General features: G+C 48.4%; 5 protein-coding genes, 1 non-coding gene and 1 pseudogene across 13 annotated transcripts; 4 read left to right on the forward strand and 3 right to left on the reverse strand.

The window, feature by feature from the left end:
* Window positions 1–11,400: 11,400 nt before the first annotated feature.
* Window positions 11,401–20,959, reverse strand: LSM3 (LSM3 homolog, U6 small nuclear RNA and mRNA degradation associated). Its single transcript, XM_060631880.3, has 4 exons — window positions 20,834–20,959; window positions 18,529–18,639; window positions 15,607–15,702; window positions 11,401–11,716 (listed from the first exon to the last, which is right to left on the reverse strand). The coding sequence occupies exons 1-4, from the start codon at window positions 20,852–20,854 to the stop codon at window positions 11,636–11,638; spliced, it is 309 nt and encodes a 102-aa protein (XP_060487863.1). The 5' UTR covers window positions 20,855–20,959; the 3' UTR covers window positions 11,401–11,635.
* Window positions 20,960–21,041: 82 nt separating this feature from the next.
* XPC (XPC complex subunit, DNA damage recognition and repair factor) lies at window positions 21,042–50,137 on the forward strand. 3 transcript variants are annotated; one of them, XM_060631867.3, is made up of 16 exons: window positions 21,042–21,270; window positions 26,801–26,993; window positions 29,370–29,488; window positions 32,198–32,321; window positions 33,337–33,421; window positions 34,561–34,718; window positions 35,211–35,331; window positions 38,350–38,439; window positions 39,637–40,530; window positions 41,989–42,149; window positions 44,963–45,044; window positions 45,974–46,108; window positions 46,190–46,359; window positions 46,882–46,975; window positions 47,979–48,068; window positions 49,163–50,137. In XM_060631867.3, exons 1-16 carry the CDS (start codon window positions 21,168–21,170, stop codon window positions 49,376–49,378), a joined length of 2,835 nt encoding a protein of 944 aa, XP_060487850.3. In that variant the 5' UTR covers window positions 21,042–21,167; the 3' UTR covers window positions 49,379–50,137. The 3 variants fall into 3 exon arrangements, with proteins under 3 accessions (XP_060487850.3, XP_078298844.2, XP_060487851.3); XM_078442718.2 differs by lacking the exon at window positions 49,163–50,137 and adding an exon at window positions 47,211–47,290 and having other exon boundaries at window positions 47,660–48,068; XM_060631868.3 differs by lacking the exons at window positions 47,979–48,068; window positions 49,163–50,137 and adding an exon at window positions 47,211–47,421.
* Window positions 50,138–51,338: 1,201 nt separating this feature from the next.
* On the reverse strand, window positions 51,339–68,889 carry TMEM43 (transmembrane protein 43). 4 transcript variants are annotated; one of them, XM_060631873.3, is made up of 13 exons: window positions 68,694–68,889; window positions 67,508–68,022; window positions 64,317–64,466; window positions 63,286–63,420; window positions 62,543–62,637; window positions 61,464–61,513; window positions 61,132–61,201; window positions 60,254–60,324; window positions 59,246–59,367; window positions 58,895–58,969; window positions 58,182–58,283; window positions 55,585–55,702; window positions 51,339–53,421 (listed from the first exon to the last, which is right to left on the reverse strand). In XM_060631873.3, the coding sequence occupies exons 2-13, from the start codon at window positions 67,526–67,528 to the stop codon at window positions 53,219–53,221; spliced, it is 1,212 nt and encodes a 403-aa protein (XP_060487856.1). In that variant the 5' UTR covers window positions 67,529–68,022; window positions 68,694–68,889; the 3' UTR covers window positions 51,339–53,218. The 4 variants fall into 4 exon arrangements, with proteins under 4 accessions (XP_060487856.1, XP_060487858.1, XP_078298845.1 ...); XM_060631875.3 differs by lacking the exon at window positions 67,508–68,022 and having other exon boundaries at window positions 68,694–68,888; XM_078442719.2 differs by lacking the exons at window positions 67,508–68,022; window positions 68,694–68,889 and adding an exon at window positions 66,806–67,471.
* Window positions 68,890–69,035: 146 nt separating this feature from the next.
* Window positions 69,036–81,224, forward strand: CHCHD4 (coiled-coil-helix-coiled-coil-helix domain containing 4). Of its 2 annotated transcripts, none has more exons than XM_060631879.3 (3): window positions 69,036–69,257; window positions 76,651–76,749; window positions 79,970–81,224. In XM_060631879.3, the coding sequence occupies exons 1-3, from the start codon at window positions 69,236–69,238 to the stop codon at window positions 80,272–80,274; spliced, it is 426 nt and encodes a 141-aa protein (XP_060487862.3). In that variant the 5' UTR covers window positions 69,036–69,235; the 3' UTR covers window positions 80,275–81,224. The 2 variants fall into 2 exon arrangements, with proteins under 2 accessions (XP_060487862.3, XP_060487861.3); XM_060631878.3 differs by lacking the exon at window positions 69,036–69,257 and adding an exon at window positions 69,361–69,502.
* A 25,460-nt stretch (window positions 81,225–106,684) lies between these two features.
* Window positions 106,685–107,397, reverse strand: LOC132678895 (actin-related protein 2/3 complex subunit 3 pseudogene; annotated as a pseudogene).
* A 16,864-nt stretch (window positions 107,398–124,261) lies between these two features.
* WNT7A (Wnt family member 7A) lies at window positions 124,262–202,196 on the forward strand. Of its 2 annotated transcripts, none has more exons than XM_060631877.3 (4): window positions 124,262–124,843; window positions 144,943–145,169; window positions 163,626–163,897; window positions 199,752–202,196. In XM_060631877.3, exons 2-4 carry the CDS (start codon window positions 145,073–145,075, stop codon window positions 200,229–200,231), a joined length of 849 nt encoding a protein of 282 aa, XP_060487860.1. In that variant the 5' UTR covers window positions 124,262–124,843; window positions 144,943–145,072; the 3' UTR covers window positions 200,232–202,196. The 2 variants fall into 2 exon arrangements, with proteins under 2 accessions (XP_060487860.1, XP_060487859.1); XM_060631876.3 differs by lacking the exon at window positions 124,262–124,843 and adding an exon at window positions 139,477–139,858.
* LOC132679948 (U6 spliceosomal RNA) lies at window positions 128,225–128,328 on the forward strand. The gene has a single exon (XR_009610433.1). It is a non-coding gene; the product is annotated as a U6 spliceosomal RNA (small nuclear RNA).
* Window positions 202,197–286,006: the final 83,810 nt, after the last annotated feature.

The following is a 286,006-nucleotide window of genomic DNA, read 5'->3' on the forward strand; positions in this document are numbered from 1 at the left end:
GCACTCAGTCCGCATCCGCTAAATGAATGGATGGAACAAGGGTACCGTCACCAGTGCTGCCGGATTATTATGGAGATTAAATGAGAAACTGTAAATAAAAGCTAGGACATTTTGGATGCTCCTTAAACAGTAGCTCTTACATTACCAGACTCTGAGTGTCAGGGCTGGAAAGGAGTCTGGGTGTTGAATTGTAGAGTCCCTTGCCCTACAGATGTGAAAACTGGGACTCATATATAGATCTGTTTACTTGTTCATGCATGTAACACAAGCCCCCCCAGGTGCCTGTAGATGTTAGGCACTGTACTGGGGGATGTATCAAGACCAAAAAAAAAAAAAAAAAATCTCTACACTTACAAAGTTTACATTCTAGTGGGAAGAGACAGTAAAGGAGAGGACAAATCCATAAACTGGGATAATTATACAGCTAACAAAATGCTATGAGAATAAGAAAGCAGGTACTGTGATAGACAGGGTCTGACAGTGGGGGGGCAGGGGGCTATGTTAGATGAGGTGACCAGCTGGGGCCTCTCTGATGAGGTAATGGAGGAGCAGAGACCTGAATGACAGGAAGGACAGAGTCGTACTAAATTTGGAAGCAAGTGTTCTGGAACACTGCTTCTTCCTTGGTTTCTTTTGGTGTCTGCCCCCCCCCCCAGGTCTTTTTTCAAGGGGAGGGGGAAGAACTTTTATTTTTGACATAATTTCAAACTTGCAGAAAAATTCCAAAATAGTGCAAGGAACTCTCATCTTCTAGATTCACCAATTATTTATATTTGTCCCACTCTCTCTCCTCTCTCTATATGAATATATAATATATACACATACTTTTACACATACACACATACTTTTTCAGAACTGTTTGAGAGTACATAATGCAAACATACTGCCCCATTACCCTATACTTCAGTGTGTATTTCCTAAAATAAGAACATTCTCTTACATAACCACCATCCGTATAAATCTTGTTGGTCGCTCCAACCTTTTGAAATTACATACATTTTTCTGGGTCCAGGATCACATGCTGCATGTAGTTCTCATGTCTCTTTAGTCTCCTTTAATCTGGAACAATTCCTTAGTTGCTGTCTTTCTTGACTTTGACATTCCTTAAGAGTGCAGGCCAGCTATTTTGTAGAACGCTCCTCTTGGGGTTCCTAGTGATTCTCGAGGAGTTGACTGAGGTAATGCCTTTTTGGCAGGAATGCCACAGAAGTAATGTCATGTCCTCCTCCGTGCATTGTTGCAGGAAGCATGTGGTGTCAGACTGTCTCGATATGGGTGATGTTAACTTTGACTGTTGGGTGAAGGTGGTCTCTGCCAGGTTTCTCCATATAAAGTTACTATCTTCCCCTCTGTATGTCATTTGTGGGGAGGTTACTTTTAAGGCATAAACATTCTGCTCCTCAAACTTTCACCCATTAGTTTTAGCATTCATGCATGATTTTCTTACTCCATCTTTCCTTTTCTACTTATTAGCTAACATTCTATTGCAAGGAAGACTTTTCTTTCTCTCTCACTTATTTATATGATAATCTATTTATTTATAACACTACAAACTCATCAGTTTTTATTTTATTCAACGGGTTATAATCCACTATTATCAGATTCTTCTCAGATTTGGCCAGTGGGAGGCCTTTTAAACTGACCCCTTTGTCTTTCTGACATGTCCCATCATCCTTCAAGAATACCCTTGCTTTCTGGCACTAGGTATTTCAGGCCTATCTTGCACTTTCCTGGCACTAGCCCTGGAATCAGCCTTCTCTCCAGTGAGCCCAGTTCCCATCGATATTAAATGGTATTTGGAATCCAAGATGTAGGTGCCAGGTGGGCTGCTGCTACCCGTGTTATTGCTTCTAGACTCTCTCAGGGGATAGAGCTAGAAGGCTTCTCAAATTTTAACATGCCTATGAGTCACTGGGGATAATATTAAAAGTACAGATTCTGATCCCGTTGGTCAGGTTATGAGCTGGGATGGTATCAGAAATTCAGCTTTTCTAACCAGCTTCCAGGTGATGCTGACACAGCTGGTCCATAAGCCACATCTTGAGCTCCAAGAATGTAGGGCAATGGTTCTCAAACTGAGGCATGCATTGGAATCACCTGCAGGGCTTGTTAAAATAAGTATTCCTGGGCTCTACTCTCCAGGTTTCTCGTTCCTGAAGTGGGGATTGAGAATTTGCATTTCTAACAAGTTCCCAGCTGATGCTACTAGTGCTGACCTGGGACACTTTGAGAACTACTAATTTAGGACATTTGTTCCCAAAGGTGGCTACGCATTGGAATTCCCAGGTTGTTTTGTTTTTGTTCTTTGTTTTTCAGTACTGATCCTTAAGCCCCCAAAGATTATGATTTAATTGGTATAGGATGTGGCCTGGACATTTAGAACGTTATGAGTTCTGTACGTGGTCAACTGCTCAGCACGAGTCGAGAAGATTGTTGGAGGAAGGAACACAAAACCTTTAAGAAGGAATGAGCTTGACATTTTAAAAAATGTTTATTATTTATTTCTAAGAGTTAGAGGGAGAGAGAGCATGCGGGGAAGGGGGTAGAGAAAGAGAGGGAGACAGAGGATCCAAAGCGGGCTCTGCACTGACAGCAGAGAGCCTGATGTAGGGGTAGAACTCATGAAACCTGGATCATGATCTAAGCCAAAGTCGGCCACTTAACCAACTAAGCCACCCAGGTGCCCCTTGACATTTCTGAGGGCCATCAAGGAGGCAGGCCAGTGTGGCTGGGCAGAAGGAGATGAGGTCAGAGAGATAGGCAGGGATGGGATTAGAAGGGGATGAGATGGGTCAGGCGTGTAAAGATTTCTATGGTGGAAAGGGAAGCCACTGGAGTCTTTGAGGAAGGATGATGTGACCCGAATGCCTTAATTATGACCCTCATCCAACAGTCTTGAGGCCAGATCTCCGGCCAGGCCGTTCTACCCAAAGGAGTTTGGATTGTGACAAAGTATGAAATGGCTTCACAGGTTTCTCTAAGTGCCGCCCCCCTCCCCTCCCCCCCCCCGCACATATTTTAAGTACTGTCCATGGATTTTGTTTAGAATTACTGTTCAAGGCTTTGAAATCCTTGAAAGGTAAGTTTAGGCACAGTAATAAAGTTTTATGTCATGGGAGAAGGACTTGGCTGATAGGGGACATCTCTAATTACTGAAAAGACATCTAAGAGTGCTTTAAGAAAACTAATATATGTTGCAGAATAATGTGAATACACCTAACACTACTGCTTAAAAGTGAAGATGGTAAATTTTATATTAATGTTTTTTATCACAATTTTTTAAAAGGATAATATTCATCATACATGTGAAAGACAAATCTGCAAAGCACTGAATTCTTCAATTTGTTAACTTGTTATTTGTTCTTCAGGAAAGTTACCGTGGGTATTTCACTACCATATGGAAAAACTATATAATACCATTAAGAATACTAAAGAGTTTAAGCCAAGAATGACAAAAAGATAAAAGAACAATGTATAAAACCATGAACTTGGGAGATGAACAAAGTTGGGAAAAACTACTCATTTTAACACAAAGATTCTTGACGTGAGGGTTTTGCATCAGGTTGACCTAAGTAATAGTGTCCCTCTAGGGCACTAAAAACATGATTCACTTGACACGTAGCATTGTAGAAACAGAACTAGCCTCCAGAGAGAGGACGGCGAGAGGCCTTCTGAGATGTCAATTCCAACAAAGTGATAATAACTTGGAGATTTTGCTTATCTGCTCTATCCCCTCAAGGCCATTGCACAATATGAGTGTGCTTGGATTGGACAGGATTCCTGTGACACGATTCACATTCTATTTTGATTCTGGCAGTTGGTAACCTTTCTTCTAGGAAATGGAAAAAAACCTGTTGGTGATATTCTGTTGTCCCGAGCATGTGAGGGCAACAAGTCTGCCCAGGGCAAACCGAGCAGAGGCCAGTGTGGCCCCTGGGTAATTTTTAGCAACACTTCCAGGCCTGATATTTGGTGGTGGCCTGCAACTAGCCCTGTCAGCCTGCCATGGAGATGACCTGCCCTTTCCCTCGGTTATTTGAGCCCTGGGTTTTTCCTGGGCAGGAGCTGACAGTGATGTCATCATCTCGTGATGTTGTTGGGTGACCTTGTTCACGGAGCTGGTTCCACTCTTTTCTCTTATACCCTAAAGTTGAACTGTGAAAAACAGTCTTGAGAACCAAGGACGAGGAGGGTCTAGACTCTGCTAAAGGGAAGCACCCCCCGCCCCCCGCCCCAGTCCTTCGCACCCGATTTCCAAACCCTTATCATGATTAGCTTTTATTTGACCCAGTTTCTAGCAATCCTCAGCCTGGAAAAGCCATAAAGGAAAAACAATGTGAGAAGAGATCAATAAGATTAGTTTTTAAATGTAATGGACTCAGCAAGGCAGAAACTATGGACTCGTAAAGAACGACTTTGATCCTTGTAATAAAGGCAGGTAAGTATTTACAAGGGGTCTTTTTGCACTGTGGACCAACCACAGAGGTCCGAAAGGCAGTTAGGAGAAAGGAAGCACATTATGTGGAGCCGCTGGTTTAATGAAATGAAACAATGATACGTGAACTCCTACTGCATGCCAGGCCCCGAGCGAGGACACCTTGGAAGCCTCAGCCCTTCTGCAGCAGGTGGGCAGTGCCACCAACCCCATTTCATGGAGGAGGAAATAGGATCAGAGAGGCCGAGTCTGTTATTCAACTAGTAAGTAGTGGTACTGGAATATGAACACAAAGTTTCTTGACTCCAAATCTGTACTCTTTACCTAGCACACACAATTGTTGGCTCTCAGATACTGTCACCAAGAGTCTTCCAGAACTCCAAACTCGGGCTCTTTTCATGAGTAACAGAATTACCCCAGGCCTTGCCCCACCACAACAGGTCTGAACTGAAAGGACATTGCAAAGAGGCTTTGAGCAGGTAAGCGAATCTGCTCTATGGAGTGGCGGCATCCGGCCTCAAACCCTGACCAAAGTGCTCTCCGGCCACCAGTCAACTGCACGCGAAGGACAGAGTGCTGACAAAAGCCATCTAGTCTGGAATGTGGCCTTGTCGACAATCTCCTTTTAGCTCCACAGGATGTGGGCACAATTAGAAGGGCATTTTACCTTACAACTTGCTCCCTGGGGCCTAAACAGCATGTTGTTTTCTTTTCTTCTTTGCTCCTGGCAGCAACAGATACTGTTGGGCTGGAATTCCACAAACTGTTTAGATTTAAGAAAATAAATGATACAGACTTTTCTAACCAATACTAATATACATGGCAAACCCAAGGAAAATTTCAAGTTGAAAAGCAAAGAGCACAGCGCCACCTGGTGTTGACAATGAAGACGCATAAGTTTAGGTGCCCTCACGGAGCTAGAAGCAGCTTTACTAGCGCGAGCCTGGCAGGGGTAAAACTTACCCCTGCATTTCCCTTCAGGTGAGGAATTGAGCCCCAAAGGGCTGAGAGGCTTGCCAAAATTCACCAAACATGAGATGAGAAAGCTGAGTCCTGACCATTTGGTTTCCAACTCTGTGTCATTTCCACCCAGCCCAAGTGAGGGGAAGAGAGCAGTTCTTTTGCCCTTGGTGAACATGGGATACTAGCTCGTGCTGGGTCTAAATGGCAGCTGGTACTCAGAAGGAAGAGCCCTTCCTTTGCAAAGGGGAGTGACCTTTCCGGCAGGGATGACCTCCCACTAGAACTTGCCTCATGCAAAGATCCCCTTCATCCCTCTGCAGGAGAGAAGAAAAGCACAAGAAGCGCCCGAAGCACAGCCCCTGTTCCTGCGCTCCGTGGATGTGGAGTGCCCGCCAGGCTATACAGTCAGCACCCTCTGTAGCCAGGCGCAAACAGCAGCTGCTCCACTGTCCTCTGCCAGCCCACAAGAGGAAAGGCAAAACTTGCATAAGGTGGCTCCTTCAGACAGAGGCAGCACTCTGAACCAAGATGAGTGGGAACCATCCCAATAAACACTTTTTTTTTTATAAGAAAAAAAGTAAAAGAAAAAGGAAGTGAAATAGCATGTGATCAGAAGTAAGGGGACTGTGTAGCTACACGAACTACACCTTGCATAACTCCAGGGACTGCAGCACAAAGTGGCTCCAATTTAGGTTTTAGAACTAGATTGGCTTGGCCTTTTCCTCCCCACGTGTACAATGAAGATGCTGACTTACACCTGGACCACTGAGGTCTCTGGGATCCGATGGCCCTCCGGCCTCCTCTCCTTGGCTCACTCTCCTCTAGCCCACTGGCCTCCTTGCTGACCCTTGACTGGGTGAAACTGCTCTTACTTCAGAGCCTCTGCACAAGTTCCAACTGCCTGGACAAATGCTGTTTTGCCAATTCCCAACAGGACCGTCTCCCTCCAGCTCTTTAGATGTCTGCTCAAACGTTACTTCTTTGGACACACTTTCCCTGAGCCCTTCTGGTGTTCCTCCTTCTCTCTTGCCACTGTCATGCCCCATCACCTTACCCTCCATGTCCATAGTACTTAGCATTGTGGATTCCCTTTGTTTTGTTCAGTCCTCTATTTACATGGCCTGGCACTCAGTAGATGTTTGATCACAATTTTTAATTGATTGAATTAAATTATTTCACATCTCCTGAAAAGTACTTAGGGAGAAGAAGAGCAGGGATACTTGGAATAAGATGAATGAGTGATGAACTGGCCTCCAATACTGCATCCACTTCTGTGACTTGTGCAACTGGTGCCCGTGATGTGTCAGTAACATTCCAGACACTATCCTAGGCTGTTTATACAAATGCTTTCCAATCCTTACTGCTGACCTTAAGGCAGATGTAATTTGCCCAGCTGGTACATGGCACAGCTGGGATTTGAAGCCAGGTTCATGACTCCACACTTCCAGACTTTATGGTCCGTTTTCCAACTCACCAAGGGCAACACTGTGGAGGTCCTGTCAACACCCAGAGCCCAGATCCCCACAGTCCTGTAGGTGGGTGGGAGGGGAGGCAAGAAAAAAAAAAAAAATTCCTTTGGAGTAATCAGTATCAGGAACTACAGTGGGGTGTGTTGCTTCCACACCTAGCAAGCTTCTAGAAGCAGCCAAGAAAAGAAGAATCTACATGCTCTGGGTATTAAGAGTGAGCAATGGATCTAAAAGGAATTTAAAACACTTAGCTTTGGCTTCCTCATTTCTTGGTGCTAGTTTTCTGTTAGGTATCTACAGCTAGTACATATCGCTATTCTCAGGTAAATGGTAATGGAGACAAGATGGCTAGAAGGGCAGAAAAGTGGGAAGTATTGTCCAATTTATAGGGAAGACACCACAAGTATCTGGAAAACAATGTGCAAAGTTCACCTTGGAAGTATCATTTGGATAAAGAAGTGTGTGTGTAAATACATGGGTGTGTATGCATGTGTGTATGGATATTGTTCAGCCATAAGAAGGAAATCTTGTCATTTGCAACATGGATGGACCTTGGGGGAGTTACGCTAAGTGAAATACACCAAAGACAAACACTCCATGGCTACCACTTATATGTGGAACCTGAAAGGAGAAAAGAAAAGAAAAGAAAAGAAAAGAAAAGAAAAGAAAAGAAAAGAAAGAAAGAAAGAAAGAAAGAAAGAAAGAAAGAAAGAAAAGTCAAACCTTTAGATAATAGAAAGGTGGTTGGCAGGGGCCGGGGTGGGGGAAACAGGGAGAGGTTGGTAAGAGTACAAACTTTCAGGTATAAGATGAGTAAGGCCTGAGGATCTAAAGTAAAACATGGTGGCTATAGTTGATAACACGACATTGTATAAATGAAACTTGACTCAGTAGAACTTAAAAGTTCTTACAAAAAAAAAAAAAGATAAATATGTGAGGTCATGGATGTATTACTTATCTAGGTGGTGAGAATCCTTTCACAACTTATACATAAATCACCACAGTGCACGCTTTAAGTGTCTTGTAATTTTTTCAATTACATTTTCATAAAGCTGGAGGAAAAAGTACTACTTGCCCCTCCACAGTGTTGTTACTGGTTTTTCTGTGGTTCAATTACTCACTCAGCATTTACTGAGGACAAACTCTTGGCCAGGCCCCATGCCAGAGGTGGTGAGTGCCCGATCCCTGCTCATAAGCAGGAACTTGTCTGGTGGGGCTCAGTGTTCTTCACTCACCTCAAGCAAGTAACCTGTCTGCCTCTGAGCTCCACAGACCCCAATACCCACTCTCAGCCTCATCCCTTCCTGTGTGGCAGGTCCCAAACCTAACTCCCACAGGAGACTCCAGCTGCCATCAGGCCCCCTCAGGGAACAAGTCTAAGCTCCACCCACACTGACTCCTCCTCGGGATTCTCCAGGACCTCCAACTAGATTCCAGAGTAATGGCTTCAAATCATACAGTCTCCACTATAAGGTGTGTTTCAAGAAGTTTTACCAATAATCAAGTAAATCAAAGGAGTTTTCTATCAACCAGGAGGCTCCAAGTTCAATGTCAGGCACCTTTTGTCTGCAGTTCCCACTCACCCCTTCCTCTGGTTCCCTTTAGAGAACGACTCCCCCCCCCCCCCCCCAAACCCCAAGCTCAAACCATATGGCTCAGGTGGGGAAAATCTGGCTTAGTTTCAGGAGGGACATGTGGCTCAGGCCTGGCCAATCAGAGCCTTACGTTCTCATAGCCCTAATGACTGGCCAGGGACCAGCACACAAACCAATCTCAAGGGAGAGCACTGCCATTGGCAGGTCGGTTGTTAAGCCTGGATCTGCTACAGGGGAGGGCTTGCCCACATAGTTGAGTGGAGCTGGGTGACAGAAACACCAACTGAGCCTCTTGATCCTGCCAGGATGAATCCCGGAATTTTTAGTTCCTTTCCCTGTCCAATACAGAGGAGTATTGCTCTACAGGTGACAATTGCTCACAGTGGAACATTCCTCTCATTCTGGCTACAGGCTAAGAACACTGTGGGCAATAGGTGTTATTTATAATAAAAGGGTGTATGGAACCAGTTACTCTCTTGGTGTACAGAAAGATAATACCTTGAGTTTATGTAGATCTTTAAAAGTCACTATTGGAGATGTGTGAAAATTTGTAGCTGATGATTTTAGTCTAAATTGAGATACTCAAGTTACTTGGGTTTCAGTTTGGGCACATTTTGTCTGAAAGAGAAATGCGTAATCCTAAATTTTGTCAGTCCACCCTCCTTTGTATGAGGCAAGAATTCATAACAATCTCTTTCAGGAAACCACCAAGACAGGGATCTAGGTATGGCATCTGCTTGAGAGGCTTCCAAAGGAGATGGTCAAGAGGCTCGGCTTGAGCTATGTGACACCACATTGCAGAAGCCTCATCACCAGCTCCAGTGACCACGGCCGTCCAGCTGGCTGGAGCTCCAAGTGCTGTGCAGCCTAGGAGTCCAAGGCATGGCTCCAAGGTGCCCTCTGACTGATAAGCCCTCAGAGGGCAGCCCTGTGCAGCCCTGTAGAGGAAGCCTTGACGTGGAGGGCTGTGGCAGGATGCTGCCTGAGCTGCCTGGGTGCAGACTGAGTCCCAGCTCCAACCCTCCAGGCAGGTAGCCTAAACCACAGAAGGGCTCACAAAACCCACTCTGCTTCCTCCTCCTCCGTCTGGTAACGTGCAAATGGTTATCCTGCAGCTGATCTTTTATTGCCCTTCTTCCTGTATCTTAACAGCTAGGAGCTAAGTGGACATTTGTATGTCACATCAGTTTTATGGGCACACGAAATCAACTGTGTCAGATTTTAAGGGCCACGGTTTTTAGAAACCTACGTGTGTACACAACAGCCCTCACACCAAAAGTTCTAGTGTAAAAAAAGTTCTATCACTTCTAGGAGAAAAAAGAGAAAGATGGCCAAGAATAAAGTAGTATCCAGGAACTAACCATGGATATTGGAAGCCACTAAAAATAAAACACAAGCTCAGGAAGAACTGGAGGGTGTGGCCGAGCAAGAGGGCCAGATGCTCCAGTCACCCTGTGGCTGTGGGAGACATTAGGAGCAGTGCACTACCCTGAGCCAGAGTCTCCACAGCACGCCCGTCTCCGCACACACACACACACACACAGGTAGGAGTCCAGCAGATTCACATCCCACCGTCTAGTGCTAGCTGTGGGGCCACAGGCAAGCAATGCAAGCTCTCGGAGCCTTGGTTTGAAGAGCTATTGTAGGGATTGAAGAGGGATATACATACAAGCTGCTTCTGCCTGATGCCCCTTTATGGCAATCATTACTGTGCAGTATCACCAGCAGCAGCATCTAGGCCAAGAGTTTTACTTGGAAACGGTGATCCAAAGTATCTGCCATTCGCCACCACAGAACCACAGGTCCTATTTTTTCAATATTGAACGGGTTGATGTAAACAGGTTACCCTCTGGGACTACTGAGACCTAAGGACAAAGTGTGGGGGTGAGCAAAAGCGAAGGAAGGTTCTCTCCTGTCTCCTCACAGAAGATAAAACCTGGCAGCTTGCTCACACTCGTCTTCCTCTTCTCCATTAACTTGCAGGGACAGGTACAATAAATAATGAAAACGAAACCTTTTTACAGTGTTTACCGGAAACATCTTTCTTGCACATGGCTGAAAATACTGTGCATACGTTAGCATATTGTGCTTGATGATGGACTAACAAACACATTCAGCATATTCACAGGCAAGCTATCCACACATCAGACTTTCTACATTTCAAAATGGTACAACCTACTTGGTAGAGCACGTCAGGTTCTAAGTCCTGTCTAAATAAAGTCTGAGAAACTGCCACACATACATGTACTTTCCTCTCTCTTTCAAGCATTAAGTGCTGACTGACTGAAGCTAGAAATAAAAAGAGCTTTGCTTTTAAGCCACTGTGTTTTATTGTGCTACTGAGATATGTTGCTGAAGACCTCTCGTCACGAATGGCCCGTGATCCAAGAGTGGAAATACGTTCTTTGAGTCATTAAATATGTGTGGCATTGGTAGATATGACGAGGCTGAACCACACAGGTATATAACCTCTGAAGCCTGACCTTAGAGATAAATCGGACCAAGCAGAAGTAACAGAAATCATGCTTCATATTCATGGCAGTGTTAACATCTACAATGTCACAGTCCCACCACCACCACCACCACCACCCACCCACCCTGTTCTTTGGGCACTCTTTTTTGTGCTCTTATGGCATCCTGTACATGCATTATTCTATCTACCTCCCTGGCCTGCAACTGTTGGTTTAAAGAACTGCCTTCCCAGAGGATTTGAAGGAAGTATGCATATTGGCAAAACTAATTTTCAGTGGTCCACCTGGTGCCTCAAACCTAGGAGATGCACAGATGAGTGTATACAAGTAAAGTCAACGTAAGATGTGTGTTTACTTTAAAGAGTTCGCATTAAAAAAAATTAAAAAAGGAAACATCAAATTCAATTTAAAGGAAAAAAAAAAAACAGAAACTGTCTGAGAAAACAACAGCAAATCAACTCCTAAAAAAGAGTTCTGCATCTTGGTGATCACATTTATTGAAAGGGTTGGAAAAAATAAAAATACTCTTTAGCTTAAGAATTTTTGAGTTATCTGCAAATCAACTCATTTCAGGAGTGCAAGAATCCTTGGTCATTTCTTAATGTCGAAATTAACGCAGGTTTCTCTTTTGAGTGTCTTCTACATTTAAAGAGGCAATCATACAAAGTCTCCTATATTCCATAACACGATAAATTCTTTGTTTCAGCCAACTCTTAATGGAGGGGCAACTAGAACAACACCATCTCCCCGGACAAAGAGCATCGGAATATTCCGTTTTGTTGACTGGAAGAGGAAAAAAAAAACAAAACACAACACATTTATACAAATATGTAGTAGTATTATTTATTTTTTGAGAAACTGACAACAACAAAACCCACACAGATGCATCATAACACAACTGATTTAAAAACCTCATCACTCACTTACCTTTGTAGCACAAAGAACCACTTTATTAACTGTTTACTTTTCCAGGATGTCAATAATTGGGGCAAAGATTAGAGCATTCACCAAAACCCACGTTCCTCCTCTTCCTACCACAGAGCTAGACTACATTACTCACACTTCCTTACAACCTGGTGCAGCCGAGACTGGGTTTTGACCAATGGGAAGTGAAAAGAAGTGACTGACTGACCCATAAGCCTCCCACGAATGCCCCTCTATGGTCTTCCTCCCATGACTAGCGGGACTCAGATAATGAACTCTGGAGACGGCAGAGGCGTAAGACAGAGGAAGCCTGGGCCCTTGATTAAGTACCTAGAAGAAAGCTATCATGCTGAACTAAAACTCCACTCAGGACTGTTATGTGGATGAGAAATAAAATTCTGCTGCTGTACTGAGCCGTTACATGTTGCTCCTGTGTCCTACTACTGCGCTCACATATGTGGAACGAATACCTTGGGACACTAGCCTATAGGTGGAGCCTTAGGCAGTAAGGAAACAGATAATGGAATACAAATATTTGAAATCCTCTTATGCCTGAAGAAAACATTAGGTAAAAATGTTGCCTGCAAAGGCTTGGAAGGTAGCCCAAGGGCCTCCCTAACCTACAGGTTCTAGGGAAAGAGGTTGGAACAAGCCAAATGTTAGTTGCTATTAACCTGATACATTCAGCAAGGCAGTAAGAGATGAGCCCAGGTAAGAACTAGCTGGCTTTCAAGCAGAGATCACAAGAAATAGGACTCACAGGGTCTGAAAAGCCAACAGTTTTTAGATCCCAAACTATAGACAATGAACAGGCACAAAAGCTTTGTAGACTGAAGCCCAGCAAACCTTCTCAGTTAAACAAACTCAGCCCTGAGGCAAGAATTAGTTTAAGTGTGCTGCTTTCCCACCCAAATTTACTTTAGCAAATGGCCTAAGGGTGGGAAGAACAGTGGGAAGGAACTAAAATAAATAAAGGCATCTATACGCTATGTGTAGGCAAGAATGTTGAGGTTACTGGCCCATAGAATTGATTGGAAATGAACAGATCAGATGCACACAAAGTCCTAAGCTTTTAAAGAAATTGCATGCAAAGAAACAGCCTGGCTAAAAAAGCTTTTGACTATTTTTCAGTCTTCCAGCATAAGCAAGTACTTGGCTGTGAAAGCTGAAGCCCCCATTTAGGGTCGCCAGATTTACCAAATAAAAATATAGAGTGCTCAATTACATTTGAATTCTAGATAAATAGAAGAAAAAAAAAATTTTTTTTTTTTTGGTCTAAGTATGTCCCAAATAGTACATGGGACAGACTTGACCTAAAAGCCATTACTTCAAATCCTAGGACAGGGAACATTCACACCTCCCCAGGGGATTCTGCTGTTATGTTTCCATTCTTCCCTTTTCCGAAGGCAGGTTTTTTTGTTTGTTTGTTTTTGGTGAAAATTCTGTCCCTGTTCCGCTATAATGGCTGTGGGAGGGGCAATAGTAATTAATTCCTCCTTTTCAGGTTCTAGGAATCTATACCACAAGTGACCACATGTGGATCTGACAGAGAGAACAAAAATATTAGTAACAGTTGTCATAGAGAGCAAGATGCAGTAATGACACACTGGAATCAACGTGAAGAATCAACGGAATTAGTTACTCATCAGTGTGACTGAAAGAGAGAAGTCCAAGAAAATTCTGAGATTTATGGTCTAAACAACAGAAAATCATGCACTGAGGATAGGGAACTGAGAATGATCTCATTTTGAAGGTGAAGAACACCTTCAAAGGAATTTACTTTTAGATGTACTGAGTTCAAGATAATATCCAATGTGAAAATATTTTCAATTAGAATACTGGGTATGAAAGAGTGAAGCTCAGAAAAGGAAACAAACTGGAGACACAGACTGATCCACAATCATGACAGCTTCCAGTCACCACATGCCATGGCTTTACACATACCAAGTTCAGTGCCTCCTGTTATAATCCTGGGAGGCAGGCACAGTTACTGTCATCTTACAAAAGAGGTCCCCTAAGGCTTAGGAAGTTTCTATAACTTGCTCAAGGTCATGAAACTAACCACTAGTAGCAAAAATGTGAGCCCAGATCTGTGAAGAGCTCAAGCTTTGGTGCTGTACTGATTACTGTTACAGACTCCTAGTTACTAAATGACATCACACCTCTGAGGGGAAAAAGAGACACATAGGTTAAAAAATTCAAAACCCATGTTCAGAAGGAGAAAGAAAATTTGCAAAGGAGTCAGCAGTCATTGAAGACAGAAGGAAAGCCAGGATAAAGCAGAAATACAAAAACCATAAAAGGCTAACAGATGAACACTTACTATGTGCCTGTCACTAACCTGAAGGCTTTTCATGTAAACTCTCAGTGAATCCTAAATAGCTGTATAAAGTGGGTCCTACTACCATCCCCATTTTACAGACAAGGAGACTTAGTCACAGACACATTGCGTAGTTTGATACAATTAAATAGCTGGCAAGCAAGGGAGTCAAGATTTAATTCCAGTCCTGCAATCTGAGTCTATATTTTAAACCACTATACTCTAGAAGGGTCAAAGACTGGCTTTTCAAATACTTAAAAGACATAGGTGATTTCCTTCTTTTTTTCTTCACATTGAACAATGAAATGTGCCAACATTCAGAAGATCTGCATAGCTCCACGAACTAATATTTTCCAAATGACCAGTGCTTGATGTCACAGAATCACACAACATAAAAGATCCATTAAAAGGACAAGGTAGTGGGGCACCTGAAAGTTGCCCTGGGTGGCTCGGTCGGTTAAGCATCCAACTTTGGCTCAGGTCATGATCTCACAGTTTGTGAGTTTAAGCCCCATGTCGGGCTCTGTGCTGACAGCTCAGAGCCTGGAGCCTGCTTTGGATTCTGTGTCTCCCTCTCTCTCTGACCCTCCCCCATTTGCACTGTCTCTCTCACTCAAAAATAAATAAACATTAAAAAAAAAAAAAAAAAGAACAAGGCAGACCAATGAATTTGCATATAGTAAGAGCATGAAAAGTTCAATGATGTGGTCTCAGATTCCACACTGCAATTAACCTTTAAGAAACTACCACTTGTTGAGTTTTAATGTAGCATCAAACGTGAATACCCACAAAAAATACTCCTCCCTTTTGTAACTACCTGTGAGGAAGGATTCTCAACTATGACATATCATAACAGATTACATGCAGAAAAAGATGTGAGAACCTAGATTTCAGTTAAGCCAGGCATTAAAGAAATCTGCAAAAAGGTAAAACAAAGACGCCTCTAAGTATTTTGTCCTGTAGTTGATGTTACTTAAATCAACATGTAATAGGCTCACTATTACGGAGTTAGTGTTTTTAAAATTTCTCCGTTTTAGTTTTTATTAAGTATTGATAGCTTAAATTCACATCAAACAAGGAACACTGTCCAGCATTACTCTTACAGACTAACACACATGAGCATCTTAAACTGACATGTATCAGTGAATCCTGGCAACTGGATGAGGTAAGTGTTAGTATTCTTGCCTAACAATGAGGAACTTAAATCTGCCAATTCACTGGCCCAACATAACCCAGGTGGGACATGGCCAAAACAGCACTATAAATTAGGTCCATCTGACCCTAAAGTCTTTGCTTTTGATTGCTATACTTTACCGGGTCCACAAGTAGGTGTCAAATCATGACGGGCTTTTTATAAATAAGTGTTACGCTGTTGGATGTTGAGAACATTTGACATTTTAAAAGTGAAGAACAGAATTCCATGACTTACTTTATATATCTCCTCATAGGTTTCCTCATCAATTTCTATGGTAGTCACAGTCTCTTCCACATCTCCCAATATCATATTTAAATGCTGATCATAAGCCTGCAGTGGAAAGGTGAGCGATCAAGAAACTTAATCATCAAATAAAGGAACAATGAACAGAGCTTACGCACAATACTTATATCACACACTTTTATACACAAATAAAAAATAATTCTGCTGTGCTAATAAGCTGTTTCTTCACAAATTATTTCCAGTGACAAGTTAACTGACCTGATAAAAATACAAAGCTGTTTATATGGCCTAAAATGAATTTACTCAAAATAATTTGAAATTATTACTTTTTTAAAGTGTCTACCCTATTGGTCATCCAAGACAGTCACATCATTTATAATATTTATGAGAAAAAGCAAATTCATCACTTTTCAGTAGACTTCTTTCAACTCCCTCTGTAACACCATGACAAGAGAGATACAGTGGAAGAAATACGATTCTTTAACTGTGAAGAAGATGGCACTTCAGTCTCCCAAAGGTACAAGACAAGACCTCCCTGTGCTAAACTGAACACCACTGCGTGAAACCAGTAGAGCAATACCCGGCTTACGTAAAACCTAGCCAAAATAAACTGTGTTTGGCACCTGTAGGCTCAATCAATAAATGTTGCCATCCTGATAGGGATAGCCTTAATCCAAACTCTAAAGCTCATGTATTTTACTAAAAGGTGAAACGCCAGGGGCCTTGTTCAGAACCCACTTATGCTTACTTCTTTTTTAAAAATTTCTTTTATTTTGGGGCATCCGGGTTGCTCAGTTTGTTGAGTGTCTGACTTCGGCTCAGGTCATGATCTCACAGCTTGTGAGTTCGAGCCCCGCGTTGGGCTCTGTGCTGACAGCTCAGAGCCTGGAGCCTGCTTCAGATTCTGTGTCTCCCTCTCTCTCTGCCCCTAACCCACTCGCATTCTGTCTCTGTCTCTCTCAAAAATAAATAAACATTAAAAAAAATTTTTTTTTTTAATAAAAAAAATTTATTTTTTATTTGAGGCGGGGGGGGGGGGGGAGGGAGAAGGAGGGAGAGAGAAGGAGGGACAGAGAGAGAGACAGAATCTTAAGGAGGCTCCAAGCTCAGTGTAGAGCCTGACATGGGGCTCAATCCCACCACCCTGGGATCATGACCTGAGCTGAAATCAAGAGTTGGATGCTCAACCGACTGAGCTGCCCAGGTGCCTCTCACTCATGCTCACTTCTAACAAAGGGTTAAATGGTTTACCAGCTCACATCAAAATAAAAGTAACACATCAGCCACATAGCAGCCACTTCTAGCAAAGCATACCAACAAGAGCAAAAATCTATAGATGAGGGCCAGAAAACAAACAAAATGTTGGGGGCCATTTAGTATAGAGGCAATGAAGTCTAGAAGGGAACTAAAGAAGCCTCCAAGAGCTCAGGCGACATATCTGTCCCGGGGTGTGTCTCCACATGCCACTGGCCCATGTGTTTAAGCGCAATTCTCTTTTTCTTGGTAAAGTTGCCACTCTTCCATTTCCCGGGGTTCCTCTTCTCATAAAGCCAACTGTATATCAAGATCAGTGTCTTCCTAGGTCCCTGCTTTCTAAGTACAGGACACTCTTTACCTTTAGGTCTTATGGAAGAATGGGGCTGCAGTCAGATTGCCTAGGGTCATATTCTGGACCTTCCTTTAACTTAAGCAAGTAACTTCACCTTTCTAGGCCTGAGCTTCTTCAACTGCATAACCAGGCTAATTAGCGTCTACCCTGATAGGGCTGTTATAAAGGTTAAATGAGACATTACATACAAAACACTTATAATAAAAGCACCTGGAATGTAATTAATGCTCAACAAATATGAGCCGTTTTAAATCACTTTAAGGTAGAATGATGGTAGTAAAAACAATATATACAGGAGAGTGACAAGTTGTCAAGAAAAGACAAAACCTTCAGTATACTCTCTTTATGAATAAATAGGACCACTTCATGGGACCAATCCTATAGAAATACGTACAGATATACACAAAGAAATATGCATAAAAATACATACTGCAGACTTATTTACAGCAGCAAGAAATGGAAAACAATCTAAAAACCACTTTTACAATACACAGAATTCTATGCAGTCCTTAAAAAGAATAAAGGAGGGGCGTCTGGGTGGCTCAGTTGAGCCTGCAACTCTTGATTTCAGCTCAGGTCATGATCCCAGGGTTGGGGGATCAGGCTCTGTGCTGAGCGTGGAGCCTGCTTAAGATTCTCTTTTCCTTTGCCCCTCTCCCCAGCTCACGCTCATTCGCTCTCTAAAAAAAATAAAGCTGAATGGAGATTTATACGCATTCATGATGAATAATTTCCAAGAAAGATTAAGTGAAAAAGAAAGCTGCTCAAAAATATGTACAGCAAGATCCCAGTTTTATTTACAGGTGGTGTATATAGTGCAAATACATGCGTGGGATCACATGTATATGTATTTATGTGTAAATATATAGAAAAGACCTAAAAGATCACAGACCCAATTTCTAAGTGGCTAGCAAAAGAAAAAAATGGGATTTCACCTTTTACTCTATGTACTTCTGTGCTATTTAATTTTTCTCACAAGAAAACGCAAACTTATGTACATATCAGTAACTGATAGAACATTTAAATAAGAATGGAGAATAAATGCTATTTACAAATAAATAGAAAAAATGAAAGAAATGAAAATGTTCTTTAAAATCACATCATTTCTGTTAGAAAAAATATTAAAGAGGTGAATTAAATGCAGTTGTACTTGACTTGTAGAAATATGGGTGACCTTCCACCTTCTTATCTACATTCAAAATACTCTTCTACATCAGTCAGTGTTTATATTTCAAGGGGGTAGTGGTAGGGAGCCATGACAGAGAAATCATCTGATTTCAAGGTAATTTAATAAATTTACTTACATGTAATCTGCCTCGAAGCTCTCTGTCATTCCTCATTTTCACATAAATTCGCTCGTCCAGGCTGAGCCTGATGAGATCCAGGGGCTCCTCTACGGTGTTGGTGGTTTGTTGCTGATGAAAGAAACAGGCTTAGTAATACAGTACTAGCGAGTGCAGTGTTCAAGTCATTGCTGTCCTGTATGACGGTGGACAAGTTACTTAACACCTCAAAGCCTCAGTCTCAGACTCTGTAAAATGTGGATGATGATAGCGCCTACCTAATACTGTTGTTGTGAGGCTCAAAGGGCATATTATGAAAGCTTAAAACAGTGCCTGGATCATAGTGAGTGCTATGTAAGTGAAGGCTGAAACACACGTACACAGGAAGGAGTTATACAGCAAAATAAGCATGTACTTTGTTCTCTCAAAATCCAAAGTGCCTGACCCAATTTCAGGGTACAGGAAGTCACTGTCTGGGACTTCAACCTTACCTCAAATTTCATTTCGTGATTTGAAAAAATCTCATTTAATGATTACCACACACTAATCAGAATGCCAAGGAGAGATTCAATCTGGGGCAGGTTGAGTTTAGGGTGCCAACTGGCCACTAAGATGAATATATTTAGCAGGGAGTATTGAATACTGGTTGAAAGCACTAGCTTTGAAGTCAGGCAGTGTGTGTTCAACTCTTGAATCTGAAACTTGTGAATTCGGATAAAAAAAAAAAATCATGCCATCTCTGAGCATCAGCTTCCTTGTTCGTAAAATGAGGACGCCATAATCTTCCCTTCATGATTCTTGCAAGGACTGGATGAGCTAATGTATTAAGTTAATGTATTAAGTGTATTCACAATAGTAAGTGGCAAACTGAAAGTACTTAAAAATGGTTCTTGTTATTTCCAATTGAAGAACTGCTGGAAATATAGCTCCCAGAGAGATCAGGGCTAGGATGACTTGGGAGTCACCCAAATGCAAGGGATGGGTAGGCAGGAAAGTTGGTAAGATTATTCAAGGAGTTTCTTTGGTGAGTACATCAGGCCAGTGGCAGAATGCAACTGAAAGTTACAGGCTCTACAGTCTTAAAAAAGCTAGAATGAAAAAAAAAAAAAATTCCTAACCTCAACTGGTCCTCAATCCCAATTAAACAGGTGATTGTCAAAGACCAGCTAACCAACTACTACATTACGGTAGAGCGGTCACTCTCTGCCCTCAAGGAGTCCATTCTAGTGGGGAGAGGGGTATGAATAAATATATAGTAATACTACAAGAACAAACACACCACAGAGCCCTACTGCTCCTTTGGCTATAGTCTACAATACCCACTGTCCATACTTTTCATCCTGTAGCTTTAAATTTGCCTTTTCAAAGAAGCCTCCCTGATTAACCCGTTCATTCCCTCAATAAATATTTGTTCAGGGTTTCCAGCACTGTTCTGAACCTGGAAGACAGAATGGTGAACAAAACCCTGCTCTTAAGGATCTCACATTCGAGTGGGGAAAGACAGACGTTGAACATCGAAGGGTCTACTTAATATGAACAAATGACATGCTACGAAAAAAAATAAAGCAGACTGGGAAAGAGTGCTATTTTATGCAAGTGGCCAGATAAATCCTTGTTGATGAGGTGAAATTTCAGGAGGAAGCTAGGTTGTGGCCTGATCCACAAATATATCTTAGGAAGAGCATTTTCGGGAAAAGGAGAGAAGATGAGAAAGCCTGGAGTACCATCATATTATTTTATATACCAGGTCCTTGCTTGTTTTCTTCATGCCACATCACAGTTCCTACATATTGCAAGTTTGTTTACTTATCTGCCCTTCCAGAGAACATAAGCTCCAAGTGGGGACAGGGCTCACGTTTGTCAATGCCGGTGTCCCTGGTGCTTAGAGCGGAGTCTAACCATACAAGTTGATGTTTACTACTCATTTGCTGAACGAGTAACAACCGTTGCGCTCATAATAGTAACTATTTAGCTTTATTATCACCTTTTCTATCAGAATCCCGACATCTCCGTGAGGCAGGCAGGGATAATCATTCCCATACCACTGATGAAGATGAGATACAAGGGAAAGGAAGTGACGAGTGTGAAGAATAATTAGTTTTCAGGCGGGCTTCCAAGGGGAAACCATCTCAGGGCGTGAGACAAAATTCGGGGGGGCGCGGTTACCAAAGGGAAGATTAAAAGCCGTGATAACCTAGAAACAGGGCGGCATGAAGGCCACCTTTCGGTGAGCTTGGAGAAAGTAGCCCTGGGACGCAAAGCCGAACAGGGTGAGGGCTAGCAGTGGAAAAGCCGCTCTGTAGAGAGCCCCTCAAAACACACTCACCTGGTCCACGTCGTCCGCCATGCTTCAAACCCTGCGCTCTTTTCTGCCTCTCGCGAGAGTACGCGAGCCGCTCGCGCGCCCCCCTCCCCCCCGCCACTGTCTCCGGAAACGCGAAAATACAACGAGCCGGAAGTAGAGAGAAATTCGTTCTGCGCCGTCTTGCTTTGTACAGTTTGTATTGGTCATTTGAGGCTGAGGCTGGGGCGGAGCTTCATCGGCGTAGACTTGGCCTATAAGGAAAGGGCTGGCGATGCCTCTCCCCGCTGGAGGCGGAGCTTGCGCTCCCATTCCCGCGGCTTAGTGCGTCAATCTCCGGGAGTCTTGCCTGGGCAACATGGTTCGGAAGCGTGCGGCCGGTAGGGAGCCGCAGGGACGTGAACCGTGCGGCCGGAAGGCCAAGGGCAAGAGCACGGCCCGGCGTGAGGAGAAGGAGGCGGGTGAGAGCGACACCGAGCCGGGCTTAGGGGTAGATGCTCATGCTCAAGGAGAGCAGGAAACAAGGTGCGGGGGTGGGGGGGGGTGCTGACTTCTGGAGGTGAGGGGGCGGAGAATACCCTGTTTGCCTTGAGCGGAGCCGGCGTTAACGGCGGCCCGGGGAGGCGGGCGGTTGTGCCACTGCTTGGGTCCTCACCGACGTCGCTGTGCTTTAGTCCTCGGGAGGACTGATGCGCCCTGGGGGTTCCCCTGGAGCTCAACCTGACCATTGGCTCTCCGGCGTTGCCTCTTTCCTGCTCCCTGTTGCCCACAGGATGCTGTCCAGCCTCCTGCAGATGCGAAGGGCTGAATAGGGGAAAAGGCATTACAGTTATTTTGTGGCCCCCCAGAAGACGGATGGACCAGAGTGCTGTAATGTGCGGACTCCCAGAATAATATCTTCAGTTAAATCTCACCCCAGAGTTGCAGATTCGGATCCAACCTGACTTCTCCACCTGGATATCGAATAGGTTTCTTATATTCGTCAAGGGCAAAGCAAAACTCTTGCTTTTCCCCTTTAAGCCTGTTTCTTCCCCACCTTTTCCCGTTCAATAAATGATCCCTTCACCCACTTGTTAAAGCAAGGCTCTCCTTTTCATTATACGTACACATCTAATCCGTCAGCAGGTTCTACCAATCCAACCTCAGAACTGTATCTCAGATCCCTCCACTTCTCTTTATTTACGTGGTTACAGTCCCTGCGAAGCCACCATCACTTTTCAGTTGAAGGACCACAGTTGCTTTACTGGTCTCCCTACTTCCCCACTTCTCTGCAATGGTTTTCCACCTGGCAGCCCAAATGATTAAAAAAAAAAAAAAAAAAAATCAGATCGTGCCATGTTCCTACCTCAAACCTGTGGCTTCCCATTGCTCTTGGCCTAAAATCCAAATTCCTTACCATGGCCTGCAAGACTTTACATGATTTGGCTGCTGCTACTTCTGTTGTCTTTTAGGACTCTTTGCCAGATACCCTCCTTATTGGCTTCCTTTCTCTTCTTCAAATATGCCATGTTATTTCTCACCTTGAGCCTTTGCCTTTGATATTCCTTCTTCCTGCAGTGTTCTCCCATGGCTCTAGGGTGGCTGATTTCTTCTGTTCCTTCACATCTGAACTTACACTGCTTTGAGTGTCTGATCTAAGGTGATCCTTACCAGGTACTCCTTCACAGGCCCTCACAGCCTCTGTTGCATAATGTAATGATCTTGTTAATTTATTTGCTTCCTTTTAGGGTAGCCCGTCTTACTACCATTTAAGTTTATGCAAATGTGTCTTATTTTTTGCTGTGTCCTGTATTGTCCTCTCCCTCCTCCCTGCATATGCCAAGTGCTCAATAAATGTTTTCAATAATTGCATAGTGCATGCTGTAGAAGGGATTTCTGGCATTCCTAAAATAATCTGAATAGAAGTTTAGGTAACCAACAAGGACTCCTATGACACTAGGTTCAATACTATGATTATATAAGTTCAACATTCATTAGTAAATAGGCAAATGGAAGTCATTTCCAAACTTAGAAGGTAATTTACCCCACAGTTAATGCTGTGAGTTCCATTTTATTGATTTACTCATTCAGGTAATTTACCTTTACACAAAGGTAAATTGCCCTTTACACAAAGTATTCAAGACAGTGATATTTTGGAAGAAGGTAGCAGGCTTTGTGGCTTTTGAAGGAACAATCAGGTTTGGAGAGATTGGGAAATGCTCTCTGAAGGAGATACATTTGATCTGTGACTTTAAGGATGGGTAACATTTCAGCTATGGCTGTGAAAAGGGGTTGCTATTGCAGTCAGAGGGAATGTATTCTGAATATGTGGCACTTCAGGAGTTTGAAGTTTTAACCTGATGGAAATGCCACCTGCCTGGGTACCATTTCTTCCAGCTTAATACTTGATCTGGACTCCAGGTTGGTGCAACTTAGTAGTTATATGCACTGGTGCAAATTATTTTGGACAAATAGTTTACCTCTCTGAACCTCATCTCTGAAACACAATACTACCTTTCAGGGTAGTTGTGTTTGCGAGTGAGGTAGAAGCATCTGCCACGGTCCACGTCAGGTAATCAGATGGGCTACCTTCTATCGGTTCGGCTTAGGTGTAGGTGAGGAAGCTCCCAGGCATGAGTCAGACCCTGCTAGCTAGAGGAGCTTGGCAGTAAGTTCTCTTCAAGGAAGAGTTACAATCTTTGCTGTGGTTGGGTCGAAGAACAGGCTGGTTGTGGATTGGGCTACAGTTCACACTGATTTGATGACTTTACAGTATAGTTTCTGAGCACCTCATTGCATGCCAAAGAAGGTGACACTTGGCTGCTTTCAACGTTTAGGGACAAAGAAAACAGTCTTCCACATTATTTCCTTGTTTCTATTAGGGCATGTCTAATTTCTTTATGTTTCTTCCCTATGTTAATGCTTTCGTCGCTGTGAATCATTAATTCCTTCAATAAATATTTACTGAGCACCTGCTATGTCCAGGCACTGTTCTCAGACCTGGAATTAATAGTAGTGAACAGGACAGTCAAGATCCCTGTTCTCGTGATGCTTACAATCTGTGGGGGAGGTGGGGGGGGGCAGACAATAACAACTTAATAAATTAATAAATTAATAAACAATAAATTAATAACAACTTAAATAAATTCATGCAGCAATAAGAGTTATGCTCTTATCCTCTAAGAGGAAGAAGCAGCTAAGTCAGAATTGGTAGTCAAGGAAGGCCTCTTTGAGGAGGTGATTGATAGTTTGAACGAATTACTGAATGTCCTGAAGGAGCCATTCATAGGAAGTTCTGAGGGAAGGCAGAGGAAGCTGTAAGTTTTAACAACTTAGGAGGAAATGAAATGAGCTTGGCCGGTTGGCTGGACACAGTGAGTGGGGGGCGAGTGGTAGAAATTGAGGTGGGAGAGGTGGACAGGACTCGTAGTTTGGAGACCAAACTAAGTTTGTATTTTATTCTAAGCACTATGGGATGCCGCTGGCAGTTTTAAGCAGGTATTATTAAATCTCACTGGAAGGTCAAGTAGACCATGTGGTAATTCCTGCCTTTCTGAAATAACCACATTGGCCTCAAGGAGGCTGGTTAGGTAACTCTAGATCTTGGAGAGTGCTAGAAAATAGCTCTCTGGATTCTCTGGGACCCAAAAAACCATAAAGAATAAAGAAAAAAAATAACCTATGTTTCTACCATCCAGAAAGAAGCACCACTGAATAGTGGTATATTTTGTTCAAGTTTGTTTTTCTAAGTAGTGGAAACCACACAGTAAAAACATATTTGCTTGCTTAACATTTTATTAGATGTCATTTTCCTTTGTCTTAAAAGGTGACTGAATTACCTTCCATTGTGTGACTGTACATAATTATTATGTCATGGTTGGGCATTCAGATTTTTAAAATTTGGGGGTATTACAGTAGCCACCCCCCCCCCCATCTGCAGGGATATGTTCCAAAGTCCCCCCTCCCCCCACAACAGTGGATGCCTGAAACACAGATAGTACTGAACCCTGTATATGCTGTTGTTTTCCTAGACTCCATACCTATGATAAAGTTTAATTGATAAAACTAGGCACAGTAAGAGATTGGCAACACTAATAATGAATAGAAGTTCAAACAATATATTGTAATAAAAGTTAATGTTTGTTTATTTTTGATAGAGGGAGAGTGTGAGCAGGGGAGGGCAGAGAGAGGGAGACACAGAATCCGAATCCAAAGCAGGCTCCAGAGCCTGATGTGGGGCTTGATCTCACAAACCATGAGATCTTGACTTGAGCCAAAGTTAGATGCTTACTTAACCTACTGAGCCACCTAGGTGCCCCAGCCTTCTGATTCTTGTGTGAGGCGATAATATGCCTAACAGATGAGGTAAATAACAGGCATTGTGACGTAGCCTTAGGCCACTGTTGACCTTTAGGAGTTTGTCAGGAGGTTCGGTTGTTCCTCGCTGCAGTTGAGTAGTGGGTTGAGTGGGAAACTAAAACCACGGGTAAGGGGGAATTACTGTATGAATGAGGATACTATGGGCATCTTTTTGATTCACAGTTTTTTTGTTTCCTTTCTTGCCCCCCTTTTAACTCCTCTACCTCTCCAAAGCACAGAAACACAATTGTGTGTTTTAAGCAACCAAAAAAGTTTGGTGAGGAGGAAACAGTGCTTTTGAAGTATCCTCTCGCATGCATTTTTAGATTAGTAAAAATGAAAGAGTTTCACATCTGTTTGTTTTACATCTATTCATAGAGGGCTGAGAAGCGTTAAAGATCCAGAAATTCTGATACCCTACTCAAACTGTCAAGTCATAAACCCTCAAGCAGCTTTTGGCCGTGGAATAAGGAATGTCTCCAGATTCTAAATATTTTTGAAATTGTTTGTTTCCATTAAAATGTTCAAAACACAAGAATGCATAGAGTCCTTTTATAAAACATTCTAAAGATATTGATCTGTGATTTTATCTAGCATTAGAACATAAGTTCCACTATAATGAGAAATTTATGAAAATTATGACCATCATAGGGTTTTTCCCCATGCAAAAGTATATTCTTGGGGAATGTAAGTATGTATCCATAGAGTCAATAAGACAAACCATAAATGGAACGAATCAATCTGATACTAGGTTAATATTGCTGCACCTCAATAAAGGCTAAAGTATTTTTGTTTTCCAAAATTAATTGAAGCAGAGTCATGCAAAGGCAAAGGAGGATTCTCTGTTTCAGATTCAGGATTGATTATTTTTATGAACATGTTTGCAAAATAGAAGCTATCTTCCCCTGCCGTGTTACTATTTATTAAAAGTTGATTTACTGATACCTGTTAAGAAACAGACTGTACTTCTAGATACCCTAATTTAACGAAAGCCAGCAGCTTATGCCTTTTTAAAATTTCCCTTTAACAAAAACCAACAATGATTATTTTAAGGAAACAAAGGTATTTCTGAATTACTACTGTTATTCCAACCCTAAGTTTGCTGAGGTGGTTGGTAAATGAGTGCCTTTGGGTTAGATTGGAAAGGTTTCATAACTGTTTTGAGCAGGGTTTGGTTGTGAAAAGTGGCAGAAACATGGATTCGTAGCAGTAGGGTTGTGGTAAAACTTGGACATGCTTATGAACTCCAAACATTTCACTTAGAAGTGAGTTACCGCTAAAATAAATAGTCTTGGCAGGTAGTCAATAAGCAAGGTGCTCATAGCAGATTGATGTACTTTCCTCCCTGGATACTAGCTGCAGTTTGAGATTTGAAAGCTAGATTTTTGAGTCATGTGGCAGTGTCTGTCGTCCCAGGAGGAGTAGAATAAAATGCTGGTAAAAGGAGTGAGTTTTTACTGTGAGTGTGGGTGGAAGTTGGAGTAGAGACAGAAGGCTGCAGGCTGGTTGCTGAACAGATGGGACGGTGACCCGGTGACGGAGATGTGGCCTGGAGAGAGGTGACAGAAAGGGGCTTTTCATCACGTGCCTGTGAAAACGCACTGCCTCCACCTTTCCTGTGTCCCTTACCTCATGTTCCATGTGGTCGTCTAGATGTCTTGCAAGATGAGAAACCTCTAAAGAGGAGCCTTCTCTCCAAAGTCTCACGAGAAACGAGGAAGAGAGGTTGCAGTGATCCCGGGGGCCCCGCACACAGTCCAGCCAAAAGGAAGGCGGCCAAGGTGACTGTTAAATCTGAAAATGCCGAGGTGAAGGATGAAGCTCTCAGCGACGGGGAGGACTTCAGGTGAGATGGCTGAGAAGCTTCCTGCCAGGTCTTGATTGCTGCCATCAGGGAGGTGTGAGTAATAAAACCTCCCCTTTTTTGCTTGTCACTAGGATCCGTGCAAAAGACGGGATCTTTAAACTCTTCCAGCTAGAGCTCAGACCACTAGTAAGATTCTTCTTAGCGGTTACAGTTGGCTGTTGAACAGCCAGGCTTGAACTGCAGGGGTCCACTTATATGTGGGTGTGTGTGTGTGTGTGTGTGTGTGTGTGTGTGTGTGTGTGTTTTATGATAAATACAGTAAGCTCTGTAAATGTAGTTTTTCTTCCTTGTGATATTTCAAATAACATTTTCTTTTCTCCAGCTGACCTTATGGTAAGAATACAGCATAAAAGACATGTAACATGCAAAATATGTGTTAAACACTGTGTGTGTTATCTATCGGTAAGACTCCCAGTCAACAGAAGCCTAGTAGTAGTTAGTAGTAGTTTTGGGGAGTTAAAAGTTCTGTGCGGATTTTCAATTTTTCAAGGGTATATAGTTTACCTCTCAAACTTTTCAGATAACAGTGACAGTGTGCAGAAAGTGATTTATTTGTGGTTACGCAGCTAGATGGTGGCAAAAACCAGGTGAGACCCAGGTCTTCTGACTCGCGGTCCAGTGCTCTTTCTCCTGCATAAAGGTATTCCATTCCGAAAATACTGGCCTGCCATTCCAGCTCTCTCTTGTACTGTCCTCGAGCACACTCTCCTCCCACCCAGCTGGACTTCTTGTCCCTCCTGCTTTGCCACCTGAGTTGTGCTCATTCTTCCCTGTACCTGGAATGTTTTCTTCCACCTAGAAGATGTGGATCAGAATCCATTTGCTTGACAGTTTCATTGATTCTTCCCTCCTTTCCTCTGGTTTCTTGCAGCGTCTCTTACAAGTGTAGCTTGTCTGCCTCGTGTTGTGCTTATTTGTGCCCATGTCACGTACTGCACCTGCTCCCCTGGAAGCTCTCTGAGGCCTGGAACCACTCCTGGTTCGTTTTCGTGTGCCCTGTGGCATCTAGGGAAGGGCCTTTTGTTTGGCAGAAACTGAGCAAGATTTTTGCAGTGAATGCACATTCTTAGTAATATGTGGTGGACAGGGATTACAAGCCCAGTGATCTTCCACCTCCCAAGAAAGTTGTGGGGAAGAGAGGAAGAGGAAAACCAGAGGCAGTAGTCCCTTCAAAAACAAATCTTCAATCTTAGTGTTGGCTTTTCCAGCAACCTCCAGTCCTGGCAGAGAACAGTCGCCTCTCCTGGGCGACTGCAGCAGTAGACAAGAGCATGAGGAAGCAGGTCAATTTTGCACTCAGTTCATCTCCCTTTCCCTTAGGCTTTCCCTGAATCTGTCTCTGAGCTTACTGTTTCCTGGCTGCCCGTCCGCACTAGTTGGATTCTTTCTCCAGAGAAATCCACATACAGATAGACCAGGATACAGTCAGTTGAAGCTCTGGGACCTCCTTTCCCTTTCTGTTGAGAGTCCACCGCAGTCAAACCCATAGCACACGGACACTTCCGTTACATTCACTCTCAGGAGAAATGTTTTTGTTTCTGTGGCATTGAGAGAGAGAAGCAGGCTAAAAAGGCAAAATGTGGAGTTTTAGAGCTGAAGACTGAGGATCGGTTATTTTAAATGTCTGCGCTGAAATCCGAGACGATGTTATCACCACTGTCAAACATTATAAAAGCTGAAAAGTAACTCAGAGCTCTAAACACATTTTAGAATGTATATGAAATTGCAAAGAGTAGGTTACATATTAACAACCATTTCATCTTGGGCCAGTTAGTCAGCTGTGGCCACTTCCCCGTGTCCTTATCTACTGAACCAGCTAGCTGCCCAAGCTTTTGTTGTTGTGTATGACAGACCTGCATACAGTCACATCCCTGCATACCCTGAAGTTAGAATTCCACTAGCTTCTGTCTCCTTACGTCATAATTCTTAAAGTGGGGGGAAACAATTATCTGAGTTGGCTCCTGGTAGGACCAGCAAATGGGAATCCCCTCTTCTCCGTTGTGGTGCCCACCTGCACGTGTAGACACCCAGACACCACAGCTTTTACTTCTGGAACTCCCATTATTACTGTAGTTCCTTCTGATGTTCCCTGTACCCCCTGCAGGCTCAGCTGCGTTTTCCCTCACACAGCTCTAGGTTGTAGGGTCATTGCCTTCTTTCTGACAGCACATCCAGCGTCAGACTGATGATCAGAGCACATCTTGAGGAGCACTTGGGACCCACGCTGATGGAGGGTATGAGGCTCAGAGCTCACACATCATCTTTACATAATTGCAACAGGTTCTCAGCAAATAGAAGGAGTCCTTCTAGGGTATGGGAATCTTCTTCACCTTCCCTCCTGTGATCTTTACACAGGGACTTTGCCAGTGCCCCCAAGAAGGCACACCATCCAAAGAGAGAGGCTGCTGTGGACAAAGGCAGCTGTGAAGGAGACGAGGAGGAAGAAAGTGACGATGATTGGGAAGAGGTAGAAGGTAAAAACATCAGAGCTGTGTGATTGTGTTTTTCTGGTTGAATCGGCTTAGAGGCATGTCACTTAGTTACCCGTTGTTCCCTTTCGAAACTAAGATCTAATAAGGTTGCAGTAGGGACTTGCTTTTGATGCAAGGAAAAATTCATGACCAGGTTACCGAAAACGTATGGTCTTCCTCTGGTGGTTGTCAGGAGTAGATTGTGAAAGAGAGAGGGAACGTCATCTCGTAGAAAGCACACAGGCTTTGAGTCCTGGGTTCAGAGCCCAGCTTTGTCACTTATAGTGGAGTGAGCAAATCCACCTGTCAGAGCTGAGTTTTTTCACTGATGACATTCAGTAAGCATTGAATGCTCCCTGTGAGCTGTGCACAGGCTAGGATCCAGAACTGTGTTGGCGGAGGAAAGGTTTGCAAATGTAATGGGCCTAAAGCCTCATATATTCACAGTAAGTAGCCGCTAATATTATCATCCCTGATTCCTTCTGTCTAGCTTGACTCTATCTCAGCTCTTAATTTGGAAAATGATTTTTGAAAACCAACAAAAAAAATTTTTAATGTAGTACATAGACCCCACCTAGATTCCTAACTGTAACATTTGCCATATTGAATGTGTCTTTCTCTTTGCATATATACATTGTAGAACCATTTGAAAGTAAGTTGCAAGGGCGCCGGGGTGGCTCAGTCTCAGGATATGATCTCACAGTTCACCGGGTTAAGCCCCAAATCTGGCTCTGAGCTGACAGTGGGGAGCCTGCTTGGGATTCTCTCCCCCTCTCTCTGCCCCTCTCCTGCTTGTATGCATGCACTGCTCTCTCTGTCTCTGAAAAATAAACATTTAAAAAGAAAATAAGTTGCAGACACCCTGGCACTTTACTTGTAAATACTTCATGCATTTCAAGAATAAGACATTCTCCTACATGATAAAATATTTTCACACCTAAGAAAATGAAAAGTCCCCATTTGTTACAAAAATATCCTTCCTAGGTATGTTTTTGTTTGTTGCTAATCCAGCATCTAAGGTGTGAGCCTTGTATTTGGTTATACCGCTTTAGTCTCCTTTAGTCGAGAACAGTATGTGCTATCCAGCCCTGTTTTTTCACTTGTGGAACACTGCTGTTTTTGAAGAGTCGTGGCCTCTTCTTTTGTGGGATGTCTCATAGTCTAGTTTTGTCTGACAGACAGTCACACATCTCAGGGTGGTGGTAATGGGTTTCAGTGTCTCTTGGTTTCTTATACATGTAAGGTTTACCTGAATTTAGGTTCAGCTCTTAATACTGCATCCGTTAAGAGGCACCTAATATCAGGTTGTCCTACTAGTGACGCAAAGTTCGATCGTGTAAGGTGGTCCTGCCAGGTTGCAACAATATAAAGGTACATTTTTTCCTCTTTAATTAGCCGTCTCGGGTGGTACTAAAGAATTTCTTTTTAATGTTTCTTTTTGAGAGAGAACACACACCTGTGTGTGGGGAAGGGGCAGAGAGAGAGGGAGACAGAGGATCTGAAGCAGACTCTGCATTGTCAACAGAGAGCCTGATGCGGGGCTCAAACTCACAAACAGTGAGATTGTGACCTGAGCTGAAGTCAGACACTTAACCCATTGAGCCCCCCAGGTGCCCCTACTTAATGGTTTTAGTATGTTTTGATCTTTACCAAGTCAGAGATTATTACACTGAGCATTGCAAAATGGAATATTCTGAATCTGTCATTTCATATTCATTGATCAGGTGACTTTGATCTGTAAAGAAGAACTTTTCTCTTTTAAGAATTTATTTTGAGTATCGCTGTGGACTCAGATATTTTAAAAATTGAAATATGTTATCAGTTAGTATTGTTATACTTTTTGATCTTCAGACTGTCCCAGATTTGGCTCGTGGGAGCCCCTTTAAGCCAGTTACCCTGCTGTGTCCTGTTGCTCTGGCCTTACTCATTTTTGAGAACATTTTCGTTTTCTGGCACAAGAAGATGTGCCAGGCCCACCCTATACTTTTCTTGCTCCAGACCTATAATCAGCTTTTGTTTCTGCAGGAAGTCCTGGCTCTTTTCAGTAGGGACCCGTATATACAAACCAGGTCTTGATATTAGGTGTGTTCATTACCAACGGGGTGTCAGTGCGTCTGGACCCACAGCCGCTTTAAAAGGGCCTTTGCTGATGACATTCACAGTTAGATCCAGTTCAGTGAATTCAGTTTATGTCAGCTAGCGTTTACAAGTGATGCAGGGGATAAAGAGAAAAAAAGATGCATTCCTCGTCATTACAAATTTGCGATTGGGGCTGTGAAGACCCCTCAGTCATTCCTCTATACAGAGCAAATTGTGATATGTGTTACTGTAGTAAAACAGAGAATAGAAAATTGTTCTTGTTTGGCACTTTTTTTTCCCTTGGATAAAGGCTAAGTCTCTACTAAAACACATACTTGAGCATCAGCTCCTTGATACCAGAGATCTGTATTTAATTCAACTCAGTGTTTCTGTGCCCTAGTTTCCTGTGTCTCTGGGTTGCTGTTCAATCAACTTCAATGAGCAATAAAGTAAAACAGCACAGTGTGTGGCATTTTTGAGGTACTCAAAAACATGATAGGAGTAGGGGACTCCTGCCTCGCATCTGTCCTGTTCTGTTCCTTACTCCCTCCATCTCAGCAGAACTCAATTTTGTTCGTGTGATCGCTGTTATAATAATTATTATCACTGATTTTTGAATATTTTTGTTGATAGAACTTAGTGAGCCTGTGCCGAGTGATGCAGGAGAAAATGCAGCCTTCTCTAAATCTGTCCTGCCTGTGAAGCCAGTGGAGATAGAAATTGAAACACCCCAGCAGGCAAAAGCCAGAGAAAGAAGGTAAGATTAGGCATTTGCTTCTAGATTCCTGTCGCATATAATCAGCAAGAGCTGCTATGTGACGAGAGCTTTTGAGAAACACGTAGGAGACCAGGGCTGAGTACCAAAGTGGTCAGGAGCCTTAGGTGGGAGAGCCCTGGGGTCACCTTTAGGACTCGAACAAGAATCTTGGTTTGTTCTCTGGCTGGGGCAGGGCGTGGAGAGAGAGGAAACTCTTAGGTATTAAACATCTGTTGTGTCCAAGGGCTCTGCGGGTTGTCTGTTAACTTAAACTTTAAGGTAGTTTGTGAGTGACGACCTGGGCGCTCTGAGAAATTCAGTAAAGTTTTAGGAGTCACTCAGACAGGAAGTGGATGAGCCAAGATCTAAATCCCTCTCCATCCAACTTGACCCTCATCTTGTCGCACCACATCACACTGCACGATTTGAGGCAGTGCCCCACTGTGGTAGGGAGCCCCCATTCCATCCCTAGGTTCCTGGGACCGCTGTAGCCCCTGGTGGCTTGGGAATGTGTAACACCACACCTTGTAGTTAATGGCCAATGACTCCCGCTGTGTGACAGGCACATCATCAGGCACGAAGAAAGGAGATGATAGAAGTCATTCAAGAAGTGTGAAGTTGGCTTGTGGATGCAGGGGACACCGGCATGAGAGACCTCTTACAGCAGAGCAGCACCAACAAATGAGTGTGCACCAATGTAGCACAAAAGTACCCATGCTAAGGGGGGGAACCCGTAATCGGGAGGTCAGACAGGCAGAGAGGACTGCTTAGAGAATGTGCACTTCAAAGCACGTCTGTGCAGCGTGTCGGGTAGAGAAAGTCTAGGCATTTAGGCGAGAAGGACCAGAAAATCTGCAGAAGGTAGCCAGCTTGCAGATTCGCCTGCACAACCTCGTGCGGGAAAACAAGGGGCGCCATTCATGAGACATCACAAGGGAAAGGAAGTGACTGGGGGCTGGGGTCAGGCGTCGCCCGTCTCCCACTTCATCCTCGGATTTTTCCATATGCATGGCAGTGAAAGGATAAAAATGGAGTTTGAGACATATCTTCGGAGGATGATGAACCGTTTCAGTAAAGAAGTCCGTGAGGACACACACAAGGTAAGGGCAGGGGTGAAAGGACAGTGTCCTCTCTGTCAAGGCAAGGTGGTGTGGTGCCAGAACTTTGGTCTCAGTGAAGCCTGGGAATAAGGAAAGGGATCGGCGTGGGTTGAGCAGCGGAGGAAGGCTTTATTGAAGAGAAAGGGCAGAGGACACAGGCTGGGGGGACTGCCCAGGCCGAGCTGAGAGCACATGGTGGGACGACCAGTGTGTCTGCATCTTGGGGGGTGCATGCATCGGAGGCCTGTGGAGAGCGAGGGAAGGGCACTTTGATGTCCCTTGGGTCGGCAGCGGCAGCCAGAGGAGGTAGAGACGGCAGAGGTGGAAGAGACCCGTGTGTCTGCAGCAGCCGCAGAAATATGGAGGTGAGGTGAATGCAGAGCAAGGACAGTGAAGAGATGAGACCCCTCCCCCACCGCCGCCCCAAAGCCTTGAGGAGTATATGGGATAGCTGTGCTGCTTGTACCTTTTGGTAGAGGTGAAAGCAGGGGAAGAGTTAATACGGCTCCCAGATTGTAAGCTTCAGTGAGGGGAGAAGGGTGAGCCACTGACTCAAACGGGGTGGTCATAAGTGGGTTTGACGACGGTTTTGCAGGGAAAATGATGTAAAGCTGTGGGGCGATGGGGAGCAGTCCTGTGATCATCTCATTAGGTTGGGGAGCAGTTGGAACTCAGGTGAAGGGCAGACGTGGGGTCTGCAGTGGGAGGGGCTGGGTTCTTCCAGGGCTGGGGGGCTAGCAGCGTGGTGAACCCGTGCCGACCCCCAGCTTGGACAGTTGCTGGCGCTTGTGCGGCCTCGACCTTCTCTCCCACAACTCACTTTTCCTGCCAATCTTTTTGGAGCAAACCCCAGACGTTGTAGAACGTCATCCGTAAATCCTACAGCATATATCTAAAAGACAAGGCCTTTAAAAGAAAAAAAAAAAAGTTTTTATTTTGCAATTTTGAGATTTGATTATTTCTGTGAGGGAATAAGTAGGGAGGGGACAGGGTGACAAAGTCTTGGGAAATGGCTGACATGGAATTTTTCTTTCTGTATGTAGAAATAACAACAAAGAACTCCTGCCCACAAAATGTCACTCAGTCTGGCAGCAGAAACCCCTCCGGTTTTCAGCCTACCGTCTTCCCCTTTTTCCCAGGTTCACCTGTTGTGCCTGCTGGCAAATGGTTTCTATCGCAGTAACATCTGCAACCAGCCAGATCTGCTTGCCATCGGCCTGTCCATCATCCCAGCTCGCTTTACCAAAGTGCCACCTCAAGACGTGGATGCCTGCTACCTGTCGAACCTGGTGAAATGGTACGGCCCTCCATCCCGTCCTGCAGAACCCCAGTGTAGGACTTATGTCTCGCAGAGTCTGGGGGCAGGTCAGTTCCACACACCTTCCCTGAAAGGATCCTATATGCCTGGCCTTGGGCACAGCACTGAAGATAGAGAAGCATCAGGCATGATCTCTGCCCTCGAAGAGCTCCCAGGCTGGCCGGGAAGACCGGTGCACTCAGTTCATCAGGGTAGCGTGCTGGTAGGAGTGCTCAGGAGGGGATGTGCTGGGGCCTGTGGGTGCACGGAGCAGCCGGGGGTCTGGGAAGGCAACCAGGGATGTGAGTGTGGCGGGGTCCTCAGTGGTGAGCAGGGGTCAAGCCGCTCAGACTGGGAAAAGCAGGGCATAGGCAGCCGAGGCTCATGCTCCCTTCCAAGACCGTCCCTTCTGATTTTCTTGGCTATAAAAGAATAGCAAGCATTCCTCTTTGCCATGACCTGTGACACAGGGAACGCCTGGTTTCTTTCCAGGTTCATTGGAACATTTACAGTTAATGCAGACCTTTCAACCAACGAGCAAGATGGCCTACAGACCACATTGGAAAGGAGATTTGCTATTTACTCTGCGCGGGATGATGAAGAGTTGGTCCACGTAAGTGGTCTTCCTGGCAGCACTGTTCTTTAGGACTGTTAGCAAATGACCATAGCAGTCATGTGCCAGATACCGTTCCAGTGTTTTCCATGTTCTTACTCAGTCCTTGTAAGATAAAAAATAGGTTCTGAAGTTCAGAGAGGCCAAAAAACTTTCTCAGGGTCATTCCGTTGGGAAGCCCTGGGGTCCGGATCGAGACCAGTGACTATTGCTTGCCGTCCTGGAGTACAGAGCACTTCAGTTTTGGTCAGGCGCCCTTGACTTGTTTCCATTAAATATCCAGAAATTACGTCCAGACATCCCAGGGAAATGGTTTTTCAAACACTGGCTGCCGAAATCCTTCAGGAAGTGTTTTCCTCCCTTCCAGTTTGAGCAGCGACACTGGCCGGTTGCTGTGCGGCGAGGAGAGTTCTGTCCACCAAGATGTTGTTGTGTCTGAAAAACAGAGGTAGAAATGCAGTTTTACCCCTGAAAGATTCCTGTTAATCACGTATGCTTGTGTCTGAGCTCCAGCTTTTCTCTTTGTTCAGGGCAAGAGACCAGACTTCTTGGATCTTAAGAGCCCAAATGAGAGGCATCTTTACCTGTCTTCTGATCTGGCTTGAAAAAGTCTCATATCTGACACGGCCAGGAATCATGCCAAAATGCCACCTCCCAGGGACAAGCATTAATATTTGAGTTCTGTCCTCCCTGTCTTTGTTGCTGTGTGTATTTGCAAAGTATTTTCCCACCCCAAAATGATACCGTGTGCCCATTAAATAGTTACCCGGCATTCTGCTTCCTCCTCCCTCTCCCTCAAGCACCTGGCAGCCACCGGTCTGCCTTCCGTCTCCACAGATTTACGTGTTCTGGATGTTTCATGTGGAAGCAATACAACCTGTGACCTTCTGTGACTGGATAGACCACATGTTGTTTATTCATCAGTTGTTGGGCATTTCGGTTGTTTCCATCTCTTGGCTGTTGTAAGGAGCACTGCCGTAAACGTGTGCGTACGTGTACTTACTCGAGCTCTTGTTTTCACTTCTTCTGAGGAGTGGAGTTGCTGGGTCATTCCGTGTTTAACTTTTTGAGGAATCGTCAGACTTTTCCACAGCGGCTGCACCGTTGCACGTTCCCACCAGCAGGGTGCAGGGACTCCACTTTGTCCACATCTTCGCCAATGCTCGTTGTTTTCCTTTAAAAAATTTTTTTTATTGTAGTCATCCGAAGGGGTGTGAAGTGGTATCTCGTTGTGGTTTTGACTTACGTTTCCCTGGTGACTCACGATGGTTAGCGTCTCCATGTGGTTATTGGCCATTTGTATATCTCCTTCAGAGAAATACCCAAGTAAATCCAATGCCTGTTTTTTAGTTGGGTTCTCTGTCTTTTTTTTTGTTCAATCGTGAGAGTTCTGTATGTACTCTAGACACTAGGCACCTGTCACATATGCAAATATTCTCTCCTATTCTGTAGGTTGTCTTTTCCCTTTCTTGATAAAGTCTGTTGATGTACAAAAGTTTTCATTTTGTCAAAGTTCAGTTTTTCTGTTTTTCCTTTGTTCCTTATACTTTTGGTGTCATATCTAAAAATCCATTGCCAAATCCAAGCTCACGTAGATTTCTTCCTCTGTTTTCTGCTAGGAGTTTTATACTTGTAGACCTCTTACATATAGGTCTTTCATCCATTTTGAGTTACTATTTATATATGATGTGAGGTGAGCATTCACCTTCATTCTTTTGCATGTGGAGACACAGTCGTTCCAGCACCCTTGGTTGAGGAGACCGCTCTCCCAGCTATCTGTTGTGTTATCTTCACTGTTGGCCGAAGAGACAAGATTTTCAGTGGGGATTGCATGGTCTTGGCACCCTCATCAAAAATCAATTGCCCGAGGATGTATGGGTTAATTCTAATTCCATTTATCCACCATGACTCCTTGTCTCCTCTATTCTGACAGTTTCTCAGTCTTCTCTTGTTCTTGCTATCTTGATACTTTTGAAGAATACTGCTTAGGAATTTTATAGGGGGTCCCTCAATTTGGGTTTCTTTGATGTTTTCTCACCCCCTCTGCTTTTAACTTCAGAAGAAACGTGCAAAAGTAATCTTTTTTTTCGTCACAACATGGCTTTTCATGGAAAACTCACCCTCCTATTTCTGGCTTTCTCAGCTGGGCGTTACAGTAATTCAGGAGAAGCGGGTCCCTGAGGTCCACATGGGAAGATCTTGCTCAGATACTTTGTCACTGTCACTGTCGCTGTTTTGGAGGTTTATTCCCCCAACCAGGCTCCCATCCTTACAGGGTAACAGATTTTTAGAGTCGCAGCCTCCAGTTGAAAGACTCCTTGTGGGAAAAATGGAAAATGGAGTAGACTTTGGGGATCTGGTGATAATGATGTTTTCTGTTTTTTCTTCTTAGAGTGATGTCATTTAATTATTTTCTCTTAATCACATGCACGACATCTGTTGAATACAGAACAATCAGAAGATAGATAAATTGGAAAAAAAATCACCTGTAAACACCCATATCCCCAAAATGGGTCCTTTTCTAAACACGCTTATATGTTTATATTTCTATACTTTTTTTTTTTTACAAAAATTAACATTACACATAAAAAGCAAACCATTTTTCTACGAAGATAAATCTCTTCAGCATTATTATTATTATTATTATTATTATTTTACATTATTTTTCAGAGAGAGAGACAGAGCACAAGTGGGAGAAGGGGCAGAGAGAGAGGGAGACACAGAATCCAAAGCAAGCTCCAGGCTCCTAGTTGTCAGCACAGAGCCCGACACAGGGCTTGAACTCACAAACCGTGAGATCATGACCTGAGCCAAAGTCGGATACCTAACCGACTGAGCCACCCAGGTGCCCCTCTCCAGGATTATTTTTAATAGCGTGGAGGTTTCCAGCCTCTCTTGCTTGGTTGTTTCTGACTTTTCCCCGTTATAAAAATCTACCCACAAGAAACAACATAGAATTAGTTAAATCCTCATATTTTTTTTTTCTTAGAATAAATGTGTCATTGTTTTTCATTGTAGATATTTTTACTGATTCTCCGGGCCCTGCAGCTCCCCACCCGACTGGTATTGTCTCTGCAGCCGGTTCCTCTGAAGTTACCTACAGCAAAGGTGGGGTTCTCCCAGAGGGTAGTTGTGTCAATAAGAAGGGAGAAATTCTCGCACTTCACAAAAAAATTGGTCATTGGACTTTTTTCAAGGGTTGGTATTCACAGGGCATGGGCCTCTTGGAGCCTGCCTTGCACGTCCCCTGTGTTGGGAAGACTGGACACCAGTGGGCCTCCGGCAGCCTGAGCTTGATGGAGCTTGAGGTGTAGAGAGGGGCCTGAGAGAGATCTTGGCTCCTTGGTGGGTTAGTTTCTGCCGTGAGGTGCAGTAGAAAGGCCCCATCCTCCTCCCCCTCCTCCTCGTCAGTGTAGAGTGATAGCGGGTGAAGGACTCTGCATTCCGCCATCGTCTAAGGAGGAGGCTCGGTGCTGTACTCACTGCACTGTTAGCATGGTCTGAAACATAGTGTCAGAGGTGAATTTTTTTTGTTTTTAAGTTTACTTATCTATTTATTTATTTATTTTGAGAGAGGGACAATGAGTGGGAGAGGGGCAGAGAAGGAGGGGGACAGAGGATCCGTAGTGGGCTCTGTGCTGACAGCACAGATGCAGGGTTCGAACTCGAAACCATGAGATCATGACCTGAGCCAAAGTCGGCCGCTCAACCGACTGAGCCGCCCAGGCGGCCCTGAAATTCTGTATTCTTAATGCAACAACTTTATTAAGTCTGTCAGTATTTTGTTTGCAAGATACGTTATGTGCCAAAAAAAAAAAAAAAAAAGGTACATTGTATGCAAGGTGTGTATTATTGCCAAGGACACTGAGATTCAGAGGTTCATATGTACCTAATGATATGTTTATGGGTACATACGGAGACGTTTATAGGTGTTTATGTATAAGTCTATATGTAAAAAATATTTGAAAGCAAGTGAATAAACGTCTGCATACTTTACTGGCACCATAGAAGAAAGGAGAAACAGAGCTGGGATTGGAGCCCAGGTTTGTCTGTTTCCGGTGTTCTTTTCCCCGGGCCACACTCCAGAGTGGAAAGAGTCACACTGTGGCCTGTCTAAGGTGCCTTGGGTTTCAGTGAATGCCGTCTTACAGTCCTAAAGTCGAGCCAGCCTGTCACTGTCTGAGCTGGGGACATCCTGTGTACATGGGTTCTGTAGCAAGTGACTTGGGCCTGGTAGATTATAGGATCTCCTATCATTAGCAAAAAAAAAAAAAGGAAAAAACAAAAATTCCTCTTCTGTTTAAGGGAAAGAAAGCTTCCAAGGAGAGATCTACAGAGGGTCCCGGAGGCTCCTTGAAAACTTCCAGCCCAGTTCCGGAAAACCAAGCTAAACCCAAGAGTGGCAAGGGGACCGGACAAGAGAGCACTCCTTCTGCGGGCACTGGCAGTCCGAGCGCCAGAGGGAAGAGGAGCAAGACAGCCGCGGTTGGGAAGAAACGGCGTGGGCCCTCCTCCAGTGAGGAAGAGGAGCGCAAGGCGGGGGGGCAGGAGGAGGGCCCCCGGAGACGTCGGCAGGGCCGGGAGCGGCAGGTGGCCTCCAGAGTGTCGTACAAAGAGGAGAGTGGGAGTGAGAGGGGCAGCAATGGCTCTGACTTCGAGCCGTCCAGTGGGGAAGCCCGTCATTCATCCGATGAGGATTCTGAGCCTGGCCTTCCCAGGCAGAGGAGGGCCCCGGGCCCCCAGAGGACAAAGGCAGGGTCTAAGAGTGACTCCAGGACCCACCGTGGAAGGCACCCTAGGCGCTCTGGCTTTCCGGCAGCGTCCACGAGCTCTTCGAGCAGTAAGAGCAAGCGAGGCAAGAAAATCTCCAGTGATGGTGAGGGGGCACAGAGAGGGACAGCGGCCGGCAGAGACCAGTGGCTGGAGGTGTTCTGTGAGCAGGAGGAAAAGTGGGTGTGTGTGGACTGTGTGCACGGTGTGGTGGGCCAGGCCGTGGCCTGTTACAAGTACGCCACCAAGCCCATGACCTACGTGGTGGGCATCGACGGTGACGGCTGGGTCCGGGATGTCACCCAGAGGTACGACCCAGCCTGGATGACCACAACCCGCAAGTGCCGAGTTGATGCCAAGTGGTGGGCTGAAACCTTGAGACCGTATCAGAGCCCGTTGGTGGAGAGGGAGAAGAAGGAGGACTCAGAGGTAAGGCTGGCGGGGAGGGAGGACGAGGGGACTCAGAGGGAAGGCGGGCAGAGAGGGAGGAGGAGGAGGACTGAGGGAAGACTGGCAGGGAGGGAAGAGGAGGGGGACTCAGAGGGAAGGCCTCAGCTGCCACAGGTTCGAGGCCCATCTTGGTGCACCTTATGTGTGCCCAGCCCCATGTGGGGTTATCTTTGAGTGTGAGCTCCTATAATTATCACAACAGTACTATAGAGCTGGGATGATTATTGCCTTAATTTTACCAGTTAAAAATGTAGGACCTGAGAGGTAAACTGCCTTCGTACTTGAACCCCTGTCTATCTGGGTTTGAAGGCATATACTGTGTGTTTTTAGTTATTGCCTAGTTGTAAATTTGGAGCTTGAAAATAATTTATGCAAGTCCTATAAATTGCACTCCGTGAAGAAAAACTCATGAATGTGATGGTCCTCTGTGTCCCCGCCTGTGCCCCCCCCATGCACACTCAAAGGAGCACACACACACAAATGTCCCTCCTCGGATCTAGAACACTCCTCTCCTGGGAAGGGAGGGACTCCGGAAGGCACTCTGGGAAGCAGGCTGCTAAGACATAGTACAGTGTGTGTGTCCTAGGATTCCCCATTGACCCGAGCCCCTTACGCATGAGTTATGTTGGGTAGAGCTCAGCCTTTGCCCAGATTTGCCAACGAATTAGTCCCACCTTGTCAGGACCGGTGAAGCGTGGGTTTATGTGCCACTCTCCGTAGCCGTGCAGTTCACTCTGCTGAGAGTTCAGTCCGGTGGCGTTCGGGCTCATTTTACTCAGAAGTGATGGGGAGGTGGGAATGTGCAGGTGGCGTCCTGACTAAAGTGTTTGCGGTGGAGGCTGACCGCGCTCCTACTCCCGACCACTCCGCCTTGCCAGTCCTTGCCAGTCTACGAGGGCCGTTTAGAAAGATGCCAGGGAAGGCGCAGGGCCTTTGGGGAATAGGATGTGAACTACATCAGGGGAATCGCCCACTGCGAAATCCAGAGCCTCGAAGAAGGGCTAGGAGAACAAGTAGTAGTTATAGCGGACTAAGCCGAGTCACACAGCGTGAACGGCCCCTTTGAGTGTCCCGGGAGAGCGGGGTCAAGTACACGCGCACTGGAGGCTAGTGGTGTCACTTCCGCGTGAGGCCGCCTGAAGAAAGCCCGTGTGTCTTCCCCGAGGAACAGAGTAGGCGCTGCTCTGCGAGGGCTGCCAGGGGTCTGAGCGCTGAGAGTGAATAGGTTAGGTGACCCTTCCGAGCTGCCACGAGCCACAGAATTACATGCTTCTGCAGCTTTTGATTTATCTAAAATCTATCTGGGGACGTTACTGTTACTGGTGCTTGTTAAACCTCTGCTCCACTGTTTCCGAACAAGGGGGTCTAAGGATCGCCCACCTCAGACCTCCCCTCCTCTTCCAGACATGCTCAGTGTTGTCTCTCTGGCCTTTGCAGTTTCAGGCAAAGCACCTGGGCCAGCCTTTGCCAACGGTCATTGGCACATATAAGAACCACCCTCTGTACGCCCTGAAGAGGCATCTCCTGAAATACGAGGCCATCTACCCCGAGACAGCCGCCATTCTGGGGTATTGTCGAGGAGAGGCTGTCTACTCCAGGTGCGTGAGGTGGCCCGGTGGCTTTGTCTTCCCGATGGCCCGGGACTAGCGGCCTTCTGGGGCAGGGGGCTGCTAATGTCGGCCCTTTAGTCAGAAGGGTTGAGCTTTGTGGTGTGTGTGCACGCTGTCCCACGTGGGACGTGGGTAGAGGGAATGTAGCTTAAAGATGAGAACAACACGGATTGAAAGACCAGCAGGTGAAGAAAGGTTATGGGGAGAAATAAAAAGTACAACAAGGTCTGTATAAGAATAAAAAAACATACCCATAAAATAGAAGGAAGAAAAGATTTGATCCTGACAAACTGAGTGCATATTTTAATGGGGACAAAACTTCTCTCCGGGAAGATGAAAACATTCTGGAGATGGATGGTGGGGACGGTTACTCGACACTGTGAATGCAGTTGATGCCACTGAACTGCACACTTAATCACGGTGAAGATGATGCATTTTATGTATATTTTCTCCACACCAAAAAAAAAAAAAAAAAAAAAAAAAATTGCCAGAGAATGGGGGAAGGGAATAAGAGAAAATGAATGTAAAATATACACAAAATGAAAACAAATCACTTTAACGTCAATTTAATGTGTGGAACAGAGAAATGTAGAAGCAGCACTTTTAAGAAATAGCAGATGAGAGAAATAATAACTAACAGAAGTGATTTTTTTAAAACATGGTAATGCAAGACCAAAGGTAGAGTAGAGGAAAGAGAAAACCAGGAAACCGGGAAATCACATGGGTGGGTGGAGTGAGTCCTGTGCGCAGGAGTCAGCCCTGCAGGGAGACGGCCACAGCCCCTGTTCAGGGTCTGTGGTGGGACTTCGTCTTCCAGCCTGCTCAGGGCCTCAGCTGCGACGACGAGAGGCCCCCGGGGCCCGGCCGCCCTAACTGAGGCGGTAAGGCACAGGCTTCCTGACACGGTTGCGGGAGAGGAGGTCTGGTAGGAAGAAAGTGCCAGCATGATCCGCAGGAACCACCACGTCCACCATAGGAAGAAAGCATTAGAGGTGGACGGTTTTTCTGGTAGTAAAAGACACCAAGCAAAGTGTGCCATTTAACCCTTTGAGAGCATACAGTCCAGTGCTGTTAAGTACATTGACATATAATGTACACATAATGTATGTAATGTACATATATGTACATATATGTACATACGTGTACATTTAAATGTACAACCATCCGCCCCTGCATCTCCAAAACTTTTTCATCTTCCCAAACTGAGACTCTGTCCCCGTTGAACACTAACTCCCCGCCCCGCTTCCCACAGCCGCTGGCACCCACCCGCCTACTTTCTGTCTCTGTGCATTTGACTCCTTTCAGGACCTCGCATGAGTGGGACCATGCAGTATTTGTCCTTGTGTGCCTGACGCCCGGGGGGTGGACACTTGTTGCTTTCCTTTCTGGCTTTTGTGAACCGTGCCGCTGTGGACAGGGGTTGTGCAGCTGTCTCTTTGAGACGCTGCTTCCGGCTCTTTGGGGTGTATGCCCAGAAGTGGTGTTGCGGGATCATGTGGGACTTGGGTGTTTCACTTAGTGAAGAGCCGACACGCTATTTTCCACAAAGCCTGCATTGTTTTACAGTCTCCCCAGCAGAGGACAAGATCCCAATATTTCCACACTCTTGCCGACACTTGTGTTCTGGTTTTTGTGGTCATAGCTGCCCTCATGGGTGTGAAATAGGAACTGAGATTTATTCTGACAGGGCTGTGTCCACTTCCCCGCTGTGCTCCTTGGGAACGTCCAGATAGTGCCCGCCTGCCCCGCCTAAGACCGTGACCACAACTCCTTTGGGCAATCGGAGATGGGCTGCCTTCGGCAGGAGTGTGGGTAGCGCTCCCAGCTCGGACAGGGATGCTGTGGACAGAGGAGCGCTGCCCCCGCGCTGTGGACCTGGAACGTGTCTGGTCCTCCAGCAACCTGCCAAAGCAGAGAGGACAGAGCTCATTACCCCTGATTGACAGAGGAGGACGCTGGGGATCAGGAAGGGAAAGTGGCTTGTCCGGGGTCACTCTGTTAGGCAGTGGCACAGAGGAGGCAGTACGCCCCTTGTGCCCCGTCCTGTGCCGAAGGTCAGCCTCAGACGGGGCGGTCGGTGAAGGGCCTGATTTCTGCACTGGAAGGGCACTCAGTGCCCTTGTTCACTGGAGCCGCGCTCTGGGCAGAGCTCAGGGCTGCCAGCTGAGGAAGAGACAGCCTTGCCCTGTCAAAGAAGGCGCAGTGAGGACAGCCGTTGAAACTTGTTGGAAAGTCGCCTTGCAAGGCTTGGCTATAGCTCTTAGCTCTGGAAGGAGAGTGAAACCAGAGGCTCTCTCTAATCAGGCTGCTGGGAATTAATGACTCTCTCATATGCATGGATCTTATTTCCATGGTAATTCATAGTATAGTTTCTGTGTAGTCTTCCTTGGGGTTCACTGCCCCTTCTTTGGACACTCGTCCCTGCCCCCATCTCTGTGTTTAGCAGCAGACCAGACCTTTGGCAACCACGCACTCGCTCAGGTATCTTCTCCTCTACAAGCTGCAAAGGGACTCTCACTGTGGGAGAAGGGGGCAAGCCTTGGCATGAAGCCTAACACAGACAGATAACTCCATCAGGTCAGGACTTGTAAGTGGACGCATCCCCCCAGAAGATAGGAAGTCCAGGTTAGCTGTTTGCCTAACGCAGGTCCCCCAGTTCCCTCAGGAGCAGAGCCTTAGGAGAGAACTGAGGGCTGAGAGCATCCTTCTGAGAGGCTGTGAGGCCTTGCCTCTGCACACAGCGTTTCTTTGGTGCGTGTGAACTGAGTTTGTCCTGTGTCTCCCCCTGTTGGTTCCTGCAGGGATTGCGTGCATACCCTGCACTCCCGGGACACGTGGCTGAAACAAGCGAGAGTGGTGAGGCTGGGAGAAGTGCCCTACAAGGTAACCACTGGGGGGCGCGCGGAGGGCAGAGGCGAAGGCACTAAGGGCTGCTGAGTGCGCGCCCAGGAGAGGGACCCAAGTCTGACTTTTCTGGCTTCAGAAAGATTGGAGGAAGGGAAAAGCATTCAAATATGGCTTACTTGAATGAGGAATTTGCCAGGTGTGGATCATTCAGAGCATGCAAGAAGTTTCATGTTTTTGAAGGGTTGGAAAACAGAGGCTGCAGGTGACCCTTTACAGAAAACCCTTCCCTGGAGCAGCTCATGTGCCCAGGCGCCAGTCCTTAGCCCCTTACGCTGCGCCCATACCACTCCTCCTTGTAGAAGTTATGCAGCCTTGTGGCCAGTCCTCCCGAGTGAAAAATCTGGCCACTAGACTTCCTTGGGGATGTGCCGGGGCTCCCAAACTCCGCGCCTTGCACGGTGCGTGACATAGGCAATTTCCGGGCGTGAATCCTGGCACTGTCACTCACCCGGCCATGGGGCCTTAGTGACTTCATTTCTGAGTCCAGTTACCCTGTGAGTGGTGAAAGCGCAGAGCATGGCATGGCCAGGAAAGGCCGGGTCTGGCCCTCGGGAGCTGCCACTGCAGGTGGACGCTCTATACCTCCTGGGCTGCTCCTCTGTAAAACGCAGTGACAGAGCCTACCTGCTGGCTTTGTTGGCAGAGCTGAATAAGCTAACACAGAAGCACTGGGCCCAGTGCCCGGGACGGGGAGCGCTCTGCAGGCATTGGCTAGTGGTAGCAGCCTGAGGGGTCCTGGTGGTACTAGGACCTGTAAAGGGGGTAAAAAAACACACCCGTCTCGGGTTTGTTGGGGCGGTTAAATGAGGCTGCGGCTGTAAAGCACTCAGCACAGTGGCCCGTATACAGTCAGTGCTTAGGAAGTGGGTGTCTGTGTCGTAAACTGGCTGTTCCCTCTGGCGTAGATGGTGAAGGGCTATTCCAACCGGGCCCGGAAAGCCCGCCTCGCCGAGCCCCAGCTGCAGGACCAAAATGACCTGGGTCTGTTTGGCAGGTGGCAGACGGAGGAGTACCAGCCCCCCGTGGCTGTGGACGGCAAGGTAAGGGCGGTGCTCAGTGGGGTCAGGACCCAGGCCACTCCATTCTGCAGCTGGCTCGACCTGGTGTCCCCCCCTCTGCAGGTCCCCCGGAATGAATTTGGGAACGTGTACCTCTTCCTGCCCAGCATGATGCCTGTGGGCTGTGTCCAGCTGAACCTGCCCAACCTGCACCGCATAGCCCGCAAGCTGGACATTGACTGTGTCCAGGCCATCACTGGCTTCGACTTCCATAAAGGCTACTCCCATCCCATGTGCGTGCGGGGCCTTCCATGGAGGCCAGGAGGGGCGGGGCGTCCTGGAGAAGGGGCAGGAAGTCAGTGTGAGGGTGGAGGCCATTTTCCGGGTTTTACTCTGGATTTGCAAAGTCAGCCTTAGCACTTTACCTTTTACTTTCACACTTCTACTCTGGCTTTCAACCAGAGGCAGCAAAACTACTGAAACCAGCATGCCGATGACTCTGGATGAAAACAGTTTCCTGGGGGTGGTGACAGCATGCTTCCTGCTTGGTGGCCTCTGTCCTCCCATGGGGTGGGGGTGGGAGCCCTCTTCCCAGGTGTCTCAGGCAGGCCTGGGGAAGAAGATGCGGTGTTAACGGGTCCACAGGCCTTCCTTTGCACGGACGGTGCTGTGGCTGGGATTGTAGGCGGCTGATTCAGGGAATCCTTCAGGGCTCTAAGTGCCTAGGAGCCACCTGCTGGCCTCCACGAGTGGGGAGAAGGAGAGGCCAGAGCAGGCGGCAGGCTCGTAAGACGATCCGCATTGCATCCCCACAGAACTGACGGCTACATTGTCTGTGAGGAATACAAAGACGTGCTCCTGGCTGCCTGGGAAAATGAGCAGGCACTCATCGAAAAGAAGGAGAAGGAGGTGAGCAGCCTGGCCAAGGTGGGCCTAGGTGGGGGGCCTGAGGTGCGAAAGCAGAATCGCAGGGGGACACAAGCCCCCAGGTGGGGCAGGGGCCTCACTTGCACCGTGAATGAAAGGAGACTGTGCGCTTGAAAGCTCTTTCCAGCTCTTGCACTTTGTGGAAGGCACCCTAGGGAGCCAGCCCCGGTGAACAGGGTTCTGTCTGCACCTCACAATCCACCATCCTTGTCCACAGTCTGCCTGGATCCCAGCTCTGGGGACCCTGCACCTGCTGGCCACACCTGCCTCTGTTGAAAGGAATCGCCCGTGGTCCAGGTCTGCATGGCCTCCCCCTTGAGGATGTTAGGGTCGCTAACAGTTCACAAGAGGCTTCTGTTTTGCTGCCTTTTATGTGCCTCATTTTATAAATCACACTGATTTTTTTTTAAATGTTTATTTTTTTATTTTTTTAATTTTTTTTTTTAACGTTTATTTATTTTTCAGACAGAGAGAGACAGAGCATGAACAGGGGAGGGGCAGAGAGAGAGGGAGACACAGAATCCGAAACAGGCTCCAGGCTCTGTGCTGTCAGCACAGAGCCCGACGCGGGGCTCAAACTCACGGACCGTGAGATCATGACCTGAGCCGAAGTCGGACGCTTAACCGACCAAGCCACCCAGGCGCCCTTAAATGTTTATTTTTAAGAGCGCGCGTGCGTGTCAGGGAGGGTCAGAGGGGGAGACAGAGGATCCGAAGCTGGCTCTGCACTGGCAGCACAGAGCCCGATGTGGGGCTTGAACTCACGCACCATGAGATCATGACCTGAGCTGAAGTTGGATGCTTAACTGAGCCACCCAGGCGCCCCAGTCACATCGATTTTGAAACAGACTTGCACAACTGAGAAACTCACTTAAGCTCAAAATCTTATTTCAGATCTTTATATGTTCACAGGTTCCATCTTGACATTTTTCCTGAAAATGGCAGTACTTAACGTTTTGTGCCCTCCGTTTTATTCTGCCTGCAGAAAAGGGAGAAGCGGGCCCTCGGGAACTGGAAGCTGCTGGTCAAAGGACTGCTCATCAGGGAGAGGCTGAAGATTCGCTACGGGGACAAGGTCAGTGTGGCTCTTTTGGAAAGAAGATAAGCCCAAGTGGGACTCTGAACCATGGGCCCAGATTCTGCCCAGAGATGGCTTATGTTTTGACACCACGGTCCTGTGTCTCTGAGGCCCCGTGTCCTTATTTTGTTGGGAAAGGTGTCCCTAAAATGAGCCTCAGCCAGCTCTTTGAGACCCCAGTCCTACCCCGACACCACCTATTCTGTTTCTGCACGAGCCAGTGCCTGCTCTGGGTCTGATCTCATGCTAAACCCATCCAGGGAGGGACAGGCACCCTGCATTTCTGTGTTTGACATGTCACCCTTAGCCTTGCAGTGTGCCCTGTGCCTGTGACCATCCTCCAGGCCCCGGGGTTGCTCATTTAATTCACATCCCCGAGCACCTGCCCCGGCTGGGCCGGCCTCTGGGCACAGGTGCAAAGTTGACACGTAGCCCTCAAGGGCCTCCCCAGGGAGGCCCGTCCCCACAGTTATGTGGTGTGTTCAGTCTGGGTCAGACACAGAAATGTGCTCTGGGAACAGCTGTAACCACACCTATTTTCTTCCCCGTCTCCAACCCCCCATGCTGCCAATTTGCCTTTAAAAAATATTTTGTTGTCACGCTTCTCCCTCACATCCCTTCGGTGACCTTTCACCAGGCTTTATGTTGACCCCGTCCACCTGTGTGTTTCGCCTTCTGCCTCCCAGCCCTCCCTGCCCAGCTCCCCAGCCCGGCGGTCAGGGAGTGCCGCCTCGGAGCATTTGGCACTGAGAGTTGGTCCTTTGCAGTTGAAGACATTAATGCGCTTTTTCCCAAGTGAGGTAGAGTAGTAAGTGCAAAGCACCAGTCCGGTGATCTAGATTCGGCCGTACGCTCCTGGAGAACAGTTTCCTGCATAAACATCTTTGCGATTCCCAGCACCGAGCCCAGAGCGAGTTCTCCAGTACTTGCATGGAGGAGTCCCCAGTCTGAGGAAGGCTCTTCCCCAGCCCCATGTGGTGCCTTTGTCATCCCAGAGCTACTGGCCCTGCGTAGGCTGCTGCTGGGGGCTCCCTGCCACCCGACCGCTGACCTGGGTCTGCCCTTTCCCTCCACTGTCCCTCCCTCTCCAGAGCGAGGCAGTTGCTGCCCAGGCACATGCGGGAGGTGGACTCTCTTCTGATGAAGAGGAGGGGACCAGCTCTCAAGCAGAAGCGTCCAGGATCCTGGCTGCCTCCTGGCCCCAAAACCGAGAGGCTGAAGAGGAGCAGAAGCCACAGTGCCCTAAGAAGACCAAAAGGGAAAAGAAAGCGGCAGCCTCCCACCTGTTCCCATTTGAGAAGCTGTGATGGGGGTGGCCACCTGTCGTACCCTGTGCCCCACAGGCCCCACACCTTCCCTGGGAGCTGCCTGGGCCCCGGGAGCGGTGCTGTCTCCTCTGAGAAGGCACAGAAGCAGATGGGGGCAGGGGATAGACGGTCAAGCTCAGGTGGTCTGGTCTGGCCCCGGTCCTCGTCAGATTCACCCAGGGTAGGGCTTCCCACGCTTTCTGCTCCCTCGCCCTATGCTTTGAGCTCCAGAGCACTTCCCTGGAGACTCGCCCACCTAGACGTTGCTCAGCGCATCTTTGGAAACGCGAGTCAGTTCTTTTACAGAAACCACTGGGCAATTTAGGAAGGCACCGGTCCTTTCTTCCAGGTGGATCCTTCATCTATCAGACCCTCGTGCGTGCTTTTCCCTCTTGCAGACCTGGGGTCCTCTCTCTGTGGGCCACTCACTTTCCCTCAGGGTTACTACCACTGCCTAATGCCGCCCCTCCGTGGTGTGGAAGAGAGCAGAAGCAAACGCCCTCATCTCAGATTATGGGATTGTCGGGATATGCTTTTCAAAGTAACAGTTCAGGGTGGCAGACGACTGGAACAAAGAGCTGAAATCAGGAAAGAAAAGGAAAACACTGAGAGTTAAATGTTAGTAAACGTGGATCAGTGTTAAACTAGATCTTATTCATTATGGGATAAATTTATAAAAGCTCTATGCATTGTAGATATTCAAGAGAAGTAACTTTTGTAACATTTTGAGGAAAAAATAAAGCATTTATCTAAAAAGACCGAGCTCTGCGTTTTCTTCCAGATTTCACATCAGCTAAGAACACCTGCATGGCAGAGTGGTTTTTCCACATGTTGATACTAAAGGTCGGGTTTTGTTCTCAGGTTGACTGGGAACTAACTCATCGTTACACAAACTGACCTTTTTCTTTCTACTCTTAAGCCAGGAGAGATGTTACTTAACCTTTGATAGGAGCAAACTTCCAGCCAGTTCTATCCAAGGGAAACAAACAAAACACTTGGGGTGTGACTCATGCGGCAAGAGCCTGGCTGGAGGGCTGGTGTTGAGAAACAAACCGGAGTTGCCGTGGAAACCACAGAGCCTCACACTTACCGCATGCTCTCCTAGAGGTAAGCAACTTGTTTTGTGGGAGTTGAATGGCAGTGGTCCCGCAGATGAGGAGAGTAGGTTTTGGGAAGTAACTCAGCTGCTTCACATCTTGCAACAAAAAGGACACACACTGCCGGCCCCAGCGTGGACAGTCAGCAGCTGTCCATGGATCCAGAACAGGAGGCAGTGGGGCACCCGGGGGGGGGCTCAGTCGGTTAAGCGTCCTACTCGTGATGTCAGCTCAAGTCAACGATCTAACGGTCGGGAGGTCGAGCCCCGCGTCAGGCTCTGCACGGAGCTGCAACCCCTGCTTGGGGTTCTCCCCCTTCTCTCTCTCTGCCCATCCGCGTGTGCAGTCTCAAATAACATTTAAAAAAAAAAAAAAGAACAGGCAAAAAGTGAAAAACTAACATGCCACACGTCAGGCATTTCGTGGGCTTCATCTCATGTAGTCCTTTCCACGGTAAGAGAGAAAGGCATCGGGGCCATTTTATAGATGAGGAAGCTGAGACTCAGATCGCGGACTTGGCCCAGCGTCACACAGCCACGGCCAGGCAGTGGCACACTTGGGGCTGGAACCCGGCTCTGTGCCAACCTAACATCCAGGGTGCCTGCTGCACTGTGCCACACCGTGGCTCCATCCACCTCTTCTGATGCATTCTGAAGCTGCGTGAAGTCTGAGTCATTTACTTTGAGTCAATCCAAAACGAAGCATGTGTTAAAAATGACGAGTTGCCCTTTTCAGAAAAATTGAAACCCATTTTAACCACTAAAAGCTACTTAGAACGGAGTTCTAAAAACTCACAGTCCTTCATCGGTTCTACAGCTGAACTGTTTAAGATAGAAATTTCAAAAAAAAAAGTAACAGCAAGGTCCTATAAAAGCTCTTTTGAAATTTATTTTGAATTTTTATCAAAAATACAAATACGATACAAATTTCATGATTTCCCAAAGACTTCAAACATTTCTTAACATTATTTTGCTCTTTAAGAACACTACTGAAATTCGCAGTAATTTAAAATCTGTAGTAGAAAAAATTACACAAACCAAATCCCACAGAGTTTGTATTCAGCCACCGTCTAGTTGTATTGTTTTCCAAAAGCATCCTTCACGAGGAGACACTCGATGACAACTGCTCACGTGATAAGCAGTGGTGAATACTGTTTCGATTCTTAAATCCAGCTAAGTCCTCTTTGGGGCCAGCTGTTCTCTGCACGAAGAACCTGAAGTTACACCACAGATCTCCCAGGCCGATGAGAGATTGTTAGGTCTCCCATCACTCACTCAACTACCAACTAATTTGCTAAAGCGACCGCTCCCAGCAAGGCAGAACAGTTTCCAAGTAATAAACAGATAAAGGATATACGAAGGACCTTTTGAGACATCAAGGTGACGGTACACTTTATGCTTCAGAGGTCGTGAGAGTAGCTGGGTAACAGCAGGAGCGCAATGAAGTGTGGGTACATTTTACTTAGAGAAGCTGTGGACGCGGGCACAACAGGAGTTACCCGGGGGCCAGCTGCTAGTGTGAACGCCTCCCACAGTGAAAGGCATGAGGCCCGGGCGCTGCACAAGCGTCAGGTCTCAGATTTCTGGTTTGGGGTGATAGGGGCACGAGGGAGCCCACTCAGGATGAGAAAGCGTCCAGCCTTTTCCTTGAACGGTTGACTGAAAACTCAAAACCATCTTCAAGTAAATCGGTAGTTTCTGATGCCAGAGGATAAACGGAAATGCCTCTCTCCACCTTCTCCAAATTCCCCTCTCCTCCCAGAGTGGGATCCCTTCGCCAATGCTGGCTTCAAAAGCACCTTGGAGCCTCCCAATGACCAGAGTTCTGACGGAGGTGACTCTTTTTTAAGCAGTAAGTCACGCCCCCATTTACACCTCTCTGTGCCCTGAATTAACTTCAACTGACAGATTAAGAGGAGTTTTTCTCTAACAGTCTCAAGTGCTCATCATTCAAGCAGTGTTTTGTGTTTTTAAATCTTATTTGAAACAACACCCTCTTAGAGTAGGAAAATACACATGAAGCGTAGCAAAGAAAAACATAACAAACGAGAGCTTTGGAAATCCTACACACTAAGAAGTTTCTGCCAAACTATCAACTACATGTAAATAAAGCCCAACAAATATCCCACGCTTCTTCACCGTGACCTCAGTGGCTTTTCTAAGTACCAAGTCAGGTGCCGTGCCCGAACTGGGTTTGTGGTGCCCCGCGTGGGGGCCCGTGCCCGGTCTGTCCGGCACCACAGCATGCTCAGAGGCCGCTGGTGACAGTGGCCACGCGGGATCACGGGGCAGGGGTGGCTGGGCAGAGCCCTGGCACTTGTCTCCAAGGGTGAGGGTGAGGGGCCGGTGAGTGTTAAGGCAGCAGGTCCGTGTGGAGTGTCACCAGCTCACTGTTGGCAGACATCAGCCAAGCGAGACGCGTGAAGCAGCCACACGGTCCCGAGGGAAGGGAGGGAAGCAAGTGGAATGGATGCCTGTCGCCTGTCACATGGCCAGCCGGGAGCTGCCGCCTCCGCTCACCAGAGCTGCCTGCTGGCGAGAAAGAGGGTGGGAAGACGCGAGCTGGTAGGCACCAAACCTGACGTCCACGCGCACCGCGAGGCGTGGCCCCTTGAGGAGCGGAGCAGGCGCAGAATCCAAAACCGATGCAGGCTCGTGCTGGGGCGAGGAGCGGGGTCACGGGGGTGGGGGGTGAGCTGGATCCTGAGGAGCACGCAGGTGTTGGGTGGGGGCCAGGGCCTGCCTCACTCCAGCTTTTTGGCCGGCACCCGGGTCCGAGCAATGACGATGGGCACCAGGGCCAGGCAGCCGAGGAAGAGGGCCCACAGGGGCCGGTAGAAGAGCCAGCCGGCAGCCACAGTCAGCAAGGTGAGCGAGGTGGCCACGCAGAAGGCGAAGGCTTTCAGGCCAATGTTGACCAGGTCTCGGAAGACGGGGAACCAGTCCACTGTGGGGAAGAGAAAGGTGGTGAGGCTTCCGGGGCCACGGTGCTCTGCATCGCACAAGGTCAGCGGATCGTTCCTGTGTCTGCGGACCGGGAGGGGCCTGTGTCGCTGGGTGAGGAGGAGGGAGGGAGGGGCCACGGTGGCGCGAACAGGCTCCCGTGAGAGCTGGAGGACCCAGAGGAGGAGGGCACACCATGCACCATGCACCGCCCCAGGGGAGCAGGCGGGTGGGAGTGTCTCGGTGCCATCGGTCTGGGAAGACATCTGCCTGTAATGGTGGCAAGTTACGCCTGCTTCACACCTCGACGAAAACTGTGGGTGGGACCTTCTGTGGGTGCCCAGGTGGGCTTCTTGGCCATTCGGGTCATTACCTGTGCGCACAGCTCTGCGCTGAGGGAAATAAATCAGCTTAAGCTGGCTCCCACCTCAAGGATCTCACGGGCCACTGGCCCCATATGGCAAAGTCTAGGATCTGGCTAATCCATCTGGAATTACCCTGTCCTTGGCCTGTCTGCCCCTCCAGGTAAGCATTCTATAGCTGATGGCAGTCCACAGGGGGAATCTTCACTCAGTTCCAGGAAGCCCCAGTGGTCTGGCGCTGTGAACAGAGGACCCTGGCTCAGCTTGGTCTGTTGCCACACATACCCCGCCTTGGCCCTCACGGTAAGCAGGGTTCGTGTTTTTGTGCATCGACCACATGTCAGGCACTATGTGGACCGTCTCCTCAAACCCTCGTGCCTGCCCTGGGAGGCTGTACTGTTTCACCCTCATTCTATCCACAAGGGCACCAAGGCCCAGGGAGTTCAACTTGCCTAATGTCTTACAGCTAGAAAGTGCCAGAGCCAGGAACCTTGTCTGTGCTGCCCACGGCATAGTCTCCAGGGCCTAGAGCGGTATCCTGTGCACAGCAGGCACTTAGTAAGTGCTTACTGACTGAATGCCGGAGTGAACGAATGCTGGCTCGTCGCTTCCCCGATCGGTCCCTGCTCTGACGTCTGTCCTCGGTCTGGAGAGTCAGCATCCCAGATGAAGAAAGAGCGAAGAGGAGGATCGCGGGCAGTCAGAATCAAAGGGCCCTCTGAGACAGATTCCCACCTCCTCATCTGGCAGTGGGGGTACTGAGGCTCCGAGAGGGGAAATGGCCTAACTCAAGGTCGCGTTCAATGCAAAGGAAAGGTGGAGGATTTTGATCAAATTCTAATCTCTCCCAAATGGCGCGCAAGATGCGTCTGGCTGGTTTGAGCACAACTCAGCAGTCCGGAGAAAGCCTTGGAGGGGAGGAAGTGTCCTTTTCCCTCCTAGCCTGGGATGTACTGCAGCCAGACCTCCCCCCCCACCCCCCACTGGAAAGGGTAAATGGGGGAGAGGGTTCTGTTGGGGCCTGGCGAGGGCTGGACGGAATTATCGGACTGGACACAGACACACTGGGGTAAAGGCTTGGACACAAGTCCCCTGAGAAGCCCCGTCCGCCCAGATCAACAGTGTGGGGCTAGTGCTTACTCAGTCAACTGGGGCCTCAGTCCTGTGCCAGGTTGGGTCACTTGGCAACTGCTGGGCTCACAGGTGCCGAGTGAGCGGCCCAGCACTGCCTCGCACTCCAACTTGCTGGCTGCCCCGAATCTAGCCCAGGTCTTAGGGTGAGGAAGCATAAAAGTTTTGGGGTGTTTCCTATTTGCCAAACATTTCACAAAACTGCACATTAGGTGTGAGGTGACTGACGCTGAGGCAGGAAGGGGAATGGCCCGAGTATGCAGAGCTCTGACGTGACAGAGCTGGCTCACTGCAAAGCCTGGCCGCTCTCCTCGTCGGGGCTGCTCACTTGTGGAATGAAGGGCTGAAGGAATGAGCGGGTCAGCTGGGGACAGATGGGCCAGACCCTCAGATCACAGGAGCCACACCGAACCCTCCCACACACTCCCTCCCAGGAGTTGGCACCCCACCCCGCCCCCGCCCCCGAAAGCACCTGTCCATCGTCTCTGTCTTCCTCTGCCCGTTCATCCCAGGGCTGTGCACTGGGACCCAGACATGGGCCAAATGCCCGGCCTCTGCCCCAAAGAGCACCGCAGCAGGCCGGAAAGGGTTAGAGATGGTGTGAGAAGTGCAAGGGAGGCATGTGGGCTGCATGAGAGTGAGCAAGATGCCCCCGCCTGTCCCTGCACACCTACCCAGCGTATACAGGATCCGCGTCATGAGGTTGAGACCCATAAACATGGCCATCCAGCCGGCGGCCCGCAGGCCCCATGTCTTCAGGGAGTTGCTCTTTTGTTCTCTACGAAACACCTCCTGCAGGGCAAGGCGGGGGAAGGGGCGTCACGTCTCATGTCTCTGAGGGGCCACCAGCCTCCCTAGCTGGCAGGGCAGGTGCCAGAGGGTCCATCCCAACCCAGGAGCCGTTTGGCCATTTCTGAGAAGACCAGGGGAGGTAAGGGCACGTCTCCTGCCCGGGCCTAGGTGTCTGCCCATCTCGCACAGCACAGGATGGGGCAGGAGACCTCTGTGGAAGGTAGGAGTCCCTAGCCCACCACCTCATCCGGAATGAACCCCAACCTCCTTCCTCCAGTGGTTCCTTTCTGGGGTCATTTACCACCATCCCCAATAGTGCGTCCTGTGTGACGCTTCACCTTGGCCGCTCCTCACGTGGTTCTGGGCACCTCGCTCTGTTTCCCCCCCTGCTTCGCAGTCTCCACAGCTGCCCCCCTCCCTCTGCCTGCCCTCTGCATGCTGGAGTTTCACAGCGCGCCCTCCCCGTGGGTCCCAACCATTTTCTCGGCGCCTCCGTGCCAGAACACCACCCTGCCCACCCCCGCCCCGTGGTTTCTAGCTGCAGCCCGGGGCCTCCTGCTGTTCACATGCCATACGACACCCACACTGCAGCCTCCCCCCAGCCCCCGACCTGTTCCTCCTGTCTCCACCTCAGCAAATGCTACCACTGCCCACCGCCTGCACAAGCCCAAACCGGGCTGTCAGACTCGGCTTGCTGCTCCCCACAAGGACCACCTCCCATCCGGCCTGTCAGCAAGTCCTGTCAATGCTGCGTCCACATTTCCCCAGACCTCTCACCACAGTCACCCTCACCAGGACCGCTGCAGTAGCCTCCTCCCCTCTGCTACCTCCTCCCCATGGCAACCTGCTGAGACCCTGGTGCCTGTCAGGGGTCCAGGTCAAGTGTCCTTCTGTCCCAGGGCCTTTGCACATATGTTTGCTCTGCCTAGAGCATGCCCAGCCAGCTCCTACACATTCTGCCAGTGCCAGCCTTAATGTCATTTCTATAGAGAGCACTCCCATCTTCTATGACAATAACGATAAGGACAGCTAACATCTACTGCTTACCATTTATCAGTTGCTGTCCTCGGTGCTTTACAAGTACTGCCTTACTTAATCCTCAAAAAAACTTCACGAAGTAGACACACTTATCTCCATTTTACAGATAAGGAAACCAAGGCTCTGAATAAATGAATAATCTTTACAATAACCAAATAAGATAAGGATCATCATTGTTATCATCCAAGAGGATAAACAACTGGTTCAAGGTCCTGTAGCCAGTGGAAGACAGACCAGGGCTTGAGCTAGGGCCAGCTTGTGTCCACACTTGTCCACACTGAGCCCTCCTGGCCCCAGGGCTGGAATCTGGGCATCCTGACTCGCGGGGTCTGGGTTTCTCCTCAGGGCCCTGGCCACCTCGTTGGCTCCGGGCCTTCTCTCCCTGCTTCGAGGAGACCCCAGGCCCTGTGCTGGAGGCCTGGGGTGGTCAGCACTGCCTGAGCCTGCCTTCCTGGGAGTTAGCAGGCCATGAGCCCCACCCACTCCTCTCTGGGGGCAATGGCTCTGAGACCTGGGCCTCCACCTGCAGGAGACTGAAGTGCGGGATCGGGCTGGGGCTGCAGGACAGAGAGAAGCCTGGGCAGGGCCTCCTAATTTTAGAGACTCCCTGAGAGCTGCCATGGAAAGGGTGACTCACGGCCGCCCAACTGGGAGGTGGCAGCCCCACCCTGAGGCTGGTCACCGGGCTCCTGGGTGGCAGCCTGCCCACACCCTGGTCCTGGCTGGACAGAGGACAAGGTGAGGCCCATCATCACCTGGGGCCAGGGGCCGAAGTGAGAAGGACGATAACAGTCAAATGGGCCACAGCTATGCCTGGACCCCTACCCACTGCCTTTCCTTCTCAAAGCTTTATGGACTGAAAAGTCCTGTAATCCTGCTCCAGGCACATACAGAATTTCCCACCAGTGATACACTGTGTTCATCGACAATGTAAAAACAATTTTTCTGTTGAAGAGAAGGGTTTCTGCCTGGAAAAGAGGGGCTAACTTTTAAGGCATGCAATCGAACTAATCACAAGTTAGGGACTTAGGTGAGACATGACCCTCCCCATTGTACAGATGGGGACTCTGAAGCTCTATCATCCTGTCCGTTTTTCAGAGCATCTGCCTCCCCTACGCAGCTCTCAGCACACGGTGTCCTCACTCGCTCTTTCTTCTGATGGGTCCCTCCCCCCAGGAGGTGGGAAGCCTGAGGAGGAGGGGTCTGCTGTGCCCCCTGTTCTACCCTCGGTCGGCATCCTTTGGGCCTATGGCCAAAGTACGATCCTACACACAGTCCGCTGCCCATATGGGGAGATTCCTGCTCCTTCCAATTCTTTTTCTTGCCTCATTGCACTGGCTACGCCCTCCAGTGTGGGAGCTTATTAAATAACCACGGGAGGGGAGAGGGAAGGAGGGAGATGCCTGCCCCTCCAGCCCACAGACAGGCAGCGGCAACTCACCTCTGCCGAGAAGTCCCCATGGTGCAGGAGAAGCAAGGTGTCCCCAGACTTGGTGGAGTAGGGGAGTAGCTGGTCACCCCGCTGCCGGGCAATCACAGTGACCTGATGGGAGAACTCAGTGTTAGAGCTGAGGGGACTGGCGGGCCGGGTCCCGGCACCCCTCCGAGTGCCAGCCGGGGGAGACAGTGAGGAGACCCGTGCCAGCCCGGAGCCCCTCTCTCCACCTATCGGCCTGGGGCACACCTGCCCCCCAGAGGTCAGTGGAGCTGCTTCATTTCAAGCTCCCGGGAAGACCCTGGCAAAAAGAAGCATGTGTCAGTGTGGGGCAGGGGCTGGGGCCAGGGGTGGGACTGCATGTGACAGGGTCAGGAACCAGAGACCAAGTATTTACAGAGCAAAAACTGGGGGCTGGGGGCTGGGAGGCGGGGGTGGGGGAAAGAGCTGCATGTGATTGGAAGAACTTGGGCAGGCATGATTAGGAGGTCCCCCTACAACAGCAGTTCTTAGCCTGGGGCCCATGGATGTCCCCGGATGGCTGTGGAGCACACGGAGCTCTGAAACTGCTCCAAGGCACAGCCGTCTGTGTGCGGGTGTGAGCACATGCACACACTTCCTGCGAGAAGGGTCCAAAGTGTTCACGGCATTGTACGTGGTGCCTGTGCCCTGGAAGGCCAGGACGCCCTGCTTGGGTCTGCCCTGGGGAAGCCACTTACCACGTGAGCCGGGCCCAGGTCGGGGTCATCGCCGCTCAGCCCCGCGTAGGAAAAGGAAACGCGCAGGTCTCCGACCTGGGGGTGGGAGAGACGTGGGCTGACTGAGACCGGGAGCAGTCAGCCTGGGCCTGTGTCCCCAGCACCCAGAGCCGAAGCTCTTTTCCCACCTCCACACCTCGGCCCAGGGGCTCCCATCTCAAGGCTTCTCCCCTCCAATCTCATTTGGCCAACTGGATTCAACTGAACCGAATCAGAGTCCCAAGCAGGAATGAGACTCCTGTGTGTTGTCCGGGGGCTGGCACTGTAAGGGCCCCCACCTCTGCTGTGTGAACAGCCCAAGCCCCTGTGTACCTCTGGATACTTGGGGTTTTCGCTGTGGTAGAAATAGTCTCCCCGGCGAATGATGTCCACGTGCGGGTCCTCCAGCTTGGACAGGCTCAGTGGCTTGAAGTTGTCGACTTTGTCGATGAGGCCTGAGGAGCGTGCGGGAGTTACAAACAATGCTGTGCAAACAACGCCCCCGAGCGGTACACCCTTCAGCCCGACCGCCTTCCGGGAGCACCCTCCCCAATCCCTCCTTCCGTACCGCAGGCCCCTTTCAGTCTCCATCTCCTCCAGGAAAGCCTCCCCGTCCCCCTTCCAGCCGGTGGGAGTGGCTGCAGCTCTGGAAACAGCCCGAGCCCTGCACCTGTTGTGCCTCAGATCCCCCTACCTGTCCAAGCCTGGCTCCCCTGCTGTATGCATTGCACTACAGGCACAGCAGCCACTGACTGGGCAACAGGGCAGATGGCAGACAAGCCAGGCCCCAGGGCACGGCCCGTCCTCCCTCTCCCTGGCTATTTGGGGCCTATGTGTCTTCTCTCCCACTCTATTGGGGCAGGCCCAGGGACAGACCCAGGTGGCTGGTGGTGCCTCCTTGTCCCTGGAAAGCCTCTCCTTGGTGTCACCTGGGGGGCCTACAGTGAACCACCCTCTCCCTCACATAGGGCAGGATGCCGGCTGGGGCTCACAGACGGAGGCCTTGGGGGCAGCCTTATCTCTGCGGCTGGCTCTGGGGCTGCTTGAGGAAGGGCTCTCAGCTCTGTCTGGTCAGATCAGGCACCAGGGGTGCCTGGTACTTATTCTCTGGAAGAGACCGTGTTTCAAAGGAACCTGGCTCAGGTGGGGCCGCTCTGCACAAGTCCCCCACCTCCTGGGGGTCTGCCTTCCCTCTGGCCCCCAGCCCAAAGTACGATGCCGGGAAAGTGCAGGCTGATCCCACATCCAGGGCAGTGGGGACCCCAGCTCCTGGGAGGTGGCCAAGTAGAAGCACAAGGCCTCTGGGTGCTGTTGGCTCATCTGAAGGGGCCAGAAACTTACCCGCCGAGAGGAAGAATCTGCCAATTTGGACAAAGGGGGCTGTAGCCGTGAATGACTCCACTGCCATTGCGCTGTGAAGAGAAGGAGCTGTTGACGGAGCGGGGCACTGGCCGGGGGCTGTGCCGTCTCTCTGGGTTGCGCTGGGCAGGTTTTCCACCCCGGGGCTCCTGCAAGTCCCGACTGGCCCAGGCACTGCGGACGTCTTGTCTTTACCACCTGATCTACCCCCCGGACGCTCCTGTCCCCTCACTGGTGGAGCACCCTCCTCCTGTCTCTTGTCCCCCAGAGCTTCACATCTAGACCCCTACCAGCCTGGACCACCCCAGCCACCAGTCATCACATGGACCCTCTGTGGTTCTCTACATCGTCCCTGACCCTTCCCAGCCTTCCCAGCCCCAGGTAGCTCCCAAGCTCAACTGTGCATATTCAAGACCCTTCCGGGCACAGGCCTGCCCGCGGCTCCAGCCACGCTCCAGCGCCAAGCCCATCTCACCACCCCCGTGTCTCTGAGCTAACTGCCTTCTGCCCAAATCCTACAAAGGCCCAGATCAAATGCCACTGCCTCCTGAAAGCCCTTCCTGATTGTCCTCCCATCCCCATGGCTGTTAACAAATGCTTCCCGGATACTGTATGTGCAAGTGCTTCTCAGCACTCAGTCCAGGCCTTACATTCGTGACCTGCTGGAGCCTGTGGGGGTCAGGAATCGGGATTTCCCTCCGCGTTCCCGGTGCCCAGCGCAGGAACTGGCCTCAGAACCGTGTCCCAGACTTGCATCAACTCACGAGGCAGAAGGAACTCAACCCCATCACTCTGCTGAGGAAGCTGAGGCTGGGGACCCGCCAGTGGCCGGCAAGGCTGTGCTCAGGGCCACCTCTCACCTGGGGTTTTTGTGGCCAATCTCTCGGTCGAAGTTTCTGCTGTTGACGATTTCTGACCTCCACTCGGTGTCTGTCACAGGGAGAGGGAACTCAGGAACCATGGTAAGAGTGGCCACATGTCTGAGGCTCTGTGTCCTTTTATCCAAGCCCTTGGCCACTCCAGGGCCGGAGGGACAGCTCCTGGAGCCTCAGTAGACACATGACAGAGCCAGACTCTGAGGACCGACACCCAGTGATCCCGACATCTGGTTCCACGCCTTCCCCACTGCCGTCAGCCTCGGCCAGGGGCAGAGACCACATGTGTGCAGGGATGGTGGGGGCCCGGTACTCACTGTAGGAGTACCTCGTCTCTGTCTTCACCTGCCCGTCCTCGGTGTACTCCCTGTGGGGAAAGCACAGGGCACTCCAGAGTTAGCCTGTCACCCCCAGGGCAGTCCCATGTCTAAGCTTCTCCAGCTGGACACAACTTGGGCCCACGAGGTCAAAATCTCCAAATGGAGCCAGCCTTGTCTGTACCAGCCAGAGACAGGTGCTTACTCCTGGGCAGACAGCCAGCTCCATCCCTCAAAGGCCCACCCTGGAGAAAAGAGCTTTATCCTCCTGGGCTGCAATGTGGCTCCACTTGGCTCATGCCAAGGGCTGCAGCCCTGCCCTCTGGGCTCAGACACCTCGCTGCACCCTCTGCCCCAGGCCAGCCCCACGGAGGGCCCCTTGCAGCTGCCCTGGCTCCCCTAACCACCTCCCCACCCTCACTCACAGTCCACGTTACTCAGCTCCAAGTGACTCCAGCCTAATGACAGATGCCCTCAGACTTCTGTCAGAATGCACAGGATGTAACCCAGTGCCGCCTCTGCCCCGTCACGGGAGAGAGCACGGAACCCACACGCAGGAAAGCACTGTTTGTGCCTGGATCCAGTCATGCCTCAAGCCTGGGCAGCCCTGCGTAACTCCCTAGACACGGAAGCTAACCCATCCTCCCACTCGCATTGGGTTTTCTGCCACCTCCAAACAGAAGATCATTGGCTGATAACTTGGGGATGATTCAACACTTCTGATAGGAAGATTTAAAAAAAAATTGTTTTAATGTTTATTTATTTTTGAGAGCAAGAGGGACACAGCATGAGCCGGGGAGGGGCAGAGAGAGAGGGGGAGACACGGAATCTGAAGCAGGCTCCAGGCTCCGAGCTGTCAGCACAGAGCCCGACGCGGGGCTCGAACCCACAAACCGCGAGATCATGACCTGAGCCGAAGTCGGCTGCTTAACCGACTGAGCCACCCAGGCGCCCCCTCTGAGAGGAAGATACCATACTTTAAATTCCAGAAGTGTCCAAATAAAGAGCCACCTGCATCTGATCCTGACATCTGACGTCTGCACCTCTTATCCCGGAGTTTTCACTCCCTGCCAGCTCACCGGGACTCCTCGGTTTCCACCCACTGGTACATCTCCACGTGTCGCCGCAGCTTCACAGCCGGGAGGTTGACCCCATAGTTTGGATCCGACAAGAGCTTCAAAAAGAATCAAACAAATCAAACACACAAGTAACACAAAACTCAGGACAAGGCTCACACCAGCCCAGGATGCCAGAGGAAGCTGGACTGGATGAAAAACAGGCAGGGAGGACAGGGCCAGGAGGCAGGTACCACAGCTGCTTCGGGTGGGAGGACCAGGTGACGCTGCCTGTCCCAAGTCCACAATGCCCAGTGCCTGGGGCCGGGAGCCTCACAGCACCGGCTCGGGCTGCACGACCAATGCCCTGGCGCCAACCACGGGGTATTTAGGGTTCAAACAGGAGAGGGAGGTCCAATCACCAGAGTACCTTCGGGCCTTGTGCTAGACACACGTGTTATCGTAACCGCTAAAGCACCTTTTCGTGAAGCTCCTGCCACACGCCGAGCACCGGGCCAAGGGGTTGGCCATCTGATCCCACCAAATCCTTGAAGCCGGCCCCCCAGTTTGTTAGTTATTGTCTGCATTTTGCAGAGAAAGATGCTGAGACTCAGGACTGACAGGTCCACACAGCTGCTGAGTGGGGCAGCCGGGAATCACACCTGCGTGTCCCTCTCCAAAGCCCACGTGCTTAAAAGCCCCAACCAGACAACAACCAGCGATGCGCCCCGAGCCTCCGGCAGGTCAGAAAGCTTCACCAAACCTACCTTGGACGTGCGCAGCGCCCCGATGATGTGCACCAGCCTTCCCTCATTCTCTGGGGCCACACTGTGGATGCTGTCAGGGGTCACCACAAGGGAGAGCCCCTCGGCCAGGGAGGTGGCTGTCTTCAGTGCGCGGCCCTGGGAGCAAAGGCGAGTGGGGATTTCACCTCAGATGCGGCTCAGCACAGTCATGCTTACCGCAGTGTATCATGTCAGGATGGGGCCTCGGGAAGCATGGGGCTTATCTCCCCATTTCACAGCTGGAAAACCAAGGCCTGGGAAGCGGCACAGGTGAAGTGGAACCCAAGACTCCTGCTTTCCCAGGCAGTTCTCTTCCTGCCACCCTCTCACCAGTCTCATTGCTACCCTGTGCTGGTGCTTCTGACTGCTGTGTGCCCTTATGCCATCTCTCTCTGCCTTCTCCCTCTCCCTCACCTCCCAGTCTATGTGGTTTAGATGGGCCTGTCTGTAGTGCTGTCCAAATCACGGGACCCAGGCTTAGCCAATCGGAACACGGGTTCATCGTCCTCAAGGATTAGTTCAGAGAGAGGACTGAGATGACACTGAGAGAGGACTGAGGTGACACCAGGACACTGAAACATCTCCCTGCAACTTTTGCTAAGTTGGTCTTGGAAGAGACGGGGCTGCTAAGCTGGTTGGATGTGACCCTGCAGTTGTTGGCCATCTTTACCACCACAAAGGAAAAGCCCGCCAAAGAAGAATCCATAAAGAGAAAAACAGGCAAGAGTGGAAAAATGGAGATTCCTAGTGACCCAACATGAACACCTGGATCCAACCAGGCCTGAAGCTGAGGCTACCCCAGGATTTCAGGCCTGTGCACCAATGCACTTGTCTTCCTACTTACGACAGTTGTGACATGAGTCCTAAGAGAAAACATTCTGACTAATTTAGCACTGCCACCCCCACCCCCGGCCCCGCCTGTGGTAAAATCTAGGCCCTTGTCACCACATCCAGCCTCTGGACTCATAGCCTTTGCTCTCTAATACTGCACAGGGGAATCCCAAACATTTTACCTCATTGGTGAAAATTAAGTAGAAGGAGAGCAGGAAGGTCATGAGCCCCACAAACATCCCACCCGAGGTCTCGCTGAGCCGCTCCAAGAAGCCTGGCTGGGGGTTGCTTGTAGTTTTGACATGTTCTCTCCTGTTACTTGTACTGGAATACTGAGAAAAAAAAATATTAAAAAAAATCAGAATGGAAATTAGTTTTTTAAAAATAAGTTGAATTCTGCTATTTGTTTATATTCAGTTTTCACTGAAATTATATACAGTAAAAATGCACAGGTATTAAAGGTATAGTTTGATGGGCATACCCCATTTGCCCAACATCCAGATCAAGATAAGAATGTTTCTACCACCTCAGAAAGTTACCTTGTGCCTCTTTCCTGTCAATACTCCCCTCTCCCCACCCTCTAGTGGTAACAAGTATTTGAATCTGTATCATTATAGATCAGTCTTGCCTCTTATAGAGCCTGACGTAAATGGGACCATCATACAGCACAAATTTCTTTTCTGTCCGGATTGCCTTGGCATAAAGCTTTTGAGGTTCAACTACATTGTGGTGTGTGTATCAGTAGCTCATTCCTTTACGTGGCTGAACAGTATTCCACTTAAGAATATACCACATTTGTTGACTCAGTCGCCAGTGGGTGGATGTGTTGGTTGTTTCCAGTTTTCAGCTGTAATGAACAATGCCTCTATGAACATTCACACAGAAATCTGTATGCAGATACGGTGCTTTCCTTTTCCTTGGGGAAAGTGGGTAACGAATACCCACAAAGGAGTGAACTTGCTGATCATAGAAAAGATGCATGCTTTTAAGAAACTTGCCAAACGGTTTTCCAAAGGGGTTATCAGAGATATATTATTAATTCAATTCAACAAACGGTGGCTCAGCTTCCCGAGGGCCACGTTGGGGCTCATAGCGGCGAGGGAAGGGGAAGACAGGCTGCAGGGCCATCGAGTTGCAGGCACAAACAGTACTAGGCCATGCTGAGTGTCTGGTGAGGAGCAGATCCAGCACCAAAGGAGCGACCCCTTCCAGCTGGGAGATCACAGCAGGCTCCCCAGAAGAGGGGGCATTCGATTGGGATCAGAGAGGCAGATCCTGGGGTAAGGGCATCCCCAGCAGGGGGAGCCATTGAGCGATGGTGAGGAAGCAGGAGGTGGTCCTGGGAGCACAGCTGCCCATCTGCTCTGGCTGGGTTTGAGGAGGCATGGGCTGGAGGGGAGATGAGGATGGCTAGACACATCCAGGAGGGTTCATGGTAGGCTTCAAACTCCAGAGTCAGTGGGTCAGGTTTTGTCCAGCCAAGAAGAGAAGCATGGTTTGAAGTGTCCCCTGCTGACTAGCATCGTTAAGAGCAGAACACTGGAACCAGAAGAACTGGGTTTGAATCTAGGCCCTGCCCTGTACCGGTGATGGGGCCTTGGGTGAGCAATTAACCCCTTTATGTTCTCCATTCGCTCATCTGTAAAATGGGGATAATAATCCAATCCATAGCGCTGCCAAGACCAAAGGACTGAATTATCAGACAGCTCAACGAGCAGGGCACAGGAAGGAACGCACAGGTACCCACGGCTGGGGTAAGCTGACCAAAGTCACAAAGGTGTAAGGTGGTTCTGAGATGAGTGATCAGAGTGGGCCAGGCCCCTGGCACAGGGGTCCAGAAGAGAGACTCGGGTCAATTTCTGCTTGAACAAGGCTGAGGCCACATTCTCTGATTGTTCCCAAACGCCCTCAGCCCATGCCTCCCAGAAACCAGATGTCCATTGCATTCAGAAACGGTCTTAACTTTCCACACCACTGGGAAACATGAGTGGAGCCGTTCGATGCAGGCAGGCAGGTGACCATCATCCATCATCCATCATAATGATGACAATGGCCAAATGCCAGTCTATTACAGGCCAGGCATGGGAAAGCTATCGCTATCCCATTTCACAGATGAGAAAATCGAGGCTCAGCAGTTAAGCCCAGATCACTCAGCCTCTAAGGGGCAGAACTGGGCTTCCTATATGGACAGACCAGAGGCCACTCTCCTACCACTTTGCTCCAAGCTGCATTCCTCACTTCCTGGGCTGTAAGAAGAGTTGAACACTGGGAACCTGCTGCAGAGAGGGTCAGGGAAGGGAGCCAGTCCTGCTATTCGCAGTGCAGCCCTAAACTTGGAAGCCAGAAGGCATGACTTCCTTCTGGGCCTCCCCTCAGCATACCTCTATGAGCCAACACCAAGGAGAGGAGCTCATGGAAGGCCTTGGAGGGAAGAAAGAAAGGCACAGGAGGATATACCTCAACCCACAGGAGGGGTAGGGTGGGTAGTGACATGCCACACCCAGCCCACATTCCAAACCAAAATCCCGGTAAACGTGGAGGGTCTGGAGTGGAGGATGATGGCGATTTCCTGCAGCCACACTTCGCTACCCACTCTGCCATCTCCCTAGCCTGCGGGGCACCCTCGGGTGCCTCTCTTCCTCCCCTTCAAGGCCACCTTTGAGCCCCTGACCTTGATGCTGGCTCCTTGATATGTGTTGAACACACACGTGTATCCTCCGTGAGCACTCCAGGCTCAGAAGCAAAGAGCGGTGAGTGATGGCACAGTGGTTGACACGTGGGCCCTAAAAACTACTTGTCGCATCAGTCGCTCTACCTCTCTGATCCTGTTTAGTCACTTATAAAAAGGAGATGGTTACCAGTGCCTCTGTCCCAGGGCAGTTTTGTTGTTATACTGATTAAGAAGTTGTGGCACCTCCCCGCTCCACCCCACCATCATCAGATCTTCCTTCCTCACTGGGCCCGGTGGCTCCTGTAAATGTGCACCCGGCTACTGGATGACTCAACAAAGGTTTGGCAGCAAAAGATGCCCAAACTCATCCACATTCCTTGGACCAGGTCAGGTGCCACTGTACCCAAGATAGTTTCTGCCCACCAGGGCCACCTGAGCCAGACTGTGAAGATAGATTTTTCTCATGCGTTAGGCATGTACCAGGCACCGTGCTAACCACAGACTGACTCCCTTAAACTTCACAGGAACAGATCCCATGAAGAGACACAAAGCCAGAGCGACTACAGCCACACCGCTTCTGAGAGGAAGAAACTGGATTTGCCCCCCAGGTCTGCCTGACTCCCAAGCCTGCTGTCTTTGGACAGCATCTTCTCACGAAGTATCTGGCCAAGCTGGCTGTCAGGCCCTGGGCAAGTGCCTTGCCCTGCTGGGGAAATTCTCCATCTGTAAAATATGGTGGTGGTGGCGGCTGCGGTGTGGGGGTGGACAGAATCTACCTCTGGTTTCCTGACTGCGGGCTCCCCTGGCAGACCCTGGGTCTCAGACTACCCCTGAGGCGTTTCTAGGTGCAGCATTCACGGTTTCCAGATCTCCCAGACAACTCCAACTGAGGCGGAGTACACTAGGGCTGTGGGTGAAACAAACCCTGCCTCTTCAGGGGCGTGGGGCACAGGGAGGACCCAGGGGTCTGGCAAGAGGGTGTAACAGGTCAGGGGAGAGTGGCTAGGACGCTCCAGCTAAGCAGGAGGGAGGGAGCGTCTGGGGCTGGCAGGGCACCAGGGCTGGCTCCAGAAGCACTTTCACAGAGGAGGGGGAGTGGTGAGTCACCAGGCTTCTCCCACACCCAGAGCTCCGTCGGGAGGCGCTGCTCCTCCCACTGCTCGGTTTGTTGAATGAATGTTGGGCTTCAATCGAAAGGTTCCCGAGAGACAGGCTGGCTGCAGGGAGAAAGGGGCAGCAGCCTTTTGAAGGGAACCACCTTCAGCCAGGACCTCTCTAACCAAACACACCCTAGGAGGCCAAGGGGCCCGGCAGTGGGGAAATGCTCCCTCCCACAGTCATCCTAACTCCTCTACTCTCAGTCTCGCCCGCATCCCTTTGCAGCATCTCTAGCCTCGGTTTACACGCTTCCCTAGGGCGCGGAGCTCACGGCCCGCCCGCACAGCCCCGTCTGTCCGCTGATGGACAGCCCCACCTGAGCCATGTAGGCTTCCCCACCCTTCCCGCGGACCGGCTCCCTCGGAGGTCCCGTCCAGCTCCCAAAACCCGTGTGTAAACGGGAAGCCCAAGGGCCCAGGTGGGCACTGGGAATGAAAGGAGGGGCTGCGGGCAGGCGCCGCGCACAAGGCGATCCCAGTGCTGGGAGCAACGGCTCCCGAGTCTCTCTCCCCGCAAACGCACAGCCCGACGTCGAGGTCCGGGCACACTGAGAGAGATGAACAGACGGGTTAGCTGCCGGAAGGCCGAGACAAGGGCATGCAGAGGGAGATGGACCGGCCGCACGGAGGAGGGCCAGGCAGGCAAGATGGACCTAGACGGCCCCTTCGGGGAAGAGGCCCCGGGAGATGGGGAAGTCTGGGTGGGGTCCGGCAGACCAGGAGACACTCACGTTCGCGGCCATGGTGAGACCCGGCTCGCCGCTCACCCTCGTTCTGCTCAGCTGCGGAAGGGGTTGATGGCCTGAGTACAGAACTCAGCGGCCTACGGGACAGCTGCGAAAACCCGCGTGAACCCCAGAATCTGGGAGGACGTGCGACCGTGAGCCACAACTTTTCTGCTCCTGCGCGCCGCAAGCCTTCCTGGTAAATGTAGTCTGGGATCAGGTGCTTTAGCCACTGAGTTGCAACACGCACTGTACCTCATTGATGCGCCTGCGCACTGCAAGCCATTCTGGGATATGTAGTTCCTATCGCCTGAAGGGTCGCCGAGCCACGCGCGGCTTCCTGGGAAATGTAGTTCCCGGCTGAAGGGGAACAGGGCTTGGGGCTGGGAGGGCGCGCAGGCAGGCGCGCGGCGGGCAGGCCTGGAGGGGGCGGGTCCGCGTGGGCCTCGGAGCCTCCCGCCCAGCCCGAGGAGAGGTCACAGCGGGAGCCTGCCGCCGCCTGGCCGCTGCCGCTATCGCCGCGAGGTCTGAGTGCTGGGGCTGCAGCCATGGCCTACTGCCGGCAGGAAGGTAGGGAGAGCGGGCTGCCATGGAGACGGGCCTACGAGGGCCTGCAGGGGACACGCTGTTTTGCCACCCCCGCAGCCCCACAGGCCCCGGCGCCCCGCGACCCCACTGCAGGGGCGGGCGACGCGAGGAGCGGTCCGGGATACCCTCCTCGGGACCCTTGGGAAGGCTGGGCGCTGGGGTCGCCACGTCCGTTTTGCAGATGAGAAAACCGAGACTGGGAGGAAGGAGGCTGGCCCAAGGTCACGGTGAGACTCGAACCCTGACCTCAGAAGGACCAGCACGTGGCGGACTTCATAAACCAGGCTGAGGGGGCGCGGGAAGTGCTGAGCACGCTTCCTCTGCCTCGTAATTGGGGATTTATTGTTACCGTCGCTCTTAACCGCACACCACGCCTTTCCATTTGTACCCGCCTTTTAACTGTCCCGAAAGAAAAGTTGCCACTCGGGTTAGGGCTGTGCTGGAGTGGTAAAAGTGCCACCAACGGGGACATTTATCGAGCCCCTACTATGTACCAGGCACTGTTCAAGGGGCTTTATATGGCTTTTCTGGTTGATCTCGCAGCGGTTTTTATAATTCTAGGCGAGGCTGTATTCGCGTTTTACCCAAGAGTAGACCTTAATACACAGAGGTGACTTAAGTCCTGGAGCTGGGGTTTGAGCTTCAGCAGTGTGGTCACAGAACTGCACTATCCAGTTTGGTGGCCACCGGATTCTAGGGAGCTCTCTGCTGGGAACCTCCACCCCTCCACCCCTCCACCCCACCTCTTCAAGAAAGTGCCCGTCTCTCCACCTAGCTCCTCTTTGCTCCATCTGTTCTTATCTCTACTGAAGAACCCAGGGGTCTTTCGGCTGGAGTCCCAGGACCTCCTCACACACTGCCACTAACTGGCTTTTTGTCCCTGAGCTGTCACCTGACCTCTGCAGGCCCCAGCTTCCAGTCTTCTAAAATGACAAGTTGGTCTTCATTCATTCATTCATTCATTCATTCAGCAGATACTCATGGGCATCTTCTCTGTGCCTGGCGACAGGGATGGTGGACACACGAGAAGGTAAAGCCACAGAGAGAGTTAGAACTCACCCAGAAATCCTTTGGTGAATAGTCTGGTTCCCTCAGTTTAATTCAGGGATCTGAAGACCAGAGAAGGAGATGACCTACCCAGGGTCACGCATCCAGTTAGGAGAACATTTCAATCTAAAATGTCAAGCCTTGGGGCACCTGGGTGGCTCAGTCAGTTGAGCGTCTGACTTCGGCTCAGATCATGATCTCACAGTTTGTGGGTTCGAGCCCCTCATTAGGCTCTGTGCTGACCGCTTGCTCAGAGCCTGGAGCCTGCTTCGGATTCTGTGTCTCCTTCTCTCTCTGCCCCTCCCCCACTCACGCTTTGTCACACTCTGTTTCTCAAAAATAAATAAATGTAAAAAAAAAAAAAAATTAAACGTCAAGCCTTTTCCCCAGTACCTCATTCTGCTTCTAGACCTCCTCCTTTCCTGGGTCATAGAGCTATAATCCTCACTGATGTGTCTATTGAGTACTATTTTTATTGATTTATAACTGTGCCATGAACAAAAGTCCTCAGCCCTCACCACTTTGTTCGACAGTAGGCCTCTTGTTTTTAATTTTCTTTCTCTGGGTTTCTAATTTACTTCGTTTAGCGAATAATTTTGAGCTGTTTAGGTAGAATGAGGCTGTGCAGATGAGTAAGACTTCTTGCCCATGAGGATATCTAGGAGTCGCAGGTTCTTTGGGAAGGAAAGGTTGTTTCCATCTGTCACCAAAGCATGGATCCTTATCTTTTCTTGGGTCAAAGATCTCTCTCTTAGTTTGGGGATGAGAATTGAAAGTCCCTGCCCGATCGGGCTCCAGACTGATTTCTAACTACCTGGTTACTGCTGAGCCACACTGGCCTCTTCGTTGTTCCTCTGCCTGGTACATCTGTCTCCAGCTCTTCCCATGGCTGGCTCCTCATTCTGTGCTCTGAGTGAGTCACTTGCCGGTGCAAATTTACCTCGGGGGGTCCACCCACCACCCAGTTTTGGCATTCAAGGTGTTCCAGACCTAGACTCAGCCTTGCTCCCAAGCCTCAGACCACCCACCCTTTTCTGTATCAGTGCCACACTGTTCCTTTCTTTAGTTGCCTCCTTTTCTATTGCCATCTGCCCTCTCCTGTTCCTCAAACAAGCATTTATTAGGCACCTGCAGTGTGCCAGTCTCGGCACATGGTGGTGAGCACAGGTGACGTAATCTACTCTGTGGTTTGGTGGAAAAGATGGCCGCTCTTTCTGGAATGGATCTGCTGAAGATTCTGCTGTGTACAGATCCTGTGTTTGTGTGTGCCCATTCTGGGGGAAATGAGAACACCCATCCCGGGTTTTTTGGTTTTGTTTTTGTAATCTGCTTAATGGTAATAACCATTCTGTCTTCCTGTCCTCTGCTGGGGCTGGGGTCTTCCGAGTTTGGTTTCTCCATTCACTTGTTCCGCAAATATTGATTACCCACCACATTCTGGATACTGTTCTAGGCTCTTGGGATACTGCGGTGAAAGGGATAGACAAATCCTTGCCCCAGAAGAGCTGATATTTCAGCAGGGGAGACAGGTGGTAAACAAATATAATATGGTAGGTGAGGAAAAGCACTTTGGAGAAAAAGAAGGCAGAGTAAGGGAGATGGGGAGTGATCAGGGAAGGTGGTATCAGGAGGTATAAAGACAGGGAGAGGGTGGCTGTGAGGGTATCTGGAGAGTGCTCCCGGAAGTGAGAGCAGCCTGTGCACAGGCCAGACGTAGGTATGCACCCAGCATGTCCAGTAAAGGCAAGGAGGTGGGAGTGGAGGGAGCCAGTGGTGGGAGATGGGGTCTTGGCAGCGACAGATGCAGATCTTTTTGGATGTATTTGAAGGTAGAGCCAACCAGACTTTTTTATTTTTTTAATGTTTGATTTATTTCTTTGAGAGAGAGAGAGTGTGTGTGTGGGAGTGGGGCAGACAGAGGGAGAGACACAGAATCTGAAGCAGGCTCCAGGCTCTCAGCTGTCAGCACAGAACCCAACACGGGGCTTGAACTCACAAACCACGAGATCATGACGTGAGCCGAAGTGGGACGCCCAACCAACTGAGCCACCCAGGCGCCCCCAGTCAACCAGATTTGATGATGGAGGTTAATAGAAAAGAGTCAAGAATGGCTGTGCAGAGAGTAAAACTACCGAATTGGGGGTATCTCGGTATCCAGCTGCTCAGTTAGGCTTTCTGTTCTCAACCTCACCCTTAAGTCCTGTTTTCCACAGTGGGCCCTGGGACCCCCAATTCCTGGCCCCTACCAGGGTCCTGGGGTGGGGATAGATTTTCTTCGAGCTGACTTCTCTTCTTGTGACTTTGGGTTCAGCTTTCTGTTATGTCAGAGAGCACTTCTCTCTCAGCTTTCCCACTTCCAGAACTGTACTGATCTCTCTGGCCTGTGATGGTCTCTTTTCTTGGCCATTTTATCCTTGTCATTTGCCGCTATTTAAAAAATTACTGTCTTTTGAGTGGGATTTAAGGTGAGAGCAGAAACTCATTTCACCCCTTTTGCTTAAGTAAAGTCTTGTGATTCTTGCCCTGACCACGGGAGGAAGATAGGCTGAGCTTCTGGGGGACCTGTTTCCTGAGGCCCTAAGAATGTGCTTGAGATCACAGCTGTTATGTGCTTAAGCCCAGATTTGAACTGCAGTGCTAAACTCTGTGATATTGATGCCACTGGGCCAGACCTTCTGAAGCTGGGTTTCTATCTCAGGCTCAGATCTGTGCTTCTGTTCTTTGTGCACATGGTTTCTAGCCCTTACTGTTATTTGTCCATGCAACAAAAGGAGCATCATCTGTATACCAGGATTGGGGATACAAAGATACGTCCCTGCCCAGAAACCACAGTCCGATCGCCCAGGGGACAGTCTCTCCTCAGTTTTATGGTATGAATGTGTCCCCTCCCCTCCCAGTTTCATACATTGAAATCCTAACCTCCAAAGGCGATAATATTAGTAGATGGGGCCTTTGGGAGGTGCTTAAGAAATGAGGGTGGAACTTTCACTTATGGGATTAACGCCCTTATAAAAGAGGCTCCAGAGAGATCTCTGGCACCTTCCTCCATGTGAGGACACAGCAAGAAGGCAGCTGCTATGGGCCCCTCACCAGAAGGTTATCATACTGGTGCCTTGATCTTAGACTTGCAGCCTCCAGAACTGTGAGCAGTAACTTTCTAATATTTATGAACTATGTCGGTGGTGGTATTTTGTTAGAGCAGCCTGAACGGACCAAGACACCCATCCAGGGTAGGGAAAGTGCCACTCAGGGAGGCTCAGAATCCTTACATTCTCTGCCAGACACAGCTCAGCAGGACCATTTCCCCCGCACTTCATTTCTGTCCATGAAGCCTCTAAGACTTAGCTTCAGCCACCAAATTCAACTAAAGGTATCGTTAAGCTTCAGCCTAATTTAAAACGTGTAACTAAACATCCGCTAAGTAAAAAGACTAGTGGAAGAGGCAAAGAGCAGCAAGATCCAGGACTTTTGTCTCAAGGCACTTGGAATCTGAAAGATGGTCCAGGTTAAGCTGATTTTGCTTAATTACAGAACTAAGATGCCGATTAGGGGACCAAACCTCAGTCCAGGACCCAGAGAGGCTCTGTTGTGCTCTGGTGAGAATAGCAGTCAGAGAGGCCTTGACTTCATCTTGTACACTTCCCAGCTGTGTGGCCTTGGCCTGGTAGAGGAATTGAGGACTCCAACCTGGGATTTCATTGTCAGGGACGGGACTGCAGTTCAGCCCGTGTAGGGAGAGCTACAGTTTGACAAGCATGAAAGAACTGGTCACGGGAGAACAGATCCACAGGGAGAGCAGAGACCTCGGGTGGGCTGGAGGTCCAGTCCCCGTGTGTGCCAAGGGTCGGCTGTCCTTACTGTCCGTTATCCCATGTGGAAGACCCTGTGGAAGCACGGGAAGGGTGCCTTCCCTCTGCCTCCTAACCTGTCCTCTCTGGAGGTGTTGCTCTGGTTTTAGCCCCAGTACTTTTCCCCAAGCCTCTTCCTTAAATACTCGAGCTCAGTGTGGGCCCAAACCTTTTTCCTTGCTTTCTCTTAGCAAGCCTGTGACTAAACTTTCCTAAATGTTGTAAAGAGAAAACAACTGAAATAATCAGAGAAAATGCCAGCAGCTCTCAGAGAGCCACATTTCTGCAGACCCAGCCTCTGCCCCCATAGTAGCTCACTCTCTCCAGGCCACTGACTAAGGCCCTGTCCAGGGGCCCATTGGGCAGGACCTGAAGTCTCCTTAAATGCCAGGCACCTCCTATCCCCTTCCGGATGAAGTCCCATTATCCCATATTTCATGGATCAGAATGGGTACTCAGTACCAAGTTCAAAGTACCATTGAACTTGTCCTTGCCCTTCAGCAGGTGGGTACCCAGTAGCTTAGAGGAAAGTTCCTGTTTATTCACTCAGCAAACATTTTTTGGGGGCAGGAGTTGCATCGGTATTTATTGTACAAAACATTTATTCCTGCCCAAAGCACACAAAGCTCTCAGGACAGCGTCCGAGTCATGCTAAGTACCCAGTTGGGCTGTCGTTTTCATTCCCGTGTGTGTTTGGGGTGGGAGGCAGTGCGGGTCTGTGCAAAGGATCTCCACCGCGTGGGGTTTAGAGCCGCCCAGAGCTGGGTGCAAATTCCAGGCCTGTGTGAGCTCAGGCACATCACTTCCCAGAGCCTTAGGCTCCCACTGTACAATGGGGCTCCTGCCCCAGGGCGGTGATGGGATGGCTGCAGGGAGCTGACACACGGGACCCAGAGAGCAGCTAGCCCCAGTCTGCCCTCCAGGGACTGCAGGGGAAACTGATGAGCATGCAGTGTGTGGAGTGCTGAAGACAAGGTGTTCCCACCCACACCAGGACTATCCGGTGGACACCTGCTGTGTGGTTGGCTGATGGCTAGGGATTTTTAGGAAGGCGAGGTAGTGTTGACAGCTGTAAGGTATAGGGGAGAGCTGGAGGGAGTCGGGTAGCTGAGGGGCCTGCCTTGCCATTCCAGCTGGGTGATTCTGAATAACCGTTCTGGGCCTGGTTTTCTGTTGTATGAAAAGCCACGGGTCACGCCCATCCCGGTTCAATCAATGCTGATTCCCTTTTCTGTGCTTACGCAGCCTCCCTTGAGGAGAAGCTCCTCACAGAGCATGCGTTTGGCTCCCATCGGTCTGAAAGTTCAGGACCCTCTGGCAAGCCAGGCACGTAGGGCCAGGGGCTATGGCCTGACCAAGGCAGTGTTCACAAGAAGTGCTGGCTTCCTGATGCTGGTCCTTGCAGGGCCTCAGGACTGACCCTCCCGCTCAGCCTGTTATGTTTAGGTTGGGTGATTGTTCTAAAAAAAATAACACACTGCAGATTGTCACAGAAGTTGCTAACATCAGCACTTCGGGAATGGTCTCTCCTCCCCCTAGTCATTCCACTTGTTGGGAAGTTGCCCCAGGCGTCGTGGGCTGTGGGGAACTGCCACAGTGTTCCCTACCATCATGAGCCCTTCTTTCCTGGCCATGATTAGGAGCCAAGAGGCTAGAGAGAGTCTTGACTGTGGGCACTCAATGGTAGGTGACCAGGATATTTTCCCACAGGGAATCTTCTCGGACACACTTAAGTGGCTATATCAGCCAGTGGGCTGCTGGCCAGGCACCCACATCACTGCCCTCTTCTCTTGTCAAAGTTCTCAGTCCCCTTAGACTTTGTCTGCGTTCTGAACACTGTAGGTAAACCCCTAGGGGGCTAGAAGCAAGTCCTTCCCTGTCCCTTCCACCCCTTTCTACCCACAGGCATTCGAGCCCTAGTGAGATTAGGTGGGGTCGCCCTAGTGAATCACCTTCATTCCACTAGGGTTGTCTGGAGGATGACAGCTTGTGGCTCCCTGCCAGGCCTGGGGAGGAGGGGAGACCTGGCAGGCTGATGAGGCCTTCCTAGGTTGGTGGGACATAATGGGGACAGTCAGAGCACCATGGGAGTTCTGAGAAGGGACTACTCCTTTCTTGAGGGGAAGAAGAAAGGAGTTGTTGCACCACTGAATTATCAGCAAATCTGGGGACTAAAAGCAGCATGCATTTGGTTGGATCGGGCATTTCATCTCCTGCCTAGAGGGTGCATATGGCATCTTCTTCCTCACTCGTGACCTTGGTGGACTTTTTGTTTCAGTTGTAGGCACTCAGTAGAAGTGGCTGCTAGACTGTCACACAGACTCAGTGATGCAGCCCAGGGAGGGCATTTTGATGGACACTCTTCCCTTTCGGGTTTTGCACAGGAAGTCTTAAAACCTGGTTTGCGTGGCTTCTTTGGGTTTGGGGCTGTTTGGCTGCTCTTGAGTGAAACCTTTCTTCCTCTGTTCTCCAAACGCTAGGGAAGGATCGAATCATATTTGTGACCAAAGAAGACCATGAAACCCCAAGCAATGCAGAGCTGGTGGCTGATGACCCCAACGACCCATATGAGGAGCACGGTGGGTATGACACACAGATCCTTCCTGGAGGAAATGTTCAAAATTCCTTTCCCATTTTGTCCTGGCCAAGGCTGGGTGTTCAGGGGCCCCTCTCAGCCAAGGACCGTCTCCAGGGACTGTGAGCCCACCTCCCTTGGAGGTGCGAGAGGCTGTGCTGAGTGCCATGCAGCTCTCGTGCTGCTGCTCTTCCCTGGCTGTTAGGCCAGAGCCTGAGTTTCTGCTGAACTGAAGTCCTCTGCCTCTTTTTCTTTTGAGGTTTTACACCGACTAAAGCTGGCTGGATGTTTCCGGATGACGAAGTTTTAGGCAGGGGGTGCGGGGCGGAAATGGATTCCAGTGCTGCGGGCAGGTTACGGCGACGGATCCTCCTGCTCGGTCCAGCTGCAGCCTGAACGCTGCCACATCTGCAGACTATAAGCAAGCAGGCGTGTGAGAGTCCTAACACCTTGTTCTGTGAGGTGGTGAAGCTCGGCTCTCTCCTTGTACGTGCTCCAGGAAGCACCTTCCACGAGATGCTCACTCGAGATAGAGGGACAGCTTTCCGGCAGCAGGACCAGCTAGCCTAGTCAGAACTGCTGCGCACAGTTTAGTGAATGGTCACTTGGTCATATGGGCTGAGGGTGCCACTCCAAAGGCTTTAGACTGCTGGGCTCACTGGAACTTCCGCAGCGTGCGTAAGGCTGACGTGTGGGTGTGCGGGATTTATAAACAGTTCGTATCATCAACGGTCCTCAGCTTGCCAGTCTAAAGCCATTTCTGACACCTGTGATGCGAACTAACAAAGCTTCTAGTGCTGGCTGTTGAGAAATACAGTTGAAAGAGCTTGCAGCAGCAGCCTGCGGAGTATGAGCTCCTGATGGGAATTTCTCAGATGCTAGCTAAGTGTGTGCTCTTAGGTGGGACACCTGACGTGTTACCCTTACTGCCTCTGGGGGTTAGAGCAGAGTAGAGCTGAGGTGTCTAGCACCCTGCCAGGGACGCTGGGAGGTACAGATGTTCTCCGGTGTTCGCATTCTGAGAATGGCAGCCGTGGGAGTAATCTTGAACCAGCACTCTTACTAAGAAAAATAAGCCACGTGTCAGTTCCAGTACTCTGCCTCTCTTTAGGTGCATATTAGTTAAGCACATTCTGCAGGGCCTACGGGACAAATCAGGCCTTGTTTTGCCTCGTGGTGTTTTTCAACACTGAATGTGTCTGTGTTGAGACTGTGCGTCCCCTCCAGTTCCTGCCAGGCCTCATCGCTCCTCTTGTTTTCTGTCCTACCCACTTCTGTCATTTATGATAGATCTGCGTGGACCGTGAAGGCATTTGCCTTTGCAGCCCCTTCCAGTGAATGATTGTACCAAGAAGCACATTCAGCAGCGAGCCCTGGGACCCAGGTTCTGAGCTCTCAATTGCAAAATGACTCAGCAGAGTAGGCAGGCCCCCAGTTTATGCCAGCTGCCTGTATCGAGGCACCCAGTTCCGTGACTGAGACAGCACTTGGAATGGCTAAGAGTGTCATGACCAAGATGGCAGAAGTCATTTTCATAGACTCGGAAAGACTGGAGGAGGGTCTTAAAGATCCCCTGGTCTGGAGGGGAAACTGGAGGAGGAGGGAGGGACTGGCCAGGGAAGTTAGTGGCCGGCCTTTGATTGCATGTTTGGAACCTGCTGCATCTGGGCTTGATTTAACATGTTGACGTCTGTGTGTTTCTACATGTTGTCCTTGAAATGCAGATTGGCACCCTCAGTGCCCTCTGTGAGGAGCTACCTCAGTCTAGCATGCCTTCCCCTGAGAAAGAATCAAACGAAGACTCCTGCAGAGCTGGGCTCTTTTTTAAAAATGTTCTTATCACAACGTCTCGCTTGGAAACTGATTGTGCAGGTTTCCTAGTTTTGAGCCTTCGGAGGGCAGCGTTTGTATATAGGCCCCCTCATTTTATCGCGCTTTGCAGATGCTGCGTTTTTCACAAATTGAAGGTTTATGGTGACCCTGCTTCAAGAAGCAAGTCTTTTGGCGCCATTTCTTCAACAGCGTTTGCTCACTTCGTGTCTCTGTGTCACATTTCGGTAATTTTTGCAACAGTTCAAACTTCTTCATTATTGTATGTGTTAGGGTGATTCTGTGATCACTGATCTTTGATGTTACTATTGTAATTTTTCTGGGGTGCCATGAACCATGTCCATGTAAGAAAGGGGATTTAATCGAGAAATGTTGTGTGTGTTCTGACTGTTCCACCAACTGGCTCTTCCTCATCTCTGTCTCTCTCTCTCCTTGGGTCTCCCCATTCCCGGACATGACAGTGTTGAAAACAGGCCAGTTAATAATCCGACAGTGGCCTCTAGTTGTGCGGTCTCATGTCACATCAGAAATTAGAAATGATTGAGTTAGCGAGGAAGGCATCTCAAGAGCCAAGATAGGCCAAAAACTAGGCCTTGTAAACCAAACAGCCAAGTTGTGAATGCAGAGGAGAAGCTCTTAAAGGAAATGAAAAGTGCTACTCCAGTAGCACTTACAAATGGTAAGCGAGCAACTGAAAATCAGTCTGTAGTTGCACCCCTCTCTGACACACGCGTGCAGTTGAGCAGTTTGGTTAGTATGGTTAACATCCCTGGAGGTTTTTCCCTGTTACAAGACCGGAACCACACCATCTGGTATGCCACTAGCTTTTTCCCTTGTACACCATGTCTTGGACATCTTCCTGCCAGTGCAGAAGGATCAGCCTCCTCTTCACCGGTCCTCACACTGAGCTGAGCTTCTGCGGGCAGTGGCAGAGCCAGAGGGGCTGGAGGGAGCTAAGTGCCTGTTTTGGGGGAGGGGACTAATCTTACCCATTTGAATGGGAGGGGAGCAGAGATCGAAAGAAAGAGATCAATACCTCAGCTTCTTAAGGTGTCGGGGCTTTGAAAAAGCTTCTCGCTAAGCAACCCAACGATGGCTGCTTCTTTGGATTAAACGGTTTCCAGTTTGTAGCTCTCGGGGCACAGCCACAGGCATCGCACTGGGAGGCGGCCTAGAATATAGATCAGTGTCGTGCATGGACAAAAGCTGCCATCCATGGTGGCCTCTCTCCAGCTGAGCCAAGGAATGCTGCATTTGAACCCAATCCAAAGACAAGGGCCTACCAGGCGACAGTTCCTATCCTGAGTAGCTTTCAAAGACTGCACTTAGTTTTGCTTTTTCAGAAACCGTAGAGAGCCTGTCTCACATTTTCCTTGCCTATCTTCCTGTTGTAGGATTGATCCTGCCAAATGGAGACATTAACTGGAACTGCCCGTGCCTTGGGGGAATGGCCAGTGGCCCCTGTGGGGAACAGTTCAAGTCGGCCTTTTCCTGCTTCCACTATAGCACAGAGGATGTCAAGGGGTCAGACTGTGTAGACCAGTTCCGGGCCATGCAGGAATGCATGCAGAAGTACCCCGACCTCTATCCTCAGGAGGACGAGGAGGAGGAGGAGGAAGAGAAGAAGCCAGCAGAACGTTTAGAAGAGACAGCTCCCACTGAGGCCACTGCAACCAAAGAAGAGGAGGGGTCAAGCTAATGAAGGCCATAAGGCACTGGGCTCCAGTCCTTCTCCTTCAGAGTGATATGAACCTTTTGTAAGATGCCTTTTGGTCATTCTCCGAGAACGTGTCTTTCCCTCTGTTGTTCTGTGCACTATAATGTACAAAATAACTTATTTTGATGATCAGGGGTCTTGGTCCTTTGACATATACACTGGAAAAAATGTATGTCTCCCATAAACCTATCGGCAAATGTAGCTGTCACTTTCGAATTCTCAGATGATCCTGAATTTTGCCTCTTTGAAATAATGTGCTGACTATGCTCAGCAACTAGAAATCATTATCTGGGAGTATCTTGTGAGTGAGCTGATTTATTCTGATTGATTATATGCCCTTGTAGATTTTATACCCCTGTGGGAAATGAAATAGAAACAAAACCATCTTCCTTTAAAAATGCTGGAGTGGGGCCATTCCCAGTACAAGGCCAGATGATCAGATACATATTTCTCATGGACCGTCTTGACCTTGAGTATGTGAGGAGGTACTATAGTTCATTTCTGATGCATTTTGGTTTCCATTTTCACTTTGAGCTCCAGGTTTTCCGTGTTTAGAAATTGGAACTGTGGACACTCTGATTCACAGTCCCTTTCTAAGTGAAGAGAAAGGCTGGTTTTGCTGTTGTTGTTCTTCCACAAGCCCTGGTTTGGGGCCTCTGTTCACGCTGGCTCTGTGTCAGCCTGTTCAATGCAATGTTCTTGAGAGGTGGGGACCTAATTGTTACCAAAGTAGCAGCCAAGAGAAGAAACGGCGTGTATTTAGTCACTTAAAAGGAAAATATGACTTTTACCTGGTGTTGAATGTGTCCTTTGTTTTTACTAACTAAAAATGTTTTTGCTATAAGGAAATATAAATATGAAAAGTTCACTGAAATTCCTCCTTGAAGATACTGGTAAGCCAGTTTGAGTCCATTAAAATTTTCGGTGTTGAATTCATAGCAAGCCGGTTGTTTATCAGTGAGCAGATCCTTCACACAGACACTGAAGTTAACTTGTGAGGTAGGGAAGGCTGTTCTCTTGTTGAAGGTAGGGAGCTGCAGCCCTCACAGGTTAAGTAACTCGTCCAAGACAACTGTAGGACAAATTTCAGGCCGTGATGTAGTAATGCCTTGTTTGGCCCAGGTGTATTACTCATCTATTGCCATGGAAAAATTACCTTAAAACTCAGCAGCTTGAAACACATTTAGTAACTCACAGTTTCTGTTGGTCAGGGGTCTGGGCACAGCTTACCTGGGGTCTGGGGCTCAGAGTCAGACGAGGCTATGATCGAGGGGTCAGCCAGGGCTGTGACCATCTCAGGGCTTGACAGGCCTTCCAGGATCACTCAGGTGGTTTTGGGCGGAATTCAGTTCTTTGTGGGTTGTTGGGCTGAGGGCCTCAGTTCCTCACTGCCTGTTGGCCAGAGTCCTCCCTCGGTTCCCGGTCACGTGGGCCTCTGCTTAGGTCAGCTCATAACATGGCAGGTGGCTTCCATCAGAGCAAGCAAGATAGAAGGCGCAACTTATGATCACAGTGATTTGTGCCAGCTACCTACACACACAGTGTTTTCTGTCTGTGCTTTGTTAACTTTGTGATGCAGGCCTGTGCAGTGTATTAGCCAGCCTTCGAGCAGAACATTGTTCTGCCCCTACTGTTTTTGTTCTCAGTAAGTTCTGTGATGGTATTGACTTTAACAGAATAATAACATTTTAGTAGCCCAAACTACTAGAAAGTAGCTCTAACATAAATAAAAGCTTCCCATTCACCTGGACTAACCAAAGAAAAGTCACATGCATTAGATAATTTTACACATAACTTTCAAGATCTGCTGTAGGCCCAGAATGTTAGTGTGATATAAATAGATAGACCTTTTCCTCTAACCAACCAAAGGGGGTAAATAAAGAGCACACAGTTCATCAAAATTGGGCATTAAGACAGAGTAGGGTTGTTTGGTGCTGGGCACAGCTTGTCAATAACCAGTGTTGTGGCTGGACCAGCCCTTGTGGGTCTTACTATGGTTGCAAGATGCCCTATGGCAGTAACCATCAGGAAACTTTGAAAAAAATAAATAAATAAAAGTTTTGTTACAGCACCTGGAAATTACATGTACCACATAGCGAAGTGTAGGGGAAGCTGGAGGAGAAGACAGACAGTGAGTGAGCAGGCCTGGGGTCATGCTTTTATTGGGGTTGAGGAGGGCAGGGCCTAGGGTTTCATGGGCTCATGTTTTACTGGTGAATTTAAAACACAAAAGTTGGAATTTAAAGCTCGGGAAGAAAAAAAGCAAATGGCCAAAGTGGTCAGTTATAGAAACCAACTAGGATCCCTAAAACTAAGGAGCCTGGGACAGAAGGGAGGACAACCTGGCTCTACGGTGTGGTGTGGCTGGCAATGTGTTTATTTGAGATCGCCATCTTTAAAGTGGCTCCCTAGGCAATGAAAACTCCAACCAGGCACTTAACCTTAGAAAAAACAAACATTGTCAGGGCTTCCATTTCTAGGAGTTTCTATGAGCTATTAATTGAATCACTCTAATTTCATATATGTTTGAAATATCCCATAATAAAAAATGAAAAAGCATATGCTAAGCAAGAATGTTTAAGCACATCTCGTTACCTCAAGTCATAGCCAAAGGATTGCTGTCCCACATAAATGGCCCTATAGAGATTTCTCTAAAGAAGATATGCAAATGGCCAACATGAAAGGTGTTAACAGCACTGGTCGTTAGGGAAATGCAAATCAAAACCACTATGAGGTATCACCTCACACCCATTAGGATGGCTATGATTTAAAAAGAAAAAGAAGTAGGCATATGGAAACATGGGAACCTTGGAGTTTCCTCAAAAAGTTAAACATAGGGGCACCTGGGTGGCTCAGTCCGTTGATCATGGACCTGACTTCAGCTCGGGTCATGATCTCGCGGTTGGTGAGTTCCAGTCCCTCGCAGGGCTCTGTGCTGACACCTCAGAGCCTGGAGCCTGCTTCGGATTCTGTGTCTCCCTCTCTCTGCCCTTTCTCTGCTCATGTGCTATCTGTCTCTCAAAAATAAATGTTAAAAAAAAATTTTTTTTTAAAGTTAACTATAGAATGAGCATATTACTCTTAACTATGGAGAACACACTGCTGGTTACCAGAAGGGAGGTGGGTGGAGGCGGGGTGAAACAGGGGAAGGGATTACGAATACACTTATCATGATGAGCACGGAGTAATGTATAAAATTGTTGAATCACTATATTATACACCTGAAACTGACATTACACTGTGTGTTAACTAAAAGAAATTTAAACTTGAAAAAAAAAAACAATAAATACATGCAGATATGAAAAAAATGGAAAACTTAGAAATATAAAAGATCATCGAAAGGAAAAATTCTTCAAAAGCTGAGATCAAGTTTAAACTAGTTTCATCACCAGTAGCCAGTGATTTAATCAATCATGGCCACATAATGGAACCTTTGCAAAATCCCACAAATTACAGGGCTTGGAAAGCTTCTTTACCAGAATAGAGCACAGTTATATACAGAGATTTTTTAAGAACAACTATTAAATATTGAAAATAAATTGCACAATTCCAAAATAAGTCTAACATAGATCTAAATGAGAATAAAAATAATTGAGAGAAATAACGAGACAGTTACTAAGAATTGCCCAGAAAAGCAGAAAGACTTTGTCCTCAGGTAGGTTTTGCACACATGTAGAGAAGCTACTGATAAATCAAGGATAAAGAAAAAAAATCTTAAATATCTACAAGGGAAAGAGACAATTTTTAAAAAAATCAGTAAGTGAAAATGAAGCAAAAATGAACTATTGGGACTCCATCAAGAATTATCTACATATATATGCTGTGAAGGGAACTAAATATCTTAATGATATATTCATATATATGTATATGGCAATAAGTTTAAAATGAAAAGCAAGGAAATAATGATAATCAAGATAGCAATCCATTTGGGAGATGTTTTTTGGTTTTTTGGTTTTTGTTTTTTGGTTGCATGCATTTAGAGAAAGATACACAGGGGCTTCAAATATATAAATAGACTCCCATTTTTTTTTTTTTTATAAGCTGAGAGGTGGTTTTAATAGGGTTAATTCTATTTAATATGATAATAATTATTCTTTAACATACTGATTCCCAAATTAAGAGGTAAAAATGGAAACAGATCCCTTGGAATTTATTTTGGAACATTTGTAAGGACATCACAAAATTGGTATTTCTCATGAGATACTATGGTCTAACAAAGTATTATATAGTCTAAAAAGTTTTTCTTTTCATATACAAGTAGTGGTTTTTCTGGTAATTTAACAGATTAGAAATACAGAAGAACTTTCCACTACTAATATTTTATAAGCCATGTATAAAGGAACCTTTTTAAAAATGCAGAACAGTTTACAAAATAATATGGGAAATCCTCAGGGGGCTAAAATGAAGAGGGATCTGAAACTGAGAAGGTGGGATTCCTCTTGAGTCATTTACTGAACCTGGAAATGAGGTTCTCATTTCAACAGCTATGCAGAGCTGTTGGATCTCAACAGCTATGCAGAGACAGGAGACAATATCATTAATCCATACAAGGTAGAAAGGAGGAAGAAGGACTCCTACAAAAGCCTGTCTTCAGAAGGATTGATGTCTTTAGCAAATATTTGAGTTAGGAGAATCCGATAAAGGAATTTAACAATGATATTACTCTGCCACTTTGTTGGCTTCTTTTCGGGAACAGAATCTTGCATTCACATTGGCTTGGGGTTCAAGTTCATCCCGATGTGTAGAGTCCAGAAAAATCTAAACAATAGATGAATCTGAAAATTCCCCAGACTTCTGCATATATTGGAGGACAAAAATTTAAATGCCCTCTGGATAAGTACATCTCAACTAGGATATTCAGTTTCCCTCTGAATTAAAAGTTGCCAAATATGAGGGCACCTGGGTGGCTCAGTCGGTTAAGTGTCCGACTTTGGCTCAGGTTGTGATCTCGCGGTCCGCGAGTTCGAGCCCCGCGTTGGGCTCTGTGCTGACAGCTCGGAGCCTGTAGCCTGCTTCGGATTCTGTGTCTCCCTCTCTCTCTGCCCCCACCCCACTCATGCTTTGCTGTCTCACTCTCAAAAATGAATAAATGTTAAAAAAAGATTAAAAAGTTGCCAAATATGAAACTAAACTTAAAATTTTAAAATGCTAAGAATAGCCCTCAAGAACTAAAGTAGAATTATATTTGTGTGGATATCAGATATTGTTTATTAGGTAGAGTCAAACATTCTTTAAATGCTTAAGGACATACAAAAATTAATAAAATATGAACAAAATATGTAATTATAAACTACTATAAGGCAGATTAAAAAACAAAACTCTTAGGAACAAAAAATAAATAAACTAAATATAATACACTGTCAATGGATGTGTGAAATAGCAGTTTAAACACAGCTGAAGAGAGAATTAGTGGGCTAGAATATTGGACTGAAGAGATTGTTCAGGGTGTAGTTCATAGAATGTGGAGATGGAAAATATGAAAAATCTTAGGGGATATAGGAAGTAAAACAATAAGGCTTAACACACACTGAATTGGAACTTCACAAATCACGAGTAGGGAAAAGGACAAGTATTTGAAGCAATAAAGACAGAATTTCCCAAATAGGATAATCACATACATGGATTGAGGCTTAATATGACACATACAGCAATAGCATATTAAGACACAATAGAATGTAGAAAAGGAATGTAGGTACATTTTAGTGAAAATATAGAATATTTTAATACAAGAAATTAAGACTACCAAGAGTGGAGGGAATTTTCCTAAGAAGAAAAAGAAACAATCTTTCCTAAAAAGAATTTTCATGAAGACAACATAATTCTCAAAAAAGTGCCAAAATTATCTACCATGTGTTTTATAGCCATATATTTACATATATTAGGATTTCCATGCTATGACAGAAAATGTATAATTCCATATTTAATCATTTTTTTCAGCGAGAAAATTCTGTGAAATATAATAAGCTTGTTCTAATGAGAGTGGAAACATTTTTTCTCAAGATATTTCTATTGCTGTTTTGTTAAACACTGACCTTTCCTCCCCCATATGGTATGCATAATCTTTATTTGTTTCAGCAGAGTGATTAACACCGAAGGACTGTGCCATAGCCATTGGCCGCGAGCATCTGGATACACACCAAGATTGGGTCATTTGCCCATGTCATGACCATGGAAAATGAAATGATGAAGTCCACACAGTATATGATCACAAAACAACTCACTAGCAGCAGAATCATCTGAGTAGCCCTTTTTTTCTGGAGAGCTTCTTGGAGAGAAACCCTTGCTGTGAAGACATTGTGACTGCTGCTTATGTCTGAATAAGAGAATGATCACATATCTACATGATGGGACCATAAGACCCATGAAGAAGGTCTCTCTGAATGCCATCAGCGTGAAAAACATCCCCTGTGGAGGCGGCTCATGGGCCAAAAGGACCAGCGCTCAGTGAGGAACAGAAGACTAGCCTGGGTCTCACTGGGCATGTCTACAGCATGGAGGAACAGGTTGCTACATTGTTCAGGATCCATAAGAAGAGAAAGAAACACAGGATGGGATTTGGAGATTTAAGTGTGAATTTAGCGAAGCAGGAGCTGCTGGGGATGTTGGTGATGTCCTGAAGCACACTCAAAAGGCAGGTGGCCCAAATGGGGAGTCCCCTCAGCACCTTGTAAAGGAAGACAATCACTTTACATTTGAAGTCACTCTGGATATCCCATGTCCCCAAAATGTCTGTAGACACAAAGAACCCTATGGTGAGGAGTACCATTATATATATTATAGCTAAGTAGGTAATGGTCAGGTCAGTGAACTTGGGCTTGGGCCCCACAAGGAAAACTCAAATGTGGAGGAAAAGAAGTAAGGTGTTTCCTGAGACCCCTGTACCAGCTTGAGGATAAAAGGCATTTTTTTTTATGGCAACATAACTAGAACGTTTGTTCATCGTCATGTGAATGTTAAAGCAAATAATATCATTTCTGGAAAGAAAAACAAGAGATTTTGCAACAGTAGTGCTTTCATTGACATTCTCTGACTCATCACATCACACATTTTCAATCTGTAGAATCATCATTTTAACCCAAATAATTCTACATAAATATGACTTGCTCTTAATCAGCATCGGAGTGTCACCTCAAACACTGATTCCTCCCATGCAATCATTTCTGTGTACCTCCCTTTCGCCTCACGGTGGCACTAACATCACACCCTTCTCTGTGAGCCCCCAGTACCTAGCCTCTCCTTTATGGCACACATTATTACCCTATTTAATGGGGACCTTTCGTTTACTTTCCTCGCTCTCCTGCAAATTCCCCAAGGGCAGAGATGCTGTCTTGTCTTTGGATCCACAGCATCTGGAACACTGATGCTTATATAAATTGTTCACTAAAGCTTATTGATGTAAATTTTGGACAAGAGAAAGTAAGAATCTTCCGAGTAAGCAATCCCAACAGGACCAGTCTCCCTGTTTATTTATAGAAATGGAGAATCATAAAGGATTTAGTCGGTTGTACCCTAGATCCACATGGCCTTTGTTTAAACCCAGATTCCACCCCTGACTAGCTGGGTGAACATTATCTGCTCACTTAACTTCTTTTGTCTCAGTTAACATCACAAGTAAAAGGGGGATAATACTAGTTCTTTCATCATAGCACTGCTGGAGGAATGTATAAGTCAATATATAAAAAGCATTTAAAATCTTAAAAAAATTTTTTTTAAATGTTTATTTATACTTTTGAGAGACAGAGAGAGAGCATGAGCAGAGGAGGGGCAGAGAGAAAGGAAGACACAGAATCCAAAGCAGTCTCCAGGCTCTGAGCTGTTAGCACAGAGCTGGACGCAGGGCTCAAACTCACGAGCTGTGAGATCACGACCTGAGCTGAAGTTGGATGCTTAACCGACTGAGTCACCCAGGTGCCCCCATATGAAAAGCATTTAGAAAATGTGTGACATACATGAAGCACTATAGAACTGTTAACTATTGATTTATTATTTATCACTACCTAACTTTGGCTTGAGAGAGTTTATATATGTACATATAATGTATGTATGTGTGTATATGTACGTTATATATAATATATATGTTATACATATAGACATATTTCCCCTCAGAATCTCCATGTGAATAGTAAGAATGGTAGAATAAATGATTCTAAAGATCTACCATAGCCATATAATTTTATCAATATACATTTTTTTAATGTTTATTAATTTTTGAGAGAGAGAGCATGAGTGGATGAGTGGCAGAGAAAGAGGGGGACAGAGGATCCGAAGTGGGCTCCACGCTGACCGCAGAGAGCCCGATGCAGGTCTCGAACTCACAAACCGTGAGATCATGACCTGAGCCAAATTCAGACGCTCAACCGACTGACCAGGCGCCCCTATCGATATGCATTTCTAATGGAAGCCAGAGGCACTGGGAGTCCATGCCCTTGACATAATGCTCATGAAATCAATGCCAAAACCATTGAGAGAAATAGAGAAACAACTGGCACAGTGAAGGGAGGCCGGATATCCCGTCTGTGGAACATACAAATGCCGTGTGCCTAGAAGAGGAACACTTAGGTCTTTAGGAAGTGTGATGCTCTTCTTTGACTGTCAAACTGTTCTATGGAATAGATCTTTATATGAAAAAAGAGCAAGAGACACCTTTGGGATGAACAAAGGAAGCTGACCCTGATGAGAGGTGGAGCGAATAGTCTTCCTTGCTACTGGAATTTACTGCCCCAAGGCATTGCTATGTGTTCTGTGAAGAAGTAGCAAGACAGAAAATGGTGCTGCAGAGTGAGGAGATGGGAAAACAGGAGGAGCTGTGCCACAAACACAGTGCTAAGTTTAGCTGGAAGCCGAAACATCAAGTCTGGAGGTGTCTTTGTAGCAAAGAACGAAGTGGGACTTTCATACAACCTGCCAATTCTTTTGTATCTCAGCAGATAGCAGAAGGGTCTCATAACAGGTGAATGAAGCAGTCAATTTCTAGGAAAACCAAGTATTTAAAATCTATATTCCAGGCATCGGTAACAGGACCGGTCGAATTCAACCCATCACACTCTTCAGAACCACAGCTGGCACACACATCACCAGTGAGGGAGAGGATACTCCAACATGAAGTTTAAGAACAACTGGGAGTCTTCTCAGTTACTTGGCTGCTATTTGAATGACACAGGACGTTCTGATATTCTTTACCTAAGCTGTGTCTTACACTGTATTCACTCATGCCCTGAGAGTCGCTTTTCTTCTCAAGAGTAGGAGCCTTCTTCGAGTCTCGAGTCTTCGAGTCTCCTCCCATGTTTCCCAAGATTACATTGTTAGATATTTGGGACTCAGGAAGGGAAGAGCCTCCATTATCATTTTCTTCTCCTTTGAAATCAATTACTGGAGAATATGCTTGACTTAATTTACATATACACCCCAAGTTTGAAATCTGTGATAATTCAATGACTGGATTAAAATTCTGCTTGGCAAATATTTGAGGAAGAAAGTTCTCAATGAGATCATCATTTGAAATTTGGGAGGAAGGAGAAGTGAAAACTTCTTTGGAAGATAAAATATTAATTATTATTATCATTATTATTATTATTATTATTAAGAGAGAGGGTACATGCAGACATTAGCAAGGGAGAGAGAGAATCTTCTTTAAAAAAATTTTTTTTTAATGTTTATTTATTTTTGAGAGAGATGAGAGAGAGAGAGAGAGAGAGAGAGAGAGACTCTGAAGCAGGCTCCCGGCTCTGACCTGTCAGCACAGGGGCCGACATGGGGCTCGAACTCACGAACTGTGAGATCATGACCTGAGCCAAAGTCAGAGCACATCTGAGTTCATTATCTCATCTGTAAGACACATATAATCACATTAGTACTTCCTAGAGGTATTATGTGGGTAAATGCACCAAAAATGGGAGAGCATCTGGAACATAATGATCTCTATAGATGTCAGCTATTATTTTTATTATGCCGTCCTTCATACATTTGACTTGAGAGTATTGAGTTATTTTAATACTTTTTTTTTAGCTCTCTCCTTGCTTAAAAGAGCAAAAGGAAATAAGTACCAAAATAATAACTCTCAATAATCTCTATTCATAGGACACTGATGGAATATATAGTCTTTTCTCTGAATCCACCAAAACAACTATACATCTTCTGTATTGTAGAAATGAATGCCAAGAAAACCTTGTCCAAGTGAGCGGAGTCCAGGTATCAATTATTGGCAGGGCCACATTTCCAATTTCTTCTCTCTCCTTTCATTAAGCATGTGGAATCAGAGTGGTAACACTTGAAAACAAAAATAGATTGTGTTAATTCCTTTCTAAAGATTTACGCAGAGGTTGGTTCTCCACTCCCATCCTGATGGGATGTAGGAGCTCAAGTTTTCACTTGAAAACTTCCTCAAGTAAGCAAGGACATTTCTCCAGAGTTAAGGAGCCCAATTATAAAACTTATACTAGGTAATTTGGTGATTACCTACACGTGGAGATTTTTATCGTGCAATGCAGACATTTTCTTTAATTCAGCTCTTTATAAGGCTAAATATAATGTGAGATAGATAATATTGTAAAATATTGTAAAATAAAATATGTTATCCGAGAGATAACATACTCTCGGATTTGTTATCTGAAAATCAAGAGTGTAAGGCTAAACTGTTTTCACAGCTACTCAGGGTAGTTGTCCTATATAAGTTACTAAGGCATAACTAAAATGGTTATGAGTCATGAACATGGGATGTAAAACTTCAGAGCCTGGGTGGGTATATGGTCTAAAACCTTTGGAAAACTACGGAATTTCATAGTAAGAAATAGAAAAACTTAACCTTTTCCCTAAATATTGAACTAGTAAAGTGATACAATTTTCTCTGTTCATAAATTCAGCAAATTAAAGTTTGCTTCTATTATATGTCAAGAAGAAAAAACAAAAATATTAATCTGTGCAGCTGTCTCTGAGTTTTACCGGTCACACACTATCATTAAGCACATGACCCTAAATGGTCTCCTCTGTTTTTCATGTACTTATGAGTGACATACACATATTTCCTGTACATCTATTTCATGGAAGTATGTAAAAACAAAATTTTTAAAGTATATAACAAACACACTGATCATGTTTTAAATAATAACACTAAATAAATATATAACATTTAAAATATATATTTAAAAGAATGAAATAAGGGGCACCTGGGTGGTTCAGTTGGTTAAGTGTCTACCTGTTGATTTCGGTTCAGGTCATGATTTCACAGTTCGTGAGTTCAAGCCCCACGTTGCAGACAGGGTGGAGCCTGCTTTGGATCCTCTCTCTTTGCCCCTCCCCTCCCCTGCTTGTTCTCTCTCTCTCTCTCTTTCTGTCTCAAAATAAATAAAACTTAAAAAAAAAAGAAATAAACTAAAACATTCTAAACTAGTCTTTTCTCATGTATTTCTGTGAAACACAGGCTTTGCTTTAATTCGGTTTTTAAAAATTGAGCCTTACAATTTTGTCAAGCTGGCCAAGTAGCATGTCCTAATGGTTTATAAATTGAGGATATAGGACTATATTACTTTTTTCAGCATTATTTAGGGGGCAACAATAGCCAAATTATGGAAAGAGCCCAAATGTCCATTGACTGATGAATGGATAAAGAAGATGTGACATAATTATACAATGGAATATTACTCAGCCATCAGAAAGAATGAAATCTTGCCAATTGCAACAACATTGTTGGAGCTAGAGAGTATTATGCTAAGTGAAATTCTGTCAGAGAAAGACAAATACCATATGATTTCATTCACATGTGGAATTTAAGAAAGGAAACACATGAACGTAGGGGGAAAAAAGAGAGGCAGACCATATAACAGACTCTTAACTGTAGAGAACACACTGAGGGTTGCTGGAAGGGAGGTGGGTGGAGGGATTGGTTAAATGGGTGATGGGGATTAAGGAGGGCAGTTGTGATGAGCACTGGGTGTTGTATGTCATGAATCACTAAATTCTATATCTGAAACTAATATTACACTGTATTTAACTAACTGCAATTTAAATTTAAAAAAAAACAAGAAAAATCAATAAATGTTTAAGGAAAGGCAGGAGTGTGCATGCATATGCCATGAATTTACCTCGACATTTAGGATATCATGGTATATGTGGGTCATTACCTAAAACCACTGGTAAATATTGTTTCTTTTTTTTTAAATTTTTTTTTAAAACTCACTGGCAAATATTGTTTCTTTTTTTTTAATTTTTTAATGTTTATTTTTGAGAGAGAGACACAAAGCATAAGTGGAGAGGGGCACAGAGAGAGACACACACAGAATCTGAAGCTCGCTCCAGGCTCTGAGCTGTCGGCACAGAGCCCAAAGTGGGGCTTGAACTCACAAACCATGAGATCATGACCCGAGCCAAAGTCAGACACTTAACTGACTGAGCCACCCAGGTGACCTAATATTCTTTTTCACAGAAGAAAAAAAGTGGATCTCTTTTCTCCAGAGTATTGATCAGGAAAAGTGATACAATTGAATGCATTCACCAACGCCCACTTACATTAGCTCACACGAAGTGCCAGAAAACAAGAAATAAAATTCTAATCATCCAAGTGTATCCAAACTTCTTGGATCATACACAACTGTATTAGTGAAACACACACTCCAAATATCTATGTTCTTTATTCGTATGTCGATTATAATTATAAAGAAAAGTATATACTTACTTCTGTGCTTTATTAGAAAATATTCTGGAGAATATGAACATTTCATAAAAACAAGCTAAAAGAAATTCTCTTTGTGCGTCCTCTTCCAACTACCCTTGATCACGCTCACCACCTGACTCGCACATCACTGTTTAGGTGAGCAGGTAGCAGAATATCAACTGAGCGATCAGCAGGCTGATCTAGGAGACCCTCCTCAAATAAGGCTCTTAGGAGTGGGTGATGCCCAGATAGTGCCTGCCTCGCCTAACGTATCAAGGACAAAAATCTCATTTTACAAATTGGAGAAAAACAGATGTCCTCAAGGTGACTTGAGGTTCTGATCAAAATGACATAAATCACAGGAAAAATAATATGAAAGAAAAACCTGAAACAGATCATACTCTAAGAGCCACACTGTGAAAGAGGAAAAGAAGGGCTAAGTGAGCAAATCAAAACAAAAGAGAGAAGGAGGCAAAACAAAACAAAATACAGTGGGAGTAAGAAATGTCAAGGTGAAAAATGAACATTCATATGGGAAAATTACCACCAAGAGCCATTAGAACTGATCATGAAGGCTGAGGTTTCTTCAGGACAAAGGGAACACAACCCTTTAAAAACTTGATCAGGGAAGCAGTCACTTTAGACACTGTGTCATTCTGCAATTACTACCTGAATCACAAATAATCATGTGACACAGTGTCCTTCCAATCGGCTGCAAAGTAGTGAAGAATGCTAAGCTCACTGCACTGGAGTCGGTGGTCAGAGAAGTGGAGAATATGGTGAAGGAGGAAACTCTTCGCCAGACCCCAGTGCAAATTTGGGCAGTATGACCTTGTGAGTGGGACAGATTACAGGGGGGAAGGAAGATGGGAGAGCACATCTGCTTTCACTGTACAACATGAGCATAAAAATGCAGACATTTCTTAGGATGGAGATAATGTCTAAATAATATGATTTATCTTCAGTACTTACATACAGCAAAGAGCATATCATCATATGGGTCAATTTCACCTTCATTGGCATCATTATAATCCTCTTCCAGAAATTGAAGTGAAAATGAACAAAAACGATCTGGGACGCTAGACTAACAATATACTACCCATGTGGATTTACTGGACACAATGCTCTACTCTGCAGCACAGGGACCAGGGAGGGAACTGTGGGCAACAGCTGGCACAGCCAGGGAAGGCAAAACCACCACCACCCGGATGTCAGTGTACAGAGCATTGGTGAAATACACCAACTGTAAGGGAATGAAAACAGGAAACCTGAGGAACATTTGAATACATGAATAGCAGCAATTTCCAAAAAAAACATGGGTGAGAATTACTCACTGCTTTCGTAAATTTCAAGGATTGTGAGGTTCAGCTCAGGGTGGTCTCTTACACATGGGTATTTATAGTATCAATATTTTTACATCTATTTTGAGAAAAATCAAGAGAAGAGTAATTATTATTCCAAAGTAAAGAAACAGGAAAACCCCAGAGGTGCTTTATCACGAATACGAAGCAGTCATTACTGGGAAACCCAAACAGTCCTACTTGAGAATTGGTTTCCACGATCCGCTCATTAATGACATAAGAGTAGTCTTTCTTGCTGAACAGTTTTCCCTTTAATTTAACATCATCTTCTTTTGGATTTTAGTAATAAAAAAGGGGATTAGTTCTCATTTATCTCATAATAAACTCATGATAAGATATAGTTTGGAGAAAGAATCTAAAACCCAAGCATAGAGATCAGGGCAGATGAAAATATTCTGTTCCAAATTTTCCTCTTAATGAAATGGGCTCTGGCACATGCTCAACGAAAAGTAAGGGGGTATTTTTAAAATGAATAATACACGGAGAAGAGATAAATAGACAAAACAGTCTTTCTCCTCACCAAATATTGTAAGATTATATGCTTAGGTCTTCTGCAGATAGGCAGGGGATGTTTCTATCATCATCACTGTGTTTTCTTTATTTTTTGTCTAATTGCAGCCTCATTTTCACTGTCCTCTGATGTGAAGTCTCCTAACTGCTAGAGCACATGGTTAAGTACTGTCAACATTAATTTGAAATTTGTGAAATTAAAACTGGGACAAGAAAGATCTTCATGAGAAAATACTGGTAAATATTTTGTAGGAATGTAAGGTCAAACTCTCTTGATAAAATGATGTTTTAAACAAAGAACCTCATTTTCTTCTGAAGACTTACATTATTTTTTAATAATCCAAATTAGAGGGCACTTATTAAAGAACAGTTGATTGATTTATGAAGATGAGAGAAGCAAAACTGTATTTTTAATGAAAACTCAGAGCTAAAATGTATCCCTTTATGAGGAATACAAATATGCATTACTAATGTTCTGCTCTAAAATGAGAAAATGGGGCACCTGGGTGGCTCAGTCACTTGAGTGTCTGACTTCGGCTCAGGTCATGATCTCGCAGTTCATGAGCTCGAGCCCTGCTTTGGGTGAGCCCTGCTTCTCTCTCTCTCTGCCCTTGTTCACTTGTGTGCACGTACGCTCTCTCTATCAAAAATGAATAAAATAAAATAAAATGATAAACTGTAATATCTTCCTTGAGAACTGAAATGGCAAGGAAATAAAAGTAACTCTATTCAGAAAAATATATGCATAACTGAAATTAATTCAGTATTTCAAATGGAAAGGTTGACTATTTTTAGGAGTCACTGAATTAAAGGACTAAATATACTTACAAGAACATGTCCCTATTCTATTATACAGAACATAATCTTCTAAGCTGTGGGAGATGATTAGAGCTGGATGGCTAATTAGAGGCTACCAAAAATCTTACTGTAGAGACCCGATTTGCCTCTTTCCCCAGCCTGCCTGGGATCCTGCCCATGTACTGATTCCAAGTCTGTGGAACAAAGAGGCACTTATCCGGATGGACGTGTGGGATGATCTTTGTATGTGAGAAGAACCTGCATGGTCAAAAGGAAAGAATATCCTTACTTCATCTCTCTGTAGGCCCATAATTTTAGTGTCTGTATAAAGGTGAAAAGATCTGGCTGGGGAGGACAGAACCGTGGAGTCCCTAGTAGAACATTTTACCTGTCTCTTAATCATACTTTATTCTCTCCTGGAAAATAATGATCTGGGAAGATCTGTGCTCAAAACTTTTCTATAAAGTTCCTTGCCATATCTGTGTGGAAAGATCGGAAGAGTCACAATCATAGTAGAAAATACCAGTTCTTTCATTTTGATCCTAAGATCAAATTAGTACAATCCCATTTCATCCCTTGTAATGCCACTCACTGGGGTGAGGGATTCCTGCCACCTGCTAGGAGTTCACAGCGGCTCTGAGTGTCCTCTTCCTGCAGGGTGTGATGGGCATCCTCACGCCTAGGTCAGTTCTGAGATGGAGCGTGTAGCTTCTGAGTATTAGTGGTCATGTACTTCATGATTTCCAAAATCATAGTTTCAGTTTTCAAGCTATGAGTCAATTTAATACATTAGTTTTTAAAAAGAAAATACAAAAGAGAAAAATAGAGGCAGAGCTGGAGGCTTAGAATTGAGGTAATCACAGGTATACTGAATGTAATTAAAGCTGAAGCATAGCCCATCTCAATTAAACTGTCTGAGGAATCTGAATAATCCAACCTTCATTCTAACTAATGGAAGTAGGAAAAATCTTGTGCTTTCTCTGAAATAAACAAGATAATATAATGCTTCAGTATCAAATGCAGTTTACACAAAATTATATAAAAAATTGTACGACTTGTGACTAAATGGGACCTTGTGACTTATAATTCAAAGAAAATATAATCACTAGAAGCAGACCCATGGATGTTTTGGTATTGGAATTAGGAGATATACTTTAAAATAAATATTATCAATATTTTAAGGGTTAAAACAGATATAATGGATGAAAAGACAAATTGTTACTAGAGAGAAATGGAAACCTAAAAGGAACTGAATAGAAATACAAGAACTAAAATATATAATACCTACAATCTAAAATTTCAGATGCACAAGTCTGATGGAGGATTGGATACTGCAGAAAAAAAGCTTCAAGGAACTTCAAAACAAATTAACAGACATCCAAATTCATGCAAAGAGGGGAAAAAAGTTTTAAAAAATGAAACAAGCATAAGTAAGGAAAGAAGTATTCTAAAATATGTGTCATTAAAGTCTCAGAATAAGAGGGGGAAAATATTAGAAGAAAACAATGGCCAAAGTTTTCCCAAACTTGATAAAACATGTAGACCAAGAATCTGAACAAACTCTAAGAAAAACACAAAGAAAATGAGACCTCAGGGGTGCCTGGGTGGCTCAGTTGGTTAAGTGTCTGACTTTTAGCTCAAGTCATGATCTCACAGTCCGTGGGTTTGAGCCCTGCCTCAGGCTCTGCGCTGACAGCATGGTGCCTGCTTTGGATCCTCTGTCTCCCCATCTCTCTGTCCCTCATCCACTCGTGCTCTGTCTCTCAAAAATGAATAAATGTTAAAAAAATTAACAAACAAACAAGCTAACAAACAAATAAAAAGAAATGAAACTGCTTAAAAACAAAGAAAAAATCTTAAAAGCAGCCAGAAAGTAGACAAATTACAGTAGACAAAAAATTGTAAGAATGAAAGACAATTTACTATCAGAAATAGTGCAACCAGAAGACAATAACCAATATCTGAAAAGCTAAAGAAATTTTTTCTACAGATTTCTATACCCACTGAAAATAATGGTTAATGATGATAACATTAGTGATATTTTTCCAGCTATAGTAAAACTGAGAGCATTAATCACCAGTAGAAATAAATAAAATATATAATAAAAGATTCTTCACAGAATAAGTGATTGAAATATGGATCTACAGGAAGAAATGAATAATAAAAAATGGTAGATATGTGAAAAAAACCAAAATTATGTTTTTTCTCCTTTCTTAATTTCTTAACTAAAGAAAAAATAATAATACAGTAATACATTGTGGGATTTATAACATTTGTACAACTAAAATATAGGACAAAGGACATAAATGGGATAAAAGGAAGTGTAATGCAAAAGTTTTACATTTTATATATATACGTATACACATACACTTACATTAAATATTAACTTAGAATATGGGATAGGTTAAGGATACATATTATAATCCCTAGAGTGGTAGTTTCTGAACTTTTTGGTCATAAGAACTCTTTCCACACTTATAACTTATTAATGATACCAAAGAGCTTTTGTTCGCATAGGTTATGTTAAAAACTTAATTTTTTAGAAATTAAACTGAGTGAGTCTAAAAATATTTTATGTTAATTCACTAAACAATAAAAGATTTTAGAAAACATTATGTTAATTAGAAGGTATTTTAATAAAGGTAGATATATTTTTCTAAACAGAAACAAATCTACTGAGAAGATGGCCTTATTTTACATATTTACCAATCTCCTTAATGTCTGACTTAAGAGAAAAGAGCTGGATTCCTTTGTATATTACTCTCTGCAATCTTTTACGGAATAGTATCATGGCTAAAGTATAAGGAGAAAATTTGTTATATAGATATGTCATGGGAAATGGAGGAGTATTTTTATGGCCTTTTCCGTGTACATTGTTTTTGAAACTGCATCAAAACTCACAGTGGTAGTTTGGCTCAGGTCATGATCTCACCATTCTGGTGATGGATTCCCGGGTCGGGCTCTGTGCTGACACCTCAGAGCCTGGAGCTTGTTTCAGATTCTATGTCTCCCTCTCTGTCTGCTGCTCCCTCACTGTCTCTCTCTCTCTCTCTCTCTCTCTCTCTCTCTCTCTCTCTCCCTCTCAAAAATAAACATTAAAAAAACTAAAAAAAAAACAACTGGCTGCTACATGGGAAAGAGACACCTTACAAATAGCAAGCATGATATGTCTGAGATGTTATTCCGTTTGCAGACAAAATGGGGTATTTCATAATGATAAAAGGGTTAAAACAATTCAAGAAGACACAGTAATACTATGTGTACAACTATTTACAGAACTCTAAAATACATAAAGAAATAATGACAACACAAAAGGAAGATGTTGACAAATCCACAATTATAGATTTTTAAAGTTTCCAGTTATTCATAGGATTATTTAAGACCAAAAAAATTAGTAAGAAAAGCAAAGTTTTGAATGACACATTAGTCACCTTGACTTGACTGATTTTTATAAAATACTCCAAGAAGACATAATGATCCTTAATGTATGTGTGGCTAACAACAGGGCATCAATGTATATGATCCATAATTGGTAGAACTGAGAAGAGAAACAGATGAATCCATTTTTATAACTGGAGACTTTGATGCCCTTCAATCAGAAATGGGCAAATCCAGCAAGCAGAAAATAGGAAAGGACACAGTTAAACTCAGCAACATCAACAATCAACTACATATAATTGATGTCTATAGACTACTTTATTCAACAAGGGCAGAGTATACATTCTCTCAAGTTCACATGGAACATTCACAAAGACAGACCACATCCTGGCCCATTAAACACATCTTAATCAATTTTAACAAGAGATGTCATACAATACATGCTCCAGAGCTCTGATGTAATTAAACTAGAAGCCAATAGCAGAAAGATAGTGGGAAACTCCCAATTATTTGGACATTAAACAACTACTTGTAAATAACACATGGTTCAAAATAGAAATCTCAAAAAGTTAAATAGGACTAAATAAAAATGAAAATACAACTCATCAAAATTTGTGGTATGCAGTGAAATAAGTGCCAACAGGGGAATTCAAAACACTGAAGGCATATATTGGAAAAGAAGAAAGATGTAAAAACCAATAATCTAAGGCTCCATCTTAAGGGATTTGAAAATAATGAGCCAATTAAACTCAAAGCAAGCAGAAGTACAGAAATAATAAGTTAGAGCATAAATCAAATGAAATTGAAATAGAAAAATCAATACAGAAAACCAATGTAACCAAAATCTGGTTTTTTGAAATGATCGATAAAATTGATAAATCTCTTACCATAAATGAAAGAGAAGTCATCGCTACTGATCTAGGTATATAAAAGAATATTATGAACAACTCTAAACTTGTAAATTTGATAACCGAAATGAAATGGACTAATTCCTTCAAAGACAGGAACCACCAAAACCCACACGAAGAGAAACATAATCTAAATGGGTCCACATCTATTAAATAAATTGAATCAATAACTAAAATGCTCCACAAAGAAGAAAGCGACAGGTCTGGATCATTTCACTGGTGAATTTTACCAAACACTTAAGGAAGAAATTATACCAGTATATACCAATTCTTCACAATATCTTCCAGAAAATAAAAGCAGAGGGAAGAGTTTCTAACTCATTCTATGAGACAGAATTACCCTAATACCAAAGCCAGATAAAGATATTATAAGAAAGGAAGCGGGGCGCCTGGGTGGCGCAGTCGGTTAAGTGTCCGACTTCAGCCAGGTCACGATCTCGCGGTCCGTGAGTTCGAGCCCCGCATCAGGCTCTGGGCTGATGGCTCGGAGCCTGGAGCCTGTTTCAGATTCTGTGTCTCCCTCTCTCTCTGCCCCTCCCCCGTTCATGCTCTGTCTCTCTCTGTCCCAAAAATAAAATAAAAAACATTGAAAAAAAAAAAAAAAAAAAAAAGAAAGGAAGCTACAGAACAATACGTCTTATAAATATAGATGCAAAAATCTTCAAGAAAAGATGAGCAAATCAAATTCAACAATGTGTAAAACGATTTATACACCATGACCAAATGGGATTCATTCCAGGTGTGCAAAGTTGGTTCACATTTGAAAATCACGAAACGGGGGATGGGCTAAATGGGTGATAGGCACTAAGGATAGCACTTGTTGGGATGAGCGCTGGGTGTCATACGTAAGTGATGAGTCACTAAATTCTACTCCTGAAACCATTAATACACTATATGTTAACTAACTTGGATTTAAATAAAATTTTTAAAAGAAAAGAAAATCAATAAACACAATCCATCATATCAACAGGCTAGAGGAAAACAACATATAATTGTATCAATGGATGCAGGAAAAACATTTGACAAATTCCAACACCCATTCATGATAAAAGCTCTCAACAAAGTAGCAATAGAGGGATACTTCTTCCTTCTGATAAACAGCAGCTACAAAACACATACAGTTACCATCATAGTAATGGTGAGAAATTAGATGTCTTCCCTGTACAATCAGGAATAAGGTAAGATGTTCCTTTCACAACTTCTATTCAGCATCATGCTAGAAATCCTAACTAATGCAATAACACAAAATAACAAATACATGGAAAGGCAATAAAAGGTATACAGATTGGGAGGGAAGAAACTAAATTGTCTTTGCAGATGACAGAATTGTTTGAGTAGAACGTGCCACAGAATCAACAAAAAAACCTCCCATAACTAACAACTGATTCAAGCATGATTGCAGAATACAGGGTTAACAGACAAAAGTCAATGGTTTCCCTATATATCACCAATGAACAATGAAATTTGAAATTAAAGCCACATTACCTTGGCACACAAGAAAGAAATACTTAAGTATAAATCTAGAAAATATATGTACAGGATCTATTTGAGAAATTCTACAATACACTGATAAAAATAAATCAGAGAAGATCTCAATAAATGAAGAGTCCAGGTGGATGGATACGAAGACTCAATATCGCCAAGATGCCAATTGTTCCCAACTTGATGTTTCCATTCAAAATAAACCCAGTCAAAATCCCAGCTACGTACTTAGTGGATATTGACAAATTGATTCTAAAGCCTATATGGACATTTTTAAAAGATCCAGAATAAACATAAAAATACTGTAGAGGAACTAAGGCTGACACTATCCAATTTCAAGTCTTACTATAAATCTAAATAATCATGATGGCATGGTGAAAGAATTGACAAATAGTTTCATGGGAAAGAATTGGGAGCCCAGAACGAGACCAACAAAAATACAGCCGACTGATTTTTTGACAAAGGAACAAGGCAATCCAATGAAGAAAGAACAGTGTTCTCAAAATTTGATACAGGAACAAGTGGACATTCATATGCCAAAAATTAATTTAGACACAGACCTTACACCTTCACAAAAGTTAACTGAAAATGGACCACAGACCTAAATATATAAGTAAAAAATACAGAGCTTTGGGAATGCAACACAGGGGAAAATGTGATGACCTTGGGTTTGGTGATGAGGTTTCAGATTCAACACCAAAAGTGTAATCCATAAAAGAAAAAAAAAAATTAAGTTAGACTTTACCGAACTTAAACACTTATGATCTCTGAATGATACTGTTAAGTGAATGAAAAATAAGCCACACCATTTTCAAATAACACAAAAAGGGACTTGGAACCGAAACATACGAGAATCCTTAATACTCAACAAGAAGATAACACAGGACTGTATATAGTTGACTTCACAGGATTATATATATTTGCATACTTTAAAAGCTGCTGTCTGAGAGTCTGGCTCCCAGTCAGCCTTAAACTAGGTGCTAAATGAGATTCCTCCCCCTGGGACACTCGACGTCACTCATCATCAGAGAAATGCCAATCAAAACCACAATAAAATATCCCCTCGCACCTGTTAGAATGGCTGTCATCAAGAAGATGAGAAGTAAGTGTTGTCGGGATGTGTAGAAAAGGGAACCTTTGTACACTCTTAGTGGGGATGTAAATTGATTCAGCCACTATGAAAATCAATAAACTTCCTTTAAAGTGTTCTTTATTTTTTTTTAGTAATCTCTGCACCTAACATGGGGCTTGAACTCAAGGCCCTGAGATCAAGAGTTGTGTGCTCTTCTGACTGAGCCAGCCAGGTGCCCCAATAAACTTGTTTTAAAAAACTAATTTAGAGACTAGCTGGAAAAATTTTATTGTGACAGATTTGACAACTTTAAAACAAATGGACAAATGTTTTTAAAGACACAAATTACCACAGGTCACTCGAGAAGAAATGTATAAGTTGACTAGCCCATGGCTATCAAAGGAATTGAATTAACAATGAAAACATTCCCACGAAGGAAAATTCCTCTAAGATGCAGTTAGTGGTTAACCATACCAAATATTTAAGGAAGAAATAATGCAAATGTAATAAAATATCTTCCAGACAATAGAAGAGTAGGGCACATTCTCAACTTGTTTTATTTAAGGCAAGCATTACCTTGATACAAAACCAAGAACATTCCAAACAAACAAACAAACAAACAAAAAAACAGAAACAAAATTCCTCATGACTATAGGCAAAAAAAATCATAAAAATAATTTAGAACACAGAATCCAGCAATACATATAAAAAATCATAACCTTTGAAAGTGCCATTAAAGAAAGATGACATACTTAGGAATTATTTTAATGAAACCTGGAAAATCTATACACTGAAATCTATAAAACTTGTTTAGAGATATTTGAAAAGACCAAAATAAATGGTGAGATACACCATAGTCATATACCAGAAGACACAAAATTGCCTAAATTTTTGTTCTCAAATTAGTTTAGAGATTCGATGCAATCATAATCTTAGCAGTCTTTTCCACATACATTAATAAGCTTCATCTAAAATCTACATGGAGGGGCACCTGGGTGGCTCAGTCGGTTAAGCGTCCGACTTTGGCTCAGGTCATGATCTCACGGTTCGTGGGTTCAAGCCCCACGTTGGGCTCTGGGCTGACAGCTCAGAGCCTGGAGCCTGTTTCAGATTCTGTGTCTCCCTCTCTCTCTGCTCCTCCCCCACTTGTGTTCTCTCTCTCTCTCTCTCTCTCTCTCTCTCTCTCTCTCTCTCTCTCCCCCCCCTCTCTTTCTCTCAAAAGTAAATAAACATTAACCAAAAATTTTTTTTTGAAAAAAATAAAAATGAACGTTGACCAGAACCTTACACTACAGATGAAAATTAACTCAGGATAGTCACAGTCTTCAAAACTAAATCAGCTGAACTAAAAAGTCTTTTGGAGAAAACATCATACCATATTTGCAATGTTGTGTAGGCAAAGATTTCTCAGGACACAGAAAGCAATTACTATAACAGAAAAAATGATAATTAGATTTTGCAAAGACTACTCTTATTTATCATAAGTCAAAATTTCAAATATTAATAGGAAAGCCATATACTGAAAGAAAATATGTGGACAATATTTATCAGCCAAATACTTGTATCCAGATTCTTTAACAACTACAACTCGATAACAAAAAGATAAACAAACCATTAACACTGGCAAAAGACTTAAGCAGACATTTCACAAAGCAAGATGTCTGGACAATAAACACTAGACAACACAAAATAAACACAGGAAGAATTGCTCACTTCGTCTTTAGAGACCGCAGTAAGTACTCCAGTGATGTTCCACTACACATTCGCTGGGATATTTAAAGTTAAGAACCAAACAACAAAAATGTGGCAAGGATATTAATCAACTAGAAGTCTCACATATTTCTGGGAAGAACACAAAATGGTACAATGAGTGACACTTGGAAAGTTTTTGCAGTTTCTTGCTGAGTCAAACGAACACCCTTTTACTCAGCAATTCTATGTGCGGATTTATCCGAGAAAATTGAAAGCATGTCCACAAAAAAGCCGAACTTAGTTGGCGGATGTATTTGCTAGCTGATGCTCACCTGACACTACTGGAGGAGAGACCTTGGCCGTTGGCATCTGGGATCACCACCCCCCCCCCCCCCACAGCTTTCCACTCTTGCTTGGAATGTCTGCTTAGCAGTCACAGAGAACACTTCCCTATTTCATTAAAAAAAATTTTTTTTTGAGAGAGAGCAAGCGAGAGAGTGCTTGAGATGGGGAGAGGGGTAGAGGGAGAGAGAAAGAGGGAAAAAAATCTTAAGCAGGCTCTACACTCAGTGCATAGCCTGCTGTGGGGCTCAATCCCACGAACCTGGGATCATGATCTGAACTGACATCAAGAGTTGGCCATTCAACTGACAGCCACCCAGGCGCCCCAAGTTTCCATATTTCTGATCAGGGCAGCAAATGCAGACCTGAGGATGGATCCTACATGGTCTGGATTAGTCCACATCCATGAAAGACCTGTTAACGTTTAGGGCACTTTTTAAACGAAACCTTGATTTACTAAATAGCAATGGTCTACATTTAGTCTGGGTAGGAATATATCCTCCTCCCCCCCCACCCCCCCCCCCACCCAGAGCATCTTATTTTCCTCTCTTTAAACTTCTTTGAATGTACAGAAACTTTTGTCTTCTTTCTGATTCCCTTTCTAATGAATTTAATTGGGGGAAAAATGTGACAATCACTCAAGATCATATTGTGTAAGGATTCTGCTTTTACAGGGATGTCCTTATGAAAGTCTGCAATGGCTTTACTGCCAGAAAACCCTCTGGTCAGCACCACACTGTTCCATCATGATGTGTTTCTCACCGGTGGTCTCAGAGGGATCAGAACCTGGATTTCTCAGTACCCCAGTCACAGAATGCAGAAGGTTCCCAGCTCTTTGCAGGCACCTGTTCCATCCCCCCAAAAATCTGGGGTCACCAATATGCAGGGGATGCATGTTTATAACCCATTGTGGGGCCACTGCAGGGATTCCTGGAAAATGAAAACCAATCGGCTCCAAATGGGTTTTGCTGCCTTCACCTGTTGCCATGAGGGATATTTTTATACCTAGTTTAAGTTGAGGACTTGTATGAAGCATGGAAATCATGGGATGCATGAGCAATGCTACCTAGAAACCATGAGTTTCATCTGAGAATCGACCTAGGGATGAGGGTGTCCATCACACTGTAGAGACAGGATGCTCACAGCCACTCTGAACTCACGGGAGGTGCAAGGAATCTCTTACCAAAGTAGTGGTATTACAAAGTCTGATGTGAGACCGTACTAACTTGATTTTAAGATTGAAATGAGAAAACTTAGTAAGTTCTACCATGATTGTGTTCTCTTCTGATCTCTCCACGCAGATGTGGCAAGGGAAGTGATTGGGAAAGTTTTGAGCTCAGCTCTTCCCAGGAGAGAATCAAGTAGAGTTAAGAGACAGGTAAAATGTTTCCACTGGGGACCCCATGGTTCTGCCCTCCCCCATCCTGTCCCTGTCACCTTTCTATAGACACTGAGATGACAGGCCTGTAGAAAGATGAGCTAATGACATCCTTGCCTTTAAACTGTGCAGATTCTTGGGGCGCCTGGGTGGCTCAGTCGGTTGAGTGTCCAACTTCGGCTCAAGTCATGATCTCACGGATTGTGAGTTCGAGCCCCACATTGGGCCCTGCGCTGACAGCTCAGAGCCTGGAGCTTGTTTCAGATTCTGTCTCCCTCTCTCTCTGCCCTGACCCCGCTTGTGCTCTGTCTCTCTGTCTCTAAAATAAATAAACAGTAAAAAAATATTACAAAAATATTTAAACTGTGCAGATTCTTCCGGTGTGCACAGGTCACCCTATGTGTCCACCCAGGTAAGTGTGAAAAACTTCCCCAGACTTAGAATCAGTGCCCGGGTAGGGTCCTAGGCAGGTGGTGGAAGCGGGAAAATTGGGTGTAATAGGAAGTTTCTGGTAGCCTCTGATGAGCCATACAGCTCTAACCATCTCCCACAGCTCAGAGGACTATTTTCTCTGCTGTGCACTGCGACCATTCATTTCTCAGAATAAAATGGCTTTCATTTATTTCCTTTATCAGTTCAGAAGGTACATATTATTATATTATCGACTCATTTTAAACTAAAACCTTACTAATTCATATCCATACTCATCTTGAAAGGGCACATTTCAGGTCTGGTCTTTATTTATTTTTTTGGAATGTCAGAAATTTCTTTATTATTACTTGTTCTTATTAAGCACCAATTCAATACTGCAGAAAATTTCCAATTACCCTTCGACAATCCATTCTTCCCTCCCCCACCCAAATTCTTGATAAAGAGCTCTTCAAGCGAAGACACACTCTCTTCTCTCTTCTGTAAAAAACTGTATCAAATAAAGGCAAAGAAATGTGTTCATCTTGCTGTAAAATGCTGCCCATGGCTGTGGAAAAGTGTCTGCCCAGGCTCCTTTTATTGTCCAGGTCCTGAAAGACTCTCGTTCATGAACTGTCTCTTCACAAGCAAATCCACCACGTGCTGAGGGTCCAAAACTTTCTCACAAAGTCTCAGTCAAGTCTCTTGTTTCAGCTGCCGTAACAGGCCCTCATCACCTCATCATCCTGTTTGTTTGCAGGTTTGGCATAAATTGCATTAAGTGGAAAACCAGGCTCTCCAGGAATGGGAAAATTAGTGAATCCCAGCATATATATTTCTTTCTCACTTTGGAATTTGGAATTGCACTTTTGGAGTTTCCTTAGACACTCAGAAATGCAGACAGTTATATATATCAAGGTTCTATCAGCTTCATTCTTAATCTCATAGTTTCAGAAGAAGACATTGGCCTTGAAGTAATAAATGGTTTCATCTACAGTATCTGTATCTTTTGTCTCTCTAGGGGCAGGTCCTTTGAACTGACTTCTGATAGGCAACAGTGCCATGTTTCCAATGAGTTTGGTGTCAGGGTCCACGAGAGAAGAGTGGTAAGCGGGCATCTGGGCACCGCCTGGGTTTCAACCTACAGGAGGAGGTTGGGCATCAGGTCTGGTTCTTAATTACTCAGTTGACGTCTCTCCATGAGTCAACTAGAACTATTATTTAATAAGTGTCTTCTATAATTTGTGTAATTAAGAAAACTCAGATTCTTTATTGGGAAATAAGGTTCTTTGTTCAAAAAATTGTTTTACAAAGCAAGTTTAACCTCATAGTACTATATGATATCCACCAGTATTTTCTCACGAAAACCTTTCTTGCCCCAGTTTTAATTTCACAGATTTCAAATTAATGGCATCAGCACTTAAGCTTGTGCCTTAACAGTTAGGAAATTTCAGATCACAGGACACTGGAAGTAAGGTTGCAACTAATTAAAAATAAAGAAAACAAAGTGATGATGATAGATGTCTCTTCTGCTTGTTTAAGAACACTATCTCCCAGAAATTTGGGAGGAGAAAGACTATTTGGGTCCATTTATCTTTTCTCTAAAAATTAGTTCATATTCATTTAACAAATTCCTCTACCCCTTCCATTTATGGATATGCCAGAACACATTTCATTAGGAAGAAAATTTACGACTCTGATTGCTATGTTTGGGTTTTAAGTTATTTTTTCAAACTTTATCTTCTCACGCATTTATTATGAAGAGGTAAATGTGAACTGATCTCCTTTCTTGTTACTGAAATACAAAGATTTTGGTGATAAATAAAAGTGAAATCAGTTTAGCAAAAAAGACATACTGCTCTTATTTCACCACTGTTTGGTTGATCAGGGAAACCAATTCTCATGTAGGACCATTTGAGTTCCTGAGGTTTGACAACTCTGTATTTGTGATGTAGTTGCCTCTGGGATTTTAATGTTTCTTTAATTTGGAGAAATAATTACTCTTCTCATGATTCTTCTTCTTCTTCTTCTTTTCTTTTCTTTTTTTTTGAGAGCGAGAGAACACACACATGAGTGGAGGAGGAGCAGAGGGAGAGGGAGAGAGAGAATCTCAAGCAGGCTCCATGCTGCACATAGAGCTCCGAGTTGGGGCTTGATCTCACAATTGTGAGATCATGACCTAAGCAGAGATCAAGAGTTGGCCATTTAACCGAGTCACCCAGGTGCCCCCAGGATCCAGTGGTTTTAAAGCAATGACCACCTCAACCATAATTTCTTGAATATTAGTGCAAGATCATGGCAACTACACACTCCTGCCTTTCCTTCCTTAATCATTTCTATTTGTAGGACTGTAGTCCCCTTAATAACACTGAAAATAATGGGAGCCCTTCACCCTAATGCATATGATTGAAACTTGCTACTTGATCACTTTTATAATGTTACCTATTTATAAAATTCTATATTTTATTTTTTATTTTTTATTTTTATTTTTTTAAATTTTTATTTTTTCAACGTTTTTTATTTTATTTTTGGGACAGAGAGAGACAGAGCATGAACTGGGGAGGGGCAGAGAGAGGGAGACACAGAATCGGAAACAGGCTCCAGGCTCTGAGCCATCAGCCCAGAGCCTGACGCGGGGCTCGAACTCACGGACCGCGAGATCGTGACCTGGCTGAAGTCGGACGCTTAACCGACTGCGCCACCCAGGCGCCCCTATATTTTCTTTTTTAAAAGTCTATTTATTTTTTGAGAAAGAGAGTGTACACAAGTGGGAGAGGGGCAGAGAAAGAGGGAGAGAGAGAATCCCAAGCAGGCTCCACACTCAGCACTGGGCCTGACAAGTAGCTCACGATGATGCTGAGATCATGACCTGAGCCAAAATCAAGAGTTGGAGGCTTAAATACAAAGATAAAGAGAGAATTCTGAAAACAGCTAGGGACAAATGGGCCATAACCTACAAAGGTAAACACATATGGGTAGTAGCAGACCTGTCTATTGAAACTTGGCAGGCCAGAAGGGAGTGGCAGGAAATATTCAATGTGCTGAATAGGAAAAATATGCAGCCAAGAATCCTTTTATCCAGCAAGGCTGTCATTCAAAATAGAAGGAGAGATTAAAAGTTTCCCAGACAAACAAAAACTAAAGGAATGCATGACCACTGAACAAGCCCTGTGGGAGATCCCAAGGGGGATTCTGGGAGTGGAAAGCAGCAAAGACTACAAAGGACTAGAGATATCACCACAAGCATGAAACCTACAGATAACACAATGACACTAAATCCGTATCTTTCAATAATCACTCTGAACGTGAATGGACTAAATGCCCCAATCAAAAGCAATCTATATGCTGCCTACAAGAGGCTAATTTTAGACCTGAGGATACCTGCAGATTGAAAGTGAAGGGATGGAGAGCCATCTATCATGCTACTGGAAGTCAAAAGAAAGCTGGAGTAGCCATACTTATATCAGACAAACTAGATTTTAAAACAAAGACTGTAATAAGAGATGAAAAAGGGCATTATATCATAATTAAAGTGTCTATCCATCAAGAAGAGATAACAATTGTAAATTTTTATGCTCCTAACATGAAGGAACCCAAATATATGAATCAATTAATCACAAACATAAATAAATCTATACGTAACAATACTGCAATTGTAGGAAACTTTAACGCTCCACTTACAACAATGGACAGATCACCTAGTCAGAAAATCAGTAAGGAAATAATGGCTCTGAATGACACATTGGATCAGATGGACTTAACAGATATATTCAGGTCTTTTCATCCAAAAGCAGAATACACGTTCTTCTCAAATGCACATGGAATATTCTTCAAAATAGATCACATACTGGATCACAAAACAGCCTTCAACAAATATAAAAGGACTGAGATCATACCATGTATATTTTCAGATTGCAACCCTATGAAACTTGAAATCAACCACAAGAAAAAATTTGGAAAGCCTCCAAATACATGGAAATTAACATCTTACTAAAGAATTAATGGGTCAACCAGGAAATTTTAAAATATATGGAAGCAAATGAAAACAAAAACATGACAGTCCAAACCACTTGGGATGCAGCAAAGGCAGTCCTAAGAGGAAAACACATTGTAATCCAGGAATCTCTCAAGAAGCAAGAAAAATACCAAATACAGGATCTAACCTCACACCTAAAGGAACTAGAAACAGAGCAGCAAAGAAACCCCAAAGCCAGCAGAAGAAGAGAAATAATAAAAATTAGAGCAGAAATAAACAATATAGAATCCCCCCCCCCCAAAAAACCCAAAACCCAGTAAAACAGATCAATGAATCTAAGAGCTGGTTCTTTGAAAGAATTAACGAAATGGATAAACCCCTAGCAAGTCTGATCAAAAAGAAAAAGGAAAGGACCCAAATAAATAAAATCAAGAATGAAAGAGGAGCGATTACAACCACCACTGCAGAAATACATACAATAATAAGAGAATATTATGAGCAATTATAAGCCAATAAATTGGGCAATCTGGAAGAAATGGACAAACTCCTAGAACCGTATAAACTACCAAAACTGAAACAGGAAGAAAATCTGAATAGACTCATAATGAGTAAAGAAATTGATTCGGTTATTAAAAATCTCCCAACAAACAAGAGTCCGGTGCTGGATGGCTTTCCAGGGGAATTCTACCAAACATTTAGTGAAGAGTTAACACCTATTCTTCTGAAGCTGTTCCAAAAAATAGAAACAGAAGGAAAACTTCCAAACTCATTCTATGAGGCCAGCATTGTCTTGATTCCAAAACCAGACAAAGACCCCACTAAAGAGGAGAACTACAGACCAATTTCCGTAATGAACATGGATGCAAGAATTCTCAATAAGGTACTAGCCAACCAGATCCAACAATACATTAAAAGAATTATTCACCACGATCAAGTGGGATTTATATCTGGGATGCAGGACTGGTTCAATATCCGCAAATCAATCAATGTGATACATCACATTAATAAAAGAAAGAATAAGAACCACACAATCCTCTCCATAGATGCAGAGAAAGCATTTGACAAAATATAATGCCCTTTATTGATAAAAACCCTCAATAAAGTAGGGATAGAAGGATCATGCCTCCAGATCATAAAAGCCATATGCAAAAGACCCAACTTTAATATCATCCTCAATGGGGAAAACCTGAGAGCTTTCCCCCCAATGTCAGGAACAGAACAGGGATGTCCATTCTCACCACTGTTACTCAACACAGTATTAGAAGTCTTAGTCTCAGCCATCAGACAATACAAAGGAATAAAAGTCATCCAAACTGGCAAGAAGGAAGTCAAACTTTCACTCTTCACAGACAACCATGATACTCTATATGGAAAACCCAAAAGATTGCACCAAAAAACTGCTAGAACTGATCCATAAATTCAGCAGTCACAGGATATAAAATCAATGTACAGAAATTGGTTGCATTTCCATACACTAATAATGGAGCAGCAGAAAGAGAAATCAAGGAATTGATCCCATTTACAATTGCACCAAACCCCGTAAAATACCTAGGAATAAACAAAACCAAAGAGGTGAAATATCTATATGTTGAAAACTATAGAAAACTTATGAAAGAAATTGAAGAAGACATAAACAAAAAGGAAAAATATTCCATGCTCATGGATTGGAAGAATACTGTTAACATGTCAATACTACCCAAGGCAATCTACGTGTTCAATGCAATCCCTAACAAAATAATACCAGCACTCTTCACAGAGCTAGAACAAACAACCCTAAAATGTGTATGGAATCAGAAAAGACGCCAAATACCCAAAGCAATCCTGAAAAAGAAAACCAAAGTAGGAGGCATCACAATCCTGGACTTCAAGCTATATTACAAAGCTCTAATCATCAAGACAGTATGGTACTGGCACAAAAACAGACATACAGGTCAACGGAACATGCGTTTTCGACTGAGCCTATCAGATGCCCCAGTAAGAAAGTCTCTTGAAAACAGTAAGAGATAAAAGATACATTCCATTATTGGGAAACAATGATTTGGATGACCATGGATTTCTCATCAGAAATAACAAATGTCAAAAAACAGTGGAAAAATATCTTTAAGTGGTGCCAAACCCCCCCCCCTTCAAAAAACCCTCCCAAACCTGTTCTATATCCAGAAAAAATTTTCCTTCAGGAATAAGAGTAAAATGAATTAATTCTCAATTGAAGTAAAACTCAAAGAAGTATGTGCCGGCCAATCTGCTCAACGAGAAAGGCTAACGTAGTTCATCCTGATGGGAAATGATCCAGAGGGAAAGTCAATACTTCAGAAATTAAAGTAAAGCCCAGAAATGGTAAATAGCAGGGTAAGTAGAAAATACGACCTCTTATTTCTTCCTAGATTTTCATTAAAATATACAAGGGCTGTTTAAAGCAAAATTTATAACACAGGTTAGTGGCTGTTTCACTCCGCGTATGTGTACCACATAAGACAGAAGTGGGGTCATAATGAACCCACACGGCGTCCCAGTTCTGAGAATTTACATAAAGTGGTACTTTATTAATTCTAAGTAGATTCTAAAAAGTCAGATACGTATATTATAATTCTCAGGGCAGCAAGAAATAAAAATGTTCAAAGACATATTGCCAAAATGCCGTGTGATAAGTTAGAATAGTGATATTATTAAACTGATTCAAAAGAAAGCAGGAGAAGAGAAGAATAAAAAACAGGAGAGACAAACAGACAATACATAAGAAAATGACAGCTCTCAATCCGACTGTATCCATAATTATATGAAATGTTACTAATATAAACAATCCAAAGGCAAAGATGGAGAGTGATTTAAGAAAAAGAAGTCCGTGACAATAAATTATATTCAGAAAAGAAAAAAAAAGAAAAAAGACAAACAAGTCCATATTATATGTATTCCAAAATAGGAATACTTTAAAACAGGAATTAAGAGACATACCATGTAAAGAGTAAGGAGAGGAAGTCCCGGGCGGTTATTCTAATATCAGGTGAAACAGACATAAAGGCAAAGCAATTTTTTACCTCTTCAAAAGTGGGATAAAATACATAAAACATAAAATTTAACATCTTAAACGTGTTTAAGAGGCACTAAGCCCACGCACACTGCTGTGCAGCCATCACCACTGTCCACCTCTAGAACTTTTCTCATCTCGCATAGTTGAACTCTGTCCCCATGGAACACAACTCGCCATTGCCCCTCTCCCAGGCCCTGACGGCCACCATCCTATTTTCCATCTCTGAATTTCACTGTAGGGACCTCATGTAAGTGGAATCGTTCAGGATTCGTCCTTTTGTGATAGGCTCATTTCACTGGGCATAACGTCCTCAAGGTTCATCCATATCGTAGCCTGTGTCACAGTTTCCTTCTGACCCTCAGAAGTCCCCTTCCTCTGTTTCCTCTGGCCAGAACAACATGGTTTCTACTATTCACGAGAGAAAAGAAATGGGAAACTCATCCTCATGTAGGATGCATCTTCTGGTTTTGGCTCGCGCCACAATTGGCCTGCTTTTGTTGACTTTTCAGAGGCCTCGGACAGTTGCCTCTTACAGTTCCCCAAAGATTTAGCTGTCGTTAGCAAAAACAGCAGGTTTCAATAGCAGAATTGGAACTCTTCCATCAGATTTCAATTTAAATTTCTTCCACATTATTTTTATAATTTTCATATGGATATGATGTAATGAAAGTTTTCCTTCGTATTTGGACTTCAAATTCTACGAATGTGAGTGATTCGGAATCTATACATTCTCTAGTTATTTCTCAAGAACAAGAAGGAAGCAAATAATAAGTCATTCATAAAATAGTCCCAAGAATAAGATAAGCTATATATGAGTGAAAAATCTAAATTTTCAGAACATTCAGAAACCTAATTTCTGGTGAAATTAAGTGTCCAGATACTGTGATAACCAACAGTCCAGGTATTGTAATAACCACATATGTAATATAAGTATGAAAATATTAAAGACATAAATATAAGACTTAAAACATGAACAAAGATCCAAAATACTCTAAAAATGAACCAGATTTTATGCAGGGGAGCAAGTTTCCCATTTCTTGGCTCCCATGCATTTTTTTTCTCCTGAATTGGCCTGGCAGTAGTAACTAACAGAAACCACATCCATCTGGCCCATGGATACAGAAAAAGGACCTTCGAGGACCAGAGAGTGTGGGAGGGAACTCCAGAGGAGAGAACCAGAAAAGGGGTCCTAGTTCCGTGTAGGCCTGGCAGTGTCCCAGCCAAACCCCTGACCACGTATGGCACACATACAGAATAACAGAGCAATGTGATCTAGTACACAGAATCTGAACTAGACATATAGGTTGATGGACCCAAACCAGGTTGATTGCCTTCTTCAGCAAAACAACATCTCAAAAGGCATCTACCAGGCCTGAGAACACAGCATAATACTCACAATGTCTAAATATAATTCAAAAGGACTCAATATACAAACAGGAAAATGTGACCAATTCAAAGGGATAAACACAATCAACAGATGCCAGACTTATATAGATGTTGAAAATATATTACTATTTAAGTCACTCTGTTTGTGGTCATTTGTTAGGGCAACTCTAGAAATCTACCAGGGGTTTTCTTCTAATGTGGAATAGAGTGTGACTTCTTGAAGAATGCTTTACCACATTCATTGCTTTTATAAGGATTATCATCTCTGCAGAACTTCGCTAAGGAGTTTTAACTCCTGGATCTATAGCTTCTCACTTTCATTAAAATCAGAGGGATTCTTTATAGTATGACTTGTTTGCTCTCTTCCCTAGTGAAGGCCTTCCTACTTTTATCACACTTACGGGAATCTCTCCACTTTATTAATCCCTTGAGATCTTATGAGGTTTGTTATGACTGAAGGTTTTCCCATACTGATTACATTTTAGAAGTTTTACTCCTGCATGGCTTGTGCAATAGCACAGAATAATTTCCCACATTCGCTGTGTCCGTAAGAATTTACTCATGCCAGCAGTTTCTCTCATCTTCGCCTAAACTACGTTTGAAATGCCCTCAAACAATTATGGGATATTTTTCTTAGAGGAATAAGCTCTGAGCTCAGATGCAGTTGGGTTTCCACTTTGACCATATTCATGTCCTTCCTGCACAGTCCAGTGCTTTCTTGAAAATAAATACAACTGGCTTGAAATCTCCTTTTCCATAAATGGTACAAATAACTCTTCTTTGTGAATACTCTTGTAATGTACCTCGGCATATGCTTGGTCAGAAGAGCCCTGTTGACTGTTTGATACTCTGGTTTCAGATCTACTTTTCCAGTACTAAAACTCTCAAGTGCAAACAGTCCCTTCCCTGTCTGAAAAAGTACCCATCCTAAGCCAATTGGTACAAAAATGGACAAAGCGGGGAAGAGAACATTTGAATTATTTCAGATATGATCTTCTATGATGCAGCAAACCCATAAAGCACACACAAGAAGTTAGCAGAAAACTGGAGAGCTACTAGAAATTAAGGAGCTTAGAGAGATGTCAGGGAGAATGGCAGAGTTAAGTACCTCCAATCCCTGCTTCATAAAAGCAACGAGGACATCAGCAAAAAATAGTCCAAATCAACCCTTTCAGACTCTTGAAATTAACCAAAAGCTTGTAATAAGAGAGCATTTATTCAAGAAAGGCGGCTGGATGTGGGTTAAGCACAGCACACTCTGGGGCATTTAAATTGCTCTATTCAGACCCTCTTCTCCTTGTCTCTGGGTATTTTTGAAAGTCAAGAGCCAGCAGTCATGGTGAAAATCCGCAGCCCAGCAGCCAATGGAGGGGAAAGAACAGGATGGAACACATTCAAAGCCCCATTCCAAGAGAATTATCTTTATTTCATCTGTCTGGAAGTTCCTGAGATAACCCCACTCGAAAGCTTTCTCTTTACTTTATCTTCCTCAGGATTACCCACAGTGAGAAGCCTCTGTAACAGGGCCCTGGGTCAAAAACAATCAGCAGCAGTTCAGCTACGTGAGGTGGTGATAACAGGAGGAGGTAAAAATCAAGCTAACCAAAACCTTCGAAAAAGTATAATCTGGAGAAAATCTGGAGAACAAGGGTCAATGGGGGGCTCCGAATTCCAGGGGAATCTAAAAATCACGAGCACATACAGGGTATTGTTCACACTCAGGGCTACAGGTATGCCAGGAAAGGCATGACGAGGCCGAGTTCTCTCGCCTGTGGCCGGTCATGATGCTTTGTGCAAGCAGGAAGCAAAGACTAAGACAGTATTATAAAGTGACTTGCAGTGTTGAAGCCAATGCCCCAACACACACAGTGCCACTCAGTCAACTCTGAGACATATTAGCTCCATGCTTTTAAGAAAGTCTCTCTCCAACCAATTACTAGCTGACCGATTTGGTCAAATAGCCAGTATTTCAGTGGCCACAATGAGAAAAAAAATATTATGGACTTTACAAATTCAGCCGAATCCCACGGCCCCAATATTAGCAATGTTAACATCCTGGGCAGGTATCCTTTTATCCTGTTTTCCTTAGAGAAATACTACCTATAGTTGCTGCCTCTAAACTTAAAAAAAATTTTTTTTAACGTTTATTTATTTTTGAGACAGAGAGAGACAGAGCACGAATGGGGGAGGGGCAGAGAGAGAGGGAGACACAGAATCGGAAGCAGGCTCCAGGCTCTGAGCCATCAGCCCAGAGCCCGACGCGGGGCTCGAACTCATAGACCGTGAGATCGCGACCTGAGCTGAAGTCAGACGCTTAACCGACTGAGCCACCCAGGCGCCCCTGCCTCTAAACTTTTTAAATAATGTTTATTAATGTTTGAGGCTGGGAGGGGCAAAAGGAGAGGGAGGGAGACACAGAATCCAAAAGAGGCTCCAGGCTTGAGCTGTCAGCACAGAACCTGACACAGGGCTCGAACCCATGAGCCATGAGATCATGACCTGAGACAAAGTGGGACGCTTAACCACCTGAGCCACCCAGACACCCCTGATTGTTGCCTCTAATTCCTTCACTCCCATTCTCCCAAATCTCATCGTCCCCCTTGGTGTCTCTGTTCACTGCCTCAGTGAACAGTGTCTCATTTTGAGCACAAGGTGGTGTCACCCTTCTTGAAATCACCTCTTCCCTGAAATCCCTGTCATTACACTTACCTGGTTTGCCATCTGCCAGACTGAATGCCCTTTCTGTCTCCTTCACGCACTTCCCTCTCTCTCTAAAGTCGTTGTGCCCAGGACTCAGGGTGAGGTCTCTATGCTTCTGTCTGCACCTGCAGTCTCATGGCATTAAATATTATCCAACTCCCATGACCTCCTGTCTTCTTCCTACCTGGAGGGCTCTCCCCACAGATATCTAAGAGTATCTCATGCTAACAATGCAAACATGGAAGTCCTCCTGCCCTGGGGAAAATGTCTCTGTTTTTCCTGCCCCAAGTCTCTTTTCCTCTTTGTCCAGGAGCAGGTGACATGAGCCTTCTGTGTTGTTGTCACGAGCATGCTATGAAGGCGTACGCTCAGAAGACACACAAGTTGTGTCTTTCCACGAGGCCAGTTTAAGTTAGTCATCAAGCAGGGTTAACATAATTCTAAAGCAGGTTCAGGATTCCCAACCCAGTGACATTGCACCACGTGATTCACTTGGCTCCTTACATGGCACACAAAGGAGAACACTAGACAAGTCACACAACAAACGAGCTAACACACGGGGGGTAGGAAGCTAAGGAACCAAACGCGAAGTCAGTGTGTGGGCTCACAGCCGAGATGAGGCCTCGGTCTGGTCCGGGTCAGCTCTCGGCACTTACTGCTTATTATGTTCAAGCAGTGAGGGATCCCAGTTCTGTTTGGAGATCAGTCAGGCGGAGCCTTCGGCATCAGCTACCTTTCTGAAGTGGTCAGGCAGGGGTCAGTGTCTGAGGAGTCCGACAGCTTGCTGCCAAAATCCTCCCCCTTTAAAGGGATTTCATCAGTGATGGGCCCCTGCAGACTTCCGCTGCTTCTGCCTGCTCTCAGTTCTGGGGTGTCATCAGCTGGCGCTGGTCTCAGGGATACCTGGTAGCTGTGGTACGCTTGGCTGCTTGTGTCACTGCTTGACTCAGGGACCTGCTTGCTCTCTACAATCTTGCTCTCTACAGTTATCTAAGCCAAAAGCTCAGGATTCATCTTTAGATGCTTTTCTCCTGTATCTGTCATACCTATCCATCAGCAAACCCTGCCTTCTTTAGAGCCAAAATAATATACGGTAAAACCTTGGTTTGCGAGCATAACCCGTTCTGGAAACGGGCTTGTAATCCAAAGCACTTGTATATCAAAGTGAATTTCCCTATAAGAAATAATGGAAACTCAGATGACTTGTCCCACAACCCAAAAATATTCATATAAAAATGACTACAGGGGCGCCTAGGTGGCTGAGTTCGTTGAGCATCCAACTCTTAGTTTAGGCTCAGGTCATGATCTTGTGGTTTGTGAGATCGAGCCCTGTGGTGGGCACTGTGCTGACGGTACGGAGCCTGCTTGGGATTCTCTCTCTCTCCCTCTCTCTCTGCCCTTCCCCCACTCACGCTTGCTCTCTCTCAAAATAAACTTAAAAATTTTTAAATGATGATAATAGTGTAATATAATACAAAATAATAGAGAAACTATAAAATATAAAGAAAAATAAATTAACCTGCACTTACCTTTGAAAAACTTCATGAGTGGTGTGAGGGAGACAAGAGAGAGGAGGGTTATTGTGTAGGACAACTTTCACTACCACTAATGGAATCACTGCAATCTATTGACTCGATGGAATCTTTTTTTCTGCATGGGGGCCACTGTATACGCTTGCATGAATGTTGACTACAGTACAGTATTAATAAACTCCTGTCAGATGCTGTATTTAATGTAACTGGCAACAAGGCAGCAGAGGAAAGGGTCTATGTCTGCAGGCAGCCTGACCTAGAATGAAGCAAAGCATTCCTAAGCTTACTCTTGTATGGAAAAGCAAAGGACTGTCCATAGGTGCTTTGAAGTGACAAAAAATACACAAGTGCCAGTTGTGGGCACCTTCCAATGTTCTGAAAAATCATGGATTTCTACCAAACATCATGGTGTGAGACTGAGCATCTGAGCATGGGAGATGATCACCCACAATCCTGCAGGGAGAGAGAGGGAGAGAGAGAGAGAGAGAACCACTGGCTCAGTTGTGATCACATGACATTCAGCATCACGTACTACTCACATTACAAGACATTGCTCGTTTATCAATTTAAAAATTTGGGGTGCCTGGGTGGCTCAGTCGGTTGAGCGTCCAACTTCGGCTCAGGTCATGATCTCACAGTCCGTGAGTTCGAGCCCCGCGTCGGGCTCTGTGCTGACAGCTCGGAGCCTGGAGCCTGCTTCCGATTCTGTGTCTCCCTCTCTCTCTGCCCCTCCCCTGCTCATGCTCTGTCTCCCTCTGTCTCAAAAATAAATAAAAACATTAAAAAATTTAAAAAAAAAAAAAGATAAAAAAATAAAATTTATTAGAAATGTTTGCTCGTCTTACAGAACACTCCCAGAACAAGTTACTCGCAATCCAAGGTTTTACCATCTACCCCAAATCCAAGCACTTTTAGTCTATCATCTAGTCACATGCCATGACACAATATACATTCTACTGATACCCATATCTATTGTGGCAAGATCTGCCAGGTGCTCACAAATCCTCACTTCCCAGACTCCTTGAACTTACTTCAGACCACATGACTGGGTTCATGCTGGTGGAAGAAGGAAACAGGTAGCATATGCTGCCCCCAGCTTCAAATGTCCCCCTAAGTATTCCTCTCACAGGCCAGAAGCAGGGGTCGAGGAGTTGGCAGAGCGACAAGCTGTTCCAGCCCAGACCCCAAACCACCTTCTGGGGTTGCTGCCCAGAGTTGCCTCCCGAGCACATCACACCATGCAGTGTGAGGAATAAACTTTTTTATGTTAAGCAACTGACATTTGGGAGCTTTCTGGGCACTGCAGCCGGCATGTACCCTAATGGACAGACACGTATAAAAAGCACATGTAGAGACCGATCCACGTGGACCAGTAGCTACCTCTGGGATGGCGCTTGAACTGGGTGCATCAGACAAGGTGAACCTCAGCCTGATCTACAATGTTTTTATTTTCACAAGGATAATGAATGTATACATTTTAGGTGTTGATAACAAATTTAAAAGACAATCCCTGGGGGCACCTGGGTGGCTCAGTTGGTTGAGCATCTCACTCTTGATTTTGGCTCAGGTCATGACCCCAGGGTTGTGGGATTGAGCCCCGTGTTGGGCTCTATGCTGAGTGTAGAGCCTGCTTAGGATTCTCTCTTCCTCTCTCTCTCTCCCCCCTGTCTCTTAGCCCCTCTCCCCCACTTGCATGTTCTCTCTCTCTCTCTAAAAATAAAAAAAAAATAAAAATTTAAAAAGACAATCCCTGAATTCCCCTCCTCTTGCTCCTGGAAAACTCTATTCCCGAACTGCCTTTCCCTTACTCAGCTCCATGGTTCCCTGGGCTCCATGCCTTGGCTCAGGGCTAGGGCAGGAAAGGATGAGATACAGTCAATGAATCAGTCAACAGACACCAGCACCAATCCCTTGGGCCCTGGACTGTCACAAACTGGACAGGACGAGGTAAATGAGTCATGTTCCCTGGCCCTGGGCAGCTTTCTCATCAGAGTGGCCACTCTGTTGAAAGAACTGTGCTGTATTACAAGCTCACATGCTGAAGATGGGACCTGTCTGGGACACAAGGGGGCCAACTCTCTGGGTCTGTCTCTTCATCAGTGTCCAAAGCTAGCAGGGAGGCAGAACAGAAAGGATAATTGCATCAGGGCGAGGACAGAATGTGTACTCAGATCAAGGAGAAAGACCACAAAAGTAGAAGTGATCAAATTAGGAGCACCTAAAGAAGACGCGCCTAAGGTGGGTCTTCATGGCTGAGCACAAGCTCAATGAGACAGCAAGAGTAAGGGAAGGAGCATGCAAGGCAGCAGGATCCACATGTGCAAAGCATAAGAGGTGAAATGATCCTTTACAGTCAAGACACTGATGGCCTCACTCTGTTTTAAACTCAGGGTGTGTGCATGGGAGAGGCACTCTGGGCAGGCACCCCTGTGTGAATTTGGACTTGATCCACAGGGCTGCCACCACCACTGTGTAGATTGCATCCTTGGGTGTCTGGCCACAAGGGCAAATGCGGCTGAAATCCAATCAACTCAATCCACCAAGCAATGCACCCTGGCACTGGTTTGAGTCTACCCGGAGAAAGGGATGACTTTTTCTCACTTCCCAAATATGCTGTGGAGTCTGACAGCAGCCTTCATTATCCTGCCCCCAACACCACAGCTTTCAAAGCCTTTTCACTTGTCAGATCTCACTGAATGAATTCTCACAACTCCGTGGAATAGGGATTATGAGCACGATTTCACAGATGAAGAAATAAGGCTGAGAGGTGGAGAAGGACAAAACTCTCCAAAGAGGCACTACTCAATTCCAGGGAGTCTACTCAGGTCAAAAGATCTTGGGAAATGGGGTGCCTGGGTGGCTCAGTTGGTTGAGCGTCCGAGTTTGGCTCAGGTCATGATCTTACAGTTTGTGGGTTCAAGCCCCTCGTCAGGCTCTGTGCTGACAGCTCAGAGCCTGGAGCCTGCTTCCAATTCTGTCTCTCCCTCTCTCTCTCTCTCTGCCCCTCCCCCACTTGCAGTCTTCCTCTCTCTCTCTCTCTCTCTCTCTCTCTCAAAAAAAAAAATAAATAAATAAAAATTTAAAAAAATTAAAAAAAAAGATCTTGGGACAAATTAGTGAGACTGTTGGCCATTTGCCCTGTGCAAAACACAGGCTTGACGAATACAACTAAAGTTCATTATACACATTGTGCAACATGACCAGAAATAGAAATCTGAACAAGGCAAAATAATAGCTCGTTTAATAATTCTCATATTTCCTTTCATTCTATTAGACTGTCCTTGGTGGAAACTCATCTATAAAAGGATGGACTATCCCCTCACTATCTGGCAGCAGAGACCAGGTCGTGACTGCTTCATGACATCAAGCAAAAATCCATTTTGTGGCTCCTCCTACGATGGGGAGGGACCTACAATTTCACACATCTGAAATGTTAGATATTTCACCAAGAAACCAAGGCAAGTAACACTATCTGATTTTTACCTAATATTACTTGGGTGGAAGATAAATGGAACTTTGCAGGGAAAAAAATCCTTCTGATGGAATTCTTTTTCCTGGTTTATGAAAAAACAGCCCGACAAAGGGAAGGGGATGTTCCCAACCTTGGCCAAGGTCCCTGAAGCATCCAGGCACCAAAGGTTGTATGAAGAAGCTATGAGTGAATTCGGACCCTGAACTAGCTTCTGAGTACCACTATGGGGCTTGTTGTCCAAGGATAGATGACCGTACCGAAACACTGGGTAGGTAAGCGTTCCTGTTTCTATCTGGAACATTAATGAGATAAATAAAATTCATCGAGAGTTGTACTAGAAACACCTAACCTAAGTTTATAAAACAAGTTGTCGAGGGTCTTTCTAAAAGTTCCAACAACCAAGCCAAGTTTACAGGTAGCCAGTACTCAGGGGCTACTGGAGAAAGCTTTGAATACAGTTTCGGCGCCATCTTGTGTCAGTATCGAGATCAGCATTTCTAAACAAGAAAAAAAAAAAAACATACAGCAGAGGTATGAGGGAGTTGATAGACTCTGGGAGGGGTGAGTAGCCAGGTGTTCCTGAAAATTTAGGGACGGAAGGGAGATGCCAATGGAGAAACAGACTGGGGCCAGCTCCTGAAGGAAGCCTGTGTTTCACAGGCACTGAAGGGCTGTTAGCACCTCAGTGAGGTGATCAGATGTGTGTTTTAGAACACTTCAGGTGCAGGCATATAGGCATGGGCTTCAAGAAGGCATCAGGTGCTTATGGGGTCAGCAGGTCCAAGCCTATGCTTACTATCGGAATTCTTGGGCCAGATCATAGGAATAGCTGCCTTCTACCGGAACACGAGCAGGGATTATCAGCTGACTTGCTCACATCTCTATCCACACTGCCTAGAACCTTAAGAGTTCTTCTTAAAAAATGAAAGGGGCACATTTCACAATAGAAAGACGCCATGATAATACTGTCAAAGTGCAGATCCCCTACCCCATCCATCCCCCCCAGCACCTTTGTGAGAATAAGGCATCTCACAAGCCTGACCAGCAGGCATCAGTCTCCTAACCTTACAGGTGAAAACAAGGAGGCTGAGCGAGGTTGCCCTGCTAAGAGCAAAGACCCTCTCCCCATCTGTGACTCCTTCACTGCTCAGGCCCCAGAGAGCTCCTGTTTCATGTAACCGTGTTGGACTTTGGGACCAGGCAAGGCTTAACCGTGCATCAGCCGTGTCACACATGTACCCTCTGGACCTCCAGGTTATGCATCTACCGCACGCCCGGAAAATGAGGCTTAATTATGGCTCCAGAAAAACGGTCTTTCAAGTGACATTCCCCAGGACGAACACCAACGAAAGAGGGAACATTCAATCCCACTAGAAAATATGAAAAGTCCGCATCATCCTCTGAGGGGGAGGGCTTAAGAAAGGCTACGTCTTCTGCCTCCCTCCATTACCCTAATTGTACAAGGGGGGAAACTGAGGCCACCAAAGAAGAGAGTCTCTCTGAAGCTACTTCGCAGGCTCGGGAAACCGGAGCGCACGGCTTTCCCATTGGTCCTGGAAAGGAGGGGTCCAGAGACGATGTGCTACAGGATTTCCGGGGCAGCCTCACCTCTGCACGCTCCCATCGCCTCCGCTAGCCGTGACCCACTCGGCTTCGTTCCTGTCACCCGCTCGGCTCCACGTGACTCTCTGCGCTGACGCTCGCCTCTTCCTGGCACCACTCGGCTCCACCCGACTCGCTCCGGGCACCAGTCGGCTCCACTCGGCCTCTCTCGGCTCCGCTCGGCCCGCGTTCGGCCCCTTTCGGCCCCACTCGAGGCTTCGCTCGGCTCACACGTGCTTAGCCTCTGAGCCTGTGGAATCTCGTAATTTCTCACCTTCACCGTGGCTAGTCACGCAGCGGTCTGCTGGGTCCGGCCAGGCCCACCTCGGGTTGTGTCGCGCACAGCTCGGCTCCACCCTCCACCGGGCACACCTCGTTCCCTTCTTCAGTCGCCTACGAAGCTCCCCCGCACGCCCGTGCACTTGCCAACTCCTCACTTACCGGTGGTCCGCTCTGGGGGAATTGGTCCCAGGTGACCCCGAAAGGGTCTCCCAGGGTTTACGTCATCGCGGTGGCCTCGCGGATTGAGGGACGGTTCTGAGTTTGGCGGACTTGGCGTCGCGTCCAGGGCCTCCCATGTCACAACTGGATGAACTTGGGGCACCTCCCCTCCCTGAGTCTCCGTCTCTCAATCTGCACCAGGAAGCTGTTGAAAATTCCGCTCTCCTGAGGCTACTTGGAGGATTCGGGATCCAGTGAGCACGTGTGCAAAGCCATCTATGTGCTGAGTGAGTGTGGACGCAGGATGATCTCCGGCCCAGCATCCTCCGGGAGCACTCAAGACCAGACTGGGCGTGTTTTAGAAGACCTGGCTCTCTGCTTTGCCCCAGTGGTTTGAGCACATCGCTTAGACGCGCTGAATCCGTTTCCTCTCCTTAAGGTAGGCATAGCTCCTTAGCGAGCAAGAACCGTCTGCGCTTGCCCTGCCCTCCAGCCCAAGACAGCTCAGAAAGAGGCTGCACAGGTGTCAGTCCCGTTTCCCATCCTTTAGAAAGTTGGCCTGGGGCAAGGATAGCCTCTTATAACAACTCTGTGTGTGACTGAGATAGATTCATTCCAGAAACATTTAGTAGCTTTGAACTCGGTGCCGGGAAAACGGCAACAGTTGGCGGCTTGAGTTGTAGGCTGCAGAAGCTGAATTTACTAATTTGCGTAAAAACAGTTGTTGGAAGGATACCGGCGAGAAAGTGGAATGAGGGGTGCTTGAAGACAAGGGTCGGTAAAGCAGGAGCGGGGCTGTCCCAGGTGGTTTAGGTGCCCCAAACTTCTGAGCAGTCACTCCTGGACACTGCTGCTTTTTGAAGGCACTCTAACCTTTTCTGCTGTCTGAGCTGTCCCTGCTCAGAGTCTGTGTGTCTGGAGAAGGAGTCTGATTAATGGGGCATAGGTGTCAGGACATGTTTCACATTGGGTAGGTTTTGAAGGATGAGTAGAAAGTTACCGAAGGAAAGGGGACCTTCTAGGTAGGAGCTGCGTGTACAGGGCATGTCCAGCACAAGGCAGGAATCTTGGGGCGGTCTCAGAAAGCTGCTTCCCACACTGTGCCGCGTGCTTGCCTGGTTATCTTGAAAACCCTACAGAAGTAGGTATGATTAATTTTTTGGAAAGTGATTTTATTGTCTTATAAAAATACGAAATGCTTTGTAAAGAATCCACACTATACAGCAAAATACTGCCAAAATGGGAGGGGGGATCACATATATTCAAGTACCCCAGATATGCAGGAATAATATTAGGCAACATCATTCCAGATATCCTTCTAGGCATATATATTGCAGGAGGGAAGAAGGAGAGAAGGAAGGAGAAGGTTTGGGTGGAAGGAAGGTAGGGAGGGTAGAAGAAAGGAAAGAAGGAAACGAAAGAATTTTATGAAGTGGGATCACACTCTGTATGCTAATTTTTTTGTTGATTTCCATTTGTAATGTTTATTTTAACAATTACAAATATAAACTTGAGTCCTGAGTTTTTATTTAACTAATTATGAAATAATGAAATAATGTTATAATGAATAATGAAATAATGTTAAATAATGAAAAATTTCCAAATTTTTTTTTAAATGTTTACTTATTTTTGAGAGAGAGACAGACAGAGCATGAGTGGGAGAGGGGCAGAGAGAGAGGGACGCACAGAATCCGAAGCAGGCTCCAGGCTCCGAGCTGTCAGCACAGAGCCCACGCGTGGCTCAAACTCATGAACTGATAGATCATGACCTGAGCTGAAGTCAGACGCTTAAATGACTAGGCCACCCAGGCGCCACTCCAAGTCTTTAAATATGCTTTGGAAGCAACATTATAATGGCTGCATAATATTCTATCAAGTTCATGAATTATAAATCGTAACTTATTCTTATTTACCTAAAGTTGGACATTTTGATTATTGCTAATTCTCACTGTTATAAATAACATTGCTGTAAACATCTTTGCATGTGCATATATCTGTGAAACTATCTCTGATTATATCTTTAGAAGTAGGATTACTCATTTAAGGACTATGAATATTTTTGAGATGATTTTCAGTTTGCTTTCCTAAAATTAGTATTAATTTATAGACTCACAAATAATGCATGAGTGCCTGTTTTTTTTGTTTTGTTTGTTTTTATTTTAGAGAGAGAGAGCGAGGGTGGGAGCACGTGGGGTGGAGGAGAGGGGCAGAGAGAGAGAGAGAGAGAGAGGGAGAATCTTAATCAGGCTCCATGCTCAGCAGGGAGCCCGATGCAGAGCTTGATCCCATGACCCTGGGATCATGACCTGAGCCAAATTCAAGAGTCAGATGCTTAATGGACTGAGCCACCCAGGTGCCCCTCATGAATACCTGTTTCAGTGAGTGCTGGAAATTCACATTTAAAGTATATTTGGTCAAGTGTACAGATTATAAATAGTATTTTATTGTGGCTCTATTGCCTATTTCTCTAGCAATGAGTTTGGTGATTTTTTATATATTTGTGGTAATTAATGTTTTTTCAATCAAGAATTGGCTATCCATGTTCTTCTTTACTAGAGTAATCGTGATTTTTAGAGCCTTTTATTATGTATCAAGGATAGCTACCTCTAGTCAAAATTATTTTTACCTAACTGAATATGTACTTGAATATTTTGCGTATAGTTTTGTGTTCGCTTTTTATAATGTACAGAAATTTTAACTTCATTACATCATTTTTTTCCTTTGTGATCTCTTTCATTGCCTTTATCTTATCTTAGAAAAGATACCTTTTTACCTTCATGCCAGTTAAAAGACACATCTGTTTTCACCTAGTGTTTTAGAGTTTTATTGTTTACACTAAAATCTCTAATAAAGCCGTTACTATGGTGTAAGTTAAACGCTTAGTTATTCTTCACTAAGTAGTTTTCCAAAAATCTTTGTTGAGTCAGTCATCCATCTCTTTTCCATTTGCCCATGATGCTTCTTCACAGTACACCTATTTCTTATTCTGTATGCTAAATTTTAAAATAACATATGGAGCTTACTGATTTTTGAATTTAACGAAAGAAAAAGAATTTAATGGAAATAAAAGCAGTTCTAACTTTACTCGTTGGTTTGTTACCGTATCGGATATTATTTCCTACAAGACCTCCCAAGATTTTGAAGAATATTAAGAAGTTGGGAGTCATGTATTTTTTTTTAATTACACATTTCACTCCACTCTATTTTTCCCTACCATGAAGGATGAGAAAAGTAAGTAAGGCCCTCACACTCTCTTCCTTGCCCACGCCCAACATTCTGCTGCTGGGCTATTGTTTTTATAATGCCAAGGTCTGTGATAATCACATTTACTCTGCCACCTCCCTTCCCTAGGATGTTTAGACCTAGTGCTGAGTTTATTTGGAAGCACTGCTTACCTCTGGTCCTGTTACTTTGTCTTTTCCTTCCAAGTTCCCTGTCTAACTGTATCTCTTGGTTGACATAGTCCCACTGACAAATGTGACATCAGGCTTGTTCAAAGACACTTTGCCCGTGGCAAAACATTGCAATAGTCAAGATTCTCATCTATATTCGCCTGACTGCAGAGACAGTGCTCAGGAGAGCAATGGGAGCCATGAGTTTTTAGTTTTAGGGGGCATGGGGGAGGCACGCCCTCTTTCTGAACCTTCTGAGGAGGCCAGAGGAGCGTGGATAGGAACGCATGGCTAGCTCTACTCCAAGGGATCACATTCAGGACCGGGATTTCTGTGGTACCAGGAAGTCCTCAGCCCTCTTAGTGGGTCCTCTTGGCATAGATTTATCTGGAGTCTGATGACTATGGACAGAAAGTAGAAAAATGAGTGTGCTCGCTTTGGGGGCACATATACTAAGGTTGGAACAGCACAGAAATTAGCATGGCCCTTGTGCAAGGGTGACACACGAATTCGTGAAGTGTTCCATATTAAAAGAAAAGATAAGAAAAGAAAAAAGACAGTAGAACAATGAGGTGGTCCAAAGCATCTGTTTTCCTTCTATCAGAAACAAAAATTCCCCAACCAGAGGCCTAAACAACAAGAAGTCTATCTTCTTTTCACTTGGGGGAAAAACGAAAGCCCAGAGTTGCCTTCTGGGCTGCAAGGGCAGCTCACCCAGGCCGGTGAGTCCAGGATCCTCCTAGTTTTTCATTCTGCTGTTCTCAAGATGGCAGCCCGAGGACCACAAAGAGGGGAAAACGCAAGGGACGAAGAACCTGTGACTTCCACCTACATCTCAGTGGCCGCCACAGAGCCATGGCCACTCCTAGCAGCAACAGATGCTGGGATCTGTACGTTTTTAAGTCTGTCAAAAGACAGAAGTTTTGTCTCATGATAACTGATGTTTCTTATTTTATTTTATTATTTATTTATTTTTTGTTCAAGTTTTTATTGAAATTCCAGGTAACATAAGGTATTATATTAGTTTCAGGAGAATTCAGTGATCCATCACTTCCATAGAACACCCAGTGCTCATCACAACAAGTGCCCTTCTTAACACTCATCGCCCATCTAGCCCATGCCCCGCCCACCTCCCCTCCATCAACCCTCAGTTTGTTCTCTGTCGTGAAAAGTGTGTTTTATGGTTGCCTCTCTTCTCTTCCCCCCATGTTCATTTGTTTTCTTTCTTAAATTCCACATATGAGTGAAATCATATGGTATTTGTCTTTCCCTGACTGACTTATTTCACTTAGCATCATACATTCTAGGTCCATCCACGTGGTTGCAAGTGGCAAGATGTCATTCCTTTTGATGGCTGAGTAATATTCCACTATGTATCTAGATAGATAGATAGATAGACATAGATATATATATATATATATATATATATATATATATATATATATATCTATTCCATTATATATATGTATATTTCTCTCTATTTAAAATTAACAAATATGTATACATATATATACCACATCTTTATCCGTTCATCAGCCAATGGACTTTTGGGCTCTCTCCCTAGTTTGGCTATTGTTGATGATACTACTATAAACACTGGGGTGCATGTGACCCTTCAGATCTGTCTTTTTGTAGCCTTTGGGTAAATAGCCAGTAGTGCAATTGCTGGATCATAGGGTAGTTCTATTTTTAACTTTTTAAGGAATCTCCACACGTACTTCAGAGCGGCTGCACCAGTTTGCATTCCCACCAACAGTGCAAGACGGTTCTCCTTTCTCCACATCCTCGCCAACATGTGTTGTTTCCTTGTTTTTAATTTTATTCATTCTGGCAGGTCATGATAAGTGATATTTCTTCATCGCTTTTTAACCTATGGTGATAACACTTACTCACGTTCATATATTTGTTTGAAATGCCAAATGTGACTCTGGCGCAGAGCCAGCTGTAGTGGGTACAGTGGTGAAGTGACAAGGTGCTTGTCCTCACATGGGTCGCTTGGGGTGCTCACATGTGCAAAGCGCATAATATGTGTTACTCCTTTTAGTTCTCATAACAGCACTGGGAAGTAAGTACTGTCATCCCGATCTTATGGGCAGGTAAACAGAGGCTAATAATCTATTCAATGGTCCATACTTATATAACATGGCCAGAATCCAAACTCATGTTGGTCTCCTCCAAAGCTTTGGCTCTTAACAATATTCCACACTAGCGGTTTCCATCACTGGCTGCATCCAATGCCTGGGACCTATCCCTCAGATTCCGATTTAATTGGTTGGAGGTGAAGCACAGACATCAGTAAGACTGTATTATCTTATTTAAAGTGTACAACAACTGGAGATGGAGGTATTTTTCTCTCTACTTAAAATTAGGTAAACTAAGATCCGGAGAGGTAGATTCACTTGTCCAAGGTTACACAGCAAGTTCACAGTGGAGCTGGGATGTGGGTCCACATCTCCTCCAAAGAGCTGTCTTTGGCTCCAGAAAAGGGTGACTTCCATTAAGTTGTGAGGCACACTGGCCAACCCCTCTGCTCCAGCCAGCCCAGAATCCTCCCTGGGAATGTGTGTGCCTGAGGGGCAGGGCACCACGTGGGAACTGGGTGATAAACAGGTCAGGTTAGGCCAGGATGTGCGGCGGAAGCCCAGCCTGCTGAAGGCAGAGGTGTGGCTGGGCCAGGGTGAGGGCCGGACGTGGGGAATGCACTTTTTCCCCAGCACAACAAGCTGTGGGCTTCCTCTGCCCTAGCTGAGCCCTGCCTGATATGTCAGGCCCAGAATGGGTCACTAGCCGGGGACTGGAGGGCTGGCAGGCAGGCAGGAGCCCAGGGCCAGTCCCCAGAGGAAGTCACATGGCAGGGGTCACAGGCCTGACCCAGGAATGGTGAAGGGAGGGAGATATTTCAGGCCTGAGAGGAAGGGCCCAGCCCACGAGATGAATCACCCGGGACAGATTATCCTGAGGAAGACCTTGGGGGTGGAATTGTGATAAGCACCGTCCTCCCAAGGTGACCAGGAGCCTGTGGTCAGCTGGCCAGTGATCAGCCAGGCCTCGTGTGGCTGGAGCACTCGTGTATCTAAGAAGGCCCACTAGCTCCAGATGCATTGCCAAAGTGACTTCTCAGAGACCTTATGCCGTGAGGAGGAGCATCTCTACCTTCAGGATGAGAAAACAGAACCTCAGAGCTAAGCTGCTCACTCAAGGTCATATGCCAAGATGGGATTTGAAATGGGAGCCTGCCAACTGGCCTCTCCAAAGCAGGGAGCTCAGATGGTGACCGTCTTCCCTCTCCACATGCTCCCTGTGTGGATCTGGAGTCTCACCAGCAAAACCACCAAGCTCTAGCCGTATAACGGCAAGCCAGGCCTCGGGTCTTATGCTTGCTTCTGGATGAGGCGCTTGACTTGCCCAAACTGCTGAAGGTACAGACGGAAAGGATGGATCTCAGAGAGGGCAGAGGGCTTGCCCAGGATTCCGGAGTAAGTCCGTCAGAGGCCGACTCAATCTGACTTCTGCCTCCCAACCCATGGGTCTGTGCACTGCACTAGTATTTGGATCCTCAACAGACTCTGCTCCGATGAAGCCAGACATGGTCGGTAGCTGGGGAGCTCCTTAGAAGCAGAAGAACGACTCCTACCTCTGCCAGGAGGCCCTGCTTGATCTGGAGGGGACCTGGGCATCTGTATTTGTAACCAAGTCATTCTGATGGATGAAGAAGTTTGAGAAACACTGGCACAGATGACCTTTAAGATTCCTTCTGGTCCCAAAGGCCGGGTTCCAATATATGTCATGACCATTGTCATCGTCATCATCATCATCATCAAATACCTGTCATATGTTGAGTGCATGATATATGCCAGATACTCTGATAAATGCTTTACGTGCATGATTTCATGTGACTCAGAGGTAGCACCATTATCCTCCCCGTTTTACAGAGGAGGTAACTGAGGCTGAGAGAGGCTAATTATTTTCCTAAGATCACAAAGCAAGTGGCTGAGCTGAGGCTCAAGGCTGGGTCTGCCCCAGCAGCCTCAGCGGCCTTTCACATCTGACTCTTCCCCTAACCGGCCATGTCTTGGGAGCCTCTAGTACCTGCTTTTGGATTCAGTCTCGCCATCTATGGGACGGACAGTCTCTTTGCACTCTTCGGGCTCTGCCTCAAATTTGCAAACTGGCCTTTGGGTTTGCCGCCCAGCCGAGCAGCTAACGGGACTCTGGCAGCAGGAGGAGTGAGGTGCTGCTTTTCCAGCCTGCATGCCCATGTTCCAGCTCCTCCCAGTCGGGGTGCTTCAGCCCTATTCATCCTGGCCCCCCTGTGTTAAGCACTGAATCACTGACCTGGGGTGAATGGACTTAGTGCGTAGCAGTGGGAGGGCTGGGATGGAGATGAAACCAGAGTAGAGGCCCCTGTTGTTAGCAGGGTGGGGAGACGTGGAGACAGAAAGGAAATTGACGGTTAACTTTTATTAAGCACTCACTGGGTGCCAGACACTCAGAGAGTTGCTGGACAACCGACTGAACCTCTCAACATCTCAGCTTTCTCTTCTGGAGAATGAGGTGGTTACGAGGGGTAAATGACACCCGTTCGATTATTCACTTATCCAACAATCATCCATCGAGGGCCGATTATTTGCCAGCCATCTTTCTCGGAAATGCAGCAGCGAAGCGACAAATACCTCCCTCGTAGGGCTAACAGGGCAGCCAGGAAAACAGGTAGAAATGAGTCAGCAAAGAAATACATCCTGTAAAATTGGAGAGTGGCAAGAAATGCTAGGAAGCTAAGTAAAGCCAGGGTAAGATGTGTGCGGAGTGCTGAGAAGGGACAGGATGAATGGGCAGGGGCTGCTCGCATGAAGTAAGGAACCACTGATAAAACTACCTGGGAGAAGAGTGTTTCCAGGGGGCAAAGAAATGGAGCCTGGCACATGGCGGGTGCTCAGTAAATGGTGAATGCCGTCATAGCTCAGAGGGAGGGAACCTGTCCTTACTGTAACAGGTGGGCGGTCTCTGTGTTGGGGCTGCTTCCTGGCCATGGGAATGTGGCCTGCGAGCGCCCCCCTTCTCGTCCCGCTTGCCCCCATCCCGGGAGAGTGGGCCTGGAGGTGGGCAGCCCCAAGCAGGTGGAGGAGGCGGAGCTTCCGTGGGAAAGGCTGCAGCACATCCACCAGCCTGACGCACAGCGGGAGCCCCCCCAAGTGGAGCTGGGGTGACAGTCACGAGGGGGCTGGACGCTGGGCAGCTACAAGACAACAGAGGCCCGCCTCACTCTCGAACACCCACACTGGGTCACCGCCCTGCTCAGACACAGGGGACGTGGGCGTTTTCCCACATCTACATCTTCCCTCCACCTCTTCCCCTGACCCGGGGCTCCACAGGGGCTGGTCGGCCCTGGGTCCCGGGAGCTTCGCTGGAGTGCAGCCTCTGTGCACCCTCTTCTGGAAGTGCTCGCGCCAGGTGAGGGGGGCACACCAGCATACAGGCGAAGGTGATAGAGCAAGCTGGCTGCTGTGATGGGGGCCAGCGCGGGGCCCATGACGAATAATGGTCCTGGTGGAGGAATGTACCAGGGATGGCTTCTGGAGGAGGGGACTGCATCTCAAAGCGTGTCATTCGGTTCTCAGCGGAGAGGTCTGCTCTGGCTGCACTTGCTGAGAGACCCCACCAAGCCACTTTCTCTCACACTCCTTATTAGGAGTGCACTGTGGGGGCACCTGCGTGGCTCAGTCGGTTGAGCATCTGACTTGGCTCAGGTCATGTTCTCATGGTTCGTGAATTCGAGCCCCGCATTGGGCTCTGTGCTGACAGCTTGGAGCCTGGAGCCTGCTTCACATTCTGTCTCTCTCTCTCTGCTCCTCCCCTGCTTGCGCACTCTCTGTCTCTCTCTCAAATGTAAATAAACATTAAAAAAAAAAAAAGGACTGCACTATGATGGTGAACAGGACCCTACACTGGCCCCTAACCTCGTGGAAACCCCTCCCTCCCCAGCATGAGGAGACAGACAAGAAAGAAACAGTGAGAATAAAAGCAGGGTCCATGAAGTGGCCAGTGCTGTGAAGGGAGGAGATAGGTGAAGGGAGGGCAGGAGGCTGAAGGTGAGGCTACTTTAGAGTGGGTCTGGGAAGGTGAGGAGTGACATTTCAGGGACTTTCTCAAAGCCACACAGGGTAGTGACAAAACCGAGGGAGAACCTCATTCTCTTGGCTTCCATAGAAGAGCTGCCTCATGCCCCATGCTCCCAGTATTCCCTCATACTAAAAACCCACACACTTTTCCAACAGCCTTTCCCAGATGCCGATCACTGGGGGCCTGCTTCACGGGAATCACTGCTGCTCCCAGTTGCTCCCAACAGCTCCAGGCCTTTTCTCTGGTTTCTGTTGCTGAGGTTTTCTTAGAAGCACAAACAAAGAAACAAAAGAAACAAATACGAATGGGAAGACTCTACTATCCCAACCCTGGGAATCCGATGATGGAGACTGTTTTAAACGTGGACATCCTATCTGGATCGGTGGTGGCACCAAGCGGTGGTTGTGGCCTTTCCATTAGTTTAACGTTACAGTTGCACACGTGGTACTCGCTGTGTTCCAGGCAGCATCATAAGCACTTGACGTGTAGCGTCTCAAACCTCACAACAACCCTACGAGGCAGAAACTGTTATAATCCCCAGTTTACAGATGAGGGAACTGAAGCAAGGAGAATTTAAGTAACTTGCCTAAGGTCATGGAGATAACAGAGTGGAGCCAGATTTGAACCAGTCCAGAACTAGCAGTGCTCCATGCATGTTCCTAATAATGCGGTCCTGGGGACCCAAGCAGCCTCTCCTTCTGCATCCAGCAGGGGGAGCCAAAGGCCAAGGCCCTCTGTGCCCCTGCCCCAGGCATGCTTGGCAGGCTAAAAAAGGTGCAGTCGAATGAAAGATTTTTAGCCTCAGTGAAAGCCCAACAACTCTTAGAATACACTTTTAAAGAAACTGCCCTGGATTTTGCAGCTATTAAGTGGCAGAGCTGGTATTCAGACCCAGGCCTTCTCGATCCCAAAGTCTGTGGTCTTTTTTATCAAGCCATGGTCCTCAATCAATGCTGGGGATACAGAGATGCAGGAGAGAGGGGCCTGTCTGCTAAGATCTCAGGGTCTAATGGAAAAGGAAGGCACGTGAGCCCAGCCATCCTTCTGGGAGGAAGGATTCTGCCAGGATCAGCTCAGGGGCCATGGAGCTCAAAGAGAAAAAATGTGTTTCCTGCTGTATCCCATACCCAGCATGGGGCCTGGCACACTTTAATCTTCAGTGAATGTTTGGTGGATGGATGGATGGATGGATGGATGGATGAATGAGAAAGGGACTAAGTGCCTAGGACAGAGGCAAAGTTAACCAGGGAAGGCTCTTCAGATGAGTTCACTTTGGGAGGGTCTTGAAGGATGAGAGGAATCAGCCAGGTTGGAAAAGGAGGGGGAAAGGCATTCCAGACATATAAAAGGGGATAACAGGATGGAGTAACAATCTCAACTTTTTTTTTTTATTACAACCTACGATACACACACACACACACACACACACACACAATCGGAGCCTTATTATGTACAGTGCCCTATTATTTTCTGGTCTGTTTCCATTTTGTAAACATTAGTGGCAACCTGCTAATTTTTTGTGATACGGTCACAGGGGATTTGGGAAAAGTAGGGGCTGGAAACGTGATTTTCAGCCAGACTGTAAAGATCTTTGGATGTTCGAGTTGAGTTTGGACCCTTTTCAGTCCTTGCTTCTCCTACAAGCTCTGATCCTGAAAACTACTTGCTCCTTCTCTAGCTCTTTGAGTAATTTCCTGCCCACTCCGGCAGTCTTCTTCACTTGCTTCTGGCTGCTTTTCTCCCTACGCCCCCGCCCAGTTGGTTCTTTAAATCGTGCTGAACTGGGGCTCTGTGCTGGGCTGTCCTCACTCAGCCTTCTTGGCCTCTCTGACGTCTCACCCATGCCTTGGTTTGAAGGACTGCCCACTTCCAACTCTGGAGACCATCACCCTCAAAAGTCCACACGCTCCCTCCTGAGTGCCCAGCACACTCACTCAACTGCCCCTTCAGTGACCTACAGGCACATCAAACTCAGCACCTCCAAAACCAAGGTCATCACCTGTTCCTCCCTGTCCCATCTCTGTGTTGTCCTCACCAGCCACAGTGCCTCCAGGGCAGACTCTTGTCCTTGGAGATGCATCATTCTGTCTATTCTGCCTTCAGACCAGCTCTCAAATCCATCCGCTTGTCTCCTTACCATCTGCCACCACCCTTGTGTGGGCTGGACCTCTTCTGCCCTGCATGTCTGTGACACCTCCTGTCCCCATGCCCTGCCCCCTTCTCTCAATACCGCGTAACAGCTGCCATGAACCTTCTGAAGCATAACTATGACCGTATGACACCCCTGCCCAAACTTATTAATATGCTCTGTGTCCCCAGACTCCCTCTCTACCCCCATTCCCTCTGATGCCCCATTCACTCACCAGACCTTAGTGAGCCCTGCTTCCTCTGGCTTCAAAAACTCTGCCCGGTGAACCCCAACTCATTCTTTCTGGATCCCGGTTTAGGAACACTTCATCCAGGAAGCCTTCCCTGACCCACCCATTTGGAGCCCCCTTCTCTGTGTTCCCACAGTCCTTGCATTCCCCATCTTGATGCCTAATACCTTTTTTTTTCCTATTGCAGTGGCCCACGTCTCTCTTTTCCATTAGATGGGAGGCATAATTGAAGGATTAAGAGCAGATGCTGAAGTCAAAACTCCGTAAATTCAAATCCCAATTCTGCCACGTGGTAGCTGTGGAGTTTGGGATTTTATTTCATCCCTCCATGACTCATTTTACCCATACTATAAAATGATGATAATTATGATTATAACAAAAATATTAACAAATAAGAATAGTACCTACCTCATAGTATTATAAGAGGATTAAATGAGTCAATGTGCTACAGTTCTTGGTGACAGTGCCTGGTACATAGTAAGTGCCACCAGTGTGACTGATAATCAAATCAGCCCTCAGAAGAGTTGCTCCAGGAGGGCAGACACTGGATGTATTTGATCCACTGCTATGTCCGCAGCACTTACCCCAACATCCTGATCATGAGTGTCCCCCAACACTTGTGACACGAGTGAATCTTTTGTCTAAGAGAATGACAATGCATATAGAAAAGAAAGGACACATTTAGGTGATGCTTTGGAGGAAGACTGCTCAGAGCTCATCACTGACTGCATCTGAGGGTAGGAGAGGAGGAGGAGGAGTACAGGAGGAAAAACATGGCCAGGACAGACTTTGTGACTTTCCTCCCGAGCCCTTAGCTACTCCAATCCCCCTCCCCCACTATCACTCATGACTGCCTTCATCCATCCAGGACTCCAGCCATCCTAGGGGCTCACTGTTCATCCCTCTCTCCACTCTGTCCCTTCCCTGCCCCTCTCTTGGCCAGGCCCTTCCAAGTCCTGTCAGACCTTCTTGTGGCCCAGGCCCAGCATCCTCCATTCTCCCTGCACACCCCCCTTCCACCTTAGTTGTTTCAGTTACAATTGCTGTGTAACAAGCACCCTACCCCAAAGAATGGCATAAAACAATCATTTTATTCTACTCCCAAATTATGGGGCTTGGAGATTTAGACAGGGCACATCAGGGATGACCACAGAAGCCCCTGTCCACGGTGCCTCAGCCGGAAAGACTCAAAGGCAGGGATGACTTGGTGGCTGCAGGTTGGAATCATCCACATGTCTGGCACCTGGGCTGGGAGGACTCCGATGCTGAACACAGCTGGGACTGTGGACTAGAACACCCACATGTGGCCTCTATCGATGCCTGAGCTTCCTCACATCATGGCAGCCTCCAGACCCCTTCCATGGTGGCTCAGGGCTCTGGCAGGAGTGTTCCAGCCAACAAGCAGAAGCTACACTGCCTCTTATGACCTAGCCTGTGGCAAGTCTTGTGGCATCACTTCTGCCACACATACAGCCACCCAGATTTAAGCAGGGAGAGCACAGACAGCCCACCTCTCAATGGGAGGCACATGGAATAATTGTGTGGTCATGTTTTAAAACCACCAGTGTCTCATACCTGGACCATGGGGTAGTCTTCTCTCCGGTCTGCCTGGCTTCACTTTGCCCAGCCCTACCCTTCCCCCACTAGTGGATTTTCCACAGGGCAGCCAAGGGGAGCTTTTGAACACACAAATGAGATGAGTCATCCTTCTTCATATCCCTCCAATGTCTTCCCACTGAACTTCCCCTTAAAATCTAAGCTCCTTGACATGCCTACACAGCTCTGTGGGATCTGTGTACCCCCATCTCCTCCCTTCCATCCCACTGGCCGCCTTTCTCTTTCTTGAGCAGAGCCCCACTTCCCCTCCTGGTGCTCATGCCCACCTCCAACCTTCTGCACTGCTGTCCTCCTTCTTGAAGTGCTGGGACCCCAGATCCTGCATCCTTCAGCTCTCAACTCAAACACCACCTGCTCAGATCTCAAATAATCCCTAGGCACCCAGTGTTGTCTCCCTCATCATTCTGTTTTATATTATCTTCACATCACAGGAAGCTGTGATGTCTGAAATTATGTGTTTACCTCTCTCTGGTCTGTCTCCCTCACTAGCTCCAAGAAAGAAGGTCCCTTGTCCTTCGTGTTCCTTGTGTCCACGGGCCTGCCATGATGCCTGGCATAGACATTTGCGGAATGTGAATGAATGCATGAACAGCGGTTTTCAGGGAAGATTTAGAAAAGCAATTCTGAACGAGAGGCAGGTCTGGCGTGGTGGTGGTTAGAGTGGGGGGTGGGGGGCGGTGTTTCCAATCTGCCTCTCCCACTCACTAGCTGCTGACTTTGGGAAAAAACCTTCGCGTCTCCGAGCCTCAATTTCTTCAGCTAAAACGTGAGTCCACCAGCCCCTAGCTCAACTGGACTCTGGGGTGTACATCATAGGAGGGGATCAGCATTTCTGCTCAGCTGGAAGGCTCCGAGCACCCCGTTTCAGGGAACTAGGAGGAGCTATAACAGCGCCCACCGCGCCCGCCAGGTGTCGCCGCGAGCGCGTGCTGAGCGGCCAGCGGAGCCTGGCGCCCTCGGGCGGCTCCGGAGGCCCACGCCCGGGTCTCGTGCCGGGCATCCTGGCCTCCGCCCGACTCCGGCAGTCCGCTAGGAGCGGCATTCCAGAAGAGGCTGCCCTACCTGGGCACCCACCTGCCGCACCCCCTCTAATAGACAGGGGTCGGGGAGGAATATGCTGAATCAGTTATCCCCGCTCCGCGGAAGGGGGCGCCCTCCCCTGAAGCTGGGCTCGGAAGCCTGGGGAAAGGGGGAACCGGGGTGCCACCTAACACCCCGCCCCCCAGCTCTGAGCGTTCCACAGGGCGGGGAGGACGAGGAGGCGAGCCAGGGTGCGGGGGTTTTCGGTCGCGCTCGATCCTCTCAACCCGAGGGGCAGTCCCAGGGCGCCAGCTCGACCCGCAACTTGCGAAGTAGCGACGCGTGGGGGTCGAACTGACTTCCACCGCCCCCTGCCCGGCTCGGCGCCCCGGAGCCGAGAGGGGGCGCCGCGGGAGCGCGTGGGGCAAGGCGTGAGCGCGCGCTTGGAGCTGGCGGCCCTGTCCCGCGGGCTCTGGGGTGCGGGGCGGGCGCTCCGGGGAGGCGGGCGGGGGAGGGGGTGGGGGAGGGACAGGAGAAAGGAGGGAGGGAGGGAGGGGCGGGGGCGGGCGGCAGCAGCGCCCCCGCACTCCCCGCGCCTCACACACTTGCACCGGCCGCTCGCGCGCAGCCCGGCGTCGCCCCGCGCTGCGCTCGCTCCTCCCTCCCTCCTCCCGCTCCGTGGCTCCCGCGCTCCCGGCGAGGCTCAGGCGCCGAGCGCGCGGACGGGCGCACGGACAGACGGCCCCGGGGACGCCTCGGCCCGCGCCTCCCGGGCGGGCTATGTTGATAGCCCCGCCGGGGCCGGCCCGCGGGATCAGCACTGCCCGGCCCGCGGCTCCGGCGGCCAGCGGGGACTATGAACCGGAAAGCGCGGCGCTGCCTGGGCCACCTCTTTCTCAGCCTGGGCATGGTCTACCTCCGGATCGGGTAAGGGCCGCTCGCATCTCCTGCACGCTGTCCCGGCAAAGTTGGTGTGGCCTGGGGAGGGGGTCGGCCGCCGGCCACCAACTTCTTCGGCCCCTCGGGGAGGCTGGGTGGGCGCGGTGTGGGAGCCGTGGGCGCACAAAGGTCCCCCGCAGGCGGGCGCCCCAGGGGCGCGCACAGCTCTAGAGACTCCGGCAGAGGTTCGGCCATCCTGAGGATGTCTGAGTCTGGAAGCCCCAAGAACCAGAGACAACCAGCAGGGACGGTCTGGCCTGGGGGACTCTGAAGAGAGCTATAGCTGCTGCAAAGGGTCAGCCCCTCCTAGGGACACTTCTGACCCAGGTATAGGAACAGCAGGTCCTTCAGGAGCTCCGGAGCCGGGAGCCGAAACGACAGCCGCTCCCAAGGAACTCAGCCCCCGGAGCCCGAGAAGAACTCTGTACACAGAGGCGCGGGCACAGCCACTCCTGGAGTCAGGGCAGTCCCGGGGTGGCAGGTGGGGCTAGTCCGTGCAACAGGGAACAGGTACCTAAAGGGAGGGACCTTCGATGGCAAAAGCACAAACCCGCTGCTCAGAGCCCTGACACCACCGATTTCCGAGGACCCTCGTACTCCTGGAGCCCTTTCCTAGGCCAAGGGGACAGCTCCTCCCATCCCCACGAACACACACAAAGGTAGGACGAGAGATGGCCCTAGACACCCAGAGAGACAAGCTCGCAGAGCCAGCGCCAGAGAGACGCGGGCCACCCCGCCCCCTAAAACTGGGCACCCGAGTCCGCTGGCGCGCCTGCGGAGCAGCCCTCCCCGCTTCACTCCAGCATTTCTGTGGAGGTGGGGCCTGGGGCGGCGCTCTGGCTGGAAAGTGGGAGGGGGTGGCTCGGGACGCGTCTCGGAGCTGCAATTGCAGGGCCAGTCACCCTTTGTACTTCGGAGATAATGCGTGTGAAGCACGGAGGGGCGGGAGTGGGGGCTTTAGGGATTGGTAGAGGTTCTGACGCTAAAGGAAGGTCCACCTTGGCAGGTTTCACACAAGCTGCTTTCCCACCTCCAGCGGTGACCACCACCCCCCCTACCCCCCCTCCCCCGACCCCGACCGCTCGGCTTGGGGAGAGGGCGGACTGCGGGGGTTGCTGCGAGGGGGTGTGTGTGGCAGAGCCTTTGTGTTTTGCCACAACCACTCCTCCCCTCTCCCCACCCCGCGTCTCCGGAGCGAGCGGGCATTTCGCAAGTTGAACAGCCGCCGGTGCGAGCAGGTGCGCACAGAGCGGACGAGGCGGCCGCCAGCCGCTACCGCGGACCGAGAGGCGACCGCAGGCGGAGAGGCGGCTGCGGGGCTCGCGCTCTGTCTGCCTGCGGGTGTGTTTTAAGTGTTATTGATTCATCCGCGTCTGGGTGGCTTTTCTTTCTCTCCCTGCTTTAATCTTCATTTTGGCCCGCGCCCCGCCGCCCCGCGCGCATCCAGCATCCAGGAAGCCGGTCGGGCTGATTGGCGCTGGCCGCGTGAGGCTTTATCTTCTTTTTAATTAGAAACGGGGCGGAGGGACCAGGGAAGGGAGAGAGAAAGGGAAAACAACAGAAAATAACCTCCCCTAGCTGCCCCGCCCGCCGGACCTCCCGCCGGCCGGGAGACCTCACTGGCCCCGAGGGGGCCCAGCTGCCCTGCAGGGAGGGAGGGAGCTAGGAGGGCGCTTGCCTTCAGCACCGACGTCGCCCTTTGGGGCAGGGAGAGGTCCAGGTCAGGAGAAGAAGTTGCAGGGTGAATTTGGCCCGGCCCCACTGCTCCCTGAGCCTCGGGTTATCCATCTGTAAAATGGATATGAGGAGTAAAGTCCCAAGGTCCTTCAGAAGCCTTCCAGCTCCCAGGATGTGACTGGTTCCTCCCTGCTCAGGACTGATGCTAGGGCAAGTGTCTCAAGCACTATCCCCTTGTGACAGCAAATCCAATAATAATCAAAACCACGAGAGCAGCATACTTACCGAGTACATACTATGTGCCTGGCACTTTCTATGTTTTAATTTTCACAGCCACTCTGAGAGATGAGGACTAATTATCAATATCCTCATTTTAGTGATGGAGAAGCGGAAGTACAGAGAGGGGATGTAACTTGCCCAAGGCCACAGAGCTAGTAGGTGAAGGAAGCTTGGATGGCACCCTAGGCCTGACCTCTTAGCTGCTAGATTATTGTTCCTATGAATTTTTGACCCTAATAAATCATTACAGTCTGCTGGTGTAGGAATTCTCTGGGGGTCACAGGTGTTCACAGGTTCCTCCCGACTTGGGGCCAAAACGTCTCCACTTGCCACCTCTTCCTCAAACATCTCAAATAGTCTGGCTCTAGGTGTCTTAGACTCTCTCTTAGTGCCTCGGGTGAATGAATGAGAGCTCTACTGAGTCTCCTATTTCAGATCTGTGACCCACTGGCCCCCAGATCTCAATCTCTGTGAGCCTCAGTTTTCAGATATGTGAAATGGATATGGTGATTCCTGGCGGCCAGGGCTGTTTAGGAAGGTCCCAGGTATCTAATGTTTGCAGCAGCACTGGCCACACTGCCTTGGCATATGGTAGGGATGTTGCCAAAGTTCACTGCTTCATTCAGCACGTATTTGGGGGGCACCTGCTGTGTTGAACACAGGTACTTATTCTGAGTGATATTTTTGAAGCTCCATAATTCATTCATTCAGTAGCCATTTAGTGAACCAGCAGACGGCCTCCATGCCCCTCCGAAGAGCTCATAGTCTAATAAGACAAGTGGGAACAAAGTGGGCACGCAAAACCAAACACATTTTAAAACATTTCAGAAGACCGTAAGTCATAAAGAGAATTAAGTAAACAAAACAGAGACTGTGATAGAAAGTTATAAGGGGCGGGATGTGGAGGCAGGTTCCCTTAGCTGCGGTGGTCAAGGAAGGTGTCCTTTGAAGTCACATGAATGATGGCAAGAAGCCAAGCCTGGACATCTCAGGGGACCAGAGAGATTCCAGGGAAGGGGACGGGTAAGGACCTGAGGGAGGAAGAGCCTGAGGCAAGAAGAGGGCTGGTGTGAGGAAGGAATGAAGGGAAAGAGGGCAGGAGTGGTCTGTTATGTGCTTGGAAAGGAGTGGGATCACCTCATCTCCTGGGCCACTGGTACACAGAGCCTCGCTTTAAGAAATTCCAATTCCAGAACAACTTCCTGTAGCTGAGCCCCAGGATGGAAAGTGTGAGGCACTTCGCCCAGGGCTGGCAGTGACCTTCAATAAATGGAAGCTCTTATTATTATAACCAGAGTGAGGCATCAGGGGTGAGGTCTTCTCTTTAAAAGCTTCAGAGTGCGGACCATCTTTGTGTAAAGGGAGGGCTACCTGCACCATCGCAGGGTTACCACTGGAGCTTGTCTGGGGTTATCTTGGTATTAGGAAATGGCCCCACTCTCAGGCCAGACACCCAAGAGTCACACTGACGCCTGTCTTTCCCTCAGACCCTACCCCATCCCTCCCCTCAGCTCTGCCTTCAATCAGTCCATCAGCAAGTTTGGTCAGCCCCATCTGCAGCCTCCCCCACTGCTGCCAAGGCTAAGCCACCACCCCTCTTACCCGTCTGTCTGTTCTCCCTTCTCCTGCCCTGGCATCCTGCATTCCTCCCCACCCCCGCCCCCGTGGGGCTGGAGGGAGGGGATCCTGTGGGTTTCCCTGCTTTCAGCCTTTCAGTGCATCCTGATGCACCTGAGAAAATTCTACTCTCTACCAGATCCTCTCCCCAGACCCTCCCCTTCCCTGAGCCTGAGGCAACAGCCTCTGTGGGTTCTTTCTGTTCATTAGCCATCCCAACAAGCTTGCTCCCCTCCCAGAACTTTGTGTTTGCCATTCCCTCTGCCCAGATTACTCTTCCATGGCTGGCTTCTGGCCATTCAGGCCCTGCTGCTCTGCTCCTCCCCAGGGAGGCCCTCCTTGACCACCCCAGCTAAAGTGGGCCCTCTCTCTTCCCTCCCAACCACCCCCCCAAATGCCATCACAGTGTCTTCATTTACTTTCCTCATAGTGCCCACCACTGTCTGCAATGGTCTGTTTTATTCATTTGTGAAATGGGTGTAGTCCCTTCCATAGCTCCTGGAGGGCAGGCTGTTGCCTCTGTCCCAGCATGGTGCCTGGCACTTGATAGGGGTCCAAGACGTATCTGTGTAGAGAATGAGTCAGGAACATAGGAACTGTAGACGGTTCTGTCATAGGCATCCTCTAGGTGGGTCATGCCTAGAATGGGATACACATGCTCTGTTGGCATGAAGTTCTATGTAAATAGAACTTCTATTTACAATTACTTTTTAAAGATTTTGTTTGTAATAGAACACATACATACATACCAGAGAGTATATATAACATGTACAAGCAGTTGGGTGGGGTTTTTTTAATTAAAAAACATTTTTTTTAATGTTTATTTATTTTTGAGAGAGAGAGAGAGGGAAGGGAAGGGGCAGAGAGAGAGGGAGACACAGAATCCAAAGCAGGCTCCAGGCTCCGAGCTGTCAGCACAGAGCCTGACACGGGGCTTGAACCCATGGACCATGAAATCATGACCTGAGCTGAAGTTGGATGCTTAACTGACTGAGCCACCCAGGCGCCCCGTTTTTTAAATGAATGTCTGTGTATGGACAACCTGCTGCCTGAAACTTTATAGTTACCATTCCCTGGCTTGACTTTGCAGTTTTACCACATAGAGATGATTCCTAGACAATATTAGGTTGTATTTTGCATGATTTTAAATTTCATCTCAATTGAACCAAACCATAAATACAAGGGCAACTTCTTTTGTGCACATTATGTTTGTGACATACATCGTCTTTGTGTGTGTATATCTTAAAAGGAAATCAAGCCTCACTGATATTGTGTGTATATATATATATATATATATATATATATATATATTTCAAAAGTGCCAATAGGGAATAAAAAAATGAATAAATGTGGGTTGGGGGTGCAGTGTCAAAAAGTTGGGACCCTTGCTGGGAGCAGTGGGAGGCGGTGGCCAGGGCCAGACACACTGGGAGGGCTTGCAAGCCGTGCCCTCCACCTTGCTGGCCTAACACTCCTTCTCTCTGTGTCCCCTGTTCCAGTGGCTTCTCCTCGGTGGTAGCTCTGGGCGCGAGCATCATCTGTAACAAGATCCCAGGCCTGGCTCCCAGACAGCGGGCGATCTGCCAGAGCCGTCCCGACGCCATCATCGTCATAGGAGAAGGCTCACAAATGGGCCTGGACGAGTGTCAGTTTCAGTTCCGCAATGGCCGCTGGAACTGCTCTGCACTGGGAGAGCGCACCGTCTTCGGGAAGGAGCTCAAAGTGGGTATGTGCTCACCCAGACACCTCAGGCAAGGTCTCACAGGCTGTGGGAGACCACAGTCCCTCCGGGAGCCCTCTAGGACCCTCTCACCTGCCCCGTGTGGGAATGCTCCCTAATATGGGATCATGACTTGAATTCAGATCTCCTCGTGAGGGTTGGCTTCCTAATTTGAATCCAGATCACCCCAATCATTTATGGCAAAGTTGAAAAACAGCAACCAGTGGCCTGAATGCTAACTGGCTGATATAGCACTCTGCTGTTCCGTTAAATTGAAGACCAATTAAAAAAAAAAAAAAAAACTGTTTTGCCTAGAAATATGAATTTCTGTCTTCTTTTAAAAAATCAGCAGATCTGATGACTTATACATGTGTGTACATAGTTATAATGGGGTCAGACTGAGAATGCAGCTTCTTCAAGTGGAGCCGGGGCAGGCCAGTCACTGCCACGGTCCCTACCACTCCCTATTACCACCCAGTCCCCTTACGTGACCCACCAGGCCACTGTGTGCATTTGCATTGGTAACCTGCGATTTGTGGGGATTGTGGGTTGCTTGGACATGCACACACGGGCGTGCACGTGCACCTGCACACGTATACAGACAGACACGTACAAAGCGTCAGGCCACACATTTGGTTTTCAAAGCAACTGTGACAAAAACCTGGTGGAAAGGGGTTTGGTCATAGCACTTGTGGAAAATGTCATGGTGTGTGTCTTGCTTGGGGGCCAGGAATTCTGCAGGCTCGCTGCTAAGCTGTGAACTTCCCTGAAAATAAGTCAGCCTCAAGTGTCTTTGGGCTGGAGTGGTTCAGCCGACCTGCCGGGCTGCTCTAAAGGCACCCCTGAGTTCTCTCTCTCCCTCAGCCCCAACACCAGCAAATTCAGTGGACACTGATGAGATCCATCCCAGATCCAGCCATTTTTCTGTGTCCTGACATCCTCCCTCTCAGGTCACAAAGCTGGGCTCCCGGGCACCCACATCATCCTGTTGCCCCCTGACTATCCTGCAGACCTTCCTGCAGGCAGGGTCCTCCTCTGTAAATGAAAATCAGATCACATCATTTCTCTGCTCAACACTCCATGGAGGCTTCCTCTCGTTTCAAAACGCCCCCATCTGCCCCCATCTGCCCCTCCCCCCTTGCCCACCCAGGCTTGTTCTGTTTCCCAAACATACCACGCCGGGTCCTGTGCTGGAGCCCCAGCACCATGCATTCCTTCTGCCTCAGATGCCTTCTCACAGGCAGCACCGGGGCCCCTTTTCTCTGTGCATCTCTCCCTCCCGGCATCTGGGCCACCCAGGGCCTCCCTTGATCACGGGTGTCTAAAGTCCCCTCTCACTACGAAGCTGCAGCCCATCGGCCAAGCACTCGGCACCGTCTGAATCATTCCTCACCCACTGAGATCGCCGGCTCCATGAGGCTTGGGGCTCCCCTGTCACATCCACCGCTGGATGTTTCGTTCCTCCTTCTTGGAAGGAAGAACAGTATCATCTTGGTCCTAAGCAGGTCTTGTGTCACAATCTTCTGTAGGCCCTTGCTACTCTCATACCTGAGAAGGAAAGAGCTCAGCATCATAGTGAGGTTGGCAGGGGGGCATGTCGGCCCCCTCTTGCAGAGCCTCTCTCCACCTGTATGCCCTTCTGACATCTTCATGGTTAGACTTTTGCCTTGCAACACTTGCCCTTCCTTCTCCCTCTTCCCTACCTCAGGGCTGACTTTTCAGGTGGAGAACTAAGGCCCAGAGAGAGTGTGGGCTGCCCCCTGCTCACACGAAATTGGGACTCCGATTCAGGTCGCTGAAATCCCTGTCTTGTTGGCACCTGTGGTTTTTCTGCCATCTCCTGCTCACATCTCCAGCCCCCTGTTCCTGGGAACCAGGCCTGGACTCCGGCATTATTTTAAACTCGCGTTTCGCTGACATATGAGATGCTACAGATGAGGAAACAGGCTCAGAAGGGACTTGTCCAAGGCCAACAAAAGTGAAGGACACGGTCTCCTGGGACTGGGTTTATGCCAGCACAGCCTGTAGCCTTGGAATAGCCAGCCCTTAACCTGCCATTATAGTAGTGCCTGCTGGGGTGCATTGGAGGGCTGTGGTACACGGAGCCCCTACTGTCCAGCAGCCCCCCGCTGGCTAGAGTTGTAGAATTGAGGGAATTCATTGCACGTTGGGTGGTCTCAGGGAATTCAAACAATAAGAAGAGCCCAAGAAAACCCCATGATAGTATAGCAATGCTAAGGCAACAGGTTCACAGGCTTGGAAGGGGAGTGGGAGCCAGGGCCAGGAGGTGTGTGGCATCCATCTCAGAAGTTTGGATTTCTAGGCAGTGGGAGCAATTGGAGAATTTTGAACAATGACATAGCTGCCAAAGTAAGGTCATACTGTATGAAATAGCCACTATTCAATGATTTTTGGCCTGCAAAAATGGCAACATCATATGATCCAGCCTAACAGCAATCCTGGAAGATTCATTAACGGGTGGCTATAAAATTCATTCATTTATTATGTCATTCATTAGCTCATACACTCACCAAATTATTTATTGAGTGCCCACTATGGCTGGAGGCTGCTGTTCCAGCCTGTTTGGTCAAAGAAGGCCTCTAGATTCATGAGGGAGTTGAGCTATGGCAGTTCTGGGTAATGGCATGCTAGGCAATGTGAATGGCATGTGCAAAGGCCCTGAGGCAGGAATGTGTTTGGCAGTTTGAAGAACAGTGAGGGGCCTGGTATAGCTGGAGTACAGCAACAAGGGGGAAAGAGGATGTCTCAGAGGTCAGAGAAGGAGCCAGAACCTGGACAGTGTGACATTTCTCAGGCCACATCAGGGGTTTGGGTCTTACTCCAGTGAATGGAGGGCAAGAGAATGACAGGATCCGACTTTGAATTTAGCAGCATTGCTGTAGCTGCTGGGAACAGAATGAACCGTGGAGGCGCCACTGGGAGTTAGGAGTCTGGTCTAGTCTTCCAGACAGGAGGTGACAGTGGCTCTGGCCTGAGTGATAGCTGTGGGGATCTGCTTTGGAAGTGAGTTGCAGAGGATGGAGGGAGGCCAACGACTCAAGGGCCACTTAGAAAGGCATTACCCTGGCCAGGAAGTTGTAAGGTGGTGGCAGTGGAGGAGAGGAAAAGGAGGCCAAGATGAGACCCTCCCTTGGGTCTGAGAAGTCACATCCCTTCTGAGCCTTGGTTTCCTCACGTATAAACATATCCTGCTTAAAGACACCAAGCAGTAAGCCTCAGATTTCATCTTTCTGGGCTCTTCATCAGTGCTCTTACCCTCATGGGGTTGCCTCTTCCTGTCAATGGCCAGCCAACAGGCTGCTTGTAGGTGAGGCATCAAGCGTGTAGTCTTTGATTTTGGGAGCTCTGGCCATGAAGACCACACTCTGGATTGCAGGAAACGTTGTCTTTGAAGAGACTTCCCAGAAGCCTCCTGGCCTACCCCCTTCATACTTCTTCTGCTTACATCTCATTGGCCAGCACTCAGTCACATAACCACACCTAGCTGCATGGGAAGCTGGGAAGTGTAGTCTTTTATTCAGAGTAGCTATGAGACCAGCTAAGGATCTGTGACTGAGGAGGAAGAGGAACATTGACGTTGGGGTGGGCAGCCACCCCCTGGCATAGTTATCCATCCCATGCTGAGACCGGGACCAAAAGGCTCGCCTTCCACTGCCTCCTCAGCCTCCATTCTGGTCCCCAGCTCTGCGTTTCATGGCTCTGTCTCCCCTTCTGAATGTTCCAGATTTTACTGTATAGATCTCAAGAGAGGGCCAGGGATGTGAACCAGACAAAGGCCACTGGGATGCTAGAAACTGAACCCCAGTTCAAGCCGCCTCAAGGTGAAAAGGGGAATTTATGTCTGCCTAAGTCACTGGAAAGTCAGGGATGGTGCTAATTTTTGAATGGCTTGAACCAGAGATGGTGTTGGCCTCTACCAACCCCACAGCTGCTTCTTGGGGAGGCAAGATAGCTGTTCAAGTGCCAGCACTGCAGCTTCCAGGTTCTAGAACTGCAAGGAAGAGCCTTAGCCTTTCTCTGGTTGCACCTACAAAAGTCCTAGGGTTCATCCTGACTGGATCAGCTAACAGGGCTTGACTTTTGGTCATGTGTCCATCCCAAACCAGTCATAGTGGCCGAGGGCGGCAGTGATTTTGTTGGCCAGACGTGGGAGCCCCACCTAGACCGTCTCTTGGGGGAGAGGCACCGCTCACGGGTCCATCAGCCAGCTGGGGCTGCTGTAACAAAGAACCACAGGCTGCGCAGCTTAGACACAGATGCTCCTTTTCTCACAGTTCTGCAGCCTGGAAGTCTAAGATCAAGGTGTCAGCAGGTTTGATTTCTTCCGAGGCCTCTCTCCTTGGCTTGCAGATGGCTGTCGTCTTACTGTGTCCTCACATGATCTTTCCCCCGTGCGCAGGCCCTTGATGTCTCTATGTCCTAATCTCCTCTGCCTACAAGGACACCTGTCAGATTGGATTAAGACCCACCATGATGGTCTCATTTTAACTTAATCACTGATTTAACGGTCATACCTCCAAATACATCTTGCCCCTTGCCATATTCTGAAATACTGGCGGTTAGAGCTGCAACATATTACTTTTGGGGAGGACATAAATCAGCCCATAACAACGAGCAAGCAGATTGTGGAATGGTTCGTGCTTTAGGGAAAGGCACAGATGGTGTGGTGGGTGCTCAGAGGTGAGACTGGACAGTGAAAGGTGAGACAAGTGGACTGGACAGTGAAGATGGCCCTTGCTCTGGGTCTTCAAGGGTAAGAAGAATTTCACCAGTGAATGCGATCCCTGGTGGAGAGAACCGTGGGGCAAAGATGTGGACATTGGATTGCTAAGAGGATCTTGGACAAGGCCCTGCAGCCTCAAGATGCAGGGGGTCAGAAGTCTCGGATGAGATTGCAGGCCAGCTATTCAGGGGTCTTGAATGCCAGGGATTCTTGGAATCTACACTATTGGAAGCCACAATAGTGGTTCCACATTGGTTTTATCAATTGCTACCCAGTGTGGCCCTTGGGGGCTTAAGAAGGCATTCACCTCTCCCCCTTCAGCCTTTTCCTTTTTTGAAATAATACAGTGAACCCCCCCTTGAATCCAGCACCCAACACAACATCTAGAACAAGAATGGGTAATTTACATCCACCCCTGTGAGCATCCCTGTGCGCCCCCTGCTCTCCCCACCCCCTGCTCTCCCCACCAAGCCATACGTTCTCTATTCTGAACCGTGGGTTTCCCATTCCTTGCTTGTTTGTGTCTGTTTTATCATATTGATATAGTCCCCAGAAGTAAATTATTTGGTTTTAGTTCTATTTAATTTTATAAAGAAAAGACATCATCCTATACGCAATCTTTTGGAATTTATTTTTTTCACTCACTAGTAATAAAACCCATCCACGTTGTTCCTTTAGCTGTTGCTGATTCATTTTAGCTGGGGTAATAGACTCTAATCTATGCTCCTGTGCTTTTGGTTGTGGGACATCTGGGTTGCCTCTAAGTATTTATTGTCACATTGCCACCACACGCCTCCCTGTTCACGCCTCCCGGGGCCCATGTGCATGTGTTTCTCTTGGGTGCATACAGAGGAATGGAATTGCTAGTCACAGGTATGAATGTCAACCTGATTTCCACAGTGATTGTGCCAGGTGCCACTCCTGCCAGCCAGCAGTGTTGATCCACAGCCTCTGCAACACTTGGAATTATCCAGACTTCATTTTTGCCTAGGGATTGGGTATAAAATGCTTTCTCACCGTCGTCTTGATTTGCATTCTCCTGAGAAGTAATTCGGGTGAACCCTCTTCCTATATTTACTGACTCTACATGTTTACTCTTCTGGGAGTTGCCTGTTCATGCTTTTTACCCATTTTTCCATCCAGTTGTGTGTTCTTGCCTCAGGTTTGACTGTCGTGGTAGTAGTACTGAGTCATGGTGCAGGGGAGTAAGGCTGGATCAGATAGCACCCCAGGCTATGGTGGCTCATGTGGGGTTCACTCTTTTGTCTTTTCATTGAAGATCTGTGAGGGCCAAGCACTGCGATAGCCCTTCCTCATGTATGGCCTCATCTGCCCCCCAACAGGAGGTCTGTCTACCTTCATCTCAGGCTCTGAGTGAGGCGGAGGCTGACCAAAGTCACATGGCTATTTTGTGGCAGAGCTGAGATGGGTAGAGAGTTCCCTGATGCTGGGATATTCTTCTCCTTGTGTGAGCCTGCCAGATTTGAGATTCTCGAAGATGCCACGTATTTGAGAACCTTGTCTTGCTGGGCCATGTGGCAACCAAGTGAGCACTGGGATCAAAGTCACATGGCCAGGTTTCCATTCCAGCCCCACCACTACCTTGCTGAGGACTCTGAGAGAGTACCTCACCTCTCCTATCTCAGTCTTCCCATCTGCAGAATGAGGGAGTTGCGTGGCAACGTTGTGCAGGATTTAAAATCCTGGCACCTGTAAATTAGGGCCATCAGAAGGTATCCCTTTGTCCCTCCCAGGAGGCTCACATGCCCATCTCAGACGAAGATGAGCTCAACGAATTGGGGATGCATGCACTGGGTTTTTTTTCTTGGTGCAACAGAGTGAGGAGATGCAGAGAAGAATAGGGAGAGGCTACCGGTGCAATTGCTAATCTAAGCTCGCCATTTTGACTCTACCTGTGAATTGTGTCTGCCAGTCTGTCCACCTCTCACCAGCTCCACCACCACCTCCTGGTTCAAAACCTCCATCTTTAGAGACTTGTTGCCCAGACAGCTACATCAGCCTCCTCATGTACCCCTGCCTCCCCAGCTGCACAGCCATCCGGCGTAGCATCTTCCCAGCATTGCTCTGATCATGGCAGCCACCCCCCCACTCACTGTGCAAAACCCAGTAGTGGTTTACTGTTCCTCCAGGAATAAAATACCAGCAGGCCCCCTGGTTCTTTACAGACCCCTGTGACCTGCACCCAGACCCCCTCTCCCCTCCATCTCCAGCCCCTCTGCCTTTCTTTCCACCCTCAAGCATACCAAAGCCCCTCTCACCTCAACGCCTTTGCCCTGCCTTGTCCCCTCTGCTGGGATGCTCTTTTTCCTTCCATTGAGGACACCCATGGGTAGCGTCGACCACCTGTCCCTATCTGCCCCTTACCTTGCCAGATTTTTCGTATCACTTCACTACTCCAGGGCATATTCCCTATTTGCTCATTTGTGCAGCACTGTATAACAGTTCAGCCCCTAGACTGCCCGCTTGGTTCTTTTCCTGGCTTCCCCATTTACTAGCTGTGGACCTTGACCCCACGGCAGTGATAATAGTGTCTGCTCCATAGGTTGTGTCCCATGGGCTGAGATCATTTAGTCCCCACGAAGCATTCAGAACTGCGCCTGGCACATAGGATGTGCTCCGGAAATCATAGTTGTGATGTTGCTATCATCTCTGCCTTGGGCCAGAAGGCAGCTCTGTGAGGAAGCAGACGGAGGCCTCTGACATGGCGCCTGGTACATGGAAGGCATGGTGACCACAGACAGGCACCAGAGGATGTGGGGACCTCCCTGGGTACTGGTGCAGACACCCGCCCTCAGCTCCCTCTGGAGAGGAGGCAGAGGAGAAGGGTGAAAGGGAGCAGCTGCCAAGAGATGGCAGGTAACCTGCTTGCTCCAGCATCATGCAGGTCTCCACCCAAATGCCACCTCTTCCAGGAGGCCTTCCTGGACTGTCCAGCCTGAGATTGGTCAATCTGTTCTGATGTCTTTACAGCACTTACCACCTTCAGAAGGGACATTGCTTACTTTTGCAAAGATGTGTCCAATATCAATCTTCTCCCTGGCTGTGGGGGTGTCCATGGAACCCAGACCTGTCAAGCATCTTCTCCTGGGATGCCCCACCCAGGGCCTGGCACACAGTAGGTGCTCAGGGCACACATGAAGAAACACATGACCCCGGAGCTCCTCTCTATCTTATGTGCCAGCAGCTGCTCTGAGCCCTTGAGGACAAGGCCCAGGTCTTATTTATCTTCTGACTCCCAGGTCGGTGGTACCTTGCACACAGGAAGCACTCTGTTCCCTCTGTTGTGTGAGTGGATGCTTTTCATTCTGACCTCAATACAAGGCTGAACATTCATTCCCGCACATTTTCATTTTAATCCGTTTTAGCCCGGCATTCTGTTGGCTCTCCCTTCCACCTTTGCATTGGCTTCAAATGGGGTAAACATGCTAATTAGGTCAAGGCCTAGGGAAGACCCCTTCCCCATGGCATGATTCAAAAAGACGCGTTCCCAGTATCTGTTCAGCAGAATGATACTGTCCACCTGCTCCCTTCCTTCACCAGCATCTCTGGAGAAACATAGGAGGGCTCCCTGGATGACAAACTGGGGAGCTCCCTACTTGGGGGAGCCAGAATGCCCACCAGCATATTAAAGGCCCTGAAAAGTCTTACAGACAAGAGAGCAGCTTGAGCAGGCTTTTTCTGGAGGACCCACTCATCTCTGACCTTGGACTCACTGACCATCTGGTAGAATGCTCTGCAGAGGCACCCCCTGCCCCCCACCCCACAAGAAACACCACTCATATATATATATATATATATATACACATGTATATGTGTGTGTGTGCACGTATATGCATATATATATATCCCATTTATATATCACATTTTATGTATATATCATAAAATACACACACACACACACACACACACACACACACACACACATATGACGTTTTCTTTGTCCATTCATCCATTGATGGACCCTGAAGTTGTTTCCACATCTTGGCTATTGAAAGGAATGCTGCAGTGAACACAGGGTGCAGGTATCTTTCCAAGAGAGTGATTTTGTTTCCTTTGGATATGTATCCAGAAGTGGGATTGCTGGATCATATGATCATTCTATTTTTAATTTTTTGAGGAACCTCCATACTCTTTTCCATAGTGGCTACACCAATTTACGTTCCCACGCATACAGTGTTTTTATTTCTTTTTCCCTTAGGTGCTTTTGGTTGAATTTCTAGAATTTAAATGCTCATGGGATCCCACACCACAAGCTCCCCCTGCCCCACCGTGTGTCCGCCGTTCATTCATTTATCGGTTCCACAGATATTTACTAGAATCTTCTGTGTGGTAGACTGATGAAATGGCTCTGCCTTCAGTGTGTTCACAGTTTGGTGGGGACAGACAGCAACATCAGAGCAGAAAATGTGCTCTGGGATCTCATAGGAGAGGAGAGGGCACCAGGCAGGTAGACTGTAGCACAGAAGGCTGCCTGCAGGGGTCATCTGTGATGGGCTGGTCCACACTAGAGGGGGGAAGGCTGTGGCAGGGGAGAAGCCATCAGGAGAGGCTTGCAGGTGTGACCCAGCCCAGAGCCAGGGGGTCCGGAGTGTGATCCGGGCACCCTGGACTCTAGGGTGTGGGGGAGGGAGGGCAGAAAGAGGCTGGAGAGAGAGGTGGGCATGAATCAGTCCACCAGTGCTTTGCCTGGGAGGGGAGCTGTCAGAAGAATTTCTTTCCCTTGTGTCAGGGGAGAGACAGGATGTGGGAAGATAATCACATTCTTAGCACATATAGAAATTTGCTCTGTCCCCAGCATTATTGTCAACAAAGAAATGGTGATTTCCCGACATGCGGGACGGCTGCATTCTTTTCCAGATACTCACGACCTCCTGTTTGGTACTCCCCTGCCGGAATTTTTCCAGGGATGGGCACAGATGACCTAGGATCCAGGCCCTGGGAGGGGAGTACCACCCTCCCGTGTCTGCACACCGGATGACTTTAATGCATTTCTAGGCTTTTGCTCCTGTGGCACTCTTTAGAGCAGGGTGACCCGCTGGTCTGGGAATCCGTGCCTCACACAAATGGCTCCGTCTTTTTACCCATTTCAGGCTGTGAAAACAACCAAAGCACATGTCTGGTGAGCTAATGACTGCTTGGAAGGATGGATTCGAAGGCCTTTCCAGTGAGTGAGAGAGACAGAAGCAAGGGGCGGGCCAGCTCCACTTTCTCTCTGCCATTTCTTAACAATGCGCCATCTTGCCTGAGCGAAAGACCTATTCTTTCCCTATTCTTGCTTAGAACGCAGCTAACAAAGGACTTTTTGTCTCCTTTGCATTTTTTTTTTTTTTGCAAGCCTCAGTTCATCCTGGGTTTTAGCTCTCCTGACACTATTCTTTGAGATGAGTCTTTTGTTATAATGTTCTCTTTCCAGCTTTCATATGGTAGACAGACAGACACACACACACACACTCACATGCTTACACGCTTTTACACACACTGTCATTCACTCATTCAACTATGGAGGCTACGCAGATAAATAATCCAGCTCCCCACAATCTAGTGGGAAGAGACAGAATTCAATTCAACACCAAGTAAGGAGAGCTAAGGTGCTGGGCCACAAGCAGAAGGAGGGGCATATCAGGAAGGTCCCTCAGAGAGGGGGCACTGGAGCTGGTTAACCAACAGTGCATCTTGTAAGAGCTACTGGTTATTGATCCCTTACCAGGTGTGGATAAGGGATTGACAGATTCTGTCATGTGCTTTGGTTTTTTAACCACCCAAGCGACCTTAAGAAGGTGACTATATTCCCAGTTTACAAAGGAGGACACTGAGGCCTTGAGAGGTCAATGAACTATCTAAGGTCCTGCCACTGGGAAGTGGAACCAGAATGTGAAACCAGATTTATCGCCTCCAGGGCCCTGCTTTGAAAACACCTGCCTCTCACCAGGCAGATGGGAAGAAGACCATGTCCAGGCTGACGGAACAGCACGTGCAAAGGCATGGAGGCAGGAAGGGGCAGATGTTGACCCTTCGTGGACGGTCAGCAGGATGCACTGGCTTTGCCCAGTGAGAAGAGAGACCCTGAGGTGAAACTGAGGCAGGAGAGAAGGGTGGAGACTGGGGGCCTGCACATGCCCCTCCCCCAGTTTCCAGCTCTAAGGGCCTATTATCTTAGCCAGGCTCAGCCCAGACATGTAGTCCCAGCACCCCCAGTTCTTCCAGTTGTTCACCGAGAAGCTCTCTAGTTCCTCTGGATGGAGACAGCCAGATGTGGCATTCTGAGCCCAGAAGGGCTGTGAGCTGCCATGCCACGGGACTGGCAAAAGCAACCTTTTTCCATCTGTATATTTTCCAAATCATCATATATTTCAGCCCGTGTCACTGCAGATTGCTCACTCTCTGACCCATTGGCTTTAAATAGCAAAAGAAAAAAAAATACAATGCACTTTGTGGTTTCCAGTAAGATACCGTAAATACACCCAGATAATATTCCGGTGCAAACCATTTACGGTGGCTGCACAGGGCGGTGGAATGGAATCTTTCGGGCAGGCTTGGTCATCAGTTTATTTCCTCTGTACCCACCGGGATCGTTATGGAGCTGGGCTGTGTGGAGGGCACCATTCGGGCTCCCCATGTTCACCTCAGTGATAACACTTGCCTGAGCACCTCCTAGGGCCTGGGCTCTTTACACAGAGGGTGCACTACTCTTCATGGCAACTTGGCAGTGTCCTCCTGGTGGTTCTCGTTTCACAGATGGGAAAGTTGAGATTCGGGGAGGCAGAGCCCTTGCTCAGGGTCCCCCCAGCCGAATAAGGAGTAGAGAGGAGGAAGGATGGATAAGCTCCATCGTATCCAAGTTCTGAGCTAAAGCCAGTTACCTGGGCTTCTGGATGGAAAGTTTACCAGGAGATGTGGGTGTCTTGAGAGTTAAAGAGGATGTGGTGGAGGTGAGAGTGGGGACCCCATGCTGGGAGCCAGGAGAAGAGCCTCGTTCTAGTCCCCCTAGTCTCGCTGAGTCACTGGTGACCTTGGGCAAGTCTCCTGGACTCCATGAACCTATCATTCCAGGAGGAATTTACGTCTGCGGCTCTGGGAGTCTGTTCTCTGATTCTGAGGATGCCTCTGTGCAGGGCAGGATGGTGGAGCCAGCAGAACCTGCCACCGCCCTTGAGAGCTTCGGCTCCCCTGTGCCCCCCGCTGTCCTGCTTCTGCCAACGGCTCTTCTGTGTCAGGGTCATCACACGGGCTTCTCACAGAGAGAGCTGCGTAGCTGGCTCCTCTGAGCTCTAAAGGCACCACCCCCGGTGCACCCGGCTAGCAACACTGCCCTGTTTTATGTTCTTCAGAGTCCTCAGCTGCCACTGAATGATGTGATCGTGCTGTCTGTTCCCCTATGAAGGCAAGGCCATGTCTGAGTCTCTCCTGTCGGTATCCCCAGGCCCCAGCACGTGACAGGTGCTTAAGAAATATCTGTGGAGTGATGGCACAGGGCACATGGCTTGGTCCAGGAGATTTGATGGAGGTTCTTCCTCAGCTCAGGGGTAGGAGAGACAGGTAGACTCTCCAGGCAGAGGGGGGTGGGTCTGTTCTTGGAGGGCGCGTGGTCAGCAGTGGCCAAGCCCAGCGTGTGCTGCTCAGTGACTCCATGTGGAAGATCTGGGAAAGTGCCTGGGTCGGGGTCAGGAGGACTGAGTGGGTGTCATGACCTGGAGGCAGGAGAGTGGGTCCGACTCTGGAGCTGAGCCAAGTTTAAGTCCTGGCAGGTTGCATCACCTCTCCAGGCCTCAGTTTTCCCATATGTAAAATGGAGATAGTAATGGTCCATACCTCATAGGGCAGTTGCCAGGATTGAGTTGATCTATATTGAGTGCTTAGGAAAGAGCCTCTCAAATAATAAACATTTTATGACTTTGCCATGCTTATGATGAACTATGCCATTGGGCATAGGATGTCATAAACAGACACCCTAAATGCACTCTTGCAGATGCCTCATAAGACACAAACAAGGTGGCCTTCAGGAAATCACCCAAGCAGCTGAGACACGGGCTGTCCTGGGAGCCCTGAGAATGGCCAGGTTGTAAGGCATTGCCCTGGAGTGGTTGGAGATAGCATGTGACCTCGAAGTTTGCATCCTGGCTCTGTCTGGGCAAGTCATTCTTCTGAGCCTCAGTTTCCCCACTGATAAATCAAGGCATTACTCACATGGGATGGGTGCAGGAAGATCCCACGGATGGATGCAGTGTAACATGGCCTCTCACCTTGAGAGCCTGAGATTTTAAGATTCTGGAATCCTTTTCTACCTTCTCCCTGCCATCAAAACCGGCTCTTAGCTTAGCAAGCCATCTCACTTGAATGGGTCTTATAAATTATTTGTTGATAGGTTTTAACTGATAACCTAATGGCATCTCTTGACAGAAATAAAGGCATTTTGATAAGCATCCATGCCTTAAGCCAAAAGAATCTCTTAACCGTGGGCTTCCAGATGCAACGAGGAGCCAGGAAGAGAGGTGGGTGGGGCTGAGAAAGGACACTTGGGTCCAGTTGTGGCCTCAGTGAATCACTTTTACCTCTCAGAGCGTCGGTTTCCTCATCTGTAAAATTGTGGACAGTGACGTCTACCGATAGGGCAGTTGGGAAACACGACACAGAGAGCCAGGTGTGGGTCTAGCACATAGTAAGTGCTCAACAAATGTTACTTTCAGGCCTTCTCCCTGAACCCAAACCCCCCCTCAAAAACCCCATCTTTTGGCTAACTCTGTGCTGGTACCTTGGAGGAAGTAGGCTGAATGGGCTGAGTTCACCACTGCTCCCCACCCTCCTGTCAGATCTTCTCTGAACCTTTCAGTCGGGGTTGTTTTCCTAAGGAATAGGTGAGCAGACTTTCCCAAATTGCCTAGCCGGGAGCCTGGCAAATAAGCCCTAAATAAAAGTTGTTGGCCACCGTTTGAAGCTTTCATTCATTCATTCATTCATTCATGCAATGAAATTTACCAAGTACCTACTATGTGTCAGGCCCTGGGGACCCAATGGGGAACATGACAGAGTGCTTACCTTCAAGGAAATTATATTCCAGTGGGGGGATGGGAGTGGTAGGTGTGTGAGGAACAGACAATAAGCAAATCAATCTAAAATGGCAGGAGGGCTATGTAAAAAAACTAAATGGAGGGGAGGGGAGTTTTCTTTCTGTATCTCCCAACAGTGTGCCTGTAATTTCATCAATTATAATCTCTGCAATACTCACTGCAGTTTATTTAAGCACCAGCTTTGTGCTAGGTGAGACATATTTCTTCCTACAGAGTAGGTGACGCGAACAGGTATGGAAATGGTGACGCAGAGAGGTTAAGTGACTCGTGCAAGGTCATCCAGCTCCTGGCGGGGTTGAAATTGGAAACAGACCTGCTCCTTCATTCATCCCTCACGCATTATTGGGGGGGGGGGGGGAGTTGTAAACAATGGAAGCAAGACAGATGTGGTCACTGTCGCCTTGTGAACCTGCAGTTTGGCTGGGCAGGCAGACATGGCTGGCTCAACCCCACCCACTTGCCTCTGGGTGAGGCTGTCTTGTCCTTCGGGGCATTATGGAGCACAGTGAGGCAAAATGGGACCTGGGGGTAATAATAACAAAAACAACAACGATGCTTGGCATTTACTGAACACTTACTACATGCCTGGCTCTGTACTCAGCCCCTTCCCCTCACTCTGTGGTTCAGTCTGCTCAGTAGCCCATGATACATAGATGCTGTCATTATGCCCATTTCACAGAAGAAACAACAGAGGCTTAAAGCGGTTAACAGGACTGACGTTAGGTACGCAGGTAGCCTGATGCACAGGCCAGTTTCCTCAGTGGTCAGGTGGGGGGTGGGGGAGAAAGGGAGGGGGGATCAGGCAGTGCCAGTCTAATGTAGGTGGGCAAGGCCCACATCAAGGTCAATGGCAGGGCTCACAGTGACCCTTTAGCACCCAGAGGCATTGGACTTGAGCAGCCAGTACTTGGGTCCCTGGGAACTCTTAAGCCACAATTTTCACTTTTCAGGGGCAGTGGGTGCTGAGGTAAGGGCCAGCTTGGCGGGGAGGGGAAGGCCATGGCCCATGATGGGACTTCACTGTGGAGCGGGGAGGGGGGGTGGGGTCCACCTTGAACTTAGGGGAGTTAACTGTGTGGGGGTTCAACTGCGCTTCCCCGACCTAAGTGGATGTACCTGGGAACAGAAGCCGTGTTTAGTTCGTTGTCTGCCCCTCACCACCTGCACTGGTGTGTGCTGCTCAGGGGGCTCAGAGGGACCAGGGGCGGGTCACCTGCACTGAACACAAAATTACCACAAAGGACGATGGTCCCACCCCTCCTCACCCTGCCCCCGGCCCCGCCTCCAGGGAGGAGTCTGGGAGAAGGGCAAGTCTCAGATGACCGGCCTGGCTCCCCGCCCCCTCCTCAATTTGCATACTCCATTCTCGGTCTGATAAAGGGGACACAGTCTCCTTTCAGCTGCTGCCGCACCTCCGGCCATTTAATCCCTGGGGACAGACTTGATCTATATGGGGTGTCTGGAGGCCAAGTCGGCAGCTCAGCTCTGTTGCCCACCCGTTGGGTGGCCCCAGGGCAAGCCAGACCTTTCTCTTGGCCTCGTTTTCTTCAACCATAAATGAAGATCAACGTTGCCTCCTACTCTTTACCTCCTCAACCTCTCATAAAGAACTGTTACTTGGGTATGGGGCATTAAGGAATCTGAAATCATTGTTGCACTATTTGCTAACTAACTTGGATGTAAATTAAAAAAAAAAATAAATTAAAAAATAACTGTTACTACTGTCATGAATAGAAATTGTAATAAATCTAGTATCTGGGGCCCCTTTCTCATACCAGGCTCTGTGCTAAATGTTTTATCTTTGTTAGTGTTTCTAATCCTCTCAGCTACCCTAAGAAAGTGGGTGGTTGCCGTCCCTATGTTATAGTGGAGGAACTGGAGCACAGAGAGGTTAGGTGACTCACCTGAGGTCACACAGCTGGGAAGTGGTGGAACGGGAATGACCCCCATCCTGTTCTCTTTATGCTCTCCATCTCATTACTCTTTCCTTTGGTGTCACTGAGGGTCTATTCTCACTGTTGGCTGAATCTAGTATACTATTTCCTCGTGTGTTTCATACTCTCCTGTGAGCTGGTGCCTGGCAGCTTTATCTTTGCTTCTCGAGGGGTCTTAGGGAATGACCGGCCTGGGGCCAGTCTTCCCCCTTGACTTGGGAACCCCTGAGCATGCAGAAGGACAAGTCTGAGCCATATCTCGAAGGCAGGGACAAGGCTCCCAGTTTCCAGGATTCTGATGTCCTCACCCCTTACCTTCCCACCTCCTGTGCTGCCTCAGGTAGCTTGTTTATTGTCCTGCTTTGCTGGGTGTGTGTGCGTGAGCAGCGACTTTCCCAGCGTGCCCTCTCTGCAATTCTGTCCATCAAGTAGTAGCTCCTTTCCAATGTCCTGCCCCTCTGGGACCCAGGGCCTGATTATCAGGCCTTGAGGCCTTAATTCATGAGCTCCCTTTTCTGCAGAGCCCAGCAACACAAGATGGCCACATCCCATGCCTACTCACCCTGCTAGTGATCAGTTCTGTCCTCAACACACGGCCCCCACGGGTTCCCTTGCCTTCCTGTGAGCCCGGCCGCGCAGCAGACGATCTTATGCAGCATTTCTTAATTTCACAGAATGAAAGCGTTGTCAGGAATCCAGCCTGCCCGAGGTCCAGCCTGTGCATGTGCCCACACTGTGGCTGTCCCCTGTCCACGCTGGGGCTGTCCCCTGTCGATGCTCCCTTGTGCTCAGCGCTCTGCCGGGCACGTGTTACACACACACAGTTTCTAATACTAATGTAATCAATAATGTGTGCAGGGTCAGGAACCTGGTAGGTGCTGAAATAATGCCTTTTCCCAGGTTCGAGCTTGAGGTACAGTGAAAAGGAGAGAGTGCCCAGTTTAGGGGTGTTTGGTGAGCCAGGCACTGGGCTAAGCAGGTCACCGCCACTCCTTTTCCTTCTGAGCAGCTCCTGTCAGGTAGGCACTGGCATCATCTGCATTTCACAAGCAGGGAGACTGAGGCTCAGAGAGGACAAGGAGCTTGCCTAAGTCACAGTCTGGAAGTGGTGGGGCTGGGATTGGAGGCGCTGTGTGAACAGGGGTGCCACGGACAGCTGGCACGGGATGGTGGAGCAAAGCGCCCTGGTAGAGTGAATCCATCTGACAGGTGGGCAGGCCGACGTCAGTCAGACAGTGGGAGAGCAGTGGCTGGGGATGGGGTGGGAGGCAGGCTGTTTGTGTCTCAGCAGCCCGGGTGGGCGAGGCCAGGAGGTGGATGAGGGGTGGATGGGGGAGGCATCTACCTGAGTGTGCATCAGTGTGACCTGAGGCCCAAAGGAGCTTGGAGGTTGCCTCACCCACTGCTAAGGTCACGTGCATCACAGCACCCTGGAACCCTCTCCCTGCCCCTTCATGACTGGTCAGCCCTGACTCATCTGCCTGCTCTGGGTGTGGGGCCTCTTCCTCCAGGGAGCCCTCCCTGAACCACCCCACCCCACTGTGACAGTGGACTTGCTGAAGGCTCACTGGGGCTTCCCAGAGAGTGCCTGGGTTCATCTTCATTCCATACAGCAGACGCTGCTCTCGGACCCATTTTACAGATGGAAAGACTGAGGCTCAGAGAGGTTAAGGGGCAGGATGGCAGCGCTGCTGTGCCCCAGCTACTCAGGACCCTTTTACTCCCACTTAAAGCCCTAGCACCATCCTGCAGAGCCTTTGTAAATCCTTACAGGATTTACGCCATCTCCACGCAGCTGGGAAGACCTGTGGGAAAGGTGCCCCCAAACGCCCTCCCTCCACTGAACCTTCCTGTCCATCCTGCCCCTTTCCACCCTGACTGTGGGCAGTCCCCATCCCTTCCCTACACCTTGCCTTCTCTATCAGACTGATGATGCCTGAGGACACAGACACGAAGGGGCCAGGTCCCAGCCTTCTCGGAGAGGCTCACAGTCTAGTGAGAGGACCATGGGGAAGAGGAGGGGATGGGGCTTATAGGCGACACACAGCCATGATAATAGGGACCACAAAAGCAAGACCTGCTGTGTCAGGCAGGTGCCATGAGCCGGGCACGGAGTCGAGAGCTTGACACGGACAAACTCTTAACGTTCTCTGTCATTGCTCTGAGAAAGGCACGATGGCCACGTCCCCATTTTACAGCTGAGGAGACTGAGACACGGGGAGGAGTCGTCATTGGCTGAAAGTCCCAGAGCCAGGGATTGACGGTCCTGGGATCTGAGCCCAGGCCTCTGGCTCCAGGGCCTGTGCACACTGGAGGTGTTTTAAGAAATGCCGCTTTGTAGTGTGTTGCCGTTAGTGTGCACACAGTTTACACGGCCACATCAAGTGTGGCGGGAGTGGGTGGGAATCGACAGAGAGGTCCCCTCATCCAACCCTCCGGAAGCCGGACAACCCCTGCGCTGCCCAGCTGACACCCCAAGGGCATTCAGTGACAGGACTGAATGGGTGTGTGCATGCTGGCGGGTGTCGGGCATTGTCATTGGCCCCAGACGGAGCTTTCTCGGGGGGTGAGGAACAGTAGGCACTCAGTCCGTCTTTGCAGAGCATTACAGTGAGCTCGGCTCCCCTTCTTATCCAGGCTGGCCTTCTCCCGGGGTGCCCCGGACTTGACCCCAGTCTCTCCACTCTTCTCCCTGCAGGGAGCCGGGAGGCTGCCTTCACGTACGCCATCATTGCCGCCGGTGTGGCCCACGCCATCACAGCTGCCTGTACCCAAGGCAACCTGAGTGACTGTGGCTGCGACAAGGAGAAGCAAGGCCAGTACCACCGGGACGAGGGCTGGAAGTGGGGTGGCTGTTCTGCCGACATCCGCTACGGCATCGGCTTCGCCAAGGTCTTTGTGGATGCCCGGGAGATCAAGCAGAATGCCCGGACTCTCATGAACTTACACAATAACGAGGCGGGCCGAAAGGTAGGCAGCCAGGGAGGGGAGCCGGGCGGCTCTGGCAGATGTGCTGTGAAACAGCTTATTCCTAACGGCTGGTGTTGGGTGTCTGGTGGTGAGCCCCAGGGCTCTGCCCTCAGCCTCATTCGGCTGGACTCTGTCGTCGATTTGCTGCTGGTCAGGATCTGGGTATGGCGTGAAGCGTGTCAGTTACTGGAGAGATTGAATAACCGAGTCTCTGTTAAAACTGGATGGAACTCGGCAAGATGGAACAAGGGACGGATGTGATGTCTTATCCTTGGGCCCACAAAATCAGCTGTACAGATCTCTGATTGTGGGGAGGAGGTGAAGTGAGTTCAGTAAGAATCATCCCTGTGGAGCACCTGCCGGGGCCGCTGAAATGTCCTTGCTCACCTTAGTCAAGATATGGGTGACTGTTCTGTCTTTATTGCCTCCTGAGATCCTCCTGGATTCTGGGCTCAGCTTAGAAGAGAGTCAGGGATGTTTCGGAATGTTTCTAGTGGAGGTGCTGGGATCGAAAGGGGGCTGGACATCTCTTCCCATGAGGAGCTGGCTGTCCCAAGGCAAGGGAGCACATGGGTCTTCAGGCCCAGAGTACAGAGTGAGGGCCCATGGGTGGGGGGTGTCACAGAGAGGCAGGTCCTACCGGTGTGAGGACAAGCCACGGCCATTGAGAAACAGATTGAGTTACCAAGAAAGTGAGGCCCCCATCCCAAGAAGTATTCAAGCACAAGCAGCTTGACCAGGCGTCTCGGGGCTCCCAAGTCAGTGCTGCCTGGCTTGGGTGCTGTCCCAGACAGAGGCCTGAGGTTGGGAGTGGTCTCTGTAAGTGCCTGTGAAGGCCACGGTGCTGGGAGCCCACGCTGGAGCCCCCAGGCCCAGGAGGTGCTGGGAGAGGAAAGTCTCTGGGGGCCGCTTGGAGCTCGATAGAGAAGCCTCTGTGAGCCAGGGCAGATTGGGAGTGAGGGCTCCGTGCCACCTGGGTGGGGGATAGACCACCGCAGTGACAGGACATGTGTGGGCACTACAGGAGCTGGGCAGGAACAGGAGTGACAACAACGAGGGAAACCGTGCACAGGGCTATGGCGAACCAAGGAGCCCAGCGTGGTTCCTGCCTGGTGTGGCTCTGTGGGAATGCGGCCCACTGTGGCCGGACCTTTTGATTTTACACTCAGATTTTTCTGTGCAGTCCCTTCGTTTTTAAGTGTGGGTGTTTAGAACTGGTAGTCACCGGTAGCTCTTAAAAAATACAGAAAAAGGTGAAAAGGAAGATGACCAGAGGCTCCAACACATACATCTCCTGGCAAAGTGTGGGCCGCAAGCTGCCCATTCAGGTGACAGATGGTTAAGGGGCACCAATCTTGTTCTGCCAGAGCCTGTCCATCGGTCAGGTAGTCTTCTAGCTCTGGAGGCATCCGCTCACTTCATCCTCAAGGCATTCCTATGAATGGTCTTATCGTGATCCCCATTTCCCAGGTTAGGTAACAAGCCGAAGTTCCCACAGCTGATGAGCAAGGTCAGAATTTGAACCCAGTGCTTCTAGCTCTCGAGCTGGCCACGCGCTGCCACGGCGTGATGGTCGCAGCACAGGCTGGCAGCAGGCTGCCTGGGTTCGCGTTCTGGCTCTGTCGCTCCTTCCTTCATGAGAAGGAAGCAGAGCTGGCAGGAGTGTCCTCAGGGCTGAGGTGGAGAGGGAAGGAGACGGGTCAGGGGAGCACTTACCCCAGGGCCTGGCACCTAGGTGGTCCTCAGCACAGGCTGGGCATAACTACAAGTCGTGCGAGCATGTGTCGGGGGAGAGGGAGTCTGTCTGGCAAGTGGCGGGGGGTCACGCATGCACACCTTAGAGGGGAGCGAGTCCCCTGGTGTGCAGAGGAGTGACACAGGCCAGCTGGACCCTTCCTGCTGCTTTCAGGCCTCCCACTCTCTTCCTTCTCCTCTCCAGCCTCTTGCCACATCCTGTGTGTCAGAGCCTCCCAGGCTGCCAGGGTGAGTCACACAGGCCGAGCTGCTCACCTGGCCTGCCCCAGGGTGATGTCCTGGGGTAAAGCGTAAGGCCCTGCCTATCCAGTCCTGTGGCTGGGAGTGCCTACCTATAGCCAGCACACCCCTCCAGGGTCCCCAGCTGCCCATTCCTCTGTATTCCTGTGGTCAGATCACTCCTTATGGCTGGGGTTGCAGATCATAGGCTCCCTCCCACCCTGGAAGCTGTCACTCCCTGGGGGTGGACAGAAGGAAGGCAAGTGGCTTCCCTCTCCCGGCCTCAGTTTCTTTACCTGTGCCTACCAGGTTGGGCCCCTGTGAGAACTGAAGGAGAGAAGTCCTAGCCTAGGGTAAGAAAGGATCTGTGTATATCACATGGGAGAGGGTTTTAGGAGCCATGTCACTGCAGCAGGTGTGAGGGCCATGGTTGCCGTTCCAGGCAGCTCTTGGGGGAAGCAGATGCTGGGAGCTGTCAGAGATCAGAAAACCAACCTCGGTGGGCTTCCTGGAGGATATGGGCCCCCCAAATGAGTGAGGTTTGACTAAGCAAAGAAGAGAGATGAAGGTAACCCAGGTCTGCTGTATGGAGGGGGTGGCCAAAGGCCAGAGGTGGGGACTTGGGGTCAGTTTGGGGGTCATGGGTCCCTGAAGGGGTAACAGCCACTGTTACCTGCAAGGTCACCTGCCACGTTAAGGAGTGAGAAGGGCCTTGCATTCTCCCCTCAGATCTTCCTGGGGCTGCCTTCTTCTTACTGGTCACCTTTCAGCTCAGATGTCCCCTCCTCAGAGAAGCTTCCCTTTCAATTCCTTCTTGCCCTTTTCTTAGATGCTGCCTTGTTCTGGAGCTTGCTCCCCTCCCTAGACCATAAGCTTGATGAGGACAGAGACTCTGTGTGTCTCATTCATGGCCACACACCAGAGCCTGGCATACAGAGACCTTCTGCATACATACAGAGTGAATGGTTGAGCACCTCATGGTCACTGGGGAGCCACTGATGGTTCTGGAGCAGAGGAGGCACGAAAATCATAGAAACTGACTCCAGGGACGCAGAGTACGGCTTTGGGCAGCGTCTGGGAAGAGTGCAGGCTGGGTCCTACTTGATGTTTCTGAGCAGGAACAACTCTCACGGCTCAGGGAAACCCAGCTGAGGGGATACTCCCCATACCTACCAACTCCACTCTAGTTTGGGAGGACCCTTGAGGGTACCCTTCCTGGAACAGCCATTGACCCTGACGCCATGTATTTTCCAGAGCCCGGAAGTAGAATTCAGGACTTCCCGTTGTACACGGGAATAGACCTGAGCACCCCTTTGTAGGGTGCAAAGGGAGGCCACCCAGGGCAGTGGCCATACTACTCAGGCAGAGCACAGAGGGAAGGCAGCTTTCCAGCCCAGCCCTGCGGTGGCCAGACTGTCACTCCCTGCTACAGGGCCCGCCAAGGGTCCAGGCACATATCTAAGTGGTCAGGAGCAAGGACAGCCACTTAGCCTGGGGTTAGTAAGGCTCAGTGTATATCAGCTCAGGGTCCCATCTCTGTTTGAAGCCTCCGTTTCCCCATCTGTTAAATGGGGCCCTGATCCTCAATTTGTTCTGGACCCTCAGGTGCTGGTCAGGGCCTGGTGAGAGCCCCAGTGGGGAGATGCCCGCGGGATCCTGCAGGGTGCTATTTGTTATTCAAAGACATGGGGTCCCACCACAGGACCTCCCCCACAGTAGGCTTCCGTGGGCCCCACACACAGCAGAGGTAGGGAGCTGACAGCAGAAAAGGGGCCAGCCCGCAGCCGCTCCTGACGGAGCATCTTGGAAAGGATCACAGATGTGTTTATCACTGGCTCCCTTGCCCCTGCTGTGAGAAGACAAGACTCAACCCGACCACAGGCTCTGGGCTTGTTGGCAGCTGGTGAGAAGCAAAAGGAGGAGGAAGTCAGGGAAGGGTTATGTGTCCTAAGGGGCAGAGGTGGGGTGGCAGGCCCCGTGACGGGGAACCCAGGGCAGCCCACCGCCTCACCTGGCAGATGAGGGAGAATAAACGCCATGGGGCACTTGCCTGCCCTTACGGGTCTCCAGTTTGGGTCTGAGCCCGGGCAAAGCCAGTCACTCACCTGCAGATGTGGGCCTTGGGCCTGGGGAGGCGGGGGTACCACTGCAGGCCGGCGGGGCTCCCCCCGCACTGTCTCATGCAGTTGTGCGGTCCTCGAATCAGAATGGTCAGGGGAGAAGATAGAAATGGGGGTGCCAACAGCTCTTTTGGGAAGGTGATTTTAGAATTATAGTCTCTCCCTATTGGAAAATCAGGGGCATGATATTTTTGGAATGAAATCACAGACCACTCAGGTTGGGATTGTAGAACGTGAGGTTCACATGCTCACGTGTGGAGTTTGGAATCATAGGATCTTTGGTTGGGAGGGAGAGAGGCGTCAGAAGCGCTGGGCTGACATCTTTGGATGGCAGGATTTTTGTGGCTTTGCATGATTTCTTCCCAGCCTTTTGGGGAGATGAACTAACCACAGTTCTCGCCCTCAAGATGCTCAGTCTTGTGAGAGCGTCAGATAAGAGGAACAAAAAATAGGATTCCGGGCTACCCTCCACAGGAGAAATGCAATGCAGAAAGAAGAGGGAGTGGCTTCTTCTTGGAGAAGTCCGGAGACCTCTGGGAAGAAGAAGGGACTCCTTAGCAGGGCTTTGAAGGTTAAGTAGGAGTCCTCCAGGTGGACAAGGCAGGTGGGAAGAAGGAGGATAGTTCAGGCAGTGCAGGTGGCTGGTGAGGTGTTCTGTGTGTCCAGGGAGAGAGGGGTAATAGGCGATGAGGCTGCACAGGGGTGAGGACCAAATGCAGGGCCTTGAATGCCAGTTCAAGGAGTGAGACTTTCCCCTTCTGCAGGAGGTTGCTGAAGAGGTTTTGGTGGAGAAGTGTGTAGGCAGGTTTCTGGTCCTCTCTGGGACATAGTGTACAACAGAGTAAAGGGGGCAGGGCAGCAGCATGTGCCCAAACTCAGCAGGGGCCTCGGAAGAGTGGGGAAGGACAGCTGTTCAGGAAGCAGAATAGACAAGACCCACCTTGAGTTGTGTTTGGGATGGATGGGTGGACGCCTCTTCTCACTGGGATCAGGACCTGGGGCAGGGGGAGACCAGTGTCAGGGGAAATGATCAGGGTACCTTTGGGTGCTTTTGGGACTGGGAGACCCTGTGGCCTGCAAGTGGGGGTGCCCAGGGGTATCCTGGATGCCTAGATCTTAATTCTGGAGAGAGATCTTGTCTGGAGCCACTTCCCGGCAGCCACCAGCAGGAGGCAGTAACAGAAGCCCTGGCCTTTGGTAGGATTGCCCAGAGGGAGGATTCGAGTGGGAAAGCAGGAGAGCTGGGCATTTGCCTTTGGGAAGTGGGCACGGGACAGGAGGACTATGGGGAGCCAAAGAGCAGTCCTGGAGGTGGAAGGAGAGCCAGGTGCGGGGGCCCTTCCAGAGACATTCCGCTGCACATGTAGAATGCCCCTGTGGGGTTCAGAAAAGCCCAGCCTCTGCCAGGTGCCAGCTCTGGAACCCCAGCCGGGGGGATAGGGGACCGGCCTCTTGGAGCCTCCACAAACACATTGCACCTGGCGGGGCAGGCTGGCGAGGTCTTGCTGTGCACAGAGAGGGAAGTGTGCTGCAGCTCTGGGGCCTGGAGGGAGGGAGGGGCCCTCAGAGATCCCTTCCTGGGAGTGTGGTGACTGAGCCCCAGAGAGGCAGCCCCCAGGGATGGGGGCCCAGCTGGGATGGGGCTGGCCCTGCTGGAATGTGCTGCTTGCTCCGAGGGAGGTGAGCTCAGGGGGATGGAATGCCACTGGAGTGAGAAGTCACCTTCCAGTCCCTGCCCAGCCTCTCGCTCACGGGAGTGGTGGTGGTGGGGGGGTCGGTCTTGTCCCTTCCTGCCCTGCCCCGTCTGGTCTGGGTGCTCCTGGGAGCTGGATTCCCACCCTGCCCTGGCTGCAGGCAGGCCTGTGAGTCAAGGGACACCAGAGACCTGGCCCCTGGCAGCTGGGCGGGGCCCAGATAAGGCTTACTCAGCTATGCTCCTCTCCACAGTGCAGAGGGCCACTTGCATATTTGACCAGATAGAGTGCTCAGCAGTGGCACGTTGAGGGCCAGAGGAGGAGCCAAGCCCTACCTGGTGTGAAGCCGGCTGCCCAGGCAAGGCTGAGTCCTCCTGGGGCCACCATGCCCTCCATTTCTGCCCCAGATTCAGGAGCAGCTATGGGTTCTCACCTTCCCAGATGGAAAGGCTTCTATTCAGAATTGAGGCACATGGGCCAGTGGCAGCTTTCGGCCAATCTTGACCTCTAGAGCTTTGGTTTCTTCCATGGTGGGACCACATGGTCTCAGGAAGGTCTTCCAGATCTGACATGTGGGGAAGGGGAAGACACAGGGTTCTTAGGACCAGTGGATACCAATTTTGTCTGAGGCCATGCATTCCTGGAATTTGCCAGTCTTGTTCCTGCCTCAGGGCCTTTGCACATGCTCTTTCCTCTGTCTAGAATGCTCTTCCCTCAATCTTTGCATAACTAGCTCCTTCTATTCCTTCAGGCCTCTGCTTAGATGTCCCCTTCTCAGGGAGTCCCTCCCTGACTTTCCTCCCCTACATCTACTTCAGCTCTCTCTGGATACTACTCTGCTTTATTTTCGATGGAACACTTACCCCCATATGAAATTATCTTATTTACATAGCTCATTATGTCTTTATTGCCTGTCTTCTTCCACTTCAATGCTAGCACCACAAGGTAGGGATGAGGTAAGTGCACAGGTGGGTTCTCTGTGCCTAGGACAGTGCCTGGCACATATTAAGTCCTCAAGAGATCTTTGCTGAGTGAATGAATGAAATGACAAGTATCTGCTCTTACCTTGGGGAATTTCCCAGGAGTAAGATTGCCAGATAAAATACAAGACTCCCAGTTAAATTTGAATTTGAGATAACAAATAGTTTCTTGGTATGAGTATGTCCCAAATATTATGTGGGACATACTTATACCCAGAAACTATTGCTGTTTAACCCAAATTCAACTTTTACCGTGTTTCTTGTACTTTTAAGTACAAGTTTTTTATGCCAACATATTATAAATACACGTGCAGTTGCCCCAACACAGAAAGATACCACGTACCTTTCCCCGGTTTTCCCTAGCAGCTTGCAAAACTATGGTACAATATCACAAGCAGGATGCTGGCATCGATACAGTCATGGCATGGAACATTTCTCTGAGATAAATGCCCCAGAGTGCAAACGCTGGGGTGGATGGTAGTTGTCTGGTTAGCTTTGTAAGAAAGTGCATCCCCACGGGCGATGTACAGGGATCCAGTTTCCCCGCGTCCTCACCAGCATTTGGCATTGTCGCTGGTGTTTACTGTTGCCATTCTGGTAGGCGTGATAGTGGTAAGGCCACCGACACACTGTGGCCTTAATGAGCATTTCCCTAATAGCTAATGATGCTGCACATCTTTCCGTGTGTTTGTTTGCCATCCATATATCTTCTTCAGTGGAATGTTTTCATGTCTTGTGCCCGTTTATTTTTATTTTTGAGTCAAAAAAAATTTTTTAAATATTTGTTTATTTTTGAGGGGGGAGCAGGGGAGGGGCAGAGAGAGAGGGAGACACAGAATCCAAAGCAGGCTCCAGGCTCCAAGCTGTCAGCACAGAGCCCGACGCGGGGCTCGAACCCACGAACCATGAGATCATGACCTGAGTTGAAGTCGGACGCTCAACCGACTGAGCCACCCAGGCGCCCCTCTTGTGCCCATTTTCTAATTAGGCTGTTTATGTTTGTACTGTTGAGTTCTGAGGTTTCTTTATACATTATAGATGCTAGTCTTTTGTCAGACACATGTTTTGCAAATAGTTTTTTTCTCAGTGTCTGGCTTGTCTATCTGTCCTTGTCACAGGGTCTTTTCAGAGCAGTAAGCTTTTAACTTTGATCAGGTCCAATTTATCAGTTTTTCCTTTTGTGGATAGTGCTTTTGGTAATGGGCTAAGAACTTACTGACCCCCGTCCCAAAGTCTGTGATTTGTTTTTTTAATGAGCTAGTTATTTTGAAATCAACAAAAGGCTTCTTTGTTATTTTAAAAAAATGTATTTATTTATAATTGTAGTAAAATACACATAACATCACACTTACCATCCTAATCATTTTGAAATGTACAATTTGGCGGTGTAAGTCCAACAGCACGGAGCCCGACACAGGGCTCGAACTCATGAACCACGTGAGATCATGACCTGAACGGAAATCAAGAGTCAGCCGCTTAAGGAACAGAGCCACCCAGGGGCCCCTCTCTGTGGCTATTTAACTTTAAATTAATTACAAACAAATAAAAGTAAACGTCCAGTTCCTCAGTCCACATTTCAAGTGCTGGGGGGCCACATGTGTCTCATGGCTGCCGTCTCAGACGGTTTCATCTTTTCAGGGAGGTCTGTTGGACAGCACCCATCAGCTTGGGGGAGCAGTGGGCGCAGACATTGGTGTTGTTATTAAGGGGACTTGGGAAGGTCTTGGCAGCAGTGGGAGCGAATCCGTTCACCTCCTGGCCCCTAGCCAGCCCAAGGGGTTCTCAAATAGTGGCCATCTGATTTCTCTTGGAAGGAATTCTCAGTGTGGCTGCTGGCCCTTCAGCCAGGGGGCTCATTTGAAACCGAAGTGAGGTGGGGAGGGGGCCCTGAGGGGCCTCCCAAGTGGGGTGAAGCCGAGGGGGCTCAATTTCACCGTGGTGAGACCTAGTCAGAAGGCGCCCACCAGGGACAATCGCTGCCTTTGTCCTCAGGAGGGGGACTGGGGTTCCTGGGTGTTATCAAATCTGCTGGGATGAAGGGAGGGGGAGCCAAGTGCTGGTGGGGGAGACAGGGAGGGGAGGGGCAGGAGTGGTCTTAGAGGGGAGGAGGGAGGAGTGGGGTGGGGCCCAGCGAGATGGGGGAGCAGGCGGGTCACTTTCCCTAATTCTGAAAGCTTGCATGTCCTTTGAGGAGAAACCCAGGTGCCTGTGTGTCCTGAAAAAGGGCTCTTTGCCTGAGAAATGGGCTTCTTTAAATCATGACCTTGCAGCGTGCCGTAGAGTTGCAAATAACCAACACTGCTCACAGCGGCCAGTGCTTGCTGTGTCCCAGCGCTCTGTCTAAGGGAGTTAATCTGTTTCACTGGCCTAACAACCTTGGGAGATGGGGGGGGATCCTGTTAACTCCATTCCACAGTAGGGCAGCTGAGGTCCAGGCAATGACTTGAGCAGCATCTCAGGCTCCTGGGAAGTCCCAAAGGTAGCAGAATGAGTTACCTCATCTCAGGGTCTCCCTGGATGTTGCGGGTGGGACCAGGCTCTGGGCCAGGAGGGTGCAGGCAGTGTGAGCCCAGCACTCAGCTGCTCTGTGCACCCCTCTTAAGGCCTGACATAACACGTGCCCGCCCATTCCAGGTGCTCTCCGTAAATGATCTCACAGGGAAGGGCCTGTGTTGTCACTCCCATTTCACAGATGTGGAAAACCGAGGCACAGATCAGTTAAGCGGTACACTGAGGTTGCTGAGGTAGAAAGCATCTGAGTCAGGATTCCCTCCCGGCCATCTGCCTTTGTAGCCTGTGCTCTATGCAGCCTCTTCTCATCCTGCAGTAATGTATATATATAGTTGTGTGTGTGTACTGTATATGTATACACACACATACGTGTTTATATATACATAATATGTGTGTGTATGTGTATGTATTTGAGGGAGGGGGAGCCTAGAGGATTGGTTGTATTACAAAGTAATAATTCTAACAAGAACATTGGTAAAACACTTTATAATTTGCAAAACCTTTCTTTGACACTTTGATGGCCAAGGCTTGAAACGCTCTTCCAAGGGAGTGGTGAAAATGTGCCCATTTTGCAGGCAAGGCGATTGAGGCTCTGGCTGGGTGCCACGCAGTTTGCTGGGAGGGTTGCTCTGTGGGGAGCTATTCTCCCCTGGGCTTTGAGGCTCCTGGCAGGGTGCAGGGAGGCAGGTCAGAGGGCTCCTGGCCACACTGTGCTCTTGACTCATGAAGGGATGTTGGACTTTTGTTCCACTCTGGGAGCTGTGAATGACACAGCTGGGGAAAGAGCTACAATAAAAACCCCAACTTTGCAACTTGTATACGGCATGACCTTGGGCAGTTTTCCCCCTCTGAGCCTCAGTTTCCTCACTGGGAGAAAAGTGATGATTTGTACTCCCCAGAGCCGCTGTGTAGACTGAATGGGACAATGCTCAAGAGTGCTGGGTTCTGTGCTCTCTTGCTTGATGAGTGCTCAGAAAACAGTAGCTACTATTGTGAATATTGTTATTATTAGTAGCAATGCTAGTCATTTTAAAGCTACGATTAGGTTTTAATCCCTATATTCTATTCCTAAGGGTCTTTCTAGCTCCATTTAAAGCTCCCTTTTTCCCCACATAGCAGACAGGTAGCATGCTGGAAGGACTGGGGAGCAGATGTGTGAGAGGTCATTGGGATTGTCACTTTACTGGACAGGAGACCAAGCCCTTGCAATGCCACACTGGTCCTCCCGGCTCTGAGACAGAGGAGGTCTGTCTGGGTCTGTCAGTCATGTCTGAGCAGCCACCTCCAAAGAGGGCCCTGCCCTTGCCCTTTCTGGCCCCATGCCACAGGTACCCAAGTTCATGCCACATTCTGGGACCTGCAGGTTGTCCAGTCCCGTCTCCTGCCCAGATTTCCCACCCAAAGGCAAGCCTCACACATCCAGCTGCCTGCCACTCTCCGCTCCAGGATATCTGCTGGAAAACTCCACCTGCCCCAAACCTCCCTGCTCATCTCGCTCCCGCCAACGGGCTCCTGCTTCACTCCTCCCAACCCCCAGCTCCATCCTTCCAGTTGTCCAGGCCCAAAAGCTTGACTTGGTCCTTGACACTTTCCTTCACACCCCACATCCAATTTGTTGATTCTACCTGTGACATCTTTCCGGAATCTTCCCCCTTCTAACAGCCCATACCCCTGATCCTCTGGTCCACGCTGCTGTCATCTCTTCCCTGAAATAGTACAACAGCCTCCTAACTTGTTTCGCTTCTCCCACCTTGGCCCCTGTGGTCTTATCCAGCATAAGTGAAACCATGTCTCCTCTGCTCATGACTTTGTAGTGGCTCCCAACTCACTCAGAGTAAACATCAAGTCTTCACCATGCCCGACATGGCTCTTCATGACCTGGGCCCCCATGACCCTTTGACCTCATCTCCTTCTACTTCCTCTTTGCTCTCTCTGTTCCACCTGTTCCTTAAACACACTGGGTCTATCCCTACCTCAGGACCTTTGCACTTGCTATTTCCTCTGCCTGGAATGCTCACCCTCCAGACATTCACCCCTTCACCTCCTCAAGTCTTGGCTCATGTACTACCTTCCTAAGGAGGCCTTTCCTGACCACTCTATTTGCAACTGCTGCCCCGTCGGCCTCACCACTTCCTGTCCCCTTCCATGTTTTCTTTTTCTACATAGTACTTATGACCACCTGACATAATATTGGTAGTTTGCCAAATGATCCCAGTGTGGCTGGGAAAAATTAAAAGTGTTTGCTGTAGGAGCCCTCCTATGGGAACAGTGCAGGCTCAGACAGACGCTTCCTTCCCGCCTTTTAAACTCAAGTCTGTGCCTTCAATATTGGTTCCTATGGACCAGCTTTACATTGGGATTTCATTCTTAAACTCCTATGTAGCCTTTGTCTTACTCTGGGCACTATTCTAAGTACTTCATATCTATGAACTCATAAAAATCTCAACCTAGTGAGATAAGTACTGTTGTCAGCTGCCTTTTGTGAATGAGAACCCTGAAGCACATAGAAGTTCATTGACTCACCCAAGGTCACACGGCTAAGGAAGAGAGATCCAGGATCTGAATCCAGGCAGTCTGGCTCCAGAGCCTATACTTTGGCTATATTCCTTTTTTCTGCACTCATTCAGTCATTATGTATTTATAGACTGTCTTCTTTGTGTCAAACACAAGATTTTAGAGACCCACAGATGACAGAAAACATGGTCCTTTCCATCAGAGAGCTCACAGTCTTATAGGAAGTGAAGAGCAAGTAAATAAGGGGAAAGGGAACAAATATTCATCCAGTGAACATCCACTAACACCTACTAAGTGTTAGGCACTGGAAAGCAAGAGATAATATTTCTGCTTTTGAGATTCTTACATTGTAATAACAGAAGGAAATGGTGAATCACTGCATATATTCATGATGGCATAAGCTGGATTTGGTAAAAGACAGCGTAGGGGACTGTGGGACCCCAGGATATGAGGTCTAACCATCTGGGGGTTGGTTTGGATGGGTGGGTGGTGGATGGCTGAATGGTTGGACAGATGGTTGGATGGTTATGCAGATGGATAGATGGATACTTGAATGGATAGATGTTAGAAGATGGATGGATGGATGGATGGATGGATAGTATTTGGAAGGATCATTGGATGAATGGTTATATGGGTGGACAGGTGGATGAATGGATGGATGGATGAATGGATAGTTATTTGGAAGGATGGCTGGTTGAATGGATGGGTGAAAAGCTGAGCTCATTGCTGGCAAGCTGGACATTTTCCCAGTGAGATCAGCAGACCAGCTGAAAGAAAGGGATGGAAATCCATGCATTCATTAATTCAGCAAATGTTTATTAAGCACCTATTTATGTGTCTGGTACTGTTTTAGGTTCTGGGATTAGAGGGTGCTTGCCTTTATGGAGCTGACATTCCAGAGGGAAAGCAGAGGACAAACAAATAATCAAACAGAGAGAATCTACTGTGAGAGAGCAATAAAGCCATGATTAAAAAAGGAAAGCACAGTGAGAAGAGGGGATGACAGGGGCAGGGGTGGGGGGCGTTTTATATTGGGTAGTCAGGAGGAGTCTCTCTGAGAAGGTGAGTTCTGAGCAGGAAGTGAGGAAGGGGCCCCTGTGGGGAATAGCATTGGAGACAGAGGGAACCACAGGCACAAGAGCCTGAGGCCCAGAGGCCAGTGTGTTTCTCACTGAGGGAGAGAGGGGAAGGTAGGAGGTGAAGTCACATGGGTGTGTTTGGGAGTGGGGCTGGGAGCCGGGAGGGCACATCACCTCCCAACCCCTGTGGGTTTGGTTGTGTCCTGGAAAGCCAATGGTGGATTTTGAACCTGGGCCGATGTGCCTTTGGAAATGCACCACCCTCCCTGTTCCCCTCTTGTGGGTTCCCAGCCCTGCTCCCTCCTGGCCTGCTCACAGTTGGGAGGCTGTCAGCATTTTAATTACAGCTCCCAGCTCTCAATGGTTTACAACTCAACCGTAAAACAGGCCCTGGGCAACCCGTGGCACCTCTGAGTGATTTACTTGCTTACCATTTCTATATTTAGTGCCATTTAATGCCTGTGGGCCAAGTTTTCAGAGAGAAAAAGAAGGAGGAATTTAGGGGGAGTTGGTCACATTGGTTTTTGTTTTTTTTTGTTTTTGTTTTTTTGTTGTTGTTGTTGTTTTAACACACAGCTCTGTTTTCCAGTTATTTTCTGAGATTATTTCCCAGCCTTTAAAAAGTTACAAGGTGCCAACCAATGGTGTATTCTGTGTTCATTTCTAAGAGAGACTGGTCCCTCGCGAAGCTGCCCTTTTTTCTTGAAAGTATGTTTGCTTCCTGGTGCGAGAGAGCAGGGTTTGAAGGACGGCATGGACCAAGTGTATGACTCTGGGACAATGGCATCCGTTAGGATTTCATGTAATGCAGGCTGGACTTGGGGCCATTGGCTCCCACTCCATGTCGGAAACGGGGATCCCCCAGACCTCCAGTCGAGGCATCCACAAGGCATCTCAAATTTACACGTGCACACAGATCACCTAGGGAGTGTGTGGAAAAGCAGATTCCGGAATCTGTACTTCCAATGAGCCCCCACGAGGCCATGCTGTTGGTCCTGGGGCCATGCTTTGGGCAACAAGGAATTGACCAGCTGTCCGATAGAAATTAACACAAGCTGTGTAGGTAATTTAAATTTTCTAGTAGCCACATCAAAAAAGTTAAAAAGGGGATACTAAACTTAATAATGTATTTTATTTAATCTAAAACACCCAAAATGTTATCATTTCAATATGTAATCAACATGAAAATACTGAGATGTTTTATGTTATTTTTTTTTTCCATAACAAGTCTTTGAGATCTGGTATTTGCTTTACACTTAAAGCTCATCTCCATGCAGACTGGCCACAGTCTGAGTGCTCGTGTGGCCGGCGGCTCCCATTTTGGACAGTGCAGATCTAAATCTGGCTTGCACACCTCTGGTGCTGGAGAGCCCACTCCCTCTGCAAAGTCCACTCCCATCCTGCAGGCTCAGTTGGGAGTTGCACCCTAAAACAACTAGGAAGAGCCACCTTTGCTCCCCAGGTCCTCCAGCTCATTGGCATCCTCTGCAGAAAAGAGTCCTGCAAAAATCTGGAAGCACCGACCAGGCCCCCTTGAAGCCCTGTCCTCTAGCTCCCTCCTGTGAGGCAGGCACGTCACACACTCTGCCTCGGTTAGCAACCCTGAGCCAGTTTCTGTTGTTGTTCTCAACCCCCAGTTTTCTTGCTGAAGAATCAGGCTCAGAGAGGTGAAGTGATATTCCTGTGATCACCCAGCCAGGAGTTGCCAGAGCTAGGACTCCCAGCGGGGACGCTGAAAACTCCTCTCTCTGCTCTAAGATGCTCCAGTTCCCTTGGTGTGATCTGGCTTCCGAGGACCTTCCAGGCCCACTCGCACTCCACCAAGTTCGCAGGGCCAGCCCACGTGGCACTGACAGAGCCTCAGAGATGGCCGGGAGAGTGGGGCACAGAAGCGACGCAGCTCTTGGTGGCTGGGCTGGGACAAAAGCCCAGGTGCCTCTGAGCCCTTGGGTCTCAGCTCCTGAAGCAGTTCCCTGTAGCTTCAGAGCAGTAAGAAATCAGTTATTCCTCCATCGTGGCCCCCCTCCGCTGCGGGGCGAGGCCCCACCCCACCTCTCTGGAAACTGGCCTGGCATAGAGATAACCCAGGGTGTTTTTCCCAGTTGCCTGGCTGGAAAAAACCTGACTCCATCGGGGGCAGGAAAAGGCATATCTCAGGGGACGTGTGCCTGCGCCCATGTCCTCTGGGACATGTGGGGCAACAAGGAACCTGAGGCCAGACCGGCCCACCCTCCTGGATACCAGCTCCTATGCCCAGACACCGACACAAAGAGAACTTTTGTCCTGGGATGGGGGTTCAAAGGGCTTCATTAGTACTGGTCGCCCAGGCAGGGCCTTGTTGGGATCAGGGAAGTTCATCTGGGGGTGGCCAGGGGCACAGAGGATGACCTCATTCTTGAGTCTTCCCTCCATGCACTGGAGCGTCCATCCCTTATGTCCCCTGTTATTAGGCCCTTCCCTGGGGTGTCAGCCTTCCTCTGTGGACTAAGTCAGGGCCTCTTTACAAGATCTCACCGGGAAGGAAATGGCTAGCTAGGCTCCTGAGCCGGGATGAATTCATTCATTTGTTCACTAACTCACTCCTTGATTGCATCCAAATGCTGGCTGAGCACCTCCCATGAGGTAAGCCTCTTCTAGATGCCTCCTGAGCAAGAGATAAGGGCAGTGCTTTTTTGGAGCTGACATTTAGGCAGGGAGGGGGGAGGAAAATGAGTTATCTCCAGGGGCCCTGAGTCTTGGAAGATGTAAGTGGAGATACAACAGCTGGGGGAGAATGCATGGGCCACCATGGAGAGTTGCTTTGAGGAGCGGAACTGTAGCTGAGGGACCAGAGGAAGGGTGTCACAGGCAGAGGGAATAGCAGCTGCAAAGGCCCTGAGGCAGCGTGGGCTTCGTGTGGTTCAGAAAGACCTGACATTAAGTGTTTACAGAAGGGATTTCCAGGGCTGTGCAACCAGCCCTGTAAAAATTTTAGAATGTTTTCATCCCCACCGAAAGAAAGCACGTGCCTATTAGCAGTTGCTCCCCACTCCTGATTCCCCCAGCCCCGGGCAACCATTAATCTGCTTTCTCTCTCTGGATTTGCCAGTTCTAGACATCCATATAAACAGAATCGTACAATATGTGACCATTCACATATTGTGAAGGTAGACGGCTTATTTCACTCAGCTTAATGGTTTCAAGGTCTATCCGTGTTGAGCCTGTGTCAGTATTTCATCCCTTTTTATGGCTGCGTAATACTCCATCATATGAATATGCCACATTCTGTTTATCTGCTCGTCAGCAGGTGGGTGCGTGGGTCGTTTCATGTTTGGGCTCCCACGAATAGTGCTGCCGTGAACATTCTCATCCGAGTCTTGTGTGGATGCGTGTTTCTGGTCTGACTGTTGTACTGTCCTTGTGGTCAAATACCACAGGCCTTTGAAGTTTCACCTTCAGCATTGTCCTTGAAGGCGCACAGGTCTCTGGGTCAAGAGAGGAGGGTCTGGACATAGGCACCGGCCTGCTGGGCAGCACGGGCCGGCCGTGCCCTGGGCGCTGGGGCTCTGATCCCCATAGGGCTGGCAGGGTGTGGCTGATTCACCACCGAAGCAGGTTCATAGGGGCCTTCCTCTGGAAAATGGCCAAGCTCTCTTCCAGCTTCTGTGAGCTTCCTTGCTGTTCATCTGCAGTTCTGCCCGGCTGAGCCCCCATCTTATTGCTTCCCACACCTGCTCAGCCCCCCGGTCTGTCATCCATGCGACCACACGAGGGGGCTTCCCAAATGCCAAGTCCCTCTCTGTCCCATGCGAAGGCCGGGCTGGCCCTCTCCTCATGTCTTGACTGCTTCCTGCTCCCTTGTGCTCTGGGGCCTTTGCCCATGCTCTTTTCTCTGCCTGGTCTGTCCTTGCCTCCTTTTTGTCCGGCCAGGTCCTTCTCGACATCCTGGTCTTGACTCAGGAGGACATTTCCTCACCTCACTCCAGTCAGTTTCCTCTGTTACTGCTCTCAGTCGTTCATTTAGTGAGTATTTTCCGGCACCAACTATGGTCCTGGCACCAGTCTAGGTGCTGGGGACCCAGCAGGGAGCAGACAGACAAGTCCCTATCCTTGAACAACGTACATTCTAGTGGGAGACAAGAGCAACCGAACAAAGAAAATGCATGCTATGTCACTTACTGACACAAGGGAGCAAAATGAATCAGGGCAGGGGTCAGGGAAAGTGTTCTTGGAAAGGAGAGATTTGAGCAAGGGCCAAGTGAGGGACGGAGCCCTACGGAGGGTGGGGAAGAGTGTTCCAGGCAGAGGGATAGCAAGTGTAAAGGCCCTGAGGCAGGAGCACGCCTGGTGTGTGGGAAAAACAGAAAGGAACCTATTGTAACTTGAGCGCAGTGGACAAGACATCCGAGGTGAGGTCAGAGGTAGCAGGGGATGATAGGGGTAGATGGAGACAGAACTGTATAGTGAGCCCCACGTACCCAACGCCGAACTACAACAACCCCAACATTTGGCCAAGAGCCATCAACATTGTTTTAGTCTCCACCCCAGTTCCTCTAATCTGGAACCGCTTAGGGCAGACATCATGTTACTCCACTAATCAATAAGGATTTTTTAAAAACATAATAATGGTACTGTTATTACCTGGAACAACACAAAGAATTCGTCAATGCTCTATGATACCCCATCTGATTCAGATTCCTCCATTGGCTCAAAAACGTCTTCCAGTCGGGTTGCAGGAGGCAAACTGCTGGGGGCTATGACCGCGGGAGGGGCAGGTGTGTGCTTCCCTTCAGAGCTATCGCTGGGAGAGGCTGGCCTCAGCCTGCGTGACACTTGGGTGCATGGTCACCTTCCCTGCAGAGCATAAGCTTCCAGAGAGCAGGGGGCTTGCCTCTTCCTGCCCACCTGGCCATCACCCTCAGGGCCCAGCCTAGGGCAGGGGTTAAATGAACACGTGGTGGAAAGGTGAATAGTAAAAGAATGAATGAATGAATGAATGCTCCGGAAGTCGGGGGGAACGTGTGGGTTAGTGGCTCCACCTCGCTCCTGCCGGCCTCCCTGCCCCTCATGCTATAGTGGGGTCACCTGACTACCATCCGGGCCACGGTCCACATTCCCCACCTAGACCCCGTCTCTAGGGCTGACCCCGTCGGAGGCAGCCCCTGCCCCTTAGTCATCCCAGCTCCTCCCAGTGAGTCCGCTCATGAGAAAGAAGCAGACAGAGCATGTCTGCGAGAGATGGGCTGGGCCTAGGAGGCGGCTCCTGGAGCCACCACTGGCCACCTTGGGCCTGTCCGTTCCACCTCGAAAATGGGGTTTCTACCTTCCATGCCCTAAACAGCCCTTTCAAAGGGTCGTGCTAGAATCAGCTGATAGGTGAGCAAAGCTGAGGCCTGGCCTAGGGCCCCTGTCAGGAAGCACAGTGAAGCCCGTCTGCTGCTCCCAGCTGGGCTCGCTCACCTCCAAGGGTGTGTGTAGGGTGTGTGTGAGCATGTGTGATGTGTGCAAGCCTGTGAGGAGTGTATGTGTGTATGATGTGTGAGCATGGGGGCGCTCTATGTGTGTATGTATGTGTTCGAGCACAGGAGGTTATGCAGTGTGTCGGGGTGGGTGAGGGACTATCTGAGTATGTGCTGTGCAGGGCTGACTGGCGTGTGGTGGTGTGTGAGAGTGTGCACACGTGTGTGTGACTGGGAGTGGGGCAGCAGGCGAGCCCAAGCACCCGTGCGACTGTGTGGTGAGGACCGCGAGGGTGTGAACAGGGTGGGGGCCACTGGGGCCATGCATACGTGGAGGGTGCGTGTGTGTGTGTATGTGGCGCGAGGGGTGTGTCTGGGTGTGTGTGCCTGTGTGCAGGAGTGTACAGGTGTACTGGGGGGAGCGGGAACCTAGAAGGAGACAGGTCTAGGGGTTGGGGGGGGGGTCTGTCCCTGAGACGTGGCTCCCTACGAGTCCCCAAGGTTGGGCAGGGGCCAGTCCATGGAGGCCTCGAGAGCCGGGCAGACTGGGCTCGAACCCCAACGACAGGGAGCCAGGGTGGCCTCTGAGCAGTTGTAACCTGGCCAGCGCTGAGTTTCAGAAGGTCCCAGTCTAGACCAGGAAACTTCTCTCTCCGCTTTGGGTTGACACTCCTTTTCCTGAGGCCCGGGCCGGACGGTGGGCCTGCCTCACTGTCAGGGCTAACCCGGCTGCCCTCCACTACCTCTGTCCTGTGGGGTGTGACTTTCCCCCTGCCATTCCCACCTGAGGCAGATGGGGATATTTGCTTGAGGTCAGTGCATCCAATATGACTTAAAGAATGTGGCTGAGAAGAAAATACTCCAAATGTTTACTGAAAAAAAGCTGCCTTTTCCTCTCTTTCATCTGAGTTGCCCAGAGGAATACAGCTGCAGCTGGGTGATATGCAGCTTTCTGCTCATGATGGATTGACACGCGGGGCGGGGGGGGGGGGGGGGTGGGTGGGAGGGAAGGAGGATGAGGAGCGGAGGGGGAGGGGCAGTAGGAGGGAGAGGAGCAGCTGGAGGGGGAGGAGCAGCTGGAAGGGGAGGAGCAGGAGGAGTAAGAAAGAGGAGTAGCAGGGAGAGGAGGAGGAGCTGTAGGAGGAGGAAGAACAGGAGGAGGAGGAGCAAGAGGAGGAGGAGGAGGAGCAGGAGGAGGAGGAGGAGCAAGAGGAGGAGGAAGAACAGGGAGAGGAGGAGCAAGAGGAGGAGGAAGAACAGGAGGAGGAGGAGCGGGAGGAGGAGGAACAAGAGGAGGAGGAAGAACAGGAGGAGGAGGAGGAGGAGCAGGAGGAGGAGGAGGAGCAGGAGGAGGAGGAGCAGGAGAAGGAGGAAGAACAGGAGGATGAGGAGCAAGAGGAGGAGGAGGAAGAACAGAGGAGGAGCAAGAGGAGGAGGAAGAACAGGAGGAGGAGGAGGAGGAAGACAAGGAGGAGGAGCAGGAGGAGGAGGAGCAGGAGGAGGAGGAAGAACAGGAAGAGGAGGAGCAGGAGGAGGAGGAGGAGCAGGGAAAGATAAGGAGGAGCAGCAGAAGCAGGGGCAAGTGGTGTGGACTCTGGGCTGTCAGCCTGTAGCCCCTCCTCCCAGGGTAGTGCTCCGGCCTGTGGTCTCCTGAGGGCACGGTCCACGTCCAGCGGCCCACTGAGTTCCACACGGTCTTTGGTCGGGGCCCCTGGAAAGGGCCTCCGACGTGGAAATTCACACGCAGGGCATTTCCAGGAAGGGCTCCGGGGAGATACGCCCGGAAGGAGGTGAGGGGGAGAAGGTGGGCTGCGATGCGGCCACAGCGGAGTCTTCGGCTGGTCCCGTGAGACGCTCTGGGCTGGAATGGCCCTTTAGAGTTGTCCCCAGCAGAGACAGGGAGACCGGGCCTTTGCAGCCAGTACCAGCCGATCACCGGCTGGGGTTGCCCCGAGGAGGGTCATGACCTTGTGTGAGGTGGCTCCCATGATGGGAGAGCGGCTCCCAGGACGAACTGGCCTTCGAGCATCAGCGGCCACGGCCCGGGCAGCCGGGCGGTGAGCGTGAGTCCTGGAGGGGGACCTGGGTGGGCACCACAGGGTCCGCCACGCACACTAGCCCTGGGGACCACAGCCTGAGGGAACAAGGCCTTCCTGGCCCCCGGCCTTCCTTCTGTTCAGCTGTACTCTCCTTCCTCGGCCGCAGAACGGGAATGAGGATAATCCTGCCTGAGATGGTTGCTGTGCAGATTCAAAGAGTTGCTCCCGCCCTGGTGGGAGGAGCAGGTGAAGCTTAGGTGCGAGGCCAGCACGGAGACCTTTCCTGAGAAAGTGTCCCTGCTCTTATCTGAGCCCAACATAAAGATTTCACACAACACCAGAAATAAATAAGTCCTAGGAGCAGCAGCTGTGTTTCCTCACAGCCTCCTCCGGGCCCGGCACCGTGCCTTTGGTCATTCGGTGTTGGCCCTCCCGCCGGCCAGTGTGTTCCCTTGACTGAGGGGGCAAAACCAAGGCGCACAGAGGTGGTGGGACTCACCAAGTGGCCCAGCCAGGGTCTTGCAGATGGCACAGTTGGGGTCTCGGAAGAGGGTCTGCCGAAGGGATTACTTACAGGGGTGTGGGCAGCATCGGGTGAGTCCCATGAGGCCTGTTGCTGACCTGGTGTTGGTAACCCCAGCAGCTCTTACTGCCCGGAGGCCTGAAGGGGCAGTGAAGAGAACCGTGTCACTGAGAAAGTATAGCTGGAGGAGAGGGACCAGCTGGCAGGAGCTACCTTTATGGGTAGGGGAATGCGGTGACAGCCACCAAATGGCCCCACAGAGAGGGAATCGGGGGAAGAAGTGTCCCAGCCTCTTTTTCTTCCTGCACTTCCGTCCTCTGTGGGGTCTCCCACTGGCCAGATCTGTCATGAGGCTGGGGGACAGGGGGTCTGTGGGTGTGGGGTACACAGGTGAGCCTCCGGGCTGGAGAAGGGGGCAAACAGACTGCCCGGCACAGCCAGGCTCTCATGGGAGGTGAGCAAGGGAGCAGGCCTGACTCCAGCAGGGCCCCGATCTTGTCAGGCTCCTTGGGATGTGTCTGTGAGGCACTGAGCACAGAAAGTGGCACATGCACAGTCAGGGACACCGTGATCACACACAGAGGATGAGGGACAGGGTTCATCTCGGTTGGTGCAGGTGGTTTGGGTCACATGCGGCTGCGGGCAGTGAGGGCATGGAGGCCTGGGAGAAGCCAGCAGGACTCGGTGACCATGTCCTAGCCCAGGTCACCTCCCTTCGGTGGAAACCACGCGCCAGCCCTAGGGAGACGAGGCCTCCATGCCCAGCAGACCCACCACCTGCTTTCTGGGCCTCTCCTTGACCAGTGGCCAGCTTTTCCTGGTGGCCCAGCTCACTCGGGGTTTGTCCAGAGAAGGTTCTGGGACCAGGTGTCCTACTAGGGAGAGGGTGGTCAGGATCTCAGGGTGGGAGCAAGCACCGGCGATGACACTGATGGGAGGGGACACCGCAGGCACCGGGAACGGGCGCCACACAGGGAGAAGACGTGGCCTTCTCGGGGGCTTCATGAAGATGCCCTGGGCTCCTGTGCCATGTGGCAGCTGCACCGACAAGCCTCGGGAGCTGTGCTCGGGGTGTTCACAACAGGATGGGTTTTGGGGTGAGTCGGCCTGGCTGTGGGAGGAGGCGGGAGGGAGGATGAAGACCCAGAACCTCCTCAGCAGGGTACGCTCGACACGCGCAATGACCTCCGTGTCCGCGTGGCTGCTGTACCATGCTGAAATTAACACACACCCCGGGAACGCCTGGGAGGATGCGGCCGCTGCTCTTCTCACGTTCCTGCCCTCCTTGCCCCTCTGCGTCCCTGTCTTCTCTCTTGGAGATCCCTCTCTAGCTCCTTCATTGTACAGGTGGGGGAAACTGAGGCCCAGAGAAGGAGAAGGACTGGCCTGCAGCCACACAGCAGTGTAGAGGACCTCCAGCCGATTGCTCCTACAGCCCACAACGCTGCTCCTCTGCCCCTGCCTTTGGAGGGCTGTGCCCATGCATCTCAGCATTCGTAAAGGAAACTGGAAAACTCCTATAGGCCAGGGCTGCTAGGTGAGGTGCTCTGCACCAAGTCCCCATCGCCCTTCTCCCATTCAATCCGCACTGTTCCTTCTGAGGAACAGCTTGCTCCTACTTTACAAGAAGAAGTGAATTACCGAGGATGCATTTGGTTACAAGTAACAAAACATCCTACTAGAAGTGGTTGAAGTGATAGGAGGTGGCTGTTTCTTACAAATGAAGTCTGGATGTAGGTGGTCTTTTGTTGTTGTTTGTTTTTGTTGTTTGTTTGTTTTTTCAGAGGCTCTCTTCCAGGGCCCAGGTTATTTCCATCCTTCTGGTCTGCCATTGTCATCTTGTCAGCCTCTTGTTCTCTTGACTTTCGGTCACAAGATGGCTGCCTAAGCTCCAGGAATCTCACTGTCACACCACAGCATCCAAAGATAGGAAACGAAAAGTTACTCTCTCAGGTCTCTCTTTTTATCAAGTGGTGTCTTGTGTTTTCCACCTCTGTGGTCAGAGGCAGGCTGGTTGTGATGAGGAAATGGAGAGCGAGACAGGGAGTGTGCCCTGCTCCCTTTGGTCATTTCTGTCATCGCTGGCATGTGGTAACTAGAGGTCGCATTTGAACCAGGGTTCTTGGGCTACCTAGGTAGCTTTAGGCTGCCTTTCATCACAACATGCTGTCATGTAAGGACCAATTCTGATTGCTTGAGTCACTGCTCCTTACCTGGGGTGCAAATGGCCCAGAACTGACCCCTCCTGCAGAGGAACCAGGCTGGCCAACAGTGGAGGGGATTAAAGGGGCGGAAGCAGCAGACCACAGTCTCCAGCCCTCGAGGCCCTGGCCTCTTCAAGGCCCTTAAAAAAAACCCACAGTCCTTCCCCCACCCCCTCCCAGATCTGCTCCATGCTGTGACTTGAAACTCATGGACTGGCTATTAGCTTTACAAAGGGCACCTCTCCTACAGATAAGGGAGCTGTGTATCACTTAGGATATTTTAGGATGTGAGGGACAGAAACCCAACTCAAGTCAGCTTTGAAACGAAGGAAATTCATCAGTTCATGGAACTGAATGGTCCTGGGCGAATGAATTCAGGTCCAGCTTGATCCAGGATGCAGATGCAGAGATATTCTAGGAATCAGTTGCACACACCCATCACTGTCTCTTTTTTCTCAATTCTGCTTTCTTAGTTAACTCCATTCTCAGACTCACATGACTGACTGCAAGATGCCTATCCATAGCCCTGGCCCCTGAATTTCTTCTTCACATATGGTGGGAAATAACTAACAGTTCTTGTCTTTTCCTCACATGGAATCCCCAGGACTTGTTCTGATGGCCTGGGTTATGAGCCTGTCCTTAGGAATGACTAGTGGGAACGGGGAGTGATGAGCAGTGGGAACCATGAGCAATGATCAGTGGGATATGGGAACAAGGAGTAATGACTAGTGGAATCTGGGAGTGATGAGCAGTAGGATCTGGGAGCCATGATTGGTGGGAACTGGGAGGGATGAGCGTTGGGAGCTGGGAGCCATGACTGGTGGGAGCTGGGAGCCATCACTGACAGGATTACTCTAGTCCGGGCAAGCCTCACTGAGGAGGCAGGATTTGCAGAGCTCTGAAGGCCATGCCAGGCTTGCTGTGAAACACGGCACAAGGAGAAGGGCATTGGGATGGGGAGAAGGCCATGCTGGCGGAGTCCTGCCAGCATACAGTGGGCAGGGCAGGACTCTGAGAAAGAGGGCCATTTTTGGAGGCCCTTGAAGGGTTGGTTGGGTCAGGCCATGGGGGGGATGAGGGAGCTGCACACCCGGGGGAGGGCATGGCAGGAGCGACGGAGCTCCACGAGGTAGGATTTCCTCCCGGACTGTGTAGGGCTTCCCGTTCCTCCCGGTGGCCTCAGTGTTGGAGGGTTTGTGAAAGGGAGTGGTGGAATTCAACGCTGGGAAATGGCTTTTGGGTTTTAAAAATTAGATGCCCTCAGGACGCTTTGGAGAGTCAGGACGCTCAGAAGCTTCCAGTCGCAGGAGCACCATGTGGCATGGACTGTGTGGGAACCAGAGGTCACTGTCTGACCTCCCTCCCTTCAGAACCCCTTCCTCCTCCAGGAAGTTCACCCCCAGATCCTCTGGGCAGCCCTAAGAGTCTGCAACAGGAGGCCAACTTTGATAGTATCTATTCGGTGCTATGAATCAAGGAATTTTCTGGAGCCAAGTTTCTCCCAAGGCCCCTCCCAGGCCTAAGAATCCTGCCCTGGGTAATTCTGGGCTCCGGGCAGCACCTGGTACATTGTTGGCACTTCCTGGGGGACCTGTTGGAAAGAGATTGATTTTTCTCCCTCCAGCGGTGCAGAAAATCCTTCCTACTCTCCAGGCAGGTTTGGGGCCAGAGAAGCAGTTTGAGAGCAGCCCCACCCTACCCTGTGCAGGAATCCCCACTGCAGACCCCAGCTGCTGCTGCCACTTTCTCCAGGACAAGGAGCTCATTACCTCCCCAGCAGCCCCCATCCAGTTCTGGTCAGCTTGGTGGGGAGGGCTGGCCTCTCACCGAGCAGGCATCTGCTGTCCTGTGACTCCCCTCCACCTGGAGTTGCAGTTCTACCCTCTGGATGGACACACAGTCCCTCCCACTCACCCTGCCCCAGGCCAGGCCTGCACAGCCGGTGAGACAGTGACCAGGGACATCATAAACTGCCTTCTCTAGGCTAAGCAGCTCCAGCTCCTTCGGTTTGGGGTCTCCAGCCCCTTCCCCTACACATGCTCTATCTCTGTCTGTCTCTGTCCATCTGCCAGGGCATAGTTCAGTTCTGAAAATCACATAGCAATCTCCTCCCTTACTGTGGGCACCCGACCTCCATTAATGTGACCTCAGGCCATTGGCTTTTTAGTAGCTTATTATCTCATGTTGAACTTGTGGTCGTCTAAAGCTTTCAGTCTTTCTCAGAGTTTCATGTCTTGTACTCTTGTAATCTTTTTTTTAATACCCCAAATTATAGGCGCTTACCCCGCTTCTGGCTGGTGTCAACCACATGTTCTAGTTCGTGGAAGTGACTGAACCCTGACTGGGACTCCAGTCGCATGATGTCCTGTGGGCACCCATGCTGACGGGGGCCAGACTTCAGTGGCCCTGAAGGCTCCCCAGATGCCCCTCTTCTGGGCTACTCCCTGGGCCTGGGATTTCCTCATTATGCACTCAGTGCGTGTTCTTTCTCTAGCCGGGTCCTCCTTCGGGTTCCTTGTTTTAGTGCATGGTCTCCGTCCCCATTAGAGGCCTGTGAGTTGCCCCGGGCCCCCCACAAACTCCCCACGGATCACCCAGCACCAAGTATTGCCGATGTGGCTCCCCCTCTCCCCTCCGCCGCCACCGTTTTGTCAGAGCCGCTGGCATCTCTGGATGGGGACAGTTTCCTTCCATCCTGCCACTCTGGCCTTCCCTAACCTCATTTCTGCCCCATCTGGAATGATCTTTAAAGGTGTCATTCGGACCTCACCACTCCCCTGTGTGAAAGGCCCTCGGTGGCACCCCTTGGCGTGCAGCTAACTGGGTTCCTCCCTGCCCCGAGTGGCCAGCCCCGCTGCCCCTTCCCATTCACCTCCTGGGCAGGCCACATCCCTCCCACCCCCGGGTCTTGGAATGTACTGTTTCCAGGTCTGAAATACCCTTTCCCCATCCTGCAAGTTTGGCTGATCCTATTTTATCCTTCCTGTTATCTGGCTGCCAGCTCTGCCTTTGCCTTCTTGAGGGAAGCTTCCTGGACGTGCACGTAAGAGCAGCTTCTCTTGGGCCAGAAGTTTTCTTTGCGTTCTGTTCCACTCCTTCATGGAACTCACAAATTTATAATCAGATGCAGGTGGATTATTATAACTGCTCCAGGCTCGGATCTGCAGGCCTGAAGAAGGCAGGAAGAGCATCACCTTGTATCACGGTCCTCCCAGGGCCTGTGCCGCAGGGGTGAGGCCCCGTAGCACACAGTAGGTGCTCAATGCACAATGATGGAGTGAGTGAATACGAATAGACACACGCTAGGTCCGTCTTTCTGCTTCCTACTGGCCAGTACCTTCTCCACACCAGGCTTTCTCTGCCAGAGGCTGGGGTGGTGAAGGTGAATGTCCTGGCCCCAGCCTCCAAGGAATGGCACAGGTGGGGTTCTCCAGAAGCAGAGGCTGAGCTGGAGTTCTGGGTCCAAGCTGTTCATTAGGGATCAGCAAAGGGAAAGGGGAGGAGCAGGACTGGGCTGGAGTGGAGCTGCGTCGCTGGCTGGACAAAGCTGTAGGGGGAACTCCGGAGGAGGTATCGCCCATCGAAGTGGCCAGACCTCTTACTCTGGCCTCTCTCAGCCCCTGGCTGCAGCCTACCCAGGGAAAACTGTGGTTCTGCGGCTGGGACAGGCCCTGAAGGATCTGACAGCCGGCGGCCGTATGTGGATCCCACCCCCCCGTCCCGTGACGCGCTGGAGCCGGCTCCCGTGGGCTCACAAGACCCAGTGTTAAAGATTCGGGGATTTGTGAGCCAATTGTCAAATCGTTTGCAGCCTAAAATCAGCTGCGGTAGGAACATTTATCGCAAAGAAATTAGCAAACACTACAAAATAGTCTGTACGGGTTTTTTGTTTGTTTGTTTTTTGTTTGTTTTTTTGTTTGGGGTTTTTGGTTTTTGGTTTTTTTTGAGGGCCAGTCTACTAGCACATCACTAGCTGTAGCTTTGAAGCAAGACTTTCCTTGAAGGGGCATCTGAATAGTATATCCCCACATCCACCAAAAAGATCTGCTGGCTTGATGGGAGATGCTGACAGGGAGATAGTCGTCACAGGGCCAAGGTGACAGATACTCCACAGCCCAGGACAGCCATGGAAACCATGAGGGAGTCACTGACTGCCTTGGCAATCAAGGAGGGCTTTGTGGATGAGGTGACTTTTTTTCTGACGTAATAGAATATTCGAAAGCTACAATACCATGAGAGGTAAAGCTCGTGTCCCTCCAGTCCCCCGGCACTGGGTGACCTCCCCGGAAGTAGCCACTCTTACTGATTTCCCATGTATCCTTCCAGAGATATTCTGTGCTCTTACTAACACACATGCACAGATCTTTTCTTTCTCCCACAAGTGAGCTCATGCTCTGCATACTTTTCCACGCCTCGCTGTGTTCTCTTAACCATGTATCTTATGGATCAGCCTTCATTAGGAAGTACAGAACTGCCTCATTCTCTTTAACCGCTACAGGACATTCCAGTTATTAGAAGTGTTATCATTTCTACAACCAGTCCCCCTTGGTGGATCTCTAGATTCTCTCAGCCTCTCGACATTTCAGATAATGCACCCGGTCATTTGGCACATGTGTGAGCCTCCGCAGAGGGTACACATCCAGCGGTGGAAATGTTGGGTTGAGCCTCTAGGGTGGCAGTAAAGATTAGCCAGACAAGGAACAGGGGTCAGAGCCAAGAGGTGGACGAGGAGGGAGAGCAAGGACGGACCTGGGAGTCAAGAGGTAGGGGCCCATTGTCAGCTCGCCGCAGAGGAACGACGTGCAGCCTGTGTGGCCTCTGGGTCATGGCCGGTATACTGGGTGCACTCAGACTAGGACATTAAGGGCAGTTTTAAAAGGGGGCTGGGGCACCTGGGTGGCTCAGTTGGTTAAGTGTCCAACTCCTGGGTTTGGCTCAGGTCATGATCTCATGGTTTATGAGTTCGGGCCTTGCATTGGGCTCTGTGCTGACAGCACAGAGCCTGCTTGGGATTCTCTCTCTCCCTCTTTCTCTACCCCTCCCTTGCTTGTGCATGCATGCTCTCTCTCTCTCTCTCTCTCTCTCTCTCTCTCTCGCAAAATAAATAAATAAACCTAAAAATATATATCATAAAGGGGACACAACAACTGATGAATGGGACAGAGTGTGGCATATCTGGACAACGGAGTATTATTCAGCCATGAAAAGGACCTTGAAAACATGCTGAATGAAGGAAACTAGACACACAAAAGGCCACCTGTTGTATAATGCCATTTCTATGAAATGTCTAGAAGGGGCCAATCATAAGACAGGATGCTGTTTCGTAGTTGCCTAGGACTGAGGGGAAAGGAGACATAGGGAATGACTTCTAATGGGTATGGTGTTTCTTTCTAGGGAGATGGAAAATGTGAGGCCCTGTAGGGAGCAAGTAGGAGCGGGACTTGTCAGGACTTTCCTCCTTCCCTCCAGTCTCCCTCTAGTGCCTTCCACTGGTCAGGCCCAGGTAGAAGTCACAGCTGCATTCAAACTGTCCTATGACTGATATGCAGCCGGCCCAACCAACCAATCACCAATAGCAACGGTCAGAGGCCATTTCGTCCCCTGGGGCAAGGTCAACAAGGGATGGAAGTGTGGGGAGCGGTCTGGAGACACATATGGACACACACTCTGTGAACCTGCTGAAGTCCCTCCCTTTCTCTGAGCCTCCCTTTCTTTACCTGTGAAATGGGAGTTTAATGTCCATCTGTCAGGGAGTGTCAGGAAAATCAGATGTCATCAGGGTCTGAAAACACTCTGTATAGGTTAAAAGCAGTATGGATACAGAGCCAAGACAGACAGAGTCAGAAGACAGAGAGACTGTGGCAGAAGCGGCCTTGGAGATCATCTAGTTCAGACCCTTGAGTTCAAAATGGGGAAACTGAGGGCCAGCGAAGGTACACAGCCAGTTAGCATCAGAGATGGCCCAATCTCCACGCCAGAGACCATCCCCGCATACAGCTTCTCTTCTGAGATCTTCTTCTTTTTAAATTTTTTTTTTTGATTTTTATTTATTTTTGAGGGAGAGAGAGAGACAGAGTGCAAGCAGGGGAGGGGCAGAGAGGGAGGGAGACACAGAATCCAAAGCAGGCTCCAGGCTCCGAGCTGTCAGCACAGAGCCCGACGACGGGCTCAAACCCACAGACCTCGAGATCATGACCTGAGCTGAAGTCGGACGCTCAGCCGACTGAGCCACCCAGGCGCCCCTGAGATCTTCTTCTTAAAAATAGACTTTGTTTCTCAGACCAGTTTTAGGTTCACAGCAAAGCTGAGCAGCAGGTACAGGCATCTCCCACACACGCCCGGCCCCGGCACGCACAGTCTCTCTGCGCGAATGTGGTACGTTTTTTACAACGGCTATGCGAGCTTTATAAATCCTGACTCGTGGTCCTGGCCTCCACTGGCTTCCCTGTCCACTCACGATAAAGTCCCATCTCCTAGCCGAGCAGCAGCGACAGGTGCGGAAGAGAAGGGAACTCCGCCCCTTCGTCAGGTAAAACTTGAACCCTGCAGCAGGAACTTCTTGTTGCCCCCAAAGTCCTCCCACCCCACTAACCTGAGGCCCCTTGCGGTGTTCAGACCCCAGGGCACTGGCGGGAGGCGGGAGGAGTCCCATGTTCTCCCGAGACACCGTGAGGCACCAGACTCCAGGCCTCGAAGCTTTATTTTCTCCTTCACTTTCCTTTTGCACTGAGGCATGTCTGCATCACAGGCTGGTGAAATGGCAGACCCCAACCAGTCTTATGTGGCTGCTCTGTAAGCTGGGACCCAGCAGTGCCACCAGGGACATAAAATACTGACACGTGTCCATACCGGGTACTCCAAGCCCTGTGATTGCCCCTCCCCGAATCACGTTTGCCCCGGGGGTCCTCCCCACTTCCCCTCGGCCCAGCGACGCAGGGTTGATGCCTGGCCAGGCAAGGCCTCCCGGACCCTGAACATTCAGGGTGCCCCTTGCTGGTCATGGAACAGTTTGAGCGCACCCTGATGGTGAGTTTACCTTTGGGCATTTCCTGAGCACCTGCTGCGTGCCAGGCACTGGGAGGGTACACCGGGTTGTGTCATCTTAGAGCCTGCAAACCTTCTGACTCCGTGTCACTGCATCACAGTCCAGACTCTTCAAGTGTAAAGGGAGTCCTGGAAGTCCCCCTGGACAGCCAAGAAGCCCGTAGCCAGCCTGGCCTCGGGGGGTGGGGGCAGGGGCCGCAAAGAATGTGGCTTTGTCCCACACTTGTTTCCTCTGCTGTTGTCCCCTGCCTCGGGCAGAGGGCTGGGTGCCCATCCGGATGCCCGTCTGGGTGGCCAGTTCTGGCAAGGGCGGCTGCGATTATGCCCGGCTTAGTGCGGATATAATGCAATCACTAAGTCTCTCAAAATGCAGAGTTTGCAGGGTTAACGGGCTGGACATCATCTGATTAGGGGCCCACACAAATACTACCATGGCCCCAGGCCAGCTGTGGCCTCACAGGAAGAGGGAGGCGATGTGCGGGAGTGGCAGCTGCACCCAACCTGACCCGGGAGCCTGACCCTTGCCACTGGGGTTCAGGGCCCAGCATCCGCCACAGCGAAAACATTGGGTGTCACAACCTCACAAATACAACCTATTGCTTTTTCACTAAAACCTTCCAGGGACTTAAAAAAAAAAAACAGCTTGGGGCGCCTCGGTGGCTTAGTCGGTTAAATGTCCCACTCTTGATCTCAGCTCAGGTTGTGATCTCACAGTTAGTGAGTTCGAGCCCCGCGTCGGGCTCCACGCTGACGGCAGGAAGCCTGCTTCAGATTCTCTCTCTCTCTGCTCCTCCCCAGCATGTGTGCGCTCTCTCTCTCTCTCTCAAAATAAATAAATGAACTAAAAAAAAGAAAGAAAGAAATTTCTATTAAAAAAAGACAGCTCTATTGAGGTATAATTCGCATACCATATAGCGCACTCATTTAAAGTAAACAGTCCAACAGTTTTTAACACATTCTCAGATATGCTCAACCATGATCACAATTTTAGAATATTTTCGTTACCTCAGAAAGAAGCCTGTGCCTCCTTTCCCCCAGTCTCTTCCCAAACCACACTAATCTACCTTCTGTCTCTCGGACTTGCCTATTCTGGACAATGCACATAAATGCAGTCATACCGTTTATGTCTTTTGTGTCTGGCTTCTGTCCCTGAGCACGATGCTTTCAAGGTCCATCCATGTTGTAGCATGTGTCAGCACTTCATTCCTTTTCGTGGCGGAATAACGTTCCATTGTGTGGATCCGCCACATTTTGTTTATCCGTTCATCAGGTGATGGACAGTCGGGTTGTTTCCACACTTTGGCAATTATGAAGAATGCTGCTGTTCACTTTGGTTTACAAGTTGTCGTATGGGCATATGTTTTCATTTCTCCTGAGTGTATCTGTAGGAGCGGAATTGCTGGGCGGACTCGGTCTGTTCAGGCTGCTGTCACAAAATACCACAGACCCTATAAACAGACACTTACTTCTCACAGTTCTGGAGGCTGCAAGTCCAAGCTCAAGGCGCCAGCACGGTTGCCTTCTGGTGAGGGCCCTCCTTCTGGCTCAAAGCCAGTGCCTTCTCACTGTGTCCTCACACGGTAGAAGGGGCCAGGGGTCTCTCTGGAGCCTCCTTTAACAAGGCATTTAAGTCTTCATGACTTAAGAACCTCCAAAGTCCCCACTTACTCCTTGGGGGTTAGGAGTTCAACACATGAATATGGCGGTTGGGGGGCTGTAAGACTCAAGGGAGGTCATAGCACTGGGCCATGTGACAACCCTGTTTAACATTTTGAGGAACTACTGGATAGTTTTCCACAGGGCTGCTCCATTTCTCATTCCCACCAGCGTCACGTGAAGGTTTCCATTTCTCCACCCCCTTGCCAACACTTGCTATGTCTGTATTTCTTCTGTCAGCCATCCTAGATGGTGGGAAGGGGTATCTCACTGTGATTTTGATTTGCATTTGCCTGATGCCTAATGATGTTGAGCATCCTTTCCTGTGCTTAGTAGCTATTGTACCCATTGCATTTTTTTAAATGTTTATTTATTTTTGAGAGAGAGAGAGACAGAGTGCAAGTGAGGAGGGGCAGAGAGAGAGGGAGACACAGAATCCCAAGCAGGCTCCAGGGTCCGACCTGTCAGCACAGAGCCTGACGCGGGGCTTGAACCCACGAACCTGAGATCGTGACCTGAGCCCAAGTCGGATGCTTAACCAACTGAGCCACTCAGGTGCCCCGTGTTGCATTTTTATAAATTGTGAGATAAAGCATTTGTGCAAAAAAGCACAGAGAACACCTACATTGGTTTAAAAGAATAATTATAAAGCATCCATATCAAGGAACAGACATTGCCAGCACCCCAGAAGTGCCCCAGGTGACCCTTGTCAACCACAAACCCTCGTGCCCAACTCCAGGTACAGCCACTGTCTTGATATTTGTGACCCTCACTTCTTTGCCTTTTATTGTAATTTTCCCCTCTATATGTGCCCTTGAACAATACAACCCAGTTTTGCCCACTTTTGAACTTGGTATAGATGAAATCATTCTGTGGAAGTCTTTTATGATTGCTGTTTTCCCTCTCCCCTGTGTTTCTGACCTTGACCTCTGTTGGTGTGGTTTGCTGTGGCTGTTCATTGTCACTATCCTGTAATGTCCCATTGACTGCACCCCTCAGCTTACCCATTCCATCATGGATGGACGTATGGAGAGTGCCCAGAGTGGAGAGAGATCATGAGTCCACACTGGGCACTCTCCGTGTGTCCATGAATGCTGTGCCGATGAACGTCCTTGAACCTGTTTCCTGTGCACACAAACATTTGATTCTCTCAGGTATATACATTGGAAGTGAAATTTCTGAGCGTCTTCAGCTTTATTAGACGCGTGCTGTGTGTGCACACCCACCAGCCGTGAAGAGGGCTCCAGGTGCCCTACGTCCTCAGTGTTGTCAGAATCCGCTCTGAGTGTCCCCAGCATGTCTGGGCTGAAATCTCTGACTACACTGAAATCTCAGTGGGCCGGAAGCTGCTGCCTCACCCGGCCCCCAAAGCGCATTGCCACACCCCTGAGCTTTGCTCTTTCTCTGTGCTTCTCAGGCCAAGGCCAGAAGGAGGGCCAGACGCTTGGGAACTATCTCCTCACTGACAACCAAAAGGGACATTATTTGTGTTATTTGGGGGCTGCTCATCAGTACCAGCTGTATGTGTGTGCAGGTCATACGAGGCTGCCTGCATGCAGTAGGTGCTCTATCACACTAGGTGTCCTGGAATCAGAGCATTCAGCCAACTTGATTCTCTGTCCCTGAACATTCTGGATGCTTGTGGCGTTGCTGGCTCATTCGATTGCCGATACCGTGGTTGAAACAGGGTGGCCCTCCCTTCCTGTTGAGTCCATTGACTCGAGCACTGGTCACCTCCTCCTGGATGCAGACCTCTTAGAAATGGGAGGACCCTGAACAGGAGCCCTTCCTTGGAGACAGGGACCTTAACTTGTCACCTCTGTGTCCCCAGCACCCACACAGGCCCAGGCCCAGAGGCAGAACTAATGACTATTTTTTTTGAATGTCTGATTCTGTTCCAGCACCCTGACTTTTGTCAGAAAAGATAGAATTGCTTTCATTGCATGTTTCAGCAAAGGCAACTGAGGCCCAGAGAGGGGGTGTGATAATTCCAAGGTCACAAAGCAAGTGAGCAGCCACCAAGCAGCTGATGCACAACCCTCAGCAATAAGACCCTTTCCTCTGAATGCCTCATAGGCCAGCTCTAGGACATAGTGAGCCTCAGTTTTGACCCCTGTAAAATGGAATCATACTAACCTCATGGAGTTAACTAATGCCATATATAAAAAAGCATGGGCCCAGTGTGTATACAGGTGACTAATATTCAGTCATTTACTCACTAATGCACTTTTTTCCCACTATACAACAGGCAAAATTAATTTGGGAGTCCAGATGAAGACCATGAAAATGCTCATATACACTATGACCCAGAAACTGTGCTCACTAGCACATGCCCCTCCCAGGGCCTGGTACACAGTAGGAGCTTCAAAAATGTCTGTTGGGATAAATCAGGCAAAAGATGATAAGGAGGGAAGAGAAGCTTTAGTTCCAAAGATACTCCCTTCTATAATACAGTTAAAAAAAAAAAAGAAAGAACAAAGGGGAAGGAAAGAAAAAAATAAAATAAAAACAGAGGGAGGCAAACCATAAGAGACTCTTAAATACAGAGAACAAACTGAGGGTTGGTGGAGGGGGAGGGACTGGGGGGATGGGCTAAATGGGTGATGGGCATTAAGGAGGGCACTTGTTGGGACGAGCACTGGGTGTTATATGTAAGTGATGAATCACTGGGTTCTACTCCTGAAACCAAGACCACACTGTATATAAACTAACTTGAATTTAAATTTAGAAAAGAAAAAAAAAAAAAGGAAGAAGAAGAAGAAGAAAGAAGGGAGGGAAAGAAAAGATTTTTTAAAAAAATCCACAGCCTGAAAACAACCTAAATATCTAGTACCATGGGGAGTTGCGTAAATGTTGCCTTCTTTTCCTGCTGGGATATTCCAAAGCAGGTGTCGGGAAAATGCAGCTCACAGGCCATCTGTGGCCCACTGCCCGTGTATGCAAATAAAGACCAAGTGAAATCCAGCCTTTAGTTTTGCCTGATCTTGAACTTCATATCAGTGGAATCATACAGTATGTTTCTTTTTTGCATCCAATTTCTTTCGCTCAGCATCACATCTTAGAGATCTGTTTTTCTTGTGTGTATAAGTTCATTCCTTTTTGTTGCTGTCAGGTAATTTGTTGCGTGATTATAATTAATTACAGTTATCATCCCTGTTTTGCATATGGGGAAACTGCAGCACAGAGGACTCAACTAAGTTGCCCGAGGGCACACAGCAGGTTTATGTTAGATCTGGGATTTAAACCCAGGCTCCAGAATCTGTGCTTTTTGTTCCCTATACAGTGCTGCTTCTCAGTGCCATGGCGATGGGAGCCCAAAGGTATTGGCAACTCAGAAGAAGAGGCACATCATCTTAGCCTGGAGGTCAGGAAAGGTTAGATCAGAGCCAGGGTTCCCAATCACTGTGCCTGGCAGATGTCATAAGTGGTCAAAGCAGATGACCTCTGAAAATACATACTTGAGGTTAGGGAGGCAGTAGGGAGTGGTGGGACTGTGGCAAATTGGGGGTTGCCAGCCCGTGAAGGAGGCAGCTGGAGGTACAGCTCCAGGCGCTGTTGCCATGTGGCAGTGTGGCAGAGATCGTGGAGAGCAGGACTGCCATGCTGGCATTTTTGGCCAGCTTCCATGCGCAAACGTCAGCACTCAGCTGTACCAGTTATTAAATAATTTGAGTCTCACTCTAGAATCGCCAGATGCCCTATTTGTCAAAAAAAAAAAAAAAAAAAAAAAAAAAAAACACCTGGAAGTCTAGCTCCCGGTTTTCAAGTGTTGGTTCAAAATGATTTTAAGCCTGTGCCGGCCAAAGAGAACCTCCGTGTGCTCTGGACTGGCCTGATCTGAGCACCAGTCTAAGGACCAGATAGGAGTTGGGAGGCCAGGAGAAGAGGTGAGTTCCAGGTAGAAGCACAGCCCACAGCCCGGAGGTGAGAGGGACTTGACACCAGGTGTGAGTTTCCCCCACCTACAAGGAAGGAAGCCCAGGCGGGGCGGAAGGGCGGGGGTGGGCGGGGCTGGAGGCCACCCGTGGCCGGCGTGCAGTGACGTGTGCGCTGTGCTCTTCCCCGCCCGCCCCTGCAGATCCTGGAGGAGAACATGAAGCTGGAGTGTAAGTGCCACGGCGTGTCGGGCTCCTGCACCACCAAGACGTGCTGGACCACGCTGCCGCAGTTCCGGGAGCTGGGCTACGTGCTCAAGGACAAGTACAACGAGGCCGTTCACGTGGAGCCCGTGCGCGCCAGCCGCAACAAGCGGCCCACCTTCCTGAAGATCAAGAAGCCGCTGTCGTACCGCAAGCCCATGGACACCGACCTGGTGTACATCGAGAAGTCGCCCAACTACTGCGAGGAGGACCCGGTGACAGGAAGCGTGGGCACGCAGGGCCGCGCCTGCAACAAGACGGCCCCGCAGGCCAGCGGCTGCGACCTCATGTGCTGCGGCCGCGGCTACAACACCCACCAGTACGCCCGCGTGTGGCAGTGCAACTGCAAGTTCCACTGGTGCTGTTACGTCAAGTGCAACACCTGCAGCGAGCGCACCGAGGTGTACACGTGCAAGTGAGCCCCGCACGCCGCCGCGCCGCCCTCCGGCCGGGTGGGCGCCTCCAGCCGCAAGTCAGACTGCGGGGAGGACCGGACAGCTTCCAAGCTGGAGTCACCCTGGCGGGTCTCCTCCCGGATCTGCACGGGGAACCGCAGGAATGCTGAGCTTGTCTTTTCTGCTGTAGGGACACCTCTCGCGGGGTTTCCGGCGGGCGCCGGTCGGAAAGATCTCTCCAGAGCCCTTGCCTGTTCTCTTCCTCACCCACTGCTGCTGCACCCAACCCCAGACACCGCCGGCGGGTGGGGGGGCCCTCCTTGGCAGGAGCAGAGCCTCTTCGCACCAGGAGCTCTGGACCCTTGGGCCTCAACATAGCAATATTTAACAATTTATTCTGATAAAAAAAATAATATTAATTTATTTAATTAAAAAGAATCCTTCCACCTCGTCGGGATCCGTTTTCTGCAATCAAAGTGGACCGCTTGCTTTCCTTGCGGGATAATTTTGTCACTAGGGCAAGGAGCCGAGTAGAACTGTACATAATTATTCTTTATGCAGATATTTCTACTAGTTGATTTTGCAGGTACCCCCTTACAGCACTAGATGTTTAAGAGCAGATGTCCTTTATACATATATAGATATATATACACACACATTTATATTTTTTTGCTGTTTGCTGCTACTTATCCAGAAATTTAAGCTGGTCCAGATTTGGAGACGTTTCCCACCCTCGAGTCCTTCCCAGCTCAAACTGACACCAGTAGAAAAATCCAGTTTGGAATACAGAGAGAGAGGAAAGATAATAATAAAACTCCCAGCAGTTTCCATCTTTTGGAAAGTGAGCCACTGGATAAGAGAGAATATTTTGTTAAGAGACTATTTTTATATGAATATTTTATTTATATCGAGTCTGCCTGTATCATTCCATGGCCTGTGCTTCTTCTTAATTCCGGTACTCACTTTGGGGTAAGGAGGAACGAGGCCTGGTCCCCATGGGGACCCTCACATAGCTGGGTTCTCGAGTTCTGTTGGCCAAGTGGGCAAAAGTGGCCCCTGGATGGCTGGACTGAAGTGTCATCGGTATTACCTGGGAAAGGAATCAGATCCCCAGCCTCACCTGTGAAGCTCAGGCCTTTTGAGCAGGGTCGCTGAGCAGTGACCTCGTAATGAGCCATGTGGCAGGCAGGCCCGTGCCCTTGGCATTGGGTGACCATCACAGGGCTTGATCGCCACTCAGCAGAAACCAGCTCAGGGAGGCTGCTCCTTGCCAGGATGTCCCTGCCATTGCCGTGTGTCCCGAGAGGTGAGGCCAAGTCCTCAGTTACGGGGCAGAAAAGCTGGGGTGAGGGGTCCCAAGGACGGCAGGGCTTCCTACGGATGTCACAGTCCTGGGGCAGACTGGCAGAGAGGTGTAGACGAGGCCTCTCTGCTCGGGCTCCACCTACATCCAGTGCCTCTCGACCTGGAAAGCTCTCCTCCAAGAGGCTGTGGGTGTCCTAACATGTGTCCGTTTGCATTTCCGTGTGCACGTGTGTGTGTGTGTGTGTGTGTGTGTGTGTGAGACCTTCGGGAGACTTGGGGTCGTTGTGTGACTTTGCACCTTCACACCCCTCTGGGGTCCCGATGTGCGTACATCTTGTGTGCCCCCGCATATGCCCGGCTGTGTGTGTCTCTGTCTCCATGTGCCTGAGAGATTCAGGGTGACGTGTGCATGCAGGTGTGCGCCTGGGCAGCTGCTGGTCCCCTGGTGTCTCCGCTTGTGGGTGAGGTGTGGTGTGCAGGGACCTTTGGCGATTGTGTTGAGCCATCGAGATGGCTCCTCTGGGCTCTGTGCCCACAGACACTGGTGAAACTCAGATACCTCTGAGACCACAGCCTGATGGCCCCACGTGCTGGGAGCCCCTCGGTGTCTGGGCTCTGTTGGACTCCCCAATGTCAGCACTGGGCCCGGATCGCAGCATGGACAAATAAAATGGCTGGATGGTTGGTTGATTTCTTCCCTTGGACCATTTATTTCTTCTTTACTTGGGTGTCAGGGTGGGAAGGGATGTGAAGGAATGAGTGGACGGATGGGTGGCTGGCTGGCTGGCTGGGCGCGTGGCTGGGGGGCTGGGGGGCTAGGTAAGGGAGGAGAAGATGTACAACAGTTTCTTGCAGATCCCACGTCACAGTTTCTCTCTGCCTTAGAAAACCAGAGTCTGCCATGAGCAAGAAGAGTTTCCAAGCCTGCATCCCTCTGTTCCCGGCCTCATGGCGCCTGAGAAGGGGGAAGGTTCTGACCAGCCTCCCCAGATACCAGAAGTCCCTCACTATCCAGATGAAGAGTACACGTGGCGTGAGGGAAGCCAGGCCAACGAGAAGAGTGGCCGGGTCGGCTGCCAATCTGTCACCTGGCCCCTTGGCACACTGTTGGTCCCCGACCCTGGGGCCCGCTCCCTCTCCGAGGCCCCCAGCTCAGGTGAGCTCTGAGCCTCAGTTTCTCCATCTGTAAAAGTAGGAAAATAATACCTACGTCACGGGGCTGCTGTGAGGATCCTCCTGCTAATGATTAGAGTTTCAGAGCAGTAGATGAATGATACATATTATTATTAGTATTATTACTCTTCTTTCCATAATGATAAGGTTCTTCAAACCCAGCTTATGGCAATAAATATTTGACTCTGCTGGGCAAAGGTATTTTCCCCCTCTTTGGCTTATTCCTGAAGTGGCTTTTCAACAAAACGGACATTAACAAGGCCAAAATCTTAAGAGACTGAAGCAAGATGTTAAGTAAAATCTCCCACTTTTTGGGTATTTTGACAAACACCATGAGGATGGTGCAGGCAGCAAGCTGAACTTGACCTTTCTGCCACCAACATGCGGCCTCTGATTTGCTCCAAACCTCTGGTTTCAGAGATGGAGAAACTGAGGCCCAGAGAGGGGCAGGGCTTTCCGCAAGACCACGCAGCAAGTCTAGCGGGAAGAAGACTGAGGCCGGCACTTGTGTCTCCTGGGGAAGGCCTTTCACCAACACAGTGCACCCCAGCAGCAGCAAAGTAGTCCGGAGGGGGTGTTGGGAGGGATAAAGTTCCTATTTGTTGTTCAGACATACATATGCACGCATGCAGGGGTACACACACCCACATGCTTTCTGGACTTCTGTTTAAACCTAGCGCAAGGCTCTACAGGGCAGGATCTGGGCCTTCCCAAGGGCCCTAAAGGGATAGGCCTGGAGGGAGTACCCTGGCAGCTGTCCAAGGGAACGCCAAATCTTCCCATTCTCCCCCCACCCCAGAACTTCAGTTTCTTCACCTCTGTCGGCTGCCTGGTCTTAGAGGCAGTCTTGGGTCTTGTCTTCCTCCACCTCCCATCCGTCAACAAATCCCATGTGTCTAAGTCAAAATATACCCAAATCTGATCCCTCTGTCGGCGCACTCAGCGGCCACTCGCTGGAGGAGTCCGGCTGGGTTCCTGCCATGCCCGGCTCTTCTTCTTCTGGGTCACATTGCTGGAGCAATTGCAGTCTCCCCTGGAGTTGGGAGTGGCCGAGGGGGCTAGGTTCTGGATGACAAAGCACTCCATTCCCAGCCCGTCAACACTTCCTTCCCTTCCGTGCTTCTTCCCTTCCACTAGCTTGACGCAGCCACCCAGGGGCCATAGGGTATGGACAGTGGAACCACAGAAAGTAGGGCCCTGAATGGTCCCTGAATGGCCACTCAGAGGACAGCCCCCTGCTGGTCAGGAACACCCACAGGCAAGAAATAGAGGTCATTTTGTGGAAGCCGCTTCGATTTGGAAGTTCATCTGTTATAGCACAGAGCCCCTCCCTCATTAGGCTCCAGCCTAATGTTCTTCCAACAGGCCATGTTCCAGTCCTGCCTCTGGGCCTTGACACATGCTGTTTCCCCTGACCTCTGCATGGCTGGCTCTCTTTGGCTAATAAGACTCAACTCAGATGCCAACTTGTCAGTGGTATAACCTCAGCGACCCTGGGGTCCAGCACCCTTCATCCACTATTTTTGTTTCTTTGTGGTATTCACCACTATCTGAAATGATATTTCAGATAGTGGTAATTTATTATTACTTATTTATTAGAGGCTCTAATTATTTATTAGAGGCTATGCAGTATAGTGGTTAAGAGCATGGAGCCAGATGCCCTGTATTCAAACCTGCCTCCCTTGCCGTGTGGTTTAGAGCAAGCAATTTAACCTCTCTGTGCCTACATTTCCCCCTTTGTAAAACAGAATTATTGCAGTCCTTACATGAACTGACACATATAAATTGCAAAACAGTGCCTGGCACACTGTAAGGGCCAAGGAAGTGTGAGGTTTGGGTATTAATATGTTTCTTAAGTTTGCCGAGTGTAGGACTTCGTCTGTCTTTGGTGCCACTGGGTTTCCAGTGCCAAGCACACGGTTGGGGTTAATAAATATTTGCTGAATGGGAACGACTGAAGACCTGAAGCCTGTTCCCAGATTCACCGGGCCCCTGCTGGGGCCCAGGCAGGGGGGGGGGGGGCAGTGGGCTCAGGCGGGCTTCTAGAGCTAAGGAGCTAGGGGACAAGAGTTGGCCTGTCCTGAGTGCTGCCTGCCTGCTCGGGGGCCAGATGGGAGCGCAGAGACAGATCAAGCTCTCTTAACGTGGTCACAGACACATCTGCTCCATTGACAAGGTGGCCACCGGTTGCCACAACAACACTCCTAGCCCCAGAAGAATGTGCTGGAGACAACAGGAAAACTCTGCAGCCATCCTCCAGCTTAGCCCCCACGACGGCGAGCTGCTCTGACCCAGAGAAAGTGTCATGCCACACGCTTGTGTGGCGTGCACACGGACCTGCGGTCGCACACAGACACTGAGCGAGAGACCCAGAGGGACCGGCATACGGCCAAGGGAGGGACCAGACACTCACCAAGGGGAAACACCGGGGCGTCTGGGTGGCTCAAATGGTCGAGCGTCCGACTCTTACTTTCGGCTCGGGTCATGATCTCATAGCGTGTGCGTCCGAGCCCTGTATCGGGTTCTGCGCAGCCACTATGGAGCCTGCTTGGGAGTCTCTCTCTCCCCCTCTCTCCCCACCCCTCGTGCACACTCTCTCTTTCTCTCAAAAATAAACTCATACAAAATTAAAAAAACAAGACAAAGGGGAAGTACAGACACACATCCTCCATGACCAGAGCCCCAGACAGACCCCGTTGACAGGACCTGAGACACATACAGGCCACCCCAAGGGGTACAGGCTCACACTCATATACACCCAGAGGCCACCCACAGACTGAGCAACCTTTATTACCTGGAAGGCCCTGGCTTGACCCTCACCTCTCGCCTATGGTCCCTGGCCACGTGTGTGCGCGCGTGTGTGTGTGTGCTGCGTGCAGGTGCAGGTGGGAATCAGGGTATGCAGGCTGGAGGATATCTAGGGCCTTCTCCCTCAGGAGAGCACACCCAGGCAGGAGATCACAGTATGAAGAGAGACGACTCCTGAGGCCCAGGACAGCACCCTCTGAGGCTCTGCTCTGGCCTCACATAAGCAGCGCGCCCCACGGCAAAGCCCCGCCCTAACCAAGCTCAAGATGCTGGGCTCAGATCACAGCTCTGCCCCCTCTCGCTCTGGACGGACGGGGCAAGGAAGGTCCTGCCCCTGGCGGAACCTCAGCGACGTCGCCGTAAAGTGCATGCGGATCCCAGGCGGGCTCCCCGTGGCTCTCGGCACAGGCCACAGCTGTGAACACCCACCGCGGAGGAGCCCAGGCCAGCGCGGCCGCACAGCCAGCCTAGATCCCGTCCCCACCGCCAGCGCGCCAGCGGGTGCGGCCAGGGCTGCGAGGGGCCTCAGGGCTTCTCAACACGTGATCCCCGTGATCTGGGAACCTCTGTCGGGATTAGCAGATCAAAAGGTCACAACTATTTTTATGGTAATACTAAGATACTCACCTTTTTCACACTCACGGGGCTCCTAGGTGTGCAGGGGAATTTCCCAGAGGCCAGATGACAAGGGGCAGCATAGGGCACCGGATGCAGCCACAGACGCGAGAGGCCGGCTGACTTCGATGAAGCCACACATTGGAAAGATGGGCAAAAATGTAAAGCGATGCCACTTTTTCCACGGGCTTTAAAACGCAGAGCCATTTCCATTTAAAATATGTCATTTATGGGGGTGCCCAGGTGGCTCAGTCGGTTAAGCGTCCGACTTAACCTCAGGTCATGATCTCACGGTCTTAAGCTCAGGTCATGATCTCACGGTTTGTGGGTTTGAGCCTTGCGTCAGGCTCTGTGCTGACAGCTCAGAACCTGGAGCCTGCTTTGGATTCTGTGTCTCCCTCTCTCTCTGCCCCTCCCCCACTCACTCTCACTCTCTCTCTCTCTCTCTCTCTCAAAGAAATAGCATTAAAATTTTTTTTTAAATGTTTCAATCTGTTATTTATGTAAACGTAGTGGGCTAATTATCATTTAAGAGGAATACATAAATATTTACATTTTTTTCAAAGCTTTAATTTCTATTATCATAACTATTGATAGATCAAGCACACACACGCCACACACAACACCTCTGTGTCTGCAGTAATTTCTTTAAATGTTAAGGGGCCCTGAGACCCCAAGGTTTGAAAACTGCTGCCTTACATGCATGGCTGGCAATTGATCAGCCAAATTCAGTAAATAATAAGGATAGGGAGTACACATTGAGTCTAGACTGCATGCCAGGCCGCGTGCTAAGGGCTTTGGAAGGATCTCATGGAGTCCTCATGTCAGTCTCATGAGGCAGGTACCCTGAAGATGGAGGAGAAAACCCAGGCTGAATTTCCAGTGCGTCCGACTTGAAAGCTCCCTCCCCAAACCCAGCCATCTCCTGCCTCTCTCTGTGTCCGGGGTTGTCAGATGAAATACAAGATGCCCCGTTAACTCTGAACTTCAGATAAGCAATGACAGAAACTTTAGTACAAGTATGTACCAAATATTACATGGGGCATATGTATACTAAGAATTCATTGTTTATTTGAAATTCAAGTTAACTAGCATCCTATATTTTTATTTGCTAAAATAAATATAAATACATAAAATATCTGGTGGCCCAAACTGTGCCCAGGCCCCTGGGTGCTGAGGGCCCCTACCTCCTGGACATCTTGGGGTGCTGTCCCCAGGCAGCATGGCCCAGCCACTTTGTGGCTGTACATCCTGAGACAATGCCTTCCCTCTCTGGTCTGCATTATGGTTCCTCTCCCCAGGGCAGAGATGAGGGGTGGGGGTGGGGGGGTTGCTGAGCTGCGATGATTATAGGCACTTTTCATTCTGCTAACATTTCCCCTCAAATTCAGACCCTGGGGGAGTTTTCTCAATACCCAGCTAACTGCCCCCTTCACACACCCCCACACCACACCCCCGCACCCCACAGCCCATCAGGACGACTTTGAGAGGTTGTCCCCAAGCTGTACAATCTGCTCACCCCACCCCTCTGCTATCCCCCAAAGGCCACCTGTCTTCCTTCTGCCTCCCCACCACACCCAACTGCACCCCTCCCCCATCGGGTGACCAGAGAGGACTATTCTCTGCAGCCTCACCCCGACCCTCTCTGGCCTCCAGCAGGTTCAGCAACAGGTTCTTGAAAACCCCCAGGTCCTGGGTCTCCCTGACCACAGTGGCACCCATTCTACAGACTAGGAAACTGAGGCTCGGCTCTCAGGGCCCGTCATTTAGCCCTTCATTAGGCATCGAGCTGCTCCATCCTGAAACACCAGGCCCTCCTCTCCACAGGAACGTCTTCTTCTGCCCTGCACACCCTCCCGCCCACCTGCCAGCCCCACCTGCTAGCCAGGACACCTGGACGGCGGTGGAGACGTGACTTACGGCAGACACTCTGACATGGCTCCTGCCACTGGAAGGCGTCCAGGGCTGCACATCCATCAGGGACTCGGCGGTGCTGATCAGTGAGCACGCCCACAGGACTTTTTCACTTAATATGTAATTACTTCCTTGAGTTAGATCCTTTCTCTGCCAGCCTGGCCCTCTTCTCTGTTGTTTCATTTTTCCCCCCTTTGACCTCCGAAAGGATCATCGATTCATGCGGTGAAGCACCAGCTATGGGCAAAGAAGGCACAGGGTGTCGGGAGGTCCGGCAAAGCGCACTCAGGAGAGAACTCAGATTGGAGTTCAAGCAGGACAGCAGAATCATGAGGAGCGTAGGTGTGAGCTGTGTGACCCTAGGAAGGTCGCTTCACCTCTCTGGGCCTCAGCTTCCTCATCAATCACTAAGCATTTGCGTGCCAGGCCCTTTTCCAAGCACGTTGCACACCCTCTGTCGTGTAATCCTCACAGGAGGAGATGGGTGTTCTTACCAGCTTTTGTACAGGAGTTTGCGGGGGCCGCTGGAACATGGGCCCATAAACTGGGCGGGCTTAAACAACAGAAGCTGATCCCCTGACAGTCCTTCCTGGAGGCTCGAGTGCACAATCAAGGCATGCGCTGGGTTGGTTCCTACTCAGGGCTGTAAGGGAGAGTCTGTTCCCAGCCTCTCTCCTTGGCTCATAGATGGCCTCCTTCTCCCTGAGCCTCTCCACATTGTCTTGCCTCGATGTTCTCTGGGTCCAAATGTCCCCTTTTAATAAGGACACTTGTCATACTGGATTAAGGCCATCTGAATGGTCTCATTTCCACTTGATCACCTCTTTAAAGACACTATGTCCAAATAAGGTCATGTTCTGAGGGACTGGATATTAGGACCCCAACATATGAATTTGGGGGAGGGACACAATTTGACTTATAACATCTGGTTTAGGTAAGGACACTTAGGCAAAGAGTTTAAGCAATGGATCCAAGATCACACACACTTTTTAAAAAAATTTTTTAGGGGCGCCTGGGTGGCTCAGTGGGTTGGGCGTCCAACTTCAGCTCAGGTCATGATCTCGCGGTCCGTGAGTTCGAGCCCCGCGTCGGGCTCTGTGCTGACAGCTAGGAGCCTGGGAGCCTGCTTCGGATTCTGTGTCTCCCCCTCTCTCTGACCTTCCCCCGTTTATGCTCTGTCTTTCTCTGTCTCAAAAATAAATGAACATTAAAAAAATTTTTTTTAATGTTCCATTTATTTTTGAGAGAGAGATTGAGAGAGTCAGAGCATGAGCAGGGGAGGGGCAGGGAGAGAGAGGGAGGGAGACCCAGAATCCGAAGCAGGCTCCAGGCTCCGAGCTGTCAGCACAGAGCCCGACGCGGGGCTCAAACTCACAAACTATGAGATCATGACCTGAGCACAAGTTGGACGCTGAACCGACTGAACCACGCAGGCGCCCCCCCACACGCTTTAAAAGCTAGACCTGGGGGGTGCCTAGGTGGCCGGTCGGTTCAGCATCCAACTTCAGCTCAGGCCACGATCTCACAGTTTGTGAGTTGGAACCCCACGTTGGGCTCCACGCTGACAGCGTGGAGCCTGCTTGGGATTCTCTCTCTCTCTCTCTCTCTCTGCTCCTCCCCTGCTTGTGCTTTCTCTCTCTCTCTCTTAAAAAGAAAAAAGAAAAAGAAAAAAAGCTAGAAGTGGGATTCAATCCCCATTCCAGAGCCCCACTACCTTGAAACCCTGTTGGAAACTGAAGTAGGCATTCCTGCTTGATGGGGCTGTGCCAGGGATTGTACAGCCTAGCCACAGAAGTGTTTAGAATGGTGCCCAGCGCAGAAAAGGTACTGAACAAATGTTAGCTATGAATATCATGGTCTGCCAGGCCTGGGTTCAAATCCTGCTCTGACGTCTTGTGCTGTGTGACCTTAGGAGAGGCTTCGCCTCTCTGGACCTCAGTTTTGTCATCTGCGAAAGGCAGGGAGGATGGCAGTCCTTCCCAAGAGGTCACAGCGAGCTTCCTCTGGGCTCCCAGGTTTCCTCTGAGTACACGCTGGCCAGAGCTACAATGGGAACCCCTCCTTCTCCTCCCCAGGCTCTGGGCCCTCTCTGACCACCATGTGGCCTCCCTCAGGGCACAGTGAAGGGTCTGACCCAGAGCACACATCAGCCTGAGCTGGAAGAAGGGAAGGAGAGAGAAGAGAGAATAATCTGGTTTAATTCAGGTGAGGGGGGCATAGAATTACTGGGGTTGTCCACTTCTAGCCAAAATGGAGTCACAGGGACCAATTTACCTTCCTGCCTAAAACCGACAAAAACAGACAAAAGACACAAAATAGTAATTCTCGAAACACTGGGTTTCAGGCCACAGAGGACAATGTACTGTCCCTGTATTGCAGGGCACAAATGAAGTAAGCCCTATGGTTGCTAAGCTTACTGCCTTGAGGGTTTCCAGGCTGGGGCGTGGGGACAGGGAGCCACAGCACCTAGAGTCTGCTGGGGTCCATGGAGACTGAGGCAGCCATGCTTCACAGGCCAGACCAAGAGGACAGAGTTGCCCGGATCTGCAGGGGCCCCGAGGACCCAACTACACGATCAGTGCATGCACATGAGGCCAGTACTTGAGGCCAGGGAGGAGCCATCTGAAAGGGACAGAGACAGAGTCACCTGGTGACCAGACTGAAAGTACCTGGGAATAGTACCAGACCCCTACTCACAATTCTCAGGACAGCAGGTGGAGCATTCTGGAAGGCCTTGCTTGCCTCGGTACTGGAGAATGGTTAGCTCCAGACTGAGCACTGCTCCAGACCCACCTACTGGATCACAAAAGCAAGACCCATGAGAAGCACACCGTTTCCAAGGGATGTGAGGGCATTTCTGAATAAAGCTTGAGAAGATTCACAGGAACATGCAAAAAAATCTGCACCCGACAAGCTCAAATTCACAATGTCTGGCCCCTAACCAAAGATCACCCCCACTGTTGCTGCCTGCTCAGGCCTCAGGACTGTGGCCCTCGCCTCCCGGCTCTCTGGGCCTCCTTGGGCTCCTGTGACCACTGTGCTTTTCTCTCTCACACTGGAAAGTAGCTGTCTGTGCCTGCCTCCCCCCGCCAGACAGGGTGCAACTCAAGACAGAGACAGCGTCTGATCCTGCACTGAGGCCCCAGCAGGGCAGGGCACTCCGTGGGCACTACATAAATGCTTAGTGGGTAGACAGGTGGATGGATGAACGGTAAATTCATTAATGACAAGGCTTTTCCTTTCTTCCCTATCACATTCTGAAGTTCACAGTTAGGGATTACTTCATTCTTCTCTGTGTGCCAAGGTTTTCAGCACCTGCCTAACCTGAGTAGGCCCTAATAAACAAATGCTTGTTGACTGAGTAACAAAATGGGCCTTTGTGCATGCTGCTGCTTCTGTCTGGAATGCTCTTTCCCAGATATCCCCATGGCTCACCCCTTCATCTCCCTCCAGTCATTGTTTATGTGACACCTTCTCAACGAGGCCTGACCACCCTATTTAAGACTGAAAGGGACTTCTTCCTTCCAGGATCCCAACCTTTCTGCCCTTGCTCTTGTTTCTGCCTTCTTGCTTACACTATCATTCACTTATTTATTATGTTGACTGTTTCTTTGTCTGTGTTCCCACTACCACCTGCAAAATAAAATAAAATAAAAGATAGAACACAGAGCTTTTTGACTCTCTTTTTGTATAATTTCCCCACTGCCGAAGACAGTGTCTGGCACATAGTAGCTGTTCAGTAAACCCTTGTCGAATAAGGGAATGGCTTTTGTTCTGCCAATGAGAGCTCTCTGTGGTCTGGAGCTGACTCCTTGCTCCCTCTGAGCCCCATACTTAAAATAATAACGGCCAACATCGTAGTAATAATAATAATAAAAAAAAAGTCGGATGGCATGCTACTCATGGGCACTGCTTGCAAAGATTCTGTCCCTCCATCCTCCGGGCACATAGTAGGGTCGTGCTCGTTGCCCTCTTAGGGTCTGCCTGTGACCTGCATCGGCCAGCCTGAATGGAAGGGCAGTGATGAGTTTCACTTCCAGGCGGACGCTTTAAGAGCCAGTAGCCTCCCATCTCCCTTCTCCCCTGTGCCAGAGCGATGGGCTGTGTTCCCCACGGTGGCTGCTACTCTGTTATGCCACAGAACAAAGCCACAGCTGACCCATTTGGGACATTTTGCAGGAGTGAGAAATAAGCTTTTGTTGTATTAAGCCAGTGGGATTTGGGACTTTTGTTATAGCAGCATAACTTAGCCTCTCCTGACTGAGGGTCCTGACAAATGGGATTCTGTAGCCCGAGGGCTACCCTGGGGGCTCAGTCCCCTTTGCACCAGGAGGGGTGGGACTTAGAAGAGTAACAATGACTGTGGCTTTATCAGGGTTGCGTGCTTAATGCCCCTTGATTGCCCCATTGTATGGTCACAACAACCCCATGAGTAGGCACTGCTGTGGTCCCCATGGAGGTACAGAGAGGTGAGATGTGAGCCCAGGTTGCTGAGAGGGGGCGGGGCCAAAACATGAGGCCTCAGGTAGTTCTTGTTCCTGCCTCTGTCAGTCTTCAGGTACCAGCTACTGTCATCCCGATGCCAGCTTGCTTCATGAGGAGGGTTTGTACCTCCATGCCTGGCCTCTTTGGTATGTTTGGGTCCAGGCTGATGGTAGGGGAGGCCGGACTCCAAGGATCTTTGCTAAGATGGTTTCCTGGAAGAGGGTCTGCTGGTCAGAGAAGGGCTGGGGGGCTAGCAGGCACCCGCACACAGCCTCTGGCTGCTGTGAACCCCTCACCATGACCCCATATCGGTGTAGATTCATCTACACTCCTTGGGGGCCCGCCCTCTTCCCCACACTGGGCTCTTTCATAAAGAGCCCCCAGAGCTCCTGGGCCCTGACCAAGTAGCAGTGCTTGGGTCAGAGTGCCTGCTCACCGGGACCAGCGAGTTTCACAATGGGGGAGACGGAGGCCCCAAGAGGGACAGGCATGAAGCGAAGGCCACACAGCTGGAAGAAGAGCTCAGTTTGCCTGGATCTAACTATCATAAAGCCAGTTTCCATGATCAGATACACCCCCTCCGAGAAGCCTTCCTTATTTACATTGGGCGTGGTGATGAGAGATTTCCCTTATGCACCCGGGGAATGGGGAGAACGGAAGCAAATATTGATTGTGCCCGGAGCTGGACTGGAGCAACCTCACGAAGGCCTCTGATGCCTTAGTGTGTGAAATGTGTCCATTTCACAGGTGCAAAGCCTGAGGATGACTTGTCTGAAGTCACGGGGCTGTTAAGCAGCAGAGCCAAGGCTCCGGGCTCCTACCCGGGCTCCTGCAGTAGCCAGGTTGTGTCCCACGAGACCCGGTACTGCCCAGCCCTGTGGCCACCCTCCGTGCAGGAGCTGCCCCTTCAATAGGGAGCTGAGTGAAACCACCCAGGACAGCTGACTCTGGGGGACACAAAGTCACACAGACCTCAGCTCCTAACTCTGAGCTTCAGCCTCCACAGCAGAACACAGGGATATAAGGACTCTTTCTGCAGTCAAATAATGAGGTCAAGTGCACCCCATAGTGCCCAGAAAATAGTATCGTGCTCAGGACATGGCCATCAACTCTCTCGTGGTGGGCATCCGGTGCCTACAATGCCCACTGCCCTGAATAGCACTGTAGGGCACATCCTTACACACGAACGTCACCTAAGGGACTTGTGTGAGAAGGTCGGGGGTAAGTATCCAGGAGCAGAATTGCTGTGCCCCAGCTAGGATAGGTGTGACTTCCTTTGCATGAGCCCTGGGAGGTGGCTCCCTTGACTGGCTCCACCCCTGCCATTCCCACGAAGGGCATCGGGTGTCGTCTGTGCCCCACCCACTCCAGCACTTGGCAGTCCCCAGCTTTCCAATTCTTGCCAGTCTAATGGACGCAAAGTGGCACTTTGTGCCTCTCTGCTTACTCCTCATGAGTTTGCTCATCTCCTCATGGGCCACTTGGCCTTTTCTGTCTTCTCTTCTGTAAATGGCTTGCTTATACCTTTGGCCCACTACCTGGGAAAGCTTTGGTAAGCTTGCTACCCGGTCAACCTCTCCTGCTCCCCAGGCATCTTGTCCTTAGAAAGGCTGCACTGGCCACACGTCCGTGGGCTCCCAGGACTCCTTCAGCTCCCCGCACAGGGCCTCTCTGTGCCACATTCTTACCTCTGTTACTCACCCACACCATGCATTCATCCATTAGTTTCCCAGCACAGCTGGAGTAAGATTCAAACACCACGGCCAACCCAAGGGTCCACACGGTCTGGCCCCCGCCTGCACCTACCTCTCCTGCTGTCCTTGCTTGCTCACTAGCTTAGGCCAGGACTTCCTGGCCGGGTCTGGACGGCCACGCTCATCCCCAACCTCAGGGACACCACACGGCTCCTTCCCCACGGTCAGGTCCTCGTTCAGAAGTCACCTCCTCACGGAGGCCACCCCTGACGGCCCTGCCTAAAACACCAGTGCCTGTTACCTGTTTCCCCGTAACCCCCAGCCCAGCTTTGTGTTCCTTCTCGGCAGTTGCCCACACGGCACACTATGCCGTGCAGGTTTTTGTTTGGCGGTGTTGAGAGGCAAGGAAGCTGATGAATGCACAGAGCAGCCCCTGGCAGGAGCCCCCAAACGGACCCCATGCGCCTTCCTCAGCACCGCTCAGACACGGTCCCTGGGGCAGCTTTAATCCCAGATCCACCTGGGGCAGATTAAGCATTAGCTCAGCTCTAATTCAGGTGAGCCCACTTAATTTCTCTTCTGAGACCCACTGCCTGCTTCTACATCAAGGCACTTAATCCGCACGAGAAAGGCTGCTGGTAGTGAAGGCAGGGAGGCCCAGAGCATTTGTTCAGGAGCAGAGCCACTTCCCAGGGGGGCCCAGCCCTCTAGGAGATGGCTCGGTAGGATCGCTTCTCCTGCAGTGATCCGGGAGGAGCAGTGGATATGCATCATACCCAGACCCTAATGGGAAAGAAGCAGGTGGGCTTTGCTACCTCTCTCCCCTCACAGCCTCCTTGACAAAGGAGCCACAAGGTGGCAGGAGCCTGGGACTTCCTCCTGCTGTGCGGCCTCCTGCCTCATGCCTACTCCAGACTGCTGACACCAAAGGAGTCACCTCGATGGCACTAAGCGACCGAGATGCCCAGGTTTCACTAGCAGACCAGCTGTAGTTACCAAGTAGAACAGCAGGACTGGAACCGTGTCCACGTCGGTAGTTAGAGGCAAGTGCCCAGCCCACAGTCGCAGCAAACGAGCGGATAGATGGGAGTCAGTGAGCCAGCCCTTCCCCTTGGTGCTCTCGCCAGGCAGACTGCCTCAGGATAAGGAACATCTTCTTCCTTTATATCTTTTAATAACAGAAAGTAATGCACGCTCCCTGGTTTAAAAATATACAGAAGTGTCAGGGGCGCCTGGGTGGCTCAGTCAGTTAAGCGTCCGACTTCGGCTCAGGTCATGATCTCGCGGTCTGTAAGTTCGAGCCCCGCGTCAGGCTCTGTGCTGACAGCCCGGAGCCTGGAGCCTGCTTTGGATTCTGTGTCTCCCTCTCTCTCTGCCCCTCCCTGTTCACGCTCTGTCTCTCTCAAAAATGAATACACGTTAAAAAATTTAAAAAATATATATATATATAGAGAGGTGTCTATAGTAAAAGGTGAAAATGTGTTCCAAAATCCTGCTACCCAGAGGGAGCCAGGCCACACTTTGTGTGAATACAAATGTGGACTTATATGTCCCCTTGTGGAACATGCCTGTTCCTCAAGGTATTTTCTCCACCTTCACATTCCACATGAGTAGATCCCCCTTATTCTTTTTTTTAACGGCGTGGAAGCACCCACATTTATTTCCTCAACCCCCTGTTGAAGGACATTGACAAGGATTCCATTGGTTTTTTTCCCACCGTCATCAACAACATAGTAACAAAGATTCTTGAACATGTATCTTTCGGCAGCAGTGTGAGTCTTGCCACAAAGTCTCCTTGTCTCCTAGAAGGGGGGGTTCTGGGTCAAACAGTGGCAGCTTTTACATTTTAAGGGATTCCCCCAAAACGAGGGCTGATCATCCCACAGGATGACCTTGGAGAAACCCTGGAAAACCTGTGAGGTAATGGGCTTTCCTTTGCTGGAGGAATTCAAGGGACTTGAAACAACCACCCACCGGGGTGCTGCAGAGGACGCTTCTCCATCAAGTTCTGGGTTGCCCTGGACAACCCTGATTCGTTCCCACTAGCAGATGTGATTTCCGAACAAAGGTTCTGGGGCTGCTCCTGGCCAAGAATTGTATGAGGTTCCTTCATGACCACAATCTCCCTCTCCTGGGGGCCTGCTGGGGTCGCTAGAGCAGCCTCCCACCGACACCCAGCTTGAGGATGCAACTCCCCCATCCTCCCGGGGGACGCCCCTGTGAAATCCACACAAGAAATGCAAGGCCCTTGTAATCAGTGCCACTTTGTCACCAGATGTTCAGAGGCAGGGGTGCTAATTGATGCAGGCAAGTAGGAGGGAGAGGAGGGGATGGAAGCCGGTGGGAGGATGGGTGGGCTGGGGGGGCAAGAGAACCCCACACTGGGTGGGGGGGGCGGTGCAAGAAAATGCATCCTAGGAGGGACTGAGCAGGAGGAGGGGTGTAAGACGTTTAGGATCTCCTGACAATGAGATGTAATGAGCCTGAGAATAAGGATCTCTGATTTTCTTAAAAGATCCTGTACTACTGTTGAGAATTTCCATCATCCGGTTCCCGGATTCTATGACTCTGTTTTAAAATGCTCCCATCTTGTGATTCTGAGCTTCTGATTCTTTGATAAAGCTCCCAGGGGTGCACGGGGCGCGTGGCTTTGGAGCGGGGCTCCTGGAGACCCAATTCAACTCATGAGTGTTGAGGACTTGGGCACACTGCCCGCCAGCTCCATGCCTGGGTTTCCCAGCCGGTAGATGGGGACAGCAAGGCACGGGCTCCTGGTGCCTCAGGGAGGGTTCAAGGAGCACCTGATACACATGGGTACGTGTGGGCCTGGCACACACTGGGCGCTCAGCATGTGCTGGCTTTGGTTGCTCTTGAATTAGTTTCTAGGGCAGGGAGTCCGAGAGAGGATTCTGGGAGCTGAGGCCAGGGACTGAGCTATTGTTCCGAGCTGCTTCTCTGGGTCTGGAAGTGTCCGGGGCTCTAGGACCTGGGTCCACTGGGCGGCCAGCCCTCCACAGCAGGCAGCTGCTGGAAAGCAAAGCAAACACGCAGAGGGAAGGAAGCTCCTGGAGCTGCAGGAAAGCAAACAAGGGCCGCTTCCTCCAGCCGCATGCTGCGGACGGCCAACCTTTCCCAGGGCTGTTCCTTGGGAGTCCTCCTCGGGCGCCCGGCCCGTGTTTGGACAGCTTGAGGGGCGCGGGGGACAGAGAAAGTGGACCAACAGAGAGCCAGGCCTGTCCAGGCCAGTCGCGGGCCCAGGCTGCCTGTCCCGTTGGCAGGGCACTGCCATGCAGCCTACCTGACCACATCCTCGGCTCTGGCCCCCCGGGGCCTGGCTGTTGGAGGCCCGTGCCTGGAGGGCGGTCCCCAGGATGGGGCAGTGGGGCTGGGGATACCATAAAATCAATAATAATAATTAGTGTTGATTACATGCTTCCCAGGAGGCAGGCACCAATCTTCAGAACAGCCCCCTTACTACTGCAATTTTACAGATAAACAAACTGAGGCAGGACGGAGTCATTCTACAGTCCAGATGGTCTGGGCCTGGTCACTACACTCTCAGTAAACCACATACTTCCTTTCACGAGGTAATGATCGTGATGCCAACACAGAGCACTTTTCTGAATGATGACCCTTCGTGACGCTATTGGGTGGGTGTGGTTATGAGCCCCACGTTTCAGCTAAGGTAAACTGAGGCACCACCATTTAGAAAAGGTAGTAGCTGGGATTCAAACCAATTTCAGTCCAGCACCAAACCTCGTGCTGTTAACCACTGTGCCAGTCTATTCGTTTCCTGTGGTTGCTGTAACAAATCACCACAAACTTGGTGGCTTAACACAACACAGATTTGTTCTCTTTACAGTTCTGGAGGTCAGAAGTCTGAAAGGAGCTTCACTGGGCTAACATCGAGGTGTGGGCAAGGGCTCGTTCTTTCTGGAAACTCTGAGAGGTCAATTCCTTTCCTTGACTTTTCAGTGTCTATGGCCACCTGTGTTTCTTGGGTCACGGACCCTCCCTCTGCCTTCGGAGCACCTCATTCCACATCACCCCAATCTCTGCTTCTGTTATCACACCCCCCCCCACCCGCCACTGCCTCCTCACTCATATAAGAAAGACCATTATGATTACATTAGGTCCTTCTGGATAATCCAGAATAATCTCCACATCTCCAGATCCTTCATTCACTCACGAGTTCAAAGTCCTTTTTGCCATATAGGTAACATACTGACAGGTTCCAGGGATTAGGATGTGAACATATCTGGGGGCCCATTATCCCACCTGTCACAACGAGTTTAGGCTGAGTCTTGCTAAAGTGGAGGTAATGAGCTCCCCATTCCTGGACGTATGAAAGCACATCTTATCAAAACCTTGGCAGTGGAAGTCATGGGTGCTTAACTCAGAACTTAAAGACCTGGCAGTTCATTCTCAGACCATCTGGCACGTTGCCAGGTGGAGAAACAGAAGCATCCCTCACGCTAGCAGGGGGGACTTCTCCACCACCAGGGCCTTTGGCACAGCTCTCAGGGGACCTTTCACACCCGGGTTTGGGTGTGATATGCACCCAAGCCTTCGGCCCACGCTGCCTGCTGCGAGCTGGCCCAGGGCAGAGCTTGGGTGCCCCTCCCGCCAGCACGCAGCACTCACCCAATGAGCACGTGTGGGAAGGGCAAGCCAAGGAAGCCCAGAGGCCTCCCAAGACCGGTAGGTTTGTGGCTGGCCCAGGCCGGTCCTGGTGCCCAGCAGGTGCCCAGCAGGCGTGCGCGGAATGAAGTCACCCGCCAGTAGCACATCCCAGAGAGTGTTGGGCCCAGCGTGCAGTGGCCACTCGTGGCTACTGAGTCCTTCAAAGACGGGCCAGTGCGACTTCACTTACGCTGAATTCTCTCTCACGAACCCCAAGGCCTGGCCTGAAACTGGGCTTCTGCGGCTTACCCTGCCCACCCCTCTCCGTGGGGTCCATCGTGAAGGTCCCACCCCGATGGCTGCAGCTGAGCGCGGCCCTCCTCCCCGTCCCCCCACCCAGCTGAGCTCTCACAGGTCAGCCGCCACCAGCACCAGCAGTCCCAAAGACCCACTACGTGCTGTAAACACACAGTCCTTTCAACAGCACAGGGAGGTGGGTCTCATCATGAGACCTTACCCTGCAGGTAAGGAAGAGAGGGCTTAGCGAGGGCCCGGGGCTTCCCTGATTCACCCAGAAAGGCAGGGCCGAACGAGACCACTGGCCCAGGCCTCCACGTGCTCCCGTGGAGAACCCTCGAGAGCAAAGGAGGCCAGCATTCTGAGGCAGGAAAGAGGCAATATCGGGGCTATCCGAGGCAAAAGTGGGACCCCCCTCACCCTGGCCACCGTCCCCAGTCTGCTCCCCGAGCCTGAAGGTCCCACCGAGAGACGGTCAGGGGCCTGCGGGGCTGCCCACGGGCAGATGGTTACACTGGCAGAAACGGGACAGCCCCTCACCGTGCCAGACCCAGTTTCGACCAGGGCGGAGGAACAAAGGGCTTTCACAGGGTGTAATTCAGGCCGAGGGGAGAAGAATGGTCAGGTGTATCGAGAGGCAGGTTCACATGGAGGGAGAGGGTGAGCCGCGCGGGCCTGGCTGGCACGGGGGCCCAGGTTCCGGCCCACACTCCCAGGGCAGCAGACGGTCGCTGGCAGGGAGTGAAGGCCCCGTTTGTGCGATATGTCAGCAGGGAGGGCAGGCCTTTTAAGGGGGGAGATCGTGTGGCCCGATAGCACAGCGGGGCCTCTCCCTGGGGGGGCCCGGGCCCCCTGTGAGGACTGTCAGCCATTGTTACCTGCGCCCCGAGTGAAGGAAAACGGGACACAGGCGGTCAGCCGATACCTGTGCGATCTGGCCGCCGGGACCAGCTCCACTGGTTGGGGCTCCAGTTACACAGCCAGGACAGGTGAGGGGGGTGCGCCGGCCCTGGGAGGGGCCCGTGGAGCTGCCGGCCTGGCTGCAGGCTCCCCCCCCCCCCCCCGCCACACCCCTGCCCCGGCATGCCTACGGCAGGCAGGATGGAGTGATCCACCCAGAGTGAAAGGGTGGGGACCGTGAGGCCACAGGGGTGGGCGCCAGGTGTGAAGAAGGGGCCACAGAGCCCCCGTTATACGAGACTGCTCACTCAGTAAGGAGAGGACGCGAACACGATGTCCAGGGCTGCTGGACCACATCGGTCCAACTGTCAACATGGAAGAAGTCCAGGAGAATGTGGCAAAATTGAACTACGTGCCAGGATCGGAGGAGACTCCCATCTGTAGCGTTTGCCAGTTACCCCGGTGTAAACGCTAGAGGTGCCCGCTGGGCCCCCCACCACTAACATTTAACTTCTAGCCAGCACACATGGGGATTCTGTGGCCGCTAGGTAGTGGCAGTCACAGCGCTTGCTGTTTGGGGCACTCAGAGTTAATATGTGATCGACGTTATGGTAACTACCGCCCCCGTTTTACAGGGGAGGCACAGAGAGGCTGAGGAATTTGCACAAGGTCACACAGCTGTGATGTGGTAGAGCTGGGATTTGAACCCGGACCGTCTACCCGACTGCAGAGTCCCTGCTACTCTACCTTGCTCCCCTCCCCTGCCCTTATAGCATGTTCAAGTAACAGCCATTTCCTGTGCAATAGCAATGAGCTGGCCATGCTGCCCGGAGGGATTCTCTCACGTAACCTGTTCGACCACCCTGCATGCTGGCTACTCCTGTTTTACAGAAGCCAAGACTCAACTCTAAGAAGTGACCTGCCTGGAAAACGACGCAGGGTCCTAGCAGGGAACAGGGAGCACAGTCAAATAATTAACGAAGGGGCTGGTTACACAGGCGTGGGCAGCGTGACAGAAACCAGCAAGGGACAATGAGGCACACAGGGGCTGCCGGAGGGTGGGGGGCTGCTCCTTCCTGAGGCCTGGGACACAGAACAGCTCCTCCTGGGACCTGCTACGGGCAGCTGCTGCTGGAGGAGTGGCCACCCACAGGAGCCACAGTCATTGGGGGATGCAGCCACAGCCACCTGCCGCCCTGAAGGAGAGTCCAGGGAACCCCACTTAGCCTCTGACCTCCTATCAGGCCAGGTGAAGCCAATGGGCTGGGAGGCCACGGACGCGGCCCCAGAGGCAGCCCCCAGGGCACAGAGCAGGGCCGAGCATGGGTCTGGAGGGGCTCATGCAGAAGAGCCAGCCTGCATCTCCCCAAAGCTGGTGAATGCCAGAGCCTGGGCTCCCGTACAGTGCACGCACCTGCCCACGCACACACTTCCCACGGTCCACTAGCTCGCCACGCTGCCTGGGGACCAGACCCAGCACTCAGGCCTGGCACCGGCCACAGAAATGACACTGAGTCCCAAGGATATCGTGCCTCTGCCAAGCAAGCGCTTGTCCATCGATCTACCGAACGTTTCCTCATATGCTAGATGCTTTGCTGGACAGAGTGAACCAGATAAGCTGTGGAGGCTGTTGTGAGTGTCCTATCCTCCAGGTGTCCAGCTGGCATCTGCAGGGCATGGAGTTGCCAGGGAGTCTGACACTTACTTGGCATTTTTAAATCGTTTTACAAATTGAAGATGTCCTTGACAACATTTTATATATATATGTGTATATATATATATATATATATACACACACACACACATACATATGTATATGTGTGTGTATGCATGTGAATGTGCATATGTGTGTATGTTTTGTGCATGCATATACTCACGCATATATGTGTACATGCACTAGGTACATGTATGTGAGGTTGTGTGTGCCTGTACATATATGTATCACACGTGTGTGTTTGTGTATATATGCACACATATGTATGCATATGCGTGCACTTGCAAAAATGTATATGTGCACTAGATACATGCGTGTGTATGTATGTGTGCCTATACATATATGTGTCACACACACACACACATAACACATACATGTGTCCATCTTTGTTTCCAGACTGTGGATATTCTGTATGACTTCATTCACTCAGTCATTGAACAACACGCACTGGGGTCTCCTGAGTGCCAGGCCCTGGGATAAAGGAGATGGGGGAAGAATTGGACACAGAGCCCTATCTCCAGAAGCCCCTGAGCTGGGTCAGGGACCCTGTCACTGAGCGATAATGAGCTGTAGGCCTTGAGTGAGGCCAGGACCCAGCGAGGAGGCCGAGACTCACAGGAACTGCCAACTGTGAGAGGAAGCAGAGAGTGGAGCAAACTGGGTGTAAGGGGGTGGCTACAGGGCCAGGGACACTGAGCGGGGGCTGCCATAGCTACATATCACTCGGAGCCAGAGTTAGCGTCTGGCCGAGCTCCGGCCATGCGTGAGCCACAGGTAGATTCATGCAGGTGCAGGCAGGACACAGATGTCCCCTCAGCAGGTGCCTGAAGAGCGCCGGGTGGAGGCATTACTTACAGGGATGTGAGCAGAACTCAGGGGGCCCTGAAGGCCAGAGCAGCAGCCAGGGCTGGGCACAGTGGAGTGCCATCACCACCCTGGGCTTAGGACCAGGGCAGGGGGCGATCCCCAGAAAAGGGCTGGAGCCACGGGAGGGGGCCTTGTGTGGGAGCCACAACTACAGCAGAGGAAGGCAGCCACAGTGACCCTGGACAGAGAAAGATGGAGAAGCAGAAGGGCAACAGAGCCTGGATGAGGGGGTCCTCAGGGGTCAGCCTCCGGGTGCCGATCATAGTAGAGAAGGGCAAGGGGTGTATGGGGTAGGGTAAGAAGAAGAGCCGGCCTACTGGGGCAGTCAGGGTGCTTAAGAACAAGATCTTGGGAGCCATTTAGACTGAGTCTGGGTGGCAGCCTCACCCTGGGGTGGGCTGTGGCTCTCCTGCTCCCTCCCTCCCCTACAGTCCTACGGCTGCAGAAACTTTGGACCAAACACACTCACCGAGTGAGTTGTACAAGCTGCCCCGGGGCTGTGCCTGTGTGGGGCCGGGTGACCTCTGTGTAGCCCGTGGCACCTGAGTGTCGGATCCACCTGGATGAAGCGGTGACACCAGAGTTTCAGGATGATGCACCGAGAAGGGGGTAAAGTCTTGGTGATGAACCCGTCAGGGCTTACCACGACCTGACACCCTATTGGACGGCACCTGGCCATTGCTACCGACCTGAATGCCTGCCATGAGAAGCGGAACCACCCGCTCCACCCGGCCGTGACATCTCCTGGTCTCTGCCTTAAACACCACGACCGTCGGCTCGATTTTCTAGAGCCTCTGATGGAGCCTGGGGTCTCCACAACCACCCCAGCAGTGTGCCCTCACACAAGGGGCTCCCTTCCCCAAGCCTCTTGTTTCTCCCCACCAAACAGGAATACTAACAGAACAGCACGGGGGTTTTGTCGGGATGAAATGAGTCACCGAGCTCCATCCACAGCGGCTGCGATCGTCATAGCTGCTCTGCATTCACACGTGTTTGCTGCACGTCGTCGTCCCCAACAGAAATATACTGCGAGGCACGGAGGTCATTTAAATCTTTCTCAAAAGTGAAAATAAGCTGGCGTGATTAATTTTAATGTTATTTAAGCCAATATATCTCAAATATTTCATTGCACGGCGCCGGCCACATTTCAAGGGCTCAGTAGTCACTGGCGGCCGCTGCCGCCCTGGAAGGCGCAGGCTGCCGAATGCGTGCAAATGCGCTTCAGGCTGGGGAAATCGAGAGACTTCCTGCCAGAGGCAGTACCAGCACTGTCTATCCAAGGGTGAGCTGGATTTGCATATGTGGGGACGGGTAGGGTCATCCAGGCTCGTGTCCTTCCTGTTCTGCACATGGCGAAACCAAGGCGCGGAGACGTTGTGGGCAAGAAGCTTGCCGTGAGTTACAAGGAGGAGGCCCAGTACTGAGAAGGCGAATAAGGAACGTATGCTCCCTAATGCCAAGTACAGGGTGGGTGGCAGGGAGGGAGGGAGAGAACAGTGTGAAGAAGACAGGAGGGCAAGGGAAAGCAGAGGATGAGGCAGCGAAGAAAGAAAGTGAACCCTGAAGGGAACCCACGTACGGCTTTAAAAGAGCCGGCTGCATCCTGCCGCTGCTTAAGATGCTCAGCCTGCTGTCGCCCTGGTAACGGGAGAAAAATCACAGAGCAATTTGTAATCAGCAGCGGTTCCTGCTGCTCCCTGGGAACATTGTTCCCCGTCGGAAGCCGCGTCTCTGAGCAGGAGGGGCCCTGCCGATCCTGGAGTCCAGCCCCCACCCGGTACCAGAGACCATCTGCATCGCCCTCCATGAGAGGCTGTCCATTCCTAACTCACATAGCTTCCCGAACACAGAGCCCCCTCCTTGTTGGCCAGCCTGCCCCATGCCTGTGGAGGCCATCTGGGAGGAAACTCTCCCTCGCGCCACACTGGAGCCTGCCTCTCTGGGCTCTGGCCACTGGAGCCATAGCGCCACCTCCTCCCCCTGCCTGGGGCAGCCTGCAGTGACTCAAGATGGAGAGCAGAATGTCCTCAGCCCCACTTATCAAATGGTGTCTACAGACTCCTCCTGATCCTGGTTGGTTCCTCCCAACCAGTCCCAGGCACAGGATCCAGGAAAAGTTTGAACAGCATAAAGCACAAATGTCACCTCCTTCTTTCTAGGTATAGACCTTCCTTAATGGGACCTAAGCTCAAGTTGGCCGTAGGCCCATCCTCCTTACTTTCTCTGTGTCTGTCTCCAGGTGACCTCATCCACTGGTATGAAATATCGACCTCAGTGAGATCAGGCATCCCACTGCCTGTGTCTTGTCCATCTGAAGGTCTCACAGGCAACTCTGTGAGCCCAACGTGGAACTCCTGATTCTCCCCCCGGATCTTCCTGCTCAGACCACAAACTTCAGCATCATTCCTCACTTGTCTTCCATCTTCACCACCTCCCATGTCTGATCCTTGAGCCTGCCATCTCCCACTCCTTAACAGCCGTGGCGTCCATCTACTGCTCTCCTGCTCATCCAATGCCCCCCCTGGACCTGTCACCATCAGCTCTCATCCAGGTGGCTGCAAGAGCCTCCTAGAGAGTCTCCTGGCTTCTCTTTCCAGCAAGCAATCAGAAATGTGGCTATCTTGTCTAGAACAGCCCAGTGCTCCCCGCCCCAGCGGGAAGGAAGTCCGGCTCCTCCCCTTGGCCTCAAATGAGTCTCCAGAGCCGCTCCTGCCCTTCCCCTCACCCCTGCACCGTAGCCACACAGGTTCCCAAAAGCTTCTTACCACTTTGGGATCGTGGCACTTGCTGCTTTCCCTGCCCAGGACGCGCTCCTCCCAACTATGCTGTCCTGAGTCAGCTCTAGGCTCCCTTCAGAGGGGTCTCCTTAAGCCCCTCCGGGTGCCCCTCCCCCGCCCCCCACCCCCCGCCAAGCTCAGTGATTTTCTACCCCTGCATGGTTTTCAATTCCTCTATCACTGATGCAGCTTTCCTCTGGCCTTTTCCACCTGGTCGATGAGGTTCCCACTGGGCTGGGTGTCTCTGGACTGAGACTGTTTCGCTGGGTCTACCCCAAAACCTGGTGCTCAGTACACAGCAAATGCTCAGTAAATGCTCTGAGCATGCGTGTGTGGCTCCCACACCCTCACTGTGTGCTGCGGGCAGGTGCGAGGCCAGAAGCATCAGGATGGGGGGATGCACCCACACTCTGCCTGAGCTGCTCACCCGCCCTGTGACCCCGGGCAGGCCACTCTGCCCCTCCTGGGATCAGTGTCCCCCCTCCCCTCTGAGGCTCCCTTCACAGCCTGGTGATGAAGAGGAACAAAATAATTCCTGGAGACCCGACTTGGCGCTCTCTGTCAGGGCCTCTCTTGGGACCACTGGAGCATTGTGTACCCCCACCAAGAGCCTCTCCCCCATACTGTAGCTGGAGTGGCCTTTCCTCCCTTCAGGCACAGTAGAGCCCACAAAAGTTCTGTAGTCAGAGGCAACTCTGTGGTCTGGGCCCAGAGGTTGGGGGAGGACACAGGTTCATCCTTCTCTGGGCTAGCCCAGGGCTCATCAGGACCCCTAGTCTGAATCTGGGCTCCAGGATATAGGAGGCCCCGGTGTCAAGGCTCAGACAAGCATGTCTTGAAGGGCCAAGGCCCTAACAATTATTCTCACATTGTTTCCAACTGCTCTGAGAGCAGGTGCAAAAATCCCCCTCCCCATTTTTGTGGAGGAGGAAATTGAGATTCAATGAGAAGTGACTTGGCCAAAGTCACACATCACGTAAGGTGGGAAATAACCAGCATCCTAAATCAGGCAGATGCAACCCAAGGCCAGGGAGAAAGCAGACTTGGGGGCCTCAAGGCTGGACCCTAAAGATGGGAGGACTCACAGCACAGGAGGCCGGGAGGGTCCCCACACACCTCTGGACTAGGAGAAGAAGGTCCTGGGACTCAGGAGTTCACTTATTGTGTCACTTTGGACAAACCCCTTCTCTTCCCCTGGCCTCAGTCTCCAATTCCGGAAAATGGAGCTGCCGTGCCAACTAGGGAGGGCTGGAGGGAGGCTCAGGGGAGGATGGGAAGTGGGGGAGGAGCCAGGGGGAAGTGGGGGACAGGAGCACACCATCCCTTAGCTGCACAGAGGCCCGACGGCCCTGTCCTCTGCCACCCCAGCCCCCATTTCCTCCCAGTCTGCTCCCAGGGCTCCATCACTCACTCTGTGGTCCATTACTGCCTGTCCCAACTCCGGCCCTGGAAGTTGTCCAGTCGTAAATGGAAAGGAGCTGGGGGTTGGCAGAGCTGGTGGGCCTGCGGTTCTGAGGACAGGAGCCTCCTCTGATCAATGGGGTCTGGGGAGAGTGGTGTAGGGAGAGAGAAAGAAGCTGCGTCCATGCCCGCTCCCTGTGCCCTTCCACCTCGGACCTGGAACAGCTTGCCCATGGCCACCTTCCTTGTCCTTGAGGCAGAGAGACACCCTGGACTTGGCTGTGAGCAAACCGAGTGGAGAGGACAAGCACTTGACCTCGAGTTGCTCATCACCCAGGGCCAGCGGGAGCTAAGTTCACGCAGCCCCAGTTCCTGACCACAGGCTCTTCCCAGCTGCCTGTCCACGGCTTTCACCCTGGGGAGTGGCATTTTCGTCTGTCAGTGAAGGAGTCTCCTAGATCTTTGAAGAAATTGGTGAGGGGAGGACTCTCCTAGCTAAACTCCTGCAAGAGGCAGGTGAACATGCAGCTCAGCCACTGCTTCCCCGGGTTTTTGCACAAGTGGGCCTTCGTCTCCATGTCTGCAAAATGGGCTCAGCATGTGGAGGTTTGGCAAAGGAAACCAGGCTTAGGACTCCCCCCGCTCTCAGCTCACCTCCCACCTACCATACCCCACAGCCTCCACCCCCGCACTCCACAGAAGCTGTGTGGGCTCTGCTGTGGCTGAGAGGAGGGGCAGCCCTAGCCAGGGTCTGGGGGAAAGACCCCCGGAGAGGGCTGCCGAATGATCCAAGGCCCCTGAGCCAGGGCTCTGAGGATCACTTTGTTTCTCTCCATCATCTGGGCTGTCATGGGAGCTTCAGTGGGGGAAACAGATTCCTCTGCCTGAGGTCTCGAGCAGGTGAGCAGCCCAGGCTGAGTAGGAGCGCATCGGCTGGTCCCCTTTAGAGCTGTGCTGTCCAGCACGATGGCCACCAGCCACGTGTGGCCCCTGAGCACTTGAAATGCTCAATCCAAGTCTGGACTGAGGTGTGCTGTGAGTGTCCACTATTCACCCGACTCCAAAGGCTTAATTAGAAGGAAAGTAATGTAAAATGTCTTACTGATAGTATTTTAAATGTAGATTACATGCTGAAACAATAATACTTTGGGTAGAGTTACATAAATTATATTGTTAAAATTCATTTCACTTGTTTCTTTTTATATTTTTTAATTAAAAAAATGTTTAATGTGTATTTATTTTTGACAGAGAGAGAGAGAGAGAGAGACAGAGCATGAGCAGGGGAAGGACAGAAAGAGACGGAGACACAGAATGAGAAGCAGGCTCCAGGCTCGGAGCTGTCAGCCCAGAGGCCGACACGGGGCTCGAACTCACAAACCGTGAGATCATGACCTGAGCCCAAGTAGGACACCCAACCGACAGAGCCACCCAGGCACCCCTCTTTTTATATTTTTTAACGTGGCCACCGGAAAGTCTGAGATTGTAACACACGCGGCTTGCACTGTATTTCTACCATGCCACGCTGGCATTCCACAGCCTGGAAGGCCACCCGCCAAAGCAGGCTGTGGCCCTCCAGGCCAGGTTCCTTCTCCGGAGGTGTCTCCTCTGCACGCCGGGGGTGCTAAAATCTCCACCCCAAGATGACTGTGAGAATTCATGGAGAGAATGCATGTCAGGTGCTTCCAGAAAACACTCAGCAATGTCCACAGTTGTGTGGCTATTGTCATTGTCGCTGCTATTGTTACCCGCTGAGGCCCAGAGAGGGAAGTGCCTGTCCTGGGGTCACGCAGCAGGGCAGCGGGACCAGCGGCCTCCCCAAGGTGGGGTCTAGGAGCCCCTCCACCCACATCCCAGACGTCCAGACCTTGGTGGCAGGAGGTAGAGGGAGGGAGGCAGCTGGGGGATGCTCTCGATTGCTCAGGTCCAAGCGCCTGACACAATGGAATTACTGACCAGGCCAAGGCCGGGTGGCCCAAGGCGGGCCTGGCCTCTGCTTAGCATACTAGGCGGGGGCCCCTGCCCCTTCCCGGAGAGGGTTCCAGGAGCAACCATAATGTCCCGATTGTCGGACAATGCCGTGATGGAGGGCCCTGTCACATTTTTGTCCCCGTTACTGGGGTCCCCATTCACGGCCACTGTCACCACACTCAGAACAAGCCAGGCCTGGCAGCCTCCTTTGCATTAAAATGGGATGAAAATAAGCCTTGTCCACTGTTCAGCTGGGCAGAAAACGGGATTAGGCCAAGGGACAGGGCTGAAGGCCCCTGACGGGGGCCCCTGGGGAAGGCGGGTGTCAGCTGCTCCCTGCCCCGGCCAAGGCAAGGCCTCACACCCACAAAGCACCTCTCCCCAGGCCTCAGTTTCCTTGGACCTAAAACATGGAGGGCGAAGGGGATCCCTGACTAAATAAATGCCTTTGGACATGGTTTTGTAGCTGAGAAACTCCACATCCACGATAAAAAATCCACCTAAAACTGGGCAAAGCAGAAATGCCACAGTTGGTTGGTGGTGATGAGGGGTGGGGGAATGGCCAGAGGGATGTGCCTGTCCGTCTGTGCTCTCACTCTCAGTGCTGGTTCCCATCAAAACCTTGCAGCTCCTGAACCATGGCAGGACGTCACTGGGATAAGGCTATCTCTAAAGCAGTCTAGAGTGGGTACTCAGCACCCAAAGGGTGAGTGAAATGCCAAAGGACCGAAAGCAACCAAAAGGTCCAGGGGTGGGGGTCTGGCCTAGTCAGGGAACTCGTCACCCCCGAACGTGTCACCACTCGCAGAATGCAAATGCCAAGGTGTATGTGACAAAGAGGTTTGTGCAGCTGGCGTGGGCTGGAGAAAAGTCAGAAACAGCCCCAGTGACGGGGCGCCTGGGTGGCTCCGTCGGTTGAGTGTCCGACTTTGGCTCAGGTCATGATCTCGAGGTTTGTGAGTTCGAGCCCCGTGTTGGGCTCTGTGCTGACGGCTCAGAGCCTGGAGCCTGCTTCGGATTCTGTGTCTCCCCGTCTCTCTGCCTCTCCCCTGCTCGTGCTCTCTCTCTGTCTCTCAATAATAAATAAACATTAAAAAATTAAAAACAAACACAAAAAGGAACAGCCCCAGTGCGTCTAAATGGGGACCAGCTAAATAAATCATGAGGCAGTCACACCTTGGAACACCAGGTGCCAGTACCATGAATGGGGAAGGTCTGTGAAATTTGAAAGAGAAGGATGTTCAAGAAGCATTGGCAAGTGAAAGAAAGAGATGCAGACCATGGGGTCCATTTGGAGAGAAAATATATACTGTGTGTAGAGGCAGAAAACAGTCTGCAGTGCAGCACAAGGAACTATTAACATTGGCTACCTCGAGAAAATTCAGGACGTTGAGAAGGAAAGGTTTACTTTCGCCCCGTGTACTTTTTTTTTTTTTTTTACCGTTGTATATAGTTTTCCTTATGACACGTATTTCCTTTTCCAACAGGTTCATTAAAAGGCACCCGCCCTGGCATAGAAGTTCTCTGAGGGTCCTCCTTGCCTGCCGATCCAACAGGGTCAGTTCAACCAACACTTGGCAAGCTGTTCTGAGTGCCGTGCCCAGTGTGGTTATGACGCCAGCCACCAAAACACCCCCAAACACCCCCGCTCAGAGACAGAGACAAGCCAGTGGCCTCCTAAGCTGGATGCCACAAGGGCAGCTAGCACCCAACAGATATCGCCAGCTGGGTTTTGAAGGATGAGTAAGAGTTCCCCAGACGGATCAGCAAGGGAGAGTTTCCAAGGGAGACAGAGAGGAGAAAGAGGAGGGCATGTGTGTGTGCACAGAGTAGAGGACAATATAGCCCCAGTTCCTGCACACGCACACGCATGTGCACACACACGTGCATGCATGTATATGCACGTGTGTGTGCGTGTACCCCCGCGTGTGGGGGTGTGCAGGAACTGGGGCTATATTGTCCTCCACCCTATCCACAGTTCCTCAGCACGTGGCACGCACGCGTGGCTAACATTTCATGAGTGCCTACTGCTGCGTGCCAGGCGTTATTCTCAGCACGTCAGTGAATTTGTGGCATAAACTCTCTGACGTAGGTGGCACTCGTGACAATTATCCCCATTTTGCAGATGGAGAAACACGGACTCTGGTCAAGTAATGTATGCAAGTTCGGGAAGATCACAGGTACCGGGCCTGAGCCGGGAAGCTGGGCGGTAGGCACCAAAGCCCACTCTCTTAACGGGTACACTTCGCTGCCCCTTGCAGCTGGAGAATCTGTCGACCCAACCCTGAAAGCCAGGCATACTGCACATGTGCATAGTCTCTCTGGCACACGGAGAGGCTCAGAGAGACCCTTTTCTTTGCCCAAGGCCACTCAGCTGGCAAGGGACAGAGGGCAGGTTTCAACCATTGGGTGTCCGGCTCCAAAGCCCGTGTTGCTCTCACCCGTGGACACCCCTTCTGGAAAGGGGCAGGCAACTCAGTGCCAATAGCACCCAGGCGGTAAAGGTGCAAGGGACGGTGAAAGAAAGTGGGCTTCAGGGGAGGTGATAGGGAGCGGTGGGGAGTATGGTTACGCTAGAGTATATGCCCCGTCTGAGGCTCTCAGGTGCGTCCTTCCAGAGCACTGTGCAGCCCAGACAAAACATAGCAGGGGGCACCAGTTTCCGACCTCTAGTTCCGTCCAACCCTACTGGTAGAGAGGAAGCCAAACCGGCCATGGCCCTGTCTCTGGGCTCCCCACCTGCCCCCAGCCAACCAGGAGGCCGACCGTCCCCGACCCCCCAAAGCTTTCCCGAGTCAATAACCTAAATTCCCCTTGCTGCAGTTTAAACTGGGGCTTACGAGGAAGCCACCGTTCTTGGGCGGGGTAGGAGGGCGGGTAGAGATTCATGCCAGCTGGCGTTTGTAGCCCAGCTTCACGCGATTCACCTCATTGTGGCACGTCAAGCCAAATGGAGGAGGTCCCCAGCACCCTGCCTTTGCCTGAGCCCCGGAGACTCTGGCTGGGGAGCTCCATGTTAGATTAAATGGCATTTACAGCAGCTGTAAGCACGTTTGAGTTGATCACCCTATAATTTGTATGCAGTTGCAGTCATTACCTAAATGACAATTAAACACTGGCACCCTGTAATTAGATGTTTTTATGAATTAGGTCCTGAGGTATTAATGTCAAATTTCTAAGTTCCGCCCCTCCCCCAATTCCTCTGCCCTTCTCCTGCCAGCCTAGGGCCCACGACCCGCTTTGGCTTTTCCAGGGTCTTGGGCTGGCTTCAACCAGAGGTTCTGCCACTTCCCACATGGGGGTCACCAGTGTGGGCATCTGCTGTCACCCACAAGGTCTTTGAGGACAGAGATGGCTTCTCTCACATCCAATCTAAGCACATAGCGTGCCTCATCCCATGCACGTTTATGGAGAAACTTCCACATGCAAGGCACTCACTAGGTGCTGAATGTATCGGACAAAAACCCCCATTCTGGTGGAACCGATAGTCATATAACAGTAACCCCAAAAATGAGTAATATTTGAAATGTCTTAGAGCACAATAAAGGTTCAAGAGAAATAACGAAACTAAGGATGGCAGGTGCAACACGCTGCCCGGAAGAGGGTGTTGAAATCTTGGAGAAGGTAGGCAGAGAAGGTCTCCCTGAGAAATGAAAGTCTTCGGAAATGAGGCGGTGAGCCAAAGGGACAGCCGGGGGAAGTGCTTTCCAGGATGGAGAACAGCAGGTGCAAATACCCTGGGGCACAAGTGTGCCAGGTAAGGCCAGGAAGCGGCCAGGCAGACTGTGTGGCCTGAGTCCAGGGGATGAGGTGGGAGAAGTCACAGTTTCCAGATCACAGGGACTCGTAGGCCCCGGGAGACTTGGGCAGGCGTTTGGAAAAGCATTGGTTGAAGGAATTTATGGATAAACCGGAAGGACCCTGAGAGGCAGTCTAACCCGAGAAAGGCTTTTTAAACATTTCTTTTCTTTTCTTTCATCGCAAACTCTCATTCCCTGAGTGCTCGGCTCTGTGCTGAGAGGTCAGCCCGGCACTGTGTGGATGCTGTCCCATGCCCCACGGGGAAGATGCTGCTATCCCCAAATCACAACGAGAAAAGCAAGTCTTAGAGGGGACCAGCCTGGCCCAGCACCATTAATGGAGCCAAAACTTGTGCCTTATGGCCTCAGGAGGCACAGCAGTTTTGGGGTGAAGAGCATGAACTCAAACAGCCTGCTCGGGTTTAAACCCCAGCTTAGCCACACACCGGCTGTGCAGCTTAGGCAGATTCACTAAGAAACTGTTTGCCCGGGTTTCCTCACCTGTGCAAAGGGGGTAAAACAGCACCTCCCTTAGAGGGCTGCTCTAAAAGAGACTGGCCCAATGCCTGGCACATAGTAAATAGTTACAAAGCATGAGTTAGGGGTGCCCAAGTGGCTCAGTCTGTTAAGCGCCTGACTCAGGCTTACATCATGATCTCATGGTTCGTGAGTTTGAGCCCCGCATCAGGCTCTGTGCTGACAGCTCAGAGCCTGGAGCCTGCTTTGGATTCTGTCTCCCTCTCTCTCTGCCCCTCCCCTGCTCATATTCTCTCTCTCTCTCTCTCTCTCTCTCTCTCTCTCTCTCTCAAAAATAAATAAACATTTTTAAACTTTTTTTAAAAAAGCATGAGTTAGATTTACCATTAGCTCTGCCCCTCTCTGACCATGTGACCTTGGGGAGTCCCTCCATGTCTCTGAGCCTTATTTTTCCCCCAATGTAAGTGGTTGCAGGGTGTTAATGAGATACCAGTCAGAAAAGCAGGTGTTGGTGTTGGTTATTGCTATGGTGAGGACCTTAGAGTCAGGCCCCCCAGAGATGCCCTTCTAATGCCCTTGAGCATGATGGGGCTTAAAAGAGGTGAAAGTAAAATTCTCAAAACTTGGAAGTCATAATTATATCAAGTGAAAAGTATTTTAAGGCCTCCTTGAGAACTAATTGAAATCATCAGTGGGACAGTGCCTGTAAAGAAGGAAGTGCCTACCTCAGGTCATATCAACTAAGATCTATACCCAGCACAAGGGAGGTGATTATTCAATTCTGTTCTGCACTATTCAGAGTCTCCCTGGAAGGAACGAGTCCTACTCTGAAGGTGAAGCAGGAATATCCAGAGTATGTTCAGAAAAGAGGAGGATGTGGGCTGGAGACCCCAGCCGGGGAGGAGCCAGAATTTTACGGGAAGTCACAGGGAGTCAGACTCTAGCTCCCTGCAAGAAAGCACATCCTCAGTGTTAGAGGTACGTAGGGACTGAATGGGCTGCCTAAGGTGTGTGTGTCAGTGGTGGCGGGGAATGTAAGCTGGAGTAGAGGGAAGACTACGAGGGCTGTGGGGGAGCGAATTCCAGCCCAGGACTGGAATTTGGGCCATTGGTCCACCGTTCACTTCTCCAGGAGATCCACATTTATGGAGGCAGCACAGAAAGTTGGTCAGACTTGTGGATTTTAGAGCCTGACTTCACGGATTTGCATCCTGGCTTCTCCGGGCCTCAGTTTCCCCGTGTCTAATAGTTCCCACCTCACAGGGTCTTATGAAGATTCAGTGACTAAATACAGGCGAAGTGTTGAGAGCAGTGCCTGACACTAGTTTGGGGAGGGGGCTTAGGCTGCAGGCTCTGTGAGTGAGAGCCTTGGAGGGGAGGTTCGAGGAGTCTCACCCCACCGGAGATGTCATGCTGCATGGGCACAAAGCTGTCTCCCGGGAACTGGCTTCCCCAAACCCCCAGGCTGCTGAGGGATTCCCCTGAGAGTCGCCACTGCCCTGGGAGACAGTGAATGGGCGCTTTGTGTCTCCACCACGGCCTGTTGCTGCACGCCCGGGCCCCTGCGCTGCCTGCAGCCTGTGCTCGCGCCCTGGCTCCTTCCCGACCCCACGGCACATGCCTTCTTCATGCCCAAGACACAGCACCTCCTGTGGGCCCCGCCAGGCAGCCCTCCCCACACACTCCGGGTCCGGAATCGGCCCAGTTTCCTGGGTGGCACGCGGGCAGGGTTCAGAGGGAGGATGAGGCCCAGCCCACCTCCTCAAGCCCCTGGAGCAGCTGGGTTCCAACCTTGTACAGGCGGGGTCTGCTGGGCTGCGGTCAGCGCTCCCCAGAAAACGCCCCATCTTCTGCTCCCCGCACGACCCCTTCCAGGTCGGGCTGGTCCCTGCCCTTGGGCCGGGTGGGACGGCAGCTTGGGATCCCTAAAGCAGAGGTTTCGAGGGCTTCCTGGGGTGTTGACAGCAGGCCCCTAGAGATCAGGGGTTCTCTGGCCACCCCCCTGGGTACACCGTGTCCTGTGGTGAACAGAAAACTACAGCAGCCCGTATAGGTGGGACCACCAATGGCACAGCCCCGCCCCCACCCCGGGAAGGCAGCCACCAGGCCAGGCGGCTCAGGGGAGGGCCAAGGGGAAATGGGACCGGGAGGGGAAGAAGGAATTGTAAATGTACCTACTGCCACATAACTAACTGCAGAAATGAAGACTAGAATTTATGCGTATTTTCCTCTGCTTCCATACAAATATACTCGTATATATTAACCCATTATTTTTCTCTTCCTCCTCTCCCATCTCCGCCCCGTCAAGCCATAAGGTGCACCGATGGTGGTAACATCACAAACATCACGTGCGAGTCACAGACGTGAAAGAGGCATGTGGCTCAGCTGGAAGACACCAGGTGACATAAGAGACGTTGCGTCCTCCCTGGGGGACAGGCAGAGCGCGCCTTCAGTGGGTCGGAGGGCAGTTGCACCCGGTTAGGTAGAAACACAGTGTTGTCATGATCTCATGCAAAAGTTAATACAGTTAAGCTGCATCCGTGGAATGTCGACTGGACATAACATGGCTGCGTTGGGCTGCCCGTTGCTGGGCTTGGCAGGCCACAGAGTCTGGGAACGGTGTTTCCCGGGATCCCTTCCCCGTCTGGTGCGGTGAAGAGTCTCCAGGGAGTGGTATTCCTACAGGATGGGGAGCGCAGTGGCTGTGGCTGGGACACGGCAGGGGCAGGTGCAGTGGTGGCTCCCATTTTGTGCTGTACTTTTGGGAGCCAGACTCCATAACGTCCCAGACTTCTCTGCTTTCCTTTTTTTTTTTTTTTTTTTAGCTTATTTATTTTTGACAGAGAAAGAGCAAGCATGCATGTGTGAGCAGAGGAGGGCAGAGAGAGAGAAAGAGAGAGAGAATCTCAAGTAGGCGCCACACTGTCTGTGCAGAGCCTGATGAAGGGCTCGAACTCACAAATGGTGACATCATGACCCAAGCCGAAATCAAGAGTCAAAATCTTGATTGACTGAGCCACCCAGGGGCCCCTTCTCTGCTTTTCCTATATGGAGGTTTATATATCACGTGAAGTGTGGCAAATCCCTCTGCGGGACACTGAAGGGACAGGGGTTTGACAGGCGAAGAGTTCTGATGGTTCTGATGACTCCCTTGATGAAAATAATAAAAACCGAATCAAAGATCAGTTGCACAGTTTCAAAGATCCTGCACAATCTAAAGTGGTACACAAAGCCCTGGAGGCCATTGAGATGAGTTTAGGTGATTTTCCATTTCAATACCTATAGCATCAAGCCCATCATAATTGGGGGATATTGTTTCTGGTGGTTGGATAAAAGCAGGTAGTACTTTAAAAAGGGAGGGATCAGTTTAGATAAAAACACAAATGGGGGCACCTGGGTGGCTCAGTTGGTTGAGCACCTGACTTCGGCTCAGGTCATGATCTCACGGTTCGTGAGTCTGAGCCCCGTTGTCGGGCTCTGGGCTGACAGCTCGGAGCCTGGAGCTGCTTCGGATTCTGTGTCTCCCTCTCGCTCTCTGCCCCTCCCCCACTTACACTCTGTGTGTGTCTCTCTCTCTTAAGAATAAATAAACATTAAAAAATAAAAAAACACAAACGACAGCGGACGCAGATGGTAGGAAGACACCCCGTGGAATCCCCTGATATGATGCCCTGAGAAGCACTTCTGTGGCCCTCTGGCCCAAAATGCACAACCTCCATCTAATCACGAGAAAGCAAACACCAGACAGATCCCAAACTGAAGGCCATTTGACAAAATAACCGGTCAGCATCGTGTCCAAGCATTAAGACAAAACATAAATGAGACAAGACTGGAGCTGTCCCAGATTGGTGGAGAGGAAGGAGGCATCACCCCTACGGGCCATATGAGACTCTCGATCGGATTCGGGATCAGAAAAGGGGCACTGGTGTGAAAATAGCAAAATTCACGTAAGGTCCTCAGAATGGTTAGTGGCATTTTTATCCGTGTTCATGTCCTGGTTTGAACAATTGCACTCATGGCTCAAAATGGTCAGTATCAGGGGAAGCTGGGTGAAGGCTACAGGGGAAATCTTTGTACTCTCTTTATAAGTCTAAAGTTATTCCAAAATAAGTTTAAGAGAAATAAAAGAAGAGAAATGGTACCTGACTGAATACAAAAGAAAAAATATAATAGGCTTGATGGGAGGGCAAAAGTTTTCAAGAGGTATAGGAGTATTTGACATGTGCAAAGCCCTACTCTAAGGCATCTGAACATTCTAGGCTTTGAATGGTTCCTTAAAAATGAAAACACCTAAAAGTTGTAACAATTCTAAACATTCTCCCTTCCCCCTAAGATCAGACTATTCCAGACTTCTAAAGATATTAAACAGCCCAAAGAATCTGACCGCTGTAAAGTTCCCAAACCACCAAAGATTCTGCAGGGCTAAAATGAGGCGGTTCAAAATTTAGGATGCAGATGAGTTGTTGGGTCACCTCTATTAGGAAGTTAAAAATCAGGATTGCCAAAAATGAAGATTCGTGAACTTTGTCCCCCCGGGGCTCTGGATGGGGTCTGCCAGGGATGGGGCCCAGGAATCTGCATTGTGAATGTCCCATCCATGATCCTGCTGTCAGCACCCCAAGAGACCCTCAGCACCCCTATGTTTCTCTGAGACACGCTCAGATACGCACAGACGCATACCCTGCTCAGATATATCCCCAACCTAGGTTCCATCACATACCCAGTCCTTCCCATACTGTGTCACCCCCACTGAGTGTGTCTCTCCTTCTCACACACACTTAGACACACACACATATAGACACACACACACACACACACACACACACACACATATTCTCCCAGCAGTACAGGGCTCCCACCTTCCCCAGGTGAGCTGCAGGCCCCAGAGCCACTGGACATCCTCTCTCGCTGGCCAAGGCAAGCCCCAGTGCCAGGTGCCCTGACTGGACAACAGTGAGGGGCGGTAACCTCCGGGGACCCCAGCAGCTCCCTGTTGCCCTTTCCCTAGGCTTTGTAGGTCCCTCTCTCCTTTTATTTGGAACCAAATAAAAGATTAAGATAAAAATAATTCCCAGAAGGCGGATCATTTGATAATTATGTGCAGGTGTTAAATCACTCCTAGCTCCTCAGCTGCCCCCCTTTTACCTCCCTGCCTGCCCCCCCCCCAACTCCGCACCCCCGTGGGGGGTGTGATAATTCCAGAGCCAGCCACCCCTGACGCCCCCCCTCCACCCCCCGGCCACGGGCCAGGCCTGTCTGCCTGCCTACCCACCTGGCAGCTCAGCCTCAGAGCCCGGCTCCCCGGGAAAGAGGGGAACCCCATGAGTCACCACCGGGGCCAGGCCTCACCATTACCCTGCGAGGCAAGCTCTGTGACCCATTCTCAGGTTCCAGAGGAGGAAACTGAGGCCGAGAGAGGGGTCACATGCACAAGGTCGCAGACGAATCAGGGGCATACGCACTCCCTCTGGCCCTGCAGGGCAGGGGTTCACCCTCCCTGTGCCTCTCCCAGCACAGAGACAGGCTGGAGATGGGGCTGTGAGAAGCCACAAAGGATTCGGGTGGAACTGTCTGGAGAGGAGCCGCCTCCATCCGGGACCCTGTCACCGTCCCCAGGCTCTGCAGGGCACTCCAGGACAGTCAGAGCAGGAGAATTTCTATCCTTGCGGATGGAGCCCAGACCTGGGGTGGGGGCATGGTTACAGGAGGGGTAAAGTCAGCTCTGCCTGAGGAGACGGTTTATCAGCCACAAGCTGCCTGGAAGGAGTGGGGACCTCGTGAGGGAGGTGAACTGGACCAGCCTCCAGGTTACTGGGCATGACTGGTGGCTGCTTACAGACTTCTCAGCATCCTTCCAGCAGGGATGCCCAAGGTCCTCTGGCCACAGAGCCCCCAGGGCCAGCGGGCTCTGCCAGTCCCCTGGCCCAGCTCCCACTACCAGCAGGGGCTCCATCGTCCCAGCTTCACCACCTCCTTGCCCGCCCCACACCCCTCTGCACCCTTGCACAGCCTTCCCCTCCCAGGGAAGAGGGGAAGTGCTGGGCACTTCCTCTGGGAATCCTTCCCCCATCAACCCAGGCAGGGGCCACCCTGGCCTCTGGAATCCCATGCCCCTCTCTGACCAACTCTGCCATTTTGCCTCACTTCATTGGAATTCTCTGAGATCCCTATCAAGGACACAGACCGTGCCACATCCGCCTGTGATCCCCAGGGCCCTCTGGCCCCTGCCTCCTCCCCATGAGGCACTGGGACCTCCTGCCCAAGCCAGTCCCGGCTTCTCCGTTTTCACTGCGTCCTTAGGGCCATGGTGAACATGGTGGTCCCCCTCTAGAGCTGCGTTCATTCAATGACATTGTCCAGCTCAGGTGTGGGTCAGCCATGGAGACAGGTTCCCCAGCCTCTCCCACCTGCTGGAGCTCACAGGACAACCTCCAAGAACCCGTCAGACCTTCTCGGCAGAGAGTGAGATCCTTATAGGACAGGCAGTAAAACATAGAGGGACAAAGTGAGTCAGAGGCAGTGTTTCGACCCGAGTCCAAACTTCACTCATTCTGTAATGCTCTGCCCCCCACCACCGGGGACCCCAACATTCCTCCCCTGACTCCCCACCCCTAGTCCAAGTTCAGACGCTCAGGAACAAAGCCTAGCGCAATGGTGGACACAGGGCAGGCACTTTGCGCACTCGACAGCTGCCACTGTGTGTGCTGGGAACACCGGTGGGACCCAGGTGTGCCTGTCCTGCTGGGGAGACCCAGGTGATGCACACAGAGACAAACGAATCTGCAGCAGGGCAGATGGGGTGAGTGGTGGGAAGAAAGAGACTGGGGTGAAGGGGCCACCCACGTAATTCCATATATACTCCTCATCGCTTTGAAAAAAGTAAAAAGAAACAGATAAAATCAATAAATAACATATTTCATCGAATCCAATAGATCCAATCGATCTATCCAGTATTTTATCTTGGAAACATGTAATCAATACAAAAAATTATTAATGAGGTATTTTATATTTTTTTAAATACTAGCTATTGGACATCTGGTGCATATTCAACACTCACAGCACATCTCAATTCTGATTTGCGACATGTAGAGTGCCCAGGAGCCACATGTGGCTGGTGGCTGCCGCACTAGCCAGAGTGGTCTAGAGGGTACGGGCCATACAAGGGTGGTCAGGAAAGGCTTCTTGGAGGAGGTGATTTCTGAGCAGGGACCTGGAGGCCAAGGAGTGAGCCAAGACTCTAAATAGAGGGAGAGTATCCCAGGTTGTGGGGACGGCAAGTGCAAAGGCCCTGAGGCGAACATGAGCCTGCAGCTGGAGCAGAGTGAGCCAGAGGTGAGGGTGGAAGGAGACAGGCAAGAGAGGCACTGGCTCAGTTGACACTACGGCCACCGTGAGGACTTTGGCTTTTCCCCCGAGTAGGTAGGAGCCATGCAGGTTGCTGGGCAGACAGCAGAGCCCCGCCTGGCTTGGGTGCTGACAGGAGCACTCTACATCAGTGTGCTAACTCTAGCCCCAGACTGAAGGGTATGAATCCTTGCTCTGTCTGTCCCCAGTGGGGTGACCTTGGGACAGCACTTACTGCTGTGAGGGTCACCGCACTGTCTGGCAGGCACTGGGCGCTCCCTAAAAGCCAACGTTATCCAATGCTCTGTGAGGGTGAGTTTTCAGGAGAGACTCACGCCTTCCCAGATGCCAAGGATCTGGGTTCTCTGCTTCCTGGAGAAAGGCAGGGAGAAGGCCCCCCACCCCCAAGGTACCTCCCTCTTTGGCCCCCTCTATCTCCACATTCCTAGAATTGCTACAGGTGATAAATGGCTCTAAAGCAAGGCTGCCCTCAGGGTTCTGACATGGCAGCCTCCACTTCCTGTGCCCCCAGTGGTGGGCGGGTGGCTGGGCGGGGCCTCCTGACCCTGCCAGGAAGCCCTCCACCCTATCTTGGCCCCAGGGATTTTCCCTCCCCCTGACCCCTTGGGGACAGCCCAGCCTCTGATGTTCAAGCCTTGGAGGCTGCACAAGGCCTTCTCACTCAGTTCCCCACCTGCACTTTCTCCCGCATTCATTCCACAAACTTGAGCATCTGCTCTGGGCCAGGCACTGCTGTGGGTCGTGGAGAGACACGAGGGGGCAAGACAGACAGAGGCACCTGCCCCCCAAGGAGCTGGACTTCTGGGTTGCCGGGGCCACTTAGCGACCCCCCAGTCCTTGTTTAATGGGGTGCCCAGAACCTCTGACCCCTCTGACCAGATTCCAGTGAAGACCCTTTTTCCAACCCACCTCTGCAACCCAAGATGGCAGCCTCTTAGGGGTCCACCGCTTTGGATGGCTTGACCTACGGTGAACCCGGTGAGAGGGATCCAGGCTACATGCAGGGGGACTTACTGACCCCCCGGGGAACAGAGCCTGAACTAGGAAAAGAAAAGGGGGAGCTTCCCCTTGCCTGCAGAAGTTTAAATAAATGCTTTGCAATAATGCACGAAGAGAAAAGTCTGCTGGCAGGACCCATAGGCATTAATAGCGGCCAGCTCTTGGGGACGGTGCAGGATTCTAACAGTATTTTTGCCTTCTGCTTTTCTGTCTTCAGACTTTCTACAACACATACTCAGGGGGTTAAAAAGAAAAAAACAAAAATGTGACAACAATCACGGTATTATATATAGCCCAGCACTTCTTAGAACCTTCTGGAGCAACTGTGTCTGGCTGGCAGGCCCAGGAACTCTCCAGCCTGGGGCAGGACATGGATGATTGTTCCCTCCAATCCAGGGCGAGGGCAGCATGGGAGCTGGAGGCCTGGAGCTGGACTTGAGCAGAGGGAGAAAGGGTAGGGCAGAGAATGGGATGGTGGGGGGTGGGGGGAGAAAGGTGTTCAAGAAGATAAAGCTGGCCAAGGAGTGGCCAGCAGGTGACGCAGGTGGTGGAGGGTGAGGAGGACACAGGGGTTAGGGGACCCAGGGCCCTACATTAGTCCTGCAGGCACTGGGGAGCCACAGATGGTATGTGAGCAGAAGATGGCTGTAGCTTCGGAAGACCCACGGGGCATCTTCCAGATTCGTCTCTCCTTCTCCTTTCTGACATTGATTCTAGACTTCTTCACAGTATAAAGATCCTCAGCATTCTCACAAAGTCAGCACGATTCCATGGTCAAAAGCGTTGGCTTTACAGCTCGACAGCCTGGGTTCAGGTCATTGGTCGCCACTTCCTGGCTGTGCGTTGTGTCCTCAGTCATGCCCCGACCCCTCTGTGCTTCCGCTCCTCTTCCCAAAATTGAGAATGGCCACAAGACACCAACCTCCGGGGATGGTGTGGTGGAGGGCATCTGATGAGATAAAATGTGTAGAGCATTTAGAACCGGGGCTGGCACACAGTAAGTGCACAATAGATGCTAGTCATTGCTGCCATCCCCATCATCATCCCCATCATCATCCCCATCATCATCCCCATCATCATCCCCATCATCATCATCGCTGTTGTAATCTCCCAGCTTACTCTCAAAGTTCCTCAAGGGCAAAGACTGGCTAGGAGTCTGTCAGCAGGTAGACACCTCCCGTCACCCTCAGGAGATGGCGTCCCCGAGCTCGCTGCCTCCCTTGACCCCCTGTGCCTTGCACGAGGTGGCCCCGCGGCTGCTGTGAACCAACACCTGTGAGCCCCCTGCTTCAGCTACTTCTCTATGTCATTTATTCCCCTCAGCATACTTGTTGGGGGGGGGGGCATTCTTTTTTTTTTTTTTAATCTTTTAACGTTTATTTATTATTGAGAGACAGAGCATGAGCAGGGGAGGGACAGAGACATGAGACGGGGAGGGACAGAGACATGAGACGGGGAGACACAGAATCCGAGGCAGGCTCCAGGCTCTGAGCTGTCAGCACGGAGCCCGACGCGGGGCTCGAACTCACAAACCACGAGATCACGACCTGAGCCGAAGCTGGACGCCCAACCGACTGAGCCACCCAGGCGCCCCTGAGGGGGGCATTCTCATCCCCATTTTATAGAAGAGGAAAAAGGCTCAGAGGTGAGGCACCAGCTCTAGACCAAGCCCACCAATAACCACCATTCTCTCCAGGGGCCCCTGTGGGGCTCTTGGCAGGCCTGGCACCTCCCGGGCACTTGTAGTCCATCTCCCAAGGCACAGGGGACCCGGCTGGAGAGGGATAGAGACGAGGGGGGCACCTCTGGCCTTTCATCTGGAGCCCGACGACCCCTCCCCCAACTCCTCAGTGGGGGGCCCTACAATCACTCACCTGGAGCCATAAATGAGCCGGTTCTGAGGCCCACCTGTTGCCTGGCAGGTATGCCAGGACCCGAGAGGGGGAGGGGTCCCCAAGAAGGAAGCGTCGCCCACCTCAAGCTGAACCATGCCAAACTTTTGAAGCCCCGTAAAAGCTCCCAGACCTTCCCTCTGCCAAACCTCACCTGCCTGCCTGTCGGCCACCCCCTCCCCCAGCCCAGCTGGGGTGCAGAGCCAGGAAGCCCAGTGCGGAGTCCATTAACCAGAGACTGACCTCTCTGAGCCTCAGTTTCCACTTCAGAAGAGGGCGGGGGGTGGGGGACATCCTAGGGCATCTCAAGGAGACGACTCTGGTCTGGGGGTGTGACGCCAAGGGTCCACTACGTTGCCCACCTCTGGCCCGGCATGGCCCCGTGAGGCCTTTCTGACTGTGGGGAGGAAGCCGGCATCCTGGCAGCTGTCAGCTGTTTCTGCGGTTCTGAGCTGGAGTCTGCCCCATAGCGGGCAGGCTGGCTGGGTGGTCCCTGGGAAACCAAGCCCAGACAACAGGCCCAGCCTCTACTTGGGGGCTGTGTGGACTCTGTCTGCTGGGTCCCAAGACAGTCAGGAACTCTGTTTATCGGGTAGCTGTTGTCTGCTGGTTCCTGAGGGGAACATCGCTATCCTCATTTTGCTGAAGCACGGAGGCTCTGAGAGGTTAGGTCCCAGCCCGGGGTCACCGGGCTTAGCATCCTAACCCGCATCTGAGGCCCCAGATCCCAGCAGCAAGTGGGAACTGGTTTTCAGCAGTGGGGGCCCTGCCCAGAAAGGGCCCAAACGCTCCTTTCCTTGCACCGTGCACCAAACCTCCTGGGTTTCAGAAGTTGGATTTTCTAGAAAAACAGGTATGGAGTGGAATGGGGCCATACCCTGCCCTAGCAAAGGGGAGAGGTAAGCCTCAAGGTAATAATCGTCTCGATAAGGGACTAGTGCATGTCTCTCTCTCTTTCTTTTTTTAAATCTTCAAAGTGATTTGCAAACCCAGGCTAATTAATTTTCCCCAGAGCAGCAAGGACTGTCACCTGTCTCACTTTCTACTGTACCACCCCAGCCCCCAAGCACACCTGAAGGAAGGAGGGGGGGTGCTGCTGATCCGGGAGTCCTGGAGATGGCAGAGAGGATAACTCAGCTGGCAGAGGCCTGGGGCAGAAAGAGGGCGGGACTGGCCCCTGGGAGGCTGCCTGCCCAAGATGGAGGAAGAGAAGCAGAGATTAGGGGAAGCAGGAGGGCCAGGAGCAGGCAGGCCTCCACCTGCCCTGTGAGCAGCAGGGCCACCTGGTCTACCTTCGAGGAGAGTCACCTTCGAACACCGAACAACCACCGCGTCCTGCCCAGAGGAGAGGCCAGTCTGGCCTCTGCCCGCAGCCTGGCAGCCGAGAAAATTCACTCATTCGTTCACTCACTCACTCTCTCACCTTACTCATTTAGCTAACCAATGAAAATCATTAGCCCCTGGTCTGAGCCCTCCAAGTCCTTGCTTTAGAAATGGGGACCACACATCTAAATTAAAACCCATTTCCTGGACTTGTAGAAGTCCCAGTCCCTAGCAGGAGAGACCATCAGCCATTGGGGGCGAGCAGCAGAGCACAAGGAAACACACAAGAGATACTGCGGTGGAGCCGCCGGGGCTTGGAGAACTTTCATAAAGGAAGCAACATTTGATCTCTAACTGGGCTTTGAGGGGTGAGTAGGAGTTTACTGGAAAGAGATGAGCATTTGAGCAGAGAGAACAACAAATGCAAAAGCATGGCGCTAGGTAGGGTCTGGGGAGTCTGGGGAACAGTGAAGGGTTCCAAATGACTGGAACAGAAGATGGGTACAGTTGCCAGTAGTGAGACATGCAGCTCTCGGGGCCTCAGGCAGTGCTTGTCAACTTCCACCCCATCCCTCCATGGTATCGAGAGAGAGGACGGCATGGGCCACCTACTGTGGGAAACAGAAGGCACTGCTGGAGGTCAGAGGTGATAAGCCGGGGAGCTGCAGCCACTGAGCTTGCTCTAGCTGCTTGAGGCCTGGGGGACGTCATAGCTCGGCACACCGAGAACGAGCAACACAACCAACAGGAAGCAATAGGAAGTTTTAAGTTTATTTACTTTTTGAGACAGAGAGAGAGCAAGAAGGGGAGGGGCAGAGGGAGAGGGAGACAGAGGATCTGAAGCAGGCTCCGCGTTGACAGCAGAGAGCCCAACGCGGGGCTTGAACTCGACCTCGAGATCATGAACCGAGCCAAAGTCGGACGCTTCGCCGACTGAGCCACCCAGGCGCCCCGGGAACTTTTACCTTAAATATTAGTGTTGCCTGAACAAGAAGTTCTAAGGTAAGGGCGCTGTGCTTGTTCATGGGTTCAGTGATGTCACTGAGGACACAATTTCCCACTCTGCCACTCTGTGCATGCCACTCTAATCTCCCCTCGTGGTCACAAGATAGATGTCACAGCAACCAACATCACCTCCCCTCATGATGGCGGCTCAAGCAAAACCTAAGGGGAGATATGGCAGAAAGGGCTTTCTCTCTGCCTGCCCCTTTCTAGGAAAATCATTCCCAGAAACCCCTGGCAGTCTTTCCCTTAAACACTATTGGCCAAAATGGAGTCACATGCCCATCCCTGGACCAAAAGGGACCGCCAAGATCAGCCAAGTCCAATCAAAATTCATCCTTGGAATTAGCCCCAAAACTGTCATAGGATCAAAAGCTAGATGTTTTTAAACCAGGAAGGACAAAATGGTATCTGACTAGGATTAACTTTTTTTTTAAGCATTTTTTTAACGTTTATTTTTGAGGTGGGGGGAGGGGCAGAGAGAGGCAGAGACACAGAATCCAAAGCAGGCTCCAGGCTCCGAGCTGTCAGCACAGAGCCCGACGTGGGGCTCAAATCCACAAACTGCGAGATCATGACCTGAGCCAAAGTGAGACACTCAACCGACTGAGCCACCCAGGCGCCCCCAGGCTTAAATTTTAAAATACATACTTAAGAAAACTCCATCCTTACTGTCTCCTGACCCTGCTACATTTTTCTTATCTGTTCTTAACTGCAACTGTCATCTCACAGTATTCTGTTTTCTTGTCTAGCTCCCCACCAAAATGTCAGTTCTGTGAGATCAAGAATTTCTCTGCTGGGGTTTTATTAATTTGCCTGGCCTCTAGAGCAGGATCTGGCATATGGTAGGTGCTCAATAAATATGTGTTGGATGAAAAACAATGGATGGACGGGAGAGTTTAGGCCGGAAGTCCTAGGGTGGAGGCCAGAACAACCAGTGGTCCAAGTCACCAAGGAACCGAAAGCCTTGCATGAGATGGAGCCATGGAGGGTTTAAGCAGAGCTGAACAAGGTTAAAAGTAAATTTGGGGAAGATTTCTTCTTGGCAGAAGGGGTCAGGGATGGATTAGAGGGGCGTAGCTGGAGGCCAGAAGGCCAGGGAGACATTGGTACATGGTGCAGGCTAGTAGGGCCTGTATTAGGCTAGTAACAGACAGAATGGTTTTCTGATTACCTTTCACATCCCAGCCTCTCAGACACTGACCCCAACACTTCTACCCAGGACGCTCTTCTCCTCACAGCTCCATGTCCAAACCTTCCCCATCCTCAGGTACCCCCTCCTCCAGGAAGCTCTCCCTGCTGCCTTCAGACAGCACAGGGCTCGTGCTGAGCCTTGGGTCTGAGCCCCAGCCTGTGACCCCTTTTATATCCTCACAGGGCTTTTGGGGCACACATCAGGTGCTCAAGCAGTGTTTGAGTGAAGGAATTACAGACCAACAGAGTTTCAGGTTTCTGGATGGCACAGGCTTTGGAAGGGCAAGGTTGCACAGATGCAATGCAAGGCCAACCCACAGAAGCTTCTGGAAGCACACAGGGCTAGGCTGATCTGAAGCCTCTCTCCTGGAGTGAGAGAAAGGGTGGGGTCTTTGAGGCCTGACCGACGGTTACAGGGGATGGAAGGAGAGAGCTCCTGCCCACTGAGTACCTGCCATGTGTCAATGCACCATCTTGCCTAACATCAAAAAGCCCCCATTTAACAGAGAAGAAAACTGAGGCTCAGGAGCAGTTTACTCATGGCTATAGAGCCAAGCCTCGTCCCTGTAGCTGCCAGACTCCTTTCTAAACTAGGGTTTCTCAAAGGGATTTTTATCACCCCAGGGGCATGTGGACTTTTTTACGGGGTGTTTATGTTCATCCCAGTCGTTGGGGGTGGAGCTGCTCCCATTCAGCAGACAGGGTTCCTGGAAGCTGGACATCTCCACGTGCAGGACTGTCCCACCCAGGAAGACCTGTCGGCATCCCTCCATGTCCTAACAGAATCTAGAATCTCACTCTATTTTGCATTTAAACACAAAGTGGTTTGATTATGTTTCGCAAGGCGTCTGCGTACTCGTGAACTTGCCAGGGATGGAGCCACCGTGTGAAGCAAGGGGAGGCTGTGTTTTCTATTTTTCCCAGGACTCTCCCAAGAGTGAAGAGTTGTCCACCGTCTCCTAACATCACCTGCAGCCCCGAGCTGTGTCAGTCTGCACCTGTAGCTGCTGTATACAGGGTGCATTCTATGCACGTGGGTAAATACATGTTTTATCCCTATTTCAATGTACTACGTTATTCAGTTAAAGAGTGCCTTATTTCTTTTGGGTCTAAACGCATTCATTATCAACAGGCGCAATCATCTGACAACTTTATCCTCTCTTCTGGTGTCGTTTCAGCCCAAGCATTCATGAAATGAAATATGTGTTATTTGTCACAAATTATTTCCTTTTATTTCCCTTTAATATTATAACTAGGACATTGTATTGATTTATCGAAATCATGGGTTGCAAGTAGGCGATATTATCTACGAATTTGACTTCGGGAAAGGAAAGAAACCACCACAATACACTTATTGAAAGAGGAAGCAGTGGGTCTGAGCTCCAAGCCATGGGGTGTTAGCCCAGAAGTCTCGTTGCCTGTGGATCGGACCGCCCGCAAGCCAAGCCCTTAGGGTATATTCCCTTAACAAACATTTTGAGGCCTTCTGGTCAGGGCTTCTGTCAGCAAGGTGGGGGGAGACAGCAACAGTTAACCAGTCTTCAGAACGTCAATGTCTATGGAACAGGTAGGGGCAGAGGTAGGGTTTGGGGGACGTAGAGTGAGCTCTCCCCTGAAAATCACAAATGTGCCAACATCACTAGCATTTTTAAGCCTTTGCAGGGCTGAGAGCAGGGCTTCTTTGGGGTGAGAGATAGTAAACAGGTACAGCAATAGAAGGGACAGGGCAAGAGTTAGGAGGGCACAATTTCCAGAAGGCATGGGACATGGAGAAGGACAACATGAGAAGGTCTAAGGTAATTGCCTGAACTGAGCTGAGGTGCTTATAAAGAAAAAGAGATACAAGGGGAGAGGTGATATGAACTCCCCCCTGGGAATATCGTAGAAAGGTGGGGGAAAACACGGACTCAGACACGCTTAGCCATGGGGTGGCAGTGCTGATGCTGGGCAGCTTGGCTGCAGCTGAGAATGTGTGGAGGTGTGGAGGGAAGCAGGTTACCCAGCGGTTTTCAAAAGGCTCGTGAAGAGAAGGGCATCTATACGTATAAGCCAGTCAAAGGCCAAGGGTCATGATTTCAGCACGGACTACACGGTCTTTCTACATTTGTGGAACACAGTTCTTTTTTTTATTTTTTAATTAAAAAAATTGTTTTTACATTTATTTATTTTTGAGAGAGAGAGAGAGAGGGAGAGAGAGAGAGAGAAAGCAGGGGAGGGGCAGAGAGAGAGGGAGACACAGAACCCAAAGCACGCTCCAGGCTCTGAGCTGTCAGCACAGAGCCCGACGTGGGGCTCGAACTCACAAACCATGAGATCATGACCTGAGTCAAAGTTAGACACTTAACTGACTGAGCCACCAAGGTGCCCCATGGAACAAAGTTCTCTTTAAAAATGCAATTAGAAATATACGTAGGGGCGCCTGGCGACTCAGTCAGTTAAACGGTGGACTCTTGATTGGCTCAGGTCACGATCTCACGTGGGGTTTGTGGGTTCAAGCCCCATGTGGGGTTCTGTGCTGACAGCAAGGGATCCCTTCTTCGGATTCTCTCTCTGCCTCCCCTGCTAAATACGTAAATAAACGTAAAAAAAAGAAATACAGCGAAACCTTGGGTTGTGAGAAACCTTGGGTTGTTCTGCAAGTGTCCCGCAAGATGGGCAAACACTTCTAATAAATTTTAACTTGACAAACGAGGGATGTCTGGCGATCCAAGTACGTGATGACAAAAGTCACACAGTCACAACTGAGCCGATGGTTCTTGAAATTCATCTTGATATACAGGTGCTTTGCGTTATAAGCATGTTTCCAGAAAGAATTGTGCTCACAAACCAAGGTTTTACTGTATATATATGTTAACTTCCATCTCACACAGTCTTGGAATAACTATCGTCTAGGACCCTTTCAGGTGCCTAATCCAAGCTGGCTTAAGGAATAAAAGGAATTCTTTTTTTTTCTCACTGATCAAAAAAAGCAAAGAGTAGAATTGCTTTGGTTCTACTCAGGTATAGCTTGATGCAGGGGTCAGGTTATGTCACCAGCACGGATTTCTCTCTTCCCCCAGGGGGTCCACCTACCCCCCTCTGCACTGGCTCTTTTCTCAGGCAGGCTCCCCCGTTGGGGTAAAGGGAAGGGTGCAGAGGGGCTCGGCACTCCACTCGTCCAGCTTTAAGTCCCTGGTGGCCAAAGAGCACAAAGATCTAGAATTGAGTCTTCCTATTGTGGATTGGCCGGGCCTCAGCCATGTGATAGCCCTGGAACCAATCGCTGTGGTTGGGGAAGGGATGCACAGATTGGCATGGACCAGGAGCTATGGTCCAGCCCACCAAGACCGTGGGCATTTACCAGAGGAGGGACAACAGGGGGCCATGGAGACATCTGCCCACTATACAGACCCAAATTCATTTAATTAGAGGCAAATAATGCTGATGACAACGGAACCTGACATTTACTAAGAACTTAGCATGCGTCGGGTCCTGTTGCACATTCCATATCTCCTTTAAATCCTCTCGACCACAGATGGGGGTAGGTACTAGCACCGTTTCTCCCTTTTACAGACAGGGGAAACTGAGGCGAAGATATTTTACGCAACTTTCCTAACATCCCACAGTTATGGAAGCGATTCAAAGTCAACCCTCCCTCCACTGGATCATGTGGCCACTCGGAGGAGATGGCATCTTTACTAAGCTTCTTTTGCGGTCAGGAAGATAAATCCAGCCACAGATAACTGATTCATGAAGGCGACAGAATAGGCAAACCGCAAACAAAGTGGCAAGTGGCTTGGGGCAGAGAGAGGGGGTGGTGTTCAGAGGAGGAAGGACGAGAGTCCTGAAGGAGACACGTGAGACTGCGTTTCCCCATCTGTACATCACTCAGGTTGGGTCAAGGTGATTTGACAAAACTTCCAAATGCCGGTCATCTCATAGCCTATGTTTTCTACTGCCAAGAGTGAAGCAGGGTCAGTTTCCACGTTCCATGCTTCTACCTATATGCCAGGGAGCTCCATGCTGCCCAAGGTAATCCATCCTGGCAGGAGAGGGTGGGCAGGGCGGCATCATGGTTGAGGCTACACCCCCTCAGGTTTGAATCTTGGCTCCTGCATAAATTAGCCATCGGGAGTTGAACAAGATCTCTTAGGACCCCGTCAGGTCTGCTGTTCTGTCACCCACAACCAGCTGTTCCCTGTTGCAGGAAGGCAGGATACTTTCAGGGTTTAATTCTGGCAAAGTGGGGACTTTGCCCCCAAACTACCCGGCCCCCGCCTTCTGTGATGTGAGTCCTTACCCCTGCGTGTTAATGTTTTCCTGAATCCTTCTACACTGTTATGGTCCCCAGCTGCCTTGGGCCTTACTCAATTCATCTGTTGACACACACACACACACAAAAACCCAAAAAAACATCTCTTTGGGCCAGGCCCTGGGGTTCCACACAGGAATGAGGCATCCTGCCCTCAGGGAGCTCACACACTTGTTTTTCTCGTTTTAACATCCCTGTTGGAATGACATGTGCTCCACTTAATTGCCATTTAAAATGTCTTCAACAAGAATTACACTGTGACGCCGTCGAAGTGAAAAGTTATTGCGTGTGCAGAAAGACTTGGGAACCGAGGAAACAGAGGATAAAGGTGATATTGGTAAAGCGAATGTTTATCAGAGGAGAACTAGCCAATTTCTCTTGCAAAGCAACCGCCGAATGCTCTAGGGTCTCAAAAAGAGAAGATCCACACAAATAGATGAAGCTTGTCTCTTTCTGTTCTCGATACATGCAAGGTGGTTGACCATCACATGCCAGGCAAGAAAAGGCCAGAGTCAAAGTTTGCAGGATGGGTGTCAGAGGTTTGGAAGAAAGCCTCAGGGATAACAGTGGAGCGACCTTCCCAGAAATGCGGCAACGTCGCACAGTCTTGATGGCACAGAGGACAATATTACGTGGAAAACCATAGACGTCAATGACCAAGTCAGAAATTACTCAAAACAGCACGACTCTGAATGTGAACACGTTTGAGGACTGACTTACCCAGTCTCTGACGTTTTTTTAGGCACAAGAGTAACAAGTGATAGATTCTATATCTAAAGAGCTTCTTTTCAGGGCACATGGGTAGCTCAGTCAGTTAAGCGTCTGACTTCAGCTCAGGTCAGTATGTCGTGGTTCATGGGTTCGAGCCCCGTGTCGGGCTCTGTGCTGACAGCTCAGAGCCTGGAGCCTGCTTCGGATTCTGTGTCTCCCTCTCTCTCTCCCTCTCCTCTGCTCACACTCTGTCTCTCTCTCTCTCTCTCAAAAATAAATAAACGTTAAAAAAAAAATAAAGAGCTTCTTTCAATGACGATAAAATAAAACTTTCAAGTGATAAGAAAGAATTCTAAGTCTAAGTTTAGCTGGAAGAATAAAGATGCATTTCACAACCAGTGGTGTTTTAGATGCAGTGGAATACACCAGATTTTGAAGTGGACTTCCAAGCCAGACAAATGTGGCCGGACGTTTCAGACAGAGGAGGCAGCACCAGGGAGGGGGATGGATAGAGAAAGGACTCAGAGTGGTTCTACCTCAAGGAACTTCACACAGTTCAGCGGCACAACCAGGGTGGGAAGGGAGAGGCAGGGCTGGCACTGGAATAAGCCCCCCATCACTGGGCACAAGCACGCAGTGGCTGGTTGACCCTGTTGAAGATGAAGAGGAAGGTTCAGGCAACATAGAGCCGTATAGTATGTGCCCACATGCAGAGGTTAAGAGGCCAGGCTTGGGATTTGACTGCCCAAGTTTGATTATGGCTCAGCCCCTATTTACTATGGCTGATCCCCCAGGCACAGATACAACCTGTCTGGATCTCAGTCTCCTCATCTATACGGTGTAAATGATAATATACCTATCATGTATCACTGGGCTGTTATGAGGATTAAATGGCTTATTGCATTTTAAATACTAGAGATCCCTGACACATAGTAAACTTTCAAAAAAAAAAAAAAAAAGTGGGCCGATTTGTCTCAGTAGACTCCCTGTGAGAACTGGCCATTCATCTTTCTAACAAATACTCTCAGCTTCAACCATACACAAAGGAATATCCAAAGGATATTTCCACCCCTGACCTTAAGCTTTCATATGTAGTATCTTTTTTTTTTTTTCTAAGTAGGCTTCATGCTCAGCGTGGAACCCAATGCAGAACCCATCATGGGACTTGAACACACGACCCTGAGTTCAAGACCTGAACTGAGATCAAGAGCTGGATGCTTAACTGACTGAGCCACCCAGGTACCCCTACATATGTAATATCTTGACCAAGGTCATAAAATTCCCTTTGAGAGAGCCCAGGCAAAATCATAATAAATAAATAGATATGTAAATAAGTAATATACTTTAAAGCGATTTATTGGAAGGGTTGATAAGTAAAAAGAGTCAAGACCTGGAGATTCTGAGGGAATCAGCAGATTCTCTTTCTTCTCTCTGGAGCACGTACTGTTTCATGCTCTCTGTTGCCGGCTGCATAGCAGTTGAGAGCAGAGATCCTGGGATCTGCCTCTGCTCTGCCACCTCCCAGCTGGTTGACTTTGACCCTGTTCTCCCATCTCTCCATGCTTCAGTTTCCTCACCATACAAACAGGGATAATAAGAACCTGGTGGGTTGCGGGGAGGATTGTATAAGAACAGTGTTGGGCCAGGAGTAAGCGTCCAACAAATGGCAATTCAGGAATGCAAAGTGGATAGAATGTCCTGGAGTTATGCAAGGCAGTGGCCACGCCCACTTTCTCTGTCCAGGCCCTGATTCCAGCTTCAGGCATTCTGGGTCTTAGCTTGAGGAGTAGAGAAGGATGTCTCCTCATTCAGAATCACCCATGGCTGTGGTCTACAGCCCCTGAAATCTCTGTACCTGAAGACAAGTGTCTTCAACAGCTTTGAGGAGGAGTTAGCTTGAGGGCTAACTGAAATGAATCCCCTATTGCATGGGCGCCATGACACTTCCTGTCACGTATAGAAGAGATTGTATACACTAGCAATAAGCAATCCAAAGAGGAAATAAAGAAAACAGTTCCATTTATAGTACCATCCATCAAAAGAATAAAATACTTAGGAATAAATTTAACTAAAGAAGTGCAAGCTTATTACTGGAAACTAGAAAACATCATTGAAAGAAAGAAGATCTAAATAAATGTTCATAGATGGGAAGACTTAATAATGGTACGATTACGATACTCCCCAAAATGATTTACAGATTCAGTACAATCCCTATCAAAACTTCAGCTGCTGTTTTTTTAAATGTTTATTTATTTTTGAGAGAGAGAGAGAATGAGCACGTGAGTGGCGGAGGGACAGAGAGAGGGGGGGACAGAGGATCCAAAGTGGGCCCTGTGCTGACAGCAGAGAGCCTGATGTGGGGCTTGAACTCATGAACCATGAGGTCATGATCTGAGGTGAAGTCAGACGCTTAACTGACTGAGCCGCCCAGGAGCCCCTCACATGCTGTTTTTACGGAAATTGATAAGCTGATCCTAAAATCTATATGGAAATGCAAGGGACCCAGGATAGCCAAAACAATCTTTAAAAAAAAAAAAAAAAAGTCGGAGGAGTCACATTTCCCTATTTCAAGGGAAATAGGGACTTACCACAAAGCCACAGTACTCAAGACAGTGTAACACTGACATAAGGATAGACATGTAGATTAATTGAGAGTCCAGAAATAAACCCAGGTATCTATGACCAGTTGAATTTGACAAGGGTGCCAAGACAATTCAGGGAAGAAATAATAGTCTTTTCAACAAACGGTACTAGGCAACTGGGTAATCACAGCAAACGAAATGAAGTCAGACCCCTATCTCACACCACATACAAAAAATGAACTCCAAATGGATCCAAGACCTAAGTGAGAGACTTGAAACAGTAAGGCCCTTCAAAGAAAACACAGGCGTAAATCTTCATGACTTTATATCAGGCAACGGTTTCTTAATGACACCTAAAGCATAAACAACCAAAGGAAAAAAAAAAAAAGATAAATTGGATTTCACCAAAATAAACATGCTTGTGCTTCAAAGGATACCATCAAGAAAGTGAAAACAACCCACAGAATGGAATGAAGTATTTGCAAATCATATATCTGATAAGGGTCTAATGTTCAGAACGAAGAAGTCTTAGGATAAAAAGACAAGCAACCCAATTAAAAATGTGCAAAGGATTAGAATAGACATTTCTCCAAAGAAGATGTTAACATGGTCAATAAGCCCATTAAAAGATGCTCCGTGTCACCTGTCATAAGGTAAAGTAAATCAAAACCACAGTAAGATTTCACTTCCCACTCAGTGGGACAGCTTTAATAACAAAAACAACAAGAAGCATAGGCAAGGGTGTGGAAAACCTCAAGCATTGCCACTGGGGTGTAAAATGGTGCACCTGCTGTGGTAAACTGTTTAGAGGGTCCTCCCAAAAGTAAACATTAAGTCATTACATAACCCAGCAATTCCACTCCCAGGTATAGGCCCAAGAGAACGGAAAACACAGGTTCACACAAAAAGCCTGTACATAAGTGTTCATAACGGTACTATTCGCAGCAGCCAAAAGGTGGAAACAACCCAATTTTTCATCATATGATGAGTGGATAAACAAAGTGTGGTCCATCCGTACAATGGAACATTCTTCAGCCATGAAAAGGAATGAAGATTTGATGCACGCTACAACACGGATGAACCCTGAAACAATTATGCTAAATCACAGAAGTGACACACAAAGGCCACATACTACATGACTCCGTTTCTATGAAATTTCCAGAATAGGTGTACATAGAGACTGAAAGTGGATCAGTGGCTGCCAGGCAGAAAGGATGATGGGAAGTGACCGCTAAAAGGTACAGGGTTTATTTGGGGGACGATGACATTCTGGAAGCAGATAGTGGTGGTAGTTGCAGAACCCTGTGAATATACTGAAAAACCCTACATTGTATACTTTAAAATGAATTGTATTGAATGCGAACTACATACCAATTTTTTTACAGCATAAATAACACACAAAAACTTATATGGAACTCAGGGAAGAGCCAGGACATGCCTGAAGAAGAGGGTCAAAGGCTTGCTTGATCAGATGCCAGGATGTGGTATAAAACTCCAGTAATCAAGACAGGGTTGCCTCGGGCGCCTGGGTGGCTCAGTGGGTTAAGCATTCGACTTCAACTCAGGTCATGATCTCACCCTCCATGGGTTCAAGCCCTGCGTCAGGCTCTGTGCTGACAGGTTGGAGCCTGGAGCCTGCTTTGGATTCTGCGTCTCCCTCTCTCTCTGCTCCCCACCTCACAAAAATAAAAACATTGAAAAAAAGACACGGTTGCCTAGGGGTTCATTAAAATCTGGTGCTAGTGTTACCACACTAGCATGCATATTTTCATTTCATGATGGGCCTCCATGAACATACCATTGATGACATTCCACAAATGTCTATGTACATGTCATTCCAGTGACCCACAAAGTAATAAATCATCCTGTCACTGGTGCACCTAGCATTAAAGGGAAAACAGGCAGGGGCTGCAATTAACTGTTTCTCAAAGTGTGGTCCACGGGCCTCCTGCACTGGAGGTGCAGGGAGATTGTTGGGAACAGTGGCAGATTCCTGGGCCCCACTCCATGCCTCCTGCATAGGAAGTGTCATGGGCTCACTATGTGACTCTCTTGCTGGGTGAGGTTTAAGGACCACTGCACTGGTTAAGTTCACTCTACTTAATCCAGAGTTCGAATACCTCTGGATCATTCTAGATCATTCTAGAAGAGAGTAGCTTACTTGGATTTCTTTAAGATGCAAAGAGTTGGGATGTATATTTCTCTAGCATGTGGAAGACTTAAAGGACTTAGACAAACTGATTCATAGACATTGACAGCCATTAGATAGGACATTTGGCTAAAAGGACAGACAAGACTTTGTGAAATCATGAGTTGATACCTAGAGAACAGTATCATTGCCGTTCTAAGAAACACATGAAAAATAACTTTTTAAATTCGTATTTCCCACATCCCAAGTTCCCTTACCAAAATTTTGATGGGCTCTGATGATGTCATAGAAATTTCTTGCATCATTGGATTCTGCCCATGAACCCCAGGGAAAGACAGGAAGTGTAATCTCTGGTCTTAGGCTGGTTTTTCAAAGCCCTTTTCACTGAGTGTTTGATTTTGTAAATACACTAAATGAGAGCAAGATTTCAAGAGCTAAGTGTTTTTTGCATTTTTACTCCAATCATATTAGCTTTGAAAGCACAAGAAAATTTTCCAAAGAGCTGTCAGGATCATTACAAATACAATGACTGCTTTGCATAAAATATTTTTTTAAAAAGTCACATGGAGAAACTTCAAACCACCTTCGAGTCGGTTTTGAGCATTCTTATGATACTAAGCTGTACGTTCCAGTTTTCTTAAATGTGTTCTTATTTTGTTATTGACAATTCCCATCATGGTACCTATAACAGAATGCCCTCCCACCTAATAAAAAATTATTTAAAATACACTAATGAACACCAAGAAAAGGTTTACAAGGCGAGATTCTTCAGCTCAGAGACTCTAGGCAGTTACAAACCTAAAAACCTAAGAGTTCCTATATGTGTCCATTAGTGACTTTGCTGATATCGAATGCTTCCCAGTGACTTGAGCTGAGTATCTGTACAACCATCTCAAATACATCTTCTAATATGTACAAGATTTAGCAAAAAGACAAAGGCTGGATAAAACATCATTTTAAAACGTCGACATCCTTGTTTGATATTTTCTCCACTTACCCTCCAAATACTGTCAATGCAAAAGGCATCACTAACGATTTGGTAGTATTGATTTTATACTCATTGCTCCTCTTCAATAAATGTAGTTTCATTCAACACTTATTAGAGGGTTTTAAAACTTGTTTTAATAGCACATGAAATATAGAGCATTGCTATCTTCTATATGAAAGTAATTAAAAACATTTTAATGTGAAAATTAAGAAAAAATTTTTTTAAGTTTATTTCTTTTTGAAAGACAGAGAGAGACAGAGAGAGAGAGAGAGAGAGAGAGTGGGGGAGGGGCCAACAGAGAGAGGGAGACACAGAATCGGAAGCAGGCTCCAGGCTCCGAGCTGTCAGCACAGAGCCCACGCAGGGCTCGAACCCATGAACCGTGAGATCGTGACCTGAGCCGACGTGGGATGCTCAACAGATTGAGCCACCCAGGTGTCCCAAAGTGAAAATTTTTAATTGTATTTGCGTTGAAGATGTATGTGTGTTTAATAAAACACACTATTGTTCAGCTTCTGATTTTTACAGTCAACCTTTTATTGAAAAGACAGATGGGATGATTAGTGGGGTTTGGCACCTACACACAGCACACTTCACGTTCAGAGCTCAGCAAAGACAGAGGAGGGCTTTGATTTTGCTTTGAGGCCCCTTTGAACATAATTAGCAAAAACCTGCACACTGTTTTGCTCTAATCTGGTGGATCAGGGTTTTCTCTTCCGTGACATTCGAGCTCCCCTCCTTTTTTAATGAACTTAAATTCCTGGAAGAAATATTTTGCATGTAATACAACAACAATCACCACTAACAACAGATATTATTATTATTATTATTATTATTATTATTTTCATACCTACACCTGACAAGGCAGCCAAATGGTTAAGGAATGGACACCTGCCATTATTATTATTATTATTACTACAATATTCATGCTTCCTATTTATTGAGCAGTTAGCAGCCAGGTCTCCACCAGAGGCTTTAGACCTCAATTTTAAGGAAAACAGGTGCTCTTACTTACCACCCCCGTTTACAGATGCGACAACTGAGGCTCAGCCATGAAGTGAATCATCCAAAGTCACGCTGCTAGCAAATTTGAACCCCCGCCTGCCCACTGGTCTCTACCCCCCTCCCAGAGACAGATTCTGAGTCCCTAAAGATCATAAAGCGGGCAATGTGGATTATGCAATACAACCATCTCCAGGTCAGCCATGCTGTAGAGCCCTGGGGGGATTTGTTATAGAGTCCTAAGTCCCTTCCCCCGTGATTCCGATGGGACCAGGCTGGGTGAGGACCCGGAATTCTGACGCAATCTGTCCGCAGATGAGTTGGGGGGAATTATCCCTGTAAGCCAGGAATTGGGGCTGCCCATTTGGGCACAAGATGAATGAGTTATGACCCTGACAAGGTAAGTCCTTAGCCAAAAGCTGCTGGGGTTTACAGCTTCGCTTCCCAGAGCCCGGAGCCCCTCCTCTGACTGGCAAAGCGCATTCACCCCCATTAAGCCCCCAAGTCTCTGATCCCAACAGCTGCACACTGTTACCCCACTGTAAGCCAGGGAACCCCATCTGGTCACACAAGTTACAGGCGGTGCCCCGTCCTCCCCAAGCACCACCCATTCTTGTGCCCTGCTGACTGCAAAGAGGGGTTTCAGCCCCAGCTCGAGTTGGCGGTGACACAAAGCAGAAGGGAGCTGGTGACAAGCATTCTTTCTTGAGTCCTTCTTAGTCTTCGACTTTTTGACTCCGGCCAGTTTTTCAACCTTATTTCTAGGAAAAGAAATAATTTTCCCAATAGTAACAGCTAAGAATGTACCAGCCCTGCTCTGAGCACTTTATATAAATGATCTCATTGACTCCTTATCGCAACCCCATGGAGGTGAGACTATTTCTGTCTCCACTTTACAGATGAGATAACGACAGCTCAGAGAGGTTAAGCAACTCACCCAAGGACACACAGCCAGGAAGCAAAGAAAGCAACCAAACAACCCACCAAAATGAGGCCTCTGTTCTTGAATGCCATGATTCACGAGCATTCACTCATTCTCTCATTCGTTGATTCACCCACCCAAGGTATATTGGGTTCCAAAATAGGATGTACAGTCCCAGACATTGTGTAAGATCCATGGTGGAGAGGCAGAACACACAAAAATATCTCTTTATGTTAATCCATGCCTTCCTTTAATGCTTATTTTGAGAGAGCGAGCGAGCAGAGGAGGGGCAGAGAGAACGGGAGAGAGAGAATCCCAAGCTGGCTCCACACCCAGCACAGAGCTCCATGCGGGGCTTGATCTCATGACCGTGAGACCATGACCTGAGCCAAAATCAAAGTCGGACACTTAACTGACTGAGCCACCCAGGTGTCCCTATGTTCATCTATCTCTTTAATATTTCTCTTTTGGGGCATGTGTGTGTATATAAATGTGTGTGTGTGTGTGTGTGTGTGTGTGTGTGTGTGTCTGTGTGTATAATTTACAAATGAATAGATGGCAAAGATGGAGATCTATACTCAATTTTTTACTCCAATAAGGAGTATTTTTAACCAATACTCAATTTTTTAACCAATTCTTTTTTAACTTCTCTTTTTGGTAAAGTGGGCATGGTGATAGCCAGAGCTGTGCACAGGGTTGTTTGAGATGGAGTGTGTGGGTGCAGGCAGGGCACACAACACAATGCCTGGCAGTCAGATGCTCTCTGTTCATGTTAGTGGCTGTTACATTGTTTGCTCTCCTTGCTCACCCACCTCCCCAGATATTTTCCCCCTTCCTGCCTGCATTTCCTCAGAAACATCTATTCAGCACCTGCTAGGATGCAGGGCAATGGCCAGTCCCTAGGGACCCAGAGCATACTTGGGCCACAGCCCTGAAGGAGTTCACAGCCACTGATTGAAGAACAGGTGGTGGCTGAGCGGAGGGAGGTCAGGTGTCTTCAACAGGTCTCGATGGGAGGGTGTGGCCCAGGAGATTCCTGGAAGTCTTCCTGGAGGAGAGGGCCTTTGGGTAGAGCCTCAGTAATGACCAGAACTTCATGTAAAGCAGAGAACATTCAGGCTCAAAGTCAAGTCAGCTGTGTGTTATTAATTGAGCACCTACTGTGTGACAGGCCCTGTTTTAGCCATTCAGGGTATAGTAGTGAACCAGCCAGAAAAAAAAAAACAACCCTCTGGCCTCAAGGAACTGACAGCCTTGTGGGAACCACGGAGAGTAACGTGTAATATATATGGTGAATTAGAAGGCAATAAGGTAAGAAGAAAAATATGGGGCGCCTGTGTGGCTCCATGAGTTGAGTGTCTGACTTCGGCTCAGGTTGTGATCTCACGGCTCATGAGTTTGAGCCCTGCACCGGGCTCTGTGCTGACAGCTCAGAGCCTGGAGCCTGCTTTGGATTCTGTGTCTCCCTCTCTCTGTGCTCTCCTCCACTCACTCTGTCTCTTTCTCTCTCTCTCTCAAAAATAAATAAACATTTTTTAAAAATTTAAAAATAAGATAAGAAAAATAAAGCAGAGCAGGAGAATCAGAAGTGCTGAAGGCCTTGGAGTGGCTGTTCCTGAGAAAGGACCTGAAGGAGGCCAGGGAGTGAGTGTGTGAAGGAAAAGCAGTCCAGAAGGAGGAAACAGCAAGTACAAAGGCCCAGAGGCAGGAATGTGCGGGCCTGTGCTCAGGCAGCAGGCCAGTGGGCCTGGAGCAGAGTGAGTGAGGGGAAGGCAGGAGGTAGAAAGGGACAGCTCTGATAATACAGGCCTGCAGACCTTTGTCTCTGCCTCTGAGGAAGATGGGAGCCACGGAGGGTGTGAAGCAGAGGAGGGATGTCGTACGACTTCCAGTTTACCTGCACGCCTTCCGACTGCTTGTGGAGAATGGATTGCAGGAGCATGGGGAGCAGGGAAGACAGATGGGGAGGCTGGGACCAAGATCCAGGCAGCGGCTTCAGGCCTCCCGCCCCAGCTCTGAGGGAGGCTCCTCCGGACTTGGTCCCCCACCTGCCCTGCACCCCAGCCCAGGCAGCGTTCACTCAGAAAGCCCTGCCAGCTCCCCCCCAGGAAGGGCCCGGGCTAGCGGAAAGAGACATTCAGAAACCACCAACCCTACAATTACCGATAAGATGGATTCTTCTCCCTGACAGGGTGCGGGAGATACCGAGCCTGTTATTACCAAGGCCTAATTACAGCGTCTCGGGCTGCAATGCTCCTTGCAAGAGAAATACCAGCAGCCTGCAAAGCAGGGCTAATTGTTCCCTCCTCCCTCCTTCTTTTTGTCAGAAGCATTCAATCTGCCCGAAATAATTACACATCTACTCCCCCAAGAGGCTCGGAGACAGGCTTTGCTCTCTCCCAGGCTGCAAATTCAACAACCTGAATCTGAAATTGCCAGCAGGCAGTTTGGCTGTTGGAATCGAGGCCCTAGGCGAGTCTTGTCTCCCTGAGCCTCAGTTTCCCGGGTCCAAGTCCCAGCACTGCCTCGCATCGGCCAGAGCCTCCGGCTCAGGCACTGTCCAGAGCACCTCTCGACGTTTAGGAAATTACTTCACGTCTCAGTTTCAGTTTCCTCGTCCATTAAATGGTGATATAATACCTATCTTGCGTGGGTAGACGCCCCCAGGCAGATGCTGGTGTGGAGTAGGTGTTAATACCTGGTGCTTAATTATGCCACAGAATCGCTTTTTAGCAGTGAAGGAGATTCTATGTGTTGAGCACCTACTATGTGCCAGACATACAATGCTCAGGAAGCATCCACTGAAATGATAGTCTCGTCTTACCGACATCTCACAACCAACATGGGGAAGGGAGAAGCATTGTTCCTACTGCAAAGAAGAGAAAACCAAGGCCCAGAGAGGTCAGGCTGTTCTCCCAGGGTCTTGGCCACACACTGGCAGGTACATGTGCTCACTAGAGTCAAGCAGGTCGCAGGGACGCGGAGTGACCCTTGTAGAAATGAAGCTTTCAGAAGCAGCATCCTGCTGTGTGACCTTGAGTGGATCCCTCCTCCTCTGTGGGCCTGGGTCTCTTGGCTGATCTTAGAGTTTCCCATCCCTAAGATGACATTGGATGGGACATAAGTGTTAGGTAATGTTGGTGTTGCATGCTGAGCCGGTTTCCATGATCTTTTCTTCCCCCAGTGGCATCATGGGACAGCTCGGGTGCCTGCCTGTCATTACCTTTGTTCCGGGCAAACAGAGCGCAGGCTGGGCACCCTGAGATGGACCTGATTGTTCACACTCACTGCCCCCACGGAGGAGTCACAGAATTGATTTCTACCATCTCTTTAATGGAGAGTTTGTGATGCTGGGCTTGTTTGTTTGAGTTTTTTAAGACAGTCTGTCAAATTTCCGCTTGCTTAAGTGAAAAAAAGGCAAACGTACTTAAATAAAGGTCATTGCAAAGACAAGTGCTGCCTGATATGGTAGAAATGGGGAGGCGCCGTGAGGCTCGACAGCCGCTCCGGGGAGCCTTGAGCAACTGGACACTGGAACCCTCCCACGTAGAGAGCCATCACTCTGTGGTCCCGTGGGCCGAAACCTGGCCCGGGTATTCCTGCCCCTGAGCCGCTGCCACCCTTTGCAGTGCCTCAGTTTTCCCCAAGGGGAAACTTCTTCAAACCTCTTCACACTCCAGGCCCAGGTCCCAGCCTGGACCACGGTCCTCTGCCAGGTGCCATGGCTGAGTGAGATGTCACTGCTCAGTGGCTCCGTTTAGCCTGATGGGCTAATAAGGGGGCACCTGACAGCCCCAGAGACCTGACATGTCTATTTTCAGGAAATGCAACATCTGGTTCTCAGCCCCGTCCTTCTCCTCTGCACCACCTGCCCGGCCTCAGTGCTCACCACCAACGTCTGTGCCTGACAGATTGCCCTTCTGATATCTTTATTATTGCTTTGAAAAGACGCCATGGGGGCTCCTGACCCACCATCCTTTCCTGGAGAAATGCTCCCCCCAGGGCGTTCCGATGTCAGCCAGGTTATGGATGTGACACCACAGGCAGTTCCTGGCCAGAAGTTCCCCCTGTCACCTGGACATCTCCATAAATAATGCCCAGCCTCTCCGAGCATTCCCGCTCAGGATGGGGCGTGGCAGACGCTCCCACGAGGCACTGCCCCTCCCGTGTTTCCTGCCAGAGGTCAGTTGTCTAGATGAGTTTTGGGAAACAAGGATTTCCAACAAAACCGTCAATAAGTAAATTCAAATACCACGCACTTTACAAGGCCTGAGGTTGGATTCAGTACTCTCTTCCACTTTTCCTCCAAAAGTATCAAGAGGAGGTACATGAGCGGTCATTCATTCACCAACTCGTTCATTCATCCGTTCATCCATTCATTCATTCCAAAGCATGTACTGGTCTACAGGACAAATGACCAGGTTTGTTCAAGAAATCCAAGGCATGAGAATTAAAAGGGAGGATAGTTTATAGATTAAAAGACACTTAAGACGCTAAGAAACAAAATGCACCATGTGGTTCTTGTTGGGATCCCGGTTTGATTAAACCCACTGTGGGGTGGGGGGGGGGGGGGAAGCACACTTGAACAGGAACCACTGAATATATTCCCAGTTAGAAAATTATTAAGGAATTACTGTCCTTTTATTTTAGATGCAATGGAGGCTTTGCGGTATCTGTGAAGTCTGGGATTTCCTTGAAATTGTTCCAGGCAACCCCTCAGCTTCTCCCCCTCCCCCTCCACACACACATACACTTTGATAAAACATGGACAACACAGTCCGGTGATGGCTGACTCTGGGTGGGAGGCACAGGGGGTGCACTTCTGTGTAATGACTATGCCATGCTCTCAAATTCCAGGTACATTTCTAATGTCCACTATTTATTTGTTTAAGTTAAAAGGAATGGTGGCTCCTACAGTGTCGGCTGTGATCTGAGCCTCAGCCTGCTGGCTGGGCGAGCTAAATGGCACACAGTAGGCCCTTCCTACTCCCTCAATCGCATTTCATGCAATCACCCCCAGATCCCCCAAGGGAGGTACCTTTACCTCCTCTGTGCAGGAAAGGAGCTGAGTCTCAGAGACATGCAGTCACCGTGAAAGTGACAGCAGTGGGACTGGGGCCAGGGCTATGCCAGTGTCTTGGTCTTGAGGAGCCCCCAAAGGCACCTCCCAAGTTCCCGTGGAACTTGGCCCTGAAGCTACCTGCGGGTCAGAACATGCTGTGAATACATGTAATAGAACCCATAATACCATATATTGTTGTATATAACCACCGTATATATACCATTATCACAAACTTATCCTATTGTATAATTATACATGTGCATGGTATCATATAATATATATTATATATATACAACATATATTATATTACACATTAACACGTATAATATATTTCATACAAGGTTAGATTGAATAGGATGCACAATGTGTTGTAGATTATTTATATTTGTATGTAATAATCTCAGGGACATATGTACAGTGTTTTATGTTTTTTTAATTGAGATAGAATTGACATAAACAGTGTGCAAGCTCAAGGTGTAAAGCATGTCGATCTGATAATTTGATACATTTACACATTGCAATATGATTAAAATGGTAGCATTAGCTAACACCTCCATCAAGTCACATAATTATAATTTGTTTTTTTGTGTTGAGAACAATTAGGATCTAGTCTCTTAGCAGCTTTGAAGTTTATAATGCAGTATTGTTGACTATAATTACTGTGCTGTGCATAAATCTCCAGAACTTATTTATCTACTGGTTGCAAGTTTGTACCCTTGAACTACATCTCCCCAATTCCCTCAATTCCCAGCTGCTGCTAACCACCATTCTGTTCTGTTTTTACAAGTTTAGGTTTTCTTAGATCCTACATATAAGTGAGATCAGATGTCTTTGTCTTTTTCTGCTGATTTATCTCACTTGGCATCATAGCCTCGAGGTCCATCCATGTTGTTGCAAATGGCAGGATTTCCTTCTTTCTCACGGCTGAATGGTATTCCGTTGTATGTACATTACTTTAAATTGCAGCTGGTCCCCCCCCCCAGCACTTTCTCCCCCTCCCTGTTCTAGTGCTAACATCTGTTAGCATATCAGATATTAACTGATATAATTTAATGGCGTTAATTATCCTATGTATCCAGAATGGCAGGTTCACTCTCAGCACATGGACGGCCCCCAATGAAACATTGCTGGATAATGAAACAAAGCCTGTGTTTATACACACACACTCATAGCTCCCTAGTTCTCAGCACCCTTGTCCACATGCCACTGGGGCCTGACCCCAAACAGAGGAGTTTCATGTGAAGGTCCTCAGGGATCACAGGCATTCACTCACTCCTTCCTCTCTTTAGCCTTCCATTGCACAACCACTGATACGTCTGTTGTCTGGTCACCAGACTCAGTACTGGGGACTCATAAAGTCCATAAGCTTGGAGACCTTCCTTTTAAAAAGGGGGGGGGGGGAGCAAACCAGAAACAAATACTTAAATAATTCAAATAATTGCAGGTGGGGATTAGAGACTTAATAAAAGGGAAGCAACAGGGACGCCTGGGTGGTTCAGTTGGTCGGGCATCCAACTTCAGCTCAGGTCATGATCTTGCGGTTCGTGAGTTCGAGCCCCATATCAGGCTCTCTGCTGTCAGTCCATAGCCTGCTTCAGATCCTCTGTCCCCTTCTCACACAGTCTCTCAAATATATAAAATTTAAAAAATAAAAGGGAAACAACAGTAGTGATGGAGAATGGGGGAGATGCCCTTTACATGGAGTGATCAGGGGACTGTTTGAGCAGATTACCCTGGAGGGGAGTGTGAAGAACTGGCAAGAGCATCCCAGACCAAGAAAAGCAGATGCAAAGATCCTGACACTGGACAAGCCCAACATGTGCAGAAGTCAAAGAGGCTGGTGTGGCCAGAGCTCAGGAGGGGCTGTAGCAGCACCCACACTGCAGTGGGATGTTGGCGTAAGAGAGGCATCATCTTGTCTACTGAGCTAGAGACTTTAAGGGTCAGAGAAATTGACACTGAAACAGTTACTGGCCAGGATCCTGTGCAACAGCCAGGATCCTAGTTCTGTGTCTTCCACTCAGGAATCCCCTTCTCCATGCTGGGCCTCAGTTTCCACAGCTGTGGCTTCAGTCCCAAGGCTATGGCATTTGTGATCCAGAGGGTCAGACTGAGGGAGTTTCTGGCCAAATCACATGGAATTCTTTCTGCCAGGAAAGCAGAATCACATAGGCCTTTAAGGGGATCTAGTTCCCTGCCTTTCACACCCTCATTCAATGCCCCAAGTCCTAGAAACTGTTATGCTGGAAAAACTGCTGAGATCCAGATAAGAACAGTGGAAGGCCATGGCCTTTGTGCTTCATTGGCTCTTGGTCTCCTCAGCTCAGTTGGCACAAGGGTTCTTCCAGGGTAGGTCAGACCTTAAGGACCTGTATGTGTAAAGTAAAGGACTGAGAAAGCCCAAGCTATTCACATGCTCCTGGCCAGCCCTGAGTTGTGCAATTATATAAGAGACATGGAGATTCCCAGAAGAAAGTGAAAGCAAAGGCAGACTTGAAATCATCCTGACCTTTGAATAGACTGTATCCTACACACACACACACACACACACACACACACACACACATCAGGAGAAGACAGAAGCCTTACTGGTTCAAAGAGTTTGAACATGACCTCTGTCCAATCACTGGATTATTATTAAGCTATCCAGAAATAGGAACGACTTATAGAAGTTAGACTTAAAAGTTAAAGCAAGAATAAAAAACTGTAACATAAATAGCAGCAGCCACACTCAGGGTTGTCAGTTGTTAATGTTAGCCAGGCAAGTTATTAAACAAACAAAAGTTACTAAACAGGGAATATCAATTACTTCCAGGGTGAAAACATCATATCAGAAGCCAAAGCTACTACATTATCTAAAATGTCCAATTTTCAACAAAATTATGAGGTATGAAAAGAAACAGTATGTGTGACCCATGTTCAGGAAAAAGAGAATTCTGTAGAAACTGTTGCTGAGTGTCCCTGTATGTCTGACTTAGGAGAAAAATACTTCAAAGAAACTTGTACCAAAATGTCCAAATAACTAAAAAATAATATTTAATTAACTGAAAGAAAGTATGACAACAGTGAACCAACAACGATTATTGATTAGGAGACATAAATCATAGAAAAGAATCAAAATGAAATTGTGGAGTTGAAAAACTCAACAACTGAAATGAAAGGAATCCTTGGAGGGGTTCAACAACAGATTCAATATGGCAGAAGGAAGAATCTGTGAACTTGAAGATATGTCAATAGAAGTTGTCCAGTCTGAAGAACTGAGAGTAAATGAGATTGAAGAGAAATCAAGAGAGCCTCAGAGGCCCATAAGACAACATCAAGCACACCAACATATGTGTAATAGGAGTGTCAAAAGGAGCAGAAGAAAGAAAGAGGCAGGAAATTTTTTCCAAGAAACAATGGCCCAAACTTCCCAAATCTGATATACAACATTAAACTACACATCCGAGGAGTTCAACAAATCCCAAGATGGAAACAGAAAAGAGATACATATGTAGACACATGACAGTAAAACTTCTGAAAGCCAAAAGAAAGCAAAACCTAGAAAGCAGCAAGGAAAAATAAAGGTTCATGTACTGAGGGGCAACAGTAAGAATAATGGCTGACTTCTCATCAGGAACAATGGAAACCATAAGGCAGCGGCACGCCATATTCCAAGTGATGAAAGGAAAATGCGGTCAACCAAAATTATTATACCCAGCAAAACTATCCTTCAAAAAATAAGGCAAAATTAAAACATTCCCAGATAAGCAAAAACTGACAGAATTCATTGTGGACTGGTGTACCTTAAAAGAAATTCTAAAAGAGGTCTTCCAGGCTTCTAAAAGGAAATGACTCCAGGGAGCAAATCCTATCCATAGGAAGAAACAAAAAACACCAAAGATGGTAAATATATGATGTAATAGAAAAGATTCTACTAACACATATTTCTCATCTCTTCTTTTAATGTTTAAAAAATAGGGGCACCTGGGTGTTTCAGTAGGTTAAGTAAGTGTCCAACTCTTATTTCAGCTCAGGTCATGATCTCACCGTTTGTGAAATCAAGCCCTGGATTGGGCTCTGCACTGACAGTGTGGAACCTGTTTGGGATTCTCTCTCTTCTCCTCTCTCTCTCTTTCCCCCCTCAAAACAAATAAGTATTTCTAAATAATAATAACAATAAAATTAAAAATGCATAATGTTGCATAAAATAGAAATTGTAACACTGTACTGTTGAGTTTATTACATATGTAATAAATGCAATAAACAGATGTAACATCATGAAAATATGACAAAGGGGGAAGGGAATAGAGCTACAGTGAAGCAAGGTTTTTATATTCTACTGGTGCAAGTTAGTACTAATTTAAAGTAACAGTTATAAGTTAAGGTGCATATTGAAATTCGTAGAGCAAGCATTGAGAAAATAACTAAAAAGTGTAGGGTAAAATCTACAGAAAAATTAAACTGGTACCCTAAAAAATATTTACTTAACACAAAAGCAAGCAGTCAAGGAAAAACAGAAAAACAAACAAAAAAGAGACACAGAAAAAAATAACAAAGTGGCAAAAGCAAATTCAGCTATTAATAACTACATTAAATATGAATGGTTTAAACATCCAAAGCTAAAAACAGAGATTGTAAGACTGATGAAAAGGGGAGACCCAATTATGAACTGTTGACAAGAGAGAAACCTTTGATGCAAAAACAAATAAGTTGAAAGCAAAAGGGTTGAAAAATATATACTATATAAACAGCAACCATAGAAAGCCAGAGTGGCTCTGTTAAAATCAAACAAAACAGACTTTATGCCAAGATGTCTCATACATTGCTAATGGGAATGTGCAATGCTATAGTTACTCTGGAAAATAGTCTGGCAGTTTCTTTTAAAACTGGATACAATACATTTTCACTGAGATATAATATATCAATTACATCTCAATTTTAAAAAAAGAAATCATAATTATGTGTTGTGACAGAGGCATTAATTATCACTATAATGATAATCTTACTACCATACATGAATCTATCAAGTCGGTGTGTGTACACCTTAAGTTTACTCAGTGTTATATGTCAAAGATACTTCAATTTAAAAAATTACAATAAAACAGCAATCACTCTTGGGTGTCTATGTCAGAGAAATGAGAATTTACACAAACACCTAAGCCTGCACACAAATTGTTCACAGAAGTCTTATTTGTAATAGGCAGAAACCAGAAACAACCAGAATGTTCCTCGATAGGTGAATAGTTAAACAAATTTTAATACATCCATTCCATAGAATACTTCTCACCAATGAAAAGAAATGAACTATTGATATATACGCCTTAGCTAGATCTCAAAGACATTATACTGAGTAAAAAAAAAAAAAAAAAAATGCCAGTCTCAGAAGGTCACATACTGCATGATTCCATTTATATGACATTCTCAAAATGACCAAATTATAATTATGAACAGATCAGTGGTTGCCAGGGGTAAGTAGTGAGAGAAATGTGTGACTACAAAAGGGAAGCATGAAGGTCTCTTTAAGATAATGGAACATTTTTGTATTCTGATTGCATGATGGTTACATGAATCTAACCATGTGATAAAATTTCACAGAACTGTAAACACATGCACGCACACGCGCGCACGCACACACACACACACACATGAATCCATGAAAAAACTGAATAGGGTCTACAGTTTAGTTCTATGCATTTCATCATTATTAATTATCTGGTCTTGCTCATTGCGTTAGGGTTATATAAGATATTGTCATTGAGGGCAGCTGGGTGAAAGGTACAGTAGAGCTCTCTGAATGACCCTTGCAACTTCTATGTAAGTCTAAAGATGCTTCAAAACAAAACTTTAAATATATGCAAACAAGTCTAAAAGAATACTGACAATACTAATGTTGCTATAATTAGTAATAGCCATAGTGTTAAAAATATATAGGTAATTAAAATAAATTACAGCAACAACATGAAAATTAGGAGGATAATTTGAAATCGAATATGCCAAAGTCCTTGCATTATCTAGGAAAGGAAAAAGTATCAATTAATATTAGGCTTTGATAAATGAAGGATGTCAATTTTATTCTTTAGGGTAATAACTGAAAGAATAGTAGAAGAGTGTATAATTTCCAAAGTAACAAAGAAAAATGGAATGGTTTTATTTATTTATTTATTTTTTCAATATATGAAATTTATTGTCAAATTGGTTTCCATACAACACCCAGTGCTCATCCCAAAAGGTGCCCTCCTCAATACCCACCACCCACCCTCCCCTCCCTCCCACCCCCCATCAACCCTCAGTTTGTTCTCAGTTTTTAACAGTCTCTTATGCTTTGGCTCTCTCCCACTCTAACCTCTTTTTTTTTTTTTCCTTCCTCTCCCCCATGGGTTTCTGTTAAGTTTCTCAGGATCCACCTAAGAGTGAAAACATATGGTATCTGTCTTTCTCTGTATGGCTTATTTCACTTAGCATCACACTCTCCAGTTCCATCCACGTTGCTACAAAGGGCCATATTTCGTTCTTTCTCATTGCCATGTAGTACTCCATTGTGTATATAAACCACGATTTCTTTATCCATTCATCAGTTGATGGACATTTAGGCTCTTTCCATAATTTGGCTATTGTTGAGAGTGCTGCTATAAACATTGGGGTACAAGTGCCCCTATGCATCAGTACTCCTGTATCCCTTGGGTAAATTCCTAGCAGTGCTATTGCTGGGTCATAGGGTAGGTCTATTTTTAATTTTCTGAGGAACTTCCACACTGCTTTCCAGAGTGGCTGCACCAATTTGCATTCCCACCAACAGTGCAAGAGGGTTCCCAAATGGAATGGTTTTAAAAAAACACTCAAATGAATACAAAAGTAGTCATCAAAGTAGAGAATAAGGAAAATGGCCCAGGTTGTATAAATAAAAAGAATTTGGCAAGATGCTAAATTTAAACCTAAATGTAGCAACAATTACATAAAATGTAGATTGTCTAAAAACCTTCAATTATAAAAAAAGATAGATTGGATTCTTAAATGCTATAACTATATGCTGTTTCCAAAAGATACACTTAAAGTAAAAGATAATTAATAGATTGAAAGTCAAGGATGGGACATATGCAGACAAACAACAGGACCAAAAGTCAGCAGGTGTAGCTATGTTAATATCAGGCAAAGCAGACATTAAAGCAAAAAAGCATTAGTAGAGATGTAAAGTGGGGCATGTCACACTATTAAAAAATTCAATTTACTAGGACTACTTAGCAATTCTAAATTTGGATACACCTGGCCTCAAAATTTATAAAGGAAAAAACTTCAGAACAAGGAGGAGAAATAGACAAGTCCATGATCATATAGGCAGATTATAAACACCTATCTCAGTAATTGATAAAACTTAAATACAAAAAAAAAATCAGTAAAGATACATACGATTTGAACAACATGGCAAGCAGACATCATCTAATTAATATATACAGAACACTGCACACACAAATGCAAAATGTTTATTTTTTTTTTCCTGTGCACTTAGAACATTGCCAAAAAGTTGACCATATTCTAGGCTGTAAAGCAAATACGTGAAATCACCCAAGGGATGCTCTGACCACAATACAATTAAGGTAGAAATCAATAACTAGCAAATCCTCACTATTTTGGAAATTAAAATATGCAGTTCCAAATAATCAATGGGTCAAAGAAGAAATCACAGTGAAAATTAGAAAATATATCTGAAAGATAATGAAAATGTGACATATCAGAACTCTTGACTGAAACTAATATAATATTTAAAAGTGAATTACAATTATTTAGTATTCAAAAAGAAGAAATGCTGAAAAAAAATCAGTGAGTCATCATAAGGAGTTAGGAAAGAACAACAAAATGAGGAAGCAGGAAGAAAATAATAAAGAAAATATCAGAAACTAATATAACAAGAAATATATAACAAAGAGAATAAACAAATGCCAACTTTATCGTTTTGAAAAGTTTGATAATAAAACCAATAAACCCCTTAAAAGACTGACCAAGGATATGAAGGAGTCAAGACAAATTATTAATTAAAAAGGGGGCATCTCTACAGATCCTGCAGGCATTTAAAAAAATGAAAGAAGACATTATGAACAATTTTATACCTATAAATCTAAACATTTTGGTACAATAGCCAAATTCCTAGACAACTGTAAAATATCAAACTGATAGAAGAAGAAATAGAAATGTGAGTAATCTTGCAACTATTTTAGAAATGCCATCTGTATTTAAATGTTTTCCACCCAGAAAAATGGATACTCTGGCAAATTCTACCAAATACATAAGGAAGAAACAGAGTCAATTTTCCAGATTTTTCCCCAGATAATAGAAAAAGAAGGAAAACTCTAATTAGTTTATGAGGCCAACATAATCTTGATACCAAAATCCTGAATTCAACAAAGGCATCATAAGAAAAGAAAATTACAGGCCATTTGTATTCATGGCCATAGTTGCCATAATCTTAAACAAATAGTAGCAATCAAAACTGAACAATATGGTCTCTTTCATGTATTATTTCTTAGCAGCAATTTAAACATGCAAAAATCATTCTTAATTCAAGGGTCACACAAAAACAAGCTATGGGCAAAATTTGGTTTCCTGGCCATAGCCTGTCAACTCAATCTAAATAACCATGTTCAGGAGTTCACTCTTAGGCCCTAAAGAATAAATCAGTGCAATTCCAATCAAATTATAAGAAGGCTTTTTTTTTGTGGAAATTGACAAGAGAATTTTAAATTTTGTATGGATGTACAAAAGGCTAAGAATAGCTAAGATAGATATAAAAACTTACCACAAAGCTTCAGTAGTTAACACAAAAATGGTATGGTGTTGGCACAAAAATAGATGACTAGATAAGTAGAATAGCATAGAAAAAAATCCAGCCATATTTGTACATTGAAATTATGCCAAAGGAGACTCATCTAAGAAATGAGAAAAAGGCAATTTCTTCCATACAGGAATAAGAGGAAACTTAACCCCAATCTCATATCATACACAAAAAAATCAAATTCAGGTGAATTATAGACCTAAATGTGAAAGGCAAAGCAATAGGGCTCCTGGAAGCTATTATAAGACAATATCTTTGTGAGTTCCATTTCCAGCATAACAGCATGAGGAGCTCCTTGGGCCACTCTCCAGAGAAATCAGTGAAAAAAAAATTGTTAACAGCCGAAGTATCTGGAAATAAGGGCATACAGCAAATGAATATATTACTGAAGAAAATACACTAAAATACAGTAAGAACATCAAGAGTCTCTGGTATTTAAACCAAGATCCACTCCATCCCTTCCCACTCCCAGCTCAGTGAGACAGACTGGTACATCCAAGAACACAGGATTTCCTCTCTCCCCAGCTCCCGTCAAAGCCTGTCTTCCCAAGAGGGGAAGAGTGTCAGCATTTCTCATTCTGTCCCAGCTGCCTGTTGCTGAGTCTAAGTTCCAGACAAGTGCAGCCAAGAGGTGGGGGAGGTTCCTTCTTCCTTCTTCCACTCAACCCCTGCCCATGGTATAAAGCCTATTCATAGGCACAGATCCACAAAGATACTGGAGCTCCAGTTACCCTTGTCCCAGCTAATGGAGCAAGGGTTTCATACCAAGAGAGGTTAGTCAGGACTCAGGGCTGCTTCCCCCTGTACAGTGAGCACTTGAGTCCCAAATGTGGGTGTCATTCAGACAGAAGTTTGCCATTGCCCCACTCCCTGCACCAGGGCTATACATCAGAGACTTTTTTGCTTGAGGGAGAAGCAGGCCATAGAAAAGAGAGCTATAAGTCTCTCTCCAAAGGAATTTATTTCATTTGCAACCAAGTACGGAGAAGTTCACGTGAACAAGCACACTAAAAAACAGTGGAGGTGTGCTAAAAGGCAATTGGGAGGAGACTGATAGACTCATTGGAGATATAGGCTAACCTGTAAAGCAGCTATTTTACTGGAGAGAATGAGAGAAAGAGACCACTGGGAAGAATCCTCTGGGGATGGTTACAGACAATCCCCAACATCAACCTAGGGAATTATCTGTCCAAAGGAGTTTGGTTTTGATTGAAAAACTGTATGCCCCAGGGAATTGATGAAAACAATAGATCAATCAGCTAGCAATTAATGGAACTCAATAGCTGGTGTGGCAGGGGAAAGAGGCAATCAAAGAGAGGCCCCCTAAAAAACAAATCAACCCAGGATAGCTCTGGGTACACCCAAGGCTGTGCCCACTGAGGAGTGACATCAGAGGCTACACACTAGAGGGCTGGGAGAAACAGACTTTAATAAGATAATCCAGCAAGTCACAAAATAAGTAAAAAAATAATAATAATAAATAAAATAAAATAAAATAAAAATAATAACAATAAGCCTCTAAAAGGAGAACTAGTATCCAGATTTGCTACATTATTTAAGATGATTTTTAGTTTTTAACAAAACAATTATGAGACATACCAAAAACCCGAGAAAATTATGACTCATACACTGGGAGGGGCAGGAGGGGGCAGTAATAATAACTGCCTGTGACAATGACCAGATGTTGGACTTAACAAAGACTTCAAAACAGCAATTGCTTCAACAAAGCACTAAATTAAACCATGATTAAAGAAGCAAAGGAAGGTATAACAACAATGCCACATCAAATTGAGAATACCAATAAAGAGATAGAAAATATAAAAAAGAATCAAGTGGAAATTCTGGAGTTGAAAAATACAATAATTGAAGAAAAATTCACTAAAAGGGCTCAACAGTTTAACTGACATAAGGAAGAATCAGTGAACTTGAAGATAAATTGATAGAGATTGTGAAATTTGAAGAGCAGAGTGGGAAAAATGATGAAAAATGAAAAGACCCCTGGATAAATGTGGGGCATCATTAATCACAACAACACATGTATAATATCCAAAAAAATACCTGAAAACTGCCCAAATGTATTGAAAAACATGAAACTACACATCCAGGAAACTCGGTGAATTCCAAGTGGCATAAATACACAGAGACTGGCAAATACATCATAGTAAAAATGCTACAATCCAAAGACAAAGAGAAAATCTTGAAAGAAGCACGAGGAAAATGATTCATTTATAAGGGAACCCCAATAAGATAAACACCTGACTTCTCATCAGAAACAATGGAGGCCAGAAGGCAATGGGGTAACACATTCAAAGAGTTCAAAGAAAAAAGCCTGTCAACCAAGAATTTTATATCCAGCAGAGCCATCTTTTGAAAATGAAGGTAAATTAATGGCAGTATAATATAACAACAAAGAAAAAAAAAACCCAGAAAATTTGTTGTTAGCAGACCTGCTATATAAGAAATACTAAAGGATGTTCTTCAGGCTGAAAGCAAATGACCTCAGACAAGAGTTTGAATCCACATTAAAAAAAAAAAAGCAGCATTTGTATAAGTAATTACATAATTATAAAAGGCAGTATAAATCATATTTCTTCTCTTTTGTTCTATTAACTGATTATAAATGTGATTATATAAAGTAATCTGTATATAATGTATTGTTGGGCCTATAACATATAGAAATATATTTGCCAATAACAGAACAAGAGGTGAGCAGGACCAAAGGTAAAGGAATGACTCCAGGTGGTAAATCAGATCCAACAGGAATAAATGAAAAGAGACAGAAGTGATAAATAAGAAGGTTAACATAACAAAATCTATGAGCATATACTTGCTCTCCGTTCATCTCTTAACTTCTTTAAAGACATACAATTTAAAAAAAAAAGACATACAATTATGTAAGTTAATAATTATAACAGAGGTTTGGGGCTGTGGGTGTTATCATTTTCATTGGCTTCCATGTACTTTTTAATTTCCTCTTTAACTTCTTGGTTAGCCCATTCATTCTTTAGTAGGATGTTCTTTAGTCTCCAAATATTTGTTGTCTTTCCAAATTTTTTCTTGTGGTTGATTTCGAGTTTCATAGCATCGTGGTCTGAAAATATGCATGGTATTGTCTCAATCTTTTGTACTTGTTGAGGGCTGATTTGTGTCCACAGAAATCGGTTGCATTTCTATACATCAATAATGAAGTAACAGAAAGAGAAATCAAGGAATCGATCCCATTTACAATCACACCAAAAACCAGAAAATACCTAGGAATAAACCTAACCAAAGAGGTGAAAAATCTATACAGTGAAAACCATAGAAAGCTTATGAAAGAAACTGAAGAAGACACCAAAGAAAAAAGGAAAAATATTCCATGATCATGGATTAGAAGAACAAATATTGTTAAAATGTTGATACTACTCAAAGCAATCTACATATTCAATGCAATACCTATCAAAATAATACCAGCATTCTTCACAGAGCTAGGACAAACAATCCTAAAACTTGTATGGAACCAGAAAATACCCTGGATAGCCAAAGCAATCCTGAAAAAGAAAACCAAAGTTGGAGGCATCACAACCCCTGACTTCAAGTTGTATTACAAAGCTGTAATCATCAAGACAGTATGGTAGTGGCACAAAAACACTCAGATCAATGGAACAGAATAGAGAACCCATAAATGGACCCACAAATGTATGGCCAACTAATTTTGACAAAGCAAGAAAGAATATCCAATGGAATAAAGACAGTCTCTTCAGCAAACGGTGCTGGGAAAACTAGACAGTGACATGCAGAAGAATGAACCTGGCCCACTTTCTTACACCATACACAAAAATAAACTTAAAATGGATGGAAGACCTAAACATAAGACAGGAAGCCATCAGAATCCTAGAAGATAAATCAGGCAAAAATAAACCTCTTTGACCTCAGCCGCAGCACCTTCTTACTCAACACATTTCGGGAGGCAAGGTAAATGAAAGCAAAAATGAATTAGTGGTACTTCATCAAGATAAAAAGCTTTTGCACAGCGAAGGAAACAATCAGCAAATCTAAAAGGCAACTGATGGAATGGGAGAAGATATTTGCAAATGACATATCAGATAAAGGGTTAGTGTCCAAAACCTGTGAAGAATTTATCAAACTCAACACCCAAAAAACAAACAATCCAGTGAAGAAATGGGCAAAAGACATGAATAGACAATTTTCCAAAGAAGACATCCAGATGGCTAACAGACATATGAAAATATGCTAAACATCACTCATCATCAGGGGAATACAAATCAAAACCACAATGAGATACCACCCCACACCAGTCAGAATGGCTAACATTAACAACTCAGGCAACAACAGATGTTGGTGAGGATGCGGAGAAAGAGACTCTCTTTTACATTGTTGGTGGGAATGCAAACTGGTGCAGCCACTCTGGAAAATAGTATGGAAGTTCCTCAAAAAATTAAAAAAAGAACTACCCTACAACCCAGCAATTGTACTACTAGGTATTTATCCAAGGGATACAGGTGTGCTGTTTCGAAGGGGCATAAGCACCCCAATGTATATAGCAGCACTATCAAAAGTAGCCAAAGTATGGAAAGAGCCCAAATGTCCATCAATGGATGAATGGATAAAGAAGGTGTGGTACCATTCACAAAAATAAGCTCAAAATGGATAAAGGACCTGAATGTGAGACAGGAAACCATCAAAACCTTAGAGGAGAAAGCAGGAAAAGACCTCTCTGACCTCAGCCGTAGCAATCTCTTACTTGGCACATCCCCAAAGGCAAGGGAATTAAAAGCAAAAGTGAATTACTGGGACCTTATGAAGATAAAAAGCTTCTGCACAGCAAAGGAAACAACCAACAAAACTAAAAGGAAACCAATGGAATGGGAAAAGATATTTGCAAATGACACATCGGACAAAGGGCTAGTATCCAAAATCTATAAAGAGCTCATCAAACTCCACACCCGAAAAACAAATAACCCAGTGAAGAAATGGGCAGAAAACATGAATAGACACTTCTCTAAAGAAGACATCCGGATGGCCAACAGGCACATGAAAAGATGTTCAACGTCGCTCCTTATCAGGGAAATACAAATCAAAACCACACTCAGATACCACCTCACGCCAGTCAGAGTGGCCAAAATGAAGAAATCAGGAGACTATAGATGCTGGAGAGGATGTGGAGAAACAGGAACCCTCTTGCACTGTTGGTGGGAATGCAAATTGGTGCAGCCGCTCTGGAAAGCAGTGTGGAGGTTCCTCAGAAAATTAAAAATAGACCTACCCTATGACCCAGCAATAGCACTGCTAGGAATTTATCCAAGGGATACAGGAGTACTGATGCATAGGGGCACCTGTACCCCAATGTTTATAGCGGCACTCTCAACAATAGCCAAATTATGGAAAGAGCCTAAATGTCCATCAACTGATGAATGGATAAAGAAATTGTGGTTTATATACACAATGGAATACTACGTGGCAATGAGAAAAAATGAAATATGGCCTTTTGTAGCAACATGGATGGAACTGGAGAGTGTGATGCTAAGTGAAATAAGCCATACAGAGAAAGACAGATACCATATGGTTTCACTCTTATGTGGATCCTGAGAAACATAACAGAAACCCATGGGGGAGGGGAAGGAAAAAAAAAAAAAAAAAAAAAAAAGAGGTTAGAGTGGGAGAGAGCCAAAGCATTAGAGACTGTTAAAAACTGAGAACAAACTGAGGGTTGATGGGGGGTGGGAGGGAGGGCAGGGTGGGAGGGAGGGCAGGGTGGGTGATGGGTATTGATGAGGGCACTTTTTGGGATGAGCACTGGGTGTTGTATGGAAACCAATTTGACAGTAAATTTCATATATTAAAAAATAAAAAAAAAAAAAGAAGGTGTGGTATGTGTGTGTGTGTGTGTGTGTGTGTGTGTGTGTATATATATATATATATAATTCTTCAAAAAGAATGAAATCTTGTATGGTATGTGTGTGTGTGTGTATATATATATATATATATATATATATATATATATTTCTTCAAAAAGAATGAAAATCTTGCCATTTGCAACTACATGGATGGAACTGGAGGGTATTATGCTAAGAAAAATTAGTCAATCAGAAAAAGACAAATATCATATGACTTCACTCATATGTGGAATTTAAGATACAAAACAGATGAACACAAGGGAAGGAAAGCAAAAATAATATAAAAACAAGGAGGGGGATAAAACGTAAGAGACTCTTAAATACAGAGAACAAACTGAGGGTTGCTGGAGGGTTGTGGGTGGAAGGATGGGCTAAATGGGTAAGGGGCATTAAGGAGGACACTTGTTGGGATGAGCACTGGCTGTAATACATAGAGGATGAATCAATGGAATCTACTTCTAAAATCAGTATTGCACTATATGCTAACTAACTTGGAGGTCAATTCAAAAAATAAATAGATAAAAATAAATAAATAGATAAATAAGTAAATAAAATGAAAAAATAATAATTACAACAATATGTTGTTGGGTTTGTAATATTTATAGATGTAATATGCATAACAACAATTTCACCAAAAGAGAGAGAAAAAGGGAATAGAGCTACACAGATGTAACATTTATATTTCTCCCTGGAATTAAGCTAGTATAAATCTGAAGTTGATTGTGAAAAGTTACGATGTATATGGTAAGTCCTAGACCAACCAGTAAGCAACTAATTTAAAAATACATAGTAAAAAAATGATTAAAGAAATTTAAATGCTACATTAGAAAATATTCACTAAATGCAAAAGAAAGCAGTAAAGGATGAATAGAGGAACAGAAAAGATATATAGAAAACAAAAAGTAAAGTGGTATATGTAAATCCAATGACATCAGTAACACGATTAATTGTGATGGTATTAGATAATCCAATCAAAAGGCAGAGATTGTCATATTGGACTTAAAAAATGAGCTCTAATTGCAGTATCTGTAAGAAAAACACTTCAGATTTAAAGGCACAAAGAGATTGAAAGTGAAAGGATGGGGGGGCACCTGGGTGGCTCAGTTGGTTAGGCGACCGACTTCGGCTCAGGTCATGATCTCACAGTTTGTGAGTTCTAGCCCCGCGTTGGGCTCTGTGCTGAAAGCTTGGAGCCTGGAGCCTGCTTTGGATTCTGTGTCTTCCCCTCTCTCTGCCCCTTCCCTGTTCACACCCTGTGTCTCTCTGCCTCTCAATAATACATAAACGTTAAAAAAAAAAAAAAAAAAAAAAAGAAAGTGAAAAGATGGGGAGAGATAAATCATGTAAATAGCAACCATAAGAAAGCCGGGATGGCTGTACTAATATCAGACAAAATAGACTTTAAAACCAAAAAAAAAAAAAAAAAAAAAAAAAAAAAGTTACTAGAGACAAAGAAGGATAAGAAAAGTCAAGCCATCAGGGAGGTATAACAATTATAAGCATATGTGCACCTAATAACAGATCCCCAAAATACATAAAGGAAAAAGTGACAGAATTGATGAGAAAAATAGAAAATTCAAGAACAGCAATTGGAAAATATAATATCCTATTTTCAATAGGGGATATGACATGGCAGAAAGAAAGGAAGTAAATGTTTGAACATCACTACAAACCAAATAGATCTAACAGACATCTCCAGAACACTCTACCCAACAATAGCAGGACATGTATGTTCTTCTCAGGTGCACACAGAACATTGTCCAGGACATACAATACATCAGGCCATGAAACAAACCTCAATAGATTTGAAAGGATAGAAATTATAAAAACTATGCTCTCCAATCACAGTGGGTTGAAATTAGATATCAATAACAGAAAGAGATTTGTGGAAATTAAAATATGTGAGTATAATTTTCCACAACCATATGGAAATGAAATAACATACTCTTTACTAATCAATGGGTCAAGAAGAAATCACACTGGAAATTAGAAAATACTTTGATTAAAATAAAAATTACTTCGAATGAATGAAAACAAAGACACAACATGCCTAAACACATGGGATGCAGCTAAAGCAGGGCTTAGAAGAAAATTCATAGTTGTAAATGCCTAGATCCAAAAAGCAGACAGATCTCACATCAAAAACCTAATTTATACAGGTTATTACAGATACCCTGGAAAAATGAGAGCAAACTCAACCTAAACCAGGCAGAAGGAAGGAAATAATACACATTAGAAAGGAAATTAATGAAATAGAAAATACAGAAACAATAGAAAAAATCAATGAAACCCAAAGCTGTTTCTTTGAAAAAGTTCAACAAAATGGACAAACTGCTAAACTGGCAGACTAAGAAAAAAATACAGTAAGGCAATGCTGTATTAAGTACACTGAATTCCAGGGGTGCCTGGGTGGCTCTGTCGGTTGAGCGTCCGACTTCGGCTCAGGTCATGATCTCACAGCTCGTGAGTTCGAGCCCCGCGTCAGGCTCTATGCTGACAGCTCGGAGCCTGGAGCCTGCTTCGCATTCTGTGTCTCCCTCTCTCTCTCTGACCCTGACCCACTCGCATTCTGTCTCTGTCTCTCTCAAAAATAAATAAACATTAAAAAAAATTTTTTTAAATACACTGAATTCCAAGGTGAGAAAGAAATTTCCCATCCAAATCTTTTTGGTCCTTTTGGTCTCACAGAACAAGTATGAGCTTGGTGCCTCAGCTTCTAACATTTCCAAGTGAGACAGAGAGAAGGCACACTTTGAACTCAGGGTCCCCACCGACAGTAGGACTCTGATGGGATTTACCAGCCTTGCTCTATTCCCACGTGTTTCTTGTCATGGCTACTTCTGTTTACAGGAAGTGGTGGTGTCTCTTCTCATTTAGATTCACTTAAGTAGAAAAGTTGCTTTAAAAAATGATATTAAACGAAAAAAAAAAGCATGTTGCAGGACAATGTGCATTGCATGCTTTGCATTGTTTTTAAAATGGGGGAAGTATATCAAATGTATACATGATATTTATCGATGTAGATTAATGGCGTGGCCTGTTGGGGGGGGGGGGCAGGTGGTGGGAGACAGGGTCAGTCAGAGGCCGACTCTTCCCCAAAGTGTTTATTAAACTTTTTGATTTTTGGACCGTGTGAGCATAACTCAGAACCTGAAAAAAAATTAAATTAAAAAATAAATTTAAAATTAAGACAAGCATGAAATAAATTATGGTAATGCTCACTCATAAGGTAAAAATCTCCAGGGTGGTGCCCAAATGGGCTGAGGTTGGGAGTTGCTGGGCTGGCCAGGAGCTGTGGTCGCTCCAGCTCTAGCCACAGCAAGTGGGACCAGATTCCTGGGCACACCGCCCACTCCCCACCCTCCACGGTCACCGGGTTCCTGGCAGGTGCCCGGGCATGGCTCCCTCAGCCCTCCAGGCTCCCGCCAGTGCACAATGTCCTGTCTGTTCCCACTGCCCATTGTGCTGGGCCTGCCCACAGCCAGACGCTCCCTCCTAGGCTCATCCTGGACCCCTCCCTTTGAGTCTCTTTTCTTATGTTCACCCTAGAAGGTAATAGTAACAAACACAACACAGCCCCTCCTCTGTGCCGGGCACTGCTCTAAGCACTTTCTGTGTAGTCACTGATTTAATCTGCACTGCAGTCTAACGAAGCATCATCATCACCATCCTCACCATCATGCCATTTTCCAAGTGAGCACATAGCAGCAGGTTAAATAACTTGCACCCTAAGTCACACATCTGAAAAAGCAGAGCCCAGATTTGAAGTCGGGCCCAAATCCAGAGTCCCTAACCACCCCACAGCCAGCTGCAGAACTGAAGGCTCTAAGAGGGTCTCGAGTCTCAGTTCCTGGAGTTCCAGATGGGACACAGAATGAATCCCAGATTGGGAAGCGCCCTCCACAAAGTCACAGGGCAAGTCAGGGACTAGCAGAAGAAATAGGAAGCCAGAGCCCAGCCCTGGGTGGTGGAGTCCCTTAGAAGAGTTGGCCTGTCCACATAGGCTTGCTTTGTGCACCTGCTTCCTCGAGAGAGAAAGAGGGAGACAGAAGAGACAGGGAAAGACAGCGACAGAGCCCCTGAGCCTAATGATCCAACTTGGTCTACGGCCACCTGCCCACTCCCCCCAACTCACCCACAGCCCCTGCCCAGTAGCCAGGCCCCCCCTCCTCCTCCTGTTCCCATCTCACCTAAAAGAACACACACATTCTTCTGCTGGAGACACACCCCTCTCTGGGCCACAATCCCCCTGGCTGGGTGGGTGTGGGGTGGGGAGGGTGAAAAAGAAAAGAAAAGAAAAGAGGAAAGGAAAGAAAAGAGGAAAGCAAAGGAAAGGAAAGGAAAGGGAAAGAAAACAAAAGAAAAGAGAAAAGGAAAAGGAACCAAAAGGAAAAGAGATAAGAAAAGAAAGGAAAAGAGATAAGAAAAGAGAAAAGGAAAAGGAAATGAAAGGAAAAGAGATAAGAAAAGAGAAGAGAAGAGAAGAAAAAAGAAAACAAAAGAAAAGAAAACAAAAGAAAAGAAAACAAAAGAAAAGAGAAAAGGAAAAGGAACCAAAAGGAAAAGAGATAAGAAAAGAAAGGAAAAGAGGTAAGAAAAAAGGAGAAGGAAATGAAAGGAAAAGAGATAAGAAAAGAAAGGAAAAGAGATAAGAAAAAAGGAGAAGGAAATGAAAGGAAAAGAGATAAGAAAAGAGAAAAGGAAAAGGAAATGAAGGAAAAGAGATAAGAAAAGAAAAGAAAAAAGAAAAGAGAAGAAAAGAAAACAAAAGAAAACAAAAGAGAAAAGGAAAAGGAACCAAAAGGAAAAGAGATAAGAAAAGAAAGGAAAAGAGATAAGAAAAGAGAAAAGGAAAAGGAAATGAAAGGAAAAGAGATAAGAAAAGAAAAAAGAAAAGAGAAGAAAAGAAAAGAAAAGAAAAGAAAAGAAAAGAAAAGGAAAAAGAAGCAGGCAAGCAGGAGATTAGGGTTGGTGTGTATGTTCCAAAGAGACCCAGTCAGGCAGAGAAAAGGATGAGATTGGGGACCCTTTAGACTTGGGCTGGGTCTCAGATCCTCAGTTTCTTCATCTATAAATGGAGTTCCCAAAATGTCCTTTACAGATCTGTGGTCGGGGTTCGACAGATTTTTGTCAAATGGCCCGGCTCGGTGAGTAACATACAGTAAGTGGCAATGTATGTGAATTTCTTTTCTCTGTGCCTCAGTTTCCCCATCTGGTAAGTGGCGGAGGGGGGGGATGGCAACCCCTTTAGGAGGTTTCTCAAGAGGACCGCACGAGTTAATAATTGTAACGCTCATGGTAGGTGCTGTGTGACTTTATGTCCTGATTTACACCTCTCATCCTGGGGCAACTATTAATAGTGTCCCATGTGTTCTCCGAGTGGCCTAGTTCGGAGGTAAAACTATGAATGCCCTCTCTCAGAGTGTTCAATAAAGAGTGAAAACGTAACAGACCATGGTCTCCCAAAGCTGCACCCCTCCGTGCTCCTCTTCAGCAGGGGACCCGGCCTCCAAACTCTTCTCTCCCCTGTCTCTGTGTGTCTCCAGCGGGGGGTGGGAGGGCTGCCCCTCACAGGACCAGGATCCCCGTGCCAGGGAACGAGGTAGAAGGCCCTGGTTTCCAACTCAATGCCCTGGGCCGAGCCGGCTCTGGCTTCTTCATCCTGCCTCAGCCCTGCACACACTGTTCCCCCGCATCTCTGCCTGGTGGATTCCTAGCCATCCTTCAAAGGCCAGGTCAAATGGCCCCTCCTCAGAAAACCCTTTCTGTACCCCACTGCCCCCCAGCAGATATAATCATTCCCTTCTCTAAATTCCCTCATTGCTCTGAGATCCACCACTTAATCCAAGGAAAAGTTTCTTAGTCTCTTCATGCCTCAGTTTCTTCATCTGTAAAATGGGAATGAAAATCTTTCTGGGGCTGGTTTGAAAATTATATGAAATAGTCCATGTGTAAAGTGCTTAAAAATGTGCCCAGAACATAGTTGGCATAAATTATTATTATTGTATTTCCTTACTATCATCATAATCCTCCTTGCTGCCGACACAGCCCTAACCACCTCACACTGTCTGTGATGGCTTTTCTGTCTGTCTCCTTCATAAGACGAGGAACACTTTGAGGGTAGAGGCTAAGAGTCTGTCTCTGGATCTTTAGCTTACAGCACTGGGATGGGCAGAAGATAGGTCCAAATGAGCGAATTTGTGAATAATCAGATCTCTGGATCTCCTTTTGGAAGGAGCATCGCTGGACAGGCCAGCTTAATGTCGGATTCTGGACACTCTTCCAAAGCCAGCTTGCCCTCCGGCTGACTCAAGATTTCTTGGATGCCTTCAGTTTCTGAAAATCGGGGAAGTTGGTGTCATCAGTTATCCATGGTTTGTAATAAACTCTACCTCAAAACATAGTGGCTTCAAACAACGATTTATCATTTCTTGCTGTCCCGTGGGTTGGCAAACCCAGGCATCTCCTCATTCAGCTGGGCTCACTCATGCAGCTCCATAGGCCAGCTTTCCAGCGTGGGGGTCCCCTCGGTTCCCCTCCACATGGCCCGCAGGGGGCAGTGAACTTGAGTCCACAGCGGTTCCGGCTCAAGGGCCACGTTCCAAAAACGCTGGATGCAAGTGTGGAGCTGCAAGGCCTCTTGAGGCTAGAGTCATGACCAACACAACCATTGCTTCCGCCATTTTTGATTGTGCAAAGAAATCACATGGCCTAGGGGAGGGGAAATAGACAACCCCCCTGGGCGGGAGGAGGAGGGGACAAGTCACATTGCAGAGGGGCCTGGGCACCAGGATGG

Source organism: Panthera onca, chromosome A2 (genome assembly GCF_046562875.1).
Source record: "Panthera onca isolate mPanOnc1 chromosome A2, mPanOnc1 haplotype 2, whole genome shotgun sequence".
Lineage (NCBI taxonomy): Eukaryota > Metazoa > Chordata > Mammalia > Carnivora > Felidae > Panthera > Panthera onca.

What these genes read in the sequence shown, in the direction of transcription:
- WNT7A (XM_060631876.3), top strand. Translation starts at nt 139,788, where the DNA reads ATGAACCGGAAAGCGCGGCGCTGCCTGGGCCACCTCTTTCTCAGCCTG. An exon ending in ATGGTCTACCTCCGGATCGG is followed by an intron (nt 139,859 to 144,942) that starts GTAAGGGCCGCT and finishes CCCCTGTTCCAG; the next exon opens with TGGCTTCTCCTCGGTGGTAG. An exon ending in CGGGAAGGAGCTCAAAGTGG is followed by an intron (nt 145,170 to 163,625) that starts GTATGTGCTCAC and finishes TTCTCCCTGCAG; the next exon opens with GGAGCCGGGAGGCTGCCTTC.
- CHCHD4 (XM_060631878.3), top strand. Translation starts at nt 69,457, where the DNA reads ATGAGAAAACCGAGACTGGGAGGAAGGAGGCTGGCCCAAGGTCACG. An exon ending in GAGGCTGGCCCAAGGTCACG is followed by an intron (nt 69,503 to 76,650) that starts GTGAGACTCGAA and finishes TCCAAACGCTAG; the next exon opens with GGAAGGATCGAATCATATTT. An exon ending in CGACCCATATGAGGAGCACG is followed by an intron (nt 76,750 to 79,969) that starts GTGGGTATGACA and finishes TTCCTGTTGTAG; the next exon opens with GATTGATCCTGCCAAATGGA.
- TMEM43 (XM_060631873.3), bottom strand. Translation starts at nt 67,528, where the DNA reads ATGGAGAATTTCCCCAGCAGG. An exon ending in AGAGACGAGGTACTCCTACA is followed by an intron (nt 61,202 to 61,463) that starts GTGAGTACCGGG and finishes TCCCTGTGACAG; the next exon opens with ACACCGAGTGGAGGTCAGAA. An exon ending in CAGATTCTTCCTCTCGGCGG is followed by an intron (nt 59,368 to 60,253) that starts GTAAGTTTCTGG and finishes CACGCTCCTCAG; the next exon opens with GCCTCATCGACAAAGTCGAC.
- LSM3 (XM_060631880.3), bottom strand. Translation starts at nt 20,854, where the DNA reads ATGGCGGACGACGTGGACCAG. An exon ending in TGGCGGACGACGTGGACCAG is followed by an intron (nt 18,640 to 20,833) that starts GTGAGTGTGTTT and finishes TTCTTTCATCAG; the next exon opens with CAACAAACCACCAACACCGT. An exon ending in CCTATGAGGAGATATATAAA is followed by an intron (nt 11,717 to 15,606) that starts GTAAGTCATGGA and finishes TTCCTCTTCCAG; the next exon opens with TCAACAAAACGGAATATTCC.
- XPC (XM_060631867.3), top strand. Translation starts at nt 21,168, where the DNA reads ATGGTTCGGAAGCGTGCGGCCGGTAGGGAGCCGCAGGGACGTGAACCG. An exon ending in AAAGGCTACTCCCATCCCAT is followed by an intron (nt 46,360 to 46,881) that starts GTGCGTGCGGGG and finishes GCATCCCCACAG; the next exon opens with AACTGACGGCTACATTGTCT. An exon ending in TCGAAAAGAAGGAGAAGGAG is followed by an intron (nt 46,976 to 47,978) that starts GTGAGCAGCCTG and finishes TTCTGCCTGCAG; the next exon opens with AAAAGGGAGAAGCGGGCCCT.